The following is a 227046-nucleotide window of genomic DNA, read 5'->3' on the forward strand; positions in this document are numbered from 1 at the left end:
GGGTTTGCACAGTGCTGTTTACAAGTGGTTGCTTTTGTAACCACGAGTGCACACACATACACATACACGCTAACCCGCATTGACATCTCAGATTATAGATAGATGGTTCCTCTGTTGTGCGGCCACAGGTTGACAGAGCCTTGAGGGCCTGGAGAGGGGGATTGTTCGGAGGATAAATTATAAAAATAGAGGCTACCTACAAATCAAAGTTTCAAATCGCTTCATTGCCTGTATTACTGTTCATATTGAAAATCATACTCATAGAGCTAATGGTTTAATTACAGCCGAGAGTACACTGCATCACCCTATTCAAACACCGGTGATGTGTAGCAATAGAGGTTTATTGTCATTCATAAATATGTGATTAGTGAGCTGAAAAGACAAAGGGGACAGTACCAATATGTCCTGGTTGAAGCCATCTGCTTCCCCACAGGAGGACGATTGTCAGCTTGCAAACACCTGGAAGAGAATGGATATAGTCGTAAAAAATACAATACGCTGTGTAAATAAATGTGAAGAATAAATCAGGCAAAAAATAATTTTTTCACACTAAGCATGCATTTTGGTTATGCTGACTCAACTGAAGTCAACACACCGGAAGAGTACGTTGCCTGAGTTGGGCTATATAAAAATAAAATAATGTAACCATGTATGTACTTCACATTTATTATAGATCTGCCTACGTCACAGTCAAGGTCAGCCATAGCAATTGTGAAGGGTGATGATGTAATGAGACTCAAATGGCATCCCATTTCTTAGTGACTTGTCTCTCCGTTTTAAGTGGTAGGGGTAAGACACGAGGTAAAACGAAGGGGAAGGGTTAAGGGGTGGAATTGGGATTCAGCCTTAATGTGCGGTTGCAATCCTGCCTTGTGCCCCATGTTACATGTGTTATCATTCACAGTAGCGATGCTATAGCTCACAGTCTGGTAGACCTCTGGGTGGCCTGTGTCCACGAGACAGCTTTTCTCGTTTTAATCTCATGACACCGTTCTCTGATTTTAAATGAAAAGGAGAATACTGTTTGTGGTGTATTCAGAAGTGTAAATATTCCACGCCTTGGAAGTTGAACCCTGGACAGATTGTCATCAATCTCAGGGCACATAGAGAGAAACATTCTTTCATTCATTAGTTTTCTACCGCTTATCCTCACGAGGGTTGCGGGGGTGCTGGAGCCTATCCCAGCTGTCTTCGAGCAAAAGGCGGGGTACACCCTGGACTGGTCCTCAGCCAATCACAGGGCACATATAGACAAACAACCATTCACACTCACATTCATACCTATGGACAATTTGGAGTCGCCAATTAACCTAGCATGTTTTTGGAATGTGGGAGGAAACCGGAGTCCATGGAGAAAACCCACACATGCTTGGGGCACACAGGGATGGCCGAGGGTGGAATTGAACTCGGGTCTCCTAGCTGTGAGGCCTGCGCGCTAACCACTTGTCCGCCATGCAGCAAAAGAATAATATATTAATGTTTTTGGAATGTGGGAGTGTTAATTTTCCATTCAATTATTCATTAATTTTTTACCGCTTGTCCTCATGAGGGTCACAGGGGTGCTGGAGCCTATCCCAGCTGTCTTGACACGAGAGGTGGGGTACACCCTGGACTGGTCCCCAGCCAATCACAGGGCACATATAGACAAACAACCATTCACACTCACATTCATACCTATGGACAATTTGGAGTCGCCAATTAACCTAGCATGTTTTTGGAATGTGGGAGGAAACCGGAGTCCATGGAGAAAACCCACACATGCTTGGGGCACACAGGGATGGCCGAGGGTGGAATTGAACTCGGGTCTCCTAGCTGTGAGGCCTGCGCGCTAACCACTTGTCCGCCATGCAGCAAAAGAATAATATATTAATGTTTTTGGAATGTGGGAGTGTTAATTTTCCATTCAATTATTCATTAATTTTTTACCGCTTGTCCTCATGAGGGTCACAGGGGTGCTGGAGCCTATCCCAGCTGTCTTGACACGAGAGGTGGGGTACACCCTGGACTGGTCCCCAGCCAATCACAGGGCACATATAGACAAACAACCATTCACACTCACATTCATACCGATGGACAATTTGGAGTCGCTATTTAACCTAGCATGTTTTTGGAATGTGGGAGGAAACCGGATTCCCCGGAGAAAACCCATGCATGCACAGGGTTTTAGCACATGCGCGCTAACAACTCGACCGCCGTGCAACCTAGAGAGAAACAGCTATTTTAAAATTATGGACGATGCATTCATTGGTTGTTGGGTTATCAAGAGTTTAACAATCCAGGTGGGACTCCACTACACAATTCCTTTGCTCCGGAGTTGAATGCCTTACCAATTTCGCATCTGCTATATTAATACACCTTCCATGATGACAGTACATCAGCATGCAGCTGGAGTGCTTCTGCACGGAGGCAAAACTTCCTAAACCACTTGACAACTTAATTGGAGCTGGGTGTTTGGGGCCAGGCCTACACCTCTGCACAAACCCCTAGAAAGCCTGCTTAGCTAGTCGATCAATAATTCAGCCTGTTACAGGACTATCGTGATAGAATAAGGCAGACAAGTAAAACAGGACAGGGATGCTTTTTTTTTTTTTAATAAAATTAACATTATCGAGTTAAATAGCATGAAAAAGGATGGACTTTTCAACATGGATGAATAGTGTTGCTCTTATACTTGTAGTTGTTGGTTTATTTTGTTTTTCTTTTTAATGGCACAGAGCATGTAGATAGAATGTATGGGCCAAGTAATTTACAAAGAGGGGGGGGGGGGGTGAATTTCCAAGAGAGAATACGTAAGGTTAAAATGAGAGGCAAAGAGAGGGTTAGAGATTCATTAGCGTTTTCCACTAGTTCCATTAGTATAGGTGGACGCCGCTTTTACATTTTCTCATTTTTCTCAGCCTGCTCAAATCAAAGGCAGTTGGACTCTCATTTAGTTCACCTCGTGTGAGAGCTTAATAAAGAGAAAAAGATAAAGCAAGGTATCCAAATCACAAAAAGACTTGAATGAAAGGACGGCCAAGCGAGCCTCTATGTTCTATTCGACTGGACCTAATGGATTTATGGACTATTACTGATGATATTCTTTGCTTATAGAGCCACAAAGCAGGATAGGGTGAAATTTTCAAGCCAGGTTGGCCTTGAAACACGTTTTTGTTTGCTCACCCTTACTTAAATTGGTCGATCTACACATTGTCAAAATGTTGAATTATTGATCTCACATTTCTGACATTTTAGACCAGGGTTAGGGTTAGGGTTAGGGGGTTAAGGTTAGGGTTAAGGTTGGGCTTAGGGTTAGGGGTTAGGGGGTTAGGGGGTTAGGGTTAAGGTGGGGGTTAGGGTTAGGGTTGGGGTTAGGGGGTTAGGGTTAAGGTGGGGGTTAGGGTTAGGGTTGGGGTTGGGGTTAGGGTTAAGGTTGGGGTTAGGGGGTTAGGGTTATGGGGTTAAGATTAGGGTTCGGGTTAAGGTTGGGGTTAGGGTTAAGGTTGGGGTTCGGGTTGGGGGTTAGGGTGTTAGGGTTAGGGTTAAGGTTGGGGTTAGGGGGCTAGGGTTTGGGGGTTAAGGTTAGGGTTCGGGTTAGGGTTAGGGGGCTGGGGGTTAGGGTTAAGGTTGGGGTTAGGGGGTTAGGGGGTTAGGGTTATGTGATGTGTACTACGGTGATGTGTAGCATTCATTCATTCATTCATTCATACCTCTTTTCCTCACGAGGTCGCGGGGGTGCTGGAGCCTATCCCAGCTGTCTTTGGGCGAGAGGCAGGGTACACCCTGGACTGGTTGCCAGCCAATCACAGGGCACATATAGACAAACAACCATTCACACTCACATTCATACCTATGGACAATTTGGAGTGGCCAATTAACCTAGCATGTTTTTGGAATGTGGGAGGAAACCGGAGTACCCGGAGAAAACCCACACATGCACAGGGAGAACATGCAAACTCCACACAGAGATGGCCGAGGGTGGAATTGAACCCTGGTCTCCTAGCTGTGAGGTCGACCGCCGTGCCACCCGGAATCCGTTTTTCTTCTCCCCTAAAGTCCTCTGATCTTCAGGCTCGACACAAACATTAGGAAAACCTGCATCAACAAGTAGCCTGGTTCTTGATGATCAATGTTTCAGTGCTGCTTGTACCTGTGAATGTCATGCTGAGTCATGACTAAAGTCGACAGAGTCTGCTGTCGGCACGGTGAGGTGGGCTACATTTTAAAAAAAGGAACATGACATCTCATCTGATAGAATATTCTGGACAAGCGAGCAAAACGTCAGCCGCTCCTCTGCTTCCTCCGTCAGACCTCACACTGTGACATTTTCCCCCTGAGGGATATGACCTTTATCAAGAAAGCCGAGTCCGGTGTTGCTTCGGCTAACTACTCTTCCTCTCTCCCGGGGAGCTCATTAGCCAGTCACAACCTCAACGGCCATTTCCCAGACACTTGAGCAATTAGGCTCTTCACAAATAGAAACGATACCTTAGGACAGCCGGCAGCGCGGGAGCTGCCGAGAGGTCTGGTGCTGAAAGTGAGTATGACCCGAGGAGGACTGTCTAGGTCTTTGAGTGTGTAAACATGTCTGGTCTTTTCATGGGCTAAACGCTTTGGCTGAGGTCAAAATGCAAACATATGAAAATGTCCAAAACCTCATGTAAATTTTGAAAATAGTTTTCTGTAAAAATGGAAGCTACAGGTGACCAAAATATGAGTTTTAGTGTGGCGGGGAACGTATTCATTTAATCATTCATTCATTTTCTACCGCTTATCCTCACGGGGGTGCTGGAGCCTATCCCAGCTGTCCTTGGGCGAGAGGCGGGGTACACCCTGGACTGGTCGCCAGCCAATCACAGGGCACATATAGACAAACAACCATTTACACTCACATTCATACCTATGGACAATTTGGAGTCGCCAATTAACCTAGCATGTTTTTGGAATGTGGGAGGAAACCGGAGTACCCGGAGAAAACCCACGCATGCACGAGGAGAACATGCAAACTCCACACAGAGATGGCCGAGGGTGGGACTGAACTCGGGTCTCCTAGCTGTGCTAACCACTTGACCGCCGTGCAGCCGCCGGTAACTTATACTGTCCCAAATTTAACTCCTCAGTCAATCATACGGTAAACAGAACACAAATGGACATTTATGTGAAATACAGGAATAAAAGCACACAATTCCTTCTTGATATTCGTCCACGAGCACAGGCTTTAACTACTTCTCTGGTGAGTCTTGTGTTTTGAATTAATTTTGGGACGGGCATTCCGAACCATTAAACATCGTAACATGGAACATTGAAAAACCATACGTAACACCAATGACAGATATTCCAAAGACTGCTGTATATAACAACAGAAGACCAATTGTTTGTAGACATTTGTGTTTCTCTACATAACTACAGATCAAACCATATGAAGCTGATCAAAAAGGTTAAGACCATAGTCTTAAAAAGTCGAAATACGTGTTCAAATCTGGCTTTCTTGTCACTTTCTTGTCAGACACTGACACTGTTGTGACTTTCTAAAGACAAAGACCAAAATGCTTTGACTTTGACAGCATTGTTGAATTATCCAAGCAAGGCCTCAAGGTTGGATGGAGTTAAAAGACACTAAGAGTTATGAGACGAAATTAATTTGCACCAAGCTGGAGGATCTGGCAGCCTTTTCTGTGAAGATGCAAACCCAAATGAAAGTCCTTACTTGCACTGCCAGCAGCTGTCACTGATATGATTTTTCAACTTTGCTTAAATATGTTCTACATTGTTTGTCATTATGTTTGACATTGTTCAGTTTTTTTTTTGTATGTATGGGTACCTGCTTCAGCCTCAACCTTTGTCTTTTGGAAAAGAAAACTTACTCGAACACTGTGAACACCCAGCGGCAACACAACATTTTGCCATGACTACTATTTTGATGAAAAATATACCATCGAGCTAAGTCAACATGTTAAGTCAACGATGTCAACGATGTCAACGATGTCAACGATGTCAACGATGTCAACGATGTCACTTGGTAAACACCCAGCGGCATCACAACATTTTGCCATGACTACTATTTTGATGAAAAATATACCGTCGAGCTAAGTCAACATGTTAAGTCAATGATGTCAACGATGTCAACGATGTCAACGATGTCAACGATGTCAACGATGTCAACGATGTCAACGATGTCAACGATGTCAACAATGTCACTTGGGAAACACCCCATTTCTGCCAACTGCTGACCAAGAAAATCTCAAAAAATGTAAGTTTTACCAATTTAACATTTGATGTAAAAAAAATGAACAACATAGAACATACTAACAAACAGTATAGAACATATTTAAGCAAAAATCACTGCAAAACAACAATAATCAACCTAACCTATCAATCAACTGAACCTAATGGATACACCGCCTGTAGTCATTTTAGGTTTTCATTCTTAAAATGGGCACTTCTTGATATTAATATTCATACGCCCAGAGCTGATTCACTGGTCCATTTAATAGGAGCAGCTCAGTGTGAACCCACAAAGCATTAGCATCACCACCAGGCAGCGGCGATCAGGTACGTAACGTGGAGGTCTCTGTCAATTGTGACGCTCCATATGTAATTGTAGCGCCTTCAAACGTGTGACAGCCAATTTAAATGTTAGTCACTCTGGCAATACATGAACCGTCCAATTAGGTGAAATTCACATTCTGACAGTCTGCAGTTTCATAGCTGGACAAGTCAGGGACCCTTTAATGACAGCAAGAGGCATGTCACAATAATAAATACATCAATTAACCACATGATTTAAAAAACGGTCATACGGTTGTGATGTAATTGTCTGAAAGGGACAGAGAGTGGCTGACGTCAATGTTGTCAACCAAACGCGCGTCTCTTGATTGAACAACACAATATTCAGTATTTGAATAGTCAGCATTTCAATACAATAATACAATATTTCAATACATTTCAGTACAATCTTCTACACGGGCACAGGGGCAAACAGTGTCTATTGTACTGCATGTGTGCTATATTTTCATGACAAACCAGCCAAAGTGAATCCATACTTTTATGTAAAGTATGCCTTCCACCCAATATTCAGCTGAATATCTCAATGACATGTAAAAAACTGAATCGACTCACTGAGGAAAAATGGCGAACCATAATTTAATCATAAAAAAATAATTGTCCATCTTAAGGTTAAATATGTCAATACGTCAACAACTCCTACTTAAAAATTCTAATTCTAAATCCACCATTAAGTTCTTTGACAGGACTACGACAAAAAGATGAATGGACTTTAAAAAAGGAGAAAGTATAATGAGTGATGGATGTGTGCTTCTTGTAGGAACAGGAAAAACTGAACACCCAACGCAAGCCTGTGTGGCACCGTTCATTAAGCAAGCCATCTCATTAAAACAGAGACACACTGACAGAAATGTGCCAATTAGTTGATTCTTTGTCAAAGTCCACATAAGTGATCTCCTTTCTTATTGTTATCTCTGTCGCTCTCTCTCTATATATATACAGTACATCATGTTGAAGGTATGTTATCGCCACAAATGCAAAACTGCTCAACAGATTGACACCACATTTTGTGCGATTGTGTGCCATTAGCCAAGCGAGACATGTTTTAATTGGTGGGGATGTGTAGAGTAGATTTGATCTAAAACAGTTTTATCAGAGCTTTCACAGTTTTAGCAAGGAGCATTGGGTGAAGCTGAACTGTCCCCAACTGTTGCTGAAATCCATCAAAGAGTCAGAAGAGCGAGCTAGGGGGGGGCGCGGGGGGGCATTATTCAATGATTATTCAGTCAGTAACAACAACTAACACTCAAATTATTATATATAAAATATCCAACTTTTTTTTAAGTGTTCCCACAGTGATCCCAGAGCCCAAAGCAAAAAGGGGGGAGGTGACGTCACTGCAGCCCTGAAACGAATGAGTTTCTCACACTCACTTGGTAAAATGGGAAAACTTTAAAACTTTTAAATCATATTGGGACATGTTTTTTATATTTGTATATAGATCTTTTCAGTGTTAAGTTGCTGTGTGATGAATTTACTGCTGTTAGTGACAGTCAGACTGTTATATATATATATATATATATATATATATATATATATATATATATATATATATATATGTATGTATGTATATATATATATATGTATGTATGTATATATATATATATGTGTGTAAATATATATATATATATATATATATATATATACTGACCTCAGAAATAGTGAAATTGACATCATTGCATCGTCCCAATTAATATGAATTTGTTGCTCAGACGCATGTTTGTATGTATGTACATACACCTTTTGAGTATTAAGTTGCTGTGTGATGAATGTAATGCTGTTCGTAATGTTTTTTTGAGTTAGACTGTTATGTTGTTATCCTGGTATATTGTCTCCTGCCAGCACATTATTGAATCAATTAGTAGTAGTTCTGAAGTAAAGGAGACTAGAATTTAGCCGCACCGCTATGTAAGTCGCAAGGTTTAAAGTTTAAGTCAAAAGTACCGGCTCATACACTGGAATTTACGGTAAAAGTGTTTTAAAATAAAATGCACCAGCAAGCCAGTGGAGTGACGGCAGCCAAATGTTAGCTTTAGCATAGCGACAGCTCTTTATGTGCGTGTTGCAGATATTATGCAAGTGTGCATGCATGCATGTGACCAATCTCTCTATCTCCATCACAATCACTGAAGCCCGTCTTGCTTTCTACAGCAAACAGACTTAATCCCCTCACAACATCACTGGCCCATTAAGCCCACACACAGAGGGAAAGGTCATGGAGGGAAAATAATTGTTTGTATACAACAAGCCAGGCACTTTGGTGGCTTGCTATATGCTAATGTGATGGCAGATGATGTCGCAGGCTCACTTTTAGGCACGTGGTTTGAATTTGATAGGTGTTAGAATGTAAAGAGAGCAATTAACCTGGTCGATGGATGTCTCTTTGGCTTGAAAGGATACATGTGAAAGTCAACCAAAGTCCAAAGTATCAAATTCTGCCATGTCCCTTACGACCCTCGAAGGGATTTTAAGGTTTAAAACAAGTGTGAGAAAGTAAGGTTTCTCCCTTCTGTCACTTTAATGATCCTTCAGTTGAGGAAAGTGACAAAGACCAAGCTTTAGAGAGTAAAAGTGACACTATATTTTTATCCATCTATATATCCATCATCTTCTCACAACTTTGTCTTCTTGGCCATGGGCTATGACTGAATTATTCTGTTTGAGATTTGTAAAAGGAGGCCAGGGAAAGAGAGAGAGCGAGAGAGAGAGAGAGAGAGAGGAAAAAGACAAGTAGATGTGTACCATGTGAAAACAGCGCAAGGTGAGAACCATTTTGTTTGCCCAGAGGTTGTGTCACTGACTGGTTGGTGGTGGCTGCGAGCGACATGCGTGCAACATTATTTTTAGTAGTTCGTCGCGTGACTTAACACGTTAAACACGGTACGCTACGACGTGCGAGCAGCACTGCCTGGTGGGAAGAATCATGATGAAAGTCATGAAAGCATAAACCCGTGCATCTTATTAGAATGTCGACTCGCTGAATATTTAAATTAGTAATGCACATGAATGGCAAGCAATGAAGGAAGGATGCAGAGCGAACGAGGCGAGAACTTCTAAAAAAAAAAAAAAAAAAGTGTAAAGCAAAGTTAATGACGTGAGGCGAGGTTTGGAACATCACACTCCACTTTAGTACAGACGCACCTCGACATTTTAACAAGTTCCACACATCTACCGACAACGTACCCTCCCTCTTGTATGCTAGGTTAATTAGCGACTCCAAATTGTCCATAGGTATGAATGTGAGTGTGAATGGTTGTTTGTCTATATGTGCACTGTGATTGGTTGCCGACCAGTCCAGGGTGTACCCCGCCTCTTGCCTGAAGACAGCTGGGATAAGCTAAAATTTTACTTTATTTTAGTTTTATTGTGCAGTGGTTGAATTCTCTTTTGCTCGAAAATGAATGAATAATAATTTTTCTTAGCATCGCTAGACAGTCGTTGATTCTGAAATCAGTGGTAGTGGTCACCAGCAAGGAAGTTTATCTACCTCTGCATGCGCTTTAAATTGCAGGTTGTGCTTACTCACCTTTTAGTGTGAAACTACAGTAAACCTCGGATATATCGGACTCGGATATATCGGAAATTCGCTCACAATGGACAGATAAAAAAGAACCGATTTTTCTGTAAAGCATTTCCAATAAAAATTCATTGCATATATCGGATTTTTTATAACGGATTTAGCCTATTTCGGACAAAATCTCCAGTCCCGCTCCAATGCATTTCCATTAAATTTCCCTCGCATATATTGGATGGCCGCATCGTTATGCTAATCTTGTTGATGTCACTGGCTATTGTCTTTCTCCTGACTCCAGATTTAGGACAAATATAAAAGTGAGTGACGTCAATAATACTAGCACAGCAGTGAATGAGATCTTAACCTCACTATTGGAAATAACGTAGGCCTGACGGGCGTAACAGGGCCTAGCACAATTAACAATTTGTTATGCTCAGAGTCCGGATATAAATCCGATATGTGCGTAAAGCGGACATTTTCCAGTATACGCATATAACGGATTTCGGTTATATCGGACAAAACCAGTGGGAACAATTGAATCCGATATATCCGAGGTTTACTGTAGTATCATAAAAACTAGTATCCTTTATAGATAATGCATTTTTGCCTGATTGGCTGGCGACCAGTCCAGGGTTGTACCCCGCCTCTGAGGATAAGCGGTAGAAAATGAATGAATGAATTTGCATTCTCATTTGCAGCTGGTGCTGAACTGATTAAGTACCACTAGTGGATAATGAGTTAGTTTACCAACAATTTGGAGTAAAAGTGACCTGGAGTCGATTGTATGTCACCTGGTGGGAACACAATGCGTCTTAATCATGCAACACACGCCAAAGCTCGGGGGGTTCATATGTGTGTATGTGCTGTGATTGGTGGTATTTCTTCACAATCAGCACTGATGTGAATATAAAATCATCAGGTCGCCACTTCGAATTTTAAATGAGCAACGTAAATCAGGTATGGAGACAAGGATGCTTCACCAAAGATGGAACGTGTGTGTATGTGTGAGTGAGAAACAGAGGGAGAGAACTGCAATTTCAACTTGACTGATGAACAAGTGACATAGAGACACAAGAGAAGAGTCCATGTAGGCATATTCCCTTGTATGAGCATACTCACAATTTATCCAATGGATTTGTGTCAGTGGCTGAAGGAGGGCGATATATATATGATGCCCGGCACTAACAGTGTAGACCGAGTGCAACCTGATGGATTGTGTAGTGATGCCGACAACTTGAAAACGCACACAATAGGGCAAGAGTACAGGGTACACCCCGGACTGGTCGCCAGCCAATCACAGGGCACATATAGACAAACAACCATTCACACTCACATTCATACCTATGGACAATTTGGAGTCGCCAATTAACCTAGCATGTTTTTGGAATGTGGGAGGAAACCGGAGTCCATGGAGAAAACCCACGCATGCATGGGGCACACAGGGATGGCTGAGGGTGGAATTGAACTCGGGTCTCCTAGCTGTGAGGCCTGCGCGCTAACCACTTCATCACCATGCAGCAAAAGAATATCATATTAATGTTTTTGGAATGTGGGAGGAACCCGGAGTCCATGGAGAAAACCCACGCATGCATGGGGCACACAGGGATGGCTGAGGGTGGAATTGAACTCGGGTCTCCTAGCTGTGAGGCCTGCGCGCTAACCACTTGACCGCCATGCAGCAAAGAATAACATATTAATGTTTTTGGAATGTGGGAGGAAACCGGAGTACCCGGAGAAAACCCACGCATGCATGGGGCACACAGGGATGGCTGAGGGTGGAATTGAACTCGGGTCTCCTAGCTGTGAGGCCTGCGCGCTAACCACTTGTCCGCCATGCAGCAAAAGAATAACATATTAATGTTTTTGGAATGTGGGAGGAAACCGGAGTACCTGGAGAAAACCCACGCATGCACGGTTATTTAGCACATGCGCGCTAACCACTCGACCGCCGTGCAACCTAGACAGAAACAGCTATTTTAAATGATGGACGATGCATTCATAGGTTGTTACGCATGGGGAGAACATGCAAACTCCACACAGGAATCGAACACGTATCTCCTTGCTATATGGCCTGTGTGCTAACCACTTGTTCACCGTGCAGTTTATACATGTTATTTGTCCAATTTAGATGTATTTTTTGATAATAATTTGAAAGCTAATGAAATATACTATAATTGAATAATTTAGTAAACCTTCCCATGCACTTTTGTTCTTGCTCATAAACGCTTTAACATGAACGTACGTACCGCTCTAAAACTAATCACAGGCACATTAGTTTTATTGATGGCTTCAACAAAACGACAAACAGAAGTGACAGAAGAACATTAACTCATAGTTGTAAACATATTTGATTTGTTGTTCAGTTTTTTTTTGGTGTGGTCAATTAGGCAAATATAACAATTGCAGCATTACACACATTATGTTAATGAGGAGCAGGGTGTGGCAGAATAGGAAAGATGGTAATGAGAGTCGTATGGAGAGGGAGGACCACACGGATAAATAAAATCTGCTAAAGACTGGAAAGGGAAAAAGCCTTGCAGCAAGAGCCTCCTGGAAGAGAGAAGCATCTTTGAGAGGATAAAAGAAGTGTAATCGCCCACTTGTTTCTTTCTCTCCCAAAGCGTACCCCCTGAAAACAACTGGTGCGTTAAGCTTGGACAGATAACAGACAGCGGGATGGCGTTTAGAGAGGAGGAGAATACCGCAGAGGGTTTGTTTGGGGAGGATGCACAAAGCACACAACCCTGCAAAAACATGCACACACATTTCTCCACACGTCGCTATTTTTTTGGAGGTAAACCGTATATGCACACATATACACTAAACACTGTATATCTCACTTTCTTCTACTTCCTGTGAAGGCATCACAGTGAAGATGGACGGCTGCTTGCGTTGACTGCAACTGGGACCCACAGCCCCACACAGAACCATCAGAGCCTCTGAAGGGGGATACAGGTCCAAAATGGTTGGCACATGTTACAAAAGGGAGACTAAGACTTCATTCCATTCCATTCCATTCCATTCTATTCTTTATTCATCTGGAGGTAGCAGTCTCAGGAGGGAAGCACAGACTTCCCCGTCCCCGGCCACCATAAAAATTCAATAATATGTAATGCATAGGGAACTGGGAGACCAGTGTTCAATTCCACCCTCGGCCATCTCTGTGTGGAGTTTGCATGTTTTCCCTGTGCATGTGTGGGTTTTCTCCGGGTACTCCGGTTCCCACATTCCTACATTCCAAAAACATGCTAGCTTAATTGGCGACTCCAAATTGTCCATAGGTATGAATGTGAGTGTGAATGGTTGTTTGTCTATAGTATGTGCCCTGTGATTGGCTGGCTGGCCACCAGTCCTGGGTGTACAGACAGCTGGGATAGGCTCCAGCACCCTCAGCAACCCTTGTGAGGAAAAGCGGTAGAAAATGAATGAATGAATGTAATCCATAACATGCAATGTAGTATATTGCAGTGAAGTTAAATATCAGTGTTAGCTGGCTAGTTTTAACTAGCGACAACAATACCAACAATTCAAAACATGGTAAATATTTACATGGAGTAGACTAATTGACTATCTAATAAAACACAAGTGATATTACTGTGAAAGTCAATAATTATGCTTAATTGCTTACTTTTATTTAGATGCTTCTTTGCTTGTATATCTCCGCTTTGCTGCTGGAGTGTTTTATCCCGGTGTTAAAGTGTTAAAGTCCAGTCCCCAAACACACACTTAGTTTCTAGGAGTGTACACCCCTTAGCACTTGCCTGTTAACCCTTGATTTAAGGAGAATTTTTATATTTGAAGAGTTTAAGATTGAATTATTCCATGACTACTTTTTCTAAATGATTCACTGCCAGATTCTGATAGTGGTGTGAAAACGTACTTACATAATCACATGCTGTTAAGTGTACGTAGACACTGTGTCTTTGCACTCATATCATCTGAGTTTTTGTCATTAACTCATTCAATTTCACCAAAGTCATCTCTCATGGTAGTGGCTAATTGTGATGATTTTCAGTGATTTTACAAGGAACACAGAATATTGTGTTCTTGGGCTATATTGACATGGTATATACAGTAAACCTCGGATATATCGGATTCAATTGTTCCCACTGGTTTTGTCCGATATAAGCGAAATCCGTTATATGCGTATACTGGAAAATGTCCGTTTTACGCATATATCGGATTTATATCCGGTATATGCGTAAATCGGATTTTATCCATTATAAAAAGGCACTTCATTGACTATGTTTCCAATGTACCTGGACGCGCAGGCAACGCTCCAAACGCTGCAAATGACGTCGTATAGCGGCCTGTCACGATTCGGCGAATCGGAGCGCCACGATGCGGCCATCCAATATATGCGAGGGAAATTTAATGGAAATGCATTGGAACGGGACTGGAGATTTTGAGATAAAAAATCCGATATATGCACTGAATTTTTATTGGAAATGCATTACAGAAAAATAGTTTTTTTTTTTATCTGACCGTTGTGAGCGAATTTCCGATATATCCGAGTCCGATATAGCCGAGGTTTACTGTATCAAAAGAAAGATTGTGATGTTTTGCTGAATTTTTGCAAAATGATACATTTTAAGCATACTTTTCACAGAGTTTTCACATTTGCAACGGAACTGTAACTGTGTAAGGATTGGCACGTTGTATGCTTTAAAAATTTCACTTTAATTGTACGCTTTATTGTACCATTGGGAAAAAGCCAGAAAAAGTCAGACTTACGAAAAGTCAATTTGTTGTCAACGCGCTTCCTGGAGAGAGCCTGCTTTAAGGTCAAGATCCCTATTGATTTTGAATTGTATATTATCTGAGATGCTTAACGGGAGGCGGGGTCACAAGATCATATTGCGACATGTGCTTTGTCTGAGGGGGAGAAAGTTATTTTCATTGTGACGTACGCTGCGTATTTGTGGTATAATGTTACATGCACAATAGGCTAAATGTAATTATTTCATTATCACAAAACATTTACCGGGTGTTTGACAGCCTTTTTTATAAGTCTGGCGCTATCTCCACGAATGGTTTGCCGACAGATGTTGTCCATAATTGCTGCATTTAGTGCTCCTGTTTTGATACGCAACAGTGGTAATTATGATGCAGCAGCTGACAGAAGAAGACGTCCTAGCATCTCAGCTGTAGTTGCCGTTTTGGAAGGTTTTAACGACACCTTGATGATTGTTGGGTTACAATCGCGGGCTGTGAAACGTTTAACTCCACATCTGGTCGCCATCGTCGGCTGCCAGTTATCATAAACGGAGCGGCATCAGTTACATCGTTTTGTCATTTGCAGAATCTGTTGCATGAAAGACAAAAGCACCCATGTGACCTCCCTTGTTTTTTGTGTTTTCATTACAGTTTGCATGCTTGTTTTCTTATGTCGCCAAGGTAACCGACTCTGTTTACAGTCTGATTCACATAAAGTGTAAATAGATGTGTGACTACACCCTTTAAAGTAAAAATACATTATTCAATTTGTCATGATGTTGTACTTCTTTAGACAACAAAGTAGTTTACAGCCAAGTAGTGAACTTCATTTTCTCTTAAGTGCTTTAAGACAAATTTAATCAATCATAAATTTCCCCCAAAATACTGAATTTAATTAATCAATTCCATTCAACCTTGGTTTGCTTCCTCAATTTGTCCCAGATTGATCCCCAGCCGCATAGAAAATGGATGGATGGCTAATTGGGCTTTTAAAAACACTCTGGTCTGCACGGTGGGCGAGTGGTTAGCGTGCAGAACTCACAGCTAGGAGACCAGGGTTCAATTCCACCCTCGGCCATTTCTATGTGGAGTTTGCATGTTCTCCCCGTGCATGCGTGGGTTTTCTCCGGGTACTCCGGAGAATATTTACATCGCATATGTTTATACAAGGCTGCACGGTGGTAGAGTGGTTAGCGCACAGGGCTCACAGCTAGGAGACCTGACTTCGATTCCACCTTCGAGCATCTCTGTGTGGAGTTTTATTCATATGATACTTGTTCACAGCCTTCTAAATACATTTTTTGACATGATTAGAGCCCTCTCGACATGCACTAACACCCCTATAGTCACCTTTACACTTGTATGAACCCCATATAGTCGACATAATAAGAGCAAATGATTCATTTAAGACATAATATAGCATAATATAATATTACATGGGCTGCACAGTGGTTAGTGGTTAGCACGCAGGCCTCACAGCGAGGAGACCCAAGTTCAATTCCACAATTGGCCATCTCTGTGTGGAGTTTGCATGTTCTCCCCGTGCATGCGTGGGTTTTCTCCGGGTACTCCGGTTTCCTCCCACATTCCAAAAACATGCTAGGTTAATTGGCGACTCCAAATTATCCATAGGTATGAATGTGAGTGTGAATGGTTGTTTGTCTATATGTGCCCTGTGATTGGCTGGCGACCAGTCCAGGGTGTACCCCGCCTCTCGCCCGAAGACAGCTGGGATAGGCTCCAGCACCCCCCTGCGACCCTCGTGAGGAAAAAGCGGTAGAAAATGAATGAATGAATGAAAACACTGTATGTTGCATCATCGACATTACCATCCTTAACATGTCTGTAAACTCAACTAAATGCCCTGAAATATGGTGGTCTCAGCGGATTCAAACTCTTACTTTACCCTCTCTTCGAAGTATTTAAGACCATCTTCTCTCTGATAGAGAACCCCTGGGGATCACGTTTTTTTAATGCTGCAACAAAACAACAATAAAATCCAGTCGCCTTAAGGCACACTGGGAGGTAAGTCAGAGCAATGAAGGAAATGCTAAAAAAAATCTTCTTTTTGCTCTCCAGGGTGGTAGATGAAGGATAACAGGGATCACAGGCGACTAGTGGGATAATGAGGATTCGCTCAGATGAGCCATGTCATCCCTTCACCCTTTGACACAGCATCACAGCTAATTTAGCTTCTTTTACCGCCATCCCAGATAGAATGTATCACGCTTTTCAATGATCCCCTCGGGAAATCCTTGTTGTTTTTTTTCTCAATGCTTTGTCTTAAAAATAAAGCTGATATTGTCTTCTGGAAGGAAATCAGAAATTCAAGCTAACGTGATCTTGTTCCCCTACAGTTGCCCTCTGAAGTTTAACTTAAACTTGCAATCATTGGGCAGTACTTGCATTCGTTTGCAAAAACCCAACACAACAAAATGAATTTAAATAGCACAACTAATATTACATTCAGTCACCATTTGTTGATATTTTTTCAAATTTTCAACAGGGCACATATAGACAAACAACCATTCACACTCACATTCATACCTATGGACAATTTGGAGTCGCCAATTAACCTAGCATGTTTTTGGAATGTGGGAGGAAACCGGAGTACCCGGAGAGAATGGAAATATGAGAGAAAAAATACATAGAATGAAACACACATGCAGGTTCAACTATTTATATTGTTTTCGCCATGATGACCATAACATAATATGAATTATGTAATGATTTTGTACGTTGGAATAACCAAAAATATGGTAGAAGGAAAAGCAGTGGTCAAATCCGTGCATCTGAACTACTTATTTTCTAACTTTGTTTGTTTCTTTTGGCTTTTTTTCCTGATTTCGGAGTCTACTAATGTACAGTAATCCCTCGTTTATCGCAGTTGACTGATTCCAGATCAGACCATGATAAGTGAATAAGTAGGAGTCCTTATTTATAAATATATTTCCTGGGTTTTCTTTTTTTTTTTGTTACTCACAGTGAATCAGTGATGTCTTCACAGTACAATTTTTTTAAAGAATGTACATTTAAATATTTCAAAAAAAGTCATTATTAATTATTAGCATTTTTTTTATTTTGCGATACTATAAAAAAATTACAATAACTGGTGTTTGTTCAGTTATGCTAATTTAACAGGGTATTTAAAAAAACAATGAATATATTACATTTAAATTTGTTTTAATGTAAAAATAAGGTTATTAACTATATTGAAGTACTTGTCGTACTGGTAGTAGTTTTACTATTAGCAGTATTAGTGTTGTTATGATTATTATTCTAGTTTTTGAGTATTTGAGTAGTGTTATAGTTTCATTATTATCTTTCTAGTAATTTGTATTATTTGCATGTATTCTTTAAAAAATAATAATTTCCCAGGCTGGGCTGCACGGTGACCGAGCGATTAGCATGCAGGCCACACAGCTAGGAGACTCTGGTTCGATTCCCCGCTCGGGCATCTCTATGTGGAGTTTCCATGTTCTCCTCATAGGTTTTCTCCAGGTACTCCGGTTTCCTCCTACATTCCAAAAACATTCATGTTATGTTAATTAGCCACTAATTAGCTGTGATTGAGTTATTCAAATATATTCTGCAGCTCGGAAAAAAAATGTTGCAGTGATAACATCTACAGTACAACACGTCCCGGGTAGAGAAAACTCCTTGTACTGTATGTGTTCCGTGAGGAGAAGTTGACGTGCGTATGATACTTGCGAGTCCCTCGGCAGCGTTGATGTACTCGTGAATTCACACCAACAAAATAACACGCAAGAAAATGACTTACGATCAGTGACAGGTGTTTTCCATGGCCATTCCGGGGGATTTGGCGGCAGTCTGCAGACTGTTGGAAACATACTCCAGGTTGTTTCACACTTTGGTTGTGTGTGTCCGGGGAAATAAGACTTTAGAACTGGGAATGATCTTGTAAATGAAGAAAGTGATGTGTGTAAAGATGCAGAGAAACGCAAAGTGGGAATAAGCAAGGCACTTGTCATCTTAGAGGTGTGTTCGGGCTTGTTATCATGTTGAGACAGCCATGCAGCCACTTTCCCATTGGACGGGATCGAGGTCCGCTTCACACTGTTACAGTACATGCTGGAATTCCTCCAACGCAGGGGTCTCAAACACGCGGCCCGCGGGCCAAATGTGGCCCGCAGGACACTAGTTTGAGGCCCCCGCCTTGATATCAAAGTTTAATGTTAGTTTGATATGGATGCTGTATGGTATCATGTACCCAGAAAAAATTATTACGTTTGATTAATGTTCATGTTAAAGGTTAAATAACTGTTAATAGTTATCCTCCCTATCCGTGTGGAAGTGGTAAGTTTTTGACTATTTTAAGTTTAAAGGAAATACAGGGCTCTAATAATGCTTTGTTCATTTTAATCTGAAAAAAAATAATTTGTCTACCCACCAACTATATGTGGTTTCTTAAGTTTTTATTATTTGCCGTTTTATTATTATTATATTTATTTATTACTGATTGATTGATTTTCTTTATTCTTGATTTGTTTATTTATTTTCATCTTATTTTGTGCCGAAAAATAAAAAGTAAGATATTTGAGAACAGTGGAATGTTTTATCAGAGCTTTTATTGTAGAAAATCGGAACCAAAGCACTGAAAAAGTTTGTATATTTTTCTGTTTTTAATAAATGCGTTTTTGTTTTTTCGGAAAACCTGATGCGGCCCAGCCTTGCCCAGACCCTAGCTCCAGTGGCCCCCAGGTAAATTGAGTTTGAGACCCCTGCTCTAACGGCAGCACTCATGCGGCCCCAGAACATGATTTGAATGACATCGGACTTAAAATGGATGCAATGAAAGGTTAAATGATGAAAGATTTTATATGAGAAGAACATTGAGGCAAGTGAACAACTTTACGGGAGGTGAAAGTGGGATATCAGCCTTGGTTGGAGGTCCACTTTAGTTATTTATTTTCCTCCGTTTCATTCAGCATCTCTCCCTCTTTGGGGCTTCCGATCTCTTTTCCTTTCACAGATATGATGTCTGACACGCTCTCCTCTGTTCCTCTCTCTCTCTCTCTGCATGTCCTCCTCACTTTCTCTTTGTATAAATTCACTTCCCACCTTGTGTCAAGTGGAAAGAGGAGGGCGCGCCTGGGTGTAAATTGCTCAGTTTGCAGTGGCTGAAGAAAAAGCGCAAAAGCAATTCCCTTGCACCATTTCATGGCAGGGACACCTTTGCCAAGCAGGCCCAGTTGGAAGAAGAGAGAGAAGAGGACGCTTAAATTGGCAGCCAGTCAGCATGGAGGAGATTAGGAGGGAAAGGAGCAGCGAGGAGTCGAAGAGAGCGACATTATCTGCGCTCACGCTTGACAAGCAGTCGGAACAGGACGATTACTGTTATTGTCGGCAATTTTAAACAGCTGCATTTACGCCGGGGTTAACAATACACAGAGTATACCAAATTGGATCCACGTATCGATGCACTCCTAATGCACTGTTGGTATCGTTGAGGAATCGTATTTGTACGGCCAATTGTTGCTAGGCAGAATTTAGAAGAATAATATAAAGCAGGTAGAGTCAGTAGGAACAGGAAGTCAGACAAAGACATTAAAGTATTATTTTAGTACTTAAGAATACTTAAGAAAGTGACTAGTTTTGTTAATCACAACAGAAATCACTGTTGCTGGAATAATCAACAAAATGGTAGAAATCTGTGCATCTGAACTACTTATTTTCTAACTTTGTTTGTTTCTTTTGGCTTTTTTTCCTGATTTCGGAGTACAGTAATCCCTCGTTTATCGCAGTTGACTGATTCCAGATCAGACCGTGATAAGTGAATAAGTAAGTAGGAGTCCTTATTTATAAATATATTTCCTGGGTTTTCTTTTTTTTTTTTGTTACTCACAGTGAATCAGTGATGTCTTCACAATACATTTTTTTAAGAATGTACATTTAAATATTTTTTAAGTGTCATTATTAATTATTAGCATTTTTTTTATTCTGCAATACTATAAAAAAAATACAATAACTGGTCTTTGTTCAGTTATGCTAATTTAGCAGGGTATTTTTAAAAAAATCAATGAATATATTACATTTAAATTTGTTTTAATGTAAAAATAAGGTTATTAACTATATTGAAGTACTTGTACTACTGGTAGTAGTAGTATTATTAGCAGTAGTAGTGTTGTTATGATTATTATTATAGTTCTTGAATATTTTGAGTAATTTGTATTATTTGTATGTATTATTTAAAAAATAATAATTTCCAAATGCCCCAATTTTCCAAAGATTGAAAATTCCTTAATTGGATCACCATTGTCAGAATGTTGTATTTCAGATTCATTCATTATTATTGTTATCGTTTTTTTTTGTATTAAAATTTTCACCCATACGGTGGATGAGCGGTTAGCATGTAGGCTACACTGTCAGGACATTTGGAAAACCTGGAATGGATTCTCTTCTTGGACATGTCTGTGTGGAGTTTGCATGTTCTCCCCATACAGCTGGGATAGGCTCCAGCATACCAAAGACTTTAGTGAGGATAAGTGGCATAGAAAATGAATGGATGGATTTTCACCCTAAATAAAATACAATTATTCATTCATTCATTTTTTACCGCTTGTCCTCACAAGGGTCGTGGGGGTGCTGGAGCCTATCCCAGCTGTCTTGACACGAGAGGCGTGGTACACCCTGGACTGGTCGCCAGCCAATCACAGGGCACATATAGACAAACAACCATTCACACTCACATTCATACCTATGGACAATTTGGAGTCGCCAATTAACCTAGCATGTTTTTGGAATGTGGGAGGAAACCGGAGTACCCGGAGAAAACCCACGCAACCCACGAAAACCCTCAGTCGCAATTATAGAAGTGAAATATTTATATCAAATTAATAATAACGTTATTTCGACATTACTCATGCTGTTCTATGTACTGTCCACGGCCACAATATTTGAATTTCCTGTCATATTACACAGTTCTGACATAAATATTTATATGGAGGGAGACATAATTGTTGAACAGCAGTAAGGACAGAGCCTTAACAAAGTGGGTACATTTATCTTATGTCACCACAGCCCCGTCTTCTAGAACTGGTGGGGCACTGCCCCACTTGTGTCCAATGTGAGCGGAAAAGCAAAAAATTGACTTATGCTTGAAATACCAAATTCCTCAACGTATCCCTCACCATATAGGCGTCATTTGACCTCCACCATGTTCTTTTCCATCACGAATCTCCTGCTAGGACTTATGAAGTACAAACACAACACAGTCGATCTCCTTCTTTTGAGTCCTACAACTTTGATCCCTCTTAAATCTGAACCACATCAGTTCCAGCCTGACTAAGTCTCCCAGCCACAGGTCCTTCACGCTTGATAGCAGTCTTCCCAAAGTTAAATTGGGGTCCTGCTTTAACGTGATGTAATCTTTGCGAAATACCGTTCTGGCAGCAAAGAAACCATACACTCTATCACCGTAAGGGCTGTTAAACGAGGACAACAGGATTGTAAAAGGCAGCATTGTTTATTTACGGCAAAGTCTTCCGGCGGAGTTGTTATGTGGCTCATAACTTCCAGCAGATACTCACTTAGTCCATTAGGCAAACTGCATCTGTTTAAAAGCGGCCAAGCAGGCAGAGTTTGGCTATAATTTAGCCAGGAGGGGTGAAGAGCTGATGTATAACGGTGCATTACTTCCAAAGCGGAGACGGCGAGGTCCCGGAAGAGTGAAGGCCTCACCTCAAGATGCTATGAGACATCGGAACAGCAAGCATTTGAAAATCACTCAGCGAGATTAAAAACTGCGGGGGAAAGCGAGAGACGAGTGGATGAGTGGTCGCTGTCCTTTCTGGATGTAACAATGTGCTCCTGCTGCGCTGTTAATGTGATTAGAAACATCTTGTTGCATTATGCATTTTTTTTTGTTGTATTGCAACCTCTCTCCGGGGATATTTTTGGAATAATTCTAATAGCGATTTAAACATCCTGTCTGTCTGGATCACTTAAATTAAGTCTCTTTTGTCAGGTTTCTTAGTTGTACAGTTGTATACAGTAAACCTCGGATATATCGGACTCGGATATATCGGAAATTCGCTCACAACGGACAGATAAAAAAGAACCAATTTTTCTGTAATGCATTTCCAATAAAAATTCATTGCATATATCGGATTTTTTATAACGGATTTCGCCTATTTCGGACAAAATCTCCAATCCCGTTCCAATGCATTTCCATTAAATTTCCCTCGCATATATCGGATGGCCGCATCGTGGCGCTCCGATTCACCGAATCGTGACAGGCCGCTATACGACGTCATTTGCAGCGTTGCCTGCGCGTCCAGGTACATTGGAAATATAGTCAAGGAAGTGCCTTTTTATAACGGATAAAATCCGATTTACGCATATACCGGATATAAATCCGATATATGCGTAAAACGGACATTTTCCAGTATACGCATATAACGGATTTCGCTTATATCGGACAAAACCAGTGGGAACAATTGAATCCGATATATCCGAGGTTTACTGTACTTTACTTTATAGTTGTATACTTTATCACTTTGTTTACCTCTCTCTGTCACTAGCCACGTTTACATGAGGAGTTTTCCCTCTTTCCGAATGGAATCTTTCCGAATGACTTTTCCGAAAACAATGTAATATTCCAATTTCTTTTCTAAAACTGATGAATTTTTTTGGAGTGTGCCACTGAATGTTTTTGTTGCATAAGAAGTTTAAAATGAACGTCTTACTCCATCTAACCTTCAAAGAGAAAAAGCTTGTTTGCCTTTGGCATCAATAGATCCCAAGATGAAACAGATGTTGGTGTATATTGTAACAGACCAAAGGTTATTTTACCATGTACTGATGTAACCGTGTACGGTGTAGTTTTGGGACAAAAAAATGGTACACCAAAAAATACACCAATGTAGCAACGATGGAGAGGTGGTGTTGCCATACATTGAAGTCTCCACCCACAGTTGACAGATGAGTTTTGGCATCCCTTAGCAAGTTGAGTCGTTCCACAACATTGACAGAGAGACACGCTGATGGGCATGTTGTGAACGAGAGAGAGACCGAGTGGCTGCAAGAGAAAGAGAGGAATGATCTTTGTGCATGTGTGGGAATACAAGAAAAAGGTGTGCATGCTCTTGCATGTGTGTGTGTGTGTGGTGTGTGTGTGCTGTTTATGGCTGCCGTCCAGCCAAGTAGAGCGGCGTGCCGACAGTGATGGAGTGGTTCAAGGGAGAAGGGGAGAATGAGATAAGTGGGGCGACAAGAGTGGCGAGGACGACAACTCGGTGCAGTCGGTGGTCGATGACTTGAGGAAAAAGAGAGCAAGAGACATTATCAGACAACTGGAAGAGAGAGGGTCGAGTGAGCGAGGGGTCACGGCTGGTGAGAGAGGCTGGATGATTCCATTACTTGAGAGAAGAAGTTGTTTGTCTTTGTCTGCCTCCTGGAGGACGGCTGTAGAGTACCAGTTCAGTCACAAGCAAAGAACCTAAAGAGTATGAGACCAAATAAAAATGTAGTATCATGTGAATGGACAGACATGTTTGCATTGAGGTGAGGAACTCTCATCCAGCAGGGGCTCAGAGTAGAGCCTTTGCTCCTTCACATCCAGAGGAGCCAGTTGAGGTGGCTCGGGCATCAAGTCCGGCTGTCTCCCGCTCCCATCCCTGGTGAGGTGTTCCGAGCATGCCCAGCCAAGTGAAGGCTCTGGGGATTATGTCTCACAGCCGACCTGGGAATTAAATTGTGTTCTCCCAGTCATAGACCAGGAAGTCTGGACTGCTGCCTCTGTAACCTGGATAGCGATATCCGATAGCCGATACTTGCTTTATAACGGCGATCATTCATTCATTCATTTTCTACCGCTTTTTCCTCAAGAGGGTCGTGTGGGCGCCCTGGACTGGTCGCCAGCCAATTACAGGGCACATATAGACAAACAACCATTCACACTCACATTCATACCTATGGACAATTTGGAGTCGCCAATTAACCTAGCATGTTTTTGGCATGTGGGAGGAAACCGGAGTACCCGGAGAAAACCCACGCATGCACGGGGGAGAACATGCAAACTCCACACAGAGATAGGCCGAGGGTGGAATTGAACCCTTGTCTCCTAGTTGTGAGGTCTAACCACTCGATCGCCGTGCCACCCTCCTGCAAAAACATGCCACAAAAAATATCTCTAGGGTTGCAGCATTGCAACAGACAAAACATTTGCATTGTTTGTATATGACTGGGGTTGAACAAGTGGTTAGTGCGCAGGTCTCACAGCTAAGAGACCAGAGTTCGATTCCACCCTCGGCCATCTCTGTGTGGAGTTTGCATGTTCTCCTCGTTCATACGTGGGTTTTCTCCGGGTACTCCGGTTTCCTCCCACATTCCAAAAACATGCTAGGTTAATTGGCGACTCCAAATTGTCCATAGGTATGAATGTGAGTGTGAATGGTTGTTTGTCTACGTATATGTGCCCTGTGATTGGCTGGTGACCAGTCCAGGGTGGTGGTCGAAAATGAATGAATGTATATAACAAGTATAGCAACTAGCTCTGTATGTGAATGGACAGACAAATGTTAATGTTGCGTGTATGTGAATGGACAGATCACATGACTGTCCATTCTTATACACCAAGTCCACTGACAAGCGATTAAAGTGAAGAAGCACATCCCGTGTCTGACATAGTCCATTTCACTAAAGAAGTGTCTCATCTCCATGATGTCAAAACATGACTGTTGTACAAAAATGATTAACACAACATCCTTTGCCCTCCTCGGGGCTCTCATAAGTTGTGCAATTAACACCGCATTACTTGCGTTAGCGTTTTATTTACGACTAACAAGCAGTTAACGAACTGTGATTTCCTCCATGACCGAGCACACTGTCTGCACTCAAAGGAAATTCACCTGAGTTACAGCAACTTGACAGCGGTATTTCATAAAGACCGGGGCGAGAGAGGCGCAATAACGGTGATTTAAGTCGCTGTCGAGCGCAGCCGGAGCGCACACTGCTACGCCATATCGCTTTATCACACCCTGCATCCATCTCCAGCAGCAAACAAGCTGCAGAATAAGCACAATAGAAGTTAAGTGGTGCTAACGTTAAAGAGATGTTGATTTGTCGCTCGCCTGTCTGGCAGTACGTGTCGAGGGAAGTCATAATAAACAGACAGGAAAAGGAATAGAAGACAGGAATAAATACAGTGAGCATAACAAGAGAAGGCAAGCAGAGAATGCAAATGAGAGGGAAAAAGAGCATCACGGCAATGATTGCTGTTATTCCAATTATCATTAGCATGTGTTGCTGCCAACGAGTCGTCTCATTAAGGTGGATCCTATCATCATGTTAATTGTGGAGGATGTCGGGCTGCAGCTTGAAGGGGACGAGGGGAAGCGGGGCGGGGGGTGTTTTTGGCATTTAGCAACTTTGGTAAACACACTCCTGCACTCACGATGGCAGATTTTGAAGTGAGTTTCAAGTCCTGCATGGAAGGAAAGAACATGATAACTGTGTATTAAATGACTCTTAGATACATTTATAACAAGTCGTCGATTGAACAACCACATGGTTTCTTAGGAGACGACTGTTATATCCATTTAAAACTGTCGGGAAAACTGTTTATTCATTTATTTTTTTGCATATTTGCCACACATAAATGTTTCAGATCGTCACACAAATGTGAATATTAGTCAATGAAAACACAACTGAACCTAAATTATTAACTTACATTAACCTGCCACCCCCCCCCAAAAAAAACACAACAACTGTGATTTATCAGTCTGGAAAAGGTTATAAAGACATGTCTAAAGCTTTAGGACTCCAGCGCACCACAGTGAGAGCCATTTTCCACAAACGACGAAAACATGGAACACTGGTGAACCTTCCCAGGAGTAGTGACTCATCCAAGAGGTCACAAAAGACCCACAAAAGAAAAAGACAGGCCTCACTTGCCTCAGTTAAGGTCAATTTCCAAGACTGGAAAAAACTTCTGAGTTCTGAGTCAAAAACATTAAGGCTGTTCTCAATTTTGCCAGAAAACATTTTGACGATCCCCAAAACCTTTGTTGGTTTGAAGAGACAAATGTTTTTGGAAGGTGTGTGTCTTATTAAATCTTCCACAAAAGTAACACCACATTTCAGAAAAATAACATCATACTAAAAGTAAAATATGGTGGTGGTAGTGTGATGGTCTGGGGCTGTTTTGCTGCTTCGGGACCTGGAAGACTAAGATAAATGGAACCATGAATTCTGCCAGTCTCCCAAAAAATCCTGAAGGAGAATGTCCGGCCATTTTTTTTGTGACCTCAAGCTGAAAACAAATCCAAAACACACCAGCAAGTCCACTTCTGAATGACTTGAGAAAAACAAAATGAAGACTTTGGAGTGGTCTCGTTAAAGTCTTGACCTGAATCCTATTCCTATCCTATTCATATTTAATTCAGATTCACTCTGTTTGTTTTTTCAAAAATAAAAAATACAGGTGGTAAATTTTTCGGTGGAGGTCTGCTGTTCTTCATTCCCATTACAGTCAATCCCCCAAGGAAGGTGTAATTATATACCATAATCAACATTTTGAACAGTATTTTACAATATGAGGATGCTGAGAAAATAATCAAACAATTTATATTTTAATTACAAATCACAACTAATAAATCTGGTTTTAACCGTTTTCTTTTGCAGGGTCTCACAAGGAACCAGAGGTGTGCTTTGTGTGTTAGTACAAGACACAAGAGGCCATAAGTAAACACAGCTATCTGATCAAGCGTCAGTGCAACATAAAACCCGTAAAGATGACCACCGTAGCTCCTACAACGTTTGGATTCATGTCATTTTCGTCTGACCTTGACGAGGCACCACGGTGATTTGACTGATTAGCGTGCTTTCCTTTTCGATAGCGTCACTCATCAACCACTACAGTATCTGTATGCCGCAGTGCATCAGGGGTGACGGGGTGATCAAGTAAGAGACTGTGAGAACGGGACTGCATTAAAATGTACATATGATTAGCGTGTGAGTGGGCAGAGGAAAAGAAAAGCAAACAGCGTAGCAACTAGTCTCCACTCACTCGCTCTCCATGACAAGGGTCCTCTTTTGGAGCTTAATCAACTGTGATTACAAAAAGCATAGCCGTGCTGAAAACATAACAAAGCAGCTGATTGTCCTTTTTCCTGACACTGAAATGACACGCTGATTGTACACTACGTAGTGACACGCGCATATAAATGCAGTTTTACTCTTCAAAATAGCATAGAGCAACCAAAACACAACAACAACAATGGACCTTCAGCACCTTTGGGCTAAGCTACTATTAGCATGTAGCAAGTAGAACCAAGTAGAACCATCTGTATCTGATTAAAAGAGCGTTGACAGTGATCCAGGCTTTATTTTAACATATTTATTTTAACATATTTCTCAGTATTTTAGGGTTTTTTTTTACACGAGAGGCAAAAACAGGTGATGATGCAACTCTACAATAGAAGAGATCATGTTTGGTATAGTTGTATGTCGAAAAAACAGCCACAAAGTGCATTTTATAAGCAACCAGGAAGTGAAAAGGCATCTCGGCATGTTCAAATTTGGGAAATTTTAATGCATGTGCGCGCACACAGATCATTTGCAAATGTGAACATTGTAAATATTGTAAATATATAAAGCTATATCATGTTTATCATGTAAAACAACATTTCTATGTTGTTTATGTTGTGGTATCATTGTTTAGACAATTTGGCATATTGCTACATTTGTGTCAAAGTGAAACTTTTGTATGTTTTCTCCTGTTTTTGGTGAGAACTGATATTTTGCTGAAACATGACTGAATGAGTTAAGATGTGTAGCGAAGCCTCATAAAGGAGTTTACAGTTAAAACATCATTAAAAAGTCTATTCTGCCCAATACTAGATCATTAAAACATATTTGTAAGTACTAAACCAAGGTTCAATCCCACCCTTGGCCATCTCTGTGTGGAGTTTGCATGTTCTCCCGTGCACGCGTGGGTTTTCTCCGGGTACTCCGGTTTCCTCCCACATTCCAAAAACATGCTAGGTTAATTGGCGACTCCAAATTGTCCATAGGTATGAATGTGAGTGTCAATGGTTGTTTGTCTATATGTGCCCTGTGATTGGCTGGCGACCAGTCCAGGGTGTACCCAGCCTCTCGCCCAAAGACAGCTGGGATAGGCTCCAGCACCCCCGCGACCCTTGTGAGGAAAAGCGGTAGAAAATGAATGAATGAATGAATGTAAGTAGTGATAAAGGGGATATTCAAATGTATTAGTTAGAAATTAAGATTATCCAAAAATATGTCACGGTTTCCCCAGCAATTGCAGTGCATTATGTCATACTAATCAACAAACATCCACTCCACAAACATGGCCCACTTACTGCACAAACAATGCCACATTCAAGTAACCAAAAGCTGTCAGGTAGCACTGGCCATAAACAGAAAACAAGAAGTCTCTTCTATCCCTCATTTATTTCTGCAGTCTAACAGCAATCAAGTGAATCTCAGGTGGCGTCGGACAAGTGGGCGACAGTAAATACGGCAACACGTCTAATTAAGTCCTCAGGTTCTCCATTTTGATTGTACAGAGGCTGCAGGACTAATTAAAGCCTCCAGCGTGAGCGTGGTGTGATGACTTTTATTAGTCGCAAAGTAGTATCAGCGCCGGTGATATTGCTTTTAATGCACTGTATTATAATGATGAATTGTTTCATATTTCAGAAAGTTATCCACAAACTTGACCTTTTTAATGTGGTACCAGGGGAAGAAAGCTTGTATGTAAAAGGAGAGGGAAGGATTTAATTAATTAGTTAATGATGTTTTCCGTCATTTGCTCATGCACTGAATTTAGTGGTGAAAAAAGTGCACATTCTGTGTCTTCAATATTGTCAGATATTTGGCTTCTTTAAGTCAATTTGCCACTGCTAAGCACAAGCTCTCAGACATCCAGCAGCGAATGGGAAAACCAGGGATGAAATTAATCCAAGAAATAGAGACGAGGTGGAACAGTACCTACGCAATGTTTGAGCATCTGCTGGAGCAGCGTGAAGCAGTGGCAGCAGCCTCGGCCATGCTTGAACGCAACCTTAAATCCCTTAAACAGTTCTCACAGTGAAACATTGAGTGAGTGCCTTCAAGTTCTTGCTGTGCTTAATGAAGAAACTGTGGGACAGTCCTCTGAAAAGAATGTAAAAAAATAATGAACACCATGAGAGGTTAACTAGTCCAACTGTCCTTCAGTTATGCAGTTACCTTCACAAGAACTTGAGAGAGCGGTATGGGGGTGGAGGTTGTGAGGGTGCTGGCCTCCGTTCAACATTCTGGCATTTGGATCCCCACACGATAAAGACAAAGCCCTCAACATCTTTCCGAATGACCTTTCCGAAAACAATGGTATCCATGGAAAGGAATATTCCAATCTCTTGTCTACATGCGGCGCTATAATCAAACAGAATAGTCAATGGGGCATGCCCAGTAAAACGTAAACATCAACATCTCGTGATACCGACTTCCCTGAATTTTTCTTTCGCTTGTTAGAATAACTCCGTATTGCGAGTTTTTTCGTTCGTCCAGTCTTGAAATTTAGTTTGAATCAAAAACAAACTTTCCACAGCAGTCCAGTGCCGATTGCTCGCCTCCATTTTTAAAACTGAAGAACGTCTCGAGCTGCGTGTTATGTCATATCTGAGCATAAATTTGAAGATAAATTTAAACAGGAAAATTCAAATTCAATCTTGCTAATATTTTATAATTAAACTCGGAACATGTTTTATATAGATATATTTTTTTTTTCAAAGAAAAACTGGACTTATGAATGGCGTATAGAAGGGTTTAGATTCTGTTCCACAGATGGCGGTAATGCACACCAACCGCCAATAAACAACAGAAGAAGAAAAGCATGACGAAGAAGAACACACCCTGACAACTTTCCGTTTGAGCGGGTACAAGATACCTCAATCGGATTGGGAGAAGGAATATTCCACCCCTGTGAATCCAATTATATGTTCATTCGGATTGGCACTTTTCTTTCGGAATAAGGTCTATACAAAGGTTAAATTCTTTCCGTTTGAGCAAATAAACCGAATGGAATTGGAATATTTGGGTCCATGTATACGTGGCTAATGCTAAAAGGAAAAACTGGACTACTAAATATGCATTTGGAAAAAATACAGTTTGTAAGCTCATGTGTTTGCTTTGTAACAAAGTAAAGACTATTTCAGAGGAATATTCTTTAATAGAAAAGGCAGGTTTACTTTGTGGAGTCATACGGTTTTAGGAAGACCAAACAAGCAAAACGTCAACAATAGCTGCGAGTGGAGTGGAGGAAGGTGGGGCAGAGTTAGCTCGGGTTATGTGTTTGAAGCTTGCAGGGTGTTGTTTACCAAAGCAAATAGGAGCAGAGGCCGACGCTGCCGAGCGAGGGGCTCGCTGGGCAACAACAAAACAGCAGCAAAGACGCTGACGCTCCACCCGTCAGTCAGATGTGGAAGAGGCGATTGCTGGCTAAGAGCAGCGTGTCAAATAGGGGGTGTGTCGGTCATGAATGAACGGGTCAAATGAACTAGTTCTTTTTTGTGAACGGAATGAACGAGTTCACCGCCCCTAAAATACCCATTCAGTCCATTCAGTTGCAAATGCTTTTTTTTGATTGGCTGAAGAGTCAGTTCACCGTTCCTTTTGCAGTACGGGACTGTCTGCATGCTAGCCTGTCTCATTCTATCATTGCACCTCGCTTTGTGGGTGGGTGGGGTTAGCTGACTGAAAGACTGACACCGAGCGATTGACCTCATTCATTACGTTCACAAAAAAGAACTAGATCTTTTGACCCGTTCGTTCATGACCGACACACCACTAGTCATCACGTGTTGTTGCGCTGTTGAGTCTGAACGAACGTGAACATGAGTGACCGGATAGACTGCAGAGGGAGATCACAGGCTAATGACCAATTGACCGATATGAACGGATCTTTTTACTGAATTAATCAGAATGATCCGGTTCACTAAAATGAACGGTTTTGCCCAAGCGTGTTTATGATTTGGTGCATTACCACTCACTCAGATGGAAGCTGAACAACAGAATTCAGAGTGTAGAAAGGATTATTCAACTTCAATGAAAATAAAAAGTTCATAACTTTGTCTTGGTCCTGTAACGATAACATATTTAAATTCGCCAGTGTGAAGTTATTAGCAATAAACATTTGCAGCCACTTTCAACAGGTTGACTTTGATGCTAAGAATCTGGTGAGAGCCTGTTAGCCAAAGTGGCCCCTTCACACCGCAAAGCTAATTAGCAAACGAGGAGCAGCTGGGCTGGCAAGTGGATAATAATGAGGGCAGACGACAAGTGCATCAACAAGGGCAAACAACAGGTGCCACCGCTCGGTTCTACTCGCTAGTCCGTATTTTCATTGCAGTAATATTATTACTTGTGCAGTATTATACTCCATGTTCTCCACTTTGCTGGAGGGGCCCGTGTTTTGCTTCCCTCAGTTTCCCTTGGCTAAAAACTAGACCCTCATTCTCTGACATTGTGATTGTGCACTTTCATGTTGTATTATTTTGATGTCGAAAACTTGTCGCAGTTTACTGGTTCCAGGAAGTGAAGATTTCTTATTTAGAAATCAAACCTTGCCATTATTAGAATATATGAAATCTGTTACCACCTTCTAAATCTGTTTTTTAACACCATTAGAGCCCTCTAGACATGAAATAACACCCCTATAGTCACCTTTTTCCACTTGTATTCCCCAATATAGTAGTACATAATCAGAGAAAATAAGCCATTTAAGACATAAATACTATATGTGCCCTGTGATTGGCTGGCGAACCAGTCCAGGGTGTATCCCGCCTCTCGCCCGAAGACAGCTGGGATAGGCTCCAGCACCCCCTGCGACCCTCGTGAGGATAAGCGGTAGAAAATGAATGAATAATATTATTACTTGTGCAGTATTATACTCCATGTTCTCCACTTTGCTGGAGTGCCCCTTGTTTTGCTTCCCTCAGTCTCCCTTGGCTAAAAACTAGACCCTCATTCTCTGACATTGTGATTTTGCACTTTCATGTTGTAGTATTTTGATGTCGAAAAATTAATGGTTCCAGACCTGACCGTGGAAGTGAAGATTTCTTATTTAGAAATCAAATCATGCCATTGTTAAGAGTATAGAAAATCTGTTACCACCTTCTAAATCTGTTTTTTAACATCATTAGAGCCCTCTAGACATGAAATAACACCCCTATAGTCACCTTTTTCACTTGTATTCCCCAATATAGTAGTACATAATCAGAGAAAATAAGCCATTTAAGACATACATAAGACTGTGTGTTGCAGTAAATGTGTAAGAATATTTTACTGCATCCTCTGAATGTCTTATATTTGTATAAATTGAATGTCTTTGTACTATTTGGATGTAAAAATAAAAAAAATAAAAAACAACTGGGCTAAGCCAAGTAGAGTAAAAACGACATTATTTGCAGTTGAATTGAACTAACACATGACCCAGAAAAATATAAGTCCCACATCCATACGAGGGGGGGGGGGAATGGAAGACAGCAAGCAGTATTTTATCAAGCCAGTGGTCCCTTGTCATCATGTGTCCTGCAGGGACCGAGTATGCACTAGAAGAGGGTTCTTGTTTCCCCCTAGAGAAGTTAAAAGACACCCTGACACTGAAATCTATCATGTAAGACATTCGGGCAAACATGTAAGAAGAGGCTGTGACTTCAATAAGTTAAATAATGCAGCTAGTCTAGCGCTGCCATGATGTCTCTTACTGACGCTGCATATTCATGCGCATTAACATATCAGCACATGGAAGCCTTGTAATGTTTTATAACCACAGCACACATTCCCATGTTAAATCTACAAAGGCTGTGCCTAAACTCAGATTGAGCTAATGGCTTATTCATGCGAAGGGACCCCCCCATTCCTGATGCATTCAGACGATGCATTTAGCTTTTTTTGCCCCATTACAGGAGATATTAACCTGCGGTTGCAGGGCTCATTTCCAAAGAGCCGGACTGTAATGGGAGATCAAAGGCCAGGTTTTATCATACGGCAATAAAACATGACGACTGTGTGTGTATGTGTGTGTCGGTTAATAAGACCCCTAGAGGATTGAAGAGAGGCAAGCTAGGGGAGGATATTCAAGGCCCGTGATGCTAGCTAGCACGGTCACAATACAGGTGAGTAGGAGACAAAGACAATACACATAGTAAAAATATACAGTAATATTCTGTAAAGTAATCTTAACTGTAGCTTAGTGCCACATGGGAGGAATGATTTGTAACCTAGGATTCACTTTTTTCAGCAGTAGTAGTTCCAGTAGCTAACGTTAGCTCTCAGTAGCGACCAGTGGCGCTGTGTCACGGAAAAGGAGTTTTTAGGTGTCAATATTGTTGGTTAATTTGCACTTTATGTAAATGGGACATTATTGGCGGTTTTTGGATTTTTATTTTATTTTTTTAAGACTTTATAGTCAAAAGAGGTGAATCCTATTACATGTATTGTTAGCTGTGTCGCGTTAGCTGTCTTTGGAATTGCCTAAACGTGTGTTCATGTCTCATATAAGGATTGTGGCTGTTGGGCAAAACGGCAAAAAAGTTATGTTATTAAAAGAAACGTACCATATTTTCCGGACTATAAGTCACACTTATTTCATTGTTTAGTTGGTCCTGTAACTTGTACTCCAGAGCGACTTATATATGGGTTTTTTTTCCGCACTAACAGCCGCGAGTGGGCTGTATCTGCTAATCTCATCACTCATGTACCGCAGACAATTTACTATTTTTGTACATAAAATTTTATTTTTTTCATCTATCATGACCCACGAAATTGAAGTTCACTCACCCTTTTTTGCTATTACCAAATAGCATCATTTTAGTTTTACACAGGTGCAAAGATAATCCATTTTTATCAAACCGTCTTTTTAATACAACCATGTCATGAGAGTCATCCTCAAATAATACCAACTTTAAGTCTCGCATCATTTTACAGATATTGATATAAAAGTAGAACAGTTATGGTCCCAGGATTGATCCCTGTGGTACTCCACATGCAATATTTAAACCTGCAGATCTATATTGTCCTAGCTTGACATATTGCTTCCTGTTAGCTAATTCAAAGTAAGCGAATTTTAGCATACTTTTAAGCTAATTTTAAGCTTATTCAAAAGTAAGCTAATTTTAAGCTAATTCAAAAGTAATCCTCTGATTCCGTACCTTCCTAATTTTGTAGTTAGGATGCTGTGATGAATTGTATGGAAGGCTTTTGGTAAAAATCCATAAATACTGTGCCTGAAATTAGCAGGATAGGTCCCCGTTTCAAATGTCAGGGCCATATTTGTCTGGGATTGTAACCATTTGTTTGTTTACAATGACCTGTTTACATGTTATTTTGGTAAAAATGTAGCATTCAAGGCTCATCTGACTGCATTTCTACGTCGTGGTGTTTGATGAGAAGAAACCCTGCTGAGAAACCATGTAGGCCTCATAATAATTAGTCAGACAGTCTGAACTCCATCCAGCGAGGCTCAGTGCGATGCCCCGCCGTGACAGCGGGGCGATGGTGAGGCTGCAGATGAGCATCATAATGAGGTGGACACCTTTGCACAGGGATGGCGTCAATAATGAATTAGCGTGTCAGATGTAGCTACTCTATAAGAATGTTCAGGATGTTCAATTAAACACCCAGCTAATTGCCTGTGTTTTAAAACAAGCAATTAAACCTAATCGGCTGTTGAGGGAAGCATTAATTGACGCTCTTGTTGGATCCTTTTATCTGGTTTCCATGGAGATTCCTGCTTAGCTATGGAAAGGCTTCACTGGAGTATGTGAAGCTCATTTAGGAGTTGAATAAAATCAGCACAAAATGATCAGTGTTAACCTTCAAGAGAACAGCATGGATGAAAACCTCAGCGTCCTGACGACACTTTCATTTTCGAGTTTTTGCTTGCAGGGATCTCACTTTTTTTTCTTTCTTTTTTTTTTGAATTCCCCAGTCTTATCTGGAATGCATAGCTCGCCCATGGGAATTCCACCCAAGGCGTGCATAAAGCAAGGCCAATCTAAATAAATTGGGGGGAGCTGCGGTCCCATCATGTGCAGCTGCTCTACACGTTTTCATTTCTGACCTCCCCAAAGAGATGAAAATGGGGATGACTCCAGTTTCACGGCATGGTTTAGGGAATTCTGGATTCTGTGGTCACATCAATGAATCTATCAAAATGATGCCATTATACCTGGAAAGAAAATAATTATTTTTGCAGATGGGAGAAGAGTTTCGATTTTTTACAAAATATTGTCTTTAACATTGCAGATATTCATTAAATTTATCAAAATATTGCTGCTATATTGTATAATAACTAGGTTTTAAAAAATCTGTTTTGCAATTTTACTGAAAAAAAAACAGGAAAATTACTAAAATAAAGAGAGTTTTATGAGGAACCAGGTCTTAACTATACATTAAAAACCCAGCATTCAGCCCGATATGTTTAAAACCATGTTTCCAATATCTGTGAAATAAGGGCCAAATGAAAAAAGTATAATACCATAAGAAGACATAAGAAAAACGTTGTACACATTTTACAAAAACAACATTGTAGTATTCACAATTTTGAGGATTTTTTTTTTACAAGTTTACAAAAAAGATCAGAACCACTATTATATCAGTTATTGAATTAATAAAGTCATAGTTTTACAAGGAAAGTATAAGCTCCATAAAGAAAAAATATATAATTTTTACAATGCAGGGGTACATAATTGTACCGAAACATTGTATAAAAAGAAACAGGTATAAATATGACAAGGATAAAGTAGGAAAATACAAATAAATATACATAGAGCATAAGACGACCTTTAATATTGGATGAATCCTTTTTTGGGTTAAAAAAAAATCGAGATTTTTCTTAGATTTTTTCAATATCAGTGAAATAACTGGCAGTTTAGATTTTTTTTTTGATCATTATTGTTAGATGCCGCACATTGGAGGGGTGGTTACAATGTTGGCCACACAGTCGGGAGATCGCAAAGACCTATGTTTGAATCTCCGTTGTCTATATGTGCCCTGTGATTGGCTGACGACCAGTCCAGGGTGTACCTTGTCTCTCGCCCGAAATCAGCTGGTATAGGCTCCAGCATACCCCCGCGACCCGAAAGAGGATAAGCAGCATAGAAAATGGATGGATTATTGTTAGATGACTCGGCTTCATTATCTTCAGATTGCCAGCATAACTCCTCCTCTGCTGTTTTCTAACCTTTGAGAGTCTTTTTTCCAGTGTTCCACAGGTTTGTGTGCACATGTGAGTGACGGTACAAAAAGCTTTAACTTGCTTGGGGGAGAAGTCGGTTGGTGCTACCTGCTGGTTTGCATGTACAACGACTATTCGACTTATATACGGGTCAATGTGATACTTTCTTACTTATGAAACTTTTATCGTCAGCATGACACTGTACTGTAAATGGCGTGCTGTGTTTTGCAAACTCTCTTCTATATAGGTGTTACATAACAAAAGTATTGAACACAAATGTTCAAGTAATTATATAGCAAGGGGCTAACGACCGTATCAAAGAGTCTCCGGACAAGGCCATCATTTCTAAAATCCTAATTACCGGTGTAAAAAGACACAAACGAGGAGGGTGTCCTTCATGTTTAATTGGAAGGATGTAATAATGGAGTGATGATGATATGTGGGCCTTAATTGTGTGTTTACCGCTCTGTTTATTGGAGGGCGTTTGTCCCCTGGCTGGTTGTGATGAGGCACGCCATCAATCCTGCCTCATTAAGGACCAACGAAAACCCCGTCTTGAATAGCCTGGTTGAGTCACAGACCGCTCGGTTAAGATATTAATCAGAAGGAATGAACGCTGGAGTCTTATACAATTTGCCTCTAATGTGCCCTTTCACTTGCACACTAATGCAATGTGATGTATGTCCATTTACGCTGGCATCGAGCATCGCTTACATAAATAGATAGACAGATAGACATCTTGACTTGTGGTGGGCAATGCTGCAACTTCTGACTGCAAAGTGTCCGTGTGTGTTTGATCCCCCCCACCCCACCTGCAGCCCGAAACATAAGCAGGCGTGGAGAGATGACTCAAACACCTCACACTGAGCGGCTATGTTCAAACCCAACAGCTTTTCTTCAGGTGATATGACCAGTGCCCCCGCTGATTTAATCATGACACATGGAGCTTTTCTTCCTTCACTCACACACACCCGTGACCTGAAGAGATGTAGCTCTCCAGCCAGCTTAAAAAATATACATATAAATGTTTTGACTAGGTTGTTTTGTGTAAAACACATCACTGTTTATTTGAAAATGGCGTATGTGTTCATCATTTGTTGCTATAATTCCATTTTTAGAGGGAATTCTTAGTTTTTTCTTTTATTTTGACAAAGCTGTGAGGTGTTTAAGTGCGGTGTCTTACTTTGCATGTGTGTAGTGTTGACACGGCAAGCCAAAATTTGCAAAATGTGTCTTTTAATTAGCAAAACATGTATTGTAGGACTGTTTTGTGTCATATTTCAAATTCATTGTCTTAATTTATTAGACCTTTTTGAACATTTTTTACCTTCCCGGTAAAATTTGGGCTTTTTTCCCTGTAAAATAACTTTTTTGGAATGGCTTTTTCTTGTATAATATTGACTTATTCTAGGAATTGTTCAACATTAAATATAACACTATTATATTTAGTCATATTTTGACTCTGTTCTCATACTATTATTGCTTTTTTTTTGGTGTTTTACACGATTTCAAGAGAGGAAATACTTTTTAAAACCTGCTAACCTAACTGCAAAGATGCTGATGTGGGATTCAAAGGTGGTCTCTTGCTCCTATCTAGTGTGCTTTGCAGGCTACTGCAGCTCTACATGATGACATGATTGATGCTTAGTCTAAAATCAGTATTTGAAGCCTTTCAGAGGCAATTTGCTCATTGTCGTGATGGGAAGTTAACGGACATTGTCTGCAAAGTTGAATGAGATGATCCGATAAAGTGATGAGTAAATGACATCAATGTGTACCCTTTATGTCCGGGTCTCAGTTGTGCTGAAACACCTTAGTAATCTACAATGTTATTGTCAGAACTTCTCTATAAGAAATATAGAACAAATAGAATGAATTAAGTGAAAATGTCATCAATCATTTGACATTTTAGTTATTTATTCATGGTTTATTTCCAAAATACATACAAGTTATACACTGGATAGATATGCTTCATGTTACAATTCACAATTCCACATGTCTTAAAAGGAGTAGGAAGAAGCAGAGGTTATTCTACACTGGTCAGTAATGTTGCATTGATTACACAGTACCTTACATTACATTACCTTAACTTGCACTGTAGTCAGCCAGTGTAAAGGTTTTTTCATGTCTAAAGTGCTCAATTAAAACACGTATTTAAAAATGTTTTATATTTTTTATATGCTCTAACCATAAGAATATTAAATTATTAATATTCAGGTTTATTAAAGTCGGGTCTGCAACATATTAAAAATGATGCTGGGGCTATTTTTGTGCACTTCTCATTGTTACCACTAGATATCGCCATTGTTCTGCTTTCCTTTCTGTCGCCCCAAAAAAGCCCGAGTTGCCATAGCCTGCGTGGTCACGTGACACTTGTGTCACAGGAGGACAGCATGGCGGACATGCATATAGAAGCTGGTAACAAATTACTACATAGATTGAGGAGCTAACCCAGTCAGTCGAGCGATTATAGCCGAGTTCATTGCGTCAACGAGGGGACCCTGAGCGGAATGGACGACGAGATTAAACTTGAGTTCCCGTCTCTGCCTGCCACTAAGGAGGATATTCTGGTGGGTTCTTGAACGCCTCAGCTCCACTGTGCCTAGTGGCTAACCTCAGCAACCCCCCGCTAAGTACTGTTACAACTGTGTAACAATGTCTAAATGTGTCATTTTTTTTAAGGAAAACATTTTAATTGTGGCACATATTGTTTAGGTCAAAGTGACTTCACAGTCAAATTAATAGTATTTGTATGCGGAGCTCACACTGCTAGGTAGCCTAACCTAACTTAGCATTAGCCAGCTAGCTTTAGCCACGTCATGAAGTAGATCGCTCTGTTATTGATGCTTGGTCTTGATAATTAAGATCAGTTTTACCAATGTAAATCTCTATTTTACAGGACTGGGCTTATCCAATGAGAAGGGAAATGCAGGTATGTTAAATAGCAGCTGTTAATAATGCTCTTTAGAGGCGTTCATTGTTTTCGAGCTCGTAAAGAATGACGTTTACGTTTTCTTACATTAAATAGTAGTTAACCGCCAAATAGTAATTGCTATTTACTCACCATTTACACAATGTTATGACTTCCAGGACGATTTGCAGTCATTTTATAGTAAGTGTAGTATTGTGGTTGTAAATGCAGGTGATAAAGAACACATACTAGTAGTTATTTATGTTATTTTGACTATAAGGGAAGACCTTTATACAGCACAGGTGTACCTAATGAAGTGTCCAGTGACCTTATACGTATATATGTATGTGACAATATGTGTGTTTTCATAGGAAATATTACCAGGACTATTTCTAGGTCCTTACTCTGCTGCAATGAAAAGCAAGGTATTTATTATTATGTACAAGATGACACTAATTTGTGTGTGTGATAAGCTAAATACACATTTGTGTTGTTTTGTCACAGCTGCAGATTCTGGAGAGACAAGGCATAACGCACATTGTGTGTGTCCGACAAGACATCGAAGCCAATTTTATCAAACCTAATTTCCCTCATACATTTAGGTAACATTATTTATAAACGCAAACAAAGATTGTGCATGTTTGATCACTGCTCACCTGTCTGACATTTTGGAATTTTGTCATTTTGCAGGTACCTTGTGTTAGATATCGCAGACAATCCAGTGGAAAATATCATAAGATTTTTCCCCACAGTGAGTTCCAAAGTTATTTATTTCCTGTCTTTCCACTAAATGAAGCCTGCGGCAGTTGTCTCGTATTAACGTATACTTCTGCGTTTCATCTAACAGACTAAAGAATTCATTGATGGCTGTTTGGCCACAGGAGGTAAGGTCACAACGTCCTATCACAGCACTAAAAGTGTACTTTAGAACAACAAATTTTGTTCTCTTTTAGGGAAAGTGCTGGTTCATGGTAATGCAGGGATCTCAAGAAGGTACATTGATTCTTCTTTGTTTTTATTATAGTAAGTATAATTGGTAAAATGACTAAAGCTGTGACTGCAAAATGTGATTTTTTCCATTTTCAGTGCCGCCTTAGTGATTGCATACTTAATGGAAACATTTGGAATGAAATACAGGTGTGTGTCCCCCCCACTCACCCACCCATCCATCCATCCAGTCACAATTTAAAGCTTATTTTTTATGCAAGGCTATTGAAATGCAGCCCTTACTTAAACCCACACACCCCAATTTATTAACTCATCTTGCTAATACCACATGGTTTTTCCATTGTCTCTCATAAGATTGTACAGGTGTACCTAATGTGGCTGGTGAATTGAGCCAATTAGTTTTACAACTAAGAGAAATGTCCTCGAAGTTTGACAGAAGAAAGTAGCACATTGGTGAAATCGTAGTTGTCCCTGTTTATGTTGTGTACCTCTGTCTTCACCCAAGGGATGCATTCAGCCACATCCAGGAGAGGAGGTTCTGCATTAACCCCAATGTGGGATTTGTGCATCAGCTTCAGGTGAGCTGGAAACATTTTAATAAGTGAGCTTCTAATATAATGAATTGGCAATAGAGAGGTTTGCTGCACAAAGAGTACTTTGCGTATAGAAATAATAGTAGACAAGAGGCTGCAGGCAACTACAATGTATCCACTGGATATCTTAAGCATTCTCGTACACGAGTGGGTAAAAGTACAATTAGTGGAGTTGCTCTATGTAGTGATAAATGACTGTTTAATACACCATTTGACAAAAAATGTCCTACACACAGGAATCTGCTTGTCATCGCCCCTTGGACTGACCAACCATCAGCATAGCTGAAACCGAAACGTACTAACCATTGCTTGCACATTTCCATTGACTTTGGTAAAAAAAATTGATATGGAACATTTTTCAGAAAAATGGCCCATTTGGGTCTCAAATTATATGTCGAGAAACCAGTCAACCTTGTACAGTTGTCTTTTGCGGTTTCAACATTGCTCCCTCATTCTATTGTTTTTCAAAAAATAATATTATTAGTCTTAAAATATTGAAAGAAGTTATATGTTGCGTCAGAAATGTTAAATTGACAAAGTTTTATTACATTACCTTCACACTGCATTGCATAGTGGGGGAATAAAAGTTCTCCTCACATTCCATGTGGAAGTGGTTTCTTATGTTGAGAAAGCAATGGACCCTGTATGTCGACAATAATACCAGGATTTTAGTTCTTTGACAAATGTGTTGGCAACATAAGCAGGACTGATTTGAGCAGATTCCATTGTATTTCTTGCCATTTTTGGCAGAAGTACTTGAAGTACTGTTAATATACAAATTACCAACACATTCCAAAAACCATGAATGACGTGGGTCATCTGTTTTTTTAGGAGTATGAAGCGATCTACCTCGCCAAACTGACCATTAAGATGATGTCACCCATGCAGCTGGGCCGCTCCTTCTTACAAGCAGGCATGCCGGGTCTGTACACAATTCCCCATACATTGTAACCTGAATTTATTTGTCAAAATAGTGTTCATAAAAATGCACTTTTTTTGGAACAGGAAGCCGTAAACGCAGCCTGGAAGAAGACGAGGACTTTGGAGCAATGCAGGTCACAACAGCGCACAATGGATGAGCCTTGCTTGGATTTAGCCATGTGGCGCATTGCACTCCTTTTTTTGTTGACATTTTTAATAGGATTAAAAATGTAGATATTTGAATCTTTTTTCTAATGGGGAAAAGGGTGGGGTGGGAGACCACTCATGTCTGAGACATGGAGGTCTGACGGGGACAAACATATTTGATAACCTTTTTTGTTTCTTGAGCTGTATGCACTGATGGGAGACTTTTGCAAGTTTTATAGTATTTAAAGCATTTTGCATATGCAGCGGGACAGTATTGCAATAATGCACTTTCGATACTTGAATTCGTGTAGATGACCAGAGGGGGCCAGGCGGCAAAAGGGAAAGTGGCAGGAACGTTAGGATTTCAGAAATGGGGGATAGTTAATGCCTTTATTTTGGTGTGTTAGAACGAACTAACTTCCGGCTTTATGTTGGATTGTATGGAATGTTGAATTAACAAGTTATTGTATAATAAAAAGTTGGACTGACTCCTGTTTTGGCTGTACATCCTTCACAGTATTTAGTTTTGGATGTTATTCATAAAGTGACAAAGTGACTGCTAACCAGGACAGTGTGTACACAGCCTCTTTATTTGGCAATAAATTACATTAAATAGTCCATATAGAAAATGTTCATCACTTGCATACACCCTTGAAGTCTGTCATACAGCATATAAACATTTGTATTTCCTACATAAGTCGGATTTATAGCAATATCACAAATATGCAAGATTATTTGTGTGATTGTTGATTTCTTTTTAACTGAAAAATGAAGTTTGAAAGCCTCTTTGGTTACTCGCTTTTGATGGTCAATTATTTGTAATTAGTCTTCAAGAACATGAGCATGAACATTCAACGCAAACTTCAGATGCCTGACTAATTTAAGTAATATTTTCAGTCACCACATGCCATCACCGTAACAAAATAAGACATTTACAGTAACCGATTATCCTTTTCTCCAGAGCTTTGCATTCATGAGGTAGCCATGGTTACCAAAATGGCTGCGTGGGGACTTCAACATGTGTTTTTAAGTTCACGTCTGCTCTGAAGTCAGGACGACGCTCATCAATCGATTTGCAACGATGCACAAGCCAAACCACAAAGTGATTCCTTGGCTAGCGTAGAAGCAGTCCAGGTCGATCAAATCCAAGTGGGATTCAAACCACCCGAGGTCCTCATTTGGGGAAGCGACTCTGCATGTACGTCTCGTCTGAAGACATGTAGCCAAATTTTTGGTAAAAGGCCACGTTTTTGGGTGCACATTCCAGTGTGATTTTGTAGCAGTTGAGTTTTTTGCTGAGCAGAGTAAGTGTAGAGACTAACCTGAGAGGAAAGAAGGGAGGAGGAGGAGGAATTGAGATGAATTGACATGAGCCCAACAAATATAACTCGCCTGGGCTCAAACCGAAAATGAGGGTCGGGAGCGCTAGCTATCAAACTAAAAACCGTCCTTACAGACTAGTGTGGGCATCTGCGGCTTATAGATTTTAAAATCTGTTTCCCCTTTAAATTTAGTGAGTGCTGCTTTAAACACCAATGCACCTTTTACACAGGAATTTTCAGGACTCTGAAAGTGGCTTTGACTAACCTGCATGAAGTTAGCCTATGCTGTGTTTGTGCCGGTAAAGTAGAACTGCACCTCCTAGGAGGACCAGGGTTCAATTCCACCCTCGGCCATCTCTGTGTGGAGTTTGCATGTTCTCCCCGTGCATGCGTGGGTTTTCTCCGGGTACTCCGGTTTCCTCCCACATTCCAAAAAACATGCTAGGTTAATTGGCGACTCCAAATTGTCCATAGGTATGAATGTGAGTGTGAATGGTTGTTTGTCTATATGTGCCCTGTGATTGGCTGGCGACCAGTCCAGGGTGTACCCTGCCAGCTGGGATAGGCTCCAGCGACCCTCGTGAGGATAAGTGGTGGAAAATGAATGAATGATATAGTACATGCTGTGATCATGCAAGAACAAGTACATTAGTGATAACATGTTCTTAAAAAGTAAAGCCATAGACGTCAGCTTTACAGATACCAGGTATGCAGTGTGTGTTGTGGTACAAACGTCTACTATGGTGACACATGGTGGTGTCGGCCACAGCAAATGTAATTATAGCCATCTAGCAAGGGGCGGGGTCTATTGGAGGTGTGGTGTTTATTTGCTAAAGTACACACACTGATTTACTATTAAGGCATTTATTCATTCGAGCGGAGGTCACTATTTGAGGAAATAGAGTACATGACAGCAAAGCTACGACAACGGGGGGTTGAAAGAGTTCTACTCACAGTTTTCCAAGTTGTTTTCCTCTGCAAACATCACTGACCACCACCTCCTCCACTCGGCCTCTCTATAAACAGCCCACATAGAAAAGAGTACTGAGTACTCAAGTATGCAAGTCTTTGCCTTGACTTCTGACCAATGTAGGCCTGGGTGTTGCAACCTACCTTGGCACAAGAATGAATGAATTTGTGCTCAGTGATCAAAGTCGCCGTGGCCACAATTTGCCCTAAATTGGTGTCCTCCACCACCACCACATAGTAGTCGCCCGTTTTCTTCATGTGCTCAAACTTTTCTGCAAAGCCACCAAACAGAAGCTGGCATCAGTCGCTCGTCAGCATATTATTACTTCAGCGTTGACTTACTTATGAACTGCTCTGCCGTGACATCGCCCGTCTCGGTGAGCTGAGATAAAACCTTAAAGAACCCTGAAAGATAAATACAGGAGACTCATCTTGTAGCATCTTCTGATCACCACCTGGTCAGTTTGGGTATATAATACTCCATGTTGGTGAGCATATGTTTATGCTCGCTAATATATTTAATGCATTTGACTGCTGATCTGCAGCTGATGCTGCTGTCATAAAAATGCTGGCTTTTCCTCTCTATAGAAGGACGGCGGTGACAAGCACACTGACCTAACCCCTGCTAGCCTATTGACAACCATTAATATCAACTTAATATGTTATTCTTTTGCTGCATGGCGGTCAAGTGGTTAGCGTGCAGGCCTCAAAGCTAGGAGACCCGAGTTCAATTCCACCCTCAGCCATCCCTGTGTGGGTTTTCTCCAGGGACTCCGGTTTCCCCCCACATTCCAAAAACCTGCTAGGTTATTTTGCGACTCCAAATTGTCCATCGGTGTGAATGTGAGTGTGAATGGCTGGCCACCAGTCCAGAGTGTACCCCGCCTCTTGCCCGAAGACAGCTGGGATAGGCTCCAGCATGTTATTCTTTGTTTTGAAATTTTTCCTTCAGGCCCTGCCTCCAATTACCACGCTTATAATAAAAATAAACCTCATCAACAAAGCTCCTGCTCATCAAATGTGCCTTCTTTTTGCACTTAAATGACATGAAAATGTCATTTCAAATATTACCTGGAAATCAGATGTGCTATTTCTGTGCTTAAGTGAAAAAACAAACAAAAAGCACTACTTTGTGTTAGATTTTAGAGACGTGAATGTGCCAACTCACCCCTGTTGAAGTCAGCGGTGCAGAGGGGCCTAAGCACCAGGCCTTCCCCCGGGTGGGAGGGGGAGATCAGGGGGCAGAAAGAGACGCTGTTGTCACTCCAGTCTAACTCCTGAAGCAGAGAAGGCTCAAACAGTGGAGTCTCGTCCAGCAGCATTCCACAACCTCGGTCCTGGGAGACACACAAACATGCTAAAAGTATACTGTACACTCATACAGTACATTTGTGTTTACTTTGTACAATGGCAGAGAAGGATTTAACATCAAGTTTCAAAATGTATGCCAGTTGGATTTCAGGTGTGTTTGTTTTATGTCATGCAGAACCTTGACTTGTCAAACACACACTGTACTGTAGTTCATACACCTTTGCCACTTTTCTTATTATTTTTTTTAACATTTCCTTCAAACACCTTCTTTCAGTAGAAGAATTAAAATAGTATAGTGGAACATCTAAAGTAAAATATGTAAATGAAAAGCAAATCACTGTCGATGAGTAGAGATTTAATGTGGTAAGCGTTCCACAGTCCAAACTCCGGAGGGGTGTAAAAATGGGATCAAATCCCACAATGTTCCACTATTTTTATTTAATGGTTTAAGTAGTTGTTCTAGCTCTAGTATTCAGCAAGCACTTGTGTAATTAATGAGAGCATTTCAAGGAAGGGGGAACAAATGACTTGTAATGCAATGACGTTCATTTACAACCCAGTCTCCCAGACCGTGTACTGTGAGTCATTAAATCCTATTTGTCTTTACAGGATGTGGTCCAGGTCCCAGACCAGGATAAGGGCCCATCCCACACAAGAACACATTCAACACAAACATTAACCTTTGGGTTAGTTTCCATAGCAACAGTACGCCTTTGTCACACCTATTGTTCTGTTGTCCCTGCCTCCAGGTGCCTATGTTACTAGCAAAGACACTCAATAGGCAATGAGTCATTAGAGACAGCCTGATAAACCTATTGTAAATCATCCTGTGATGGTTATGATGGCTACTGAATGTAATCTACAAGACATTCAATAAACACTAAAGCGGTGTTATTCAAATAGCAAGCTTTGTAGGTCTCAGCCGAGATATCCTTTCAGAGCATCTTTGATTCGTGTTTTTGCAATAGGAGTCTAAAAACAGCAAAGCGCTCTTCGTATAAATGTTATTTTAGCTTTTCCACAGTGCAAATGTTACAATTTTTGACTATATTAGCCACTTGGTTAAGTTAAAAAATTAAGTTGCCACCAACTATCTTAAACAATAATAGCTGGGAGGGATAGGTTTTGTTTTTATAACACCGCTGACTGTATCAATTAAAATTCCAATTGGGTGCAGCGGTTTATTGTCCAAAGTTCAATGTTTCTTTATATTAAATGAATAGAAATGATACCCGAGAGACCGTGTTTGCCTGCTAAAATAATATTCCTAAATGTCCGTGAGCCACAATTAGAAAACAATAGTCAAAAAAGCAAAAATGTCGCAAGTCTATATGAAAACAGTTTTTAAAGTTTATTCCAAAATGTATTACCAATGCGAACAGGCTAGCCGGCTAGCTAAAGTACTTACCGATTAAAAACACCACACAAGAACAAACGACAGGCTGAAATAAAGTACTGTCACAGTCAAAGTCTTCTACAAGTTTCCCAGTAGGTCGAGCAACATGATCCACTTTCGAGATGAAGCATAGTTTTGAATGGCCTGAGCCACACCACTAATGGGTGTTCTTTACGTCTATGCTGTGACGTGGCGCACTTCCTGGTAGTATTAGTGGGCGCTCCCGGATGACGTCATTGCATTAGTTTCAATGGCAGTTTGTGTTAGAATTACAGTCGACAAGGTTTCATGTAAACATCGGTCATCTTTAGCTCTTTTTGTTCATTAGAACATGCCTTACTGGGATTTTGATACACCAGTCATTATTTAATCCAGACAGCTGATTTTTTTTAAGTACGCAAACAAATTTACTCTTCACTTGATAAATTACGAACTCACCCGATCGTAATAAACTACATGTTGTAGTTAACTGTAGTATAGTGTGTATTGTAATTAAATAATGACCCACTGACCCAAATATATTACATTTAATAGTTTAATTTTTTCATGTAATTGAAATAATCTTAAAATTTGCACCACGCCTTTTTTACAACTGACGTAGTTAAATCTCTCTACTCACGACTGGTGTGCGTGAGTGACGGGAAAAAACCCTCTGACTCGCTTGAAAACAAGTAATTTGGCACCACCTATTGGTGGACCTCAAATATAGTCTTTTTTTTACCCCTGGGAAAAATGCCTTCTATTAAATTTGGATGAAATGTGAAAAAAATGTAACAAAAATGTTAAAACATTTACAAAATAACTTGGGTGTTGTAGTACATATTTCATACATACTCGAGGCCACGTAAGATTAAATTTTGTGAATGTATATGTGTGTGTGTTTATATATACATTGTTATTCACATAACTGTTCAATTTGATTTACTTTATTTCTATATATGGTATATTCATCACAATGAATAGTCTGTTATATTCTGCTAAAAAGCTGTCACTGCTTTTTTATTGAAAATGTATACAAAAACTAGACGTACATAAATTATCCATCATGTGGGGACCATTGTGATTTTTAGGCACATTTACAATAATAATGATCAGTCCAAAAAAGGTCTCTTCAGCACTGACAAAGTTATGACATATGTATTTTTTATTACATAAATTAAGTGATAATTGAGAACTTGTCACCCATGTCAGTCTTTCAACACCCACACAAATTGTGAGCAAAAAGATCCCACCACCTCAGCTTTTAGAAGAACTTTGGGAAAGGTGAAAATGAACATTTATCAAAAAGGGTATTGATGTTAATGATTAGCATATAATTTTAACTGAGCCAACAACGATTATCTTGTTGATTGAATGGGTATCCCTACTGTAGCAAAGGATGCGAAAATAAAGCCCACAAAACCTCAGTCATCCAAGAACTTGATGATGGGAACCGGAATAACATTTCCATAGTACACCCTCAACCTTTTACATGAGTGGAAAAAGACATGGGACACCAAATACTCATTGTAAAATATTGTCTTATTCACAGAGAAAGTAACTGAAGGAAAGACACCCATCACATAGTTTACAAAATGTAGTACTTCCTCTTGGTTGTTTCTAGAAGAGAAGAAAATTTGAAGAAAAAAAAAGAAATGTGCATGCCTATACTCTCCTGCTGGTTAAATTATGCACTGCATACACATCAACCCGTTTGGGTTAGAATACTTTCGTTTGCAGCATTAAAGACATTCATGTTTGACTGAAAGGCTGATTAATACTAAAGTGACATTCTCTTACACAAGGGTAAGAAGGAAAATAATGTATGCCTACACATGGTTCACAGTTGAAATCCATAAACTAACATACAATACAGCAGTGTTTTTCTCCAACTACAGTGCAGTTGGAGAACAAACGCAAAAAAAACCAATATAGGAATACTAAAAAAGAAAATAAGAACCCAAACACCTCTTGAAAAGGTTCTTCTGAAAGCAGAACATGCTCCTTTTCATGTCAGCCAGCACACTCTAGCTTACTCTCTGCTCAAGCTGGTGCTGATGCGTGGCACATACTGAGAGCTCTGGCACACTCATACAGGATACTCAATGCTCCGGGAAGTTTAGCTGGAATAACGATATCGATGCAGAGGCCCGTCTTGATAGTCTGGCCTTATTCAGGCAAGGCGAACAAGTCCAAAGGCCGTGTTTGCAATTCTCTTTTAATTATTGTTTGAATATGTGACGACCGCCAACAACGAATGAAGGAGGATTTTAAAAACACTGTCATGCCTTGTGGTGGATGCTGAGGTTTCTCGCTGTGTTTTCAGAGTGCAGCGTCCTGTTGCATGCGTCTTTCTGCAGCTGCTGCCATGGCTCTACGTCTCAGCACTGTAGAGTCTAGAGTTGGGAAAGAGTGCTCCTCATCCTCCTCTTCCAGTCCAGGAACATCCTCATCTTCTGGACTCTTGTTCAGATATCTCCTACAAGTATGGTCATAAAGGAATGAAGGCAACAGTTGACAAAAATGACACTGGAACATCTAAAAAGTCCAGAACTGAAGTTCAAACCAAATCTCCAGACCGTATAATCAGATATGGAGCTGATTTCGATACTGTGAAGATGAAAAGTGTCTATGGACTGGCTAAGCAAACATTAAGCTTAGCAAATTTCTGTTAATATAAGGTTTTAAGATCTTAAGTGACCAATTCTAGTTCCCTATGGGTGAATGGCTTTGAAAGAACAACTAAGCAGCTGACCAGCGTCCCGTAAATCTTTGCAACGAAGCGTAAGAGCTTGCACTTCTACCTTCTGACAGAATGCACCAACCTGCGCGCTTGCTGAATCATCTCCTCTTTCCGCTGCTTTAACATCTTCTGCCTCTCCTCAGCAGACTTGGAGAAGCGACCACCTCTGGCTTCCATACTGTCAGTCTCGCTGGGGCCCTCCTCAGCAGCGCCACTGGGCCCTGCTTGCTCTTCCAGTGCATGATTGACCTGCAATGGGTTGCGCTCTGTGGCCTGTTCATGTGAAATAAATATATGACTTATGTCCTTACTATGTTGTTTCAAGTATTTTATTACACAAGTGCAATATTCAGTAACGTAGCCATTGGGACGGACCTGTGCAGGGAAAGGCACCTGGATACGACCCTCCAAGATGTTGTCAGTGGTGACCTCCACAGAGCGTGTCAGCTGAAGGTCTTGCATGACCAGGTAAGAGGGCACCTGAGGAAACATCTCCTGGATCTGATGGGCCTGATGGTGACATGCAGACATACAACATAATTACAGCATAACAGTCAAAGTGAAAGACTACGTTTCAACTTCCAATGAGGAGATGGATAAGATAGGGCCACATACGTATTATCAACTCAAGGGATCAATAAAGTTCTAATATGATGACAACAACTTGCATATGAGAAAAATGTAAATACTTGTTGAAAGAAAATTAATGAACTCACCATTGCCGTCAGTTGAGAGTTGTTAGCCTGAGCAATCCCTAAGATGTTGGTGGTGTGCATCACTTCTACTGAAAAACTCGGCAGCCAGCTAGCGATACGGGATCCTGTGAATGGGAGAATGCCTTTTCATTGCAACTAGTTAACCACATCGCTAAACTACAGGTTTCTTGATGTAGACCAGACCATCGAAGTGGAAAAAGTGGTTGTGTTGACTGATATGAGGTCTTGGATCTGCAGCGGCTCCAGTGGGACCGCCATTGTCTTCTGCTCCTTGCTGCTGACCTCTCGGCTGGTCACCGTCCCCACTAATGTTCAGGGATGTGCGACACGTGGGGCACGAGGTGTCCTGCTCTAGCCAAGAGCGCAAGCAAGAGCTGGAAACACACACCCAGTGCATAAGGCATAAGTACACACAAAGACTGCTTTCAATTTTCTTTTCTGGTTTTTAACATATTCATGTACAGAGTGCACTTGTCTACCATTTAGTTCAGAAGATACATGCCCCAGCCAAGACTGGTCTCACTCGTTTGTGGTGCAAAACGACAGTCTTTAAAATATAGTTGAGTGAGACCTCTGCTCTGCTAACCCCAAAGCATCACAGCAACAAAAATGAAAAACGGCAATGGCATGCAGTACAAATGTTCTGTCATATTTTGACATTGCATTATTTCCAGGTTTTTTGTGGCACGGCCGAAACTGTCTCCCAGACCCTTGAACTAACCAACTAGCCAACTGTGGTTTAGTTCTATTATACAAGTGCAGTGGTCTTGCTAGGAACAGAGGTTCCGGGTTGACCCACTATTTGAAATGCACTTTACTAGTGTGATTTAGGAAGTAATCACAATGCCATTGTTGTCCTATTTCACCATGGCTATATTGTGAAAGAAATGTATTTCTTCCCCCTTCTGATTGACCTGTTGCTTTGCCAAATGTTTTAACCGTCTCCAATACATTTTTAAGAAGAAATTAGTGTCACCAGAATTTTTTTTTGGTAAATAATCAAAGGAAAATATCCTAATAATATTGATCCGATTCATTTAGCAAACAATTCAATTGCAATAAAGTTTGCTGCCTAGCAAGTATCCACTTGTACTGAAGAGTGAATACCTGAATTACTTCATCATCATTTTAAAGAACGACTTACTTGTGGAAGAGGTGACCACAGGGAAGTTTGCGTGCTGTCAACATGGCATCCCAGCAGATGGCACAATCATCATCATTTGCTGCCAGTTCCTCTGCAGTAGCAACAGCAAATCTAAAGTGTGGGAAAGTACAGCAAAGTATTAAGCATGTTAACTATAAAACTACTACTTCTACACTTTAGGAATGTGTAATACGGCTATGTTTATTTGCTTTCACCTAGCCTCCATGTTGTTGATGACTCGAAGGTAGTTCTTGTGCCTGCGGATGCGGCGCTGGACTTCATGGAAGAGATAACGCAGCTGCATGAAGATGACCAAGCTCGCCATGGACAGCCAGATGTTACTGAAAAGCTGATGTGACATATATTGACAGAGAAAGTGGAACATTATAGGAGAAAGAAGTGTATACACTTTGTTGATGTGCCAATTCATTGTCTCACCAGCATATGGATATGATGCATGAGGTCTAGAAAGAGCATAGCCAGCTCCATGGTGAAGTCTGTGTAGTAAACGTAAGTTCCTTTACCCTCCCATGTCCCTGGATGGTTCAAGTCCCACAGGTGGATGGAATATCTACACAGGAACACACAGAGGATGTTTGAACGTTCTGCTAGGGGGTATGGGTATTTAGGTTAGAAATACAGATAATTAAACGGTATGTGTGATGAAAAACACAGGCAATAAATGCAATGGCTTCAGCAGAGCACATAGGGAACTACATAAGGTCTATAAAAAGACTGTCATGAGTTGTAACGCTTGACTATTATTTCTCAGAGTGCATCTGACGTGTGTTAACTTAAATGTCCTTTGTGTAATAAAGAAGCTTTTATTAAAACAAGACGGTTCTTGGATCTAAATCTACAGATATGCCATATCATCTGCCGTATCATCATGCTGCATCGCTGTGCACGCACATGTATTAAAGAGGCTTTAAGGGGACTTACCGCATGATGACATGTCCTGTGCGAACAGTCACCAGCAGACACTGAAAAGACAAAAGGAGACAGATACATGCCATTTTTAAAAGCAACCACAATATCAAATCATCAAAACTCATTCCCACAAACCAAGAATGTCCTATTTCTTACCTCTGCTGCCATGAAGGAGAGGGTGTGCATGCCATGGGTTGCTCCCAACAGACCACAGACCACAGCCAGACCGCAGCAGTCCAGCAGAAGCGAGACCAGGAGACATATCACTCGCACATGACTGTTCATGGGAGTGGAGGGCGAGAAAGACAGCTGGAAAAACAAATTAAAACAGATAAAAATTGTTAAAAGTTGGCCTTACCAAAAGAACCCTTACCTACGGCATTTCCACCTAGCAGATATGTAGTCTTTCTTTACAAATGTACTTTTATTTCCAAGGCTGTCTGAATGGAGTTTGTTCCGACAACATGGTCATAAATTGTGTTAACTTTTCCACCTCACAACTCGCTTCCCTATTGATGCTTTTCCATTGTTAAACCAGATGATATCCCAGTAAAAAAAACAGTCAGGGCTCCAAGCGTGCTGAGCAGATATCATATGGTTGACGTAAGCTAAAGCTGGTCACTCATTGGTCCAATAGATTTGCCATTTCTGTGTTATTGTAATATTTGAGAATACACAGCTCGAAATTACAAAAACAATCACATAAGCACTGCATAGTGCCGTATCACAGGGTCCACTTTGCTGCACTGCACCGTTTTCTTGCTGCCCTCAGTCTCTTCTTGAATAAAATGTGTCTGCTTACACTCTTCCCTTGTTTCCACAACTTCCAGCAACTCCTGAAGCAGTACTATTTCCAACCTGTAAGAGTTACATGCAAACTACTGTTTAAGATCACTTGAATGTATTTTAATCAAGGATCTTTATTTAAAAGTTGTCCCTCTGAGGTCTCCTTGGTTTCTATTAATAGCGACAGAATGTAGCAGCCTGTTAGATCACTGATACATTTTTACCTCGCAGCAGTCTGACACACTCCTGTATCAGGACGGAAAACAAAGTATCATGTGTTGCTCGTGTCACAGTACTCACTGCCTGAAGTGTAGTAGCCCGTTTACAATGTTTGTCAATAGCAGTACAAATTGGCAGGCCATAAAGGCACTAAAAATGTGTGAATGATAAAAACTTACATATTCAAATCGGTCTTTGCAGAGCAGCACCATGAGGTGAAGAAAGACCAGAGCGGCGAACCACAGACACCACATGACCACCTCATCCACTGTCTGCACGTTCAGCACGCCAAAGATGAATATAAACTTGTAGAAAATGAAGTTCCAGAACTTGTCTTTCAGGTGCTTGGGGAGTTACAATGAGGAACACATTAGAAAAGCAATATGCATGTTTGCAAAATAAACAGAGACACCCAAACTAACCTGTTTCTCACTAACTCTGAGTGGACCAAACACCACATACTGGATCATTTTAGCAATTAACATTAAAGAGCAGCAGAATGTGTTGACTAACACCTATAGGAAGAGAAAGAGGCACAAAGCAATTAGTGTTAAGTCACAAAACTAGCAATCAAAATCTCTTTTGGGGACACAATCTCACCCATACAAAGAGGCTGTCAGTGACCAGATACCACAAGACAGTACTGGCCAGTTCTCTGTTACTAATATCATTATTTAAATGTTCTAGATCCACTTCAGTTGGGGTTGGAGTCTCGTCCGCGTCCAAAGACCCAAAGCCAGGATCAGTCACAGTGGTGTAGGCGCTGAAGATGCTGCCAGCCAACAGAGCCACGGTCAATGCCGTGTAAGTCTGCAGACTGGGCCAGGGGAACCTCTCCAGAAATAGCAGAGGCATTTCAGCTCCAACTTCACTTCTTATTCTCCACTTGTGGAAATTTGGCTGTTTGAACCAAAGCTTTAAAGAGTAAAAGTTGGGAAGTTGGTTAACAGGGTGTTCCCAGTGATGGGTTAGGATCATTTATAGAAACATGTACTAGGAATGTAGGAAATGACGTTAGCCAGGTGAGATGTTTACCTGTTAGCTAGCAATACGACTTAGCCTGACATCTATTTATCTAGCTATATCAAACCTAGCCATACCTAACTCAGTTATGTAGTTATCTTTACATATGGTAAATTACACAATAGCGTACAACCAACGCTAAATAGAGTTCAAATATTAGCTATTCGCCCGGCTAACGTTAGCAACTACTAGCTAACAAGTTGGCTAACATTAGCTACTCTTCGCTGTTGGTTAGACATCAGCGTACGAGTTCCGCTTTCACTTACAGCTTCCCAGAATGTCCTATACCGTGTCCAAACTCTGCGATGTTTCAAACGATGTGGTCTTAGGGTTACTGCATTAAAAACGTCGTAACTGCCAACGACGTCATGTTTATTTCGCCGAGCAGCAGCCAAGCCTGGGGGAGGCTCCTGTCTCGTGCGCGTTGTAGCTACGTCATCATAAGAGATCGACGTCCTTCTCTATCATTTCGTCCGCAAAACAGCTTTACACTTAATTATTTGTTGAGGATATATATTGGATATTCTTAGATGTGTCGTTTTGTAGCTGGCCGTTTGATTGGCTCGCTTCCGGCTGTTCCATACTGTTAATATTTCCGTTCTCATGATTTACATAAAGTTGATTGACGAGGGGAAACAACCGTTTTTAAGTAAGGCAACCAAATAATCAATTTTTGTGCACTATGTTTGATACATTTCTTAATGTATATAATTTTGATCAACTTTTTCCACATCTATGATATAATCTAGATAAAGCCTGATCTAGAACGGCCCATGTTACCTGGTCATTACTTCTATTATGCTAATGTAGCCTGTAACATTGAGAGCAGGGGTGTCCAAAGTGTGGCCCAGGACCCATTTGCAGCACTCGCGTCATTATGTATGAAAAGCTAAGCTTTCTCCACAAAGAGATGTGGTTCAGCAGTGGTTTTGGTCATGGAACTCTGCCATGTCATGTCTTTCTTATGGCGGAGTCAAGACCACTGGCCTTAACTGGGGTAAGTAGACGTAGTATAGATATGTAGTATAGATACATGTAATATATGAATAGATGCAATATATATACAATGTATAGACATAGATATTTACTCTACCGGTCAAAAGTTTTAGAAAACTCCAATTTGTTTGAAGGATAAACAAAATTTTTAAGTGTTAAGATGGTCTTTTTCTCTCCCATTGTTAATTCCTTTTTTTTTCTTGTTGTAGCACCAAATTACTTTTTTCTAGTAGAATGCGCTTCAAATAATATTCACAACGGTATAATACTACAGTGTGTTCTGAACTCTGTTTTTACACAGACAGAGTAGTAAGTACTCCAGAACTTACTTTGTATGAGAATAATTGCTTTGAAGTCTGAACAATTCATGTATTTGTGAAACAATAACCATACTTTAAAATAAGTATGCAAAGAATAAATACATTTCTGAAACAAATGTTGAACTCTGTGAAAGGATGAGTCACTGCTTTGCGGAACTGGCATCTCTTTTTGATGGAAAAAAAAGAGAAGTGAGGCCTTGCTGTTTCTGCACTTTGTTTTTGTTCTTCGTGCAGACTTTGCTGTCAGCACTACAATTCCAACCAACTTTTTTCACACGACATGGCCGCTGAGGGCTTTGACGGTGGAGTGGTGGCGGCATGCGTAATCCTGGGCCTGTCGTTTCTGATTGGGACCCCCGGGAACCTGCTGGTGATCTGGACTATCCTGCGTCATGTTAAGCAGCGTTCACATACGGTGGTGCTCATACTGCATCTGGCTGCCGCCGACCTGCTGGTGCTCATCACTTTGCCCTTGTGGATCTACTCCTTGGCCAACTCCTGGGTTTTCGGCGAAGCCTCCTGCAAAGCCATGGGGTTTGTGATCAATGGCTGCATGTATTGCAGTGTTTTCCTCATCACCCTGATGAGCGTGGAGCGCTTTGTGGCCGTGTGCTATCCCTTCGCTTCAGTAGGCTGGAAGAGAAAGAAAGCCCTAAGTAAAATACTGCTTGTCCTGTGGATTGCTGCCTTTTTATTCAGCGTGCCCATTCTCTTGACCCGTGTTGTTGATAAGGAACCGGACTCTGGTGAGGAGCACTGTTTGTATAACCAGTATGACTCAAACACCCAGGAACTGGTGTGTTTGCTCCTGGAAACCCTGGTGGGCTATGTGTTTCCATTTTCTATCCTGGTGGTGTGCTATGGCTGCCTGTGCACCCGTATCACTCAAATGACCTTCAAGTCCAAACGCAAATCTATAATCCTCATCGCCAGTGTTGTGATTGTGTTTGCCGTTTGCTGGACACCTTATCACATCGGAAACATTCTTTCACTGGTTATCCTCGCCATGGAGACGTCTTTCCCGTATTTTGGCGATCATCTGGAGGAGGTGCGCATCGGGATGACTTTTGTCAGCGGTGCCATGGTCTTCATCAGCAGCAGCGTGAACCCTGTCCTCTACATGTTTGCCGCTCGGCCCTTCCGCAGCTCTTTGAGGGACACCGGCATTCGGAAACTCTTCCAACACATCTCCAGCACCTCTCCAGAGTATGGCAACAGGGAGTTCTCAGTTGTGAGACAGAACAATCAAACCAGCAGCTCTCGTTGTGAGTCAAAGGAGCATGTGGAGGTTTGTGAAAATAACTAGCAAAGTCAAAGGATATCATCCAGTGGGTTTAGCCCCTAAATGACATCAGACCCACCTACACCTCCCCACTTCTGACCAGTGTTCTTTGCAGTAGAACACCCCACCACCACCACCACCACCACCACCCCGTGCTATAGAGCAGGAGTGCGGCACATTGAGCCTCCCGTAAGAGAACATAAAAGGTCAAGGTCCACACTGAAGATCTCTGACATACTGAAAGTGTTTTCGCAGCAGCTCCCTAAAAGGAGCAGAGCGTTTACTAATGTAAACATATCGCCCTAATGTGACTGTACTACAACTATACTTGTTCTCTGCATGATACAGTATGGTGGGTACACCACTGATAACTACAACCACAATAAAAACATTGTTAAAATAATATATCTTAAATAACATTTAAGGATGGTGTATGTATGGTCGTGTACAAGAAATGTGTATATATTTTTAAGTTTATTTGTGTATCAGAATATGTTTCAATTGACCATAATGCTTATGTGTGATATACATTATGTGAAGTGTGTACTTTGTATGTCTTATTACATATCTCAGTGACAATAAAAGTCTGTACCAAATATATACTCTTTAGACTACTTTATTTCATAATGCTATATGAAAGTGTTGTGCTTTAGTCAATTAAATTCATGTTTCTACTTGTATACTATTGACGGCGTTGCGTATTTAAATGGCCAACATTTCCTGCTACATCTTTGTTGGTCAAATATCACATTTTTTTCAAAATATTTGCTAAAGTTTGGGTAAATATGTTTTTTTCACAAAATACACTGTTATGAAACACATGAAACAATGTTACCACCATGCCACAACTTCTTCTTTAAGTCTCACTGCAGACAAAAGTCAATCCTACTTCCCATCCATGCTAAGATTGCAAAATGAAAAGCTGCAAGTTCCTTTTGCTGAGTCCAAAATGCAGAAAATTATAAAAGCCTTAAGGCTTTCAATTGGTTTACACAGGAGACTTTTCGGTCAAAGTCACTTGACGCAACAAAAAGGTCATTGTGGCTACACAACCAGAAGATGGCAGCGTCACTAGTACTTTTCACAGTGATGCATTATAGTTGGCTTCAATATGGTGTCATCAAAAGCTATAACATTAGGTTTGCCTCATGTGATCCTGCCTTTGTACATTAAGCGTGGTAGTTTATCAGAACATTCAAGGAGTCAACATCATCTTTAAGGGGTCTCCAAACTAGGATGCATGGGCCACTTCCATTTTTTGCACTAAAGATGCTAAACAATAGAATGTTTTAGTTTTTACATCTGTGTTTGGTTTCATAGGTGACAAAGCTAATTATTGTGATATGTAATAATATATATAATTGAATGGCAGAGGTGGGGAAAAAGTCAATGTTTTGCGAGTCGCATGTCAAGACAAGTCTGAAGTCATTGGCACAAGTCGTATGTGAAGTTTTTGCATTTGAACAATGTAACGATGTAACCAGAGAACTACTGCATATAAAGAGTTGGTTTTACATTGACGTAAATGCTTGCAGAACCACCGGTAGAAAACAGAATTCCAACATGTTTGAACGTGCTATCCAATAAATATTATCTGCTGTTGCTGTGATTGAATATGCATTCAGCCTTCTTGGATTTCAGCTAAATCCCCAAGAGTGGCTTTATACTACTCAGACCGGTTCATCAGGGACAAAAAGTAGGGGAGGAAGTGTTATTGAATAGAGAGAAAGAGTAAGTCTTACATTTACCAACATACTAGAATAGATAGGGTGTGTCAGAGACAAAACATTGAATTCTGGGCTGAGAATGCAGTAAAATGGTACAATTATAGCTGGATTTGCAGGCTTATTACTTGGAGGGGTATTACTTGGAATAAACAGAAGGGAAAACATGTAGAACAATGGTCAATATCCAATGGATGGGTATATAAAAAGTATAAATAAAGACAAATAATTATTAATTTAAAAATAGTAATAGTAATGGTTTAATTTCATTTGAACATGCAGCAGGTTACAATTGAGTGCATCACATAATCAGTAAAACTAACATAAATAAGACAATAGTTTTGCAGAAAATAGTTGAACTGAACTGAATAAAATTATCAATATAATTACTTTTTCAGTGACAGAAGGTGTTAGTTTCCCTCCAGGGACTTTTGCAAACTGCCAGAATTCCTTGTGTATGCCTCATGGAAGTTACCGCTGCTCTTTGTCGGGCTACTTCCTGATTAAACAACACTGACCAATCATATTACAGTATACGCCTCATAGTCCCGCCCTTACCTTTGCAAAACAGCCAATAGGAAGAAGTCTTCGGAGACTGGAGTTGCACAGGGGGCCGAGTCACACAGGTAACTGAAAAAAAAAAAAACTCCAGTAGGACTTGTTATGGAGTTGGTGTGAAAGAAAGACGGATTTCCACCCTTCTTTACCAGTCTAACCAGTATCTCTGGATAGAATTCTGTCAAGTACAGCAACAGGTAGAGTGACTGGTCGCAAACTCCTTCGTGGCTCCCTTTGAAAATAATCTCCCCTTCTTTTTTTCTCTCTCTCAATTGTTCGCTCCTCTTATCACTTGGAAAAAGGTGAACCCTAGTGTTATTTTTATTTTAATCTTTGCTTTAATTGTAGTTTTTACCCTTGTGGTCCCTGATGGCTTCGCACAGTGATACTCTGGTGGTGTTCTTTGGGGCAACAGCTGGTGCAAATGGGGGTAAACTGGGTTCGGATGAGAGGGAAATAATTCTCTTGGTGTGGCAAATTGTGGACCTACGTGAGAAAAAGGTATGAATTGTTCGTTCGTACGGTTTCTTGTGTGTTTTTTTATTCATTTGGTTTAACGTCTGTGCTGCTGTTGTGTTGACATTTGAAAGCAACACGGTGTGTGCTAATGCTAGCTCGTTAGCTCAGCCCCTCGCCAGGTGTGCGGCTAAAAGGTGTTTTCTTTCTCCGTCATTTGGGAAATAAACACACCTTTTTGGTTTGTCATGTCAATACGACAACGTTACTGTTATTTATGACGGAATGTCCGTTTTTTTCGTATTGAGCTTGTGCACCATACGACGCTAATCCCTTGTCCCATCCAGGTGGGCAAACTTCACAGATGTCTTGTCAAGCCAGACACTTTGGAACTGACAGACCAGTGCAAAGAAGACACGGGCCTCACTACGGAGGACATCATCAATGCAGAGCCCCTGGATAAAGTTCTCCAACAGGTGAGCCCATTTCATGAGGTGCGGATTATTTGCAATAACCAGCATCTGGTAACACAGCAGCATACAGTCATGCATTTTAACTTTAAAAGCTCAATATTATCCAGGGCAGTGTTTTAAGGGACGGTTTAGCGTTCTTAACAATTGTAAAAGTGCACTGCTTTAACTTTTGAAACATAATTCTATCATCAAGCTGGGGAAAATGCATTATAAGTAGTAATATGTTAAAACAATAAACAATGCCGAACGTGGACGTAATTAAAACCCCTGTCAAAGATGCAGTCCTCGTATATGAACTATCACACAAGTATAAAATAGTTTAAAAATCAAAAGAACAAAAATTCTACCTTTTTAAATGGGACCTATGGATTTGCGGATTCCGACCCAAACAATCTGTTTACTTTATTGCACCCCCGACCCGCCTCCAAGCATGTCCACTTTACTGTCATTGGTCACACTCCCAAGAGCTCCCAAGGACTTCAGAATATGTAGGTCCGTGTTTACTGAGTGCTTGCAGCCCACACAATGAAGTCCGGATTGCACTGACGTCACAAAATTCGGTGAAATGTCTTAAAAACTGTCTGAAACCGAGCATTCAGAACCATCCCAAACGTCTTTCATGGCTGACTTTCAAATGCGCAAACCTCATTATGTGAAATGTTGGCATTGTTTAACACAAGAATACAACACTCTTAACTAAATTTATTGGTCAGAAAATGTGAAAATTCATAACAGGTCCCCTTTAACATCATCAACATGCATCCTTAAACTTCTGTTAAATGCTATATAAAAGTAAAAGCTAACTAGCAAACAAGTTTTTGCACCGGACTCTCAGATGATAAGCCTGATAAATGTGATCATTACGACTGAGTTGTATTTTTGATACAGTAGAATCAAATGGTAACATTTGAGGCAAACAACTAGCATTACTGGCAAATATTAGCATTCAACCACCTGTACCATAGCCTCATGCAATATGCTGACATCATTCATGAGGATAGGAAAGCCCCGAAAATTACTGTGACATTTAAGACACGCATTCTGGAATTTTAGCAATATTCGGGAAGCTTGTCCAGCCATGTTTTGGGCACAGATCTTAAGCTGTAATGTAAGAAATGTGAATCTCCTCAGTGACCTTTCATTGAGGGAGCGATGTACCGGCTGTTCAACTGTTCTGACAGTGCAGAGAAATTCAGCAGCTAGTTTCGCCCCAAGGTTGTAGAGATTAAGACTAGTCGCAGGTCCGGTCTTGTCTTGACGCATGCTGCAGACATCTGGAAGGTGGGTTGTTGTGACCGCACCTCTGTTTTATACTGGAGGACAGACAAAGAGGGGAGAGAGTGGGCTTTAAAAGAATGGTATTTTGATTACAATTTACTGGTGTTTCTCCTCAGTCAGTATGTGTGTTTAGCCAATAGTGCTTATGTTGTCAAACATGTTTTTCAAGCAACCTTGCAAGAGTTTGTTTGCACAGGGTGCACCTTTCCCCACCCCTCCATTAGTGTTTCTTCTCACGAGCACACCGTCTTAGCCTTTTATGCGTGCGCCACTCTGCATTCTTGCTCTGGAACAGTTAAAGTTTCATGAATGTTTGGGCTCACCTGTGAAGTTGTGCCTTCCAAACAGGCCTGGTTAAGGCTCCAGCATAGGTTAGTTTGTGTGCTGAACCTTCAAATATTAACCCAAGCAATCAGTTGGTTCTTTTCATTCCTTTGTGTCACCCATTACTCTCTTGCTATCTTTCCCTTCACAGCTTGTTTTTTAACCCTGTTTCTCAAAGGAAACACTTACAGATGCAACAATGAATCCATAAATTGATAGTTAATCAATTACTCAATTAATCAGCAACTATTTTGGTAATCGATAAATCATTTTTTGATTTAAATATGTAAACATCCTCTGATTTCAGCCTCTCAAATGTGAATAGTGAAAAATGCTAAAGTTGAAGTTGTGTAAAAACAGCTTTCATTTTGGGTGTCCTGACAATCTTATCAGTTATTTAGTCTGCTAATGTACGTACATACTGCGTTGTTGCATTCTGATGACAATAGTGTGTTTGTTTTACAGGTAAAATGCTTTATAGCAAAGTATTTCATAAAGGTCGCCACAAATAACACGTTTTGAAATGTAAATCTGTCTTTTTACAGCCACAGCTGTAGTCATTGGTGTACATTGGATTTTTTTATCACTTGTTTTTGTCTCTCATCTGATAACAATGGCTCACAAAATAAAACATGTTGTCACAAAACCCACCCTAATTAATGCATTTTAATGATGGTTTTCATTGAAATCAGAATAATTTTTAGTTTAGCCTCCTGACTTAGAAGGACACCAACCAGATCTTTTGTCAGGCATCTGCTCAAAATATGAACTTTATTATCCAAGGTGACAACTAACAACACAGCTTGTTTTCAAAAACAATTAAATTGCGGGTGGGCGGCCTGAAGCGGAAGTAAGTGATTGAAAGACAGTCCTGGCAGCCAATGGCTATACATGTTTAGAATCTGTTGTTAACAATTATGTGATGAGGCAACAGATGGTGATATGTAGTAAAGATGGTGCTAAATTATCAGTTTGGGATATTATTTGTGCGTCATGACTTGTATAGTATATAGCGCTATAATCGCCTACTTCTAGGGAACACGCCTGCAATGACGTGAGCTGATGGTGTCTTGTTGTTGACTCATGTGGTGTGTCATACACTCGCCTTGTCATTGTTGCCAAAATGAATCACCCCATTCACTTTCAATCAGTACAAACAAGAAGATTATCTTCCTACCGCAATATTCAAATAATGTAGCCTGGGTCCTGACCGATTTATTATTAATTTTTCTTGTCAAGGTGAGATGCATTGTGCTATGACATTTTAATGTCAGTTCGTCTCTGGTGGAAGCAAAGTGCTGTAGCGTTACTCGCGTTTGGATGTTGAACTTGGTCTCCTGTCAATTTAGTCTGTACTCTAACCACAATGTGGGCTTGTAAGGTTTGTACTTGAAGGTAAACATTCATATCTCAAGTAATCTATTTACTCTTTGCGATGTTGAAGAGTAATGCTCTTTACACAGCATACTTTTGACCGTATTCTCAAGTTTAATGCACCCACAGATTGGGATACCATCGTCCCAGGCCATTAAATTTTCGGCGTCATATATCAGTATAATGTGGCAAGGCTTGACGTGCTTAATCAAGCTTTAAACCTGACAGTACTCACCATCGACAGGGGCTGGCTCTTTTCTCGTAGACTGGGACTTTTTGCCATTTCGTGGGACTTTCTCACGCTTAGCAAATGTGTCAAACAGCAGTGGATGTTTCCGGAAGCTGTGGTGTTGCGAAAATCCTTCTTTAAATGTGCAATGAGGTTGGTTGTATTTGACTTCCCTACTTTCTACATATGTGCCACCAGGAGAAACTTGTGAATGACAAACTTTATACTCCCTTTGTGGACTTTAATCACTCATCATCACTCCTACTCTTAGCTAAACATGCTAGTAGATGCTATTGTTGTGATCACATGGGTTCTGCATGATGAATAGAAGACTGGAAAGGACTGTTTGTAATACGTTCAGTTGCAGTGTTAACATGCGCTATTTTTTTAGATGCCGGTAAAAACTTAGCGGCTTACTTGCCACTCCCTGATGAAGCTCTTATCGGAGTTTGTGGCGGCCACCAGCACCACCCTTCCTCACCTCTGCATGCAAACACTCCAGTGGGCGAGTGCGTTCAGATAGGACCATGTTCAAAGGCTACTTCCTCCCCTTCGTCTGTGAAAATACCTTGTAAGGTAAAGTCAGAAGTAGAGGGAAAAGGTGTTAGGGTAAAATCTTTGTCTGGTTTATTGGTGGGTTGTACCCACTGTAAATTATACACGTCTTATTTCAGCATAAGTCTTCTCAAGGAGGCAGGGCTTTGTGACCTTGTCTGTCTCCCACGCTGCAGTCGGTTCAAGAATTGAACACATTTGCTCATTTGTTTGAACAAATAAGAGTTGGGCGTGTCACCGCTTTCACTGTAACATTTGCTTTTGTCTTGCAACCAACTTTAGTAATTGGGCAAGGCAATTCACATTTTTATCTCATCTTGCGGTCCAATCTAGCCAAAACCATTTGCATTTGATGTTACCCCATGAACACCCTCTCCTCATCTGTCAGCAGCTGTTTGCCTTTGCCTCATGGCCCTGCTTTTTCTCTACTGCCAAACGGGCCCAAACACGCACCTGTAATACTCGCTGTGGGTGATTATCACTCATACATAGCCGGTGGCCATGTGAAACTTCTGCCTCTGTCAGACAGTTTCACCAAGTCTAATTTATGTATTTGCGGGGGCGGGCATATCTTTTTGAAATGCCCTGTGGGATGACGACAAGATGGTCTTGCACTTTGATTATTCAACAATACAACTGTATCAAAAATATGCCTTAATTAATTGACGGTACTAATTTAAAGGTCTCCTCTTTATGTAAATGTACTTTTTAATAGCATTCCAACAGTAATATGTAACTAGAGCCTGTTTCCAAATATGATGAGGAATCTTCCACACTTGTTTGCTCCAGTTGTGAGAGAGGCGCTGAAGTGTTCACTTTTTTGAAGTTGAGGGTTTTTATGACATCATGGACATGGACATGAAGGCCTCCTCTGACCCGTGTCAGAAGTGGATAAAGTGCACAACGGCTCCTTCTTGAGACAGGCGTGAACAAACCCATTAACACACAGCAGCGTGTTGCCAGTAGGGTTGCTAAAGGCACTTTTAGATCACTGTCTAAAATCTAGCATATAGGTCCCAATGCACTTGACTACTGAGACAAACTTGAAACAGTCAAAAACAGCATAGTGTTGTACCCTTCACAGTAATCATTATAGTGGTTTTCGTTTGCAGTGATTTGGATTCATATACAGTAGCTTTAAATAAAGTAAAGAAATTTTAATAATTTATAGACCACTGCATCACCACTAATGATTAATGGTAGACTATTAATTCAAATTAATTTTTGTTTTTGTACATAGTCCTTTTGTATTGGATCTCACAGGAATCATGAGGACATACTGTTTCTGTCAAAAGTGCTCAAAAACATTGGCACTCGGGGTAATTGCATAAAAAAAATGAACAATGCAGTTGACACACCTGTTTATGTTGGTATTTAAGTGAAGTGCTTTGACACACAAGTGCATGGAGTTGACACAACACACGGGGCGGTGCTCATTGCATGTGCTTAAGTCATCATGCATGGGGGATGCTGGTGTTCAGGATTTGGATGGGTGTTGGCGCCACTTAAACAAGGCTGGTTGGACTTGTACGGCATCTTGAAGTGTGATCTTTCCCCTCCCACTCCCACTCGACAAACACTAAAACCTGTCAGACAAGTACACACACAATCCAAACATCAAACATAGCACTACCTTCACTTGTCTGCCCTTCAGTTTTACGTCTATTTAATTCTCACTTTCCGCTTTGTCAGTACTGTTTGCACAAGAGTTGAACCCTATTCAAGCCCTTTTAACATTTGTGTAACAAAACATGGTCAGTCAATTCCCACTAGGATACACTTGACTTCCACTACACTTGCACAATCGTATTGGTGCTGCATGCAAATGTTTTTTTTTTTAAACGATAATGATCAGTTTTCATCACAATGTGTGGAAGGTCTAACAATGCACACTTTCTTCTGTGCTTTGTTGTGCAGTTCCAGCAGTCTGTGGCATCGGAATTGAAGTGTCTCGAGAGGAGCTCTTACACTCTTTGTGTCAACAGCCCCCATATTATCCGGCAGGCCCTCCATCCCGAGGCTTCTAAGAAGGTACTCACTAGCTTTTGTTAATAAACCAAAATCACAAATTAAAATCGAGACAAAAATGCTTTTGTGATGACTGCATGCACCAAGAGTTTTTTCCTTTCACTTCCTTGTAGCGTGAAAGAAACTGTTAGGCAAAACATGATGCAGAATATCTTGAATGCAAACATACACTGTACAGGAAATAAGACTTTTGTGCATTATTATTATTATTATTACTACCCTATATTGCCGAATGTATTGTGCCCTCAAGAATATACTTCCTTTTTATTACCTTTTTTTGATCATCCGTTGATGCAACACTACGTCTAATGCTTTTGCTTCCTCCGTCTCAGAATCTCGTTCTTCCCGAGTGTTTCTTCTCCTTTGTGGATGTGACAAAGGAGTTTGAGAAATGCTGCCCGAGTGCCGGCCCTGCAAACAAGCTGGAGCTTTCCACAATGTTAGAACGTATCCTTTTTGAGGGAATGGAAAGAAAACTCATTTTACTCACTCTTATGGTCTATGAGTGAAATAAAAACCAACAAAACGGTTGACCGTCTTTAACTGGGATGCAGATGTGGGTCTACCTGCAGTGACAGAGCTGACAGGAGTAAGGGAGGTGCAGAGCATGGCGCAGCTCATCCTCTGCATCCTGGCTGAGCCTTACAGTAAGCAAACACCCGTCTTGGCACCTCACACTGACCGAATGATGGCGCTGTTTTGGGGTGCAACTCTGGGGATCCACAAGCAAACATGTTCTAAAAGACACCTGTCCTATGACAGCATCATCAGAATGACATCTACAATATATAGCTTTATATAGAGCTTAAAAAGCTATTAAACCACTTTAACCACCTGATGGCCTGTGGCCTGCAACCTGTCTTGCTTGTTTTGACAGAACTAGCTCAACCTGAACATCTATCAAGAATATGCACTTGTTTGTTGAACTGTAATATTTCTGTGCATGTTCCATAAAGCAGCCTTTGCCTGACTGCAACTACACATGTGAATAGACACACCTTTAGAGAATAGATTATTTTGATGTACAGTAATGCATTTCATGGTACAATTCTACTTGTTTTTACTCCTTTCAGATCACATTTTTTCCTCCGTGGAGACAGTGAAGTACAAGTTTGATTCTGGCACATGGTACGTATGAGACATAAACATTTAGTTTCTGCCGACACTCTTATGTGTAATTACTGAGATGGGCTTATAGTGTTGATTACTGCTGAAACACTAGGAGACCCGTGTCCACAGCCAAAGAATCACTTGGCAGTCTTCATAATTCAAACAGACAACTTTACTGTATAACAGGCACAACATGACAAGTGTCATATAAAACAGGTTAAACAATGTGTTGGTTTAGTCATGGTTTAATAAAAATATGTCTTTTCAATACAGTATGTTGCTGCAAAGTAGAGTTAAAGATGTCAGGGGGACTGTCAATGAAAGAAATCATGTGTTTGCATAGTATTGTGTTGAGTTTCCATGCATTGTTTTCACACAGCAGTAAGACTGAGCCGGTGGACAGCGAGACGGTCATCAGAGCACGAGGACTTCCATGGCAGTCTTCAGACCAAGACATCGCTCGCTTTTTTAAAGGCCTCAATATCGCCAAGTATGTTGCACTTTATGGACATTTTTAAAGCAAAGTTCAGTGGAACCTTGGTTTTTGTCATTCATTTGCTCCGAGAGGCCAGAAGAAACCAAAAGTTATGAAATTTGAGTCCATTTTTCCTCCTTTCCTGGAAATATTGTAAATCTCATTTATCTGTTCCATAAACCCAAAAGTATCAAAACCAAAACTATTTTATAGAGAATAGTTACAGTCTATACAAGTAGAACACAATGCAAAATAATTCTAATGAATGGGTGGAACTTTTCACTGATGCAAACTTCCTGGCGAGATCAAATTGCTTTATTTTCTTATCTTTTTTTTAGTCAAATTACTGGCAATCACGACTTTCTTTGGCTTCATGGCGGGTTATTCAGCAGTTGCACTCACTGAATAATACAGCACATGCAAACAGACTACTTTAAATTGCAATGTTGTGTACAAACCGAGACAAGATTTTAGTGAACATTTTTGACAAACGAAAAATTGTAAGAAAACCAAAGTTTGACTGTTCTTTTTCAAAAGAGGAGAACATCTCTGAGTTGGAAGTTTCTATGTAATAGATTCTGACAGTTTTAAGGATGATTAAATCATTTGTTTCAGGGGGGGCGTGGCCTTGTGCCTTAATGCTCAGGGCAGGAGGAATGGCGAGGCCTTGGTTCGCTTCATCAACTCTGAGCATAGAGACCTGGCACTGGAGCGCCACAAGCACCACATGGGCACCCGCTACATTGAGGTCAGCTTGCGACTTTGATATGCGGTTTTGTGTTTACATTATGGAATGTGGAAAAGGAATGTGCCATTCCTTTAACAAGCTGTCTGAGGCTGTGAAATTGCCCCTAACGAAATGAGCCTAAAATTTACTGCAGGGTTGGATCACTGTAAAAAGTGAAACTTCAGCGTCTTTTCTTTATAGATTCCTCCAGGCCTGATTAGCTGAAGCTTTGCCGTGAGGTACAATCGAAGACCGTCTAGTAGCAGTACAGAGATGAAGGCGTTTCATCGGCCTGTAATGGCCTGACAACTTAATAAGACACTTTGATGTTCGTCTTTGCAACCGCCCCATTCCATCGGGGTTTCAAAAGTAGCTGTTCTTTTAAAAACAATGTACACACAGTCCGGCAGAACAGATACAGATCAGTACTATTTTATATTGTTTTTGGAAGAGTGATGTGTGTATTGTGCATAAGAAGCTAGTCCTCATTAAACGCCTTATTTTCTGCACTGACATTTTAAGTATGAAATATAAATGTAAATATAAAACCTATAAAACACAGTTGACTCACAAAGATGGGCTTCCACTGTGGGCTGTATTCAAACATTAAGAGTTGTCTCACAATAATGTATTTGTGGTGGTCTCACCAGCGTAGGGCCCCTCTCATAGCATCCTGACAGGCTGCTGACAGGTCAGCTTGGTCCTCTGTTGACGAAGACATGTTCATGGTCTCATGTTGGCTGGGGATGCTGCAACACCGAGACAAGGTTCACTGTCATTCTCTGTTCTTGGGTTCTTTAACTCTGACTAGCTGACATTCGATGCACCTGCTCTTTGAGAACGTTTGGGTTTTTTTCCTTTTGGATTTTTAGTCTGAAGCGTGGCATTGTCAGGATTTTTTTAGCAGCGGGATATCCCTCAGCAGAGTAGAACTTCTGTGTCTCTGCCTGTCAGGTGTTGAGGTGTAAGATGATTCTGGGAGACAAAAAAAAGAGGTGGTTCTTCGTCACTTTGTGGGATACTGGACTTTAATATTTAAGAGCAAAGCTCATTGATGGCTGTGGATATGATTGTCTTAAAAGTTTTAGGCTAAACCCTGCTTACTCTCGTCTTCCCAGGTCTACAAAGCCACTGGAGAGGAATTCCTCAAGATTGCTGGAGGTCAGATTTCAATTTTTCCTCCTCTTCTTGCTCTGTGCATGAGGAGTTTTTGTGAAAAGCTTTCTGTTTTGGTGCAACGGACTTCTGTTTCATGACTTTTTTTTTTTTTTTTCCTATGAGGAAACACAAGGCCCTTCCACACATCTCTAAAAGAGCAACCTTTTTAGTGTCTGTAATGGAAGGTTTTTTCTTGTGCTCTCTCTCCTGTTACCTGTGTGCCTGCCTCATCCCAGTGATCTCCAGCAGCTTATCTTGAACCCATAAAAGATGCTTTGTGAGAAGCTAAGCCCCCCCCTCCCACCCAACACTACTCCTCACCTGCCTTTTCGTCTCTCTAGCTGACGCCCGCTGCAAAGTAGCGTGCAGTGCTGATACAAAGGGGGTGTGAAGAGACAAAGCCAGGGACGAGGGCCTCTGGTCCATGGTGCAGGAGTTACACACAACAGAGATAGAAAAAGAAACCTGCAGTGTGACTGTGGACTTTGATCAGAATGGGATCCAATCGATCAGGACTGACATCACTTTGGACTTGCACTAAATTGTTCAAACAGGCCGGACAAAACAATTTAACAAAGGAAATGAAAACAGTTCATTTAAAAATATCCAAACGTAAGGTTAGACCTCAAGTGCACCCATTAAAAATATTATTGTTATTTTAGGACGACCCACTATATTTTAGAGACGATCCAGTTGGCACCTACTTTGTAATGTGCTTTACTTCCCCCTACAGGACTGGAGTGGAACAATTTTCTAGCGTTCTGTTATTGAGTCCAGTTGCCATTTTCTTTCCTCCGACACAGGTACATCTAATGAGGTGACCCAGTTCCTATCCAAAGAGAACCAGGTGATCATTCGCATGCGGGGGCTGCCATTCACCGCCACCCCCCAAGAAGTTCTGGACTTCCTCGGCCCAGAGAGCCCAGTCACAGACGGCGCAGAGGGGCTTCTGTTTGTCAAGTACCCTGATGGACGGCCCACTGGTGACGCATTTGTGCTCTTCTCCTGTGACGAGTACGCCCAGAATGCCATGAAGAAGCATAGGCAGATCCTGGGCAAGCGCTACATTGAACTTTTTCGCAGCACTGCAGCCGAGGTCCAACAAGTGAGTTGGAGAAGTCTCAACATGGCCACGTCATCAGATCATTTATACCAGTTGTTTTGGGTCGAAGTTGCCGGGTATGTACTGTTGTACCTACTGATGTTCATCTGTTCCTTGCCAGGTGCTGAACCGCTACTTGTCCACCCCTCTGATATCCACGCTGCCCCCCTCGCCCATTGTCCCCGTCCTTGCCACGCCTCCCTACCTCCCGACGGCCAGCAACACTCGCGATTGCGTCCGCCTCCGTGGCCTGCCTTACACAGCAGGCATCGAAGACATCCTGGAGTTCATGGGTGAGCACACAGCTGACATCAAACCCCACGGAGTCCACATGGTCCTCAACCAGCAGGTGAGATAAACCGATGGGCCTCAGGGTCGACGGTCCAAGGTTTTTAGAGGAATGCTAAAATTCTCGTTTTCGTCTGCAGGGCAGGCCGTCAGGAGACGCATTCATCCAGATGAAGTCACCAGATAAGGCCTTCATGGTCGCACAAAAGTGCCACAAGAAGACCATGAAGGACCGATATGTGGAGGTGTTCCAGTGCTCCACAGAGGAGATGAGTATTGTCCTGATGGGAGGAACCTTGAACCGCAGCGGCCTTTCACCACCTCCCTGCAAACTCCCCTGTAAGTTCATTTGACTCACCCTTCTTTATACATTACACGTCTTTATACATTTTTTTTTTCAACCATACCGCTTGCTTCCGAATAGATTTACATTTTTTTTTTACATTTTTGGTGCACACAGGGCGGCCACAAGGTGGCAGAAGTACATTTTATAAGAGCTTTGCGTGCATCTCTCTCATAGAAATACATGCTGTGCAGCAACCAGGAGGTGAAAAGGCATTTGTAGCGCATTGGGGGATACATATGGAAGGGAAATTTTAATGCATGCATGCACACAGTTAATTTGCAAATGGTTCATAGTGTTATTTGTAAAAAAAATAATAATAATTAAAAAAAATATATATATATATATATACATTTTCATGTAAAACAACAAAATATCTTAAATAAAATTAGTGTCAGTGAAAGTTGAATACTTGAAATGTACCTTTAAAAAAATAAACAAAAAACTGATATTTTATTACAATTATGTGACTATGATTTGAATAATGAGAGCTAAAGTAATTCCAACACTTGATGTGATTTCTACAACACAGATGAATCTGTTTGGAACGGGGATGCCAGTTTTGTGAAAGGCTGCACTTTGCTCTTTGCTCTTTCCTTTCTATCTATGGAGATTAGATTGTCAGCCAGGGGAGCACCTTTTGTCTTTCTCTTCTACCTTTGTTTTTGGGAATGAGTGCTTACATGTTAACGGTAGTCTTATTTTTGAAATAAATAAGGGAAAACTAAAATGTTCTGAAAAGTCGACCAGTGTCATTTGAGTGTTCCCTCCCTTCTTGGTCAATCATAGCCTCACGCTGATAGAGGCTGTTTGTATGTAAATACGTTCATGCTGCCATTTAGCTTTGTTTATTTTGCCTGAATGACAGTCTGAAGGACAGTGGCAGCTTTGGAACTAAAATACCTGCCTTGCACAAAAGCTTTATGATGTAACAAACTTCCTCTTTGGGATAGCAATTTTTTATATAGTCTGTCAGGCACCTAAAACATCCTGCATTAAAAAATGGGTCAGTTTATGATTTTTCATGTATAACTTTTATAGACGTGTCATTCTTTTCTTCCAGGTTTATCTCCACCCACAGCCTATGCCGCCTACCCCACTCCTCCTGCTATCCTGTCCGAGGCCGCCCTCTACCAGCCCCCCTTGCTAGCCACTCCTAGACCTCATCAGGCCACACATACCCCCGCTTTGGCATATTACCCCCCTCAACCTCACTTGTATATGAACATGAACTACACGGCTTACTATCCCAGGTTTGTGCATTATCATCTGTTGCCTCTTATAATGGATAGTTAATACTTATTTTAGATCACTAAGGTGTATTTCTACAAAGATTTAAAGTTAAATATTCTTAGGTTGGAGGGACTACTTCCTGCAAACTAGTTGAGACTGAATCAACAGCACCCTCTGCTGGTTGCTATCAAGTTGTGCACATCAAAACTTTGTATGTCCCTCTAACAGCAGCCAGAATATGAAATAACTTATAACCTGTCTGGTCCCCCTCCCCCCCCAGCCCACCAGTATCCCCCTCCACAGTCGGCTACTTCACATCCCCGCAAGCAGTGGCGGCAGCAGTCGCAGCCCAACCCCACCCGGCAGCAGCAGCTGCAGCAGCAGCCGCCTCCTCAGTGCTCCCCCAACCTGGTGCTCTGGTGCGGATGCAGGGCCTTCCCTACAACACTGGCGTCAAGGACATCCTCAGCTTTTTCCAGGGATACCAGGTCCGTACCTCCTGCACCCACACAGACGCCCACATGTCCATGATTAAATAGAAGCAGGAAATATACAATTATTTATTTTAGTTTGGATGCAACATCATGATGACTATTTTCTACCTTAGCTATCATTCCTGACTGGCCAACACCGCTTTTCATGTGTTACTGTAATGCTCATTTAAGACACACACGTGTGGTCTCTCTGCTCCCCATAATGCATTGCTGCCAGGCCACATTATGCAGAACTCGCTGAGACAGGTATGGACGCCATTCATAAAGAGGGGGGGAGTGAAATTTAAGGTGGCGGGGATTTGCTGTGGTCTGTTTACTCTCATTTAGTGTGTGTGTGTGTGTGTGTGTGTGTGTGTGACTGCTAGTAGAGGTGGGCGGGCAGGATTTATTGGTGAATGATCCAAAGTCCAAATCAAATATCCAAGAACTTTTTTTGTTTTTCGTATTTCTTGGTTTGTTTCCTTGATAAGTACATTTTGGAGACTCCAAATGCAGAATTTCTAAAAACCAAAAAACTGGTCTACAAATTATTGGACTGGATAAAAGTGGCTAAATCTCATTTCCATATTTGGATTAGATGATGTAAAAGTCAATTGATCACTGTGCTGATTAGCTAATGTATTCAAGATATTTAATGTTTTATATCAAATCTGTTTATACAATAGATTTAGGCATTTTTGCTTAAAAATATTAAGATATTTAAGTTAGATGTCAGTAAATAAGAAATATCTTAAGACATCATGGGATTGAATATCTTATGACACACAAGCTAAAGTATGACTTAAAACAACACAGTTCCCTTTATTATTCAGTAATAACATCCGGGTAATCTCCACTACTGAATCAGGTGACCAATCACAGCACACGGCTATGGTAGGTGATGGACCGCCAAACAAAGGGTGGCATGTCGAAGCTTGGGAAGGGGTGGAACATTCCCAGTTAGGCATTCATGACTGTACTGTACATTTAATTATTTTCTGTGGTGGGGGGGGGGCTTATTTTTTTTTTTGAAGGAATCACCAAATGAGTGAATTTGCGTGGCGGTGAATGCTGAACTATTAACTGTAAATGGTGTCCACTGAACATCGTGTCCTGTTTCGTTATTAGATGCAAGATTTTATTGAAGAAAATGTCCACCCCCTCACTGAAATGCTCTTGTCATAAGTCCCCAAATGAAGTTTCCAGTGCACGGTTTCATATCGTAAGCGTTTTTGTGCCTCATAGATATGGCAGCCATTTGCCTGACGTACTCATGTAAATACACCAATTGGCCATTAGGGGGCGCCCAGGCATCAGTCTGTGTATTATTGGACTCCAATGGACTCACGTGGAACCCTTTTAAGCATGATATTGTTGACGTCATTAGTCCTGTTGCTAAATGCTCACCACTAATGGCTACCTATGCCACATGTAGATTGCATCCCGGGTTTGTGTGATCTCTAGATCTTCCAGAACCTTCTTCCTAGTGTGTGTGTGTGTGTGTGTGTTGTGTATGTAAAGCAGCTGTGTCACTCTGATGGTTGGCTATCATGCTATGTGTAGTACACCCCTGACGATTACAACGGCGTGGTTCAGATGGGCGAACAGGCCAGGAGTCTCATTCAGCCCAAAGAATGGCTCTGTCTGTAGGGACTCACCCCGCAAGGTAAGAAAGAGGTCTTGCCCCCCCAATGAACTTACCCTGATTGGGGTCGTGGTGGTTCTGGGCTCTTTGATTTTAGCATGTCGGCCTGCATGTCTCCCCAACTACATCCTAACTTCCTGTCAGGAGAATGCTGATGCTGAATTCCTCTCTCAATGTTGTTGTTGCAACTACTGCTGCCCCCCCCTGCTGGCTATTTGCTAGAATGCAGCTTTTTTTTTTGCACCCACGCTTTGCTCTAAATCAGGGGTCTCAAACTCAATTTACCTAAGGGCCCAAACTAGTGTTCTGCGGGCCGCATGTTTGAGACCCCTGCTCTAAATACTCCTCATTTGGACATCATTGATTCAGATGCACCAATAATCATCCTATTTTCTCATATACTAGCCTTCTGTCTTGATTCATTGATTTGGGCACAAAATCCCTCATTTTGGGGGTGGGGGCAGAAAATGTAAATGCTTTGTAATGGGCGGCGCCATCTTGAAACATGAGACCTCCTCATCAAATCCTGTCCATCCTTATGAAATATAACAATATTTTAACATCAACATATGGCCAAACCCTAATATCTAGCTATCACATTGTCTCATGTACGCCTGTGACTCTCTGCTGTTGAGTCCGGATTCCGCACTCCCATGCTAGCGTTGCTCCACCTCGCAGCCTGCATCCTCTCGCTTTCACCTCCTGCTTTGGAATGTATTTGTTATTCATTTTGTGCGTCGTTAGCTGTGATGTTGCATGCAAACTAATTAACTAACTAATTAATTAATCCACGTGAGCGGCCACCTCTTATACTCATCCGGCCAATGAGTCCTCCATCCCCCCCCTCCTGTGGTCGTGCAGCTCCAGCCGGACGCCATCCTCATCTTGTACAACTTCAGCGGCCAGTGCAGCGGCGAGGCCTTGATCACCTTCCCCAGCGAGGAGATGGCGCGGCGGGCGGTGGCTGAGCGCTCCAACCACGCCTTCTACGGGCAGCAGGTCCACCTGCTCTTCTGCAACTGACCGACTCGCCTTTTCTTGGAAACCTCCGGCCGGCCTGGCCACGCCTATTTTCATGCTCTTTAGTTGGACTTCATGAAAGCGTCGTCTGGAGACGCTTGAGGCTGCTTACATCCTACCAAAGCATTTGTCCGCACTTGAACCTTTTTTTTTTTTTTTTACATTTTTTGTCAGTCTATAATAATCCTTTTTAGTGTATGCATGGACATGCACAATGTTGATGACTTTATGGGCCTGCAGGAGTACAGCAGACCCATCAAAGAGACGAGAGACGGAGGAAAAAACAAAAAAAGCCATAAGCAGCGAAGGGATTCATTTGACTTAACAGCTGAACTCGCCTTCCATTTGGACTCCAAACTTGAACAATCTCGTTCGTCCGGTCTTTGATCGAAGACAAGTGGCCTCCTGTGACAAACCCAGCGGGTATCTTTTTGTTGGTGGCATCACTAATGTGCCTACGCTGGCTCTCATTATTATTATTATTATTATTACTATTATTATTATTAGTATTGTTATTATGAAACCTCTGGCAGCAGAGGAGATATGTGTTTAGTTATTTTTTTGTCAAATGTAATATGTTATGTACCAATTTAGAATTGTGAATAAGAATTTAAACCATAAAAATAAAAAAATTGTTAATGAGGACTTTGGGTCTGTGTTGTTCCTCCAAAAGACCCGAGATCATCTTTGGGGACATTTTGGTTTTCAAGTCATTGCTCTTGTGTTGAATAATAAGAATATTTTTTATAAACTGGCATAGCTACATCATAAGGGACACATTTGTTCCTCCTGGAATAAAATGTCCTGTTGAAAATGACTTGCTTGAAACATTTACATTTTTGATTACTTGTTTTGTCCACCAGATGGCGCTACCTTTTCCCCTTGAAAGCATGCAGTAACATTTCACTATTTACACTGCTTTTTGTTGTAGTGCCATAATACTGAAAATATTTGTGTGTCTATATAGATGTTGTATAATGGTGTACATGTTTAAAAAAAAGTATTCACTAACGTTAATTTAAGCTTTTTCAAAACCATATGAGCCATGAAGACCACTAACTTGTGAATGTAGATTTCTACATTGGCCACTAGGTGTCAGTAACTGTTCGATGAGACCACCACCAAACCACCAGTCTTGAACAACTGGCTTTTAGTGCAGGTTAAAAATATTTCCCAATATTAATTATAACACGTTACTATTGCAACCGTAGCCCCCCAACAAGCTAAAACTCAACTCTGAACCCCCAACATCACTTCTGTCCTCCTTCGATTCTGCTCCACTATAAAGTAAGGTGTCTTAAACGTCTTATTTTCTGGGATAATAATCCACTATATTTGATAATACCAATATAAATAAAGTTAGAGGAAATAAAAGAACCAATAAAGAGGAGGTTGACTTTTGCGTTTTATTGACAGTCACTACCTTGGGAACTACAGCATGATGCAAGTCATTCCCTTTGACGAAATTTCCAAAAGCACTGCAGTCATTAACATTACAAAAAAAAAAAAAAAGAAAAGAAAACATATAAAATATACAACAGATGTCAATACAAGGCTTGGTAAACATCATCTAAACCTGCGTTTCCCTTTTCTTTATTTCTTTACAAAAGAGTTCATATACAGACGGGTAACACATGAAAGGAAAACAAAAAGAAAGAAGCTGCAAAAGGCCGTCAACATTTCCTGTTAGCTTTTGCCGTTATACGTATTTTTCTATTTCTACCACTTTTCGACTCATAGCGTATATGCCACCGACATTTTTTATGAGGAATGACATCCATTTCAAAAAGTATCAAAAATAGAGTTTGAGTGGAGTCTTTAGTAAAATGGGAACATGTGCGGTATTGTTCGCTCTTTGGTTGCTGGCAGAAGACGACGCTGGTGTTTTTTTGTTTGAGAATTGACTCGAGAAAAAGTCAACCAACAACTAAAAGTGATGTCCTGCCCAAAAACAGCACACACCGACAAGTTAAGGCATCCTATGTTTTTTTTGTTGAGTTTGCATAGCTGGCATGCACGTGTGCTTTTGTGGTTTAAAAAGTCGACTTTTGTCTACATTTGGTTCACACATGCACACACCACCCTGTGGGCTGTGGCTGTGGTCAACGCATCAGGTTAAAGATGAGCTTGTGAAGGCGTTAAGTCTGAGGAGGAGTGCATAGGGGCTTCATCATCTTAAGGCGGGGAAAAAAGCCGAGGGGAAAAATCCTTATTGGTGTTCAAGGAAAGCCTCAATCTTCACAGAAGTTTGCCTTTCATCATAGAAGACACGTGATATTCAAATGATGCAGATCCTTTTAGTTTAACAAGAAATATGATTCCAGTGAAAAATTAAGACAATAAAGTCAAAATTTACAACAAAGTTTTAGGGCCACCAGAAAACTAAACAAATAAAACAGAGATTAGCCATAAATGTGAGAGGAAAAAGTCAGAAATTTCTAAAAAGAAAAAACGTGCACAATTAAATTTATGAGAATAAAGTCATAAATGTATGAAAAAAAAGACGTAAATGTATAGGGAAAAAGTCGAGAAAAAAGTTGCAAATGTATGACGGGAAAAAGTCACAATTTTTGTAGAATGTTTAAATTTACAAGAAAAAAGTTGTACATTGAAATTTGAGGAAAAAGTTGTGAATGTACGAGAATAAAGTCGTAAATTTATGAGAATAAAGTCGTAAATGTACGAGAATAAAGTCGTGAATGTACGAGAAAAAGTCAGAATCTTAGGAGAATGGTTGTATATTTCCAAGAAAAACAGTCGAGAATCGAGAATCGAGTCGAGAATAAAGTTTTGAACGTACGAGAATGAAAATGTGAATGTACAAGAATAAACACGTAAATGTACGAGCAAAAAGTTGGAAATGTACAGGGGAAAAGTCAAGAAAAAAACTTATATTATAATATTTGTAAACTTACAAGAAAAGTCGTACATTAATATTTATGAGAAAAAGTTGTACAAATTACGAGAATAAAGTTGTACGTTTACGAAAATAATGTTGCACATTTACGAGAATAAAGTCATACGTTTACGAGAATAAAGTCGTACATTTACGAGACTAAAGTCAGACTTTTACAAGAAAAAGTCGTACGTTTACGAAAATAATGTCGCACATTTACGAGAATAAAGTCATACGTTTACAAGAATAAAGTCGTACATTTACGAGACTAAAGTCAGACTTTTACAAGAAAAAGTCGTACGTTTACGAAAATAATGTCGCACATTTATGAAAATAAAGTCATACGTTTACGAGAATGAAGTCGTACATTTACAAGATTAAAGTCAGACTTTTACAAGAAAAAGTCGTACATTTAAATTTACGAAATAAAGTCGGACGTTTACGAAAATAATGTCGCACATTTATGAGAATAAAGTCGTACATTTACGAGAATGAAGTCGTACATTTACGAGACTAAAGTCAGACTTTTACAAGAAAAAGTTGTACATTTAAATTTACGAAAATAAAGTTGTACATTTACGAGAATGAAGTCGTACGTTTACGAAAATAACATCGCACATTTATGAGAATAAAGTTGTACGTTTACGAAAATAATGTCGCACATTTATGAGAATAAAGTCGTACGTTTACAAGAATGAAGTTGTACATGTACGAGACTAAAGTCAAACTTTTACAAGAAAAAGTCGTACATTTCAATTTACGAAAATAAAGTCATACATTTACGAGAATAAAGTCATACTTTTATGAAAATAAAGTTGGAATTTTACCAGAAAAAGTTGTACATTTAAATTTACGAGAATAAAGTCGTGAATGTACGGGGAAAGAGACGTCGTAAATGTATGAAAAAAAAAAAGTCTGAATTTTAGGAGAATTTGTGTATGGGAATAAAGTCGTAAAATTACAAGAATAAAGTCGTAAATTCTCCCTTTTCCCTTACCCCGCCCCCTCCACATAGCCAAGTTGTTCCAGTTTCCAATGTGGCCCCAATACTCCGTGGTAGGTAGTTTGTGTTGAAGTGTGTATATATATATATATATATGTATGGGGTAATATGAATGAACGCTATCAGTAAAGCCAATAGTGTCTTCTACCAATAATTCAAAGTCACGTAAACACTGAGGCATCCTTTTTCCAAGTTTGGGATGTGGAAGATGATGTTGATCTGTGGACGTTGTTGTGTCGTACTTGTAGTACTTTCTTTCTCAAATGGACAAAGTTGGTATTGATAAGGCACACTAGGGAGGTTTATTTGGGGGGGGGGGTATTGCATTATTGCACATAGAGGTTGTCTCTTTAAAGGACTGGCGCAAGAATGGATAGGTGCTGCTACATGGTCATAATAATAATAATAATAATAGTAGTATTATGACTAATAAGGCAGTTATTTGTCTTCCCATCTGATGTAAGGAAGGGACACGGTCGGCGTCCTGAGACCTACTGTACACTGGATGCGGAATGTTGCAGGCTGGGTTCCAATAATTCCGGAACTAAATGATTTGTTGATTTGTAAAGGCTCTGATCAAGCAGGACTGTTTTGATTTTGGTATAAAGTCATATTTTGCTGATGTTTGCATTCTCAGGCAGCATTCTGTTGCATTATGGGACTTGAAGTACCCTGATGTTGTTGGAATTGTTCTTCTCCTTTTCATCAGTCCGGCTGAATGTCACTGTCTGCCGAAAGACAATTTCTGTCCCTTCCTTGACCTCTTGACCCCACTGCATCCACCACCAGCAAGACCTGGCTGGTCCATGGGGTTGGGGGGCTTAGCTACGACTGGCTGTGTGCTGTCTGGGTGGGGTCGTGGGTGTTGGGGGACTGGGACATGTCTCTGCCGATGATCTCGTTCACTGTAAGGAAAAACACAAAAGACACACAAACATGAGTGTAAAGCTGCAGTGCAGCTGCAGTACACTTGAGTGACCAGCAGAGGGCTGTATGGCGCTACGTTCGGGTCAAACCACCTTGGTTGAGCTTAAAAAAAATACACATTTTCAAGCTTTTACAAATTCCAGCTTTCTCTTAATATTACTAATTTATTCTAAAAAATAGTTTATGTTAGTAAAATTACTTTATTTTTCTTATGTATTAATTAAACATTTTTCTCATATGACTTTTTGTTGTAAGACTTCAAAATGTTTACTCAAATGTGTGACTACCATAAATTCTGATACTTTCTTCTTTTCTTTTTTCCTATCTCCTTTACATCAGAAATACTACAAATTATTTAAATACTAGTCGTGAGGTAACTATAGCGTTTTTTTTCACAAGCTATCCGTGCACTCACAACAAGCTTTTCAACCCATTTGTCGTTATATATGTACTGAATAACAATATGAAACTCGGACTCACTGAACACTAAACTCATCACACAGCAGCTTAATACTCAAAACAAATACCTGAGAAATATTCCATGCACTCACAACAAGCTTTTCAACCCATTTGTCGTTATATACGTACTGTGTAACAGTATAACAATATAAAACTCTGACTCACTGAGCACTAAACTCATCACACAGCAGCTTAATACTCAAAACAAATACCTGAGAAATATACAAAAAGTACCAGTATGAGTTTAAAATGAAAAAAAAACCATTCATCGGTACTGCATTGACGTCAGCCTCCCTCTGGGCTCCTCTGGTGGACAGAGGCAGCATTGCAGTACCATCCATTCATTTTCTATGCTGTTTATGCTTGAATGAAATGCTTTCCTTATAATCTATTTTTACACAAAATCTGGTAATATTCCATCTTTCTCTCTCGCAAATTTGTATTGTCTTTACTCTTGTAATTTTTGACACAATTTTCATAATTTAATTGTTATTGGACATTCTTGTAATATTCCAACATTTCGGCATTTTTTTGACATAAAATTCCATCTTTCTTCTGATATTTTGACTTTATTTGCAAAAAGAAAATGCAATAAATTGCCAAACTCTTCAACTGCTCCGATTGGCATAAAGAGGTCACATGGTTCCACTGTTTTGTACTCTAGTCAAGTAACCAAATATGGTTCCTTGCCTGCTAAACATCACCCAGTCATATTTGTATTTCCTGTCTGCATACGTGGAGTGTTTGTCTTCTTTACACGTTGTACTGTATTGTATGTATGTTACGTCTGCGTACGGTGCAGCCGGACCGACCGGTTTGGTTCGCGAACACGTGTTGGAGTGACAGACCAAACACGACTTATCTGTCACGACTGTCCACGTGTGCAAACCTGTGAGGGAACCCACACATTCTTTTGGTGTCACACACACACACACACACACAAACAAGCGTTTCTGCGGAATGAGGAATACAACCCCACAAACGCCTGGACGCCGCACGTGCATGTGAAAACATGCAACGTATTTGTCGACTTGGCCTTTACAAAAAGAGACAATGACGGACAGCAGTAGAGCATGATGAAAATGATAATGTGACAACAAATATCATGTCTGGGTGTTCAAAGTTTTACCATCGAGGGCCACATATTGAAGGGCCACTTTGATATTTGGATATGGCCTTTGTCTTTATTGGGACGAATGTGAGTTTTTGGGCCAAATCATGACTTGATCATGCTGGACGTTTCTCTGGCTAAATCCTTGGTAGAAAGGACCATGCTCGTTATGACCCCTGGGGTCCAGTACAGGTTATGCCTTCTCTTCTCTTTTGGGGCTTTTTGAAAATATGACTTAGGCCATTATTTGACTAGGGTGAAGATATGCTAGCAAGTTATATATTTCAAGAAAAAAAATATATTAACGTGATATAGGTGGGAAAGCGTGTTACTGATATGAACTTCAGTCGATGCTCTTTTTTTCCCTCGTTTTTTGCTGTTTTTTAATTTCATAAAATGTTGTATCTTTTTTCCAAAAACCATCTATTGTATCCTTATTTATTAATTGTTTAATTTATTTTTAAAAAATCTTTATTTTTTCTTTTAATTTTGTTTATTTGTTTCTAAAATGCATTTTTTCTTTATTTTATTTAAAACATTTTTTGTTTCTAAAAATCGTCATACATTTTTTAAATTTTATTTTTATCTTTACTTGTAAAATCTTCATACATTTTTTCTTTTATTTTCTTTTTTGTTTTTATTTCTGTGTCTAAACATTTTCATACATTTTTTCAATTAATCTTTTATCTATTACTTGATTCTTTCCAAAAATCTTCATGCATTTTTCTTTATTTTATTTTTAATTAGTTTTTTAAATTTCTGTTTCTAAAATGTTAATTTTTTTCTTTATTTCATTTTTTTATTTTTTTATTTCTTTTTCCAAAAATCTTCATACATTTTTTTTTAAACATTATGACGTTATTCCCATAAGATTATAACTTTTCCCCAACCTAATTTTGCCCCAAAATATAACAATATTATATATTTTCCCCAACCTCAATTTTCCCAAAAATATAACCTTCTTCTTTGTTTCTAACAATATTACAACTTTGAAAACATATTTTTCATTAACATTTAAACTTTCTGTGACTAAAATGTTCCTGCTAATATTACGACACCCCTACATTAACAAATGAACAAATTAATGAATGCATAAAAAAATTATATATATAATTATACAAAAATAGATGTATAAAACATACTAAATGTTGATACACAAATTGCTAATCCGTACAAATGAATGATTATTATCATACAATTAAGAAATGATATAATTATTAAAATATACAAAGGATTAAGCAACATGGATGTACATATTACATTGAAATACAAACGATGAGTTACTGCAATGCTCTAAGTCACATCAATAATTTGCCTGGTGTGTTTTTCACCTCCTTGTGCCTTTCTTGACGTGCACATGCTTCTTGTGTGTGGCCACCATCAGTCACATCATCCTGTTGGCGTGGGAGGCTCTTCCTTCCCCATGTCAACACGACCACACTCTCCGCTAACAACTGCTGAGCTAACAACGGTTGCTCCAGCTAACAACAACTATCTTGCGTTGTACACGACGACGCTCCTCAATCACGTCAAGTGAATTAAAAGAGCATCGGAAGTTGCTTGTAATTAAAGAACAACACAGAAGAAGTGGACGGAAGTGATGAAAAAGGTCACAGGGGGTGAGGGGGCAACAATTTGGTGTCTAAACAAAGGTGTGAGCCATGACACTGACATATGATTCACACTGTGTTCTGATAAAAATGCTCCTGACCACTTTTCCCTTGAACTGATGACATTTCTGTCTTAAAATGTAGAAAACTTAAAACCAAAAACATTGCAAAAATTGAAAAATTTGCACTAATTTTACAAGAATGAGGTCAAAATATTAAAAATAGAAAATGTTTTTTCTTTTTTTTTATGAGAATAATTTAATATGAGGGAAAAATAACATTTTACTAACAAAGTTGAAATATTGAAACATTGTGATGAGAAACATAACAAAGGTTGCTGAAAAAGTTATGAGAATAAAGTCAGAATTACCAGAAGAAAAAGAAGAAAATTGGAAAATGAAAAAAAAAAAAACAAAGTCAAAATATCAAGAGGAAGTCATATTTTAGGCTGCACGGCGGTCAAGTGGTTATGTCACATAGCTAGGAGACCCGAGTTCAATTTCACCCTCGGCCATCTGTGGAGTTTGCATGTTCTCCCCGTGCATGCGTGGGTTTTCTCCGGGTACTCCGGTTTCCTCCCACATTCCAAAAACATGCTAGGTTAATTGGCGACTCCAAATTGTCCATAGGTATGAATGTGAGTGTGAATGGTTGTTTGTCTATATGTGCCCTGTGATTGGCTGGCCACCAGTCCAGGGTGTACCCTGCCTCTTGCCTGAAGGCAGCTGGGATAGGCTCCAGCACCCCTGCAACCCTTGTGAGGATCAGCGGTAGAAAATTAATGAATATTTTCATATTTTAAAGAAATATTGGAAATTAGGTTGGGGGGAAGTTATACAAGTCATAATATTATGGTAATGAAGTCATTATGATTTTTTAAAAAAAAATTAATGAAACAACAAAAAAGTACTAAAAGTCAAAATATAGGAAGTTGCAAATAGCGAGCAAAGCCCAAAGTTTGTATGAATAATATTATGCTTTTTGGCCTATATCACAAACCTGAAATGCATTTTTTCTTTAAATACTCAGAACTTATATCCTTTTATTTTTCACTATATAGCCATCTGTGGAAAAAGTTTGGACACCCCTGCTCTCCAAGGTTTATGGTAATTCATTCAACTCATTATTTGGATTTTCCCAATCTGACAAAATAGGAATAAAAAAAACAATGGAAGCCGCTTAAGTCTACTTATTTTGACCAATAAATGAAATTTAAAAAGTACCCAAAAGCAACATTACAACTATCTAGTTACACAGCAACTTCCTTCAATAGCTTCAAAATAAAATTGACACACAAAAGCGACACGTTTACCTTTAGAGGATCCCGTGTTTGCTCGTTTTAATTCTTAGGTAAAAGATGCTCAGCGACATTTGACACCACCAACAGAAATTTGAGATGAAAAAAAACCACAAGTGTAGCTGAGTTTCATTTACTGTTGCTTTGCTGTCTCACATTTACTGGTACAATGCACACAAAAATGCTTCCCCGTGTCTCGCTATGCCTCAGCCGGAGGGAGATCCTCTACAGATGACTGGGGGGGGGGGCTCCCTGCATGTCAAATATACTAGAAGAAAATACGCACCCACAGTTGCAGCTAAGGTCAACTACTTAAGACTTCAGATAACAGAATCAAGAATCACGACGTTCCAAAAAAGGAAGCTAAGACATTAATAATATTTGCTATGCTTTACAGATGAGTTACTATACATTGCGACGTTACAATTCGAGTACAGCCTTTCTGGTTGGACGGTCAGGTTTATTTTTAACCAAACATCTCATTAACAGGGGGAAAAGTGCGCCATCTTTGCTGACGTATCATTTGACCCCTTCCTGATGTCTTTTTTAAAATTATTTTTTGCATGTTTGTCACACTTAAATGTTAAACTGTTAGTGAATGGCAACACAAAATGCAGTTTTTAATTTACACTTTGTATTATTAAGGGATAAACAAATCCAAACCTAAACTTTATAACTGGGCTACTCTTATAAGCAACAACGGCAATCAAGCGTTTGTGATAACTTGCAATGAGTCTCTTACAGAGCTATGGAGGAATATCGGCCCACTCATCTTTGCAGAATTGTTGTCATTCAGCCACATTGAAGGTTTTTCCAGTATGAAACGCCTTTTTAAGGTCATGACACAGCATCTCAATAGGATTCAGGTCAGGACTTGGACTAGGTCACTCCAAAGTCTGCATTTTGTATATCTTCAGCCATTCAGAGGTGGACTTGCTGGTTTGTCTTGAGTCATTGTCCTGCTACAGAACCCAAGTTGGTTTTGAGGTCACAAAAAAATGATCGGACATATTCCTTTAGGATTTTTTGGCAGAAGAATTCATGGTTCTTTTTCTGTTCTTTTTCTGAAATGTGGCGTTACTTTCACGGCAAATGTAATGGGAAGTTTTATCCCGTCAGACCAGTATTTTCACAAAAGTCTTGGGTATCATCAAGATGTTTCTGCATGGCCATGCAGGCCATTTTTGCCCATTGTCGTTCTTATGGCGGAGTCATGAACTGACCTTAATTGCGGCAAGTGAGGCCTTCAGTTCTTTGGATGTTGTTGTGGGGGTCTTTTGTGACCTTTTGGATGAGACCCTCTTGGGGTCATTTTGTTTGGCCCGCCATTCCTGGGAAGGTTCACTACTGTTAGGGTTAGGGTTAGGGTTAGGGTTAGGGTTAGGGTTACTGAGTCCCAAAGCTTTTAATAATTAAAAAGTTTCATTTAAAAACTGCATTTTGTGTTCAGTTGTGTTGTCATTAAGTAAGATGCAAAAAAGAAATCAGAAAGGAGCAAAAAAACTTTAATTTAATATATTTAAGCTTTCTTGGATTTCCGTTTTGGCAGTGTACCAACAAGTGTAATACACAATGAAAACCTAATACAGATACAATCAATACATGTAAGCAGCCACCACCTTAAAACAGTTAATTATTGTTTTTGCATTACTCCTGACAGCTAATAATAGCATGTCATCTTTTGACGAGGTGTCCCCTTTCCAACAAAGGCTAAAAATCGTCATTGCATCTTCCCACGTTGGCAGCATTGCAACTAGGTGACTCACTACAAACTGTTTTTGACACCTTCCACACATTGCGCACATTCTATACGTTTCTGATGCTTTAGGAGATATACAAACGTCACATCCTCACACCTCACTTTCAGGCTTCGAGGAACTACAGCGATGGAGAACAACAGTAAACGTGTTTGGTCTTTGGAAAACGATGTGATGTCAAGCTCGGGTATGGTTTGAATTTAGTGCATGCGTGTTCATCAAGACTGTTCCATCATCCTCCTGTCTGGAGGATGACTGGCATGGTTTTTCTTGTTTTCACAATCTCGGCCAAGCATTTCCTTCTGTAAGACCTTCATGGTATGGAAAGATGACACATAATGTCCCATTTCCACTTCACTCAAGAGGAAAAGAACAGCGAATGTTTGTCATTGGCTTTAATGAATGGCGGCTGTATGGAAACATATTTTTCTCATTTCCATGCGTTTCATGGCAGACAATCATGAATTCGGCTTTATGAATCCATTACTGAATGACAAGAGGTCCACACACATGTAAACTAAGTCTTTCTGACAGTCTGTCTCAAGCAGGAATAACTCAAAATGTCTTTAATTTAATGGATCTCAGACTTTCAAAAACAACTAACACTGTAATGTGTATTTGTTATATGACATAAACATTATAGACATACACAAACTGTGTAAAGGGTCGCTATTATACATTTCCTATTTTTTAGACTTAAGTATACTGTATTTTTGCAATGTTCTACTCTACTGTGACAGCCAAAAAGTGTTTATTCGGATGTTAGAATTGCGTATTTTCTTGAGTATTTTTTGTTTTCGGTGCAGCTAAAAACCAACGTTACAGTCACTGCTAATTTTTCATAGTTACAGCATAGATAACCTGTTTACAAGCTTCTAAATATGTTTTTTTATATTATTAGACATGAAATACCACCCATATAGTCACCTTTCCACTTGTATTACCAAATATAGTAGACATAATAAGAGTAAATAAGCCATTTAAGTCATAAATAAGACTCGAGCTCATGTGTGTTGCTATAAATGTGTTGTGGGGCGACGGACAGGAATTGGCATCAAGGGGTCAGAGTTGATTTTTAACTCGGTTTGAGTTACGGCCGCAAGAGTAGCTCAAGTTTTTATTGGGGATTATTGTAGCAGTTGGGAGATCATTCAAACCTGCAATAAAAGCCTGTTCTGACGATCGAGTGTTGTGCGTCTCACCGAACATTACAGTACCATGACCAGTGTAGAGTTTAACTATTTTATGCTCTGAAAAAATACATGAAAATTGCTTAAATATGCATCTTGTTTGAATAATATGGCTTATTTAACTGTGAGACAGCATTATTTATTACTATATCTTTGAATACTGTGAGAGATTGAAGCAAAATTTGAAGTACAAGAAATTACTATATATACTATATATGTATGTCACAATAATCGTTATACAAATTTTACAATTTTAATTGCCTTTATTCTGGCAATTTTACCTTTTACTACTTTCCAAAACCCAGCAGACACAGTGAATTGTTTGTATATGTGTGTTTAGAATTTGAAGTAGTTCTATAACCCCAGTACTTCAGTCTACACTTCACATTCATGTTCTGTTTTGATGATGACAGCCACAGGTACAGTCTGTACGGGTGACACCAGTATGTCAATACTGTCTGTGTCCTCTTATGCAGTTGAAAGCAGTTGTGCAACTCACTAGTACTAGTGCAGTACTAGTTTGATTTTATCGACAAAGACTGCATAATTTCTTTGTGACAGAAAGCCCAGAGTGCATCCATTTGATACTTGGAGTTGTTCCAGTGTCGCTGTACTTCATTATGTGTGTGTACGTATAATGAAGACGTGGAAATGTGGAAAAGAGCAACCGCACTTCTGATGCTGAGAACTTTCCAGATTGAATGTCTCGGCTGTGTTGAACCTGCTGCGGGTTTGGACGCTGAGTTTGTCCATCCATCTGTCTGTCAGTCTGTCTTCCTACCTCCCGTGTCTCAAGCTTAGTGTGACACACACACACACACGCAACTCGAAATAGGAATTATAATGGATGGATAGATTGATAAGAATGTGTTGATTAATGGCATGTTGAAGCAAAATGGATTTCACTGCTTAGCTGTAACCAGCAGCGTTGGTTCAGTCTCAACAACATGAGCTGTGGGAAATTGCTATGACACAACAACCCCAGGCTGCATTATTTAGCTCAGTTCAATAACGGCACAGAAAAAAAAGACATCAGAACATTTGCCACTCTCCATTAAAAATGTAACTGACAATTGTATCCGGAAAAAAAAAAAAAACCTTCTTTCCATTTCAGACTATTAAGAAAGGGATATTTTGAAATGTGTCTTTTTTAATAGAATAAATAAATAAATTCATTTTCTCCGTATTGATCTGGTTGAACAACATAAAATAGATAGACACAAAGCCACAAGCATCCCTCTGTCTCGCTCTCTCTTACACACACAACAGTGTGCGTCACTGGGGCCATCTGCTTGCTAACCAGGGCATTTTTTTTGTTTTTCTACAGACAATTCTCTCCACACTGAGGTTATTCTGTGATACGATTGCTGCTGCTTTTATTATGGATGGTATTATTCAGCATCCTTTACCTCACATGGATGAATAACACAGGACTAAAATAAAAACAAAAATAAATTCAAGGTATAGGGAAAACAAGCTCTCCTCCCGTTTTGTGTGGAAGTGGTAAGTTTTTGGTTTCTTACTTTGCCCGGCTTCCCCACTACACTTTTAGAATGTCTATATTTAGATTAAATACATTTAGTGGCTGTGTCTTGTCTCTCTGCAGTGATCTCACAGTCAGCACATAAGAGTTGCGTAATGCGGTGGAAACAAAGAATAACACAGGACTAAAATAAAAACAAAAATAAATTCAAGGTATCTGCGCAGTCTTAAAGAGGATCTATTATGCTCATTTTTCGACCCTTTGTATTGAGTTGTGGTCTCCTGTAGAGCAGCTACACACAATAACCCAAACTGAAAACATTTTGGATTTAGCAGAATCTGCACCTATTCCAGCTGTATTTGCTTTCATTTGTGCTGCCTGCCAAAACGGTCTGTTTTAATTTATTCCATGGCGCGCCTCCGAGCATGCCCAGTCCGCTGTAATTGGTCACATGCCCGAAGTATTTCCTAACTATGAACCATATAAGGAAGTCCGCCCCTCTGGCAACAGTAATGATCAGACATTGCTTTACATTACATTACCTTGCATGTCTGACATGCTAGAGCGAAAACAAGCTCTCCTCCCATTTTGTGTGGAAGTGGTACGTTTTTGGCTTCTTACTTTGCCCGGCTTCCCCACTATACTTTTAGAATGACTATATTTAGATTAAATACATTTAGTGACTGTGTCTTGCCTCTCTGCAGTGATCTCATAGCCGGCACATAAGAGTTGCGTAATGTGGTGTAAACAAAGAATAACAGGAGTGTAAAGGTGATTATAGGGGTGTTATTTCATGTCTACAGGGCTCTAATATTGGTATAACCGTATTTAGAAAGTCAAACCGGTTTTCTATGCTCTAAGAAAATATTCAATTTATTAAAGGCATAGTTCAGATTTTCTGACATTAAGTTGTATGACATGCCCATCAGTGTAGTACATCAACGGTGACCCTACATTGTCCAGAGAGTTCTGGTCAGATTTCAGTGATGAGGAACGCAGTTCCGGTTAGTTTGTGGGACCATTTAAGGAAAATTTTGGCTTCTCAAAAAAATATACGTTCAAAACAGTAGTACATTTGCAAAACAGTAATACATTTGCATCCAAAAAATGTCTCTTTGAAAAAAAATCAGACCTCACAGACTTCAGACCTCCCTATTAATATCTCTAACAACTTCTTACAGTGCTACTGTCATGTGTTATTTCCCGCTAGAATATCCCTAACTAAAAATTTGACCAGGGAATAAATGTTTTTGGACTTAACTGATGCAACAAGCATTAGCCGTAGGCCAACACTTTTTAAGTTTATTAAAAGAACACAAAAAAGCATAATTAGGGGTATTTTTTGGCTTGTTTTGCATTTTGGAGCACGAAAAAGTATTTAAAAATAACTTGGAAGTTTCTGAAAACTGTGGAACTGTGAACTGATTATGTGATGCACTTAATTGTAATCTGATGCATGTTCAAATTAAATTAAACTATTACCAAAATAACTGTTATTTTCCATGCATGCTTACATGTTAAGTGTTTTGTCGGTGCGTGTATGATTATGTCACCTTCAATTAACACTGCTAACTAGTGGTCTGGCATGCATATTGCAGCACCATTCTTGCAGGTCTGTGTGACCAAACATTTTGAAAATGTCAGCCGTAGGTGAAAGTCTTGTTTTTACCAGGTTGTTGTCACATAAACATAACCAATAAGCCATGACTAACATCAAGAAAGCATCACATACAGTAAGCACCTGCATAATATGATAAAACTAATACTTCAGTCTGCACCCATGCAGCTCTGTCTGTCAGTGAGTATGTGCTAGTTAGTGAGTGTGAGCAGTGACCTCTTAAAAACACAGAGCTGGGCCAGGCTCCATGTCGCTACTTCAAAACATGGCCTACAGAGCTGGGCTGGCACACAAACACTATTTTTAGCCACAGGCTCAAAGGGAGAGCTCAGATTCCCAGCTGAACTGTGTCACTCTCAAAACTTTTTTTGTGAAAAGAGCGCAGCCTACAAATGTACTTCTGTCACAGTTTTATGACAGAAAACGCCTGAAGTTCACATTTAAACAATGGCGTGTGCAGCTGCATAAATCCAACACCCTGATGAACCACAGCGGATTTTCACACATGACTTATTGACAAGTGCCCCTGTGTTAATTAGGCTGACCCTTGCTAGCACACAATGTAACACCTCCCATTTCAGCCTCACTGGGCTATTTATTAACTCTCGACCTGTCCGGCCCTGATCTGAATATGGCAGCCCCAGTCCTGAGTGACAAGTAAGAGGCTGTTTGGAAATGCATACTTCAGATATTTTTTAACAAAAAGGTATACATTCACACACACTCACAACATCATTTAGTGACGGTCTCTACCAAGTAGCGCTGCAGACCAGACACCTGCAAAGTTGTACAAAAGCATTATTTTGCACAACGTCATGTGAGACTTAAGCAGGTCTCACTTCATTGATGAACTTACTGTCATGATAAGCATACAACCAATAAAGGAACTCACTGCATTGTGGTATGGTGGTACAATCATCCATGCTGCTCAGTTCAATATGGGGCAACAAAAAAAAAAAAATCAGGTTTAATCATCAGCTGTGTTTAGATGTCATGTGAAAAGACTCAACTCCTAGGCACAGGCAGTAATCCTCTTTGCACTTCCCCACATATCAGCCCATTATGTGTCACACAATTTATTGTTTTTTAAGTTATACACAGTGCTTAACTTCATTTTACACTTGTATGACAGTTACAAATATCAAATGTTAATGTTATTTCCAATGGGACGGATTGTTTCAATGAATGAATAGGACTGTGTCATCTGTTTGCTAACCAACTAAGAAACATGGATCAAAACATAATCCCAACACCACCATAGACCCAACAGTATCTGCATCTTCAATCTGATCACCCCCGTGTGTATCTAACACCTAATGTACAGTCCTCACTTACTCCTCAGTAGAGACACTGACAGATTAAATGCTACCACTGTAATCAAGCACCGAGGATCCAGCGAATAGAAAATAAACCAGCTGCTGATCAGTATTAGCTTACTTCACGGGATATGGATTTGTGTTGCATACCACATGTTGTAACTGAATCCCGGTACGGTGTCTTGTTTTAGACATGCATGCTCATGATAATCTTCCTTAAAGAAAAGCAGGCAGCATCCATCCATCCATCCATCTTCTATGATTACTGAATATAGCCTAGCCAGCTTTTGTAGTGTTGTCAATAAAATTTAAGCAGAAGGGTAAACTTGAGGTACTGGCATTGACTGCCTTTTATGTCTGACCAACCTTTGATGGCAGAGGGTGATAAAGACAAACCATGGGCAATGAGTCATGTTTACGATTGGAACCTCCATGGTCAAATACGACCATATTTCCAATCATGTACATAGACAATAAATACAGTACAGTACAGTACAGCACATGGAAAAACATGTGTACTGTTTTAGTTCCATTTCTGGATGTACCGTATATTGTTCAACATACTGGATAGATTTCTTCTCTTTGCCATCACTCATACCTTTCTGTGGTGGCATCACAAACACCAATGCCAAAGAAAAAGCTAAAGACTTGTGGAGATAATCCTGTTTCTATTCAAAGAAAAATAGAAACGGTCTCTTGATATCATGCATGACTGCGTAGCAATGACATTTTGGCAAGGTATATTTTTTACCCAACATTTTGGATCAAAGATGTTGACTTTAGGTGGCATTTGAATTCACAGACGTTCTACTGTACCACGGTGTGATGAATATAATTTGGATATCTTACCGTCATCCAGCGTGATGTCTTGCAGGCCTATAGAGCGGAAGGTGGGCTCTCTGTCTTCTGGTTCCTGTTTGATGTTCAACCTCTCCCCCTCCGAGGTAAAGGGTCCCTGGGGACTCAGGGGGTGAACCAAAGGTCCAGCAGCAGTTGGGGACAAGCTGGCCATGACTGGGCTCGCAGCCTGAGGAGAAGGCTGTCCTGAATGCGGATACTGCATGGGACCCAGGGGGCTGCTACCTGATGTTGGGGAAGAGGAGGTGGGAGACTGGTAGGGCAGCGAGTGAAGCTGAGGGGACGAAGGTCCAGAATGGGGAGATGGGATCATATGTGGAGGAGGGGCGGAGGAAGGCGTGGGGCAGGAGGCTGAGCGTTGACTTACTGGGTGGTAGCCCATGGCTCTCTGCAGCTGTAGCGGGTGGCCACTAGGGGAGGGCACCTGGGTGGGATTCGGGGAGTGGTGGTAGCCTCCGAGGCTGTGGAGATGTTGGGACGAGGGGGCAAGGAGGGGTTGCTGGCTCTGTGGAGAACCCACAATGGAGGTGGCGGCTGAAGACGCAGGTGTCGACGGGGAAGAGCAAGGGGACGAGTACACCATCCCCATGCCCATGGGGTGGGATGGCACACTGGGGTTCTGCTGAAAGGGCATCCTCTCATAGCTCTGAGGTGACAGGCTGGGTTGGCCATTGAAGGACAGGCTGTGAGCGTGACTCTGGCCAAGTTGCACGGGCTGGTACGAGGGCCGGGAGGCGGAGGCAGGAAGGGGCACAGGTGAGGAGCTCGGATGGAACGTCATGTGGCAGTCTGTGGGGGGGTGGTGCAAACTGCGGCCCTGGAGGTGAGGCAGGTGCTGGAAGGACGGGGAGCCCAGGGAGGGGCAGGGAGCCTGCAGGGGGAGCAGGACAGGTCCGGAGCTTGAGCCCAGGCCATGTGGGGAGGTGGACAGAAGGTTATCCGATGGGTGGCCCTGATCAGGAGAAGGCAGCTGAGCGCGCACCAGACTGGCAGCGTGTGTAAGGGGCATGGACATGGGGGACACAGCGGGAAGGTCCAATTCGTCTCGATGCTCCTGTTTCACCATTACTAGAGACCGGGATGAATAAAGATGGAGGACAGAGGAGTGGCAGAGGGAGAGACAAAATAAAAGCCATCAACTGATTGCAATTAAAAAAAACAATTTGACATTACTTTTGTTTTGTCAGTCTGTAATTCCCAATCTGGTGTCCAGTCTGGCTCAGCAAACATATGCTGTCAATCTCTTGGTAACATCATGTGAAATGCTGAATGCCTCCCGGCACGCATCAGACCAACAATACAACAAACGAGTTCATTGATCACGCCCTGGACTCACCCCATCATGCCTCTCGAATGGAGAGACTAGGAGCACAATCTACAAGCTACAATGTTGGCTGCAAATATAAACAACATAAATCTGTAACCAAACTGGAAAAGAGCATTTCTTCCCTTTTTTCGTATCGATGGGGGATACTGATACCTCACGTATTTACTCATAATTTCACCTTAATGATAGCAGCAGGGGACTCTGCAGCTGAGCCCACAAGACAGGAACCATGAAAGATTAGAATCCCCCCCAAGCCCTCAAACACACACACACACACACACACACACACACACAAACAAATACAGCAGGTGGCGTCTGCGGTGCCTCTGATGGTGTCAGCAAACCAGCTTTTACAAACAAACAAGGCCTGTGTTACTCCACTCTGCTGTCATTAGCTGCCCCGATCTGTCAAAGGCAACAGGAGCAGGAACGGCCTTGGCCGAGTGGGCGTGCTTGCAAACAGAAACACTGGCTGGGTGAAGAGGCAGTGTTGCATATATAAACACACACACGGAAACACAGACTGTGTTGTAAAAATTAACCTAGACTCAATAATTGTATTTTTTTTAATTAGTACATGTATATAAACATGTATTTTAAAAGGTTAATATAATATAATCACTATATTTCGACAAAAAGACAGCCAGGAGTTTAAGGAGATTTTTCCAAAATAAACAGCGTCACTGTTACGCTACACCGCTTTTTTCCAGAGGATTGTCAAAATAGGGCAAGTGATGCAATAGCCCGCTGTCAATAAACTTACTGTGTGATAATTACTGTGGGAGATGTAAGTGCAACAGGAAGCAACACACACACAAACACAAGCGAATGCCTCGTCTCCTTGCAAAAATGCCTGCCATGACTTGCAGAAAAATGATCTAAAAGCAGCAACATTGCAAAATAGAAGCGCGCTACCTCTAATAATAACAATACATTCCACCAACAAGGTAACCAAAATTGTGAGTACAATGGAGTTCTAAATCACATATAATTATAACCACAATAACTACTACTACTACTAATAACAATAATATAGATTTAAAATCTCAGCTTACCTGAAAGGTAAGTGAAGCGCTGTGATTGGCTCCTTTTCCGTTTGCCATTGCAGACATAAAACTGCACCTGCACTGCTGCGCTGACTGTCTTGCTGTGGTAAGGAGGAATCTCCACCATAATGCATGACTGTTGACACAAAAGATAAATATTATACAAATGTATGTATTGAAAAAAAAAGAATCAGGGTTTTCCAAAAGGTTTTTCAGATCAAGGCCCAAATGTAGTAAATAAAGTAAAATATAGTATTGGAAATTATTGCAACATCATCGACATAAGCTCCATCAGGGTCTCTCAAAAGCACTAGGTCAAAAAAACATTGGTATTAACAGCTATGAATGTAGGCACCCTCCTGTATTAATTCCACATGAAGGATTCACACTAATATAAACATTGACAAAAAGTCATTTTTCAAGAAATTATATGTTTTCTTGAATTTTACTCTGACCATCTAGGACCCATCAACAACCGACTTCCATTTTCAAATCAAGGTAACAAAGGACTACTTACTCCTTGAGTTTTTTCCCGTATGATTTTGGCCTCCACTTCCCACTGTGGCCGTCCGTCTACAAAAATACAAAAAGTCAATTTCACCATCTCCTCAATCAAATTGAGCGCAGGCAACCACAAAAGGCAGTATTCGTTATTGAGACACGTGTATCACTTTGGAGGCCCAGAAGAACACATGGAGAAAATCTTGAGTAGCTAGGATTGAATCACAATCACATGTCCAAATAATCCTCTTTGTTTGTCTTGTCTGGTTGAAATTATAACGAGCACAACTGAATCACTGAATTTATTTTAACTGACAGGTTTTTTTATTTATTTAATTTGGGCTGAAAAAACATAACTCCCAGTTTTCCTATGATTTGGCAAGACATCTTAGGAAGGGAACAACCGACAAGCCCTTGCGGTTGGAAGACATTGCAGTCGTTGACGAGCTCACGTTAGCACAGAGTCGCTTCTGAGCTACTGAGCAAATTATTTGAAGCTTGTGGTTTATTAGTGTTAGCACAGGCTCTGCACCTGCATAGCGTCTTCCTCAAAAAAACAGAAAGGTTCCATGTATTACAACCGCCTGAGACAACATCTCCAACATGTCTGCAGAAAGGTTTCTAACAGAGTGCACACTATAATCTCAGAAACATTTATAGCTTTAACTCATCTGTAGCTGTAAACCTGTTGAGATGAGCCCCTAATATTAAGGTTACCGATGCTTTAGTTGCGGTAATCCAGTCGGTAGTCTCATACCCGTTGCGACAGAAAGACAGGGAACAAATGACCTTGACTGTCTTAACAGCTGACAGCAGTGCATTATTACAATATGTCTTGTTGACATTCAACAGGCTGGAGCAAGGGCCCCACATGCTCTCTCAGACAACAAGCACAGACAAGATGATCATACCACGTTGAAACAATGACTCTTTTGCCTACTAGACACCTGAGTCAGAAGGGGGCGGGCGTGTAACCCCTTGATCAAGGAACAATAAAAGAAGTGCTTTTTGTGGAGGAAATCTACGTAAGTTTGCATGCGATGCTTAGGGTGCTGTGTGTTTTGAAGCCCCCGTTTGTGTAAACATTCAACCTTGTAATAGAAACATTCATACCAATTATGGTTATCTTACTTTCAACTATATGTATTAGCATGAATGGTTTTAGCTTAATTCTTTGCAAAAACACTGTTACGCCACCACACGACCAAGGATAACTACAGTAGTATATTACACTGTATTGTACCAGGGATGCTCTAATCATGGTTTTATGTTGCAGATTCTTCTATTTATGATCAGTGCTACTGGCTGGGGAGCAGTTAGACTATTTTTTGTGATCGGCTTTGAAAGGCGTTTTTGCCATAACGTCCGATCGGAGCACTCCTACAATATTCATTCATTCATTTTCGACCGCTTTTTCCTCACAAGGGTCGCGGGGGTTGCTGGAGCGAGAGGCGGGGTACACAAGGCTTTGTTTGGGTATTTTTTGTGGTCTTCTTGCATCCTATAGTGATTAAAGACCGGTTCCATTAAAATGATTGTTACGCACTGTGCAAGGGCGCACTCACACTTGAGTGAGTCCCCTTTTTTCCTAGTCCCTCACAGACAAACACTCACACTGCTCAGTGTTACATCACTTCATTGTTAAATATTTCATTTCTAAATACATGTTGTAACATTATTAGAGCCCTCTAGACATGAAATAACACCCCTATAGTCACCTTTACACTTCTATTACCCAATATTCATTCATTCATTTTCTACCGCTTATCCTCACAAGGGTCGCGGGCGGTGCTGGAGCCTATCCCAGCTGTCTTCGAGCGAGAGGCGGGGTACACCCTGGACTGGTCGCCAGCCAATCACAGGGCACATATAGACAAACAACCATTCACACTCACATTCATACCTATGGACAATTTGGAGTGGCCAATTAACCTAGCATGTTTTTGGAATGTGGGAGGAAACCGGAGTACCCGGAGAAAACCCACGCATGCACGGGGAGAACATGCAAACTCCAAACAGACATGGTCGAGGGTGGAATTGAACCCTGGTCTCCTTAGCTGTGAGGTCTGCGCCCTAACCACTCTCCGCCGTGCAACCAGATTACCCAATATAATAGACATAATAAGAGTAAATAAGCCATTTAAGACATAAAGATTCATGCTTGTGTGTGTCACTATAAATGTGTTCCCTAGGGAGAGAACAGTGAGTGCTGGACAGGAAGTGAAGTCACAGGTTCAGAGTTAAGTTTCAGATCTTCTGTGAGGTCTGCACGCTAACCACTCGACTGCTGTGCAGCCCACTCCTACAATATATTCTACATAAATATCAAAGATGTATACAGTATTTCACAAAAGTGAGTACACGCCTCACACTTCGACTGTTTCTATACAATAGAAATTCAACTTAGATATGCTTAGAGTAGTCGGTGTACAGCTTGCATAGCAGTATAAATTTACTATCCACTCAAAATGAGTCATGACAGACATTATTGTCTAAACAACTGGCAACACAAGTGAGTAGCAAAGTAAGTGTGTCTTGCCTACAGCTAAGCATGGTGTGGGTAGCACAAAGGATCTGGGCAGCATGAGTCCTGCAGGCAGGACTTCTATGATTTTGGGAAGCAGCGCCACAGCCCCCCTCTTGGGAAACTGGGTTCCATGGCACTTTTCCAACATGATAAGCAACTGCTTTCAGACGACAGCATGGGAAAAGTAAATCACGGGAGTTAAACTTCACACCCATTCAACCCCGATTCTGGCGCTATCCTACGATCACACTTTTGTACCGTAGTGTTGTCTTTGAATCATAAACAATAGTGGAAAAATATGTCTTATTTCTTCCATTGCTGCAGTTACTCCAAATCAGGGCCTTTCTGCACTAAGGCAGGCAGATTAGACAAGGGGAAGATGGTTTAAATTAAAGTAATCATCATCATCTTCTTCTTCCTCCACTCTCTGATGGTTCACTGTCTTTCCGCCTTCCTCCACAGTCCGCTGCTTTCATGTTCACCATGAGGCCCCCCAGCTTTACCTCTTTAGCCAGCATGACGTTTCCCATTTTGCTGTTGGGTTTCTAGTCTTGACTGTTCAAGCCATGCTTCATAGAGTCGCTCTCAAAGAGCCCGACACATTCCTCTGTGCCTTACTTCACTGTAATATCTGAGAAAGGGTCTCCCACTCACAAAGAATGACTTTCCGTCATGTGTGAACTTGATTCTTTTGCGTAGTTTAAAGGTGCTTCGGGCAGGCAGAGACTAGCTTGGTGAATGTTCTCCATTTCAAATTTCCATGCAAGGTGAACGGTCATTACATGTTTTGATTGTGAAGACATTGCAATGACAAGGGCACATAAAGGGCATTCTTCTGCAGTAACTACAATTGAGTACACTACAAAGGAGTAATTATCTGTCTAAATTGATTGCTTTGGTCTACCAAAGAAAGCCTGTAAGACAACCACCAATGGCAAAGCTGCTGTGCATACACAGAGAGGGCTTACCAGGGCCTTTTTCCAGGAAGATAACTTTGGACTCTGGGAAAAAGTTGTTTCCAGTGATGGCCATCTCTTCTCCCCCACTGACCAGACAGCTAGTCAGGCTGGACTTCTCAACTTGGGGCAGTTCTTGAGCTGAACGCTGGGCTGGGAGAGATGCAGCAGAGGTTGCAGACAGACAAGAGTGGTCATTCACTAAACTGTCTTTATTCACATACTGAACACTATAGCAAAATATGGAGGCATTTATTTGGATGGGATATTATAAAGTCACTTTTTCACCAAGTAGTACAAGTTGGGCTTTTAACAGCGACTGGACGACAAAATATGTGTTTACTGGGAATACACTGGGGAAGCTGATGTGTTTGCAGCTAAGTAAATGCTGTTCTGAACCAAACTGTACTGTTCGTATATTTCCATTTTGTATTTTTTAAAGGGCTGTCATTCGATTAAAATATTTAATCGTCATTAATCACATTTTGTCGACAGTTAACTCAAAATTTTTATCGCAGATAGAAATAGGTTTTTATCTATAATAAGCAGGGGAAATCTCTTTGTGGAAAACAATTCAGTGTGCAACTACAATGATAACTACATCAAATGTTATATAATGTTATGATATAAATTGTGTAAATATGGTATACATATTATATACATAAATGGTAAAATTTAATATACAATCAGAAAGAGCATTTTTATTTTATTTTTTTTTATTATGAGCATGTTAGCCTTTAAACTCGCCCACAAATTACTGTGCCATTTTATTCAGTTCAAGTTAAAAAGTGTTTGTGTGTATGTCAAAGACTCACAGCACTCCACAGGAATGGACGAAGCCTGCAGCGAAAGCACCTTCCCGTTTGGTTGAGGGATGTGAACTCGGAATACCACGCGTACCCGTGTGTTCTTTCTTCCTATGTCTGTCTCACCCTTGCGAAGTTCAATGTCTGAGTTCCGTAGTTTGAGGATGCCGGCACAGTCGATACTGTAGAACAAGAGGGAAAAAAGTCTGAAATCATCTATTAAGCATATGAGTCGTGAAAACCAAGTGTAAGCCCAGCAGGGTTTTGGCAGTAACATAACATATTAAATTTTATACAGCAAACGGAATATGGGAAAGTCCCAACCACTTCCTTTCCAATTAAATTCAGTGCAAATACATGAAAAGGGCGCTATATAAACACAGTATAATCATCCAGTTGATGCAGAATCATAAATAGCCCAATAAAGTTTATTTCTCCACTCAGATTTCCCTTTGGTGCACACTAAGCCTATTGGTTTTGGATGAAAAATATACACAAATTCACACTGAAAGCAGTCATAAATGTGATCATAAACAGGGTTCATTGGACTTCCCTCATGGTGTGACGCTCGTAAACGGAAAAAAAAAGCATGTGGTGCAGACCTGGCTGACATGTTGTTTTCAGGCAGGAGAGGAATTTCGAGAACTTTGGTGCTGGAGATGACAATCTCCTGGCTGGCCGTGGCCACCGTTTTTCCAGTGATGCGGTGCACTTGGTAAAAGGCGTGTGGCCTCAAGTAGCGGTCGTCTGCCGTTCCAATGAACATCTGCAAGTTGATGGGCTTCTCGCTGTAGCCAAGCAGCTGAAACATGACAGAAAAACTGGAATTAATGTGTTAGTCCAGATGTGAATAGTGAGGTATTAACAAAGAAACATTCATGAGTCGTGACTTTGTTTGGGAGGGAATTGAAATGTCAGCTCAGGGCTGTTGTATTTCCGAGAGTCATCTGGCAGGTTACACATATAACTGATGATTCACATTATGGTCCTTCATTTCTACACCTGCCCTCGGGGTCCAGAAACCAATAATTCCCAGACATTAGTTTGTAGCTACTTACTAAGAAGCAACATCCACAACTAAAGAACAGAGCTAGAATAGAATAGAGACGCTCCGATCGATCGACCACCAATATCTGTGAAAAATCATGTGATCGGCATATGCCGATAAATGCGTTTTCAAGACGTTTGACTATGGAGACAGTACAGGGGGAAACTGAGAAAATCACTCAGAACAAGAAAACAACAACACTTCGGGAAAAAGACACATTTTATCCAAGAAGAGACTGAGGGCATCAAAAAAGTGTGGCAGTGTAGAAAAGTGGAGAATGGGGAGTCAAATACCGCAACATCCAGAGATACATGGCACAGCGACAAGGTCAGCTCAAAGTTTTGGTACCACCTTCAGATATTCCAGATTAGGTTAAAGCCCAAACTGGGCAACATTTAAGGGAATTGACTGTGGAGATAGTACAGTAGGAATCTAAGAAAACAAGAATGAAATAGAAGAGTATTTACAAAAGATATAGTTTATTTTTCTGAGCGTGGATAAAAAAAAAGCCCAGTCACAGTGCAAGTGAGAATGACAAGAATTGCCAGAAATAATGTTGTTGTTTCAAATTCACTGTTGCATGTTTGCCAAACGCGTTAGCCTGGAACACCCGGGCAAAGCAGCTGCTTTCCCCAGTTGTCTCGAGAGTTGGCACCCTGCTTTCCGCTCAAGACAGGTGAGATATTTAATGGCGGAAAGTATTGCATGTCAGGTAGAGTTGAGGGCAAGCTGGAAATCAGAGCAGGGTTTCTTTTTTTTCTTCGTCTTTCCAACATATTGCAGAAACCCACAGGCAGCACAATCCAACTACTGTTGTAGTGTTGTGCTTGGCAGACTCAGTGACGGCAGGATGGCACCCCCCTTTCACATATGAACTGCCCTCAAAGCCCACCCCGACTGACCCACCCCTCCTCTCTCTCAGCCCTGTCAGGCAAAAGAGAGGAGAACAAGGCTTTTCAGTGCTGTTTGCACCCTGAACTGCCAAGATTCAAGCTCAAGCAAGCTGCAGCTGGCTATTGACCCGATCTTATTCTCAGGTTTGCGTCACACGTGTAAATGTTCATTCCATGCGTGCGATGACTGGAAGGAGCGAATGTGGAATTTGTCACATGCTATTCCAAAATCAACCACCTCAAGTGAAAATGGCACAGCTGTTCTCGCTAATGACGCTTTTTCATGTGCAAAGGCAGGTACGACAGGATACTATTTTGAGTACCTGGCCAATCAATGTACCAAGAAAGACACCATATTGTTCACCAACAAAAAAAAAACAAAACACACTAACGTCTTTTCCTTTGGACACTGCAGTGCTTTTCTCAACAGTTAATGCAGCTGTCCTAAAGCTGCTCTCAAATAAAACGTGTCTTCTTACAACTTTTTTACTTACAATCCAATTCTGATATCGGAACCTTGAATATCGGCCGATAGCGATATCAATGCAATATCAGCAATTATCACATACTACAGTATTAATTGGCCCTGTAACCTAGAAACCGCCCATGAATGATACGGGAAAAGGCCGAAATGATACTGTGTCAAAGCCCAGGGCAGTGATACTGATAAAATATAGAGTTTAACCATGTCCAGTATCAGCCCCCGTAGCTGTCCACTCAGAGCGCGCTGCTCTGGTATCGTGCCCGTGAAACAACCAATCAGAGAACAGCACACGAGTGCTTAGTGCCTAGAGCTTCTCCAGTCACCAAAAAACCCAAACTTGATTAATGGAACTTTAATTGTCAGACATTGATAAGATAAGACTGTTGATAAAATATTATTGTTGAAATATTTTTGCAATTGTTGTGTTTACACTGTTTAGATATAATACATGTAATAAACTGAACATTTTCTGGAAACAAAATGGTCTTTTGATTAAATAGTACGTGATAATAAGCTCATGATTAAATAGTATGTGATAATAAGATCATCACATGGTTTGTCTGGTATCAGGCCCAGTATCATGCCCCCGCGTGTCAGTATCAGCCCTCGACCTTCGGTATGATAACCTATACTTTGTTTAGTAGCATGCAATGTTGGGAAATGCCTTATCAAGTGCAATTGCTCAAACAGAGAATAATAGTCGGCAACAGCAGGTATGAGAAACACTGACCCATTTACTTCTTGATGCATCTGGTGTATAGCTTTATCGACAATAGGCATAATGTAGCGAGGCTCGATGCGCTCAATGAAGCGTTTAAACCTGACATTACTCGCCACCAAGAGAGGCTGGCTCTTTTCTGTTATAGCTCATGACCTTTTGCCGTGGTGTTGCGAGGTGTACTAAACTTCCCCGGTTCTGTGCCACCACGGGAAACTCGTGCACGGTAAGACTTGCACTCGGCTGCAACGTCATTTTCAGACTTAAACGAAAAACATAGCTACACGACTGACATCACTCCTTCTCCTTGCTGTTGGGATCATATGGATTTTGCACGCTGAATAGAAGTGCTGGCACGGTGGCTGGAATGGACTTCAAGCCGATATCAATATTGGTTCAGGGCAGCCCTTTTAGGGCCCAACGTTTTAAGTAGTAAACACAGGAGTCCTTGTTTCCCTCCATCGCCTGATGCGTTCAATCAGTGGTGGTTCTCGCTGCTTCAAGCGATAAAATCTACTGCATCAAATTGACGAGCAAACAAGAATTTATCCGAACTTGACAGACGGTAACCTCCTGTGCAGCACACAGCAAATAACGTTGCATTCAGTTTTGGCACTTGTATAAATCTATTGGGAAGGAAGTTACACTACGCATGTGTCCTCCATAATGATCACTAATGGGCTCATCTTTGGAAAACCACATTAGATCTTAAGAACCACATGAAAGTATAAATCATGCTAACAGGTCATTACGCAGCACCAGTCTGAATGGTCCAGGACTGGTAAATGACACCAAACTTGCTTCTTTTTCCTTTATGATCACAGATCTGCACACTCAGGTGGTCCTTGCTTACACATGAATGCAGTAGTAGCATGTGTGTTGCAGACAGTATAAAATGAGCGCATGTGGAACGACAGGAAACACCACCATATAAAAAAAAAGCACAAAAGTGATGAAGACCAACAGCATGAGATGCTTTGCCTCAGGCTGATATTTCTAACATAAACAAATATGAAAAAAGACTAATAAATAAGCCATTCATCTCCAACCCGTCTTATTTTGGGATTCGGTATGGAGTGTTGACAAACATACGTCTTTTTCAAGCATGATTAAAGCGCCTGGAAAAAAAAAAAAAAAGAGTCCTTTCATTTTGGAAAAACAGAGATATTCCACAAAGATGGTCTATTTCAGCTCATAGCTCATTTTCTGTTAATTTTCTTTGCAATAATTATCAGCTCTGAAATACAAGTACATTACAAATATTAGCTATAGGCCACAAAAGTGTCTCTGTTAAAATAAACATACGGTCGCCACAAACCGGGGGCAGTTTTAAGAATAACATTTACTTTAACAAGAGCTGGAGAGCGGGGTGCGCAGCTCATCGAGTCGGGAGCTGCGACATGAAAAATGGCAGCCGAGCAGGGAAAGAGCGGGTCAGTTTAGGTGAGGACAAGCGAAGTGACGCAGATGAACTTTTTGACGCACCGGCCCAGGAGACAGATTGATGCTATATACAGTATTCGTGGTGTAACGATACATTTCCTCACTGTCCTTCCACTTGTTCATCATGCATTGGATAGTTCTTAACCAGATTTTACTAGTTTTTAGCGATCTTCTTAGATCTTCCTATCTAATGCTCCGTTCATACTATGAGTAATTTCTTCTTATGAAAATGTGTGCATTTACAACTTTGTTTGGCTCCAATGTGGGTTATTTTGTATCCATTATTAGTTGTTAGTTCACACTACAGAACTACAGACTCAACTAGTGACGCTAGGGACCAATGACTTCCAGTTCAGGTTTTCATTTTTCAATAAAGATATAAGTTACAAATAGAATTAAACTCACAGAGGGCATGAATAACATGATAATATACGTGCCATAATTGTACTCTAACCGGGAAATGCACATGACACTAAGGAAAGAGTAGTTGCAAAATCCTAACACTTCACAGATCGAGTAACATCCTAAAATTGATCGTTTGACCTAGAGGTTACTGTTTTTGTCCACTGCCACATACTAGCCTACTTCCTGAAACAGTGGTCGTGGTGTTTATTTACTCAATTGCCAGGCATGCTGCATGTCTATTTAAAGGAAGGGGTCTATTTGCGGGAGGTGTTTATTTGTACACATACTTGAGTAAGGGTGGAAGGTAATACGCACTGGCCCTGCGATTGGCTGGCGACCAGTCCAGGGTGTACGCTGCCTCTCACCCAAAGTCAGCTGGGATAGGCCCCAGCATACGCCCACAAACCACATTGATGTCAGGAAGTATGTCCATGTTAAAATGGGAATGGATCACATTAGCAGTTTCTATTCTAAGCTCTCTACTTTTGTATGCTATTTGGGAACAATACAGAATGTTAAGTAAATAGACACGCTTTTAAAAAAATTCTCTTAGTTACTATACAGAAGGGATTCAGAGGCTTTTCGGTTTCTTTGAATTCAATGACAAGTGACATGAGCAAGTACCATCTGCTACATACCTCCAGTGGAAAATAAAGTTACAGTGGCTGCTTTGTAGAGAGCTTTGAGCTGTGTGAGAACTTTCAAGTCAATCCAAGTTATGTGGTCAAACTATGTGCCACTATGGAGTATATTTGTTAGAAAAATGATTGCACCAGAAACACATTAGGTGTGCATGTTTTTCCAGAATTTCACTATTTTTGTGTGCAGGGACTGAATATGCTATTTCGTTATGCATATCATTGGTAGCTACCAACAAACTAGACACAGGAGGGTTAGACTGCACTATGGAGACACACATGCCGTGTTGGGGGTGTGTATCAATTTATGAAAGCGACAGCAGCAAACTGACATCAAACGTCTTTCATGACAGGAACTATTTCAGCACAAACATTTGTCTTAGCCTTCAGATATTTATGCGCCAAATGGAAAATCTAGCCCAGTTTGGACTTGACCGGTGTTAATTTTAGACCCCGTGCAAGTCATATGTCGGTCTCCATCTTGAACACAACCTTGTTAGATGGTTCTGTGAAACAACAAGACTAATAGTGGCCTAAACGCAACACCTGCAAACAAAAGGAAAGAAAAGAAGCACACTTGAATGGTATCACAAGTCCTCGAGGAGGATGCTTAAACACCCTTGACTTGACTCTCACATTCCAAAGTCGCCCTTCTCCAACCCCTAAATCTGTGCTTCGGTGTGAAATATCACAGCAGGGTGGTCTCTGCACTGTTAAATCCTGGCTGTGCAAGAAACTGCCCTGATATCATTCACTTGTACATTGAACCACCACTAACAGTAGCATATGTTCCCAAAAAAAAACTGTGCTCCATGAAGCATGTCTCCAAGAGTCACCAACCTGACTGGACTGGACTGGGTGCTAGGGATGTACTATCTCCCTTAAAATAAAACAGCTGGATATGGTTACATATCCAGGTCCACTAAATAAAGTCCCCCTATTTATTTTTGGCCGTCATCTGTTGCTCTGGTCTTGTAAAGGGCAAACGAATCGGGGTAAAAACATCTTCCATCACTGCATGTAAACATAACATCGTACAAGAAGAAAGAATGAGTTCTAGTTGAGTTCTACTAGAGTTCTACTCGATATGTGTTGCAAAAACCCCAATCATTATTTCATTCCTGTTTCATAGTTCTTTATCTATGACAGAAGTATGACAAATAGAAGGTTGACTAACGTATCAAATGTGATGATGTCTGTGTTCATCCTGTTTTTGGAGGTTCCACGGTATCAGCTATCAGCTGTTGATTCATTGGTATAAGCAGTAGGGTGAGCTGATTTTCTAGTCAGTGAAGTTATCGCACAGGAGAAGAAGAGAAGTTATGTTTGAGACATAATGTCAGGGCTCAACAATAACGATGTACCAATGGCCCGGGGCAAGTTAAAACAAAATTCGGGCAAGTAAATCCAATCAGTGATATTCCCGTCGGGCAAGTGCACTTTGGCATGCCATACTGCCAAGAGTTTTTTTAAAAGCGGTTCTTGTTGGGTGTTGGTAAAACACGGACTGCGTAATTCCGGTGGTAATTTGCAAACCAATCCTTGCAAATCTTGAAATGGACCGGTCAGTTTATTTAGACCGCGGTCCGCAGTCCACAGTCCGCATTTTACCCACACCCGTTCTTGTTCGCGATCAACCAATCAACGGTCTGTTTGACTACGAAAACATCTATCATGGCGTCCCTGCCAACATCGTCTAATTCTTCAACAACTTCTGAAGGAAAACACCAAAAAGTGATGAAACCGTGCCTCCTAAACAAGTATTTTATTAGCGGCAGCAAATCAAATGATGGCACAGGTGAATCAATCACATTACTGTGACAATTTGAAGTGGTCACAATGAAACACCACCGATTAGATCCAATACCAAGTGCTGATTTTGCATAAGCTACAAAATCTAGCGCTTCCATTTCTCTGTGTATTTTTCTCACCTTTGCTTCACAAATTATTGTTAGCATAGCATTTTTTCTGGATTAAAAACACTTTACTAGTACACATTTTTATTTATCAAGGCAAAGTGCCTAGAAGTCTCTTGACAAATCCAGATTTCCATACAACGTCATGATCTATGTAGGAAAACAACCACAAGAAATGCTAATCATTTATTTGAGATTCTCATGTGATGCCACAAAAATTAGATTATATCAATATGGCTTTTCATTTTACATGGGGTAAGCTCGGGCAAGTAGTTCTCACCTTAAGGATTCCCGCAAGTAATTTTAGTTTTTAATGTAGAGCCCTGAATGTATATCACATATGATTTGCTTTTATAGATCTTCATATAGATGGCACTATTTTGCTAATAGTCTGTTTCTACTTGTAGATGCATTCATTACCTGTGAGGCCTCTAAAAGCAATCAGATCATTGACAATACCGATGACAACCGTAATTGTTCTTTGCTGCTAAGTATCCCCTCGCTCCTATCCCGACTTTGCAGTTGTCACAGTCTCTGTCGCCGTCCTCTCCTCTCGCCCACCTCAGCCGGGACAGTAACTCGATACTTTCTTACAGCCTCCGCCTGACTCTGCTAAGTTGTTTCCCTGTGTTGCTGCACCGTTGCCATGGTGAGACATTTTGTGTATTCAAGAGTGAGAGAGAGCTGTGTGTGTGTGTGTGTATTAGAGCACGGGGCTTCATATACACATGAGCTTTGAAACGTATGTTGAAGTAAGTATAGAGTGGGGGTATTAAGCACATGGAGTATTGTGTAAACTTTAGTCCTTGAGTGGGTAATCGTCTGGCTTTATATGTGGTGGTGAAGGTCATTTTATCAGGCTGTAGTATGGCCGCTGTGACAAGAAAGGACACCGGGCTCTATGTGTCTGATTCCATTAAATCAAACAAATAAGTGTGACTACAATTAAAACACAGTCTGTCCGTTTCACTTTTCATGCATACACACTGTCGCTTTCACGGGCTTGCTGCTTGCATGCTAGCGAGGACAGAGTGAGCCAGGGGGCCAGTTGTTTGTTTAAACAAGGTCAATACATGCACACGCACGAGCATTTACTGTATGCTGCATCAAAGCTGTATAAGGCCTTGGTGGAAAGGGTCCGCTCGCTCGGTGCTCCTTCCTGTTTCCCCCACTCTATCCTCCCCCGACCTCTCGATAAAACACTCAACCATCAGTTTCCCCCCCACTGTGCACTAAGCCTGATTACAATGAATAGGAACAATGCGTCCACCATGCTTATATCAAATAAAAGCATAGCAAAAGCAGTTTCAAGTGAAAAGCCATCGAAGCCACGTGGTTCTGAATTGTATGCCGGCCAATTATAGTAGCGGGTCTATTGAGACGGTCACCAGGGAGAATCTAACAAAAAGGAGTGAGCGGAGCTGAGCGATCAAATTAATACATTGGATTCATTGCCAGACCACACGTGAAGATACTACAGTGGAAGCTCCAAAGTCCAAGCAAATCTACTGCATCACGTGTCTTTTTTTTTTTTTTTTACTTTTTGTTATTTTTACACTTACTCCCTTTCCACTTCCTTAAATTTCAGCAATTTCTCAATTGTTGAACAATTACTGACAGTTATTCACTTCCTGTGTATCATAGATACATACCATGTTTTTAATGAAAAGGATTAAGAGGTTTGATAGTACAGTTGTTAAGAGTTTGCATTAAGTTAATGTTAAAATGTTACTTAAAACTTAGCCTGTGCAGTTAAAGGCTTCATGTGACGGCAACCCTTTGACCCTGGGATGGATACATTCTATTTTATTTAACTGTTATGGGTAAAGTTGTCTTTGATTTTGATTAAGTTGCATGCTATATGTCGGCATATATACCAGCCTTTTTTTCCCTCCTCGTGTGAATGGTCACCCATCAGGTAATACCAAAGAGCTCCTTGTATTTGTGTGGGTGCAGCAGCACTCAATTAAGCTGGTTAAATACGCACAAGGATACCTCAGCCAGCCAGAGAGGCTTTGGACTTGCATGTCTCCTAGCAACAGGTGTACCGATTATGATCTGCAGCTAACCCCTGAGGAATGGCTAACACAGTCAGTCAGTCAGGCACGGACGGGGACTTTCTAGAGTGTACCGTTATATACTGTAAAAAAAAAATAAAAGGATCATATAATCAACAATGTTGGATCATTTTAGGAACATCACTGCTTTTGTTTGAATTGCTACTTACTGTACATAAAGACAGGAAAGGTTGGAAGTGTTATTGGTTGTCACCAGATAGGCTTTATAGTTATATGCAATAGTTGACACAATCATTGCGCATCACATGACACGTGACTTTTGCTGGAGGCAGCATCTCGGGACTTGTTGATTATTAATTTGTTCCAAAAGGTTCAGAGAAAACCAAAACATACGAAAAACAAAGGCAATTTTTCTCATAGGAAATAATGTAACTTTCTTTGGCCCCATGGCGGGCTATTTAGTCGTCACACTCAAAATATATATATATATAAAACGAGGAAACGAAGTGTACGAAAACTGATAGATAACTAAATGAAAATTGAATCATATCAAAACTGGGGCATATGAAAACCGAGGTTTGACTGTATACATATATATTTAAAATCTATCAGTGTTATAAATACATATATTTATGTTATTTTAACTATTATGAAAGTATTATAGTGTGCATGTCAACACAAGAAATTACTAACATTTATATATTATATTAAATTATATTAAATTATATTATATTATATTATATTATATTATATTATATTATATTATATTATATTATATTATATTATATTATATTATATTATATTATATTATATTATATATTATGGTTATTGCTATGAACATGACCAAATTTCATGGCTCATAATGCTGTATCTTTAATGTGAGTTGCTTGCTAACCAGCCATGTACTGTATGTAGGAGATAAACAAACACTACCCCTGCAGTCCCTTCCCTCAGTCCTCCTTGTTTTTCTGTTGATACAGCAACTCAGTGGCACACAGCGTAGCCACAAAAGGAAGTGATGGCCATGCCCATATGGCATCCGTAGCGTCATCGGGTGACATCACACCACTAGAGTCAAGGCCCACAGGGAATACAGTGCAGAGGGCTCTGACGAATTAGTATCTGTAACAGAAGGCCGCTGCTGGAGTACTACAGTTTGTGTAAAATATGATGACTAGACAAGATCCGAAGCAGAAAAACGCACAAAACAGCTCCGCACTCGCCATGAGACAACTTTGTACTCTCACGACTGCATTTATAAGAAAATCTCTATTGCAGCATGTTCCTTGTAACACTATTATTTGTATTTGTTATTCAATTTGAGTGGCTGAATAATTGCTATCAGATTTTGCTGGCACAAGTGTTATTGCCTCCAGGGGAATAGTTCTATCCACACCTCCAGTGTACCTGGGAAACACGATATGTGCAAGCTTGTTTACGGTTTCAAGTGCACTGACCCCCTAACGGCCAGTGTACTGGGTCAAGGTAAAAAAAAAGTTCATGATAGTTTTAAAGCATTTATTCCACCATTGGTCTGCCCTTGAATTAATATGTAATTATCGGGTATGTAGTGTGTTCTAACATTAATATATATATTATGTAAAGCACACTACTATTGTGTATGGTGTTTTTGGAATAACAAGAATGATGTCATCAGGTTAAGACTTTGTAAAGTGCATTAAGAAGATGGTGTACTAGCACGGAGTGTTTAGTAAACAATGTTAGACTTTCGTGACCCTAATGAGGATAAGCAGCATAGAAAAATGGATGGTACAATTCCTTGTACAAACACAGGCTACTGTTGCGGCCATAACTCATGGCAAGCTAAATATATATTTTTAAAAATATGGATCTGAAACTCAACTCTGACCTGTGACTTCACTTCCTGTCCAGCACTCACTGTTCTCTCCCTAGGGAACACATTTATAGTGACACACACAAGCATGTCTTAAATGGCCTATTATATTGGGTAATCTGGCTGCACGGCGGAGAGTGGTTAGCGCGCAGACCTCACAGCTAGAAGACCAGGGTTAAATTCCACTCTTGTGGAATTTGCATGTTCTCCCCGTGCATGTGTGGGTTTTCTCCGGGTACTCCGGTTTCCTCCCACATTCCAAAAACATGCTAGGTTAATTGGCAACTCCATATTGTCCATAGGTATGAATGCGAGTGTGAATGGTTGTTTGTCTATATGTGCCCTGATTGGCTGGCGACCAGTCCAGGGTGTACCCCGCCTCTCGCCCAAAGACAGTTGGGATAGGCTCCAGCACCCCCCGAGACCCTCGTGGGGATAAGCGGTAGAAAATGAATGAATGAATATTGGGTAATACAAGTGTCAAGGTGACTATAGGGGTGTTATTTCATGTCTAGAGGGCTCTAATAATGTTACAACATGTATATAATATTTAACAATGAAGTGATGTAACACTGAGCAGTGTGAGTGTTTGTCTGTGAGGGACTAGGAAAAAAGGGGACTCACTCAAGTGTGAGTGCGCCCTTGCACAGTGCGTAACAATCATTTTAATGGAACCAGTCTCACTATAGGATGCAAGCAGACCACAAAAAATACCCAAACAAAGTCTTCCCAGGATAAGGAATGAGGGCAAATGTAGCGGAGCTTGGTTGACCGCTAAATTATGCATTGTCACATATGCCAGGATAGAATCTTGGTCACGCTGAGGTTGAAATGGTTAATTATTGGCCTGGAAGGAGCCTGCATGACTGAATGCGTGAGAACTGAGACTTCAGCTGTAACAGCAATACAGCTTCAGTTTGGGCTTTTTTTTCACAAGGTTTTATGCCAACAGCTGTGAAACCTTTTCAACCGTGACTTTGTAATTGTTGTATCTTGTATAAGATCTGCATAACAAACAAGCACCTAATTGCTAAACTTTGACAAAGTATTTTGGATCATTAAAATACCGTTTTGTCATTTTCATTACAGTACAATCTCTGAGGTTGACACAGTGAAAGCACACCGTGTTTAAAATGCGGAAGGAAATCCCTGAAAAGTGGAGAAACAGTCTGACTCTCAGGAAGTGGTTGCTTAATTCAGCAACTAATTTTGGCTCAATGTATTTCTCTTATTTTGTGTGCAATTTTGACTTTACATTGCCGTCACATTCAGTCCAGAGTGCAACTGTCTAATATAACGGGACATCACATCTCGTACACAAGCCCAATACAGTATGTCTTTACGTAGAACATACTGTGGGTCGATCGCATGTGTTACCCACGTCACAAATGTCATATGGCACCAGTGGTCTCACATTAAGCTCCGCTTCCGACTTGCTTGTACAGACGTGTCAGCGGTAAGATACAGTACCTATAAGAAATGCTGTCCATAGAGATTTAATGATTAACCCGGAAAATGTGTCCATTGCTGAAACAATTTTTATATGTTGCTTTGACTTGGGCTGTATTGCCTTTTGCATAATCATTTTCATTTTTTGCAATCTGTAATGTTTGTTAGCAAATGCTAACTAGTTTAACTACATGAACTGTGTGTATGATTTAACGTTTTGTGTTATTTACAGAGCTATTGAGGAATAATTATTTCTAATTATATTGATTGCCATACTCATTCATTCATTCTACCGCTTTTTCCTCACGAGGGTCGCGGGGGTGCTGGAGCCTATCCCAGCTGTCTTCGGGCGAGAGGCGGGGTACACCCTGGACTGGTTGCCAGCCAATCACAGGGCACATATAGACAAACAACCATTCACACTCACATTCATACCTAGTATGAACAATTTGGAGTCACCAATTAACCTAGAATGTTTTTGGAATGTGGGAGGAAACCGGAGAAAACCCACGCAAGCACGGGGGGAACATGCAAACTCCACACAGAGATGCCCGAGGGTGGAATTGAACCCTGGTCTCCTAGCTGTGAGGTCTAACCACTAGACCGCCGTGCCGCCCCTGATTGCCATACTGAATTGTGAATTATTGAATGACGTCAGGCTGCACGGCGGACGAGTGGTTAGCGTGTAGGCCACACAGCTAGGAGACCCGAGTTTGAGTCCACCCTCGGCCATCTCTGTGAGGAGTTTGCCTGTTCTCCACGTGCATGCGTAGGTTTTCATTTTAAAAGCAGCTCGCAGTCTGAAGAAGTACGTGCAAAGTTACCTTGACAATGGGATGGCCACTTGATGCTGCTTTCACGGCTCCTCTACTGCCTTCGGTCTCGTAATGTGCTCGATGGTGGGCTTTGGGTTGCACCTCTATCTTCAGCTCGTACTGGCCAAACTGACTTGGCAGTGGCCAGTCCAGTGGAGGAAGCGAGGATGTCCTGAAGAGAAAAACACAATTATTATTATTACTTGAACTGCAATAGCACTGAGTAGAGCACAGACGTCTTCTAAGACCCAGATCTCCTTTTAATCAAAGAAAAAAAATTGTCAGTCAGAGAGGGAGAAATATTTTTGTCTACTTTAGTTAGCAGGTTACGTCCTGGTTCGTGGAGGAAGATGAGCAACATTTTTTGTCACTCCACTGTGGGTCATTACTTATGGAAAATGTATTGATTTGATTCTCATTTTGAATTAAACAAACCAGCTTCCCACAATGGATTGTGTTGAACAATAATTAGCTTTTTGTTTATCATCAGAAACAGCAACATAGTGTCCGCCTGCTTGTTGTGCAACATACTGTACTTCATGCATAATGTGCCGCATTAGCTGGCATTGTGTGTTTTCCCTCTCTTCCCCTCATTTTTGTTTGTTATCTATGTCGCCACAATCATATTTGAACAGCTGCACTTGAAAAAAAAAATACCCTTGAAAAAAAATGAACTGGGTCTCTCCACTCAAGTGCATTAAATCATTTAATCTCCGAAACAGTTTGTAATTGGGGTTATGAATCAATCTATCAACCACATCAAAGACAAGTATTATTGATTGTTGGGTTTGAGCTTGCATTTATTTACCACAACAGGGGGCCAAAACTCAATGCCTCAATGCTAACTGGAAATTACCCCCCCCCCCTCCCACCCACATTGTTTACATCAGAAATGTAATTTTTTTTTGTCTCCATTCATGCCTGCTTGAAGTCTTATGCCTTTTTAAGGTGTTATTTTGTACAGACAGGGTGGAATAGATAAAGTGTTGCTGTTTTTATTTACATATATTCAGTTAATTATTTTAACTTTCGGTCTGAATCTGGCACCCTTTTTAAGAATGGTTGTGACTTCCATACAATATTAATGTAAAATCCAAAGTAGTTAATACCGTAGTAATCGCTCACATACTCAGATTGCTTTAAGCACTTTGTTACAGTACAGTTCCGCAGGATTTGTCCCCTGGGCTTGAGTTTGTCACATACGATGACACAACATAAATTCTGGAAGTCTTCTGAAAGTAGTCACCGAGAAATGCAGACTGGAGCACAAAGCAAGGTAAAGAAGGGAATGTGATGATATCTAAATATAGTAAAGACGGTCCATGTGGCGTTCGGGGTGGTGGATGGGTCAGATAAACACCAGATGTAGCCAAGGAGAACTGCTAGTTGTTCTCCTGTGTCCACATTTCAAGAGTCTCTTCTCTTTTTGTACAACTTTGAAGACATTACAGTCAGTGAGCAGCGAGCACGCATGTCACAACTATAGTAGTGGTTTCTTAACCTTTCCTGACAGGGTCTGTGACGTAACCACCCGAGGAAGTGTCGCTGCTAGTGTAACTTGAGTGTAGAAGGACAGATGACACGTGAGTCCAGGCTAGTGGGGGTGTCCTATGGGTTGTCTTTGCATAACCTTTCTTTCTCAAATGTCCAAGTCCTACAATAGAGTCTGGTGGTATAACCTAGTCACTCAACACCCATCGCACTACTGGTGTTCTTCACCAAGAACTGATGTTCCACTCAAGCAGTCTGCCATGCTGTGGCATTGCTCTTCCACCACATTGGCATGATATCAGTTCAGAACATTTACAGATTCTCCAACCTCATTACAAATACTATCAAAACAAATGTATTAATTCAGTTTTCCCAATAGCCAATCAAGAACGTTTACTTAGATGGCCCTCCTGACCATGGTTGAAGGCACAACCTTCAGACAACATAGCCTATGTCTTCATCTGGTGCACACATTGGAGTACACACCACAGATTTTTTAAAATGGATATTTATATGTGTCTTTTTTGGTAGATCATCCTTTCCTCATAGACCACATAGTGTCTCTGAGATTTATACTGCTGATATACAGCTCAAAGTTCCATTATTGTCGAACGTCGGAACACAGTGTTCCATTCAAAGCCCATCTTTTCAAACAATGTGAGTTTGATAGTATTTTTTACTGCACTGTTATTTGTCTTCAAGATTAAGACTTTCAATCTTTACAGCATCTAGCAAACCATATAAAACAATTGGTCCATGAGTCTTTATTTTGTATTTGAACTATAATGGTAATTGCCTTTCAAATCTTGCCAAGTAGCGATAGTATTCATAATGACGGGAGATAAGGTACCTGTCCTTGCGCGAACCAGCTTTTCAGTAATATTCCATTAATGACTATCTTTCTCGAACCTGTAATCCACTTGAGTAACGGATGACATTTGTTAAAATAACACACTGCATGCATATTGTGCAAAATAACTGCATCACTTTTATTTTGTTTGACATTATGTTACCTGAATATAGGCGTGTGTCCAGGCTTGGGTTTATTCCATGAAAAATGTGAGGGCACAGAGAGATACTGCTCCCCGGGTCCGTCCTTCTTCAGGCTGTGCAGGGCCTCTTCTGAGGGGGAGTCTAGATTAGGAGACATATTTCCTTGGTCATCTAGCCCCAGTTCGCCTTTTGCTGCCGTCTGCATAGCCGTTCTGTCCTGTGAGGTCTTTCTTGTCTTGGATGGGATGTCCGCCTCAGATTGACAGCACTGGAAAGGCGACATGCCTACAGAAGGACTGCCAGCCCAGGTGTCCTCTGTCACACTGCCCCTAGGTGAAGGTCCCGGCGTGGGTGAAGGTGAGTGATGTGGAGACACAGAGCCAGGGTAGCAGATGTCCGCACTGGAGTGGCGCCTCTTCCCGCAGGGTGAGGTGGGACGCGAGGAGGGCCTAGATGTCGGCCGCGGGCTAAGCCAGTTCTCATCAGTGACACTGGTGCGTGGTGAGTGGCAGGGGGACTGTCGAGGTGACAGACTGATGGAGTGGGAGTGGTGGACAAAGGAGGGGTGATGATGCTGCCACTGAGATGGCTCCTCCAGATTCCCAACGCCAGCCTGAGGCGAAGTGCAGCCTGGGGATGTCAGTGGGGAGCCCAGGGTGAAGCGAGCTGCTGCTTCATTGAGTTCAGACTCAACATCGTCGTAAACATGTGAAAAAGATTCACAGGAGGAGGCGTCAGAAAACCAGCTCCGAGACGAGAGACTGCTGCATGGGCTGGGGCTGAGAGAGGAGTCCCGGTATGAGTGGTCAAGGGGCAAATACAGGTGGTCTCTGGACAGGGGCCTGTCACTGTGATAGTCCCCATCAGGGCCATTTGCCCTCAGATCTTGTTCATTGGCGTCCATCTCCTGCTGGCAGCTCGGGGAGATGGAGGTGATCTGAATACTGGGGCACTCAAACGCTTTTGGTGCCTCCACCGGAGCCGAGGGAAGCAAGGGAGAGGTGCCGTACTTAGAGTCCTGCGGCTCATAACTCGGGGGCACCGGTCCTTGTTTGTGTGACTGATGGCGAGGGGAAGTGCTGATGATTGGGGGGTGCGACTGCATGCCATGGCGAGGAAGTCCAATGGACTGGTGGTTTGAGACCACTGACTGGGGCTGGCCCACATTTAGGATGTAGAAAGCTGTGTTGTCGTCAGGCTCCAGATCTGAAAATACAGGAAATGAAAGATTACCAACCTGGAGATTTAAATGCTATGCTTGGGAATCTAACACCCATACATGTTATATGCTACTTGTTCTCATCAGCATCACAAGAGAAGCTAGGTACATCCTTGAGTGGTTTCCAGTCAATCACTGGGCAAATATAAACAACCATTCATACGTTCATATGAAAGAGTGCATTAGGATAACTGCTTCAGAAATAAAAAAAATTCTGTTTGACCTTAAAGTCTCCACTGTACGACGCAGCAATGCTTCTGTTCCTGATACCGCATTTACTCTAACGGTAACTCCCACCAAAAAGGGAAAGCGCCATATTCAATCCACCTGTGTGGAGTTGTGCCCGGAATTTCTACGAGTCACTGAGCCCACTTTCTGGAAAAATCAGTGGCAAGAGTGTTGCCGGGTAGGAGTCTGCCATCCTGGCATTGTTCCAAGAGGGATAACCGATGAACAGCGCTACTCAGGAAACAAATTCACACAACGGTGCGTGCTGTCAGCTGTCATCACGACTAGCCCTGGCAGGCTATTTATACCAAAAGTCATTCAGCACAGGCAGCATATACACACACATATATACACACACATATACATGTGCTCAAAAACAAATAAACAACAGCCTATTGTCTACACTGGCTTCACTGTTAGTGGTTATTGATAAGCTTCCACTGAATGCACTCTGTGGTACCTATTAGGAGTAATTCCATCCACACCATCTACTAAATTCATCACATGTCAAATGGTGATTTCTGATGCAAAAAGACATCCACCAAGACTAACCAATAATGCTACATAGTAGGTAGGTTCCTTCCTATGAGCTCATTGTCTAAAAGTGTTTAAAAACCCGTCACAAGTACAACAAAATGAGCTAGTGTAGCCTATAATGTATTATATTGTGTAATAATCATCCAACACTCCCTTGTGTTCCTGAGAATTTCATATAATTTGGTTTATAAAAGAGTAAATTAGACATGTCATGTTATAATGCAGAGTGACAAAAAGTTGTGCTGCGGTTAAATTCCCAACATGTATTTCCTACCACCGTCGTCTGTCAAACTAAATATCGAGGACTGAAGTATAAGGAGGGAAAATGTCTTCTGGCCCCCCTCTGCACAGCTTGCTAACAACCGCAACAGCAGGAGCAGCAGCAAGCTTTTATATTTATAGCCGTTCAGCTTCACACTGGGCCAGGCTGCATGTCACAAGACCCTGTATTGGATCCTCTGACGACAGCATCTGACTGACAGACATGGACCAACACACACACACATACACACCAAGCAAAGCAAAAGAGGCCACGTGGAAAAGAGCTGCAAATTTCACCACCATAACTAATACCTGCTCTATATCCATTAAATATACAATCATTACTTACAAATCTACTATCTAAATCTACTCACAAATAATATGCATTCAAAAGACATAATATGAGGTGTAATACACTATTTGGGACTTATTGTGTGCCTTTAAGAAGCTGGGCCTGGGAAGTTTGTGACATCAGCTGGCCAGCAGCAGTGTAGAGAGTGACCAACAGCAGCTCCTGTGTGAATGGTTACTGCATGTGTTCTCTGCTTTTTAATAAAGAGATTGAAAGTGTATGGTAAGTCACTCTTTAACCATAAACAGTGGCAATAGAGTAGAATTCTTCACTGGTCTGTAGGTGTCGGTAACCTTACATTGATGAGACAATAGTCACGAGGAAGTACGTTGTCTTATCTTGTTTAGGTCTAATATGGCTTATTTTCTTCTATTGTATCTACTATATTGGGTAACACAATGTCTTAGGGCTATATAATGGTAAAAACTGAAAAAAGTTAATGTGTTTTTCTGGGATCAAACTACGAAATTCAACTTATTGTTATTGCAGCCGGGTCTGGAACCAAGCCTGGTCATTTAGGGCAAGGTAGTCACAGTTGCCTTACTTAGTAATAAGTAAATTAGGTGAGCCACAATTTACAAAGGCAAACTGTGTGATGTGCGTGCCGTATAGTAAAGCATCACCTGGGATGTGAGAATTGATTCAAGTTTCATTTTCATTCCCTGCAACCATGTCATGATAATTTACATATTAAAATCATGCAATGGGAGGGTCCATATGCCTGGCTTGGTGGTAGAAATGAGAGCCCTAACCTTTTATATGGCCTGTCTTTTTAGCACTCAACTTGGATCAAAGATGATGAGACATTCTGCTGTGTCATCCAATGGTTTAAGTGTAATAACTTGTAAATTACCCTGGTTAAATCCATCTTTTTAAAAGCTGCCTGTGTGGCGCTTGATTGGCTAAAGCACAAACAGACAAAGCTAAAAGTCCCACCTGCTTTTCTACTTGGTCACATTTCGTTAAAGGGGCAGTGTTACAAAGTCAAGGGTCAGACCGGGGACGACCATTGTACTTGGTACTGGATATTACAGTATGAGCTTGTGACCTAAAAACCTTCATAGTGGGGAAAGGGACCGGTGATGGGGAAACCCCAACACCCCCACCCCATCCCCCATTCACCTTAGGACACTAGGTCACGGACGAGAAACGAGTAGAGAAAGTGGAGCGTTTTTATCAATGGTTTGGATGTAAAACCCCGTGCGTCACACACTCCTCAAGTGTCCATACATGACAGAGTTGATCCAGTTAAATAAAGATCTCTAAGAGGCTTTCCTGTACCTGGGTTATTAATAGCTTAGCCACGCCGAGAGAGTGAAGCACGGATGTTTGTGACATACCACAAAGTCACAGTAACAACGGGGGGCTCGTCTTGTTGGTGATGGTGGCATCCACTTTGGTGTATTGTTACAAAGTTCATCAGACCTTGGACTGACTGGAGTCTGGCTTGGGGGTGAGAGTGGGTGTTTGGGATAAGGTGTGGGGACTGTTTCTCCTCACTGCACGTAAAGTGTGTCAAGGTCCTGTGACCAGCCGTGACATACAAGCCCACATTCTGAGAAGGTCCAGTCAACAACTGAGCTGGTAGGGTGTGTCAATGTTAATGCTGGTACCCACAGAGGATAGGTTTATAGGACAATGACCTCGTAAAAAGTTTAGCATTTTTAAAAAGGATGTATGTACAAAGATGACAAAGTTGTCAAGACAATCCCCATACAAAATAAAACAGCAAAAGCAAACAAACCCTAGTAATAGGTATGCTGGGTCATGACTTAACTGTGTGTCTTTGCTACCATCTATCCATCCATCCATTTTCTATGCCGCTTATCCTCGCTAGGGGCTGATAAAAAGGATTTCGCATTTCGCACTTATTACACAACATTATTTCAAAACATTCTGCTGTAAACAACGTCCATTGCGATTGCTTCGCCATAAATTCTCCCTGTTGTGTGTACACGTCCACGCACCACCACATATCAACGTCTTGGGTTACACACCAGCCACATGCAGAACCATGTGGCACAGGAGCTAGAGGGTAACCTAACCCCAGGTTCCCTTTGTGGTGGGCATGCAGCTTGATTAGAACCAGCTCTGCTTACACCCCCCTTGTACAAAAGGCTTTGTATTCTGCCCTGGTAGTCTCCTCTTTCAACCACCAGCAAGAGCTGCTGAACAACAGTGTACAGCAGAATGACACCAGCGCCAGATAGGACAACAATTCCCCAAGGTGTGTGTGGCCGTCAGTGGTGGGATTCTGATGATTTATGAACCGAGTTAGGCCTGATGTTACTTTAGTCAACACGATATACAGTAGCTTGTGTTTCTAGACGGAATGGCCATAGCTGTGACATTACCAAAATGGTAGTGACAATTCTCACATTAGCCATGTTTACATGAGGAATCTTTCCAAATGACCTTTCCAAAAACAATGGTATCCATGGAAAGGAATATTCCAATCGTGTGTCTACATGTGCCGCTATAATAAACCAGAATAGTCAATGGGGGCATGCGCAGTAAAGCGTAAACACCAACATCACGTAATACCGACTTCCATAAGTTTTTCTTTCACTTGTTGGAATAACTCCGTATTGCCAGTTTTTCGTTCGTCCAGTCTTGAAATTTAGTTTGAATCAAAAACAAACTTTCCGCAGCAGTCCAGTGCCGATTGCTTGCCTCCATTTTTTTAAAATCAAAGAACGTCTCAAGCTGCGTATTACGTCATATCTCATGAAAGAACGCACCCGGGAACAGGAAAAGAAAGTTCAATCTTGCTAATATTTTATAATTAAACTTGGGACATGTTTTATATAGATATATATTTTCTTTTTTTAATAAAACTGGACTTGTGAATAAAGTATAGAAGGTTTTAGATTCTGTTCCACAGATGGCGGTAATGCACATGAAAGCTGCTTGCCAACCGCCAATAAACAACAGAAGAAGAAAAACACCACGAAGAAGAACGCACCCTGACAACTTTCCGATTGAGCGGGTACAAGATACCTCAATCGGATTGGGGAACGGAATATTCCACCCCTGTGAATCCGATTATATATTCATTCGGATTGGCACTTTTCTTTCGGAATGAGGTGTATACAAAGGTTACATTCTTTCAGTTTCAGCAAATAACCCGAATGGAATTGGAATTTTCGGGTCCATGTAAACATGGCTATTGACTTCACAAGCATCATGATCAACTGCCGGTTGAGTATCTACAACTGCAGAAGACATGTACCTTCCAGTAACCCAGTGGAATGGTAACCTACACTACTTGCCCGATAATCCAAAAACAAATCACCTAGCACAAAGCTTTGTCTTCCAGGATCTCTAGGGCTGGCTGGTGGCCTAGTTTTCTAAAACTGGAGCTTGTGACGCACAGACATACGTATACCAAACGGTTTGACATCACCTGTGGCTTTAAAACCTTCCTGACTGGGTTGGTGCCAAGTCTAGCGGGGTTCTCTGTATCTACAATCTGTAATAGGGACAAAACATATTGTATGTTAAAATATGGCAGGAGATCTGCCTGTGCGATTAGATGCATAGCGCCAATTGTAGATGGTTGGTGTCATTTTAAACAGCATTTTGTCTGTATGCTTGTGTGTTATGTAATGTTAAGTGAGGGTTACTTCATAAAGCCTTCCTGTGTTGTCACAGAAAACTCACCAGCCAACAGAGGCTCAACCTAAGCCAACGTTAACATATGCTGTCAGCTAAATTAGGCTACTAATTAACAGTCTCATACTGAGATAACATTATGGGACAAAGATATAGTGCCAAATAACCACCTGAACTAAATAGCCACGGAGAGACAAAGATCCTATTGACACATATTTGCATTTCATTTGTTTTTCTGAAAAAGACCAAGATAACCTTTTAACAAATTTATCAAGATTTCTGATTTGACCTCAAAAAACAAGCTTGCTGATTATCTCTTTTTTTTTTTAATTCAGTTTTGGCATAGTTGATAAACAACATGCTTTGCTTCAGGCATTAAACAGGAACCTTCAAAGGAAGGAGTTTGAAGGGCAGAGGATATTTATGATGATCAGCTTAGTAATCAGCGGTGCATATTGTTGGAACTCTATTCACAGTGGCCGTGTAAAACACTTTTTGCCCGCTGTTAGAGTACACATGGTCCACATTCCGGTTATGACCCATGTAGTAGAGTCCACACCACAAGGGACCCGTTTGGAATGTGGACCATCAGCTTGTGATGCTCTTACTGGTGCAGCATACATTTTATTAGTAACAAATGAAATATATGTACCCTTATTGTGGACACTTAATTATTTAAGATTAATTATTTAACAATATTGGACCAATCGATGCAATTTGACTGCAAAGACGCCAATAACAAATCTTTGCTCCGCTATCTATAACTTAAAGGTGTTCCCTAAAAATACAAACGGAATCTAACTACTGTAATCCCTGTGCCCCACACACTACAAAGGGAGCAGTGGGGGGAGAAAGACACAAATGAAAGGAGATACAGGAGTTAAACAGCTTTCTCTCTGGTGTAATGCAGCCTCTGATATGTTGATGCAGCACAGCCAGCAGTAGCTTCAGTTACACTAAATTTAAACTAGACAGATGCCTCACATAGTTAGTCATGCCTCGCCCCCGGGGAAACAAACATCTCATTCATCAGACAGGGTGCTTGAGACCCCTCGAGTTCAGTAGGGTTAGGGGGCACCCACGTGGTGGTCTGGTCCCACATGTGGACTTCATGCATGGCTGTCTGACTGATGACCTCTTTTTTCCTTTTCTGCATTTTCACAGAAATTTATGGTGATGCTTAAAGTCTCTTTTAAAGTCTACGTCGTTGTCACCGTAAACGATCAGATCATTTTATTTACATTTCTGTGCAGATTCTCCGACATCAAGATCATGGTAGAAGTTGAAAATCGGACAAAAGGAATTTTGGTTTTTGGTTGGGTTGCCTTCTATTCTTAACTTTTGTACATCTCAACTACCACTGACAAAGATCTTCATACAATTCCAAATACATAAATTCTATATAAATAAATTCATGAAATGATCCCTCAACATGGACATTGAACAGTATTTCTATACTTGAGACTCAAAACCCATCACTGAAGTGGTCCGCTACAGTTTTGCATCTACTTGTCTAACAGACCTGAGTCACTGCTACCACCCCTCAGCTTTAACATAGCACACCTGACTGGAGTCTGGGAGTGCCAAGTAACGCTCACTCACCTGGCGACGTGGCACACAGCATTCTTCCACTCCTCCGATGGTTAAGATCGTAAATTGTCTCAGCAGTACAAAAAACACACACATAAAAATCCTTGAAGGTAAGTAGCAGACGTGCCGGGACGAGAGAGAGAGTCTCTCGTACTAAGTATGATGGGCTCACTAGAACCTGCCGTCGTCTGCCCCTGTGCCACTCTCTTTTGAGAGCTCAAAATAGTCCACCATGAGAGCGATGTAATTTCAGTCTTTCCCACAACTGAGAAGAACGGTGAGGCGATCATGGTCGCAATAACACAGTAAAGGGAACCTCGAAAATGGAATGCCTAAAGTTGTCAACTACAGCAAATCCTGCAGGATCTTATCATATTTTGTGAGACATCAGTCCACAAGTGTTGCATTTAGTTGGCCTTTTTTGTGCTTGCTTTTGACTGAAACGTATTGCAACAAAGTGGGAGCTATGACTATTTGGCGGTTTTCAAACCCTGACTTTTTCCGTACCGTGGTATACATTGAAAACGGTAACCGGCCTATGCATACTGCCAAGCAAGATTGGCAATTTTTGCAGTTTTTATCTGAGGAAACTTGAGTTATCAAAGAGTTATATATTTTTTTTTATGTATTTACATGTTACTATTAGCATCTTACGATTACTTTTACACTTGTATTGTACAGTTGACAATGTTAAAATGTTACTACTCTAAATTTAGAAAATATATTTAGAAACATATAAATGTGTGCTATATTTACTATACTTAAAAATATGAGTATTTATGTACATTGTTGTATGTTCAAGTACATCAGGGATGCATACACTTTTTCAGCATGTCGACAATTCAATTCAAAATGCCAATAAAGACATTTACACATAATTCCTCAATAGCTGTGTACACAAACTGAATAGTATGTCACTCAAAACACACTATTCATGTCAAAAATTCAAAAAATAACTCATGGCAAAACAGGAAGGTGGTGTCTCACTGCCACATCATGTCTTTGGGAACAATCGCATCAAGAATTGTGTCTTCAATAAAGGCAGTGGTTCTCAATTATTTTCTGTTATGGCCGCACTGGGGGACAAAAATTGTTTCGCAACCCCCCCCCCCCCCCCCGATTTGAAATGCTACTGAGAAACTGATCATATCTGTTTATTTATCCGGCAAAATGCAACATGCATGCATGCATGCTAAATACAACAAATGTTACAGGTTACATGTTGGCAGGTTTGCACTTATATTGAATACATCTAGGCGATGTAACACAGCGACTTCAGGTTCTGGTTGTCATTTTATTTAGCCAACACATAGGATGCTAACACGGAAGGATATTTTGTGATATATGGTATTTTTAAATTTAGAGGTTCCACTGTGCTGTGATTAAATTCAATTAAATGTGTTTGACATGGGTGGCAACAGAAGGACATTGTTTTGTCTTTCCCTTAGGTATTCCTACCTGCAATACAGTTTCATGGAAGTACTTGTTAGCGCTATTTAACTTGGCCCCATGCAATTTGCGGGGGAAATCCCTTGCAGTAAATTGTGCTCCAGCATCTAAATAATAGAGTAACATATTTCTTCATCTTAAATGTTGACTGATTACTGAGCAACAAAGAACAACAAAGCAACAACAACAAAGCATGATAAATGAGAGGTGCAAAGCCATACAATTACAGTAGATAAAGAGGAGCAGAATGGAAAAATAAGCCAAGCAGTCAGATTACTGCACACTTATACTTTGATTTTGATTAATATTAATGTCTTGTGTGTTGACTTGCAAATTGCAAGGGTTGTGGAAGTTAGGATTCACATAAAAGTGACTCCCTTTCTAATAAAAGTAGAAAGAAAAAATACAGGCAAAATATTTCCAAAATTATCTGCATTTTTAAAAAATGTTGTAGATTTATTTGAGCATAACAATGTATCACAGTGAAGTTGAATTGCTGCAAATTGCATAAAATGCAGGTGTCATATTTCTTAGCATCTTATTTCAGTATTCTTCATCAACATCAACTACTTGTACTCTTTCTTGACACACTTCATTTTAATGCATTGTCTGAGTTCTGAACTCAATCCGTTCCATAATTTGATTGCACAAACTGATATGCTGAAGGTTTGGAAGTGAAATGACATCAGCCCCCAAGCTGGCCCGCGCAACAGGCAAGCGAACAAGACGACACGTTGTAGAAACCTGTCGGAAACACTGCAGAATTTGTTACAAAAACAAGCCGTGACTCGAGTCTTGAAGCTTTCAGAGACAGAGGAAGCGTGTAAAACTCTTACTGTGATCATGCTTTACGCTTCGTCGATTTGGACAGGACACCCCCGCATCCAAGCCAAGCCAAGACCATCCAAATGTGATGAAAATTATTCGTGTGCTCATTCAAAGTAAGGAAAAACTGATTTTAAGACCGCAACAGTAATTCCATGAAGTTGTTCCACAGTTTAATAAATAGACACAGTGGGAGCATTCATTGGTTCCACTTGTTTTTCAACTCAATGACGGAACCAATGAGCATCTCAACACAGCATGGATGAACAGACCATAAAAAAGGCTGTTAACCTTGGATATTTCACTAGGTCTTTGTTCTCTATGCCATGTAAAGTCACAATATCGGTGGGAAAAGAACACTTCCTTAGTCACCTTTAGCATCTTCTAATACCTTGTGTATCACAACCAGTCTTTAGTTCGTTAGAATCTCTTCCTTTTCTTCATAGATGCAAACTTGCATCATCCTAAACTTAGTCACATCCTCTCTGAAACCACTGGGGCTTTATTATTAAAAACTTGTACATATTCTAGATGGTTCATGATGCATAACGCATCTAAAGAAAACATCATAACTAGTCTTCTACTTCTTCATAACTAGTCTTGTATGGTTCACTACAGAATATAAAAGTACCACTTTGATTTCCATGTCCTTTTAATTTGGAACACCAAATTTTGAATACTGGACAGGACCTGAACTCATTGTGTATCTAAAAAGCAGTGCCTCTCAAATATTGGCGCGGGAGGGGGCGTCTGTCAAGGAACTGTCAAGGAGGGTGTGAGAAGCTTTCATTTCAATGCAGACCTACCAACATGTACAAATTTATAGTACTCGACATGCAATTTGACTCTTGAATATGCTTGAATGCCCTTCAATTTGTTGCATTTTGTCTATACAGTACAGATAAATGGAAAAAATATATAGTTTGTCTAGTACTTCTAGTACATTGTTTTCCACAATGTGCCGTTTAGGGGCCCATTAAAAATGTGGGCTATAAATGGCCGGCCCGCGGGCCGCAAATCCCTGATTATATACATATTACACAGGGAGCAAGGACTGTTAATAAATTAGTGTCCATGCTGTGTTTTCATGGTACAGGCTTCCACAGTGGTGCACACCTGCCAGGCTTGTGGAGGCAAGCCTCTCTTGGTCTCTTGTTGATGTGTAAATGCATGACGAAATAAATACTTTGCCTACTTTTTTTTTTTTTTGCGTGGCACGTGGGAATTACACAGAGTTACACTGCATACAAATGAAAAAATATATATATTTTTAGCGCATGAGTGGGACAGCACTTACATCACAGAGAGTCATACTTCCTCCAGCGCTTCCTTATCCATCTGATAACAGCTAGTTAGCTCTAAGTCAGCGAGTGCAACTGCACTGTCTCATCGAGCGTCAACAAGAGTGTTGCCGATGCCAACAAAGAGAAATGATAGACTTGTAGATTTATATACAAATGCGCGAAAATTGTATTATACTTTTATTCACTTTAGATGGACTTATTTCAGGAAGAAAATGCGAATTAAAGGGTTGAAAAATGTACGCGCACGAGGGCCCCCTTTTTATGTTTTTCCACTCGCACTGTGTAATTTCTAGGCGCATATGCGAGTGAAATACTCGCACTGACATACCTCAGACATAGTTGCAAGTGGTGATTAATCACAAGTGTCAGTGATCAATCTGATTATTTTAACAGCCCTACAAATAACACATTTTCTTATATTTTTGTCTTATAAAACAACTACTTACTGGAAGAGGAATAGTGAAGAATAGCAACTACAGCATGTGAATAACCGACAATTGGCATTTGATCATTGGCCAATCCGCAAAAGTTGAATCGGGACAAAAAAGGAACTATTCTTGTTTGATGAAGATGTTTCACCTGTTGTCCAAAGAATCTGAAGAACAGTCCAGTTGCCCGAATTCAACCTTTGCGGATTACTGTGACCTAAATGACTGACAATCTACACAGACAGATCATTTGTCTAGTTGCAAGAAAACAGGAAATTGTTTTGAAACCCGAATAAAGATCATATGGTCTATGGAACAACCGACAATTGGCATTTGATCATTGGCCAATCCGCAAAGGTTGAATCGGGACAAAAAAGAACTATTCTATTCTGAACTGTTTGATGAAGATGTTTCACCTGTTGTCCAAAGAGTCTGAAGAACAGTCCAGTTGCCCGAATTCAACCTTTGCGGATTACCGTGACCTAAATGACTGACAATCTACACAGACAGATCATTTGTCTAGTTGCAAGAAAACAGGAAATTGTTTTGAAACCCGAATAAAGATCAGACTTAAGGCATTTTTATCAGCTGTAATGAACTTATTATGGTCTATGGAACTTTAGTTCTCATGTAAGTTACTATGTAAAAACAGCTGTTAACCTGAAGAGGAATAATGAAAGTAATGGTCACTACTAGCACATCTGTAACATAAGACAATTAGTATATATGTGTGCAAATTGCAAATTTTCTGCTGTGCACAAGTATTTTAAACCTGTCTGTACCTATTTAAAAATGCCAGGTACCGGGAAAGTGAACATTACAGAAGAATAGTAACTAGTAGCCACCAAGTCAATCAATGGACTTGATGAGCAGTTAGCATGTCAGGCTAAAGACAGCTGCTGTTATTCTCTGGCAGGCGGCCATAGAAAAGTCAAATGTAAACATCACATATAAGCAGCCACCACTGCTCCCTTAACAAGTAAGTAGTTACAGAGCTACAGAGTTAAAAGTCTCAGCGTAAAATCGGTGAAGAAATAGTTGAGCAGTTCTGTATGGGAACTGACCTGCCGGGCCTAACGGCTGCTGCTGCCCGTCCTCCCCGAAGATGAGTCGGAAGTCCAGGTCCTCATTACCGGGGCAGTTTGCCGTCGTCATCTGGTTTGACAGCTCGGCTCTTTTTCTCTCGAATCCCCCTCCTCCTCCTACTACTACTACGCCGCCGCTCGACCGTCGAAGCAGGCGGTCTACTCTCTATGAAAATGTCGCAACATTTACCGAGCTTCACGTTGCCGAACCGAACTTTGCTTCATTTGGACCCCGGGACCCGAGTGTCCTCTTTAGTTTCACGAAATCCACAATGTTGTTCCAAAATATAAATCTACTTGAGGGAAAGTCGCTGTCGCTGTCGCTGTCTATGCCACACACAAAAAAAATAGTTTTGTTAAAATGTTCGTCGTAATACCAGAGAACGGTCCGGAATTTTTTTTATCCCGGTTAGAGTGCCTCTTCTCCGGCTTGGCTTGTCTGTCTCTCTCGCCCTGTGGAGCTCCGATCCCAACTTTTACTAACCCCGCGTGACAAGGCACTTCCAGCTGTGATGTCAGCACACACGCACACACACACACACACACACACACACACACTGCACCCTTTCTCGTGTGCTGGTTGCTGCGGCACCAATTTTCAAAAGGATTTAGGCAATCATCCATCACAACATTTTGACTCCATTTTTGAGTTGTCAAACTTTTTACTCAAAGCACCTGCCGGGTTCCAAAATTCAGTTTCAAACAATGGTTGATTCATAATTCATACCACAGTTTAAAAATGCCTCGATATTGTGTACTACTATCATAGCGACTTAAATAATGATACAACTACACTATACTTTAACATGAACATTAACATAGTCTAAGCTACAGAAGGAGAAATGTTTGATGATAACCATAGAACAGGAAGCTACGGTAATTAAATGCTAATTAAAGTGTATTTCCAAAAAAGTCAGCACATTAGTCCCTTTCTGCAAAATATATCCACTTATAAACTAAAGAAAACTTGTTTACTACCTTCTAAATACATTTTAAACATTATTAGAGCCCTCTAGATATGATATAACACCCCTATAGTCACCTTTACATTTTTATTACTCGATACAGTAAACATAACAAGAGTAAATAAGCAATTTAAGACATAAATAATACTTGTGCTTGTGTGTGTCTGTAAATGTGTACCATATGGGGAGCTGCGGAGTGGTGGGCGGACAGGAAGTGAGTTTTAGCTTGGCCGCAACTGTGGTCTGTGTTTTAATTGGAGTTGCAAGATAATTGTGTCTTGCCTACATTATGTGTGGTGGTGGTAGCATCATGGTTCAGGGCTGCATGAGTGCTACCGGGACTGGGCAGCTGTGGTTCATTGATGGCAAATGTGAATTCCAATATGTACTGTGACATTGTGAAGCTCTCTTCCTTGGGAAACTGGGCCACATGGGAGTTTTCCAACATGATAACAAGACCAAACACCCCCACCCCCACCCCCTCAGGATCATTAAGTGCCTTGCTGGGGAAGCTGAAGGTGAAAGTGATGGAATGGCAGGTCTGAACCTCAAGTAGAAGGCAGATGGAGGAGCATAAAGTGTCTAACATGCGCCATCTCCCCCAGTGACATACTCATGGAGGAGTGGAAGAGGATTCCATTCCAGTAACATGTCCATGTCCATGCTGTGACACTTGGCACACAATTTGGACACGTTCACTGTGAGGTGATACTGAGGTAGACAATAATGTCTGTGGGTTCACTCATTTACAGTGGATAGTGAATCAATACTGCTATACAAGCTGTACACTGATTACTCTAAAGCAGGGGTCTCAAACTCAATTTACTTGGGGGCCACTGGAGCTCCGGTCTGGGTGAGACTGGGCCGCATCAGGTTTTCAAAAAAAAAAAAAATGCATTTATTAAAAACCAAAAAATTAAAAAAACTTCACTTTGGTTCCAATTTTCTACAAGAAAAGCTCTGATAAAACATTCCACTGTTCTCAAATATCTTACTTTTTATTTTTCTACACAAAATAAGATGAAAAATAAATAAACAAATCAAGAATAAAGAAAATCAGTAATAAATAAATAAATATAATAATAATAATAAAATGACAAATAATAAAAACTTAAGAAACCACATATAGTTGGTGGGTAGACAAATTCTTTTTTTTCAGATTAAAATGAACAAAGCATTATTAGAGCCCTGTAGACATGACAAAACAAGACTATAGTCGCATTTATACATTTTTTATTTACAACATATTGCGCAACTGCAGGGTCTTGAGACACATGCTAACTCGCAAACTAGAGAGCTAGCGACCTAAACGGTAGCCTCCAAGTTATTTTCTTTAAACTTAAATAGCCAAAAACTTACCACTTCCACACGGATAGGGAGGATAACTATTAACAGTTATTTAACCTTTAACATGAACATTAATCAAATGTAATAATTTTTTCTGGGTACATGATACCATACAGCATCCATATCAAACTTGCGCGGGCCGCACTAACATTAAACTTTCATATCAAGGCGGGGGCCTCAAACTAGTGTCCTGCGGGCCACATGTGGCCCGCGGGCCGCGTGTTTGAGACCCCTGCTCTGAAGTATACCCAAGTTTCATTGTATTGTGGCCACTCCTTTTTAACCCCTTTGTTTGTATTCCACCCACCAGTCTCTTCAGGTTAATCTTCACATGGCAAGCCACTACACACACATAGTACACACACAGGTTCACGCAGGTCGATGACTTTAACAGTTTTGCTGTTTATGCATCAGTGCAACTTAAAAAAGTGAAAAGGTCAAGTTTCTAGGTCCTGAAACCTTGAAAGGCAGCTATAAACCGACGGGAATCAATACTAAAGCTGCAATGTTTTAATGCAAATGTCACATTTTTATACCTTCAGGCTTTAACCCAACTTCAGTAAACGCCACACCATATATGTCTTGTTTTCTTGTTCGCTCAATACAAAAATGGACAGAAATAAGCATTTTTTTTGTGGCATTGCATAACATAAAAACTCCAAAAGCACATTTGCACAACCGGCTTTTATTTGTGACACATACAACATATACCAACGCCAGAAGCATGTGGGCGTATAGACTGGCGCTCAGCACACAAAGACATCTCAAAGCATCAATATCACGTTTCCTGTGGTCTTTTATTTCCATGCAAAAGCGAAAGGCTTCTTCACTTTTTTGCAATCTCTATAATCTCTATAAATGTTTATTTAAAAAATGAAAAATAAAAAAATATAAAAAATAATAATTAATAAATAAATAAATAAATAAATAAATAAATAAATACATAAATAAATAAACTAACTTATGACAGTCTGAAATGTACATATCACATGTTCACAATTATTCATACTCGTCCTCAATACATACTGTATCTCCAATAACCCCAAATACTCTACTTCTTTACAAGTACGCTTATTCTTGTGGTTTGTGGTGTTAATATCGCAGGAACCACTTATATTTTAATTCAATTTTACCTAATTGTCAACGACTTTATAAGTATACGAATGGAAAAAAAAGGAAAAAATCAGTTTCTGCACATCACTACTGATGGACCACCAGTGGTACTCGCACCGCAGTTTGAGAAGAATTACTTAAGCGTGTCTGATATTACTTATCCTGTAGTAAAAACCAACAAACATTCAAAAAATACAGTCATATTTTGACACAGTCACCTGACAGCTGAACTTTCTCCTCTGCGTAAGCACCCAGGTCACATTTCTATTACCTGCATTATCTTCACCGATGACCTTAAAGGGTGAAGATAACAAAACTGAATTGTGTGGGCGGCTGTAGATATGGTTTGTGATATACTATGATCTTCTAGAGAGAGAAAAAAAAAAGAAATAAAAACAAACAAGCATCTCTCTCCTCGTCTCTCCCCTGCCATACTGGTTTTTTGAGGTGTTGCTCTTCTTTCAAGGATTTGCACACACTGCAGAAATGCTAACATCAGCGCCTACGCAACAGGTGCTAGCTAAATGTCAACAAATATCAAGTTACTGCACTACTATGGTTAGAATGTCTGCAGATAAGGACTCACTGAGGCAATAAAGCCGGACAGAATGATTTGTTACATACAAATTGCGATATTGAGAAATGTATATTGAAATATTTCAGAAAATGCAATGATTTATTATATTTTGGAAAGCTGCATGGTGTTGTAAAAATAATGATATTGTTATGCTACTATTTCAAATCTTATGTTAAAGCTATAAAAATACATTGGATTATCTATTGCTGCCCTCTAATGGCCATTTTTTAAATTGAGGTTTGACTAGCTAGACGACAAAAAAATAATTTCTTCATCATCAAAGTCAAATAAATTACTTCCTGGTTGGATTCCAGAGGTATCCAAACAACCACATCATTAATGAGATTATATTGTAAATCACTTACTAGGGATGCTTCATTTAGCACGTACTGTATGTGTTCATCACTAACAAATTCTGGAGCCAGCAGGAGAGAAAATACCGTACTGTATTGTGTGAAAAAAAAAAGTTAAAAGCCACCTCCTTTAGAGCCCTTTTCACTGGCCACAAAAAGGAGATTAGTCACACGTTATTATTTGAAATGCCTGGTGGCACACAGCATGTAGCAACACTGGATTATCCCCCTAGGAATCCCAGGACGGGCACCATAATAACTAGCCTTGAGCCTTTAATTAGTCTCATATATACGTCACATATAGCTGACATGATTAGAAAAAATGAATAAGCAAACCAAAAAGGTAGTTTTGTCCCAACATACACTGCAATAAAAATTATATTTAAAATGTGAGTGTTTAATTTGTTTACAACAAAACTATTAAAACAGACATAAATACATTGATTATAAAGAAAATAGAATTTATTTGTATACTGCATATAATTAGTGTTTAGTTTTAAGGGTTAATGTTGTACTTGTAGTGTAGTGTAGTGCTAGGTTGCTGGTACATAATTCGCCCCGGAACTATTGATATGGGGGTAGTAGTTGCCACCCGGATGGTGCACTGTTGTGGTGTTCAGTGTACTGTTGTGCTTCACTGAGATATTAGTTTGATTATTATATGCAAATCAGGCCAAAAACACTTATCTATCAGGATATTTATATATGAAATATATTTCACTGTGTCTTCTAAAAGAACATTTAATTGTTTTACAATAAGATCTATCGATTTTATCGTTCTTAACTTGTTATGCGATTTTAAAATAGTGTTTTCCGTAACAGCTATTGTAAATAATACATCATCAGTGTGCGCCACGACGTCATCAACACTCGCCAAGTTACGCATGGCGATCTTGATTGCGTTTCTCATGGCTTTCTGACAGTTCATTCACTTCACTTTGTGGGCAAACTGTTGGAGATTCGTAAATTGATTCATTTTGTCGTTTTTATTATGTAGTGTTACGTTTTTTCACTTTTTATCGCTAACTTTTATCCAACAGGAGGCTAGCGTTAGCATTACCAGAATGTGGTCTCTGAAGGTCGGCTGTTCGGCTTTGGTTTCGCATAAAGTTAGCAGAGCTGTAGCCGGTCATGTTTATTTTTCTGTCTACTCTGCTCGTCTTTGTCCAACATCAGCCTCCACAGAAGAGATCCCCATCATTCGTGTTCCTCGCTATGTGCAGAAACGCGTTGAGAACCCGAAGCAGACCCGAGGCAAGAACAACCTGAACACCGTCAAAGCCGGCAGACTCCTCGTCCAGAGCAGAAACGCTAGTTTGAATCAGTCTGTTGGATACACGTACGGAAAGTTTGAGGAACCTACTCTGTGCTCCAAAGGATGGAAGCACAACAAGTCTTACGGGGATTATTTCACCATTAACAACATCAAGTCTGTTGCACCCTTTGTTTCTGGAAGCCCAGAGGAGGATGCAGAGAAGCCTGCAAAGACGTTCCATAAACTGCACATCTCCAAGGAATTAGTGGAGACTTTGGAGCGCCTCAATATTACTCACCCCACCACTGTGCAGCTGCAGACCATCCCAAAGGTGATGAGAGGTCACAACATCCTGTGTGCGGCGGAGACAGGAAGTGGGAAAACACTGAGTTATCTGCTGCCGATTGTGCACAAATTGAAACTCACCGAGGGCGAGTTTGGAGCGGGTTCTGCAAAAATCCGCACCGTGATTCTGGTGCCCTCGAGGGAGCTGACTGACCAGGTTGCCGCCGTGTCCAGGAGCCTGTGTGCGCCTTTAGGCATGGTGACTAGGACTGTGGGTGGCGGGCGAGGAGTAGGGCACATTAAAAGTGTCTTCAAGCAAAGCGTTCCGGATATTTTAGTGGCGACACCAGGTGCTTTGGTCAAAGCCTTGAGGAGAAGCTGGTTGGATTTGAGTGAGCTGAACTTCTTGGTGGTGGATGAAGCAGACACCATGTTTGACCCAAGCTTTGCTGACATGCTGGAAGACATTTTGCACCACACCGAGATTGCAAGACATCCAAGGGACACTCAAGGCCCCGCGCACAAGGCACAGCTGCTAATTGTGGGCGCCACCTTCCCCGGCGGGGTCGGGGAAGTTCTCAGCAAGGTCACAGACCTCGGCAGTATGGTGGTCATCAAGAGTAAGATGCTTCACTTCCTGATGCCGCATGTGAAACAGACTTTTCTCAAGGTGAAAGGTGCTGATAAGATCCTGGAGCTCAACCATTACCTGAAACTCCTCCAGCAGGAACAAGGAGGAGGAGGTGTTGTGGTGTTTTGCAACAAGTCCTCCACTGTCAACTGGCTGGGGTACTCCTTGGAGGAGATGGGGGTGCATCACGCCCGCCTCCAAGGGGAGATGCCGGCCACCGTGCGCACAGGCGTCTTCCACAACTTCCAGAAGGGAACCGTGGACGTTCTACTGTGCACTGACATCGCCTCGCGAGGCCTGGACACATCTCGGGTGTGCTTGGTGATCAATTACGACTTCCCGGAATCACACACGGACTACATCCATAGGGCCGGGCGAGTAGGGAGGGCCGGGGGGGTTGAAGGTGGCAAGGTGCTCAGCTTTGTCACGCATCCCTGGGAAGTGGAGCTTGTGCAGAAGATAGAGAGGGCAGCACGTAGGAAGATGAGTTTGCCTGGTATGGAGTCTCAAATACGAGAGCCAAAGCCAGAGCTAGTTATGACGGAACAGTCAGAGGCAATATGAGCACGTTTTTGGAATGAACCATTAAAATTTTGGTGAGAATCTGGGTAAAAGTGTTTTTCTGCCTTTGAAGGCACTCCAATTTTGCATTGAGCAGATGTACCCGATTTTTTTGTCACCTATCATCCCATTTAAAGTGTTATTTTTTTAGTACAGCTTTAATCAGGCACAAGAAATCCCTACCTGTGGCCGTGACCTAAGCGCATGCACTGCATGGGTTTAACCACTAGATGGCGACATGTGTCTAAGCAACGTTAGAGCTATTGGTTGACAAAATATAAAACAAAAACAAACATGCACATATAGTTTTAAAATCAACACAATACAAAATCAGATGTTAATGTAATACAGTCATCCTGCTTCCATCCATGCATGAATGCTCTTCATAATCACTCTGCACAATACTAATTATACGCTGTACATCTCCAGTTGGGTTGAACACAGGTCCAAACCTGACACTTTGCCTGTTCATGTGGTGGGTCCGCAGCCCCCTCTTTTCCTTCCTCTGCCTGCGGTGCTTGTTGAAAGGAAAACATGCTAAAGTCAGTGTCATCATGGAAACTTTTCCCGTGTCCCTTATGTTGTATGAGGCTGTTGTCATGCAGATTATTTTTTTTAATTCAGGGATTATGGCTAAATCTTCATCTCTTCCCAGATACATCCTGCTCCCAGAGTGTGCACCTTTTGGGGAGAAAAATCAGTTTGGGGCAAGTGTGGAGATTATTGTAGCAGACAGATGTGTCAACATGGGGCTTCCATCAGAATGTTTGGAATTTTGCTGGGATTCTCAGGCTGGACTTGAGTCCTGTCCACTATTACAGTAAGAGCAGCAGGGTACCCTTGATTTCTATTAATACGTTATTCAGTAACTGACCCCAAATGGAATATAAGCAACTAAACATCCAGATGTAGCGCATGTCATGTGTCTTCATGTTTAAAGACGATCAGAGACAAACTGAAAGATTTATCCTAACCAGGATGCAGTCCATGTTGTGTATGGTTTTTTTTTTTATTTGATCTGCTTCCGAGATTAAAGTGGCTGAACCTCATTTATTTTGATATGATGAACTGAAAGTCAATTGATGACTATATGACTATTTTCTATAAGTCACATATATTTTGAATAGATTGCTGAAAAATGAACATTTAGTGCTATGATCAAAAAATATATTGTTTAATATATAATTTTTTAAAATGTACTTCCACCAGAAAAAAATCACAAAAATATATAAATTTTAAATAAATCGCAGAATTCAGAAAATAATTATTTAATTAGAAAAAACTAAATATAAAATATTTATAATTTATTATAAATATGAATTATTGATATAATCACATTGTAAAATCTTACCACAATAAACAAAACTTAGTTGTAGACGTTCAAATCACTGTGCATAAAATTTAACATAATTATTTCGATTTATTTGTCATTTATTTTCAATTATGTATTCATCTTTTGTTTCAGCACTTTTTTAAGTACTGTAGTTTAAAATACATGTAACTTAATGCATTTTATCGATATTGATATTTAGACAGTCAACGTTAATATATCATATTATTATATTATTATTTATATTATTATTTATATATCATATTATTATTATTATTTACTTCATTAGGCTTCCTTATTATCATGACTTATCAGTTATTTCTATAAGAATGACTTGATGCACTCTTCCTGCTAGTGTGTGAATGGACTACAAAGTAATGGCCATTTAAAGTGACGTATTTCCTTTTTGCCCCACTGGTGGATTACTGCCCCCTCCCCATTTACGCGCAGACACACATTTGCCGCTGTCTTCACACACACACGCACACACCGCGCACACACATGCAAGTAAGTCCGGTCACTTGGAAATTTCCCTGCCAGAAGACGGATGCTATTTGGCCGCTAAAGCAGCGGAAAGTGTCCGCCAACGTGCGTCCTGCGATGCGCCAGTGGAGCTCGTGAAGGTAGGCATGTTTGCAACAATCGGATTAGTGTGGCGCCCATCTCCCCCTGCGGCACACGCCGAAAGCCGCCTGACCTTCTCTATCTATCCGGCTTTTTTTTTTTTTTTTTTTTACACTGGAAACCCCGCATGCCTTGTGTGTGGATGCATGCATGCGTGGGTGCTTGTTGTGTGTCTGCTTAGCCGTTGAAGTTGGCTTGAGATGCTTCGTTGAATCGACGCGCAACTTGTGGAGCCTTCATATCAAACCGCCGGTGGATTCACCGACTCGTGTGGCTGCAGCACGCCGCCTGAGGAGGCGTCTCTGGCGGCCTCTGTTGCTGGGCTTACTCGCTATGTGGAGAGTTGCCGGAGGGGGCAAGTTGTAGAATACACCGGCTCCGCCATGTTAATATACCATGTCAATTGTTTGGAACTTTGTTTTATTACCCTTGTTAGGCATTCACCAGCCCCATGTATGTTGAATAGTGTCCATACTATTGCACGTTATAGAGGATGTGCATTAAAGTGACCCTTACACGTATTGAACGCTGTATGTGAGGGTTGCTGCATGTATCAGCTACACTGCCACACCCCTTCTCATATAATGGAACAGTCTGCAAGTAGTCTGCCTTGCTTAATGTAGTGTTGCGTGGACGGTTTAAGCAGGAAGATGCTCAATAATTTTATTTTATTTATGTACTGTACAGTCAAGTAAAATGAGAGATGTCCAAATCTCAGGTTGTTTTAAGGTGATAAATTGTGTGCAGAGAACAAGTAAAATAATCCTACTGGTTATACTGTATTTCCTCATAAAGTGGCTACTACACAGTGTTTATTTGGGGTAAGGTGCATATTAAGGTTGCAACTGGTTGTAGTATCTAACTTTCCTTCATTTATTTTCTACCGCTTATCCTCACGAGGGTCGCGGGGGGTGTTGGAGCCTATCCCAGCTGTCTTTGGGCGAGAGGCGGGGTAATCCCTGGACTGGTCGCCAGCCAATCACAGGGCACATATAGACAAACAACCATTCACACTCACATTCATACCTATGGACAATTTGGAGTCGCCAATTAACCTAGCATGTTTTTGGAATGTGGGGGGAAAACCCACGCATGCACGGGGAGAACATGCAAACTCCACACAGAGATTGCCGAGGGTGGGCTTGAACTCGTGTCTCCTAGCTGTGAGGTCTGCACACAAACCACTCGTACACTGTGCAGCCATTATCTAACTTGATAAGTGATATAATGTCCCTGCTTCACATTGTTGCTTTTCTTTTTTTAACCTTTAGCCCGAGACCTAAAATGAGCTCAACTTTCCTCAGTTTTTGTTATTATTGTGGATTACTTTGACGCTAAAAAAGAGGTGCGATCACACAAACCATCAAAACAAGCAAGGCGGTTCACAATAATAAAACCTTGACAGTTTTTATTCCCTGTAAAATTGCAGATATACAGCATGCTGACTGCATCACGGCACATTATCCGTCCCCAGGTAGCAATGCTATTGTGGCTGAATGGCATTCTAGACACACAAATGGTGGATGTAGCTATAGGCTCGAAGGTGTAATTCGACCTTGTGACCTATGTATCATGCACCGTACAAGAAGCTGAAAACATGGCAGCGTCAGCGTACAGCTCGGAATGACCGGTGTAAATGTACTGATCCTTCAAAATAATCAAATCTTTGGGTGCAATTTGGACATTCTCATGGGGAGTGTATCCATTTTTGTTGCCATTCATTCATTAATTTTCTACTGCTTTTCCTCACGAGGGTCGCGGGGGTGCTGGAGCCTATCCCAACTGTCTTCGGGCGAGAGGCGGGGTACACCCTGGACTGGTTGCCAGCCAATCACAGGGCACATATAGACAAACAACCATTCACACTCACATTCATACCTATGGACAATTTGGAGTCGCCAATTAACCTAGTATGTTTTTGGAATGTGGGAGGAAACCGGAGTACCCGGAGAAAACCCACGCATGCACGGGGAGAACATGCAAACTCCACACAGAGATGGCCAATTGTGGAATTGAACTCAGGGCTCTAATCATGTCAAAAAACGTATTTAGAAGGCAGTGAACAAGTATGATATGAAAATATTCTATGTATAAATAGGGAATGGGGAGAACATGCAAACTCCACACAGAGATGGCCGAGGGTGGAATTGAACCCTGGTCTCCTAGCTGTGAGGTCTGCACGCTAACCTCTCAACCACCGTGCCACCCGTTTTGGACATTAATAGTTGAGTAATGTTGTGGTGACGGTACATTGCCAGTTATCCGAGTTGCACACTCACAATTGTTTCCGTTTCCAAATGGCGTTCGTGATTTTAATGATCCAGACCCTTCAGCTTCCTGTGTGAAAATGTCATTTTTGCTCTCCTGTCTTGTTAAGTACCGCTGCATCTCTTGTCCGCATGCAGCACTGCATCATTTCCTTAAATGCAAAGGGCGAATGAAGAGCTTTGTCATCATCTTTGGTGACGGTGGTCGTGAATTGCAATGTTAATCACCCTTCCATGTGCAGCGTGCTCTCTTCACCGCGTTGCTGTTCAGGTGTTGTAGTGCTGAAACTGTTGGGTGACTAACCTCTTGTGTTTAGGGACGGAGCCTGTCCGACAAGGGAGACTCCTCATTAGCTGTGCATGGCTAATTTATTGATCGGTTCGCTTTTGTCCTGCGTGAAAACAAGCCACTGGGGGAACACAAAAGGAAGGAAATGAACGATACATAATGTGTGCCACATTCATACAGGAAGTGTCCTGATCACAGTCAATCATAACAGTCAGGTCCTGTCATAGTGTTTTTTTTTATATTAATGACATATTTCCTGCTTCCTCTTGAGGACACCATGCTGGATGATGGAGGCAGTGTTATGTCATTAAGAGCATATTTGGATATTAAATCATGGTGACACATGCAATTCGGTACTTTTACTGTTCTGTGGTTATTATCAAACACTTCCGCTTTGATTAATAACGCAAAACACCTTTAAATTGGTTGCTCAGTATACCATTTCAGATCAAAACTTGATAACATTTATTCAAGGTTGGGAAGGATCCCCAAATAGTACTTTTTCATTCATTCATTTATTTATTTTCTACCACTTATCCTCACGAGGGTACTCCCGTGCTGGAGCCTATCCCAGCTGTTTTCAGGCGAGAGGCGGAGTACACCCTGGACTGGTCGCCAGCCAATCACAGGGCACATATAGACAAACAACCATTCACACTCACATTCATACATATGGACAATTTTGAGCATGTTTTTGGAATGTAACATGCAAAACTCCACACAGCGAGGGTGGAATTGAACTCTGGTCTCCTAGCTGTGAGGCCTGTGCGCTAACCACCCGTCCGCCGTGCAGCTCTTTTCAATCATACTCGAGCAAAAGAGAATTCAAATACTGTACAATAAAACAAAAATAAAGTAAAATTTTAGCCTATTCCAGCTGTCTTCGGAGGAGTGGCGGGGTACACCCTGGACTGGTGGGCAGCCAATCACAGGGCACATATAGACAAACAACCATTCACACTCACATTCATACGTATAGACAATTTGGAGTCGCCAATTAACCTAGCATGTTTTGATGGATATTTTGGAATGTGGGAGTAAACCCACGCATGCACGGGAGAACATGCAAACTCCACACAGAGATGGCCTTAAGTGGAATCGAACTCGGGTTTCCTAGCTGTGTGGCCACCACGCTAACCACTTGTTTTCAATAGAATCATACAAATTTTTTAGTGTTTTTGCATTCTGTAGGTCCTTAAAATGTTTTGCAGTAGGGCCTTAAAAACAGAGTTCATGTCATATCTGAGTCAAGAACAGTAAAAATGTGTGTACCAAACAAAAATGAGTGTTTACCATATATATATATATATATATATACACAGCTAGGAAACCCGAGTTCGATTATATATATATATATATATATATATATATATATATATATATAAAGCCAGACAGCTGTAACAGGTCATATGACAAACGGTCCTGGAACACTCGTAAAGAAGACACTTAAATAGCATGATATAGCTGTCCATCATGTCACCATCATGCCAGGGTCTTCACTTTAGTGCTTCTCATCCGAATGTAAACAAGGGATCAAATACTTTGGTTCTCCTAAGGAGGAATAAGGCTGCAGTTAAAATGATCCAATTTTAAATCACCGAATTAACTTTTATCCAATATCAGTTTAAAATTAATTTTATGTTTTTACATCAGAGCTGACTAAAAATGTCAAACAACCAATTATCATCATTTTTGCACAATCAGTTTTATTTAATTTTAAGTGTTTTGGTTGCTTGTACACTAATAGCTTTGTATTGACTCTTTGAGTTACCAGGCAGCTTGAGTTTTCCTATCACCATGGGAACCACTACTGCTTTTCGCAGCTCCACAGCATGCAGGATGAAAAAACAAAACAAGACAAAACACATCACTCCTCCTAAAGTTGAATATCTAATTGAGTTGTTTTTATTTTCAATTCCTTTCTGCACCAGCCTTTTTTTTTCATTTCAGAAGTAGGAGGCCCTGATTGGAATGTTGTGATTTGGCTCTTTTGTTTAAGGTTACACATGCCTTGGCTTGATCACAACAAAGTGTGAAATTCTGGGATATCAACTTGACCTAAGCCAGACATTTTATAGTGTGTACCAAGAGAACGCTGTAGAATGTCTGTAGTAAGTATTCGCCATGAAGTGGTTAGCGCGCAGGCTCTACAGCTAGGAGACCCGAGTTCGATTCTACCCTCGGCCATCTCTGTGTGGAGTTTGCATGTTCTCCCCGTGCATGCGTGGGTTTTCTCCGGGTACTCCGGTTTCCTCCCACATTCCAAAAACATGCTAGGTTAATTGGCAACTCCAAATTGTCCATAGGTATGAATGTGAGTGTGAATGGTTGTTTGTTTATATGTGCCCTGTGATTGGCTGGCGACCAGTCCAGGGTGTACCCCGCTTCTCCCCCGAAGACAGCTGAGATAGGCTAAAATTTTAGTTTTATTGTACAGTGGTTGAATTCTCTTTTGCTTGTGTATGATTGAAAAGGGCTGCACGGCGGACGGGTGGTTAGGACACAGGCCTCACAGCTAGGAGATTTGATGTCACTTCCTGTCCACCTGCCTCAGCTCCCCAGAGGGAACCCATTTCTAGCAAAACGCACGCGTCCTATTTACGACTTAAATGGGATTGTTCCTTCAATGGGCGGCACGGCGGTCGAGAGACCAGGGTTCGATTCCACCCTCGGCCATCTCTTTATGGAGTTTGCATGTTCTCCCCGTGCATGCGTGGGTTTTCTCCGGGTACTCCGGTTTCTTCCCACATTCCGAAAACATGCTAGGTTAATTAGCGACTCCAAATTGTCCATAGGTATGAATGTGAGTGTGAATGGTTGTTTGTCTATATGTGCCCTGTGATTGGCTGGCGACCAGTCCCAGGGTGTACCCCGCCTCTCACCCAAAGACAGCTGGGATAGGCTCCAGCACCCCCGCGACAAATGAATGAATGTCTGCCAAAATGAATTCTGATCCATTAAATGCACCACATGCTACCGGTTTTATATGCAATATATTTTCCATAGAAACCTTCCCAATCTCTGTAGACAGGCTGTAGCAGAAATAGCCCTTTAAGTGGCCTATCAATGTGCGACTGCTACACAATCATTCTGTCAGGTCCTTCCTGCTGTTTGGTCAGAACCTCCTTTCTATCTCAAATGGGTTCCCATCAGCCGCAATGACTTGTCACTTGAACCGATGCATGTCTAAATCTTAAACCACGTATTATTTGTGCATACTAGACCACACATGAAGTCCTCCATCACCGTAAGTCCCTATTTTTATTTCCGTCCGGGCACCTCTGTCATTCTTGCCACATTGACAGCAGTTGCCTTGTAACTGCAAGTCCCCAACGTTGTGAACAAATGGCAGTTCTTATTATTCAACACGTTTGTTGACAAATTTCCACATTTCTATCAGTCGTCAGATTATTTTAGTCTCTGTGACGCTGTGGTTTGTGAAACTAATCCTCTGTTGGAATTCCCCCCGCGGAGTCACTCACAGCTTTCTTAGGGAACATTTTGGGCTGTGCTGGAAATGCATCGCCACCCAGCCTCCTCGACCATCAATTCCCCCCACCCCCACCACCCTGCAGCCTAGGGCATCTATTCTTGGTTTTCCCATCAGGATAAATTCTTGTTGCGAATGTTTGGCGGTAAACTGTGACTAAGGAAGGGACTGCTCTGGAGGAATGGAGGATGTGCTGAAATGCTAACGAATAAATTGGATCAACCACTGGGAGGTTATGTTGTGGTGCTATTGGTGGGTTCTGGATTACTAGGTTTTATTTCTTTTTTCCTGAGCTGAAATGACCTCAAAACCTCAAATCTTCTTAACATACTTGCAACATGTAATGGTTGTATCGTTTCTTCTTCTTTTTTTGGAGTGAACCAAGACATTTCCACAAAACCAGCTGTTTATTTATTCATTCATTCATTTTCTACCACTTTTTCCTCACGAGAGTCGCGGGGGTGCTGGAGCCTATCCCAGCTGTCTTTGGGCGAGAGGCGGGGTACACCCTGGACTGGTCGCCAGCCAATCACAGGGCACATATAGACAAACAACCATTCACACTCACATTCATACCTATGGTCAATTTGGAGTTGCCAATTAACCTAGCATGTTTTTGGAATGTGGGAGGAAACCGGAGTACCCGGAGAAAACCCACGCATGCACGGGAAGAACATGCAAACTCCACACAGAGATGGCCGAGGGTGGAATTGAACCCTGGTCTCCTAGCTGTGAGGTCTGCGCGCTAACCACTAGACCGCCGTGCAGCCCCCTGTTTATTTATTATTATTATTATTATCCCCTTATTGACAACTAATTTGATATATTTCCCTTTCCATCCTCTGCAGACATGCTGTAGCAGAAATAGCACGCTAAGTGGCCTGTTAATGTGCGACCGCTGCACAATCATTCTGTCAGTTCCTCCTTGCTGCTTGGCCAGAACCTTCTTACTGTCTCAAATGGGCTCCTAACAGCCTCACAGACCTGTCACTTGAAACGAGCTATATAAGGGAAACAATCCCAGTGTTTAATAGTTTAGGGCAAGTTCATGGGACTGCTGCCAGGCCTTGGATTAGAAAGTGAGGTCATAGAGAAGAGGATACAACATTCGGAGTGTAGCGCTGTAAACCTTTATTGTGGTCCTTTATTTTGGAGATTGGGATAATCAGGTGGCTGGAGATGTTGTCTCATTAATGGGGTACACTAGAAGGATGTTTTTTGTTAATGCATGTTGCATCAGGGGCTGCATGGTGGATAGGGGTTAGCGTGCAGGCCTCACAACTAGGAGACCCGAGTTCAATTCCACTCTCGGTCATCTCTGTGTGGAGTTTGCATGTTCTTCTCGTGCATGCGGGGGTTTTCTCCGGGTACTCCGGTTTCCTCCCACATTCCAAAAACATGCTAGGTTTATTGTCGACTCCAAATTGTCCATAGGTATGAATGTGAGTGTGAATGGTTGTTTGTCTATATGTGCCCTGTGATTGGCTGGCCACCAGTCCAGGGTGTACCCCGCCTCTCCCCCAAAGACAGCTGGGATAGGCAATAATTTTACTTTATTTTAGTTTTATTGTACAGCGGTTGAATTCCTTTTTCTTGTGTATGATTGAAAAGGGCTGCACGGTGGTCAGGTGGTTAGCATGCAGGCCTCACAGCTAGGAGACCAGAGTTCAATTCCCCCCTCTCTGGGTGGAGTTTGCATGTTCTCCCCGTGCATGCGTGGGTTTTCTCCGGGTACTCCGGTTTCCTCCCACATTCCAAAAACATGCTAGGTTAATTGGTGACTCCAAATTGTCCATAGGTATGAATGTGAGTGTGAATGGTTGTTTGTCTATATGTGCCCTGTGATTGGCTGGCGACCAGTCCAGGGTGTACCCCGCCTCTCGCCTGAAGACAGCTGGGATAGACTCCAGCACCCCCACGGCCCTCGTGAGGATAAGTGGTAGAAAATGAATGAATGAATGAATGAATGTTGCATCAAGGATGCTGGGGTCACATTGGTCTAATGGCGACCATTCAGGTGGTCCCTGTCTCCAGTTGGAAGGAGTCCATCCACCTGTTGAGAGGGCGATAGGGCCTAAAAATCCTATTGCGATATACATCTTGCAATCTTGCAATAATGGTCATGTAAAGTTATGATAATGTTTGGCATATAAATGATAATAGAGATATGAACCGGTGGGTTTTTGGGAAGGACCTGATGTCAAAATAAGTGACATCAAGTGTGATTGATTCGATTTCCCCATGCGGACATTAGCTTTATATTTTTGCTTGCTTATATTAAGGTTATTCCAGAGGCCTATTTAACGTCCTTGTATGCAGTGTCAAAATAAAAAGTAGTCTCCTACTGAACTCATGCGTATCAGCATGCCTGTGTGCAGCTCCTTCTCCAGCTGGCAAAGAGACAAATGCTGCATTGTGGAATTCCTCTTCAGATGGACTCGAGGGGGGGTTAGAATGCCAGGCTTGTCCTCAGTTGGGTTACTTATCTCCCCAGTGCAGTGCAAACCCTCAGGGAAATTACTTGGAAAGGATGCAGCAGAGTGGGAGGGGGGGGAATCAAACTCATCCACCCACCCTCCCATGGACAACGCATGTTGCTTTTTTTGAGGATGGAACTCATCGTTAGAGCAGTGAAGTCAGGTCTATTAGCTGCATGATTATTTATGCCAATGGAAGGTGGGACGTTTATTTTTCTGGGTGCTGTTTCAGTCTCCAGCGACAAGCGGTGATGGATTGAAATGGCACTTACAAGAGGCAAATGGGGTTTGTGACCGTATGTCCTTCATGACAAGACTAAGTTGTTCCCTTTTGTTCAAGCCGCCCCGCTTTAGCTCGTCTCTGGTGGAGGCAGCTTGACTGACAGTCCTGACCTTAAGAATTAAAGCTGGCTGGACCTGAATGACGAACTCAATTTTTTTTTAAGGTGAGGAATGGATGAAGAAGTGGTTCTCGTGAACAAGTGGACAGCAGGAAAATAAAGTCAAAGATAAAATGCTGTCTTATGCCAACAGTGAGATGAGAAAGATTGGTACACTTGCATAGCAACAAACCCACACGTGTAGGCTCATGCTTTATTATCGTTCTGTTTCTCTTAGGAGATTTTTTTTTTACCTTTCTTTTGGACTAAGGTCCATTTGGTTAGAGACATCAACCTTTACATCAACCAATGACTTTGGCCACTTCTTAGGTGTGTTTGGGCTTGTTATTGCGTTGGAAAACTGCCATGCCTTTGTGTTTCATCTCTGATTCACCCTGGACGTACTGGAGTTCATTTCCCCTCAATGAATCATTGCTTAAACAATTTGGCTAAATATATATATAGCTGGCGGCACGGTGGTCTAGGGGTTAGCGCACAGACCTCACAGCTAGGAGACCAGGGTTCAATCCCATCTCTGTGTGGAGTTTGCATGTTCTTCCCGTGCATGCGTGGGTTTTCTCCGGGTACTCCGGTTTCCTCCCACATTCCAAAAACATGCTAGGTTAATTGGCGACTCCAAATTGTCCATAGGTATGAATGTGAGTGTGAATGGTTGTTTTTCTATATGTGCCCTGTGATTGGCTGGCCACCAGTCCAGGGTGTAGACAGCTGGGATAGGCTCCAGCACCCCTGCGACCCTTGTGAGGAAAAGCGGTAGGAAATGAATGAATGAATGTTCCTTCAATATACTATATATAAGTTTGTGAGATAATATATAAACAACCCACGGTATTGATGCCACTATTCTTCAGCATTTACTGTATGGACTGGTGCACTCCTTCCGTCCCCTCGAGTGCTGCTGTCCAATTTGCTGACCAAGCAAGAAACAGAAACTCTCACTCTCGCTCTCTCTCTTCCTCTTTATCTCAGCCACTTTTTTATTTTTCTGCCACTCCAGTCTGCTTAGACCTATCTCCATTCCACCCCCCCTACCCGCCCCGTGTGGCTATAGCAAACGTGTCGACAGTCAGCAGGATGAAAAGACACGAGGTGTTTTGCAAGGCTGCGTATTTGCACTTGCACATTGATGGACAGAGTGTTCGCTCGTTGTGGCATTCTGAGTAATATTCACTGCATCTCAAATGAAAAAGAAGCAGGCTAATTCACATGATGCTATCCCTCGTAGTAAAGGTTATCTTTTTGGTATTTGGTATCGCATGTTTGTTTTTTCTAAGGGGGAAAAAAATCAAGGTAATGTGCTGAGCATGCTGTCTGTTGGAGCGAAGGCCAGTTTTGAGAAAATATAGAAAATACGTTCAAAAATACATTATCCACTTATTTATTTTTGTCATTGCACATGAAAATGATTTTTTTTTAATGTTTCATGCACACCTTGCAATGCAACCTACCTCGGTGTTCACAGCGTCGGAGTCAGCAAGTGACATGTGGCTGTTTTTACCAGCTGCTTGCTACTTGTTGACGTCCGAGCAGAAGCTGTAGTAATTCTACTTTTTGATCAATTTTACTTTTGATTTGTCAGATCAACCCAATCCAACCCAGCCGTTTGCACGCTTAATCACCGAGCTCATTGCATTTGGTACCACGTCATAACACACCTCATACATAGAAAAGGTACATGTTGACAATTTAGCAAGTAAAGGGTGCAATATAGTTCAGGCAAAGTTTGAAAACTCAAAGTTTATATATATGTAACAAAATATCCAGGTTGATAGGAAAATGTATTTTTTATTTTTTTTGTGTGTACTGTATATATCATGCCTGGTGACATACTAGAACATTCCCCAGTGTATTTTGTACAATAGACACATTGTTGCCACGCCTAGAAGACCAACTAGCTGCCCTTGGGACAACCATTTTGACACCTCTGTGTAGTCTAGTGGCTCGTATTCCATATCGTCTAGCTAGTTTCTTTACATGCAAAGTTTCGTCATTTGCTATTTAAATTTTTTTTGGCACATTATCTCCAAATAAAAAAACAAACAAACAAAGCAATACAAGATGCTTTTTCAGTTTGTCATGTGACCTGTTAAACAAATCAGGTGTGTGAGGTGAATAATCAAGTGAGAACCTGGAAGCTGGATTGTTGGTAGTTGGGTGTGTTCTTGTGTTCTTGACTATAATATTCATAAATATTGAGCTTTTATGTTCTACACGCACAGAAAAGATACTCCTCCATTTTTTGAAAAAAAAAAACAGTTTTATGACAGCTGCTAATGGAAAATGATAAGAGTGTTATCCTAATTGAAATGTATGTCAGCGCATGGCTGCTCGCTAAATTGGAATTTTGGCCTGGCAGCAGCGGCAGACGGTCTGCTAACTCGCAGCTGTCCAGCCAAACTGCAGATTAGAAGACTATCTCGACTACTGAGATGCAAAAGAAGATTAAAGTAGGCAGCTCATGAAGAAGAAGGCTGGTCGGTCCTAATGTGAAGGACCTGGTCGAGTGAAACGTGTTTGTTTTGGGGTTTTTTTGTTTTTTTTTAAACCGAGCTCTGTGAGTGATGTTCCCTACCTTGCGTTCTGTTTGGATGAGCTTTGGTTAGTGTTTAGGGTTCTCTTGGGTTCTTCTCTTGTCTTCCAGATTGTTTTGGTCTGCTGTGACCCAGAATAAAATGTCCCTTAGCCTTTCACCCTGAGATTTTCTGGAAAACCTGACGTATTTTGCAGAACACAGCAGTAACAGAACCAATGTTGTATTGACGTTAAGAAAACTGGTATAAAACTGGATGATGTCTGGTGGGTTGGTGGTCCTATACAATATAGTATAAATCAGGGGTCTCAAACTCAATTTACTTGGGGGCCACTGGAGCTCGAGTCTGGGTGAGACTGGGCCGCATCAGGTTTTCAAAAAAAAAAAAACGCATTTATTAAAACCAAAAAAAATTTAAAAACTTCGCCTTGGTTCCAATTTTCTACAATAAAAGCTCTGATAAAACATTCCACTGTTCTCAAATATCTTACTTTTTATTTTTCTACACAAAATAAGATGAAAAATAAATAAACAAATCAAGAATAAAGAAAATCAATCAGTAACAAATAAATAAATATAATAATAATAATAAAACGGCAAATAATAAAAACTTAAGAAACCACATATAGTTGGTGGGTAGACAAATTATTTTTTTCAGATTAAAATGAACAAAGCATTATTAGAGCCCTGTAGACATGACAAAACACGACTATAGTCACATTTATACTTTTTATTTACAACATATTGCGCAACTGCAGGGTCTTGAGACACATGCTAACTCGCAAACTAGAGAGCAGGCGACCTAAACGGTAGCCTTCAAGTTATTTCCTTTAAACTTAAATAGCCAAAAACTTACCACTTCCACACGGATAGGGAGGATAACTCCATAACAGTTATTTAACCTTTAACATGAACATTAATCAAACGTAATATTTTTTCTGGGTACATGATACCATACAGCATCCATATAAAAACTTATGCGGGCCGCACTAACATTAAACTTTCATATCAAGGCGGGGGCCTCAAACTGGTGTCTTGGGGGCCACAATTGGCCCGCGGGCCGCGTGTTTGAGACCCCTGATGTAAATGATCTTGGCGTGATATGTTGACTTGTCAAATGTCCCCCTTTTGTTATGGGAAGACAAACATACATATCTTTTCAGTCATATTCATTTCATCCTTAAAAGCCATTTGTATTTATTTCCCATGCATACATAGTGGTCACTGATCATGGTATTATTTATTGCTATACAGGAACTTTGCAAATGTAATACCCTGGCAGGATGTGTTCTTTAGAGCGTAATCTCCCTTGAATGGGGTGTGCATTTGCTTCAAGGATATAAAGCTTCAGCTCAGAGAACCTCTTTAATTCTCATTTTAGTATTAATGCTGTGCCTTTGGTCTATTTTGCCCCTTTTTTTTTAATACTTCCGCTTTCATGTTTTGGCCCTTTTAATGCAAAGTGTCATAAACAGTGCACCATTTTTATTTTGTGTCATGAGAATATCAGCAGCGTGTGTTTGCTCTAACGGCAAACTTAACTTTTATGACTGGGGGAGCCATATTATAATATATATAGTGGCATAAAACTACTTGTGAGGATGCAACACACACACACACACACAGAGATGCATGTTCATATTGGCTGCAGGGGACGACTGCTGGAATGCTACCCATGGGGATGTGTTTTATTTTTTATTGGGGTAAAAGCCCCCCCACCCATCCCCAAAATATACTTATTTTTTATTGGCCGTTTGTGATCTGATGGAGATGCTTCCAGTGATGTAATTCAACCAACAAAGACACACGGACAACTGCCTCCGTTCTCACACGTGCACACAAATGAATGTCAATCGCCAATATAAACACATTATTTCACCCCCCCCCCCCCAACTTTGTGAGTTTCATTCCATTCATGGAATTGGAATGGGAAGGAGAGGCTGTAATTGAATTAGCTCAACACACACACACACACACACACGCCGCCCCCTGCCTTCTGCAATGGCAATCAGTAAGAATCTCTGCTGTCCCAAGAGAGTGTGGAATGGTTGCCTTGTATAGAAGACACACGAGAGGGACTCTCTATTGTGTGTGTGTGTGATGGTGGGGTGGGGGGGTGGATTTGTGCCTATTTTTGTGAGTACACACTTGTTGTGTAGTGTTTCATTTCCACAGATTGTCTATAGCTAGAGCAGATTAAAATGGTCCGCATGGACACAGGGCTCCTGACCCCTTAACCTCTGCCGAGGCCGCTATGTGGCAACTGTGTGTGTGTGTGTGTGTGTGTGTGTGTGTGTGTATGCATGTGTGATGCATAGCAACAGCTGCACTCCAGATGTCCTTAACTCTCCGAAAAAGGCAAAAGTACAGAACAAGCAGATGAGAATCTCGACCCTAAAGAGGAAGATGTGACTCAGTTGGACTGCAGTTAGCATATAGAATGTCGTCATGTCGGTTGATGATATGGGGTTCATTTGTAGCCATTTTTTTTTGGAAATGACAATTGCGGCATGAACAATCCATCATATTTGATTCCGTTATTTTAACACAGGGCGGCACGGTGGTCTAGTGGTGAGCACGCAGACCTCACAGCTAGGAGACCAGGGTTCAATTCCACCCTCGGCCATCTCTGTGTGGAGTTTGCATGTTCTCCCCGTGCATGCGTGAGTTTTTTCCGGGTACTCCGGTTTCCTCCCACATTCCAAAAACATGCTAGGTTAATTGGCGACTCCAAATTGTCCATAGGTATGAATGTGAGTGTGAATGGTTGTTTGTCTATATGTGCCCTGTGATTGGCTGGCCTCCAGTCCAGGGTGTACCCTGCCTATCGCCCGAAGACAGCTGGGATAGGCTCCAGCACCCCCGCGACCCTCATGACAAACGTCATGTTTGTATTTTTGTGTATGTTTATTGTTTTACTGTAGCTATTTGACAAACATTTTGTTTTTTTTATTATTATTATTTTAACAGAATATTCAAGCAGCAACCTGGTGTTTTTTTTCCAATTATTTGCTTTGCCTTCAAAGAGGCAAGAGGACGGCTGTTGTCATGGCGCTGTGCCATGATCAATTACATGTAGCAAAAACCCAACTGTTTTTAATGTATTTTCATATAACAAAGCCCTCAAAATTACCCCCCCCCCTTATATAATTGATGTCCTTTTGGAACTTGAAGAAAGATGATTTGTAATCATGCAAGTGATGTATTGGGTTCATATTTGGACTGAAGGTGCCAGGTTGCAGACATACTCCCCCTTATGTCATCCAGCTGTGTTGATGATGTGAGAACAAGCCACAGTGAGAGGTTTTAATTTAGAGGGAGCCAAGGGGGTTGGGGGGGCAAGGGGGGGGGGTGGGCTTACAAGGGCAAGATTTCACAGGCACCATGTTGTCGAAGCGCTCCCCAGGATGGACGCAACAATGAATTCCTGAGTGGCATATTTGACTTCCTAACATTACCCCCTGGACCCCACCTCTGGACACCTTGGGGGGTGGGAGTGGGGGGGGGGGGGCGGTCATATGAGAGTCTTTACTTTTTTAGTGCATTATGTTGTGATTTAGCTGCTGGCTGGCTGGTCATGGTCTAGAAGTGGTTCCTCCATGTTTCCTAAAGTCAGCATTTTGACTTTATTGGAAGTGACCCCCCCCCTAAAGAATGTAAATCTGTGAAGTTTCTCAAGATAAGGTTTCTCTTTATTATTTTCCCCATGGCAAAAAAAAAAAAAAAGATTAGTGTTTCTTTACCACAATGTGTTCTTCACTTTCTAGGGATTTCGTTTTATGCCTTTTATGCTGCTTTGATCCTCAGGACAGCAGATCGTGCTTTGAGGTTTAATATGAAGCTGGCATATTAATAAGATATCATCATGCAATGCCATCATTAAGGAATTGAGTTCAGGTTGCAGATAGAAGTTCATTTAAAATAACGAACTCATTTGCCTCATGCCCAACCCTTGCTATGCTCTAAGTGACTGTTTACACGCTTAAACTGTTGTTTTAGTCATGTAAACTCCGACATCTCGTTAGTTACCAAAATAAGTCTTGAATCTGCTTCTTTTTTTCACTTTAGCATGGTTAGCACGAATTGGCTGTCGCTGTCGTCGTGGGTGGCGACGGGGCTGTAGCATACACACAGAGTGCAGAAGAGTCACATTGTAGAAATGGAATTAATAGATTGCAATATATCGTCACATATTTTTCATTGTACTCGTCTGGTGATTAAATGGACTAAAATACAAATATAAGGCATTCAAAGACGCTGTCATGATATGTAGTGTTCTACAATGGTCATCAGGTATCAATAAGGTTACTGCAATGGTCGCTGAGACACACAAGCACCAGAACAACAGGATTTTATTGCATGTTTGAATTATTTTGCAACAGGTACAATAGTTCTTAATAGAAACACGGGTTATTGTTACGGTCATAAAACTCAATTCTGAACCCCCTGACACCACTTCCTGTCCACCCACTACTCAGCTCCCCTAGGGAACACATATATAGCAACACAAAAGTTTGTCTTATTAGGTAATACGAGTAAAGGAGGCCAGACGGGTTTTAGTTCATGTCTACAGAGTTCTAATAATGTCAAAGAAAACATATTTAGAAGGTCTTAAACTATTCGTAAAATATTTAACTTCATAGTTAAGGAATCCTACTCTGTGGAAAGTCAAGTATCACTGTCAGGTCTGTGACTAGTTACCAGCGTTAAACATGGGATTACTGTACGCTGTCCCATTGACAAAGTTTCATAGAATATAGGAGCAAATTATTTAGAAATTAATGCTAGGAGTCCACTGGCCCGGCGCCAGTTCGAGCCAAAGATTATGTGATTGGCGTGTAGTGGCTCGCTGTGGTGCCGAATAATGGCAACATGGCAACATGCCAAGCGAACATTAATTCGGCGCTACAGCGGGCCACTATACGCCAATCACATAATCTTTGGCGCAAACTGGCACCAACTGGCGCCAGCCCAGTAGACTCCTAGCATCATTGGCGCTACTTAACTCGCACCATTATATTCCAGTGGATTCCAATAGGCGGATTGTTTGTGACATTTGGTTCCACTCGGTGGACATGAAGATTTTAAACATTTTTAAATTTTCTTGCCGCCAAACTCAATCATTTTTGCCACCGTTACGGGCCACCACGAGCCAGTTGGGAAGCAGTTTGAGCCACTGCACACCACTAGGCACCTTATTGGCGCCACCAGGCGCCACAACAAATTGCATTGGCGTGAACTGGCACCAACTGGCGCCGGCCCAGTGGACTCTTAGCATAATATTTCAGTTCAGTTATATAATTCTAACATTAAAAATGTTTATTTTGTAAACGTGCTGTCCAGTAAATAACAATTAAGGTTATTTACTCACTCAGTTTGTACAATTTTAAGTGAATTATATTCATTTAGTTTAATCTGAATTTTGAATGAAGTATGCTTTTTGTCTATTTATTACTATGGATGGACATTTGATTAAATTTCCCAATGTTTTTTTTTTGAGGGGGGGGGGGCTGCTGTATGTTTCAAGGGAAACTTTTACAATGCTACAACATATACACAAGAAAGGAATGGCACACCCATGGTGTATACTTATGTAACATTATTTCCTGTTTAATCATCATTGTGCACACACTATGGGAACATTATCATCATGTCTTGACTGCTGGAACAAAGGTGAGTCATAAGAAACGTGAGACTATTTGCCGCCGGTGTCCATGAGTAAGTGACACTCTTGGGGGGCGTATGGTTACATTAGAGTCAGAAAGGGGCGGGGTTTGTTGGTAACTGTGTTGTCATCACACGGCAGCTGGTCCCAACTCGACATGATTTTGGATTCTCATAGGATTAGAGCATTTAAAAACAAATGAATTCATGATTGGTTAAAGTTGTGTTATGATGTTAAAAAGCACACAAGAGTCAGCCATTTTGGATTTGTTGCTATTTCCATGGATCATTGATTTGCGTTTTAATTGCATTATTGATTGATTAATATGAGTATTTTAGTAATAATTCTTAGTCAGTGCCTCACTTAAAACCCTTGTTTGTCTTTTCAGGTGTGAAGATCAGCACACACAAGCAAGGCGCCCCTTTCACCTTTCAGCAGTAAGGTAACGTTAGCGTTGACGCTAATGTTAGCATGTGTTGTTTCCCCCAGATGGTGTTTCTGCGTCAATTAACACATGAAGGCTGAGAATGGGTTTTGTTTTGTTTTTTTTTTTTATTTGCAGAGGTAAAAAAAAAGACACTTTCTTGTCAGTGGCTGAGGGTTGCCATGGTAACAGAAGCTCATTGATTTGCATGAAAGTCCTCTGTCATAGTCTTAAATGCTTCAACACTGCTGTGTGTGTGTGTGGGGGGGGCATTTTTAACAAACCCGCATGAGCTGTATCTGTTGTCCGAGCCCCCCAAAAATTATGAAATAATATTTTAAATAAAGTAGGCGGAATACAGTTAATTAAAAGCAAATATAACAATTGATAAATAATAAATAAACAATGCACAAGTAAAATAAATAATTCATAAACAATTCATTAATAATTAAATAAACACACACACACAAGGAGGAAGGACGGAACAATTTTTTTTCATAGTTAGAGCATATTTTTTTATTTATATATTTATAGAGCTGATTAATGATTGATTAAACAATACGCAGGGAGGAAAAATGGGACAAATATTGTTGTTCAGGATTGTAAACATTGACAGAAACATCAACAGTACGTATAGTAAATGACTTATTCGAGATGTTTATTTTTAGTTTTGGTTGATACATTATGATATTTATTATTCATTCAATGTATTTATCACCTTTCAGTATGCGTTTTTGTGGTTTGTGTAATTTGGCACTGCGTTGCTTTTAAGTGCCGGAGGGAAAATGGTTTACCATCAGACTGTCATGCGTCACTCCATGACGGCGTACATTTTTTAAGCTGACTCAGCGAGGCGCTTTCACAGGCCAATTAAGAGGCAGCATCTGGTGCTATGCCACTCGCTGGGATGGCACTCCAACCCCTCGCACTGGCAGCTGTGCGTCTTCCCAGTCTTTAATGAGCTGCTGTCCTGTTCGGAGCATCGAGAGAACTTAATCAGATATGTGCTTTTGTTAAAAAGTGAGCAGTTATACGTGCAGTCCTTTGCTGTGACCCTTTTAAAATGCTGGCACATTATTTTTTTGTTCCCCCGTTTTGCCAGTGTTGAGTATTCCTGAAAAGGAGCTAATTAGTGTTCGTTTCATGTTTGAATCCTAACAGAGGGCCTATTAATACAAGCACTCCAATGGGCTTTCCTTGTTGAAACACATTAAAGAGGAACCGTGAATCATTAAATGCTGTGGTCATCATCATCATACAAGACGTCAGCAAATCCTGCAAGATTTCATTAAAGTGGATGACACTTCAGCTCAGTGTGAATGGAAAGGATTAGCACTACAAGTAGCGTAAAGTACGAAATTGAGATGAAAAAAAATGATTTCTACACAAGTCTGTGAGGACCAAGCAGCTCTTCATTTGAGAGGAGCCAATCAGGAGCTATGAAAAAAACTCAGAACAAGGTTGAACCATTGGATTTTGCAGGAAGCTGTTACTCAATGTAACGGTCTGACTTATGGTGTCATTTTACAAACAACGCTAAAGTCATCACACAGCAACTTAACACTCAAAAGGTATAGCTGTGAAATATACAAACAAGTACTAATACAAGTTTAAAATGGAAAAGAAAAGTTATTAATTTTTTGAAAAGGTCATATTAGAGCAAGTATTTAAAGGATTAGTTAGGATTAGTTACCACTGTACGAGCCGCAGGGTTCAAAGTTTAAGAAAAAAGTAGCAGATTATACTCTGGAAATTACAGTACTTTTTTGCTTTCATTTGGCTTATTGTGTTTTTTGTTGTTTTTTTGGAGCACCATCATAAAGGTATTAATTATTGCAATAAGGAAAAGTGTGGTGATACCCATACCTAATTTTAAAAAGAAAAGAAAACTAATCCACTCCCTAAAAAGTAAAAACAAAATGATTATAGAAACATACATACTGAACATAAACATTCTAGAAATATGCATAAATGGGTCAATAAATAATAACAATAGTGAAATTCATTTTCCTCACGAGGTCACGAGGTGCTGGAGCCTATCCCAGCTGTCTTTGGGCGAGAGGTGGGGTACACCCTGGACTGGTCGCCAGCCAATCACAGGGCACATATAGACAAACAACCATTCACACTCACATTCATACCTATGGACAATTTGGAGTCGCCAATTAACCTAGCATGTTTTTGGAATGTGGGAGGAAACCGGAGTACCCAGAGAAAACCCACACATGCACGGGGAGAACATGCAAACTCCACACAGAGATGGCCGAGGGTGGAATTGAACCCTGGTCTCCTAGCTGTGAGGTCTGCGCGCTAACCGCCGTGCCGCCCTACAATATTGAAATATTATGACTAAATATGACATAAACGTTGACTTTCCCGCACTGCAAGCTGCAAGAGTTGCTCACTGGGAGCAATTAGTAGCTCAGTGTCGGAGGACGCTGCAGTGGATGAGCCGTGGCGGCTCGGGTAACACTACGACTTTGAGACTATCCTTAGCTGTGACGCGACTGGCGTGGACATGACAGCGTCTGGCTGGCTCCTATGTAGTGAATCTGAACCTGCTAGTGCGGGTCCAGTCACCAGGATGTAGTCTTCTCAAACGACAGGCATTGGCCTCATTGGCACCCTTGACTAGACGGCTATCATGGATGTCCTGATGCCTTTGCATGCATGGAAGCCTCGAAAATAGCAACTGAGTCATCGTAGTAGGATGTAAAAGTATTACTGATAGACTAAAGTTAACCTTCTCACATGTCTTAAATACAATAATGTATTACTTTTGCACGACCAATTAAACGTAGGTAATATTATACAACAATGTGCATTCATTTAGGGGCGGCGTTGAGCAAAAGGATCACGCTAAAGCTCCATCTGACAGCAAGAATCATCGCTTTTAACTAAATGCGATAGTCGCCGCAGAGTCATAAGCCATGTATTAATATACACTTACAAATCACTGAGATTATGTCAGATCTTTTTTGTACATACCAACTTTTATTGACTTGCTGAAGCTTCTAAGCGCTGATTTTAGGGATTTCCCGATACAACTTTATCACTTCCGATATTGAACCCCTGATATAATATTTTAGAACATGAAGAGCCGGTATTGGATGTAATGATATTTTAGTATCAATCCGCACGTCACTACTGTGGGATAGACGTGTTGGGGTGGAGTCTGGAATCAAGTACCGTATTTTCTGGGCAATAAATCGCTCCGGAGTATAAGTCGCACAAGGCCAAAAATGCATAATTAGGTAGAAAAAAACATACATAAGTCGCACTGGAGTATAAGTCGAATTTTTTGCAGGTCATTTATTTTACAAACTACTCAACCAAAAATTCTTCGGTGGGTTTGGGCTTGTTATTGCGTTGGAAAACTGCCATGCCTTTGAGTTTCATCTCCGATTCACCCTGGACGTATTGGAGTTAATTTCCCCTCAATTAATCATTGCTTAAACAATTTGGCTAAATGTATATAGCTAAATTTGTGTCAAATTTGAAAACTATGTTTCAAATTTTTTCACAAAAAAATTTTTCTCCCTTTTTTTGTGGGGAGCTGATATTTTCCTGAAATTTACCTATGTTCTACTGCTTATTACTAAGGAACAGAAAAAGGTGGAAACAACCTTTTTTTCTGATGAAAGACTATAAGTAGCTCCGGAGTATAAGTCGCACAAGGCCAAAAATGCATAATTAGGTAGAAAAAAAACATACATAAGTCGCATTTTTTTGCGGGTAATTTTCATTCATTCATTCATTCATTTTCTACCGCTTTTCCTCACGAGGGTCGCGGGGGGTGCTGGAGCCTATCCCAGCTGTCTTCGGGCGAGAGGCAGGGTACACCCTGGACTGGTCGCCAGCCAATCACAGGGGCGGGTAATTTTATTTTATTATTTTACAAACTACTTGACCAAAACAGACATTACGTCCTCTCGGAAGGCAAGTTCTAACATTAATAAAATAATTGAGAACAGGCTGAATAGGTGTAAGCTATGCTAACACAATGGTTATTCAGCTACACAAAAAATAAACATAAACAGAAAAGGTGTCCAGTGTTTATGTAACATAAACAGTTTTTTCATTTATAAGTCGCTCTGGAGTATAAGTCGCAGGAACAGCCAACCTCTGAAAAAAAGTGCAACATATAGTCCGGAAAATACGGTATTATATACAGTATTCCAAGCTTGTAACTTTCCAGGTCCGCTGTTGACCCTGTTTCTTCAACTGTCACTTTTTTATTGGTTACTGTTTGCCTGCTGCTGCCTTTTCTAAGTAAAGCAGACCACAATTAATCATTTCGTTAATGGTGCACTACCTACATATCAACGTTTGCATGTCTGTCCCTAAAGTCAACAAGGGAGCACAAATATTTGTGTAACTTTTGTCAATTATTCCTTCTCTGACCTGCATATGCCTCGCATGTGTTTCCTGAGAATCTCCCATATGTATATGTTCCACTCCTTGGTAAAATAGATGACTCAGATAGCTAAGAGGTCTATGACCATGGTCACTTTACCCTCATTTACTCTTGGGTTCACATTTAATGCGTTGATAGACAGATATTGATATTATGTGTGTATGTACATGTGGCAGAATCGAACCGTGATGATGATTCTAAAATGTCATGACTGACAGGGGCCTCAGAAAACAAATATTTTGAATACATTTTGGAGTGGACCATTTGTGTTAAATCATGTGTGTACTGTGTACGTGAAGTGACAAACACATGTTAGTGCAGTGGTCTCAAACTGGTGGCCCACGGGCCAAATGCGGCCCACTGGACGCAAGTTTGAGGCCCCCGCCTTGATATGAAAGTTTAATGTTATTTTGATGTGGATGCTGTATGGTATCATGAACCCAGAATTTTTTTATTTTGTGTAGAAAAATAAAAATTAAGATATTTGAGAACAGTAACAACCGGAAACAAAAGCACTGAAAAAGTGTTGGATAGGAGAAGCAAAACCATTGAAGACAGTTTTTCTTTTCCTATTTTTAATTAAAAACATTTTTTTTGAAAACCTGATGCGGCCCAGCCTCACCCAGACCCTAGCTCCAGTGGCCCCCAGGTAAATTTGAGTTTGAGGCCCCTGTGTTAGTGTGTATGACTGGATATGCAGATGTTAGCAATATGTGTGTGTATGTGAATAGACAGTCATTTACCGTACATGTACAGTGGTGTGATTTATTTTTTACATGCCACATTTTGTTTCAGATCACCAAAAATATTGAAATATTAGTCAATGACAACACAACTGAACAGAAAATGCAGTTTCTAAATAAAGCACTTTATTAATAAGGTCAAGACCTTGACTAGGCAACGCCAAAATCTTCATTCAGCCATTCAAAGTTGGACTTGCTGATGTGTTTTGGATCATTGTCCTGCTGCAGAACCCAAGTTGGTTTCAGCTTGAGGTCATGTACAGATGCCCAAAAGTCCTCCAGCTCCTCAAGCATTAAAACAGCCCCAGACCATCACACTACCACCACTATATTTTACTGTTGGTATGATGTTCTTTTGTCTTGGGGCTCATCAAGATGTTTGCTGGTAAAATTGTTATTTTTTTGCTCAGCAGTGGTTTTCATCTTGGATCTCTGGATGCAGGCGGTTTTTGCGCAGTGTCTTTTTTTAAAGTTGCGTCAACTGAGGCAACTTTCATGCCTGCAGTTCTTTGGATGTTACTGTGGGGTCTTTTGTGACCTCTTGGATTAGTCATTGCTGTGCTCTTTGGGGTCATTTTGGTTGGTCGACCACTCCTGGGAAGGTTCTCCACTGTTCCATGTTGTCATCATTTGTGGATAATGGCTCTCACTGCGGTTTGCTGGAGTCCCAAAAATTTAGAAGTCTTTACAACCTTTTCCAGACTGATATATCTCCATCTCATTTACGTTTTAAAAGGGGGGTGATCACTTTTTCATTTCGAAAAGTTTCATTTAAAAACAGCATTTTGTGTTCAGTTGTGTTATCATTGACTAATATTTAAATTTGTTAAAAACATGCAAAAAACTAAGAAATCCGGAAGGGGCATATCATTTTTAACATCATTGTATGTGTGACCGGACCAATGGTGTTTGCATTATGCTTTAATGTGAAAGGCAATGTATGTTTGAATTAAATGACCGACATGTGAACGGGCGGTGTTTATGAATTAATAAAGGAATTACCTCCGATTAAATGTTATCCTACTCAGAAGTCAAACCTGGTTTTGTCAGTAAAAATGCCCAATTTAAAACAGAAGAGGAAAAAGGTTCTTGAAGTGGTAGCTGAAACATGTCTCTTGCAGTTGACTTTTCCAGTGGCTTTTCACAGTAGAGCAATGGTGTGGCAAATGTACCAAAAAGATGTCAAATAGATTTTCCCCTTCTGGTGTAGAGGCTTCATTGATTCCATTTCCTGTCACAGTTGACTTTCATTCCCGGCGAAATGAGGAGCAGACAAGTGGATGGTGGAGAATGGTCAAGCTATGTTGGTTCAGGGCGGAGTGTTGGGCGGTTGGTTGCCTGCTTGCATGAAACCTGACACCAGCATTGCCTCAGAGACCATCACCTGCCCCATTCTTTTTCATTCATGTGCACACAAAGACAAGACGCCATTGGAACAAACCGTGTCACTGACCCCCTTCGCCACAAGGGTGGATCATTGCATACAACATTTCTATTGATATCCGACCTTTTTGTCTTTTTGTCTGTCTTTCTGGCAGACCTAATAGTAACCTAATGCTATTGTCGGTAAACAATGTATAAAACAAAGAGAAGCACAACATTGAATTGAAGATGACAACACAGAAGAGTGGTTTGATGTGTGTGGGTGATGGTGTTTTTACAGTTCACTGTTTGATGCTGATAAACTCAAACTCAATTTACCTGAGGGCCACTGGAGCTAGGGTCTGGGCAAGGCTGGGCCGCATCAGGTTTTCCAAAAAAAAAAACCCAACAAATTTATTAAAAACAGAAAAATATACAAACTTTTTCAGTGCTTTGGTTCAGATTTTCTACAAGAAAAGCTCTGATAAAACATTCCACTGTTCTCTTAATTTTTATTTTTCTGCACAAAATAAGATGAAAAATAAATAAACAAATCAAGAATAAAGAAAACCATATAAATAAATATAATGATAATAATAATAAAACGGCAAATAATAAAAACTTAAGAAACCACATATAGTTGGTGGGTAGACAAATTATTTTTTTCTGATTAAAATTAACAAAGCATTATTAGAGCCCCGTAGACATGGAAAAATGACAATAGTCACATTTATTTTTCTTTTATTTACACCATATTGCGCAACTGCAGGGTCTTGAGACACATGCTAACTCGCAAACTAGAGAGCTAGCGACCTAGCCTTCAAGTTATTTCCTTTAAACTTAAATAGCCAAAAACGTACCACTTCCACACGGATAGGGAGGATAACTATTAACAGTTATTTAACCTTTAACATGAACATTAATAAAACGTAATAATTTTTTCTGGGTACATGATACCATACAGCATCCATATCAAACTTGGGCGGGCCGCACTAACATCAAACTTTCATATCAAGGCGGGGGCCTCAAACACGTGGCCCGCGGGCCAAATGTGGCCCGCAGGACACTAGCCCGCAGGACACCGAATTTTTAAATTATTCATTTTTAAATTAAATTAAATTAGTTCGAATCTCCACTAGTAAGCATCGTCTGTATTTGTCAGGAAAAATCAGTATGGGGGTCGAAAAGATCCGCTGTGGCAACTCAAACAAACAAAGTGCAATATGGTATGTGTTGTTGTGTTGTTAATACACTGCATAGACTAGACAGACATTTTTCTTAACATCTTGCTAATACATAGAAACAGGGACCAGAAGTCAGCTCCGTCACCTGTTGATGATGTCACCACTGGTCAACTCTGTAGTTTTTTCCTGACTAACACAGTTATGCATAAAACAATTGTGAATAATCAATTGCCATAGACTTTGTGGATCCATGTGGCTCCAGCCGACCACTTTGTTACCACTGTGGAAAAAGACAGAGGCTGCTAATGTCGTTGTTTACTGCAAATGTGATTGTTGGAATAAGAGGTTTTATTAATGGCCGGTGGCTGTGTTTCAAGAGTGTATCGATAACTTGATGACTTTATTGAAATAGTTTCAGCTCTATTCATCAGTTCCACGCAGATGGATGGATTAGCAATGTGGACTGTGCTGTATTCTGAAATCTCTAATGACGCGGCTGCATTTGCAGTGTAAAAAAAAAAGAAAAAAATGAAATTGAAGTGTGAAGTGAATTAGGAGTCACGTTCTGAATACAGAACAGGATGTGGCTGAGCTCCACTTCATTTTTACAAGTGCACTCTTTAAACTTGCTGCCCACTAGCAGCCTCATGAACCTGAAGTGAACTGTGTGCGGGACTAAAGATTTGACCAGAAATTCTGTTGAGATTTATTTGCACAAACATCGATGGTAGATATAGATCTGCCTCATTCTACTGAAGTCGTATTTGAGTTTAGGGTTTCTGAAAGACAAAAGCAAAACAGATGACATACAGTATTACATATACGTTATGCACTATATGATTATACTCGAGAAAGAACCATATTCATTTTAATAGACTGATTGTACTCAACTCAGGTCAATGTTCAGAGTTTGACTGACCAGAGCTATGTTTACCTTTCATGCGAGTGTTTGTGTGTGTGAACGAATGGATCGACATATATGAATGGAAAGACAGATTTGGACACTCGTGTGTTTGTGAAATGATTGACAGATTTTGACATAATGTGTGACTGTTAATAGACCGAAAAATGTTTCCATTGTGCTTATGTGAATCAACCAACATCTTAACACTATCATCCCTCGCTACTATATTATAAATCATTCTGTTTTGTGGTTGAGTATGGCCTATTATAAGTTAAAAATGCATATTTAAGGAATTTGTATATATTTTTTTTTGCCTAAATTACCTAAAAATGAACTAAAATACATATAAAACTTTCAGAAGATGCATTCAAAGCCTAGGTGTCAGTAAAGTTATTGTTATTGTATTCAGTGAGACACATTGCCGGAATAACAGGGTTTTATGATCTCACGCCACGCCAAGCTGAACCTTTGACATCACTTCCTGTCCGTCCCATATCTCCCACCGCACTGAAACATTTACAGCATCACACACAAACACAAGTCTTATATATGTGTCATATGTCTTTGTTTTTTTCTTGTTATGTCTACTATAATGGGTAATCAGAGTGTAGAGGTGACTGTAGGGATGTTATTTAATGTCTAGAGGACTCTAATAATGTTAACTCACTCAATTCCAGCCATTCCCTTCAGTAGCGGATATTGTAGAGGATTTTGACTGATATTTCAAGCCGCATTGAATTGAGTCTGGAACCAATGAAGTGCGATAAATGAGTGGTTGCTTTATTACAGATTTTGACCTTATGGGTGAATATGCATGGACATATTTTGACATTATGTGTGTATGTATGTGAATAGATAGATAGACAGCTGTGAAGGGACCTGAAAAGTAATCCATCAAAATGATAAAATAAAAATATGCAGGAATGTCAGTGTTGTGTTAAAAAGGGCAAAAATGCTCCAGGCGTTAATCATTTCCGCTGTGTTTGTTTCAGCAACATCAAACTAGCTCATGTCACAATGAAACAATTTTCCTGTCTACTTTCAAAGGTTCATCCTGATTGCAGATCCTGGTGAAAATGATTACACCACGAATGCTTATCTCCCTTTCATAGCCAAGTGGCCTCACCTAAGGCTAAGCAGCAATGTGCTGAACATCTGCTCCGAAACATCCAGTTGTTCCACACAAACAAACTTATGGGTGTGCCAGGGAAGGCAGATGGACTAATTAGCACGGTGCTCCAGCCTAGTTTATTTGCTGAAACTAGGTTAGCGACGTGCTCGGCCCGAAATATTGAGTGTGTTCTCTGGCCCAGGTCTGGTGCTGACTTGTGGGCTGCGGTATTATTGGATTAGAGGCCATGTTACAGTAATAAGGTCTGGACGTTCCCAGCAGGCCCTGCTCTTGCTCCGCATCAATGATCTATTGAACAATGGCTACATGCTCCAGCCGACTGTGTCATTTTACCCTTTAATGTCGGGACTCACACCAAAGTGAAAGGGAATTTGATGCATTCAAGGTAGGAACATTCATTCATTTTCTACCGCTTTTCCTCACGAGGATCGCGGGGGGTGCTGGAGCCTATCCCAGCTGTATTCGGGCGAGAGGCGGGGTACACCCTGGACTGGTCGCCAGCCAATCACAGGGCACATATAGACAAACAACCATTCACACTCACATTCATACCTATGGAAAATTTGGAGTCTCCAATTAACCTAGCATGTTTTTGGAATGTGGGAGGAAACCGGAGTATCCGGAGAAAACCCACGCATGCACGGGGAGAACATGCAAACTCCACACATAGAGGGTGGAATTGAACTCTGGTCTTCTAGTGAGTGAGGCCTGCGCGCTAACCACCTGTCCGCCATGCAGCCCTTTTCAATCATACACAAGCAAAAGGAATTAAACCGCTGTACAATAAAACTAAAATAAAGTAAAATTTTTGCCGATCCCAGCTGTCTTTGGGGGAGAGGCGGGGTGATCGCCAGCCAATCACAGGGCACATATAGACAAACAACCATTCACACTCACATTCATACCTATGGACATGTCTAATTATAAACATTCTCATCTAAGCATACACTGCAAATATTTCTATCCATATTTCCACCACCTTCCCTTGCTAGGGTGTCAACTCTGGGCCTAACACCTCCGCCCCCGCGTGTGAACACATCTCACATAGGAAGCAAATTCTCCAAGTGTTAGTCAGGGTCAGGAGCCAGAAGAGAAACCCTGCTTGTCTTTTCCGCTATGGCTCAGACTGACCTTTGAACTCTGAACTCAGACACAGAGGAGCCCTGTGCCTAGCATTGATGGCCAGACAGGAGATGCTCTGTTTAGTGGGGGGGTTCAAAGATCTCACTTCCCTTTTTTCTGTCTCTTTAGACAAGATTTAATGACAAAAAATATTGCTGGAGTTTTTTGTTTGGTTTTATTAGAATGTATTACTTTTGGGAGAATATGAGGAATGGTGCTGTCACTTTTCACAGCCGGTATCGACTTTATCATCATGCAGACGAAACAAGACAGAAATTGCATTTCTGCTTGTCAGTGTGTGATGATGGTGATGATGATGGTGATGATGTTGTTTGGGTTCTGCTTGATGGACTGTGGGTCAAGATTTGTGTTGTTCTTTTATATGATTGTCAACTGAGGTGGAACAAAAATAATAATGGACTGACTTGAGTTCACATTTGTTGATATTTATAAAATGTATGCATGTGAATGACCAACACATGTTGTCATTGTGTAATGTGAATGGACTGGCATCCACTTTAGTGTGTGTGTGTGTGTGTGTGTGAATACAAGGGGGGTGTTGTGTTGTTGCTGTGAACTCCTAGTTCCACTGTATTCATCATGTCCACATATACCGTACTAGTTGTTTTTTAACTTTCACCTCTTCCTCCTCCGCACAGGTATAGCTTGCAACCCGCTGCCATCCAAGATGGTGGTGCTATCACTGAAAATATGCGTTCGCCACTGCAACGTGGTGAAGACCATGCAGTTCGAGCCGTCCACGGCCGTCTACGACGCCTGCAGGATCATCCGAGAGAGAGTTCCTGAGGCTCAAACCGGACAGGGTGAGAATGCTGAAATTTAACTGAAACCTCTCTAACAAGGCTGCAAGGTGGATGAGTAGTTAGCTCGCAGACCCCACAGCTAGGAGACCCCCGTCCGATTCCACCCTCGGCTATCTCTGTGTGGAGTTTGCATGTTCTCCCCGTGCATACGTGGGTTTTCTCCGGGTACTCCGGTTTCCTCCCACATTCCAAAAACATGCTAGGTTAATTGGCAACTCCAAATTGTCCATAGGTATGAATGTGAGTGTGAATGGTTGTTTGACTATATGTGCCCTGTGATTGGCTGGCCACCAGTCCAGGGTGTACCCCGCCTCTCGCCTGAAGACAGCTGGGATGGGCTCCAGCACCCCTGGCGACCCTCGGTAGAAAATGAATGAATGAATGAACAGTATGAATACATTTCAATGTACGTACTTATTGGTGCATTTGTAATGATGGTTACAACACAATCATTTTTTTCTGCTCTAGCTTCAGATTATGGCCTCTTTCTGTCTGATGAAGACCCCAGAAAAGGCATCTGGTTGGAATCCGGCAGGACGCTAGACTACTACATGCTCCGTAATGGGGTAAATAGTTGTGCTCTTTGAATATATACACACCATCCCTGCTATTTGAATGGACACCATAAAACCTACTATATTGCATACGCTCCACCCTGCAATATAAATCTCACAGTTATTAAAGCACATTTTATATTCAGTTTTACACATTTGGAAATAATATCACAAATGCTCTCTGGTTCTACCATATCTTACTTATTGTGTGGAAATATGGGGTAATAACTAGAAAAGTAATCTTCACTCACTAAATATACTGCAAAAAAGGGTAGTAAGGATAATTCATAATGCCGCCTATAAAGAACATACTAACTCCTTATTTCTAAAATCACAAATACTTCAACTTGCTGATATAGTTCATCTTCAAACAGCTAAAATAATGCATAAGGCTAAAAATAACCAATTATCTAAAAATGTCATCCAATACTTCTCTACAAGAGAGGAGAAATATGATCTCAGGGAAGAACTACATTTGAAACACTTATATGCTAGGACTACGTTAAAAAGCCATAGCATTTCAGTATGTGGAATCAAACTATGGAATGGATTGAGTAAGGAACTCAAACAATGCACAACGATGAGCCAATTCAAGAAACAATACAAGCAGTTGATGTTTGCTAAATACAAGGATGAAGAGTCTTGAACCAGTCATGATGTGCTATATATATCACTATATTGACACTTACTATGGTACCCATTATGTCATTGGATGGTCATATCACCTTGTACTTTGGTACGTGACAAAAAACTATATTAGAAAAGCAGGAAGTGAACAAATGTAACAGTTACTGATTGCAAAAGTACCAGATGGAGGGGTAGGATTTAATAAGCTTTGCTTCTTCCTACTCCTTTTGGACATGTGGAACTGTGAACTGATTATGGGATGCACTCAATTGTAATCTGATGCATGTTCAAATGTAATAAAACCATTACCATTACCTGAAAAATAGAAGCACTCCAATGCATAAATGGCATCCAAAAACATGCTGAAAAACAAAATAAAATGGTCAACTATGATTTAATTACACAAAAGGTCATTTGTAAAGTAAAGTTAGTTCTATGATGTTAGCTTCCAGAAGCTACTCTGTACAGGAATGCCTGTCATTTTGCTCTTCTGAATGCTCTCTCAGCTTTCAAGCCAAGGCAAGGTAGCATGCATGACTGTGACCAATTCTTTTGTACCAAATCTCTTCTCCTCATTGTGATTGAGGAAAAGGAAGCAGCAGGCTGTGATAGGCAGCCGGTAAATTTAGTTTTTGTGCCCCCCTATTCTATTCGCTCGTCTCGTCTTTGCACCTCACAACCTAGACCCATTTGATCTTTTTTTTTTCCTCGAAGGGGAAAACATTGAAGTCTCGCTTTGTGCTTCATCACTCTCTCATTTTCTTCTTCTTAATTTTTTTTGTGTTTTCTCTTTTTGACTTTGCAGGACATTCTCGAATACAAGAAGAAGCAGAAGCCACAGAAAATCAAAATGCTAGATGGGGCCGTAAAAACCATCATGGTGGATGACTCTAAAACAGTCGGCGAGCTGCTTGTGACGATATGCAGTAGAATAGGTACTACTCGCTCAGTACTCGGCAACTCTACTGCATGGTACTTACTTGCCTCTACATCCACTAGGTCCCATTTCTAGGGCCATATAATTGACAACGACTGGACGCTCATTGGACGAGTAGATTTGTGGTTGTGACTTTTGAGGGTACACGGCCACCTCACAACGACATTGTGTATATTTTTTTACTAGATTAATCCCACTAGGCTGATTTCTGATTTTTGTCTTTTTTATTTTTCCACATGCAAACAAACAAAAGAAGTTTAATTAAGTCAAACATCAATTTTATTTATTTTTGTATTTAAGGCTGCCATATGGTCAAAAATGTTTTATCAAGTTAATCACATTAATTAATCACGATTAATCACCGCTTGCCTCTACATGTGAAATGTGCCCATTTTTGCTGTATTTTATGAAGAGAAAGATAAACGACCGAACACAATTATATATATTTGTATGTATTAACTGAAAATGTAAATCAAGTTAAAAGATAGTCCACACGTCTGAGTGTAGGTGGGATTCCAGGAATTCCGAGCATACTCAAATGCACCAAATTGCACTTCCACAGTAAGAAGTTTGTGTGTATTGACACCAGACATACGTTGTTGTGATTTTCGGAGTGTCTGTAAATGCATCTCACTGTCAGTCTAGTGGCATTGAGGAAGTGTCGTTCCCGGGAAGAGCTGACAAGAGGCGTTTGTGAGTTGGAGAAACATATTTGGTGTTGGAATTGCACTGCTGTTGATGTGTGCAGGTCAGAATAAAGTTATTAAAGCGCGGCAGACTCTGCGGGACTCTGTATGGACGCTATTGTGGCGCCATCAATTTTTCTTTGTAACATTAAATTACATCTCAACATGGGCCAAAATTTAGTTTTTTTTTCCCGCTAATTTTGATGACCTTACAACAAGTTTACATACTTACACAATATCTTATAGCACGCGGGCCTCATAGCTAGGAGACCAGGGTTCAATTCCACCCTCGGCCATCTCTTGTGTGGAGTTTGCATGTTCTCCCTGTGCATGCGTGGCTTTTCTCCGAGTACTCCGGTTTCCTCCCACATTCCAAAAACATGCTAGGTTAATTGGCGACTCCAAATTGTCCATAGGTATGAATGTGAGTGTGAATGGTTGTTTGTCTATATGTGCCCTGTGATTGGCTGGCGACCAGTCCAGGGTGTACCCCGCCTCTCGCCTGAAGACAGCTGGGATAGGCTCCGGCACCCCCGGAATGAATGAATGAATGAACAATATCTTATGTTATGCTAGCCTTCTAGGTTAAAATACAGCAAATGTGTGATATCAATAATCATGTTCAACAGTCATGCTGTGTGAGGGAATGAATGTTAAACTGACAATGGAAAAAAAACCAAAATTGCTTTTTAAAAAGTGCAAAAAAGTGATTATTGTGTCTCCCTTTGTTTATTTGCAGGTATCACTAACTACGAGGAATACTCGCTGATTCAGGAGATGGTGGAGGAGAAGAAAGACGACGGTATGGGCACGCTGAAGAAAGATAGAACGCTGCTGCGTGACGAGAGGAAGATGGAGAAGCTGAAAGCCAAACTGCATACAGATGACGACTGTGAGTTTATACAGCGTCTATCTAGCTAGCATTTGTGCCTAAACACATAATCTTTATGTCTTTTGTCAGTGAACTGGCTGGACCACAGCAGGACTTTCAGGGAGCAAGGCGTGGACGAGAACGAGACGCTTCTGCTACGACGCAAGTTCTTCTACTCAGACCAAAATGTGGATTCCCGTGACCCGGTCCAGCTGAACCTTCTTTACGTGCAGGTCTGACCACCATTGAATGACATTTATCTGGAGAGTATCATTCTGCAGATCGCTTGTTTGGAATGCCATTAAAGATGGCAGGCTGATATTAGAAAATTGTCTCAAGGTGGAATGTGAAACAAGATGTCTGAAACATAGCCAGAGGGGCCAGGTCATGGAGTACCTTGCCTACATGTTCAGCTGCGTCTTGTAAGAAGCAGAGAACGAGCAGTAAAGTAAGCTCCACGTCTGGTTCTGGTTAGAAGTCTCACCGCGGAATAACTATAAGGGATGACATGCGGGGTGACTGTTGTAAGAACTGGGTGAGATCATTGTGATGAACTGTGAGCGGAGAGGTTGCGTCTGTTTAAGAGCCTTTGCTGTGGGCCAACATTGCGGTAATTCTTGGTTTCAATTATTAGATTCCGTATGTATATCTGAGTATGATCGCATAAAGACTGTTTGAACTAAGAAGACCAGAACCACAGCTTGGAATTTGTGGAGCACCATGACACTATCAGCTCAGTACTTGGTGAGACATCAGACCATCAGTGAGTGAAGGCAATAGCTGATAAGACGCTACCATGTTTTGATGGATTTGGACAGGAAGCGCGTCAATATAAACAAATGCAATGCCAGCACTGGAAAGAGCGATTAGCAGTCAAGAAAGGTTTAGCCAGGTGGTACAATGGGGGTCAACTTCCTTTGCCTTTTCGTTCCTTGGATGTTAGGCACCAGGTTGTTTCGTTTGGACAGCTAATCGAAAATGCTGGCGCAGGACGACTGAGTGGTCAGCATCCATTATCTACCTCTACATGGGCTTTAACAAGTTGTTTGCGACCTGCCGTACTCTTTACAATTGGTAATGGTAATGGTTTTATTTCATTTGAACATGCATCAGATTACAATTGAATGCATCACATAATCAGTTCACAGTTCCACATGTCCAAAAGGAGTAGGAAGAAGCAAAGCTTATTAAATCCTACCCCTCCATCTGGTACTTTTACAATCAGTAACTGTTACATTTGTTCACTTCCTGCTTTCCTAATATAGTGTAAGTTGTTTTTTAAAATTTTGTTTTTTTTCTGTTTTACTTTTTTTTTTATTTTTACATTTTATTTTTATTACTATTTTTATTTTTATTAATTTGTATTTGTACTCAGGTTTCCTCCCACATTCCAAAAACATGGTTTGTTAATTGGTAATGGTAATGGTTTTATTTCATATGAACATGCATCAGATTACAATTGAATGCATCACATAATCAGTTCACAGTTCCACATGTCCAAAAGGAGCAGGAAGAAGCAAAGCTTATTAAATCCTACCCCTCCATCTGGTACTTTTACAATCAGTAACTGTTACATTTGTTCACTTCCAGCTTTCAGTTTACATAATACAGTTTAATTTTTTTTTGTTTTTAATTTTTTAATTTTTTGTCCCATATCAAAGTACAAGGTGATATGACCATACAATGACATAATGGGTACCATAGTAAGTGTCAATATAATGATATGTATAGCACATCATGACTGGTTCAAGACTCTTCATCCTTGTATTTAGCAAACATCAACTGCTTGTATTGTTTCTTGAATTGGTTCAAGTATTTGGGATTTTAAAAATTAATTAGCAATTAACTTTGTACTTGCGTATGCAGTGTATGTGTTAATAATGACCCAATGGTGAAAGAGAGCTGTGTTTTCCAAGTCATTACAGTTTTGAAATTTGGGTCATAACCGCCTCTTTCCAAATAATCGCCTATTTCCAGTTAACACCTCGTTAGACTTTATGGGACGAGTTGAAATTTGAATATACGTCATTCTTAAATTCACTTTAATATCGCATATTAAAAGTTGGAATTTAAATGAATGCCTCTTTCTTCTCTTTCAGGCTCGAGATGACATCCTCAATGGTTCGCACCCCGTGTCATTCGACAAGGCGGGCGAGTTTGGCGGGATTCAGGCCCAGATCCAGTTTGGACCTTTCATAGAGCACAAACACAAACCTGGATTCTTAGAGTACGTACTGTATCCAACATGCGCTCCATAATAATGTGCAACATTTTTATTAACGGTTTTCCAAGTGTGAGGAGGGTCTTTCTTTCTTTGAAAATCCCCCATTTAAAGGAAAACTGCACTTTTTTTTGAGGGGAGGAGGGGGGCATCATCCACAATGCTTATGTGAGACATGAACACACCCTGTTGTGTGTGCAGTAAAAAAAAACTGCTCACAATGCAGGTAATGGGATATTTTGGTCATTTTAAGCATTTTCAGAGTTTTCTTCCTACTTCAGTGAACAACAGCAACATAGAGAGAGCGCTTGTTACCACTTATATCATGCAGACTTTGTGATGGCTCGCCTCAGGCAGAGAATAACATTGCTGGGTGCGAGGCAGATCTGGTAATAGTGAAAAACGAAGCCATTTTTTAGCGTTAGCATGTAGCAATTGTGCTAAAACCTTCATTGACAAAAGAAAACCTTAGTGAAAGCTGGATGGCTGTATCTTCCAGCACAAGACTTGTGCTCTCCATTGAGCTGGTAAATTCAATTGACACTCAGTTACTTATACGCCATCATTGGTAGTGGCGTCGACGTTTTGAGCGAGGGCTATTATTCTAAATAGGTGTTTCGCAGCACGTGCAATGTTAGCTCCTTCACGCTAGCTGATTTTCGTTCGTTCATTTTCGACCGCATTTCCTCACAAGGGTCGCGGCGGGTGCTGGAGCCTATCCCAGCTGTCTTTGGGCGAGAGGCAGGGTACACCCTGGACTGGTCGCCAGCCAATCACAGGGCACATATAGACAAACAACCATTCACACTCACATTCATACCTATGGACAATTTGGAGTGGCCAATTAACCTAGCATGTTTTTGGAATGTGGGAGGAAACCGGAGTACCCGGAGAAAACCTACACATGCAAGGGGAGAACATGCAAACTCCACACAGAGATGGCCGAGGGTGGAATTGAACACTGGTCTCCTAGCTGTGACGTCTGCGCGTTAACCACTAGACCAACGTGCCACCGCTAGCTGATTTTCTGTCTTTAAAATACATAGAAATGGGAAAGATGTATGTTCATGTTTCACATAAGGATTGTGGATAACGGACAAAATTACCCCCAAAAGTGCAGTTGTTTTTTTTTTTTTATGTGTTCTTCCCTCAGCGGACATTCTTCAGTGCTTTGACTGTCATGTTGTTCTTTCAAATCCTTTAGCTTGAAGGAGTTTTTACCCAAAGAGTACATAAAGCAAAGAGGATCAGAGAAGAAAATATTCCAGGTAGGTCCTGCCTAACCCCCCCCCCCCCCCCCCCCCCACAACACACACACACACATACACACATATAAACCTGACAATACATTTGTGATTTTTGTGGCAGGAGCACAAAAATTGCGGAGAAATGACCGAGATTGAAGCTAAAGTGAAATATGTCAAACTGGCAAGATCTCTGAGGACATATGGAGTGTCTTTCTTCTTGGTCAAGGTGAGGTAAACTAACTACCAGTAATTATTTGGCACTATTTCATTCAGCTAGCCTTAAAGGAAAACTGTACTTTTTTAAATTTTACAATCCACAATTCATCCACATAAACACTTTCTCTCTTCTGTGCATTTGAAAGATATAACAACAGCTAAAAATAGACAGCCCATTAACACATTAAAAACTAGACATCCCTTTTGGTACCGGCCATTTTTGATGATTTTGAGTGATTTTTCAAGAGATACAGAATATTGTATTGGTGGGATATATACTGTAGACATGACACACCTTTCATCAAAATAAAAAAAAAAGTTTGTTTCTACTTTTTTCCGTTCTTTAGTAATCAGCAGTAGAACATAGGTAAGTTTCAGCAAAATATCAATTCTCTACAGAAATGGTTTTTGTGAAAAGATACATTTCAGACATAGCTTTCACTTTGAGGCAAATGTAGCCATATATATGTTTAGCCAAAATGCCAAAAACACAAGAAAATTGTATTTCTACATTAAAATAAACAGTAACAATTACAAAAACAATAAACAATTTTTCCTAATTTTCACATTTGAAAATTTGTGCACGCGTTAAAATTTCCCTTCAACGTCCTTCGCGCAACACGGCTCCAAGCCTTTTCACTTCCTGTTTGCTGCAGAACACAAGCACTCTTTTACAAGGCAAAGATGCATGCTGAGGTCTTATAAAATGCCACTTCTGCCACCCGTTTTTTTAGTTTAAAACTGCACCAACATGTTCTCTTCTATTGTGGAGTTGCATCATCACTTGTTAGCTAGCTGACAGGTGTGGTGAGGTGTCACTACAATTTACAATGTTTATAACAATAATAATAATAATAATAACCGTGTCAGCATTAAAAGTTTATATGTGAATGGAGTGTTTCTATAGACTTTCATGCATTCATGTCTCACATAAGGATTGTGGATGATGAAAGTTGAATAAAGTGCAGTTTTCCTTTATGTTTTGTCTTCTTTTGCTCTTGAATTAATGAAACAAAAATCTAATTTGGGGAATTGGTATAAGTGGAGCAGGAGCCTTTTATCTCCGGAGTGTGAAATCTTTTCCCTGGGCTTGAATTTAACTGGATGAAAGGAGTTGAAGGAATTACACAGCAGGTGTTCCAGTCCACTTGAACTTTTACAGCTTCAAAAAAAAAAATCATCCCTGTTGGCCATTTTCTACATGCACACTGTGAAAACTAGTAAAAAGGAAACAGAGGGACAACATTTGTATGTCGCTTATCCTTACTAGTTAGGGTAGCGGGGGTATGCTGCAGCCTAACCAAGATTGACAATCCGAGAAGACTGATTGTAATAATAAATTTTTAAAAAATCAGAAAAAACTGCATCGTTAAAGCAGTACTTTGCTTTAGTCTGGGATCAGCTTTCACATGGTAACTGCTCGACCTTTGTCATTTGGGTCTGCCTTGAGTGTAATCTGACAGAGCAGAGGCATTTAAATATAGCCTGGCTGCCCCCCCCCCCCCCCCCCCCCCCAGCACCCCAGCCTTGTAACCCTCCTCCTGGATACCCCACAGAATTGACATTCCCTCCATAACTTTTTCACAGTGACCCTCCTTGGCCCCTCAACGTCACATTCTGTCCATCTGCTCGCCGTCTGTACCATAGCTCCTGAAACCTTTTGCTTTGGTTAAAAAGGAAACATCAGTGATGCGTCCAGTTTACTTATCATCAATGTTTTTCAAGGATTCGTATGTTTTTTAGTTTGTTATATTTTTGTTACTGTATAAACAATAATAAGGTCAATGAAGTCAGTGCTAAAAGAGCATCAACATTGGCATCAGTGGTTAGTGCATACCTTGGTTATCATTTTTTGGTTAACATCCAAAATTTATTCCTGAAGTTTACCTGGGAAGGACGGCACGGCAGTCGAGTGGTTAGCGCGCAGACCTCACAGCTAGGAGACCAGGGTTCAATTCCACTCTCGGCCATCTCTGTGTGGAGTTTGCATGTTCTCCCCGTGCATGCGTGGGTTTTCTCCGGGTACTCCGGTTTCCTCCCACATTCCAAAAACATGCTAGGTTAATTGGTGACTCCAAATTGTCCATAGGTATGAATGTGAGTGTGAATGGTTGTTTGTCTATATGTGCCCTGTGATTGGCTGGCCACCAGTCCGGGGTGTACCCCGCCTCTCGCCCGAGGACAGCTGGGATAGGCTCCAGCACCCCCGCGACCCTGGTGAGGAAAAAGCGGTCGAAAATGAATGAATTAAAGTTTACCTGGGTACATTTTCCAGTTGGTGTACATCTTGTCTAAGGATCGATACATCGGCCGGCCGATATATCGGCCCAATATTACGTTCTTGACTTGAATCGGTAACAGCCAATACGCGTGCGGGTTCGCCGATATATTTTTCCGTGCATTTACAGACAGGCATCCGCTGGGCAGCTTTGTGTTGCCGGAGGACCCTGCAACACACGCAGTCGGATATGAATATTTATTCATTTTTAAATTGATAATACTGTTTAAATGATTGTTTAAGAAAACTGAATCCTACTGTTTTCAGTGTTTACATTTCAATAAATATTTGTTTAAATTTGAGACCTGTAATATTTGTTATGATTGTCATTTTTTCATATAAATTGATTGAGCAAAAGCAGTATCGACCCAAGCAAAATCGGCCATCGGCTAAGTGTGATGGAAAAAAATCGGTATCGGCATCAACCTGGGAAAAAACACATCAGTCGATCCCTAGTCTTGTCATGTTCTTGGTTAATGGATTCATTAGAGCCGCACGGTGGACAAGTGCATGTTGGCCCACACAGTTAGATATGGAAGCTCTGGGTTTGAATCTCCATTTGGCATCTCTGTGTGGAGTCGTTCTCCGTCATGTGTGCGGGTGTGTATGTACCTCCCCTTGTGCTTAAAGTTGCCTGGGATAGGCTCCAGCATACCCCATGACCCAATGACCCTAATGGGGATTAAGCGGCACAGAAAATTAGTCCCTCAGCTGACATTTTTGTCATAAAATGTCTTTGTTTTAGCATCCCGTTAGCTTCATGGAAACAGGAACTGGAAGTTAGTTCCATTGCATGAGATTCAGACCTTTTGAACGAATTAATGATGCTCACCAAGGTTCCACTGCATTTATACATGAACAAGAATCAACATAAATCACAGTTTGTCAATAAATCCTGCATGAAAGTACAATATTTTTTCAGTTTTTGTGCTTTTTCTTTTTTCTTTGTGAAATAAATGACTACATCAAAAATAAATATAATGAATCAGCAGCCTGACCATTGTTGCCATTAAATGGCATTTATATGTATGTATTACATTTTGGTCGGGAAACAAAGGGAGAAAAATGTCTGAGCGGGATTCCGTCAAATCAGCCGCACTCGCATTGTGCGCAGGCTTGTTTTCATCATTCTTTTTTCCCCTGCATGCAGGAAAAGATGAAGAGCAAGAACAAGCTGGTACCACGCCTTCTGGGCATCACCAAAGAGTCTGTGATGAGAGTGGATGAGAAGACCAAAGACGTGGTGCAAGAGTGGCCGCTCACCACTGTCAAGAGGTGGGCCGCCTCGCCCAAGAGCTTCACACTGGTAAGATTTATCATACCATCTTATGGGAAAACAAATAAAAAAAAATAGCATTGTGGAACAGATTGCATTCAACTTTAGAGGTCCCACTCCGAGTATTCCCTCCACAAGCCACCTTTGGTAACACATTCATTCATTTTCTACCGCTTATCTTCACGAGGGTTGCGGGGGTGCTGGAGCCTATCCCAGCTGATGAGTGGCAGGGTACACCCTGGACTGGTCACCAGCCAATCATAGGGCACATATAGACAAACAACCATTCACACTCACATTCATACCTATGGACAATTTGGAGTCGCCAATTAACCTAGCATGTTTTTGGAATGTGGGAGGAAACCGGAGTACCCGGAGAAAACACACTCATGCACGGGGGGAACATGCAAACTCCACACAGACATGGCCGCGGGTGGAATTGAACTCGGGTCTCCTAGCTGTGAGGCCTGCGTGCTAACCACATGTCCGCCGTGCATGAACCAGGCTGTTAACCTAATTTAGTCCTATCCATCCGTTTATCTTCAATGCTTCTTATCCTCACTCCGGTCACTGGGGTATGCTGGAGCCTATCCCAGCTGTCTTCAAACGAGAGGCAGGGTACACCCTGGACTGGTCGCCAGCCAATCACAGGGCACATATAGACAAACAACCATTCACACTCACATTCATACCTATGAACTTATGAACACGCAAACTCCACACAGAGATGACAGAGGGTGGAATCGAACTCGGGTCTCCTAGCTGTGTGGCCTAAGCGCTAACCACTCGTTCCCCGTGCAACCTTTGGCACCCAATGGTGTATGAATTAGCACAACAGGAGCCCAGTGAACTGTAATGTTCCCTCGCTTCTTAAATTCCCTCATGCACTCGATTTATTGAGCTGACTCGTCCCCCCTTCGCCGTCCTCGTCGATATTCCTCCTCCATGTCCTTGGCCTCAAGGTAGTGAGCAACATGGATTTAATCCGACAAAACTGGAAGAACCACATGTGAATGGGCAACTCTTTTGAGTGGCTAATGCATAAGAACCTCCAGTCTAAATAGTTAGACTGTGTTTTTAATCATGCAATGGTGTGTGTGTTTGTGTAGGACTTCGGGGAGTACCAGGAGAGCTACTACTCTGTTCAGACCACCGAAGGGGAGCAGATCTCTCAGCTTATTGCGGGTTACATCGACATCATCCTCAAAAAGGTGAGATGTTAGTCACAGGAGAATGAATGGATACGCATTAAAAAGATCAGTTGATGTGCAGAAAACAGATATGTTTGTTTACATGTGCAAGGAATGGGGCCTGTAATCAGATAATCGGTAGATTGACACAGTCAGAAATGTGTTTAAGAATATTTTTATTATTGTGGTTGTAGTTTGTCTTGACTGATAACATATTATGAAAGCGCTGCTCTGCTAGGGCGAGGGCATCTCTTGTGCACAACCCTTCCATTTTTTTTTTAAATTTAGGTCTGGGTTCTGGTTATCATTTTTTTTATCAAGCATTGTAATTTTTTCATTTTTTAAACGTATATTATATATTTGAACAGGCATATGACATATTATTGGGGTTATATTCATAGAAAACCACAGTAATGAACTATTTCTTTGTTAAATTAGTATTCTGATCATGTCCACAACTGAGGATTATTATGTGTCTACATTTTTTTGTTATTAGCTTTTGTCAAGGTACCTAATTGTGTTTGGCAATTTGTAATAGAAGTCCTTGTTTTTGGTTTACCCTGATAATTACATCGCTGTTTATTTTATGAACTCATTTCTGTCTTAAACACATCAATAAAATACGAAAAGAAAAGTTTTATTACCTTTTATTTGCAGAGTGGGACTCATTTAATGAAAGAAATGAACTCTAAATGAAATGTGCTGGGAGTTCCACTAAATGAAAGCTGTAGTTTTTATTCTAGATGTCGACACAAAATTCAACATTATAGGATCACAGTCGCATGCATTACTTACGCAATGCATGTGTGTTCTTTTTGTATAGAAACAAAGCAAGGATCGTTTTGGAATGGAAGGCGACGAGGAAGCAACCATGCTTGAGGAATCTGTCTCGCCTAAAAAGTAAGCGGACATTCATTTATTTTCTACTGCTTATCCTCACGAGGGTCGCGGGGGTGCTGGAGCCTATCCCAGCTGTCTTTGGGCGAGAGACGGGGTACACCCTGGACTGCGTGCTAACCACTCGACCACCGTGCATGAACAAGGCTAATTTAGTCCTATCCATCCATCCGTTTATTTTCAATGCTTCTTATCCTCACTCCGGTCACTGGAGTATGCTGGAGCCTATCCCAGCTGTCTTCGGGCGAGAGGCGGGGTACACCCTGGACTGGTGGCCCGCCAATCACAGGGCACATATAGACAAACAACCATTCACACTCACATTCATACCTATGGACAATTTGGAGTCGCCAATTAACCTAGCATGTTTTTGGAATGTGAGAGGAAACCGGAGTAACCGGAGAAAACCCACGCATGCACGGGGAGAACATGCAAACTCCACACAGAATTGAACTCGGGTCTCCTAGCTGTGAGGCCTGCACACTAACCACTCTGCAGCCGTAAGCGGACATGCAAGACCTGAGGTTTTTTTTTGTGTGTGTGTGTAAAGAAAATGAATCTTTTTGTTCTCATTTGTTCAGCAATTGGAAAGATTTTAATAACTGATTAATCAGTCAATTAGTTTTTTGAGATTAATCAATACTGACAGAGCAAATAATTGAAAAAAAACACCAGGTTGCTGCTTGAATGTTCTGTTAAAATAATAAAAAACCTAAATGTTTGTTAAATAGCTACAGTAAAACAATAAATATACACAAAAATACAATCATGATCATTTAGTCATTTAGTCGAAAATGTGTACATTTTGATGCAGTAATCGGTTAAGCCATAGATGGACCAAATTAATATGAAACAAACACTTCCGGGTTGCGGCTGTGTGTTTCCAAGTCACGGTGTGTGTGTGAGTGATGAGAAGAAAAGCTCTGACAAGCTTGGGGAGTAGTCACTGGGTACCACCTTGTCACCTGGCACCTTTGTCAAATAAACATTAGAAGTCTTAATAGCAGGAAGAATGTCTTTACATGGTGCGGTATGAGGGTGTAGTAGCGCCATGTAATGTTATTGCATACTTTTCTTGCAAAACAACATATCAGCTCCTTTTCAATTTCCTCCTCCATACCAAATTGCAGCACAGTTCACACATCCATCTTCCAGGACCTCATTTCACCACGGCAATGCTTCCTCTTCTGGACTTTATCCCAGGAGATAATCTCTAGAGGAAATTTTGTAGCACTGGAAAAGCGAAGGCTCCATGTGAACATTTCCTGATTAGACGCCTGTTTTGTGGGGGCTCATTTCATCACAGTGGAATATTTTTCCGGTCCTCACCCCTCATTGGGGTTATCTCATCTCCTCTGTTGTGATGTGTTGTACTCACTAATGTTCTTTCCACGTTGCCGCAGGTCCACTATCCTCCAGCAGCAGTTTAACCGCGTGGGACGGGCGGAGCACGGCTCGGTGGCGCTTCCCGGGGTGATTCGATCGGGTTCCATCGGCACCGAGTCGCTCAGTATGGGAAGCATGCCGTCTCCTCAGCAGCAGATCACAATGGGTCAGATGCACCGTGGACATATGCCACCGCTGGTAAGACCACAGCTACCAAAGATTGCAATTTGTTGGCACTGCATGGTCCTTTAGTTAAACTCATCATTTTCAGTAATGTTATGGAGTAATTTTCTTAAAATGACTCGGTTCCTGTCGACTCTCTTTGTTATTTTGCTGCTCTGTCGGCCAGCGGAGCTCTCTGCCCTGTGAATGTGAAACATCACCATTCATTCATTCATTCATTCATTCATTTTCTACCGCTTTTCCTCACGAGGGTCACAGGGGTTGCTGGAGCCTATCCCAGCTGTCTTCGGGCGAGAGCCCTCGACTGGTCACCAATCACAGGGCACATATAGACAAACAACCATGTACACTCACATTCATACCTATGGACAATTTGGAGTCGCTAATTAACCTAGCATGTTTTTGGAATGTGGGAGGAAACCGGAGTACCCGGAGAAAACCCACGCATGCACAGGGAGAACATGCAAACTCCACACAGAGAGGGTAGAATCCAACTCGGGTCTCTTAGCTGTGAGGCCTGCGCACTAACCACCCGACCACCGTGCAGCCCTCAATCATACACGAGCAAAAGGAATTCAACGGCTGTACAATAAAACTAAAATAAAGTAAAATTATTGCCTATCCCAGCTGTCTTTGTGGGGAGAGGCGGGGTACACCCTGGACTGGTCGCCAGCCAATCATAGGGCACATATAGACAAACAACCATTCACACTCACATTGGAGTCGTCAATTAACCTAGCATGTTTTTGGAATGTGGGAGGAAAACGGAGTACACGGAGAAAAACCACACATGCACGAAGAGAACGTGCAAACTCCACACAGACATGGCCGAGAGTGGAATTGAACCCTAGCTGTGAAGTCTGCGTGCTAACCACTCGTCCGCCGTGCAGCCAACATCACCATTAATGTCATAAAAATACACATATATGTATGCATATATGAACGTGCATGTGAGTATGTGTGCTCGTCACTGAGAATGTAGGAAAGGTGAGGGACTGCTTCCTACCACCCAGCAAGCCCCGCCCCACACAGCCAGCACCGGCCCCCCATTGTATCGGTCTTCCTGCTGACTAAAATTAGTATTTCTTAATGTATTGTTTTGTTTTTTTTCTGCCATTTGATACCTTAATAATAAAATAATAAAATTTGAATTCAAAGGTCTTAAAAATGTTCCCGCTGAATGAAGCACCAACAATTGTGAGATTTTTTGTTTCCTTTTCAGAGCTCAGCCCAGCAAGCTCTAATGGGAACCATCAATACCAGTATGCAAGCTGTGCAGAAGGCACAGATAGACTTGGGGGAGGTGGACAACTTGCCTCCACTCGGACAGGACATGGTACGCAAAGAATACCTGCAATAAATAAAACAAATGCCGTATTCGGCGATTAAATATGCAGTCCATATGCAGGAAGTGAAACTAAAACTGACTTGTGTGTGTGTTTTTTCTCATGAAGGCCTCCAAAGTGTGGATCCAAAACAAGATGGATGAATCCAAACATGAGATTCACTCTCAGGTTGATGCCATCACTGCAGGAACCGCCTCTGTCGTCAACCTCACAGCCGGTCAGTAGCTACCATTTTAAATACCAACTTAAATACATTCAAGTGCAATTTTATGACCTTTTTTTAAACAAACTTGACATGATCATTTTCTTTTTTTTGTCCAGGCGACCCAACCGACACGGATTACACCGCAGTGGGCTGCGCCATCACCACCATCTCCTCCAACCTGACGGAGATGTCCAAGGGGGTTAAACTGTTAGCTGCTCTCATGGAGGACGAGGTGGGCGGCGGTAACGACTTGATGAAGGCTGCCAGGACGCTAGCGGGAGCCGTGTCTGACCTGCTCAAGGCCGTGGAGCCGGCATCTGGAGAGGTACCCAAGGAGGGAGGAGCCTATTAACGTTGAATCCAGACTTGTTTTTGTTGTTGTTTTTTACTGTAATTACAAATTTAGAGTAAGGGTGGGGGGGCATATGGGCACAGACTGAACCTCTTAAGGGTTGACCCTTAATGGGGGTAAAGCATTTTTTTTCCATCTTACCTATGATGCTGGAGAAAAAAATAGCAGGAGGACACTTTTTACTTCATATTTTATAATTTAACATATATTTTTTTCCTTTAATTTCAACTGGTTCATTCTGCTGTTACAGTTTATTTTTCTTCCTCAATTTCTTCATGGTAAACTACCAAGTTTTATTTCTATTTACTTCTTATTTCTTCTTATAGTTGTTTTTTTTTACTTTTTTACCGATTATTTTACATTTAAGTACATTTTTTTATTATTTGTATTATTTAAAATAACATTATTATTTAAAATAAAATTATTATTTAAAATATTTTTTTAAATTGTGCTAACAGTAATTAATTATAATTTATTAGGGCTGTCAATCGATTAAAATATTTGATCGTGATTAATCTCATTTTTTATCCTTAGTTAACTCACAATTAATCACATTTAATCGCAGATAGAAAACAGTTTTTATCTATAATAAGCGGTGGAAATCTCAACAAAACTACAACGATAATTACATCAAATTTTATGTAAAAGGATATCAATTTCTGAATTATGGGCCATTCTTTTAAACTATTCATATATTATTGAGTCCTCAAAGTTTTAGATTTCACCCAGCAATAACAATATTATTAAATCAGGCAGTTAATACTTGAAATGTCGGATTTTGGTGTCTAAAATCTAAATTGCCAGCAATGTTGAACCCCAAACAGAATGAATGTTAAATTGAGCCAAGGTAGCTTTTTTTCATTTTTTTTTCCAAAGTCACACACACACACAGGGCTTATTTTTTTAATAATGATTTTTCTTTCTTGTGTCCAAATTACATCCAAACCTAGAGGCATAGGATGAAATTTGCAGTCTCTGAGTTGAATGCGACTTTGCCTTTCCACTTTTATTAAATGCTGTGCTGACTGCATTGGTCAGGCCGTGTCTAATATAAAACCCCCAGCTGACATGCAGCTGACTGGAAGGCCTTTTCCATCTTTAATGGGTGACGGCAAACTAGAAAAAAAAAAAAAACGGCACTCTGAATTGTTGACACGTGCGCTAATGAATAATGGAGTCTTATAGACTTGTGTTGCAGGCCTCTTTAATGATCTTGTTTGGAGGTTTGTCGGGTCATATTAATATATAGATCAGATGAATGACTTTGCAGCTGTAGGAATATTATTCTCTGTTGTGCAGCATTGAGGCTTTATAATGTAGATTAAACACATGAAGTAGAAGCCATATTTCAGCCTTTCTAAATCTTGTTGTTTGTGTGTGTGTGTGTGTGTTTTTAGCCAAGACAGACTGTGTTGACAGCAGCAGGCAGCATCGGCCAGGCCAGCGGAGACCTCCTTCGACAGATTGGAGAGAACGAAACAGATGAGAGGTTCCAGGTAATAATGGTGTTATTGTTTTGACACTTTAAAAAAATATAAATGTCTACATAAAAATGGTTTTGCAAGCTGTAAACAACCATCAGGACAATTTAGCCACAAGAAAGAGATGAAGAAAGTCCTTACTGGAAAAGACAAAAGATAAATACAGATGCTGTCAACACACTTTTGGACAGTCTAAGGCCCTTTTCCTCACTTTTGATTTTTCAGTATGCGGCCTTCTGTGAAAAAAGTTTGAAGTAAACGAATATTATTGTTAGCAATTGTCAATGAAATACAATAAATCTAAAAATAGTACTTCATGTTTATATGATATAATTCTGCTTTGTTTTGCTCATTGTTGCTTTGCAGGATGTCCTTATGAACCTGGCCAAAGCAGTGGCCAACGCTGCAGCCATGTTGGTCCTGAAGGCCAAGAACGTGGCCCAGGTCGCCGAGGACACTGTCCTCCAAAACCGAGTCATTGCCGCCGCCACCCAGTGTGCCCTATCCACCTCCCAGCTGGTGGCGTGTGCCAAGGTACTGCATAAAGATGAATACACTTTTGACATGTTTCTCTAAATGATGCCGCTCTTCATCCCCATCGTAGGTGGTGAGTCCCACCATCAGCTCCCCGGTTTGCCAGGAACAGCTCGTTGAAGCTGGGAAGCTGGTGGACCGCTCTGTGGAGAGCTGTGTCCAAGCCTGCCTCTCTGCTACGGAGGACGGAGAGCTCCTCAAACAGGTCAGTTAGAAACAGTAATAAATTGTAGATGTAGATGAAGATCTGGGTTCCTATCTCTGTTTGGGCAGGGATGTGTGGAATTTGCATCTTTTCCTTGTACTTGTGTGGGTTTCCTCCAAAGACTCCGGTTTCCTCCCACATTCCAAAAACATGCTAGGTTAATTGGCGACTCCAAATTGTCCATAGGTATGAATGTGAGTGTGAATGGTTGTCTATATGTGCCCTGTGATTGGCTGGCGACTCGCCCGAAGCAAGCTGGGATAGGCTCCAGCACCTCCGTGACTCCGTGAGGATAAGCGTAGAAAATGAATGAATGTATCAATGAAGCGTAGTTCATAAGATACTCGTATCCTGTGATGAAGGTGAGTGCGGCGGCCAGCGTGGTGAGTCAGGCTCTGGAAGATCTCCTGCAACACGTCCGCCAATACACCTCCAGGGGAGAGCCTATTGGCCGCTACGACCAGGCCACTGACACCATCATGACCGTCACTGAGAGTATCTTCAGCTCCATGGGAGATGCAGGTCCGTACAAAAGAACCAGTAGATGATATGCATAACCATTTAATAGATTTAGTTCATTTGTATTAAACGACTTGTAATTACGCTCCTTTGTCTCACTGGTTACATTTTGTTAATTAATTCACACACCCCCTAACCAACAGGAGAGATGGTCCGTCAGGCCCGTGTGCTGGCTCAGGCCACATCAGACCTGGTGAACGCTATGAGGTCTGACGCAGAAGCTGAAATTGACGTGGACAACTCCAAGAAGTTGCTGGCAGCTGCTAAGTTGTTGGCTGACGCCACTGCGAGGATGGTGGAGGCAGCAAAGGTATGTGTGTGTCTTCCAAGGGTGGATACGTCATACGGTATATTTGACATCTACGCTCACAGGACAGGCGATTCAATACAAGTGCTGTCCATGTTTTTTTTTGTTTGTTTTTTTTAAGCCTACAAAAAAATATATATATAAAAAATGAGTGCATATAAAATACTACTTTCTGTTGTCAAATACACAGTGGAATAGAAGCATTTTCAGCCTGGATTTGAACATTGCCGAAGTTGAGGACTGTCGCACATCTTCTCCAAGACTGTTCCATATTTTCGCAGCATGAAACTGAAATTCAGCCTTGTTTAGTCTGGACTCTGGGCATCTGCAGGAGACCACTCCCTGAGTTTATCAGAGCCTGAGATGGTTTATGCTCAAGAGATATATTCTATTCTCTGATCGACAGGAAGCCAGTGCAAAGACCTGACTACTGGACTAATATGGTCATATTTTCTGGTTCTAGTCAGAACTCGAGCAGCAGCATTCTGGATGTGTTGCAGCAGTGTCACAACTTGTGTTTAGTGAGCCTGGTCAGAAGTCTGTTGCAGTAGTCTAGCCTGCTGTAGACAAAGGCATGGATTAGTCTCTCTAAATCTGACCCTTGATTTTGGAAATATTTTTTAGTTTTAGAGTTTTAGTTGGAGAAATTAGTTTTCATCCACACACTGATCTATTTGATGCAGTGAACTCTGGACCCGTAATACAGTTAGACAATTTAGCTTAATAAGGCACATTTAATGGCTCTCTCATACTGTTAAATAGTACAAAATAGTAGTATTAGTTAATATTCATTCATTCATTCATTTTCTACCGCTTTTCCTCACGAGGGTCGCGGGGGGTGCTGGAGCCTATCCCAGCTGTCTTCGGGCCAGAGGCAGGGTACACCCTGGACTGGTCGCCAGCCAATCACAGGGCACATATAGACAAACAACCATTCACACTCACATTCATACCTATGGACAATTTGGAGTCGCCAATTAACCTAGCATGTTTTTGGAATGTGGGAGGAAACCAGAGTGCCCGGAGAAAACCCACGCATGCACGGGGAGAACATGCATACTCCACACAGATATGGCCGAGGGTGGGTTATTATTATTATTATTATTATTATTATTATTAATAGTAGTATAGTATTAAAACAGAGCATTTTTCGATAAAGTTCTCTTGATTGAATCAAATGAAGCGTACCCAGTGAGGGGCTATAGTTAAGTCTCCACTTTTAAATATAGGAAACAAGAACGTCTGACCTGATAATGAACTCTACTTTTTTTACTTTGAAATTTTAATTAAGTTTGGACTCATGGCCTCCCGCTCAAGGATTAGAATACAAAACTTTATGCAGCTTCTACTGATTTTATTCTGGGCTATGATCAAAGTGCTGGAAAAATATCCAAATACTGCACTTGGCGCAGATCTCAGCGACTTGGATTCCAAGTGCGGCTTAATGTGGCACACTCGCCATTTGATCCTAAATTAGCCTGTGTAATAACCGTTGACAAATGACTGTAACATTACACTAACTTCAAATGCTTACACTGAATTCAATGAAGACTTGAGTGTTGATTTTAATAAGATGACTGGAATTGTACTTGGAGCACTTTTACACTCTTTTCTGTAAAACAGCCGCACAGAGCCCAGGACCGCAGCATGTTGCCATAAGTGTGAACTCTTTCACACAGCGACACTGCATCCCGTATTCTGATGCTTCCCAAGGGCTGTGGTGAACAGTCGGGGGAGGAAGGGGGTGGGAAAATGTCATGTCCCCCATTCTATATTGGTTCCTTTTTTAGACCGAACAGTGATGGCGGCCTTTACAAGCGATGTAATTCCCCCATGACTGACCTGTAATGACCAATGCTGTGATTGGTCACACTCATGCTCACGAGGACTTCTGAATAGCTGCCGAACCCAACTTTATTATAGGAGTTGATAATAAACGATAGCGAATGAAAGCGATTTATCTTAGACTGGACAGTCTGTAGTTTCCCAAGAAAAGAGGTTACTTCAAGACGTCTCTGAATGGCAAGTAGCATTAGGTTTTCATTCATTCAATTTCTACCGCTTATCCTCACGAGGGAGCCTATCCCAGGCTGTCTTCGGACGAGAGGCCGGGTACACCATGGACTGGTCGCCAGCCAATCACAGGGCACATATAGACAAACAACCATTCACACTCACATTCATACCTATGGACAATTTGGAGTCGCCAATTAACCTACCATGTTTTTGGAATGTGGGAGGAAACCGGAGTACCCGGAGAAAACCCACGCATGCACAGAGAGAACATGCAAAACACTACACAGAGATGGCCGAGGGTCGAATCGAACTCGGGTCTCTTAGCTGTAAGGCCTGCACGCTAACCACACCCACCATGCAGCCCCCTGTAATAACATAGGGTTACTATAAAAACCAAAGCAGTCTTGAGATCATTTATACCAAACACATCAAAACAACTCTTCAAACTAATCTATCATTCCCTCCATCACCCTCATTATCAGCCCACTGGATCACATTCCGATAACAATTCGGTTTGAAATAACGCCCTCCAGTTGTTTACTTAGCGTCAGCCCCAAAATTCACCACCGGTTGAGACTTGTTGCCATGGTAACTGATTAACTGATATAACGCGTCCTCTGCGTGACAACCTGCATGTAGTTGTGAATGGCTTGTTAGCTGGTGGCTCATTCATGCATGCCATGTCCTCATTAGCCCCCTTTTTGGAATTAGCAGGTTTTAATCATTATGTAAATTGGCTGTTCTGTTGAAGTGTTGTCAACAGGCTAGCGGCAGCAAAACACTCCACTGGCTTGAAGCTGGGCACAAATTATATGATGAAATTGTATTTGCAGAAAATATATCTTTTGTTTTCACATATAGAATATGGACAAAAGTTTTGGGATATCTGGCTATCACAGGGCCTGTTGTAGGCTTCTTCCACACCAAACTCATCCAAGCATTCCCTTTTGGCATTGTCCACTGGGGAATAGCGCCACAAAGACGGAATCATACATTCATTCATTCATTTTCTACCGCTTTTTCCTCATGAGGGTTGCGGGGGGTGCTGGAGCATATCCCAGCTGTCTTTGAGCGAGAGGCGGGGTACACCCTGGACTGGTGGCCAGCCAATCACAGGGCACATATAGACAAACAACCATTCACACTCACATTCATACCTATGGACAATTTGGAGTCACCAATTAACCTAGCATGTTTTTGGAATGTGGGAGGAAACCGGAGTACCCGGAGAAAACCCACGCATGCACGGGGAAAACATGCAAACTCCACAGGGTGGATCAAACTGCGATGTTATAGCTAAAAAAACAAATCATAGAGTGATTGGTCCCTTGTTGCTAGGCAGAATTAATGAGATTATATAACTGCACAGACTAGTATATAATAATAATCATGATAACAATTAAATCCATCCATCTTCTATGCCGCTTCTGCTGGAATATGCAGGTATGCTGGAGCCTATCCCAGCTGTCTGGGAGGCGGGGTACAACCTGGCCTACAATGAAATTACTGCTCTGTATTAAATATAAAACCCATATTGAAAAGGAAGAAGAATCTCTCTAATTATATATCCTTAACACATGCAAACTCCACACAGAGATGGCCGAGGGTGACATTGAACCCTGGTCTCCTAGCTGTGAGGTCTGCGCGCTAACCACTCGACCGCCGTGCAGCCCCGGAAGCATACAATTATCCAAAATGTTTTTCCAAGATTGTATTATTTTGTAAATGTAATTGGGAGTTGTGTCCCATTACTTTTGTGCATAGAAGGATTATGGAGGCCTATAACCGAACCAAATGACATGGACCTTCAGATTGTGAGCACTGCTGCAAAATAGCCAGATAAGTTGGTGAAGATAAGATTTTTGCTGCTGAAATTCCACATTCCAGAATGCCCTCTGGCTTTTTGTGTCATCCTAACTGCTGGTTGTTGATTGTGTATGTGTGTATGTGTGTGTGTGCCCTCAGGGTGCAGCAGCGTATCCCGAGAACGAGGATCAGCAGCAGCGACTGAGGGAGGCCGCGGAGGGTTTACGTGTGGCCACCAACGCCGCAGCTCAGAATGCCATCAAGAAGAAGTTGATCAACAGACTGGAGGTAAGTGAAGATGAGCGGTGGACACCGGTGGGAATTGGGGGGTGGCGGCTTAAGAATACTCTAAAAAAGATTTGATTGTGATTTTTGTATGTTTTTATGCTCCAGAATGCTGCCAAACAAGGTGCGGCCGCAGCCACCCAAACCATTGCTGCTGCTCAGAATGCTGCCGCGTCCAACAAGAACACCGCCGCTCACCAGCAGTTGGTCCAAAGCTGCAAGGTGGGCATGCTTTTATTTATATATATATATATATATATATATATATATATTTCTGCATAAAATCACCATCAAATGTGATCTGATCTTTGTCAAAATTGCACAGATGAAAAAACAGTGGTGCTTTAACTAAAACCACCCAAACATTTATAGGTTTTCATATTTTAATGATAATGATGATATGATAGCATGCAAACAATGACAGAAGGGGTAGGAATAAGTAATGAACCCTCTGCCTAAGGAGACTTAAAGAGCAATTGAAACCATTTTTTTACCAAACAATTTAAATCAGGTGTGTGCCCAATCACTGATGAGTGGCTTAAAGCTGCCCTGCCCACTATAAAACACACACCTGGTAAGAATTGTCTTGATGAGAAGCATTGTGTGATGTGCACCATTGTTCGCTCAAAAGAGCTGTCTGTATATCTATATATGTGTGTGAATATGTGTATGTATATATATATATATATATATGTATATATATATATATATATGTGTGTATTATATATATATATGTGTGTATTATATATATATATATATATACGTATATATGTGTGTGTGTGTATATATATACATATATATATATATAGTGGTATGAAAAAGTATCTGAACCTTTTGGAATTTCTCACATTTCTGCATAAAATCACCATCAAATGTGATCTGATCTTTGTCAAAATCACATACATATATATATATATATATATATATATATATATATATATATATATATATATATATATATATATATATATATATATATATTTATATATATATATATATATATATATATATATATATATATATATATATATATATTATGTACACTAGAATTGAACTCATACCGCTGCCTGATTGCTGTTCATGGTTCACGTCTGGTTCAGGATAATGTAAGGCAACAGGAACTTACTCGTAACATTGCTTCAAGGTTGGCAGGTTCGACTCTCGTAAAGGTTTAATAGTCATGTTTGCTGTGATGTGTGTTAATGCATGTAAATTGTCGGTGTAGGCAGTGGCTGACCACATCCCTCAGCTGGTCCAGGGGGTGCGAAGCAGTCAGGCCAAACCGGACGACCTCAGTGCGCAACTTGCCCTCATTATTGCCAGCCAGAACTTCCTACAGGTGCAACACACACACACACACACACACATGCTTATACAAAAGGAATGTTGAAACTTGATGCCCCAGAATTGTCACTACTACTTTGGGAATGAGGCTGAACAGTGAAGTATAAATAGGGTTCGTTCCATGTTGGGACATTCCATGTTGGCCTGCAACCTCTTTTTTTTCTTATGTAAGCACTCTTGAGGCACTCTTGTGGTACAGTTATAAACAAATGGATTTTTTTAAATATCATTTATTAACCTTCTTGCTGCAACAAGCAACAATGCTTTGTGGTCACATGACATTTAGACTGCAACCCTTAGCATTCCTTGATAGTATATACAACTACAGCAATGTCCTCATTATTGCATTTGTGCATTTATCTTCCCCACTCTACACAGCCCGGTAGTAAGATGGTGACCTCGGCCAAGTCATCTGTTCCCACGGTGACGGATCAGGCTGCTGCCATGCAACTGGGTCAGTGTGCCAAGAACCTGGCCACCTGTCTGGCCGAGCTGAGGACGGCCGCACAGAAGGTAGCGGACACATCCTTAGAGCTCAACAACAAAAAGAAAAGGATAGATAATTAGAGAGATTCTTCTTCCTTTTCAATATGGGTTTTATATTTAATACAGAGCAGTGATTTAATTGTAGGCCAGAGTGTACCCCGCCTTCCAGACAGCTGGGATAGGCTCCAGCACCCCTGCGGCCCTCGTGAGGATAAGCGGTAGAAAATGAATGAATGAATGTTCTTCCTTTTCAATATGGGTTTTATATTTAATACAGAGCAGTGATTTAATTGTAGGCCAGGGTGTACCCCGCCTCTCACCCGAAGACAGCTGGGATAGGCTCCAGCACCCCCGCGGCCCTCGTTAGGATAAGCGGTAGAAAATGAATGAATGAATGAATGAATGAATGTTCTTCCTTTTCAATATGGGTTTTATATTTAATACAGAGCAGTGATTTAATTGTAGGCCAGAGTGTACCCCGCCTTCCAGACAGCTGGGATAGGCTCCAGCACCCCTGCGGCCCTCGTGAGGATAAGCGGTAGAAAATGAATGAATGAATGTTCTTCCTTTTCAATATGGGTTTTATATTTAATACAGAGCAGTGATTTAATTGTAGGCCAGGGTGTACCCCGCCTCTCACCCGAAGACAGCTGGGATAGGCTCCAGCACCCCCGCGGCCCTCGTTAGGATAAGCGGTAGAAAATGAATGAATGAATGAATGAATGTTCTTCCTTTTCAATATGGGTTTTATATTTAATACAGAGCAGTGATTTAATTGTAGGCCAGGGTGTACCCCGCCTCCCAGACAGCTGGGATAGGCTCCAGCATACCTGCATACTCCAGCAGAAGCGGCATAGAAGATGGATTTAATTGTTATTATTATTATTATTATTATAAACTAGTCTGTGCAGTTATAGAATCTCATTAATTCTGCCTAGCAACAAGGGACCAATCACTCTATGATTTTTTTTTAGCTATAACATTGCAGTTTGAATAGAAATACCAGAAGAGCATCAAACATTACGACGACAAAAATACTTTTTCTAATTGTAACCAAGTTTCCTACTATTTTTTTTTTCAAATGACATCATCGCTTTCTTTCTAATTCCAAGGCTCATGAAGCTTGTGGCCCCATGGAGATCGACTCCGCCCTCACTGCCATCCAGACGCTGAGAAGTGAGCTGCAGGACGCCAGACTGGCTGCCGGTAACTTGCAGCTGAAACCTCTACCTGGAGAATCGGTGAGAAAGAAAAAAAAAAAAAAACACTTTAAGTTCAATTTCATGAATCTCATTTCTGTCATTTTTCTCTCAGTTGGAGAAATGTGCTCAAGAGCTAGGCAGCACATCCAAGTCGGTTGGGTCCTCCATGGCTCAGCTTCTCACCTGTGCTGCACAAGGCAATGAACACTACACAGGTTGGTGTGACTTCAATGATTGTACACAATACCCTAAGCTTCATTTAAGAAGCTATATCTCATATGTTTTATTTAGGCATAGCAGCAAGGGAAACAGCCCAGGCCTTGAAGGCTCTGGCCCAGGCAGCCCGTGGAGTGGCCGCGTCCACCGCTGACCCCAAAGCTGCCACCGCCATGCTGGATTCGGCTCGTGATGTCATGGAGGGTTCGGCGCTTCTCATTCATGAAGCCAAACAGGCGCTGATCTCGCCTGGAGATGCGGAGAGTCAGCAGAGGTTGGCACAGGTGAGAACTCAACACCACAAGACTGAACATTTTTGAGACACTGATAAGATTTAGAAATATTGTCTATATGAATTTTTATAGTTAGACCATGTAAACAAAACATGACAAACAGCTGTCAGTATGATGCACCACAAAACATATCAGAAGTGAACATTATCATCTTTGTGAAGGCAGAATTTCCGTCACAGTGTGTGTACTGTACCTCATCAATTCTCTGCAGGTGTTTTGGTAAATATTTACTTGTGGGTGAGGAAAGTAAAGACGCTCAACATCTGTTCTGCAGAATTTAGCAAGGGGCACTCAGGAAATGAAACAGATGGTGTATTTTATAAGCAAAACATCTTAAATGATTTATGCCTCATCTCATTTTCTCAACTACATAAGACGTTCAATACACACAAAGAGGTGAGTTGCTGCTTTTAAATATACTACATATAATATGACCCCTTGTTGATTGCGGTAAACTGTTTCCACACCCGGCTGCATGGTGGTCGAGTGGTTAGCGCACAGGCCTCACAGCTAGGAGACACAAGTTCAATTCCACCCTCCGCCATCTCTGATTGGAGTTTGCATGTTCTCCCCGTGCATGCATGGGTTTTCTCCGAGTACTCCGGTTTCCTCCCACATTCCAAAAACATGCTAGGTTAATTGGCGACTCCAAATTGTCCATAGGTATGAATGAGAGTGTGAATGGTTGTTTGTCTATATGTGCCCTGTGATTGGCTGGCCACCAGTCCAGGGTGTACCCCGCCTCTCGCCTGAGGACAGCTGGGATAGGCTCCAGCACCCCCGTGACCCTTGTGAGGATAAACGGTAGAAAATGAATGAATGAATGGTTCCCGACCCAGCCATGATAAGTGAATGCCCTTATTTAAAAATGGAATATGTTCTTAGTTTAAGCATAGGAAACCTGTTTATGACCTTCTAAAGGTTGTTTTAACATTATTATGACACAAGATTCAGACCACGATCTGGCAAGGGACGACTCTAATATAAATTATATAATTATAATTGTAGCCGTGGCATTTATCTTCCTCCACTGCAGAGAGAATGGAGTGTCAGATGGAGGCAAGTGTTTATTGGTGTGTTTATTTATGTCATAATGGTTTCGAGTTGATTAGAAAGTGGAAAGGAAATCATACGTAGCTCTCTTTGAGCACATGGCCATTTTATTAAGTATATTGCACAACACAGCAGAACCAATGTTGTAAAGTGGTAAGGAACAAACTGCACAGCAAGCATTAATTATGCTGATGAATTCATTGTAAACAACATTTTTTTTGGTATTAGATTTCCAACATCAACTAAGTTGTGGCCTTCCTTGTTCCTGCAGGTGGCCAAGGCTGTATCTCATTCCTTGAACAACTGTGTCAACTGTTTGCCCGGTCAGAAGGACGTGGACATGGCTCTCAGGAGCATCGGTGAGGCCAGCAAGAAGCTCCTGATTGAAAGCGTAAGCGGTGGCGAGCATCCCTCATCAAAGCTGTTCCTTATAAAGTATAAAGACACGGACGGAGTAGCATGTGTAGCTGTTGTGATTACAGATCCCCCCGGCTTCCAAGACCTTTCAGGAGGCGCAGAGCGAGCTCAATCAAACGGCGGCCGACCTGAACCAATCTGCCGGCGAGGTGGTCCACGCTTCTCGAGGCTCCAGCAGCCAGCTGGCGGTGGCATCTGGGAAGTTCAGCGAAGATTTTGATGAGTTTCTGGACGCTGGCATTGAGATGGCTGGGCATACTCAGGTTCGTAGTACTTTTTCATAACAAACTGTAAGTGTGGATGATGCATACTCAGGTTCGTAGTACTTTTCATAACAAACCGTGATGCATTTATATGTAAATATAGATATATAGTTATAAAAAATTGTTGCATACAGACTTTAATGAAGGATATTTTCATTGTATTATTATTAAATTTATTTTTATTTAATATATTTAATTATATTTAATATTATAATAATATAATTATATAATTTATAATTATATATTAAATTTATTTTTATTTAATATATTTAATTTAATATTATTTATTTATTTATTCATAATTATATATTTTACCAACTTCCACACAAGGTACAACTACTCTCCATAGTATTTACTCCTTAATTTTAGTTATTGTATTATATATATATATATATATATATATATATATATATATATATATATATATATATATATATATATATATATATTAAAAATTATATATTTAATTTATTTTTTATTTAATTATATTTAATATTATAATTATATAATTTATAATTATATATTACATTTATTTTTATTTAATATATTTAATTATATTTAATATTATAATTATAAAATTTATATTTATAATTATATTACATTTATTTTATTTAATTATATTTAATATTATAATTATATAATTTATATTTGTAATTATATATTACATTTATTTTTATTTAATATTCATTCGTTCATTCATTTTTTACCGCTTTTTCCTCACGAGGGTCGCGGGGGTGCTGGAGCCTATCCCAGCTGTCTTCGGGCGAGAGGCAGGGTACACCCTGGACTGGTCGCCAGCCAATCACAGTTTTATTTAATATATTTATATTTAATATTATAATTATATAATTTATATTTATAATTATATATTTTACCAACTTCCACACAAGGTACAACTACTCTCCATAGTATTTACTCCTTAATTTTAGTTGCTGTTTTAATGCTTCGTGTGGTGGCTCATCATCTGTCAGAAAAGGGACGACCAGATGCAGGTCATCGGCAACCTGAAGAACATCTCCATGGCCTCCAGTAAGCTCCTGCTGGCCGCCAAGAGTCTGTCAGTGGATCCCGCAGCAGCAAACGCCAAGAACCTGCTAGCCGCCGCTGCAAGGTATATACCGCATGCATTTTTAAACAGTCTTTATCTAAATGCTACCAATTGGAGTAAGTATTTTCAGTGCAGTGTCACGTCCTGCGGAGTACGTCAAGTGCTTTTTGTTCCCGCTTTGTTTCAGAGCTGTGACCGACAGCATCAACCAGCTGATCACGCTGTGCACTCAGCAGGCGCCTGGCCAGAAGGAGTGCGATAACGCCCTCAGAGAGCTCGAGGTAATCCGACTGTAATTCACTGTCATTAACCCAAATGACTGTTTTAATGATGATAATCGTTCTCATGAAGCAATGGGACTGACGAGGATTTGGCTCATCGTCTCCATTGATGATGTTTGTCGTTGGCAATTTGACTTGACACTGGAAATTTGGGAATACATTTTTTTCTGAAATTTGAAAATTCATTATATTTATATATTGTCATTATATCGTAATTTCCAGACTATAAACGCACTCACTAAATTTAAAGAGAAATAATGTTTGTACATACCGTATTTTCCGGACTATAAGTCACACTTTTTTTCATAGGTTGGCTGTTCCTGAGACTTATATACTCCAGAGCGATTTATAAATGAAAAAACTGTTTATGTTACATAAACACTGGACAACTTTTCTGTTCATGTTTATTTTTATGTAGCTGAATAACCATTGTGTTAGCATATCTTACACCTATTCAGCCTGTTCTCTATGCTTTTATTAATGTTAGAAATTGCCTTCCAAGAGGACGTAATGTCTGTTTTGGTCAAGTAGTTAAAATAAATTACTAGCAAAAAATGCGACTTATACTCCAGTGTGACTTATGTATGTTTTTTTCTACCTAATTTTGCATTTTTGCCCTTGTGTGACTTGAGACCAGAAAATACAGTATACAGGCCGCACCTTTCTATAAGACATTACTACATTAAGCACAGATTTTTGTAACTTTCGATTAAATTAGTACTTTTTCCCCCCAAACTGTTCTGAACAATGCGGGTAAAATGCATAATTAATTAATAAGAAATAAGCAGCCTACAAAAAAAAGTCAATTCCCTGCCGTCCTCCGCTAAAGTCATCTTCTTCAGCACATCCCAATTGAACAGCCTCATAATTCCTTCATCACGCACTTTGTCAGTCTCCCTCTCTTTCGTTGTCTCTCTCTGAGTCACTTTTGCCTTGAGGTAAATTAGCCATTTAGCTTTAAGTATCCTCTTCATCACGCAGTAGTCAAGCCTTTGGAAACCTGTTAGTGATAATGGATGGTCCAAACAGAAGGTGTAGTAATTCCAGGCTTGATCAAATTGACTTTAAGATGTGTCACATCAAAACATGATAGTAGCTTCCACTGATGCAAATGATGATTTTACGCATGATTTTCACACCAACAGCCATGTAGCACAATCCACATTTTAAAGCGCATATACAGGTAAAAAAAAAATACAGTTGGATACTGATGTCATGATGGTTCAAATGCAGCTACAGCCATCTTATGCCTAGGCTTTCTTTTGAGACATTAAGAGATGACCAACTTCTTCCAGGCTGTTCGAGGAATGCTGGACAACCCCAACGAACCCATCAACGACCTCTCTTACTTTGACTGCATCGAGAGTGTCATGGAAAACTCCAAGGTAGGCCTTCCAGATCACCAGCTGGGTTATCAATATTTATCTTCTTCACTCATGGTGTTCTGTGCAGGTCTTGGGCGAGTCCATGGCGGGAATTTCCCAGAACTGCAAGACGGGAGATGTTGCGTCATTTGGAGACTGCGTAGGATCGGCGTCCAAAGCTCTGTGTGGGCTCACAGAAGCTGCTGGACAGGTCCTCCGAATCTGTTTGAGTAGGAATGACGCAGTCTTGAATTAGACAATTCTGATTTTTGTTCTTTCTGACTTAGGCCTCCTACTTGGTGGGTGTGTCGGACCCCAACAGTCAGGCCGGTCACCAGGGTTTGGTGGACCCCATCCAGTTTGCTAAGGCCAACCAGGCTATCCAGATGGCCTGTCAGAATCTCATCGACCCTGAGAGTAGCCCCTCTCAGGTACATGCACCAACAATTCTGTTTCAGTGTTCAGTTTTCGCCAATAAAATGATAACAAAATGAGGGAAAATTACCCCTTGTTGCTGTTGTAATCACAAAAACATTGATGATACTGCAGCAGTAACATACCCCCCCTCCCCCAAACCCCTCCTAATATTGCAGGTCCTTTCGGCAGCCACCATCGTTGCAAAGCACACATCAGCGCTCTGCAACTCCTGCCGCTTGGCTTCCTCAAAGACCACCAACCCAGTTGCCAAACGACACTTTGTCCAGTCTGCTAAGGAGGTCGCCAACACCACTGCCAACCTGGTTAAAACCATTAAGGCGAGTCTAGTCAGATCTAAGCCTAAGATCAATAACGGTGTAGCCTAAAAAAAAAAACTTTCTTCTTTGTATTCATTGTATTCATGACATACTAATTCCTCTGTAGGCTCTCGATGGAGACTTCTCAAATGAAAACAGGAACAGGTGTCGAGTGGCCACAGCTCCGCTCATCGAAGCGGTAGAAAACTTGACAACATTTGCATCCAACCCTGAGTTTGCCAGCATCCCCGCTCAAATCAGCCACGAGGTCAGTTTGCGTGATTATCTGGATTTTGTAAAACTAAATCAGAGAACATACTAACTCCTTAATACTTCAACTTGCTGATATAGTTCATCTTCAAACAGCTAAAATAATGCATAAAGCTAAAAATAACCAATTACCTAAAAATGTCATCCAATACTTCTCTACAAGAGAGGAGAAATATGATCTCAGGGAAGAACTACATTTGAAACACTTATATGCTAGGACTACGTTAAAAAGCCATAGCATTTCAGTATGTGGAATCAAACTATGGAATGGATTGAGTAAGGAACTCAAACAATGCACAACGATGAGCCAATTCAAGAAACAATACAAGCAGTTGATGTTTGCTAAATACAAGGATGAAGAGTCTTGAACCAGTCATGATGTGCTATATATATCACTATATTGACACTTACTATGGTACCCATTATGTCATTGGATGGTCATATCACCTCGTACTTCGGTACGTGACAAAAAAAAAAGAAAAAAAATTAAAAACATATTAAGAAAGCAGGAAGTGAACAAATGTAACAGTTACTGATTGTAAAAGTACCAGATGGAGGGGTAGGATTTAATAAGATTTGCTTCTTCCTACTCCTTTTGGACATGTGGAACTGTGAACTGATTATGGGATGCATTCAATTGTAATCTGATGCATGTTCAAATAAAATAAAACCATTACCATTTCTATAAAACAACAAGTCTCAGTAGCTCCAAACTGCATTTGTAATAAATATGTTCATTTCGAGAGAATTTCCGCTTGTTTTCTTGTAGGGCTCGGAAGCTCAAGAGCCGATTCTCCAGTCTGCTCGCTCCATGCTGGACAGCTCCACGTACCTGCTGAAGACCGCACGCTCTTTGGTTATTAACCCTAAAGACCCACCCACATGGTCTGTTTTGGCTGGTCACTCCCGCACCGTCTCCGACTCCATCAAGAGTCTCATCACTGCCATACGGTTAGTGGATGGAAATACACAAAAACAAAACAAAATGACAACTACATTTATTTACTTGCATTAAGGTTTATAAAAATATAAAATTTGGACTGTGTCCTGGTATCCTAATGTTAGCTTTACGATTCTTTCTCTTCCTGTCCCCTTGTCTGTCATCTCATTTACCTTCCTACCTCTCTCTTGTCAAACCCCTGTCGTCTTCACCTCTTCATCATCCTCCGACCTCGCTCCCCTCACGATTTATTGCTCCGTGACGTTCTCAGGGACAAGGCCCCAGGCCAGCGGGAGTGCGACTCATCCATCGATAACGTCAACAAATGTATCCGTGACATTGAGCAGGCCTCTCTGGCTGCGGTCAGCCAGAACCTACCCAGCAGGGATGACATCTCACTGGAGGTAAGTGGCTCCATCTCTCAGTCTCCATTTTGCTTTTTTTTTTGTCTTTATTTTGTCTTTTCTTATGGAAATTTCAGTTTTTCGGTTGGATAACAGCACATTACTACTCCTGTATTATTTGGATGTACAGTTTGTGTGTCTTTCATAGCCTTTGTAACCCCGGAACACTTACTGTCGGAGTCTGCCAGCCACACATTTTAAAGTGTAAAAATAAGTTAGGAGCATTTTTTTTTTGTATATTTTCACATTTTTGCTTATTAAACACCAAAACCAATCCACCGTAGGTAGCAGTTGAATTCATTTTCTACCGCTTTTTCCTCACGAGGGTCGCGGGGGTACTGGAGCCTATCCCAGCTGGGGTACACCCTGGACTGGTCGCCAGCCAATCACAGGGCACATACAGTGGGGCAAAAAAGTATTTAGTCAGCCACCAATTGTGCAAGTTCTCCCACTTAAAAAGATGAGAGAGGCCTGTAATTTTCATCATAGGTACGCTTCAACTATGAGAGACAAAATGAGAAAAAAAAATCCAGATAATCATATTGTTTGATTTTTAAAGAATTTATTTGCAAATCATGGTGGAAAATAAGTATTTGGTCAAAAACAAAAGTTCATCTCAATACTTTGTGATATACCCTTTGTTGGCAATGACAGAGATCAAACGTTTTCTGTAACTCTTCACAAGATTTTCACACACTGTTGTAGGTATTTTGGCCCATTCCTCCATGCAGATCGCCTCTAGAGCAGTGATGTTTAGGGGCTGTCGCTGGGCAACACGGATTTTCAACTCCCTCCAAAGATTTTCTATGGGGTTGAGATCTGGAGACTGGCTAGGCCACTCCAGGACCTTGAAATGCTTCTTATGAAGCCACTCCTTCGTTGCCCGGGCGGTGTGTTTGGGATCGTTGTCATGCTGAAAGACCCAGCCACGTTTCATCTTCAGTGCCCTTGCTGATGGAAGAAGGTTTTCATTCAGAATCTCACGATACATGGCCCCATTCATTCTCCCATTTACACGGATCAGTTGTCCTGGTCCCTTTGCAGAAAAACAGCCCCAGAGCATGATGTTTCCACCCCCATGCTTCACAGTAGGTGTGGTGTTGTTTGGATGCAACTCAGCATTCTTTCTCCTCCAAACACGACGAGTTGAGTTGATACCAAAAAGTTCTATTTTGGTTTCATCTGACCATATTACATTCTCCCAATCCTCTTCTGGATCATCCAAATGCTCTCTAGCAAACTTCAGACGGGCTTGGACATGTACTGGCTTCAGCAGGGGGACACGTCTGGCACTGCAGGATTTGAGTCCCTGGCGGCGGAGTGTGTTACTTATGGTAGCCTTCGTTAATATGGTCCCAGCTCTCTGCAGGTCTTTCACTAGGTCCCCCCGTGTGGTTCTGGGATTTTTGCTCACCGTTCTTGTTATCATTTTGACCCCACGGGGTGAGATCTTGCGTGGAGCCCCAGATCGAGGGAGATTATCGGTGGTCTTGTAGGTCTTCCATTTTCTCACAATTGCTCCCACAGTTGATTTCTTCACACCAAGCTGCTTAACTATTGCAGATTCAGTCTTCCCAGCCTGGTGCAGGTCTACAATTTTGTTTCTGATGTCCTTTGACAGCTCTTTGGTCTTGGCCATAGTGGAGTTTGGAGTGTGACTGTCTGAGGTTGTGGACAGGTGTCTTTTATACTGATAACCAGTTCAAACAGGTGCCATCAATACAGGTAACGAGTGGAGGACAGAGGAGCTTCTTAAAGAAGAACTTACAGGTCTGTGAGAGCCACAAATCTTGCTTGTTTGTAGGTGACCAAATACTTATTTTCCACCATGATTTGCAAATAAATTCTTTAAAAATCAAACAATGTGATTATCTGGATTTTTTTTTCTCATTTTGTCTCTCATAGTTGAAGCGTACCTATGATGAAAATTACAGGCCTCTCTCATCTTTTTAAGTGGGAGAACTTGCACAATTGGTGGCTGACTAAATACTTTTTTGCCCCACTGTATAGACAAACAACCATTCACACTCTCATTCATACCTATGGACAATTTGGAGTCGCCGATTAACCTAGCATGTTTTTGGAATGTGGGAGGAAAACCCGAACCGGAATTGAACCCTGGTCTCCTAGCTGTGAGGTCTGCGCGCTAACCACTAGACCACCGTGCTGCCCCAGCGGTTGAATGTATTTCAAAATAATACATCCTACAGCTCAGCTTTGTGTTATAAGTGACATAACAAATATTTATTAGTAGAAGTGTGATTGCATTTTGAGTTTTTCTCCTAATGTTACATGTTTGGTCTTCTAATTTTTGTATAAGATACCATAGGAGAAACAGAAGAAACATTCCCCTTTTTTCTTTTTACAACGTATACTCATGGCTTGGCTTCCTTAGCATCTGTGTCCTGTCAGTCCAATAACCTCAACTTTTAGGCCAAACCGCTTTTATAACCATTTCTGAAATAGTTGACATACATTTTGTTGCATTATGAACTATTTAAGTCCACCTTAAGGCATATATCTCCTAATTTACTTCTCAGGGCAATGCACTTTTGCATGTTCCAGAGGAGAAGGCTCTTTCCTAAAATGCCACACGGGCACAAATTTACTTCCATTTCCTTTTTTCTTAGGCCCTGCAAGAACAGCTGACATCCTCCGTGCAAGAAATTGGCCACTTAATCGACCCTGTTTCCACCGCTGCCAGAGGCGAAGCTTCCCAACTAGGACACAAGGTATTTCGGGGCAAGACGCTGAAATATATTTTATTATAGTGTAGCAACAAGTAGAAGTGTGTTTTTTTTTTTTGAAGGGAGGCTTTGCTCTACTTATGTTTTACATTTTTGTCCATACTGTACAAAACATCATGCATCAACATTACTTTACTGATTATTATTAGTCAGGCTAACGGTGCTTTGCGGCGATGTCCATACCTCAGGTGACACAACTGGCCCGCTACTTTGAACCGCTGATCAAAGCCGCGGTGGGCGTGGCATCCAAGCTGAATGACCACCAGCAGCAGATGACCTTCCTGGATCAGACCAAGACCCTGGCGGAGTCCGCCTTGCAGATGCTCTACGCTGCCAAGGAGGGAGGAGGAAACCCAAAGGTCAGATATCACTCTCACATTTAAAACCATCACCTGTAGAGGAACAAAATGTAACCGTCAGTGTCATGTACTCCATTGTGTGTTGCCAGGCGTCCCACACGCATGACGCCATCGCCGAGGCATGCCAGCTCATGAAGGAGGCAGTGGATGACATCATGGTGACGCTGAACGAGGCCGCCAGTGAAGTCGGCATGGTGGGAGGTATGGTGGATTCCATCGCAGAAGCCATGGCAAAGGTGAGTTCATGTTTACCTTAACTTAACGGCCATTTAAATATTGTTAGTTCAGGTAACGTTAAGGTCTTGTGGTCCAAGGTGTCTCTGCTGGCTTCTTTTTGATGTGCTCAGCACTCTAATTTAGTAGAGCTGCTGTAATGGATGTAGTGCAATCATGGATGATGCTATTTTAAACCTTGGATCACATCCTCACCAGATATGTCCTTTACTATACCTGTGCATACAATAATATGCTGCCTAGTGGAAAATCACAGATTCTTCCATAATACTGTTAATAGTTTGGATTGATAGTCAGTGGTGACATTGAACATTGATTATGTTTTTTTTAAGAATATCATTATGATTTGTGATTTTTTTTCTGTGTTTCTCTGCTATTTTTACATTATATTCCTGTATTTTTACAATGGCAACATTTGTAATTATTTTTGTTTATATCATTTCTTAAATATTTCCATATATTTCTATATATATAATTTTGTACATATATAAAAAAAATCTGTGTTCATCTGCTATTATTACATTATATTCCTGTATTTTTGCAATGGCAACATTTGTAATTATTTTTTGTTTATATTATTTTTTTAATATTTCCATATATTTCTATATATATAATTTTGTGTATATATATATTTATATACAAATAAAAACAACAAAAATAAAACAAAATCCTTTACTATACCTGTGCATAGCGGAAAATTCTTCCATAATACTGTTAATAGTTTGGATTGATAGTCAGTGGTGACATTGAACATTGAGTATATGGTTTTTTTTTTAAAGAATATCATTATGATTAGTGAATTTTTTTTCTGTGTTTTTCTGTGCTATGATTACATTATATTCCTGTATTTTTGCAATGGCCACATTTATTATTTTTGTTTATATTATTTTTTATATATATTTTTATATATCTAATTTTGTATATATATATTTATATACAAATAAAAGCAACAAATATAAAACAAAAACAACAAAAATATATATAGATATTTTATATATTGATATATATATTTTTTTGTTGTTGTTGTTTTTTTGTTTTGTTTTGCATTATACAGATTTTTTTTAAGGCAAAACAAATCTTAAAGGTGTAAGTTACCGTCTGTCCTTGTGTAGCTGGATGAGGGAACGCCTCTTGAACCCGAGGGCTCCTTCGTGGACTACCAGACCAGTATGGTGAAACACTCCAAGGCTATTGCCGTCACTGCTCAGGAAATGGTAATAATCACCCCCATTGCATCACTGCATCATTGTTGATGAATATTTCGTAATGTGTATTTTTGTGACTCAGATGACCAAATCGGTGACGTGTCCAGACGAGCTGGGGGGTCTGGCCTCTCAGGTGACCGTGGACTTCAGCCAGCTGGCCGTACAGGGACGAATGGCCGCATACACGGCCGAGCCAGAAGAGGTACGAGTCACAAAGTAGAACCCAACACACAAGAATACCACAAGTGCTGCATGAATTTCAAAGATTTCTGTGTTTTTGTGTCGTCTCCAGATTGGTTTCCAGATTAAAACCAGAGTTCAGGACCTGGGACACGGATGCATCTTCTTGGTCCAGAAGGCCGGAGCACTGCAGATTACTCCTACTGACAGCTTCACCAAACGAGAGCTTATCGACTGTGCTCGTACCGTCACAGAGAAGGTATCCATTATGATCATCACATCGCTCTACAGCAAGGGTCTCAAACTCAATTTACTTGGGGGCCACTGGAGCTCGGGTCTGGGTGAGACTGGGCCACATCAGGTTTTCAAAAAAAAAACAAAAAAAAACACATTTATTAAAAACAAAAAATTTTAAAAAACTTCGCCTTGGTTCCAATTTTCTACAAGAAAAGCTCTGATAAAACATTCCTCATGTTCTCAAATATCTTACTTTTTATTTTTCTACACAAAATAAGATGAAAAATAAATAAACAAATCAAGAATAAAGAAAATCAATCAATCAGTAATAAAAAAAATAAATATTATAATAATAATAATAAAACGGCAAATAATAAAAACCTAAGAAACCACATATAGTTGGTGGGTAGACCAATTATTTTTTTCAGATTAAAATGAACAAAGCATTATTAGAGCCCTGTAGACATGACAAAACACGACTATAGTCACATTTATACTCTTTTTATTTACAACATATTGCGCAACTGCAGGGTCTTGAGACACATGCTAACTCGCAAACTAGAGAGCTAGCGACCTAAACGGTAGCCTTCAAGTTATTTCCTTTAAACTTAAATAGCCAAAAACTTACCACTTCCACACGGATAGGGAGGATAACTATTAACAGTTATTTAACCTTTAACATGAACATTAATCAAACGTAGTAATTTTTTCTGGGTACATGATACCATACAGCATCCATATCAAACTTGCGCGGGCCGCACCAACATTAAACTTTCATATCAAGGTGGCCCGTAGGACACTAGTTTGAGACCCCTGCTCTACAGTATCTTTACTGTTAATGCCTCATGTGCGCCGTGATTAGAAAATATGCAAAACACATGAATCAGTCTAAGAAGATTACAAGTCATCTTTGATTACTGTGTTTTTATTTTTGTGCATGTGCTAAAAGTACATTTTGTAGGAAATCCTACAAAATACTGTAAAAAAAAACATATTTTTGTTGTTAATAACAATGCAAACTATGGTCTGTAGTTGCAAAATGATACCTGTCATCCTCCCAGCATAATTACAGCCTATCATCATGCATGTTCTCAGGTGTCCTTGGTGCTGTCAGCCCTCCAGGCAGGCAACAAGGGCACGCAGGCCTGCATCACAGCGGCCAGCGCCGTGTCGGGCATCATCGCAGATCTGGACACCACAATTATGTTCGCCTCCGCCGGCACGCTCAACGCAGAGAATGACGAGTCCTTTGCCGACCACAGGTGGGAGTAGGAAGTGTTTGATTGGTCTCAAAGCATGACGAGTGTAAAATTTGTCCTGTGGTTTTCTTTCATCAGAAAGTGACAAAATGACTTAGTGGAAGGCAAATAAGAGGGGAGGTAACGTTTCAGGCCTGGAAAGATGAAGTGTTGTTTCTTCCAGGCTTCTCTGTCTCTCAAACTTAAAATTACATAAAACTCTAGTTTGTTGCAATGACCAAAATATCATCCATTAATAATATTTTTTATGAAACATGAAAACCTAACACAGGCTGCATGGTGGTGCAGTGTTTAGCGCGCAGGCCTCACAGCTAGGAGACCCTAGTTCAATTCCACTCATGGCCATCTCTTTGTGTGGGGTTTTCTCCGGGTACTCCGGTTTCCTCCCACATTCCAAAAACATGCTAGGTTAATTGGCGACTCCAAATTGTCCGTAGGTATGAATGTGAGTGTGAATGGTTGTTTGTCTATATGTGCCCTGTGATTGGCTGGCGACCAGTCCAGGGTGTACCCCGCCTCTCGCCCGAAGACAGCTGTGATAGGCTAAAATTTTACTTTATTTTTGTTTTATTGTACAGTGGTTGAATTCTCTTTTGCTCGTGTATGATTGAAAAGGGCTGCACGGCGGACAGGTGGTTAGCGCGCAGACCTCACAGCTAGGAGACCCGAGTTCAATTCCACCATTTCTGTGTGGAGTTTGCATGTTCTCCCCGTCCAAGCGTGGGTTTTCTCCGGGTACTCCGGTTTCCTCCCACATTCCAAAAACATGCTAGGTTAATTGGCGACTCCAAATTGTCCATAGGTATGAATGTGAGTGTGAATGGTTGTTTGTCTATATGTGCCCTGTGATTGGCTAGTGACCAGTCCAGGGTATACCCCGCCTCTCGACCGAAGACAGCTGGGATAGGCTCCAGCACACCCCACGACCCTCGTGAGGATAACGCTACTTGCCATTCAGAGACATCTTGAAGTAACCTATTTTCTTGGGAAACTTCAGACTGTCCAGTCTCTACTTTCGGATTGGATTCGGGATCCGAGCAGACATTTTGAAAAGATAAATCGCTTATGTTCGTTATCGTTTATTATCAACTCCTATAAAGTTGGGTTCGGCAGCTATTCAGAAGTCCTCGTGAGCATGAGTGTGACGAATGGAGGCGAGCTGTGTGTGGAATAAATTAGTGAAGCCATGAAATTCAAACCACAGAGTGGCAGGGGAAGATGTTTCTTTAAAAGCAAATAATAATTGGTGTAGTTACTCCATGAATATACGAGTAATGTTGTGCCAGTTCATGATTTATTTAAATAATTCTTTCCTCTTTTATATTCTTTTCCTTGACCAAGAGTCTCTTTCTTTCAGAGAAAACATTTTAAAGACAGCCAAGGCTCTGGTGGAGGACACAAAGATGTTGGTGTCTGGAGCCGCTTCCGGCCAGGACAAATTGGCTCAGGCGGCTCAGTCTTCTGCCAAAACCATCACCCAGCTCACTGATGTGGTCAAACTGGGAGCCGCCAGCATCGGCTCTGATGATCCAGAGACACAGGTCGGTCGGTTTAATGGTACTTTTGGCTCAGGCAGTCTTAGTCTAATACTATTTCCTTTATTCACTGATTTCCGCTTAAGATTTATTCTAAAGAAGGACAATGAGCCGCTTCTTAAATCTCCCATAATGCCTCATAATCTCATAACCTGCTTGGTCTGGGGCTGTAGGTGGTTCTGATAAATGCTATCAAAGATGTTGCCAAGGCGTTGGCAGAGCTCATTAGTGCCACAAAGTGTGCCGCCGGCAAAGCAGCAGACGACCCGTCCATGTATCAGCTGAAGAGCGCCGCCAAGGTGAGCGAACGAGTATGTCTGAAACACAAGAATCAATATACTCCATTGGGTATTTTATACATACACTCATGGGACACTTCATTTAGTACACCTGCATAGTAGGAAGACCTCCAGAAAATATCATTCATTACTATCTTTGTCAACCGAAATAGTGCATTATTATATCCAACTACTGTCTGGTGGGACTTAAATTATCAATATATTATATTTAATGTGCATGGATCTCTGTGTGGAGTTTGCATGTTTTCTCCGGGTACTCCGGTTTCCTCCCACATTCCAAAAACATGCTAGGTTAATTGGCGACTCCAAATTGTCCATAGGTATGAATGTGAGTGTGAATGGTTGTTTGTTTATATGTGCCCTGTGATTGGCTGGCAACCAGTCCAGGGTGTACCCCACCTCTCGCCCAAAGACAGCTGGGATAGGCTTCAGCACCCCTTGCGACCCTCGTGAGGAAAAGCGGTAGAAAATGAATGAATGAATAGTGTGCATGGATTCTGTAAGAAAAACTGCAGTAAACAATACCATTTCCATTCAATGGGTCTTTTGCACCCCCTGTTGTTCATTATGTGGTACTACAGCTTTATTTCCAGCATAATATTAAACAATTACTCTAATTAATGACAGTGACAGGTTCAATATGTGACCCAGCTATCGCTCTATCAATAATCCAATTATTGAGTAGGATGTCATTATATTTTTTGACTATTTGTAGTAGTTTCAGTTATTATATTATTATATTTTTATATTATTATATTAAATATCATTAATAGTAGTGCACAATGTGTGGCATTTTCCTAATGCTTTTTCTTCCAGGTCATGGTGACCAACGTGACGTCCCTGCTAAAAACAGTCAAGGCCGTAGAGGACGAGGCCACACGAGGCACCAGAGCGCTGGAGGCCACCATTGAGTGCATCAAACAGGAAATGGCGGTGAGGGTCGCTGAATGATACACTCATGCATCATCAGCTCAAGCGGCTGTGATGCTCATTTCCAGTGCTTCTTTTATGTCCTTATTGGCTTAGAAATGAAGTGACCTAGCCGAGCTTTCTAGATGACCTGTAGGAACTCCTTTATTATTGGCTTTCTTTGTCGCCCGTCAGTTATTCCAGTCCAGGGACCCTCCTAGCAAAACAACCACACCTGAAGAATTCATCCGCATAACCAAGGGTATCACCATGGCGACGGCTAAAGCAGTGGCTGCTGGGAATTCGGCCCGACAGGAGGACATCATCCATACGGCCAACCTGAGTCGTAAGGCCATTTCGGACATGCTCGCCAGCTGCAAGGTTCGTCCATCATGTTGTGAAAACACGTGTTCGCCTTTACTGAGTCGACTGTCTCGTCATGTAGCAAGCGGCGTATCACCCCGATGTCAACGAGGAGGTGAAGAACAGGGCGCTGAGATTTGGATCAGAGTGTACGACTGGATATATTGATCTACTGGAGCAAGTACTCTTGGTGGGTTATCTTCTCGAAGGGAACGGCCTTTTTAACGAGTTTATACACTCAAATGTTGGCGTATTTCTGCGTAGGTGTTGCAGAGGCCCACTCCTGAGCAGAAGCAGCAGCTGGCAGTGTGTTCAAAACGAGTGGCCGGAGCCGTCACTGAACTCATCCAGTCTGCTGAAGCCATGAAAGGTGAAAACTCATACAGAATATCGTCATGGAGATGTATTTTTCCTGTCTACTCTCACACGCATGCAGAGAATTTTAAGATAATGGTGATCAATGAAAGCATTCAGAAGACCCATTGAAAAATGCTGTGAATGATATGTAGTATCTACACTGACACTGGTCACAAGGTGTCTGGTATGCTGCTGTAGTTAGGTGAGACACACAAACACCAGACTTGATCGCCGGAATAACAGTCTTTTATTGCAGGTTTGAGTTATCTCACTACAGGCACAATAATTCTGAATAAAAACACAGGCTACAGTTAAGGCCATCACCAAGATAAAACTCAATTCTGAACCCTCAGTGTCGCTTTCTATTCACCCCTGCTCAGTTCCTTTAAGGGACACATTTATAGTAACACAAACAAGCAAAGTCATATTTATGTTTTAATTGGCTTATTTACTTTTATTATATTTGATAATATGAGTGCAAATGTTAATATAGGGGTGTTACTTCATGTTGAGAGGGCTCTAATAATGTTAAAAATGTATTAAAAATATTATAAACAGGTTTTCTGCACGGTGTACGAATGGTTAGCATGCAGGCCTCACAGCTAGGAGACCCGAGTTCAATTCCACCCTCAGCCATCTCTGTGTGGAGTTTGCATGTTCTCCCCGTGCATGCGTGGGTTTTCTCCGGGTACTCCGGTTTCCTCCCACATTCCAAAAACATGCTAGGTTAATTGGCGACTCCAAATTGTCCATAGGTATGAATGTGAGTGTGAATGGTTGTTTGTCTATATGTGCCCTGTGATTGGCTGGCGACCAGTCCAGGGTGTACCCTACCTCTCGCACGAAGACAGCTGGGATAGGCTCCAGCACCCCCCGTGACCCTCGTGAGGATAAGCGGTAGAAAATGAATGAATGAATGAATGATAACATGAGTGCACAGGTTAATGTAGGGGTGTTATTTCATGTTGAGAGGGCTCTAATAATGTTAAAATATGTTTGTTCCAGCAACAAACATATTCAATTCATAAATAAGGAATCCTACTCGCGATGGGGTCTGGGACCAATTAACCGTGATAAACAAGGTACTACTGTACTAACGTACAACTTAGTAAGATTCTCTACAAACACTCAAGTATCCTTCTTTGTCCTTCTGACATGCTTTTAAGGTTTGTACTAAAACTCCCAACTAAACTGACAAAATTTGAGTAATACTATTAAAGTGGCACTAATGAGGTACATAAACTACAGTACCTTGTAGTTGTTTAAACATAGTAAGAGTGCTTCTTTTCCAAGCCTTTTCTAACACTCCTGTGTCTTCCTCCTTCCTTCGCCACAGATGGAGGTAAGTTAGCGTGGTCACTTTTCCGTACTATGACTGATACCACCAGCTGTGAGATGCTCCACACTTTGTTGTCATGTTTTGGCCGCTAACAGCTATTCATTTCATCCCATCTGGAGTGGGCTCTCTTTGTTTGCGTTCCTCTTTGTTTTGGGCGCCCACATCATCACATCATGTTTGTTTCTGCAGTCACGCATGGGACGGGTGGATGTTTAGTTGCTGTGAGGCATGATTAAACACTTCCGTAACCTTTACTTAGTGTCCCGGTCTTATGACACCCCTTCTCCAGGTTCTGAGTGGGTGGACCCAGAGGACCCCACTGTGATCGCTGAGACGGAGTTGCTGGGGGCGGCGGCGTCCATTGAGGCGGCAGCTAAGAAGCTGGAGCAGCTCAAACCTCGAGCCAAGCCAAAGGTGAGAGACTAGATGTTTAAAGCAGTATTAATAATAATGATAATGAATTAAATATGAAATATTATACATATATATGCATATTATTATAAATATAAAATATAATAAATAAAAATAAATACAATAATATAAATATATATAATACTAAAATATTATAAATATATTTCTAATGTGTGTGTTTTAGTCTAACTATTGTGTTTATTATTGTATTTTCTAGGGATATATTAGTAATATAATATTATTAGGAATTAATATACAGTATTAATTACTATTAAATACTTTTTTTAAAACATCTAAATTGGATAAGAGCTTTCCATAACAAATAAAAAAAAAATAATAATAATTTAAATTATATACCAACATTCAATACCATAAAATGGGGTTATAAGGGATGGTGGGGTAATAAGGGACAATTTTCGGGAATTTTTTAAAATGTAATTCTGCCTTTTCATGCTTTGGGTTGTTTTTTTTTCAAAGAAGCATATATTCTTGAACAAATCGTTCAAAAACATTTTCCAGAAAATTGTCCCTTAATACCCCGCCGTTTTATGGTACATAAAATAACTCAATTATATCAAAATGATATAAAATGGATATCAATATCAACATTATCAAAGCTGTAATTTAGTTAAACACAAGTCTCTGGTCTAAGAATAAATAATAATGAGTAATCCTCATAAAGTCCTATTTAGACAAATAAAGAAAATAAAAATAACACAAAAGATGGAGGCTATAAAAATCATCAACTTGTGTTTACTTGAAGGGTATACTGTATTTACGTATATAGACAGTTTTATAGGAATGTTACAGCAATGTGTGTGTTTTGTCTCTTGTGTTGTCTCCTCCCTCTAAAATTATGAGCATTCACTCCCCCCACGCCCTTTTTTTTACCCAAATAATAAGTGATGCTCGTCCATGAACATGTCTTTAATATCTCACAACAAGATTGAAACCACCCCCATATTTGGCCATGTTCCCTTCTGCCATGTTTTCCCTGCTCCTCCTCCCATCATCCTTCAATCTGTGCTAAATCTGGCTAAATCCTGCTGTAGTTTATTCTTATGTACTATAGCTCCTTATAAATCCCAGACCCAAGCACCCACCTCCACCCCCCATCCCTTGCCTTGCCTGCCCCTGCCCCAGGAGGCCTCCTCTGCAGGGCTCTGTCTGATATGTTTGATATATTAGGTTGTTATTCAGTCCCAACTATATATCAAACATATTCCTACAGTGTCCCGCTCTGTCTACAGACTTGTGTGTGTGTGTTTGTTTGTGAGTGACAGAGCAAAAGATGCATTTCAGTTACATTGGTGTTTTGTTTTGCTGCAAGCATAGACCTCCTTAAACACCAAACCATTCAAAATGGGCTTTGCAATACTTCTCATAGGCAATGTTGTATTGTTCATATTTATATTGTTGCTGCAGCTGAACTACCCAGCATGCCAACCAACAAACTAGATGCCCGTTCTTAACCTTTTGGACGTTGGGGCCCAATTTTTTCAGTGCAGAGTGGCCTGTGGCCCATCAAATATTAACACTGTATAGATTTTAATTGATCTTATTGTTTTCAATAATAAATCAAATCTACTCACAGTTTAATAAGCTAACAAGCGAAAATCTGAATAAAGTTTAGTGAATAATGACATAAAGATTTGTATTAAGTTTATCTTAACTTTTGCTAATAATTCATGGAACAAATGAAGCAAGAAAAAAATTAAAGTCAGGCTTATTAATAAAAATGTATCAATCAATAAAAAACGGTAGTAATAAAAAAACTTGATGAAGTCAGGATTGTACTTACCTAAAAATGTAGTCTTGATCCTATTAATTTGTTTTCAATAATAAATCAAATCTACTCACGGTTTAACAAGCTAACAAGCAAAAACCTGAATAAAGTTAAGTGAATAAATGACATGATAAAAGATTTTTATTAAGTTTATCTTAACTTTTGCTAATAATTGGTGGAACAAATGAAGCAAGAAAAAAATGTAAAGTCAGGCTTATTAATAAAAATTTATCAATCAATAAAAAACGGTAGTAATAAAAAAACTTGATGAAGTCAGGATTGTACTTACCTAAAAATGTAGTCTTTTAGGGGGGACTGGCACCATTTTTGTTTCAATTTTTTCGTTGTAAAACATCTCCATTGCTAGGTGTAGTTGTGTCGTCTTCTGATCTTATGTGAGCTTGTTAAACAACTGACTGACACATTACCGCCACCATCTGGTCGGAAGCTGCACTGTAACTGAGCTTCTCATGGATAACACACAGTAGCATAGCGGCTACTGGTCTACGTTTTTTTGCGGCCCTGTAGGTGGCGCTAGAGGCCCAAGTTTATGGTTAAGAATCACTGTGTTAGACAAAAAACATAAACTTTATGTGAACACACACCGTCACATGGATAAAAGTAGGCAAAAAAAAATCTGAATCAAATTAAAATGATATATGTACATGAGTGATAACAGTGGACATGTTGTCTTTCACCCTCAGCTGGCGGATGAGACGTTAAACTTTGAGGAGCAGATCCTGGAGGCGGCCAAGTCCATCGCTGCCGCCACCAGCGCCTTAGTCAAGTCCGCCTCCGCCGCCCAAAGAGAGCTGGTGGCTCAGGGCAAAGTGGGATCCATCCCGGCCAATGCCGTAGACGACGGACAGTGGTCTCAAGGTCTCATCTCGGCTGTGAGTACATTTCATCAGAGCGATATCATCAATGAATGAATGAAACTGCAGTGATCCAGTACTCAGATGCTACAAAATCCTGTGTGATCCAACACAAAACATTCTCCTTTGGTCTCTTTAGGCACGCATGGTGGCGGCGGCCACTAGCAATCTGTGTGAGGCTGCTAACGCATCCGTGCAAGGCCACGCCAGCGAGGAAAAACTCATCTCTTCGGCCAAGCAGGTAGCGGCCTCCACTGCACAGCTGCTGGTGGCCTGCAAGGTGAAGGCTGACCAAGACTCTGAGGCTATGAGGAGACTGCAGGTATGGACTTCTGGCAGATAATACCACTAACCTGCAGGGGGCACTGTAGGGCTTAAAGTTAAAAACATATCAAAAACACGATCGGTCTGAACCAAAAACTACAATATCATTGTGAATATGACCCCCCCCCCCCCACACACACACACACTTACTTAAAGGTACCAAATACCACCCAGACGTGCATCCAATAATACTACACAAGTTCCAATCCTTACTTTTATCCTTTTAAAGCCAATATGAACGTTACACTGTCAACAAGCCTTAACGTTAGCGAGCTAATGCTAACAGAGCCAAAAGAACGCCCAACCGCAGAAGTAAATAGCAACTAAATGCAGCGCAAAACAGAATAAACTCCGCTATTACTGATAGTTGAAAACATAGCATATGAAACCCAGTCGAGGTGAAAGGTAGTATGTTTACGAAGCAAAATACAGTTGCAAATAAGTTCAGCCTCTTCCGCCGCAGCGACTTGTGATGGGCGGGCAGACTGCTTTGTCTCCACCCCCAACCGCTGAACACCAGTCACTGATTGGCTGATCCGGACAGCCAATCCGGTCTCACGAAGAAACGCAGCTTTCTGATATGTTTTAATTGTTCCCGAATACAAACATTTTAAATGTATCTGTTCGAACTTATTATTCGTAAAAAAGTCATTATTCTTGCCGTTCCGAATACCGTATTTGGGTTCAGCTCCACCCCTGTAGCATACACTAGCTTCTTGGAGCACAGCACACAAAAACATACACCTTTCGCCGAGTTGTCTTGAACGCAGCATTTTAAGCCCTGGCACTGCTTTGTTCTCGTTTGTAAACCAATCAAGTGCAGCAATTCATAACAACCTGTTATTAATGAAAGTGAATGGAGTCACATGAAGTCATGCAAAATGTTGACTATTGTGGTTTTCTCTAATGGTCAGATTGCTGGCAACGCAGTGAAAAAGGCGTCCGACAACCTGGTGAGAGCTGCTCAAAAGGCAGCGTTTGACAAAGCAGATGAAGACAACGTGGTGGTCAAGACCAAGTTTGTGGGCGGCATCGCACAGGTAAACGACACCTTTATTTGCTTTAATAAAATAAGCTATGGATTGATTGGTTAGTGTTCTAGTTCTATGTACCATGTTAACTCATTCAATACCAAAAAAAACTCCTTTTCCATCCAGATCATCGCGGCCCAGGAGGAGATGCTGAGGAAGGAGAGGGAACTGGAGGAAGCCAGGAAGAAGCTGGCTCAGATCCGCCAGCAGCAGTACAAGTTCCTGCCCAGTGAGCTGCGTGAGGACAACAACTAAAGAAGGACAATCACCTCATCCTTGAAATGGATGTCTTTTATGTCTCAGCTGCTGTGTCACTGACCCATTTTGGAACCAATCAGTCTCACATGACGAGGAGGTCTTAAACGGTGACTTTTGGAGGGGAAAAAACAACATGAAGCACGTGACCCACTTGGGTCAACGTCAACTTAAAACCTGTTTACCTATCTGGGAGCGTACGTATATTGTACAGTACATAGAAGACGCTCCCATATTGTTTGAATGTGTTGCAACACCGTTCATGAAAATTCACACAGAAGATGGTTGAACATATTTGTTGGACCAGGCTGTAAATGTGAATCATGGACTTTATCTTGGGACTTACCGTGATGTATTAGGAGATCCGCATGTCTTTGTCCTTGAATTATTGAGTGTGCCGTGCCGATACATTTCTGCACAGGTGACTTCTTACTCACCGTGGAAGGAATATTTATTATTATTTTAAGGATATATTTCGCAGATGTGATTACAGAAGGAAGGAAAATCTAACTGCCAGGCTCTCTGTTAGGGATGGAATTTGATGCAATAACAAGGATGGTGCTGTAGAGGGCGGTGTTGGTGTCCTAATGTAATAATAATAATAATAATAATAATAATAAACAATGCAAGCTTTGTTTATTTTTGTTGCTGCCATCAAATCAAATTGGCTGCTAAATAGAAATACCCCGAGTTCTATATATCGATCTTTATTTTTAACACAACGGTGCGGCTTTATGAATACATTACCTGCACAAGAGGAGCCGTTTGTTTACCAAATGTGATTGTATCTGCCTTACTTTAACAGCCTGTGTTACATTATTACTGTACCTGTAAAGTGTATGGTAAAGTTTGTGCATGGGTAAAGATGCATCGTAACATAGAATAGAGACATCCACGTAACTTTAAAATGAGCATTTAACGATTGCAAGGTTTTGTATTGTGTGTGTGTGTGTGTGTGTGTGTGTGTGTGTGTGTGTGTGCTCATCCGTCTGATGTGTAGTGTTATTATTATTAGTGCCTTAGTCCGTAGCCTAGCCAGTGTCTACATGGATGCGTAGGAGTGACAGCTCCACATCAACTTAATCCACAAACACGTTTAAGGAATCTCATTTGTTGTTGTTGTCGTTGGGTGTTGACGTCCTACAAGTGCTCTAGTTAACTGCAATTTCATGTTCCATCTCATTTTAGGGATGAGAGCACTGGTTCGGAACATTTTTATGACACTTCTCATTCAATCGGACACAGTTAAAGTCTTTTTTGGGGGCGTGAGAGTTTAAGTTCACTGCATTTTCATGAGGTTTCTTGCTCATTCAGGGCATGAGAGCAGTGGGTTAATTCATTTATTATGACATATAAGGTCTACATGATACATGATATCGCTGTTTGTCTCATGAGGTGCTTTAGGTGAGTGATAGTACTCTTTCATCATCTCAGTACCAGTATGAGACTTCTCATTCATTCTGACACAATTAAGGCCTTTTAGGGGTATGATAGTGTTTGTTTGCTGAATTTTCATGAGGTTCACGTTCACTCTGATGCTTTTAAGGCCTGGTAGGAGTGGTAATACTACATTTTCATCATGCTTATTCATTTAAGGTGGTTTCGGGTATGAGAGTACCGGTTCACTGGATTTAAACAATGTTTGTGAGATCCTCATAGTGAGTGATAGTCGTCTGTTATGACATGTTTAAAGCCTTTATGAGGCATGAGAATAGTGGTTGGCTGCACCCATTCATTCTGACACACGTAAGGCCTTTGTAAGGATTAGAAAAGTAGAACGCTACATTTTCATAATGTTTCATTCAACCTTGGATTTTCTTTTAGGGTATGAGAGTGCTGGTTCACTGCAGTTTCTCGTCAATGAAAGGCATTTCTAATGGATAACACGACCAGTTCTGTGCATTTTCATGAGATTTTTCATTTATTCTGACACATTTGACGCGTTTGGGGGAAAAACAGTGGTCTCTGGTGTGCACCATGAAACTACAACAAATTGAGTACCGTATTTTCCGGACTATAAGTCGCACTTTTTTTTTCATAGGTTGGCTGTTCCTGCCATTTATACTCCAGAGCGACTTATAAATGAAAAAAACTGGACACATTTTCTGTTTATGATTATTTTTCATGTAGCTGTGTTAGCATACCTTACACCTATTCAGCCTGTTCTCTATTCTTTTATTGTTAGAATTTGCCTTTCAAGATGACGTAATGTCTGTTTTGGTCAAGTAGTTTGGAATATAAATTACCCACAAAAAATGCGACTTATACTCCATGTATGTTTTTTCCTACCTAATTAATAATAATAATACATTTTAGTTATATAGCGCTTTTCAAAATACTCAGACACTTTACAGAAGAATGGAGTTGAATAAAAGCAAGTAAACAGAGTAGAAGACACACCAAAATACAACATTAATTTGTTAATACACAGTTAAAACCTGAGAAAAAGCAAAAAAGGGGCACAGCAGTCAGATATAAATAGTTAAACATTAAAAACAGATTTAAAAAGAGGTGGGTTTTTAGTTGTTTTTTGAAACTGGGAAGGTCAAAGTGACTATGCATTTTTGGTCTTGTGTGACTTATACTCCGGAGCGACTTATAGTCCAGAAAATACGGTATTTGTGTCCATCAGCTTCCTTTTTCTCATCCTCTGATCCCTTCCCGCCCTTTAAGAAACTTAGAAACGTGAATGTGACATGACCATTTCTGTCCCTGTTAAGCTGTTGTGACACAAATGGAAGTGTTCTGTACACTAAGCGGATAGTCAAAGATTAGTGATAGCGTATATAAGATATTTATCCGGCCACGATAAAACTATTTTTTGTATTTACTGGAAATAAAGCATTTCATTGTGTCTCCATTTGTGTGTTGTAGTATGATTTTCAAAAAGTCCTTTATATGGAATTGATGCCATGAATGAGGTTTGTATGAGGTATGTCTCTGTTGCTGTGCTGTAAAAGCAACGAGATGACATTACTGAGTCCGCACGAAAAACCGCAGCTATAGCCAGGCTTTGAACCGAGAGCCATGCTAAATTTGTCCCCCACTAAAACTTGAGGAGGCAACGCCAATTACAACGGCACCGGGCAGCTGCTCTGTACTGCTTTTAGATGTCGGAATCCCTTTAAACACTTATTCTCATATGGTTACTTGTCAGTGCTTCAAACAAATACAATAAACGTTGACTCTTCACGTTCTCATCCAGGAGAACATCATGGACTTATGTGGTCACCTCATCTAAGGAGAACAACTAATGATCCATGCTATCATAAACATACATTTTTTGGTTTTTCAATGAAATTCAAGAATGTCATTGTGTTTTGGGCTTCGTTGGATCACTGATATCAATCTTGGAGTACCGTCAAGATGTCAGGATTGGAGTGTTTTCCAGCATGAAGCACCTTGTTAAGGTCATACCACATCATCTCATTAGGATTCAGGTCAGGACTTTGAGAAGGTCACTCCAAAGTCTTCATTTTGTTTTTCTTCATCCATTCCGAAGTGGACTTGCTGGTGTGTTTTGGATCATTGTCCTGCCGGAGAACCCAAGTTGGTTTCAGCTTCAGGTCACAAACAGGTTTCCGGTTTTTGGTAGACATCAGAATTTATTAGAGTAAGTTTTCCAGACGTTCTCCTAGACAGCAGAATTCATGCTTCCATTTTGTTTTCCAGGTCTGGAAGCAGCAAAACAGCCCCAGACCATCACACTACCACCGCCATATTTTACTATTGGCATTTCTCTGTTACATTTACACCAGATGTAATGGGACACACAAGTTGGTTTCAGCTTCAGGTCACAAACAGGTTTCCAGTTTTTGGTAGACATCAGAATTTATTAGAGTAAGTTTTCCAGGTCCTGAAGCAGAAAAACAACCCCAGACCATCACACTACTACCACCATATTTTACCGTTGGTATGGAACAAAGAATTATGTTATGGGACACACTTTCCAAAAAGTTCTACTTTTGTCTCGTTAGACCAGATTATTCCCCCAAACGTCTTGAGGATGAGACCAGCCTTAATGTTCTTTTTGTCCAGCGGTGGTTTTGGTCTTGGAACTCTACCATGCAGGCGGTTTATGCTCGATGTCCTTTTTATGGCGGAGTCATGAACGTTGACCTTAACTGAGGTGAGTGAGGCCTGCAGTTGTTTTTGGATGTTATTGTGGGGTCTTTTGTGACCTCTTGAGTGAGTCGTTGCCACACTCTTGGGGTCATTTTGGATTTTGGTTTGCTGGCTACTCCTGGGAAGGTTCACCACTGTTCCCATTTGTGAATAATGGCTCTCATTGTGGTTTGCTGGAGTCCCAAAGCATTATAAGCCTTTCCAGTCTGATAGATCTCAATCTCAGTTATGTTTTATATAATGTATAATGTGTCCTGTGACTGTATAAAAGGTAAAACAATTAAAATGTTGTAGATTGACACTGTTATTTAATGAGAATAAAACAAACAACACTTGTGTTTTACTTTTATATATTATATATATTATAATTCTAAAAGTGTCATATCACCAGCATTATAAAGCCACGGAGCGTTTAAGGATGACATGGATCACACCATGATCCCTTTGCAAGTCTCTCCGTGCAGGACTGGCATGTCTTGCTGGCTGCTATTCAACCACAAAGCGAATGGTGGGAGGACAACATGGTGACAGCTGAGTCTTAAAAAAAGACTCCAAAGGAAAGACATCAAGACCAAGATCACCACATATATATGTAGTTTGACTATGATATTTCCCATTTCCCAGATGCCTTGAATGCAGCATAATACTTACATGGTACATAAACAATTAGATGATGCCATATGCGTATATGTAGTAATTTTCTTAGGTAGTTTTCCTATCATGGAAGCTTTAATTGTGATATTTCCAACCACTTGCAATGAAGGCTAACACATTGGTATAAATTGCATGATGCCCTTTGGGATACATTGTGGTTGCTATGCATCACAATAAACAATTGCAGGATGCCCAGTGGGGTGCACTGCGGTCGTCTACAAGCATACATTGTAAGCAAGGAGCATTTCTGTGTCAGCATTTGACTTGCAAATTGCCTTCACACAACATAAAAAAAGTCTGACACTCCTATTCTTAAAGGTGGCGGCGGTGGGCGTGGTCAGCACCAAGATGGACGAAATCAAGCAGGTGCGTTCCAAGAAGTCAGATCCCCAAAATACAGTACGGATCCAACACAACACACACTTAGACCAAGCTGATCATCAACAGCATATATCCTAACTCACCTATTAGTATATTAGTATATATTAATATTTACAGACAAGTAGTGAACAGTAAGCTATTATTACTGAATGCGTGTGTGTGTGACAGCTGCAACACCGCCAGTGACCCTGTGAACTATCCAAGGGGCCCAAAGAGAGGTGAGGGGGCTTAGAGAGGGGGGGCTGCTGTTGAAAAGCCTAAAGCCACTGGATCCACTGGTGGCCGCATCACGAAGGCTATAACTCTCCAACAAGCTTGATGATCTTCCTCCATGGGACACCGAAGCTCATCCGATAGTGGCGGGGATGTTAAAGTATGCCAGTCGGGAGCTTCCCAAATGATCCCTGGAACACAAACAAGCACCGCAAGTTAATATGACACCCCCCCAAAAGAGGGGGGGGTAACTTCCACAGGGGCTTATTTAATCAGGTAGATTTGCTTTGGATGAATAGCTCACATGCTTGGGATGCTGGGACATTTTAGACGGTATTATTATTATTATTATTTCTACTGACAAGCTAATGATATTTAATAAAAAACTGTCAGGTTAATACTTTTGATTGATACTCTCAGTGTTGTTTTTATTGTGATTGTGTTCTTTCCATTATAGTGATTATGATTAAGATATGCCTTTATTCGTCCCTCAGTGGGGAAATTTGTAATAACTCTTGCTGACAGAAGTGGGATTCGAACCCACGACCTGAACCTTAGACCGCTCGGCCATCCTGACCTGATACCCGTTTCTATGATTTTATCATTGATGGATCATTGGTGGTTATTATTTTTACATGTTTGATACATGAGGTCTGATTGTTTTGAGGAGGCACCTATGTGATGCGAATGTATTACACTTTTGAACGCATATTGTTTTGAGAAGCCAAACTCTTGAGTTGTGAAACCCCAGCCATTACCTGGAACTTCGTTCTTCATCACCGACATCTGACCAGAACTGGATTTAGGGCACCAAATTAAGTCACCGAAATGTCCCTTTAAGGTCATGCCACAGTATCTTAATAATATTTAAATCAGGACTTTACCAGGCCACACCCAATGTTTTCATTTTGTTTGTCTTTTGTTTGTTAAATTTTCATTGTCCTGCTGCAGGACAACTTGAGACCAGACGTTCTCCTAGATAGCAGAATTCATGCTTCCATTTCGTCTTCCATGTCCTGAAGCAGCAAAACAGCCCCAGACCATCACACTACCACCACTATATTTTAATGTTGGTATTTCTCTGTTACGTTTATACCAGATGTAATTGGACACACATCTTCCAAAGAGTTCAGACCTCAGAGTATTTCTGGTAAAATCGCAATGAGTTGATGTTATTTTTTTCTTCAGCTGTGTTTTTTTTGTCTTGGAATTTTGCCATGCAGCCCGTTTTTGTCTTTCCTATGGTGGAGTCATCAACATTGACCTTAACTCATTTTTGTTTCTCCCTTAATAATAAAATATTTTGCATTTTGTGTGTGTCATTGACTAACATATACTATATACTAACATTTGTTTGATATAAAATGCAAAATAATAATAAATCAGGAAGGAGGCACCATGGTAGATGATGTAGGTGTAAAATGTCATTGAGTGTATTTTCTAGCAATACAATAATAAATACATGTAGCATGCTTTTATTTTTATTTTATTTTAGTATTTTCTGGTGTAAAAAACAGTCACAGATGTCATTTTGTTGTCAATAGTTTCATAGTAGTCGATAATTATAATGAGCATATGAGAGGACACCTTTCACACTTTCCTGCATGGACGTGTTGGCGGTGCAAGGAGGGAATGAGTGTGTGTTGTCGTGTTGGTGGGGGCTTCCGCTACTGACGTAAATTTCACATGTAAGGTCACACAAGTGCTCAAATGTCTCAGCCCGAGCGAATCAGTGAAGACTTTCTCAGAAAATAGGGGCTCCCGCTTTGGCAAGCAGCTGTGGTCTTGTCCAAAAAAGTATTAGGTGTCCAGTAACTGGCCCGGCCAAAACTTATTTCACTCACTACAGCCCGAGCGAGCCGGCACTCCAGCTTGGCGTTCACTGTGGTTCAGACGCTCCAACTTGAGGGTCCTTCAGTTGAGTTTCTTTTTGTTTTATACACGCAAAAGCACCGACACTTAAGCAGCCATGGATGCCATCAAGAAGAAGATGCAGATGCTCAAGCTGGACAAGGAGAACGCCTTGGACAGAGCGGAGCAGGCTGAGTCAGACAAGAAGGCAGCTGAGGACAGGAGCAAACAGGTTTGGGATTCATTCATAATAACAGATATGTTATGTTTCAAAGTATTAGTTAGTTAAGCTACTATATTTATTTAATATAAATATCTTCTTCCTCTGTGCCCCAGCTTGAGGATGACTTGGTGGCACTGCAGAAGAAGCTGAAGGCGACTGAGGATGAGTTGGACAAGTACTCCGAAGCCCTGAAGGATGCCCAGGAGAAACTGGAGCTGGCTGAGAAGAAAGCCACAGATGTGAGTTTAAAGCAGGGGTCTCAAACTCAATTTACCTGGGGGCCACTGGAGCTAGGGTCTGGGCAAGGCTGGGCTGCATCAGGTTTTCCAAAAAAAAAAAAACGCATTTATTAACAGAAAAATATACAAACTTTTTCAGTGCTTTGGTTCCGATTTTCTACAATAAAAGCTCCGATAAAACATTTCACTGTTATCAAATATCTTAATTTTTATTTTTCTGCACAAAATAAGATGAAAAATAAATAAACAAATCAAGAATAAAGAAAATCAATCAATCAGTAATAAATAAATATAATAATAATAATAATAATAAAACGGCAAATAATAAAAACTTAAGAAACCACATATAGTTGGTGGGTAGACAAATTATTTTTTTCAGATTAAAATGAGCAAAGCATTATTAGAGCCCTGTAGACATGACAAAACACGACTATAGTCACATTTATACTTTTTTTATTTACAACATATTGCGCAACTGCAGGGTCTTGAGACACATACTAACTCGCAAACTAGAGAGCTAGTAACCTAAACGGTAGCCTTCAAGTTATTTCCTTTAAACTTAAATAGCCAAAAACTTACCACTTCCACACGGATAGGGAGGATAACTATTAACAGTTATTTAACCTTTAACATGAACATTAATCAAACGTAATAATTTTTTGTGGGTACATGATACCATACAGCATCCATATCAAACTTGCACGGGCAGCACTAACATTAAACTTTCATATCAAGGCGGGGGCCTCAAACTAGTGTCCTGCGGGCCACATTTGAGACCCCTGGTTTAGAGATTCTGCTTTAGCTGCCTATTTGAGTCATCTTAAATCTTAACATTTGGGTACCTCTGTAACAGTAACATTCCTGCCTAAATGACGATGATAAAAACCTTAAAGTACAAAGGTACAAAGCTATATTTAGTGCGTGCCCTCTGTATGGCAAGGTCGCAGCCTGCTGCCTTCCTTGAGGATACCACAGGTGGTGGCACCAAAATGTGGACAAGTGTAGGGTTACAACGAAGCACTTTTACAAGCGTGTTTGACCTCTAGGATCCTTGACAACACCAGTTGGCACAAGTTGTCGCAATTATACCCTACTTTGAATGACCAATTAATTATCTGTATTAGTAGGGCATGATTAATCAGCAGCAACTATGACTGAAATATGCCTATTTTATATGCACAGCACGGTGTATGAGTGGTTAGCATGTAGGCCACACAAAACCTCCTAAAAACATGCTAACGTGTTAGCTTAATTGGCGATTCCAAATTGACTGAATATGTATATGAATGTGTCTGTTTATATGCCCTGTGATTGGATGGCGACCAGTCCAGGGTCCACCACGCCTCTCGCCCAAAGACAGCTGGAGTAGGCTCCAGCATACCCGCTCCAAATGAACTGATTATGTCAATCAAGCTAAATGATTCCATACAAGTCTAAAACAATAATCTCTTAAAGTAATAGTAGCAGAACATTTCAATCACATGTTA

General features: G+C 40.9%; 8 protein-coding genes across 15 annotated transcripts; 5 read left to right on the forward strand and 3 right to left on the reverse strand.

The window, feature by feature from the left end:
- Positions 1 to 33798: 33798 nt before the first annotated feature.
- styx (serine/threonine/tyrosine interacting protein) lies at positions 33799 to 43013 on the forward strand. Of its 2 annotated transcripts, none has more exons than XM_058089643.1 (11): positions 33799 to 33918; positions 39880 to 39912; positions 40263 to 40316; positions 40396 to 40493; positions 40582 to 40642; positions 40739 to 40775; positions 40845 to 40884; positions 40978 to 41028; positions 41345 to 41417; positions 42264 to 42354; positions 42438 to 43013. In XM_058089643.1, the coding sequence occupies exons 1-11, from the start codon at positions 33892 to 33894 to the stop codon at positions 42509 to 42511; spliced, it is 639 nt and encodes a 212-aa protein (XP_057945626.1). In that variant the 5' UTR covers positions 33799 to 33891; the 3' UTR covers positions 42512 to 43013. The 2 variants fall into 2 exon arrangements, with proteins under 2 accessions (XP_057945626.1, XP_057945625.1); XM_058089642.1 differs by lacking the exon at positions 33799 to 33918 and adding an exon at positions 39331 to 39550.
- A 35-nt stretch (positions 43014 to 43048) lies between these two features.
- Positions 43049 to 47715, reverse strand: gnpnat1 (glucosamine-phosphate N-acetyltransferase 1). Its single transcript, XM_058089644.1, has 6 exons — positions 47511 to 47715; positions 45960 to 46128; positions 45134 to 45196; positions 44936 to 45063; positions 44777 to 44838; positions 43049 to 43822 (listed from the first exon to the last, which is right to left on the reverse strand). The coding sequence occupies exons 2-6, from the start codon at positions 46111 to 46113 to the stop codon at positions 43675 to 43677; spliced, it is 555 nt and encodes a 184-aa protein (XP_057945627.1). The 5' UTR covers positions 46114 to 46128; positions 47511 to 47715; the 3' UTR covers positions 43049 to 43674.
- A 909-nt stretch (positions 47716 to 48624) lies between these two features.
- Positions 48625 to 55589, reverse strand: LOC131139363 (E3 ubiquitin-protein ligase AMFR-like). 3 transcript variants are annotated; one of them, XM_058088914.1, is made up of 14 exons: positions 55305 to 55580; positions 54616 to 54930; positions 54438 to 54530; positions 54195 to 54359; positions 53167 to 53319; positions 53023 to 53063; positions 52519 to 52651; positions 52296 to 52429; positions 52081 to 52191; positions 51120 to 51310; positions 50937 to 51040; positions 50596 to 50730; positions 50303 to 50493; positions 48625 to 49956 (listed from the first exon to the last, which is right to left on the reverse strand). In XM_058088914.1, exons 2-14 carry the CDS (start codon positions 54868 to 54870, stop codon positions 49800 to 49802), a joined length of 1863 nt encoding a protein of 620 aa, XP_057944897.1. In that variant the 5' UTR covers positions 54871 to 54930; positions 55305 to 55580; the 3' UTR covers positions 48625 to 49799. The 3 variants fall into 3 exon arrangements, with proteins under 3 accessions (XP_057944897.1, XP_057944896.1, XP_057944898.1); XM_058088913.1 differs by having other exon boundaries at positions 50303 to 50730; positions 55305 to 55588; XM_058088915.1 differs by lacking the exon at positions 54616 to 54930 and having other exon boundaries at positions 50303 to 50730; positions 55305 to 55589.
- Positions 55590 to 56477: 888 nt separating this feature from the next.
- On the forward strand, positions 56478 to 58170 carry si:dkey-148a17.6 (uncharacterized protein LOC108190685 homolog). Its single transcript, XM_058089225.1, has one exon. The coding sequence runs from the start codon at positions 56635 to 56637 to the stop codon at positions 57658 to 57660; it is 1026 nt and encodes a 341-aa protein (XP_057945208.1). The 5' UTR covers positions 56478 to 56634; the 3' UTR covers positions 57661 to 58170.
- A 1782-nt stretch (positions 58171 to 59952) lies between these two features.
- On the forward strand, positions 59953 to 76854 carry esrp2 (epithelial splicing regulatory protein 2). Of its 4 annotated transcripts, none has more exons than XM_058088493.1 (16): positions 59953 to 60115; positions 60267 to 60419; positions 60722 to 60850; positions 66525 to 66638; positions 66968 to 67082; positions 67190 to 67282; positions 67709 to 67763; positions 68125 to 68235; positions 68836 to 68968; positions 70066 to 70108; positions 70909 to 71210; positions 71329 to 71556; positions 71636 to 71834; positions 72902 to 73091; positions 73352 to 73559; positions 76051 to 76854. In XM_058088493.1, the coding sequence occupies exons 2-16, from the start codon at positions 60288 to 60290 to the stop codon at positions 76210 to 76212; spliced, it is 2214 nt and encodes a 737-aa protein (XP_057944476.1). In that variant the 5' UTR covers positions 59953 to 60115; positions 60267 to 60287; the 3' UTR covers positions 76213 to 76854. The 4 variants fall into 4 exon arrangements, with proteins under 4 accessions (XP_057944476.1, XP_057944474.1, XP_057944475.1 ...); XM_058088491.1 differs by having other exon boundaries at positions 59980 to 60115; positions 60221 to 60419; XM_058088492.1 differs by adding an exon at positions 75108 to 75210 and having other exon boundaries at positions 59989 to 60419; positions 76051 to 76198.
- A 742-nt stretch (positions 76855 to 77596) lies between these two features.
- nfatc3a (nuclear factor of activated T cells 3a) lies at positions 77597 to 130462 on the reverse strand. The gene is made up of 10 exons (XM_058088489.1): positions 129936 to 130462; positions 117084 to 118269; positions 114589 to 114751; positions 101500 to 101699; positions 100907 to 101079; positions 100104 to 100244; positions 96625 to 96680; positions 96117 to 96243; positions 93726 to 94802; positions 77597 to 81013 (listed from the first exon to the last, which is right to left on the reverse strand). Exons 1-10 carry the CDS (start codon positions 130024 to 130026, stop codon positions 80934 to 80936), a joined length of 3294 nt encoding a protein of 1097 aa, XP_057944472.1. The 5' UTR covers positions 130027 to 130462; the 3' UTR covers positions 77597 to 80933.
- A 4718-nt stretch (positions 130463 to 135180) lies between these two features.
- On the forward strand, positions 135181 to 138092 carry ddx28 (DEAD (Asp-Glu-Ala-Asp) box polypeptide 28). Its single transcript, XM_058089098.1, has one exon. The coding sequence runs from the start codon at positions 135376 to 135378 to the stop codon at positions 137044 to 137046; it is 1671 nt and encodes a 556-aa protein (XP_057945081.1). The 5' UTR covers positions 135181 to 135375; the 3' UTR covers positions 137047 to 138092.
- A 708-nt stretch (positions 138093 to 138800) lies between these two features.
- Positions 138801 to 220731, forward strand: tln2a (talin 2a). 2 transcript variants are annotated; one of them, XM_058088979.1, is made up of 58 exons: positions 138801 to 138996; positions 156505 to 156558; positions 168064 to 168228; positions 168697 to 168794; positions 170215 to 170344; positions 171772 to 171924; positions 171994 to 172136; positions 174003 to 174130; positions 175329 to 175392; positions 175493 to 175597; positions 179016 to 179171; positions 180251 to 180352; positions 181155 to 181231; positions 182632 to 182812; positions 184020 to 184133; positions 184252 to 184360; positions 184465 to 184673; positions 186098 to 186196; positions 186548 to 186715; positions 186786 to 186920; positions 187283 to 187442; positions 187583 to 187749; positions 191728 to 191856; positions 191962 to 192075; positions 193079 to 193192; positions 193576 to 193710; positions 194796 to 194924; positions 194998 to 195100; positions 195177 to 195385; positions 196719 to 196838; positions 196930 to 197127; positions 198099 to 198238; positions 198363 to 198456; positions 199752 to 199841; positions 199909 to 200031; positions 200108 to 200251; positions 200414 to 200575; positions 200682 to 200822; positions 201594 to 201775; positions 202036 to 202168; positions 204799 to 204900; positions 205104 to 205274; positions 205364 to 205510; positions 206621 to 206722; positions 206796 to 206915; positions 207006 to 207152; positions 208226 to 208392; positions 209747 to 209930; positions 210098 to 210223; positions 211040 to 211156; positions 211328 to 211513; positions 211578 to 211685; positions 211760 to 211865; positions 213481 to 213605; positions 216093 to 216281; positions 216403 to 216585; positions 217502 to 217627; positions 217745 to 220731. In XM_058088979.1, exons 3-58 carry the CDS (start codon positions 168093 to 168095, stop codon positions 217871 to 217873), a joined length of 7629 nt encoding a protein of 2542 aa, XP_057944962.1. In that variant the 5' UTR covers positions 138801 to 138996; positions 156505 to 156558; positions 168064 to 168092; the 3' UTR covers positions 217874 to 220731. The 2 variants fall into 2 exon arrangements, with proteins under 2 accessions (XP_057944962.1, XP_057944963.1); XM_058088980.1 differs by having other exon boundaries at positions 156505 to 156553.
- The last annotated feature ends 6315 nt before the right edge of the window (positions 220732 to 227046 follow it).

The sequence above is a fragment of the Doryrhamphus excisus genome, chromosome 12 (assembly GCF_030265055.1).
Source record: "Doryrhamphus excisus isolate RoL2022-K1 chromosome 12, RoL_Dexc_1.0, whole genome shotgun sequence".
Lineage (NCBI taxonomy): Eukaryota > Metazoa > Chordata > Actinopteri > Syngnathiformes > Syngnathidae > Doryrhamphus > Doryrhamphus excisus.

Excerpts from the sequence above, each read along its gene's own strand:
- tln2a (XM_058088979.1), top strand. The coding sequence starts at position 168,093 with ATGGTGGTGCTATCACTGAAAATATGCGTTCGCCACTGCAACGTGGTG. Across the intron at positions 184,674-186,097 it reads TGGAGCCGGCATCTGGAGAG|CCAAGACAGACTGTGTTGAC; the intron begins GTACCCAAGGAG and ends GTGTGTTTTTAG. Across the intron at positions 216,282-216,402 it reads CTCAAGGTCTCATCTCGGCT|GCACGCATGGTGGCGGCGGC; the intron begins GTGAGTACATTT and ends TGGTCTCTTTAG.
- si:dkey-148a17.6 (XM_058089225.1), top strand. The coding sequence starts at position 56,635 with ATGGCCGCTGAGGGCTTTGACGGTGGAGTGGTGGCGGCATGCGTAATC.
- ddx28 (XM_058089098.1), top strand. The coding sequence starts at position 135,376 with ATGTGGTCTCTGAAGGTCGGCTGTTCGGCTTTGGTTTCGCATAAAGTT.
- nfatc3a (XM_058088489.1), bottom strand. The coding sequence starts at position 130,026 with ATGACGACGGCAAACTGCCCCGGTAATGAGGACCTGGACTTCCGACTC. Across the intron at positions 114,752-117,083 it reads GGACACACGCCTATATTCAG|GACATCCTCGCTTCCTCCAC; the intron begins GTAACATAATGT and ends TTTTCTCTTCAG. Across the intron at positions 96,681-100,103 it reads CTTCCTGGAAAAAGGCCCTG|ACGGACGGCCACAGTGGGAA; the intron begins GTAAGCCCTCTC and ends GTATTTTTGTAG.
- esrp2 (XM_058088493.1), top strand. The coding sequence starts at position 60,288 with ATGGCTTCGCACAGTGATACTCTGGTGGTGTTCTTTGGGGCAACAGCT. Across the intron at positions 60,851-66,524 it reads TGGATAAAGTTCTCCAACAG|TTCCAGCAGTCTGTGGCATC; the intron begins GTGAGCCCATTT and ends TTTGTTGTGCAG. Across the intron at positions 73,092-73,351 it reads TACACGGCTTACTATCCCAG|CCCACCAGTATCCCCCTCCA; the intron begins GTTTGTGCATTA and ends CTCCCCCCCCAG.
- gnpnat1 (XM_058089644.1), bottom strand. The coding sequence starts at position 46,113 with ATGCTGCTGGACGAGACTCCACTGTTTGAGCCTTCTCTGCTTCAGGAG. Across the intron at positions 45,197-45,959 it reads CACCGCTGACTTCAACAGGG|GGTTCTTTAAGGTTTTATCT; the intron begins GTGAGTTGGCAC and ends TTTATCTTTCAG. Across the intron at positions 43,823-44,776 it reads GGAAAACAACTTGGAAAACT|GTTAGTCTCTACACTTACTC; the intron begins GTGAGTAGAACT and ends CTTTCCTCTCAG.
- LOC131139363 (XM_058088913.1), bottom strand. The coding sequence starts at position 54,870 with ATGCCTCTGCTATTTCTGGAGAGGTTCCCCTGGCCCAGTCTGCAGACT. Across the intron at positions 54,531-54,615 it reads CTGACAGCCTCTTTGTATGG|GTGTTAGTCAACACATTCTG; the intron begins GTGAGATTGTGT and ends CTCTTCCTATAG. Across the intron at positions 49,957-50,302 it reads ATGATTCAGCAAGCGCGCAG|GAGATATCTGAACAAGAGTC; the intron begins GTTGGTGCATTC and ends CCATACTTGTAG.
- styx (XM_058089642.1), top strand. The coding sequence starts at position 39,491 with ATGGACGACGAGATTAAACTTGAGTTCCCGTCTCTGCCTGCCACTAAG. Across the intron at positions 40,317-40,395 it reads CTGCTGCAATGAAAAGCAAG|CTGCAGATTCTGGAGAGACA; the intron begins GTATTTATTATT and ends GTTTTGTCACAG. Across the intron at positions 40,776-40,844 it reads TGGCTGTTTGGCCACAGGAG|GGAAAGTGCTGGTTCATGGT; the intron begins GTAAGGTCACAA and ends GTTCTCTTTTAG.